At 43.7% G+C, this 273,328-nt stretch overlaps 10 protein-coding genes and 1 pseudogene across 51 annotated transcripts; 4 read left to right on the top strand and 7 right to left on the bottom strand.

Moving 5' to 3' along the window:
- Positions 1-38,359: 38,359 nt before the first annotated feature.
- Positions 38,360-40,574, bottom strand: LOC117031278 (trehalase-like). Its single transcript, XM_033121783.1, has 5 exons — positions 40,399-40,574; positions 39,510-39,610; positions 39,275-39,367; positions 39,033-39,149; positions 38,360-38,922 (listed from the first exon to the last, which is right to left on the bottom strand). The coding sequence occupies exons 3-5, from the start codon at positions 39,349-39,351 to the stop codon at positions 38,796-38,798; spliced, it is 321 nt and encodes a 106-aa protein (XP_032977674.1). The 5' UTR covers positions 39,352-39,367; positions 39,510-39,610; positions 40,399-40,574; the 3' UTR covers positions 38,360-38,795.
- On the top strand, positions 39,842-42,499 carry LOC117029791 (trehalase-like). The gene is made up of 7 exons (XM_033118966.1): positions 39,842-39,918; positions 40,029-40,039; positions 40,796-40,923; positions 41,193-41,304; positions 41,651-41,763; positions 41,998-42,051; positions 42,271-42,499. The coding sequence occupies exons 1-7, from the start codon at positions 39,842-39,844 to the stop codon at positions 42,421-42,423; spliced, it is 648 nt and encodes a 215-aa protein (XP_032974857.1). The 3' UTR covers positions 42,424-42,499.
- Positions 42,500-43,323: 824 nt separating this feature from the next.
- LOC117031277 (histone H1.0) lies at positions 43,324-44,765 on the top strand. The gene has a single exon (XM_033121782.1). It carries the CDS (start codon positions 43,618-43,620, stop codon positions 44,200-44,202), a length of 585 nt encoding a protein of 194 aa, XP_032977673.1. The 5' UTR covers positions 43,324-43,617; the 3' UTR covers positions 44,203-44,765.
- Positions 44,766-52,854: 8,089 nt separating this feature from the next.
- On the top strand, positions 52,855-70,002 carry TREH (trehalase). 4 transcript variants are annotated; one of them, XM_033121811.1, is made up of 15 exons: positions 52,855-53,004; positions 64,606-64,706; positions 64,834-64,978; positions 65,060-65,147; positions 66,302-66,402; positions 66,544-66,636; positions 66,761-66,877; positions 66,988-67,110; positions 67,327-67,376; positions 67,473-67,667; positions 68,210-68,427; positions 68,697-68,808; positions 69,155-69,267; positions 69,502-69,555; positions 69,774-70,001. In XM_033121811.1, the coding sequence occupies exons 1-15, from the start codon at positions 52,916-52,918 to the stop codon at positions 69,924-69,926; spliced, it is 1,752 nt and encodes a 583-aa protein (XP_032977702.1). In that variant the 5' UTR covers positions 52,855-52,915; the 3' UTR covers positions 69,927-70,001. The 4 variants fall into 4 exon arrangements, with proteins under 4 accessions (XP_032977702.1, XP_032977705.1, XP_032977704.1 ...); XM_033121814.1 differs by having other exon boundaries at positions 52,915-53,004; positions 69,180-69,267; positions 69,774-69,946; XM_033121813.1 differs by lacking the exon at positions 52,855-53,004 and adding an exon at positions 56,742-56,770 and having other exon boundaries at positions 69,774-70,002.
- Positions 70,003-70,100: 98 nt separating this feature from the next.
- PHLDB1 (pleckstrin homology like domain family B member 1) lies at positions 70,101-115,877 on the bottom strand. Of its 22 annotated transcripts, none has more exons than XM_033121786.1 (25): positions 115,780-115,877; positions 110,247-110,327; positions 109,461-109,584; positions 108,292-108,462; positions 100,716-100,841; positions 97,677-99,025; positions 95,026-95,307; positions 94,419-94,559; positions 94,168-94,305; positions 91,497-91,625; positions 90,983-91,138; positions 87,475-87,585; positions 87,252-87,341; positions 84,196-84,336; positions 82,653-82,793; positions 82,380-82,482; positions 81,861-81,905; positions 80,906-81,200; positions 80,689-80,779; positions 79,098-79,244; positions 77,329-77,445; positions 76,965-77,067; positions 72,532-72,617; positions 72,357-72,389; positions 70,101-71,587 (listed from the first exon to the last, which is right to left on the bottom strand). In XM_033121786.1, the coding sequence occupies exons 2-25, from the start codon at positions 110,304-110,306 to the stop codon at positions 71,447-71,449; spliced, it is 4,320 nt and encodes a 1,439-aa protein (XP_032977677.1). In that variant the 5' UTR covers positions 110,307-110,327; positions 115,780-115,877; the 3' UTR covers positions 70,101-71,446. The 22 variants fall into 22 exon arrangements, with proteins under 22 accessions (XP_032977677.1, XP_032977680.1, XP_032977683.1 ...); XM_033121789.1 differs by having other exon boundaries at positions 97,677-99,022; XM_033121792.1 differs by having other exon boundaries at positions 110,283-110,327.
- Positions 115,878-120,316: 4,439 nt separating this feature from the next.
- On the bottom strand, positions 120,317-147,053 carry ARCN1 (archain 1). The gene is made up of 10 exons (XM_033120557.1): positions 146,894-147,053; positions 133,046-133,309; positions 132,387-132,566; positions 132,049-132,254; positions 131,201-131,365; positions 129,218-129,383; positions 127,726-127,873; positions 127,322-127,430; positions 124,307-124,511; positions 120,317-122,238 (listed from the first exon to the last, which is right to left on the bottom strand). The coding sequence occupies exons 1-10, from the start codon at positions 146,894-146,896 to the stop codon at positions 122,149-122,151; spliced, it is 1,536 nt and encodes a 511-aa protein (XP_032976448.1). The 5' UTR covers positions 146,897-147,053; the 3' UTR covers positions 120,317-122,148.
- Positions 147,054-150,737: 3,684 nt separating this feature from the next.
- On the top strand, positions 150,738-176,182 carry IFT46 (intraflagellar transport 46). 6 transcript variants are annotated; one of them, XM_033121359.1, is made up of 13 exons: positions 150,738-150,990; positions 151,714-151,810; positions 154,898-154,977; positions 157,157-157,309; positions 157,986-158,128; positions 160,098-160,172; positions 160,321-160,414; positions 160,857-160,985; positions 171,152-171,273; positions 171,641-171,707; positions 174,760-174,820; positions 175,127-175,228; positions 175,714-176,182. In XM_033121359.1, exons 3-13 carry the CDS (start codon positions 154,933-154,935, stop codon positions 175,719-175,721), a joined length of 999 nt encoding a protein of 332 aa, XP_032977250.1. In that variant the 5' UTR covers positions 150,738-150,990; positions 151,714-151,810; positions 154,898-154,932; the 3' UTR covers positions 175,722-176,182. The 6 variants fall into 6 exon arrangements, with proteins under 6 accessions (XP_032977250.1, XP_032977252.1, XP_032977251.1 ...); XM_033121361.1 differs by having other exon boundaries at positions 150,739-150,990; positions 174,760-174,800; positions 175,143-175,228; XM_033121360.1 differs by having other exon boundaries at positions 150,739-150,990; positions 175,130-175,228.
- Positions 176,183-185,992: 9,810 nt separating this feature from the next.
- Positions 185,993-190,552, bottom strand: TMEM25 (transmembrane protein 25). 5 transcript variants are annotated; one of them, XM_033119664.1, is made up of 9 exons: positions 190,444-190,552; positions 189,854-190,049; positions 189,275-189,628; positions 188,546-188,833; positions 188,217-188,345; positions 187,873-187,903; positions 187,620-187,720; positions 187,391-187,477; positions 185,993-187,268 (listed from the first exon to the last, which is right to left on the bottom strand). In XM_033119664.1, the coding sequence occupies exons 2-9, from the start codon at positions 189,921-189,923 to the stop codon at positions 187,195-187,197; spliced, it is 1,134 nt and encodes a 377-aa protein (XP_032975555.1). In that variant the 5' UTR covers positions 189,924-190,049; positions 190,444-190,552; the 3' UTR covers positions 185,993-187,194. The 5 variants fall into 5 exon arrangements, with proteins under 5 accessions (XP_032975555.1, XP_032975557.1, XP_032975558.1 ...); XM_033119666.1 differs by having other exon boundaries at positions 189,854-190,026; XM_033119667.1 differs by lacking the exon at positions 190,444-190,552 and having other exon boundaries at positions 189,275-189,586; positions 189,854-190,422.
- Positions 190,553-190,649: 97 nt separating this feature from the next.
- On the bottom strand, positions 190,650-194,489 carry TTC36 (tetratricopeptide repeat domain 36). The gene is made up of 3 exons (XM_033119670.1): positions 194,252-194,489; positions 193,051-193,239; positions 190,650-190,973 (listed from the first exon to the last, which is right to left on the bottom strand). The coding sequence occupies exons 1-3, from the start codon at positions 194,364-194,366 to the stop codon at positions 190,711-190,713; spliced, it is 567 nt and encodes a 188-aa protein (XP_032975561.1). The 5' UTR covers positions 194,367-194,489; the 3' UTR covers positions 190,650-190,710.
- Positions 194,490-195,049: 560 nt separating this feature from the next.
- Positions 195,050-272,566, bottom strand: KMT2A (lysine methyltransferase 2A). 9 transcript variants are annotated; one of them, XM_033119660.1, is made up of 38 exons: positions 272,093-272,334; positions 269,911-270,009; positions 248,484-248,553; positions 243,204-245,854; positions 241,685-241,862; positions 240,586-240,820; positions 238,823-238,887; positions 238,008-238,376; positions 237,587-237,660; positions 236,463-236,594; positions 235,798-235,911; positions 233,665-233,811; positions 233,141-233,236; positions 232,795-232,915; positions 231,707-231,829; positions 231,104-231,288; positions 229,969-230,142; positions 229,131-229,241; positions 228,757-228,830; positions 227,953-228,146; positions 227,515-227,621; positions 226,520-226,657; positions 225,611-225,769; positions 225,225-225,342; positions 225,019-225,097; positions 223,755-223,915; positions 223,376-223,561; positions 220,555-223,154; positions 218,915-219,762; positions 218,181-218,261; positions 217,091-217,155; positions 215,759-215,929; positions 213,871-213,945; positions 201,796-201,970; positions 201,545-201,652; positions 201,023-201,106; positions 200,464-200,593; positions 195,050-199,981 (listed from the first exon to the last, which is right to left on the bottom strand). In XM_033119660.1, exons 4-38 carry the CDS (start codon positions 245,124-245,126, stop codon positions 199,706-199,708), a joined length of 9,876 nt encoding a protein of 3,291 aa, XP_032975551.1. In that variant the 5' UTR covers positions 245,127-245,854; positions 248,484-248,553; positions 269,911-270,009; positions 272,093-272,334; the 3' UTR covers positions 195,050-199,705. The 9 variants fall into 9 exon arrangements, with proteins under 9 accessions (XP_032975551.1, XP_032975552.1, XP_032975546.1 ...); XM_033119661.1 differs by having other exon boundaries at positions 218,915-223,154; positions 243,204-243,340; positions 245,531-245,854; XM_033119655.1 differs by having other exon boundaries at positions 218,915-223,154; positions 272,093-272,566.
- LOC117030403 (40S ribosomal protein S15a-like) lies at positions 236,614-237,166 on the bottom strand (annotated as a pseudogene).
- Positions 272,567-273,328: the final 762 nt, after the last annotated feature.

The raw sequence follows: 273,328 nt of genomic DNA, 5'->3' as shown, positions 1-273,328 counted from the left end.
CTGGTAACTGTCCCCTCCCCTTGGTAGTTTTCCCCTACACCCACACCTTTGTAAGTAGGCCATATGTAAACAAACGCAGATTTCTCTATTACAAGTGTGCCTTTTTGTTGGGACCAGAAGTAACTGCAGGAAACAGATTCTTAAACGGAGATTCTGGGATTGGGTTAGTTACATTTGATGAGCTAGCTCAAAGATAACCCCATGGGGGTTTGTGCAGGGTAGGCAGGGGATGGGATATGAATAATTTATGACATACAGGGTTAATTCAAACTTTCACTGGTGAATCCATAAAGGAAAAAGCAAGACATGGAAATCAAGAGGCTGACAATAGCAACATTAGGCCCTGGAATTCTTAAGAAAAAGAATTTCGAATGTGATTAACATAAAAAGAACGAGAAGGCCTCTGGGAGATTTGAAGAGGGACCCTTTATCTGTAGATAACTGTCCTTAGCTAGTTGATTATAGGCTCCCTAGGACTGAAATAGATGGTAGACTTCGAAAGTTTTACTCGAGTTATATGCACAGAAATGCTCTAGATCTGGCGAGCAGAATTCTGACTTGAGCCAGTCTGGTTTGAGGCTTGAATAAAAGGGAAATTTGGTCCCCCTTCTCGCATTCTTCAAAAGGGCTTGTAACTATTTACTAGAGTGACTGCACATTGGGAAAGAAGAAATAGAGTTAAGGACTACTGAGACCCAAAATGTTACCAGTCAGAATAAAGGCTTATGGAGGTCAAGTGATCCATTGAGTTTTGGGGTTTTTAAAAAATATATCAGGCTGCTATTGTATTTCACACTAAAGAAATGGAATCTGTTGGGAATTTGTAGACGCAAGGTCCCAGAATGATAATCACTTAAAATGATGCCATGGATGGTCCAAATCAGTGAAGGACCAGACTTCCTATTTGTAACCTTTCTGCAGCATTAGAGCCACAGGTGATGGGGGGCGGGAGGGTGGGGTGAGGAGCACAAGGCTTTAATGCTCCTAGATTTTCAGTGCCGCAGATGAACCAACCTGTGGACGGAAACGGGACCACTTGTTAAACCTGACAAGCTCAGGAGACTTGACCACATAGGGTGGTGTGAACAGAAAAGTTCCTAACCAAGGTGGGCCATAGTGGGAAGTCACATCCTTGGCCTGTAGCTTGTTTGACAAAGGTCAGTCTTTACCTTAAATGAGCCTATCTGTGGGTTCACTGGTGAATCCATAAAGGAAAAAGCAAGACGTGGAAATCAAGAGGCTGAAAAAAAATATATTAATAGAAGCAAACATAGGGCTGCTCCAAAGATTCTGAGGGCATTTCCTAACATTGGGGCTACTTCATTTGTTAGCACCATCTGACTAAATTGCCCTCTCCCTTGGAGTAAAGCTTCTGTACAAATGGTAGGGACATCTAATCAACCAGTCTTTTTTTAAAAATCAGAACCTGTTCCCTTCCAACTAGGAAATGTTAAGGGGCAACCTATATTTTTATTACTCAAATCTACCCCAAGTCACCTGATAGCGTGAGACTTTCTAACCAATGATGCTCACATATCCTTCTCCCAGAAGGGTGAAAGGTTCTTAGTTAGAACTAAATGAATCAGATTGGGAAAATGATTTTTAAAGAAAGTACATGAGAGAAAACTAGTCTTGAGACTGACTAAATGTTTGTTGCAGGATGTTCCAATGCAACTTGAGGCTTTTTACAGATATTGGCAAGGTTAAGTCAGCCACTCCTATTTAAATAACTATTGATAATACTTTACCTCTACCTTATATTTGCCAATATCCTTTGAGGCCTGATACACCAGCTGGAATTAGCTCATTATACAAGATTACCTTTAAAAGGGGGGCTTATAATTCCATGTATGAGCGCCTGTAATTCTCCCATCCTTCCAGTAAAGAAACCCAATGGGAAAGGATGGAGATGTGCACAGGATCTCAGAGCTATAAAGATATCCTGTGGTTGTAGAGCCACATACCCTATTATCAGCTATTCCTGTGTGTATTGCCAATATTTTTCAGTGATAGATCTATGTAGTGCCTTTTTCAGCATTCCTGTAAAAAAAGAAAAGAAAAAAACCCTCTTTGCCTTTCCACCTGGGAAGATCAGCGTTTACTTGGACAGTAATGTAATGCCATAGGGGTATACAGACAGTCCCATCTATTTCTCTCTGATTTAAATAATATTAAATTTCCCAGAAATTCTACTCTAATCCAATATGTGGATGATTTACTCTTATGCTCTAAGATATATTGATTCCTAAGAGGACACAACTTACCTATTACAATAGCTAGTCATAAAAGACATAGGGGGCCGGCCCGGTGGCTCAGGCGGTTGGAGCTCCGTGCTCCTAACTCCGAAGGCTGCTGGTTCGATTGCCACATGGGCCAGTGGGCTCTCAACTGCAAGGTTGCCAGTTCAATGCCTCGAGTCCTGCAAGGGATGGTGGGCTCTGCCCCCTGCAGCTAGGATTGAGCACGGCACCTTGAGCTGAGCTGCCGCTGGCCTCCCGGATGGCTCGGTTGGTTGGAGCGTATCCTCTCAACCACGGGGTTACCGGTTTGATTCCCGCAGGGGATGGTGGGCCGTGCCCCCTGCAACTAGCGGCGGTGGCTGGACCTGGGGCTGGGCTGCGCCCTCCACAACTAGGACTGAAGGGACGGCAACTTGAGGCTGGGTGGCACCCTCCACGGCTGGGAGCACCTTCCACGGCTGGGATTGAGGGGACGGCAGCTTGGCTTGGGGGAAGGTCCTGGAAGTATACACTGTCCCCCAATGAAGTCCTGTTCCCCTTCCCCAATAAAATCTTTTAAAAAAAAAAAAAAAGAAAAAGACATAGTGACTCAAAGGACAAGCTTTGATTTTGTTTCCACCGAGTTAAATACTTTGGTTATCTAATATCTAAACATAAGCTACTGATTAACTCTGAAAGACTTACAGGAATAATATCCTTTCTTCTTCTTCAAAGAACAGAAACAGCTTAAAGGATTCCTGGGTCTAACTAAATGCTGTCTTAGTTAGGTTCCAAATTTTTCATTAAGGCTCAGCCTCTGTATGTCTTGTTAAAATCAGGTCAATCTGATCCAACTCAATGGAACCCTGAAGGGAAACAAGCTGAAGAAGCTCTAGACAATTCAACTCAGTAGTTAAAGGGCTCTTTCCCTGCTGATAGCCATCTCTGCTACAGTCAGTCATGTTATGCAAACAGAAGAGAGAGTTATAGGTGCTCCTTTACTTACGTTACTCATTCTGTTAAATCCTTACTGAACTCAACACTTCTGTCAGCCAACTGGCTTCTTATAAAGTACTCTTGCTTTCTGCACCTAGTATTTTATTTCCCTCCTTCCTCTGCCTCCCCCTCTGTGCCTAATATTACTTTAACTCAATGTAACAGTCTAACCCAGCAACTTTATTACCCTGTTTACAGGATGAAGACATCCAAAACTGTTTTGCTTACTAACCACCTTCTTGTTCCTAGGAATGATTTGCAGGAAACCCTATTGATAATGCTGAGGACTCTTATCTGAAAGATGAACAGGGATATTACCAAGCCGGATGGATATACAGTAACTTCCACAGTAAACATAAATTTAAGCTTCTTATTTACCTGAATAAGATCTGCCCAACAAACAAAATTAACTGATCTAACAAGAGCTTGTAAATGAGCCAAAGATCAAATAGCCAATATTTACACTGAGAGTTGCTATACCTTTGGTGTAACTCACAACTCTGGAATGTTGTGGAAGCAGCAAGTCTTCTTAACTTCCTCAGGGCAGTCCATAAGAATGGAAAACAGGTTACAGAATTTAAGCTAGATGTCATACAACAACTGAAACAATTGGCAATTATCAAAAATACCAGGACATTCTAAGGCTGCCATCATGGAAGCAAAAAATAATAATAATAATAATAATAATAATAATAATTATTATTATTATTATTATTTAGCTGATATTGCAGCTAGACTGGCAATAATAAACAGCCAAATTATCCAGACTTGAGAATGTTTCTTCTCCCTATTAAATCAATAAAAGGCTCCCTTTTGCAGTTCAAATGGACAGTTACAAAAGAAGAAAGGAAAATACGGCAACAAAAAAGGAGAAAACTTTGACCCGAACAGATATAGCCTAGCACGTACATGAGCTAACATATTGGGGTCTTGGAAAGATGGTTTCATGGAGTCAAGAATATTATTGGAAACCTCCTACTGTAGCTCATAAAGTATATAACAGATATTCTATGTGTCCAAACCCTGGAAAATCACTCCATGGATCCCAAAGACATTTCCCATTTCCTTTAGGTCCATTTGATGTATGGTAATTAGGTTTTATCCAAATGCCACCATCTCAAGAATACAAATACGTATATTAGTCATGATTTGTATATTGTCTCAACGGGTTGAGACATTCCCTTGCAGGAGAGCAACAGCCTTAATGGTAGGGAGGTTATTTATTATAATAATAATAATCCCCAATTGGAGAATTCCATGTGAGTAACTGAGGAACTTGTTTCACTGAGCCAATGATACAATCTGTTTGTAATATTTGGCTGCTTTTACAGCATTTTTATGTGCTTATCACCCCAGTCCTCTGGATTGGTAGAGTGTACAAATAGTAAAAACTCCACTAGATACATTTTCAGAAGCTTTTATTCTCCTTTGGCCAAAAGCTCTCCTTATAGTGCTTCTCAACCTGAGATACACTTTTGTTAAACATAGGCTTTCTTGTTAGTCATTGTTCACCCTATGCGAAGGGACTTATGAACCAGCCTTACTAAAAGCAGACATACTACATTATTATCAAGGACTTATCAATTATCTTAAAGAAATTAATAAATTAGTAACGGATGCACTTCAGTGTGCTCCCGGGAGACGAAGACTGCAAAGACCATGACTCACACCAGGAAATTTTGTCCATTAGACAAGACATCAATGAAAGACTCTCCAACCTTGTCAGAAAAGACCTATCAGTGGATATCAAAGAGTCCTCAAGGACGAGAAGCCGCTGACATCGGGGTTAGACAGCTACCCCAAGACATTGAGAAGGCCTGTATATCTACAAAATTGATAGGAACTTAAAATAACCATTTGTTTGCTTGTCTTTACCTGTCTGCTAATAATATTAGTAATGATGATAAGTTATTATTTAGGCTTTTCTCAAAACTTATATAGCCCAACTGTTAATAATTGCTGAAGTTATATAAGATAACTTTTATATTATCAGTAATATTTTTATGGTTTTGAAATTTAGAAGGAATATTATTATAGAAGAAAGAAAAGGGATGTGTATATTTTTGAGAGAAATTAAAAGGAAGTAATTTGTTCTAGTAAGTTGATTATTTCTGAATGAGGAAACAGAGACAAACTGAAAAGGATGAGTGAAGTTGTAAGTTAGTGGAAAAAAAATATTGAAAAAGGAATTATATAAATATTAGAACCCAATTATGCTTACCCCCTAACTCAACATAGACTACTAATTATGTTACCGGACAGTAGGCTCTTCTTGGCACAGTATTCAGGTTCTTGGCATCTCAAGCAAAGAATTAAATGAGACACAAAAATAAAGTGATGAAAGAGAAGTTTATTAGAAGAGATACTACACTCCAAAGAAATAGGAATGGACCGGAGCAACAGAGAATGGCTCAAGGGCCCATTATTTAAAAAAAAAAAAAAAAAAAAAGTACACTCCAGGGCGGCCCGGTGGCTCAGGCGGTTAGAGCTCCATGCTCCTAACTCCGAAGGCTGCCGGTTCGATTCCCACATGGGCCAGTGGGCTCTCAACCATAAGGTTGCCTGTTCAACTCCTCGAGTCCCGCAAGGGATGGTGGGCAGCGCCCCCTGCAACTAAGATTGAACACGACACCTTGAGCTGAGCTGCAGCTGAGCTCCTGGATGGTTCAGTTGGTTGGAGCGCGTCCTCTCAACCAAAAGGTTGCTGGTTCGACTCCCACAAGGGATGGTGGACTGCGGCCCTTGCAATTAGCAATGGCAACTGGACCTGGAGCTGAGCTGCGCTGCGCCCTCCACAACTAAGACTGAAAGGACAACAACTTGAAGCTGAATGGCACCCTCCACAACTAAGACTGAAAGGACAACAACTTGACTTGGAAAAAAGCCCTGGAAGTACACACTATTCCCCAATAAAAGTCCTGTTCCTCTTCCCCAAAAAAATCTTTAAAAAAATTTAAAAAGTACACTCCAAAGGGTTTGGAGCGGGCCCCTGAGCAAAAGCAAGGCTCAAAATCTCAAAGGGCCCTGACTGGCAAGGACTTGGAGTTTTTATCCTTTTTTCTCTAGAATGGGCTGTTCCTTTCCGGGCATGGGACTACTTGATTGACACCTGTAATTGACACGAGGCTATTATCTCATCTTGTTAGACTGCACATGTTCCTTCCCAGAATTCAGTCTGTTATAATGATATTAATATGAACTTCCGGGCATATGGATGATATTATAATGATGGTATAATGAGGCCCAGGGGAAATGAAAGTCTTTGTGGCCTTTACTGCGCAGGTGTGAGTGGCCGGTTTAATCTAGTTGGGTATTTTGTACCCATTTGTTCCTCATGGGGTAGATAATTACAATGAAAAGGGGAAGTTTTGGGCAGAGAGGGGAGGTCTTTTGGGCAGCTGCTTTCTGTGAATTACCGTGTTTCCCTGAAAATAAGACCTAACCTTAAAATAAGCCCTAGCATGATTTTCCAGGATGACATCCCATGAACATAAGCCCTAATGCGTTTTTTGGAGCAAAATTTAATGTAAGATACTGTCTTATTTTCGGGGAAACACGGTATGCAGGAATGCAGAGACCCAATGTCTATCGCTAACTTCCTGCCTTGTTTTTCCCTCAGGTAACATGATCCCCATAAAATCTCTATGGGAATTTGAGGGACAGAAGGTCTTTTCTTCTGCATCTGCTTCCTGCTGGACAAGGACGTAAAGCTGTCCCTACTTATTGGGGGATTCACGGAACTCTCGTCCTATCTGACCTCAGATGAGAGGAAGGGGTCTCCATATCCGCCCGGAAGACCACGTTGGCTTCTTTGGTCGGGACTGGCAACCTTGCTGGGGCATCCTCCCCATCCCCAAGGCCCCTGAATGAGGAAAAATAGATTTTAATTAATAAATCCGTTAGCTCTATAAAGCTTGTGGCCATTCAGGTGTCATTCAACCAGTCATTCAAGTGTTGTTAGCTGTACAGGAGTTAAGCCAAGAATGGATAGGAGAGAACATTAAGCTTCAATGATTACAATCAACAAGTATGAATCACAAGTTTTATGGTTTTTATCTAAAGCAGGGGTAGGAGATTTCTATGATTCAGGTTAAAAACAATCTATTATTTATGATTAAGAAACTAATGGAGTTAAAACACTAAAGGAAGAAAACAGAATTTCTGTAGTGAGAAGCCCTTTCATTTGGCCAGTATCAATTATATTAATTCAGATAAAAGCTGAAGTGGATGTGTATATATATATATATATATATATATATATATATATATATATATTTTTTTTTTTTTTAAATGGCCCTCCATAATGGCTGCTGAGGCACAGAAAATTTATTATTTTAGTATATGTGCTGCCGAAGTGAGCACCAGAAAATTTATTTATGAAACATTTACTGTCCTCTTGGCCTCTAGAAATTTTTAGGTAGTAATTGTAATTTACACCATTGTAGTCTTACAGGCTTAGCCCCCATTAAACCTTAAAGTTACAGTTCCCAGTTGTACAAGTAACAGAAATCAGATTAATGAATCACATTTGATTGCTTCCAATGTAAAGTAGACAGGCCATATTAAATCAAAAAGGTAAATGGTTATGTCCCCAATCAAAATGAAATTCTGAATTTACCCAATCCTGGCGTATCATATCCACCTCAACAAACAACAATATATGGGATATGGGAAGGGGACATTTGTTGGGAAGGGTTAGAAAATTCTTCTGTCATGCTAACTGATTTCTATTGTAATGACACTGGGTTTATAGTAAATGCTATGGGAATATGGTGTAATACTAAAATAGACAAATTAACTTGGCCTGAGGTTAATAAAACCCTTGATAATATTGATACTGAAAATCTAGTGTATTGGGAAATTGAACTGAATCCTCCCCATGAAGTCCTTTCTATGAACACTAATTGGCCAAAAGAAAAATTAGAACTTCTAGATCATAACATAATAGTCTTCATTCATCAACTTATCATGAAGAACAAATAACAGTAGATAAGGGAGAAAAACATATTATTAGTTTAATAAAAAAATTATAATAATACATGTAAAGGGTTCTTTAGATAGCTGGGACATTTACTCTCCTCAAACTCATACTTGTCTAATATTAGACGTTTTCTGCTCCTACTCGGTGTTACTGGTTTAAAACTATTGCTCTTGGTTCTAGTTTGTACATGTTATACTAGATACAAAAAAACAACATAAGACAGACAGAGAAGGAAAAAACTCGGCTCATAATAGATCAAAGATAAAAAAGTGATCCAGAATATATTTAATAAAGACATAGGATGCCTCCCATTTTCTCACCTTTTCTTTTAAATAAATAATTTGGCCTTGACTGCCATCTAAGTTTATGGTCTTGCCCCGCCCCCAGTGGTCCAACATTCAGCAAAATAAAAGCTAACAGTAGGACATCCTAGGAATGAGCCATCCTAGCACCATGGGAACCACACTATCCAACCAAAAGGTTGGTCATCAATGCATCCTTCGGATTGATTTATGACCAGAAGGGGAAACTGTGGACGGAAAACGGGGCACATGTTAAGCCAGACAAGCTCAGTGTTAAGCCATACTTAGGCCAGGAGCAAAAACCTTATCTTAAAAGCCATCTTGTCTTGATCCTGTCTTGCTTTATGTCCTCGGGGCCTGTGATCAGCGGTCAGGACAATGACCTAGGCCCAGGCTGTGGAGCTGGAGGACTTGGTCATGCCCGAAACCCTTTGTCATTGAAAGGGGAACAGCCTCCTTTACCCCCTCCTATAAAACTCCATACCCCTCTTTGCTTGAAGAGGTTATGGTTTTTTCTAACCTCACCTCCCGCAGCTCAAACATGCCAAATAAATTCTAATAGACTAATTTTGGTCTCCCACGACTCATTCCTCCTGCCATGCCTAACACTCAGGAGACAAAATAACCACACAGCATGGCGTGAACATAAAAATTCCTAACTAAGGTGGCCCATGGTGGGAAGTCACATCCTTGGCCTGTAGCTTCCTTGACAAAGGTCAATCTTTACCTTAAGTGAGCCTGTCTGTTGTCTTTTTGTATTTAAGATAACATACCCTTGGAATTCCTCAGAGTAACCCCCAGGGGGCAAAACCCACTACACCAGAGCAGGAAACTACAAAATCCCTCATTGTTACTTTGCTCCCCAAACACCATCTCTATGTGCTGTAAAATGCTATTAACTATCCTGTACCCACCAATGTAAAAGTGTGTCTTCATTTTGCTTTTTATCCAATCAGTTTGGCTCAAATAAACGCTTGTAAGCTTTCTCTTAGGTGGGATGTTTTTTCATCGACAAACCATAAGTAGAATCACAGGATAATATATACATACATATATATCATAAATGCATATATAGTTATTTTTTTTAAATGCAACTGAAAGTAATTGGACTTCTTAAGGAATCAAATTTATTTCAAGAGATTACAGATGGTTATTTAATCTCCAGTACTGAATAGTTCTTTTTCCTTTTATTAATTTAAGTGTGAATCAAGTGGTTAATACAGATTTGTTAACAAGTGTGGTTCTAAAGCTCCTGCTGTCATCAATTGGGGCAACAAATGACCCACTGGAAAGGCAAATCCACTTACAATATCTCTGCATCTTGTTCTGTGACTAACGTGATACACTCATACACTAATCATGGGAACCCAGAATGATTCAACACTTTCCCCGACTTCTCCCTTGATCTTTTGGTTATACTTTGAGCCCTGTGAGAATGCTAGATAAGTGCTTTGAAGTTTGCAGGGGTGTATTTTTATAGTGAATATGATTTGCATGTCTTGCCAGGAGTTAAGCAGCCTCTGTGGGGTACTGGGGAAATAATTTTTTTCCTTTTATTTTTTATGGGGTGGGGTCAGGGGAGGTCATTGAAGTTCTACAATTCTGGAATAGTCAGTGGTACATAGTTCACTTGGCTTCGGTTACATATTGAACTTTAACAAGTGAAGAATCCATGAGTGTCATTTAAATAAAAGTTACAGAACAATTGGCTTTAGAAATTTAATTAGGAAAAATAACTCCAGTGCCAGTATTTTGATATAATTGTATAAGTGGGAGCAAAAATATATTGTTTTTCAACTGTAGGTACTCCAGACTTGTTCTGTCACGAACACTAAATATGCTGTTTTCCTTCAAACATCTAAAGAGAAACTTCTGTACGTTTCTATAAATTCTCTTTTAATTTCTCAGAAATATCTAAAAGGGGAAGAAAAAATTCCACGAAAACTATGAGACTTCATGTTTTTACCCAGTGAGGAGGTGATAAATGCTGCCTATATGTGTTTTCATGCAAGCTATACTTCTGAGCTTATTAGCTTCTAATTATATCTTTTTAAAAAGATTTTTATTAAAATATAGCTAACATATGATATTATATTAGTTTCAGATGTACATCATAGTTATTTAACATTTACATACCTAAAAAAGTGATCACCATGATAAGTCCAGCAACCATCTGACACTGTACCACACTGTCAAAATATTGTTGACTATATTCGCTATGCTGTACATCACATCCCCATGACTTATTTGTTTTATTCCTAGAGATTTGAACCTCTTATTCTCCTTCACCTTTTTCCCTTTTTTAAATTTTCAATGACAGTTGACATTCAGTGTTACTTTATATTAATTTCAGGTGTACAGCATAGTGATTAGACATTTATATAATTTAAGATGTGATCCCCCTGACTAGTCTAGTACCCACCTGGCACTACACATAGTTATTACCATATTATTGACTATATTCCTTATGCTTTACATCCCCATGACTATTTTGTAACTACCAATTTGTACTTAATCCCTTCACCTTTTCCACTCTGACCCCCAACCCCCCTCCCATCCATCACCCCAATAAATCTAGTACCCATCTGACATCATGTACAGTTATTACAGTAGTAACTATATTCCTTATGCTATACCCTACATCCCCATGACTACTTGTTAATTCCTTCCCCTTTTTCACCCACCCCCGTCAACCCTCCTCCCATCTGGCAACCATCAAAATGTTCTCTGTATCTATGAATTTGTTTCTGTTTTGTTTGTTTATTTTGTTCTTTAGATTCCACATATAAGCAAAATCACATTGCATCTGTCTTTCTCTGTCTGACACAACATCCTTCAACCTTGTGGTTGAGAGGATGCGCTCCAACCACCTGAGCCATCCAGGAGCTCAGCTGACAGCTCAGCTCAAGGTGCCGTGCTCAATCCTAGTTGCAGGGGGCGCTGCCCACCGTCCATCCCTTGCAGGACTCGAGGAATTGAATTGGCAACCTTGTGGTTGAGAGCCCACTGGCCCATGTGGGAATCGAACCAGCAGCCTTCGGAGTTAGGAGCATGGAGCTCCAACTGCCTGAGCCACCGGGCCGGCCCCTGTTTGTGTCTTTCAATCTGAAATGAGTCTCCTGTAGGCAGCACGTACAAGGGTCTTGTTTTCTTATCCATTCAGACACCCTACCTTTTTATTGGAACATTTTAATCCATTTACATTTAAACTAATTGTTGATAAATATATACTTATTGCTATTTTATTATTTACATTTTTTTATCTTTTTCTTTCCTTCTTCTTGAAGAAGTACCTCTAACATTCCTTGTAATACTGGTTTGGTGGTGATGAACTCCTCTAGCTTTTCCTTGTCTGGGAAACTCTTTATCTGTCTGTCTTTCTTTCCCCCCCCCCCCTTTCTTCCACCTCCCCACACTCCGGTTCAAGTGTTGTTTCTCAGTCTAGTTGTGTAGGACACAGCTCCCTGGCTCATGCTGGTATTATGAGCCTTGCGCTCCCCCCGGCTGAGGCAATCGGTCGCCAATTGGCCACACGCAGCCCTTGCCACGCATGCTGCAGCACACGGTAGCCCACGGCAGCTCATGGCAGCGCAGCTCCAGGGAGAGCTGTTGTTCACAGTCTTAGCTGTAGAGGGCGCAGCTCACTGGCCCGTGTGGGAATCAAACCCACAACCTTGGCTTTAGGATCATGGCGCTCCAACCCTCTGAGCCACCGAGCAGCCCTTTATCTGTCTTTTGATTCTAAGTGATAGCTTTGCTGGGTAGAGTACCGTTGGTTGTAGGTCCTTGCTTTTCATCACTTTGAATATTTCATGCCAATCCCTCTGGCCTGCAAAATTTCTGTTGAGAAATCAGCTGATTGTCTTATGGGAGCACACTTGTAGGACACTAACTGCTTTTCTCTTGCTGCTTTAAAGATTCTCTCTTTGTCTTTAAGCTTTGGCATTTTAATTATGATGTGTCTTGGTTTGTGCCTCTTTGGGTTCATCTTGTTTGAGATTCTCTGTGCTTCCTGGGCTTGTATGTCTATTTTCTTTGCCAAATTAGGAAAGTTTTCCATCATTATTTCTTCAAATAGATTTTCAATTCCTTGCTGTCTCTCTTCTTCTTCTGGTACCTCTATGATGTGAATGTTGGTACACTTGATGTTGTCTTTTAAACTGTCCTCATTTTTTTTTTGGATTCCTTTTGCTGTTCTGATTGGGTGTTTTCTGCTAACTTGTCTCCAGATCACTGATTTGATACTGTGTTTCATCTAATCTGCTGTTGATTCCCTCTAATGTATTCTTCATTTCAATTATTGTATTCTTTATTTCTGACTAGTTCTTTTTTATGTTTTCTATCTCCTTTTTAATATTTTCTATCTCTTTGTTGAAGTTCTCACTGAGTTCATCTACTCTTCCCCTAAGTTTATTGAGCATCCTTATACCAGTGTTTTGAACTCTATATCTGGTAGATTGCTTGTTCTTTTTCTGGAGTTTTGTCCTATTCTTTCATTTGGGACATGTTTCTTTGTCTCCTCATTTTGGCTGACCCCCTGTGTTTGTTTCTATGTACTATATAGATCTGCTTTACTTCCCAGTCTTTATAGAAGGTGTCATGTGGGGCCCAGTGTTGCCGTCTCCCTGGTCACCTAGGCTGGGTGTTCAAGTGGTGTCCCTGTGTGTTTGTGTCGTATGTGCCCTCTTGTTGTAGTTGGGCCTCAATTGCTGTTGGCACATCACTCAGGCTGACTGGCTGGGAGGGCTGGTCATGACTATAGCAGATGAGCTGTTGTATGTGGCTGATCTCTGTGCCAGGCTTAGTGGAAGGGCCCTAAGTGGAAGCTGTATTCCAGGTCAAAACTGGCCACTACTTATGCCAGTCTTGGGGCCACCTGATGGGAGTCACAATGCAAGTTAAGACTGGTTGCTGCTTTTGCTGGACTTGGGGCTCCTTAGCAAGAGTTACAAGGTACACCAAGGCCAGCCAATGCCCGTTTGGGGTTTATGGATCTTTGAGAGATTTTGGGTAAATCTGCAGCACAAACTGAGGTAGGCTGATTATGTGGAGAAGCTGTGAAGAGTTCCAGATAGGCAAGCAAGTGGATTGGGCAGTGTCTCATGGAATCACCAGCATGGGTCAAACAGTGTTAGCCAAGTTAATGGAGAGCTCAGGTATGGTGCCCACCAGTGCCAGGTTGGCTGGGTTGAGGGAGGGCCCAATATAAGAACAGTGGTGCCTAACAGCACTTCCCTCCTCAGAGAGAGTTGCTCTGACCTCTGCCCCTCCAGCCCTTGCCCTGAAGTTAGTCAGTTTAGTTCCTCTCCACGTGTCCCTGGTGCTTTTTGAACTGTTGCCCCTGCTCCATGAATTTGTGAGTGAGCAAATTTGTGTGTGGGCCCTTTAAGACCTGCAATGCCCCAGTCTCTCGCAGACTTTTGTCTCTCTGGAACACAAAAGAGACAACATCTGGTTTTCACAGCCAGATGTTATGGAAACTGCTCTTCCTGGCACTGATGCCTCAAGTTGGGGAGTCTGATTTGGAACTGGGATGCCCCCACACACACTCCTCAGATATCTCTGTAGCCAAGATATGCCTCCCAATTCTTAATTGCCATACTATGGGTGTGGGACTTACTCATTTTGTGTTTCTGCCCCTCCTATCATTCTCATTGTGGCTTCTTTATATCCTCAGCTATAGGAATACTATTCAGGTAGTCTTCACATGGTTTTCAATGATGGTTGTTCTATAATTTAGTGGTAATTTTGATGTGGTCATGGGAGGAGGCAAGCAGAGTTTACCTAGTCTTCCACCGGAAGTTCATATTTTTTTATTTCTGGTTATGGCCTTTCACTTCGTACTTAAAGAAAACCCTGTAACGTTTACTGTAAAACTGTTTTAATTATGATGAAATCCTTTAGATTTTGCTTTCCTGGGAAACTCTATATCCTTCCTTCAATTAACCTTGCTGGAAAAATTATTCCAGGTTATAGGCTTCTTTCTTTCGGCACTTTAAAGATGTCCTGCCACACACTCCCTTCTTGCCTGTAAATTTGCTGATGAGAAATCAGCTGATAGCCTTATAGGGTTTACTTTGTATGTAAACAAAGTATGTTTTTCCCTTGTCTCCTTCAAGATTGTCTCTTTGTCTTTAATTTTTGTCATTTTTACTACAATATGTCTTGGTGTGGGTCTCTTTAGGTTCATTTTGTTTGGAACTCTCTGCTTCCTGGACCTGAATGTCTGTTTCCTTTCCCTGGTTAGAAAAGTTTTCAACCATTATTTCTTTAAATAAAGTTTCTGTTCCTTTCTCTCTCTTTCTTCTCCTTCTGGGATCCCTATAATGCAAATGTTTGAGCCCTTGATGTTATCCCAGAGGTCCCTTAAACTAGCCTAATTTTTTTTTTTAATTCTTTTTTCTTTCTGCTGTTTTTATTAGTTGATTTCCACTAGTCTGCACTTCAGGTGGCTGATCCATTCTTCTGTGTTTGCTAATCTGTTTTTTATTTCTTCTAATGTGTGTTGTTTTTTTAAGATTTTATTGGGGAAGGGGAACAGGATTTTATTGGGGAACAGTGTGTACTTCCAGGACTTTTTTCCAAGTCAAGTTGTTGTCCTTTCAATCTTAGTTGTGGAGGGTGTGGTTTAGCTTCAAGTTGCCCTTTCAGTCTTAGTTGTGGAGGGTACAGCTCAGCTCCAGGTCCAGTTGCTGTCGCTAGTTGCAGGGGGCACAGCCCACCATCCCTTGCGGGAGTCGAACCGGCAACCTTGTGGTTGAGAGGACGCGCTCCAACCAACTGAGCCATCCGGGAGCTCAGCAGCAGCTCAGCTCAAGGTGCTGTGTTCAATCTTAGTTGCAGGGGGCGCTGCCCACCATCCCTTGTGGGACCCGAGAAATCAAACTGGCAACCTTATGGTTGAGAGCCCACTGGCCCATGTGGGAATCGAACTGGCAGCCTTCAGTGTTAGGGGCATGGAGCTCCAACAGCCTGAGCCACCGGGTGGCCCCCTAATGTGTTTTTCATTTTACTTATTGTATTCTTCAGGTCTGCTTGGTTCTTTCTTATACTTTTTAACTCTTTGTTGAAGTTCTCACTAAGTTCCTCTATTCCAATCTGTTCAAGTTTGATGAACATTCTTATGACTGTTTCTTTGAATTCTTTATCAGCCAAATTACTTATTTCCTTTTCCTTAGGGTTCCTCCTGGGGACTTTTCTTGTTCCTTCATTTGAGAGATATTCTGTCTTTTCATTTTGTTTGATTTTCTGTGTTTGTTTATATGAATATGACAAAATAGCTCTCTCTTCCAGTCTTAGAAAAGTGGCCTTATGTAGAAGTGGCCTCTGTGTAGGCTGTGTGTGCTGGGTGGTTTTGTCCAGCTGGCAAGAGCCGAGTAAGTACTTAAAGCAACCAGGGTACTGGTCTATCAAGCCAGAGCAGCTGTGGGTGGGGAGGCCAGGTGCATGTAGTAATGTCCTGTTCATCCTGTTTACTCCCTTTGTTCAGGCCAAAATGGACTTAGGTGATGTGTCCAGGAGCACACTGCAATGACCTTGCAGGCAGGCCAGAACACCTGGCTAGAGACCCCGTTCATCCTATGGAGGTGGAGGGGGATATAAACAATGGCACTAACCAGCCCCTCCAATCCTGGAGAATTCCTGAAGTACAAGAAGGGCTCTCCAGTCTTCTCTATATAGTCTCTCTCTTGTTTGTTGTACCGAAATTGGTTGCATGTGGAAGAGACCTCAGTTTAGGCTCTATGTGCTGGGCAGATGCTTAAAGTGCCTGGGATTAGCCTGCCAGAGGGCAGAACAGCTCTCAGCAGGGAGGTCAGCTGGGTATGGTGATGCCCTCTTGTTCTTGCTTGCTCCCTTTGTTCAAGGCAAAATCCTCCAGGCAATGTAGCTGTGAACACACTGCAGTTATCTTGCAGGTAGGCCAAAACTCTGAAATAGAGCTCCTGCTCACGCTATGGAAGTGCAGGGGAACATAAACAATGGCATTCACTGGCTCCTCTGCCCTGGAGAATTCTTGCAGCTCCTGAAAAGATCCTCTGGCCTCCCAGCCTTCCCTATTCAGTCTCTTTCTCTTGTTTGTTGTCATAAACTATTAATTCAGTGCTTGGTTGTCTTACTGTGGTTGCTACCTATATAAATGTATATCTGATTTTGCTCATGGGAGGATGTAAGTTCAGCATTCTCCTATGCTGCCATCATTTGGGACCTCTCCATGGAGTTCTGTCTTTGGTCCATCTCAGTTGACCTAGTGGGTCCCCGAACCCAGGTCCAATCTGCATAGTGAGTGAGAATTGACATCCTCAGCAACTGGCAGAATCCTTAAATCAGTTCCCCAACCCATGGAATAAGGACTATAATGGAAGAAAGGTTAAATGAAAGCCACTAGAACTGCCTCTAACTATTAAAATAGTAAAACAAAAACAATACCACATTCCTAAAGAGATTGCAGAGATTAGTGCCACCAAGAAAGACATAAAAGATGCAAGATTGGTGGTTCCTACCATATCTCCATTCAATACCCATATTTGGTTTGTGCAGAAGAGAAATGGATTATGGAGAATGACTATGGATTATCATAAACTTAATCAGGTGATGACTTTAAATGCAACTGCTGTTCCAGGTGTGTGTGTGTGTGTGTGTGTGTGTGTGTGTGTTTTGCTGGAGAAAATCAACACATTCTCTGCCACCTGATATGTAGCTATCGATGTAGTGATGTAACCAAACAGAAAGAGAGTACATTCTCTTAGCACACAGCAGAACCAAACACTGAACACTGAGAATTGCAGTGAAGAATTAGGGTGGCTTTTTTGTAGTGTGCCACACAAGGAGAACAGGAAGCTATCACTTAAAAACTTGAGCTCCCCCCACAATGGCTTACAACCAGGATTTTTAAGGGCAAAAAACCAGGATTTTTAAGGGGTTCGGGATCATGGGTTGTGTTGATTGGTCAGTTCAGCAATTTTCTTGATCTGATTTATTTAGCTTTTGGCAGCATCCTATCTGGGGTCTTCATGACTGTGGCCAAGTGGTCTTTCCTGCTTACAGAGTTCTGCAAAACCATATTGAGATTGTGAGTTAGTGATGTTTCCTTAAGAGCAGAAGAAAGAGCTATGCATCATGTACTTAACAGGGCACATTCTTCTATTATCTTAAGCAAAGTATAGCTTTAGACGCTTCCCTGAAACTTGCTTTATAGGCAGGCCTTCAGGCCCTATGATATGACTATATTTTAGTTCAGCTATGATTCTTGAAAGGCTGATTTAATAATTTTAACTAAAAGCTAAATTCTAGTATACCTAGTCTTTTATGATTTGCTGTCAGTTTCAGTGAATGCTTTTTATTCTAGACCTTAGTAAAGACTGTCCAATACAGTTTTCTTTCAGCTGGCAGGACCAGCAATACAATATCATTGTCCTATGTCAGAGCTCTATTACCCCTCTAAGAGGTCTGCAGATACTTTGATCACCTCTGAATTCTACAGGGTATCATGCTGGCCCACTACCTTATAGACATGATGAGCCTGATATAGCATCTACCTTTGGTAAAACTCAAGCATGCCAGAGGATAGGAAATAGGTTCCACAAAAAAAAGATGGATGTGCCTCCTCAATGAAATTCTAGGGACCCAATGGTGTGGGGCATGTTGCAATACTCCTTTCTAGGTGAAAGACGGATTGCTCCATCTGGCCCCTCCTACCACTAAGAAATAAACACAATACCTAGTGGGCCTTTTTGGATTTTAAAGGCATCTATGCAGCAGTCCTCACTTATTCACAGAGGATACCTTCCAAGACCCCCAGTGGATGCCTGAAACCATGGAGTGTACTAAACCCTATGTATACTATGTTATTTCCTATATGTACATATCTATGATAAAGTTTTATTTATAAATTAGATACACTAAGAGATTAACAAGGATAACTCATAATAAAATAGTACAATTATAACAATGTACTGTAATAAAACTTATGTGAATGTGGTCTCTCGTTTCAGAGGATCCCTTGCTGAAGTCTTTATTTAGGCTCAGTGCTTTCTGGTGCAATGCTATGCTGTCAATCAGAACATTTTTTTGTTCATGTCTTCTGCCCACAGGTTTAATGTCTTTTCCATCTTAACTAAGCACTTATCACAGACTGTGGCCATAATGTTTGCAGTTCGAGATGTGACAGCAAAACTAGCATGAATTTCTTTCTCCTTCTTCACAATTTCACAGATACCGTAGAAGATTAGTTCTTATCATAGATCTTAGCAACCTCAGCACACGAAATTTTTTTGTTTCTGTTTTAAGTCGAGAACTTTCACCTTTTCACTCAAAGAAAGCACTTTACGGCTTCTCTTTGCCATATCCGAATTGCTAGCATCACTACTCTTGCATTTAGGGCCATTATTAAGTAAAGTAAGTGTTACTTGAACACAAGCACTGACATACCATGACAGTTGATCTGAAAACTGTGGCAGCTTCTAAGTGACTCATGGGCAGGTAGAATGTACAGTTGACATACTGGGCAAAGATGATTCACATCCCTGGCAGGATGGAGACAGAAGTCTCAAGATTTCATCATGCAGCTCAGAATGGTATGCAATTTAAAACTTATGAAGTGTTTATTTCTGGAATTTTCCATTTAATGTTTTTGCACTGTGGCTGACCATGGGTGACTGAAACCATGGAAAGGAAAACCACAGATAAGGGAGAAACTACTGTACTTGATTTGTCTATGTTACTTCAACTCATTTGCTGAGATATCTGAATTGTTGCCATTTTCAAGGGTGGTCCAGAACAAGAGAAGGCTCTGCAATAGGTCTAAGCTGTAGTACAGCTTACTTGGCCACTTAGGTCTTATGATTTTGCAGACCTAGTGATTTCACAAGGTTTGTGGAAGAAAGGGATGCTTGTATAAAGCCTTTGGCAGGTTCGTTTAGGTAAATGACAGCACAGAACTTTAGGATTTTCAAGAAAAGCTAAGTCATTCTCTGCAGAAACCTATTCCCCTTTTGAGAAACAGCTTCTGGCTTGCTATTGTGCCTTTGTAGACTGAATCCTTGACCACCAAGCATTACCAAGTTACCATGTGACCTGCCCATCTTGAACTGGATGTTGCCCTGACTCATCAAGTCATAAGGCAAGGTTGGGTCCTGTTGGTCCTGAGGACTTAGTTCCCAAGAGAGGAATGCCTTCTCCAGAGAACACAGCAGAAGTTACATTAAACTGGAAATTGAGACTACCACATTGGACTTTTGCCTACTTTGGGCTTCTCATCCTAATGAACAAACAGACTTCTTTGTGGTGATTGATCCTGATTTGAAAAGAGAAATTGGGTTGTGATTACACGAAGAGGGAAAGGAAGAATATGTCTGGAATGTAGCAGATCTCCTAGAGCTACTCTTAATACTACCATATAATGTGATAAAAGTTAGTGCAATACTACAACTTAGTGCAGGCTGGACTAGTAACAGCCCAGGCCCTTCAGGAATGAAGTTTTGGGTCCTTCTCACAGGCAAACAGTCAAGACTCTCCAAGGTACTTGTAGAGGACAAAGAAAATATGGAATGGACAGTGGAAGAAGGAAGAAGGAAGTTATAGATACCATTTATAACTTTATGACCAGTTGTAAAAATGAAGACTATAATAGTTCTGAGTACTTCTTCCTCATTTTATTATAAGTTTATTAGGTATGTATCAACTTGTTCTTCTCTTTTTCTCTCCTCTCATTCTCCTACCATTTAAGATAAGATGTAGTGGGAGAAGAATTAAGTGGTGGGATCCAAGATGGCAGAGTAGATAAACATTGTGCTTGCCTCATCCTGTGAATACGTCAAAATTACAACTAAATTATGGAATGGTCCACCTGGAGAACCACCTGACGTCTAGCTGACCAGAAGTTTCATAACAAAGAAGTTTTATAATTAAAGAAGAAGCTGGGGGCCAGCCCGGTGGCTCAGGAGGTTGGAGCTCCATGCTCCTAACACCGAAGGCTGCCGGTTCAATTCCCACATGGGCCAGTGGGCTCTCAACCACAAGGTTGCCAATTCGACTCCTCGACTCTGGCAAGGGATGGTGGGCTCCACCCCCTGCAACTAAGATTGAACACAGCACCTTGAGCTGAGCTGCCGCTGAGCTCCCGGATGGCTCAGTTGATTGGAGCACGTCCTCTCAACCACGAGGTTGCCGGTTCGACTCCCGCAACCTTGGTGGGCTGCACCCCCTGCAACTAACAATGGCAACTGGACCTGGAGCTGAGCTGTGCCCTCCACAACTAAGATTGAAAGGACAACAACTTGACTTGGAAAAAATCCTGGAAGTACACACTGTTCCCCAATAAAGTCCTGTTCCCCTTCCCCAATAAAAATATTTAAAAAAAAAAAGAAGAAGAAGAAGAAGATGAAGAAGAAGCCACATCGAAACGAAGGTGGAGCGGAGACACAAAATGGGCTGGCCCCAAACCTCCATGTGGCAGATGAAAATTAGGTGGGATATCTTGGCCATAGAGATTTCCCATGGAGGAGTAAGGAATCCCAGACTCACACCAAATACTGGTGCTGCCAAGAGAAGCCCCCACAGCATCTGGCTGTGAAAAACAGTGGAGATTTCGACCATCTGGGTGGGACAGAAAGCTGCAGGAAACCAGACATCCTCTTAAAGGGCCAACACAGACTTGCTTACCCTGGGCTCTGGTGGAGGGGCAGAAACATTTGGGGAAAGACTGAGTTGTGTGGCTACAGAGTGAGGACTGGAGAGACAGTTGCCATTTTCCCTGTGTGGGATCCTGCTCCTGTGCAGCCGGTTGGCAGGCACCATCATTCCTGTGTTGAGTCCTCCCCCACCCCCATGGTCAAATCTGAGTATGAATTAGTCTGGTGAGCTCCACTCACTCCACCCTGGTGACTCACTGAGACCCCACCACACCCAATTCCTAACAGCACAAAGCTTTATCAGTTGCCGAACCTTACTGGAACCAGCAGCTGCCAGCAGGCCTTGGTGTGTCCTCGCTTTTTGCAGAGCTACCCCAGACCTTGTACTGGTGGCAGCCATCCTTGGTTCACAGTGTGGCCTCTCCCATGCACCTCCAGGTCCAGCACAAGCAATGACCAACTGTCGATTGCTTTGTAGCTCCTACTAGGTTGTCTCTGGCTGATCACAGGCAGTGGCTGATCTGAGCCTGCACCAGAGCCCCTCCCAAGAGGCCCCAGAACCAAGATACTTGAATGTTGGCTCCAGACCTCAGCAGAGCCAATGAGCCCCACAAGTGCACATCCAAAGGGTGGTCTCAACAGACACAAGAGTCTACTGGGGAAAATCCCACTTAGTGGGATATGCCCCCTTCACAACAGCCCCTATGCTATGAACATGGCCAAACCCCACAGCCAGTCAGCCTGAAGATCAATCCCACCCAGTGATATGCTTTAATAACAATCAAGACTCAAGTATAACAGAAGGGTACACAAAACCCATACAAGGGACACCCCTACAGCACCCAGTGCAGGTAACCAGGGAGAATGTGCCACTGGGCCCCACAGGGCACCTACTACATTAGGCAATCTGGCAAGAATGGGAGACATAGTAGAGCTCCCTAATACATAAAAACAAACACAAAGAGGCAGCCAAAATAATGAAACAAAGAAATACATCTCATATGAAGAAATAGGAGAAAGCTACAGAAAAAAAAATTAATGAAATGGAGGCAAGCAACTTACCAGAGACAGAGTGCAAAATACTGGTCATAAGGATGCTCAAGGAACTTAGTGAGAACTTTAAAAAAGAGACAGCAAACATAAAAAAAGACATAGAAGACATAAAAGAAGAAAACAGTCAGAAGTGAAGAATACAATAACTGAGATGAAGAATACACTAGAAGGAGTCACCATCAGACTAAATAAAGCAGAGGCTTGAATAAGCTATTTGGAAGACAAGGTAGCAGAAAATACCCAATCAGAACAGAAAAAGGAAAAAAGAATAATAATAAAAATAATGAGGATAGTTTAAGAGACCTCTGGGACAGCATCAAGTGTAACAACATTCACATGAAAGGGGTACCGGAAGGAGAAGAGAGAAAGTAAGGGATTGAGAACCTATTTGAAGAAATAATGACTGAAAACTTTCCTAACCTGGCAAAGGAAATAGACATACAAGCCCAGAAAGCACAGAAAGTCCCAAATCCAGAGACTCACACCAAGACAGATTATAATTAAAATGCCAAAGCTTAAAGACAAAGAGAGATGCTAAAAGCAGCAAGAGAAAGGCAGCTAGTAATTGATGAGGGAACTTCCATAAGATTGTCAGCTGATATCTCAACAGAAACTTTGCAGGCCAGAAGAAATTGGCAGGAAATATTGAAAGTGATGAAAAGCAAGGACGTACAACCAAGATTTCTCTACCCAGCAAGGTTAACATTTAAAATCAAAGGACAGATAAAGAGCTTTCTAGACAAAAAAAAAGCTAAAGGAATTCACCACCACCAAACCAGTATTACAAGAAATGTTAGAGGAACTTCTTTAAGACAACAACAACAATAATAATAAATATGAATAATAAAATGTCAACAACTACAAATCTATCAGCAGTTACTATAAATGTAAATGGATTAAACGCTCCAATCAAAAACATAAGGTGGCTGAATGGAAAAGAAAACAAAACCCTTAATATGCCTACAAGAGATTCACTTCAGATTGAAAGACAAACACAGATTTAAAGTAAAGGGATGGAAAAGTTATTTCATGAAAATGGAAATTACAGTAGATTTCTCATGAGAAAGAATTGGAGAGGATAGTAGAGCAATGTTTGTAAAGTACTAAAAGTAAAAAAAAAAAAAAATGCCTGTCATTTTAGGATTCTATACCTTAAAATATTACACATTTCAAAAATAAAAGCTAAATAAAGAAATTTTCAGACATACAAAGACAGAAAGAATTCATCACCATCTGACCCACAATGTAAGAAATACTAAAGGAAAAACCAAAATGAAATCATATCATGTGAAAATATGGATCTACACAAAGGAAATAAAAAGCACTAAAAACATAATTACATGGGTAAAAATATAAGATTTTTAAGTTATTTTAATACCTTTAAAAGATAATTGATTGCTTAAATAAAAATAATTAAAATATAGTGTGGGATTTATAACATATGTACAAGGAAAATACAGAGGGTGCCAAAAAAAGTATACACATTTTAAGAAAGGAAAAACTATTAAAATTGTAGTATTCAATATATACCGGTAACAAAAAATGAATACAAGTCACATTTGACTTCTGCAATTACAAGAGGTGATCAAAGTGGTTACTAACAGCATTCAGATACTTCTGATTACGGAAAACTACTTACTGCTTGGGCTACATTGACCAACGCTCCCCCTTGTATACATTTTTTTGGCACCCCCGGTATATGAGGTCTGACAATTAAATTCGACAACTGGCCACCATGCACTTATTTGCAGCACTGTACAGACAGCTCTGTAAGGTTTCATAACCTTGATAAATCAGTGTCTCACAGCTGTGTTCATGCTGACGTGTGGCGGTGTCTTGCTGAGTGGCGTTCATTATTGTTGTCACATGTTTTTGTGTGTCGTCGCAAGAATGTCTGAACTTGAATTAGAGCAACAAACAAACATTAAATTTCTTGTTAAACTTGGCAAGAGTGGAAGTGAAATCAGGGACATTTTAGTCCAAGTTTATGGGGATAATGCCATGAAGAAAACGGCAGTGTACAAGTGGATTAAACGTTTTCCTGAGGGGAGAGAAGGCGTCACTGATGAGGAGAGGTCAGGGTGGCCAGTAACGAGCAGAACTGACAAAAACATTGCAAAAATTCATCGTATTGTGTGTCAGAATCATCGGTTGACTGTGAGAAGCATAGCAGACCAAGTACATGTTGATAGAGAAACAGTTAGGAAAATCTTAACTGAAAATCTTGGCATGAGAAAGGTGTGTGCAAAAACGGTCCCGAAGGAGCTCACTGATGAACAAAAGCAAAGGAGAATCGAAGTTTGTCAAGACCTTTTGGAGAGGCAAGACAATGTTTCAGGCCATGTTATCACTGGTGATGAAATATGGGTGTACCAACATGACCCTGCAACAAAGTGTCAAAGTGCACAATGGAAGTCAGCCAATTCTCCATGACCTTTTTCGTTCCATCAGTCCAAATCAAGAGTCAACATGTTGTTGCTAACCTTTTTTGATATCAGAGGGATTATTCATTATGAATTTGTACCAACTGGACAAACAGTTAACCAAATTTACTATTTGGAAGTGCTGAAAAGGCTGCGTGAAAAAGTTAGATGAAAATGACCTGAATTTTTCACCAAAAATTCGTGGCTCTTGCATCACGACAATGGACCAGTTCACACGGCGCTGTCTGTGAGGGACTTTTTAGCCAGTAAACAAATAACTGTATTGGAACACCCTCCCTACTCACTCGATCGAGCCCCCAATGACTTCTTTCTTTATCTGAAGATAAAGGAAATATTGAAAGGAAGACATTTTGATGTCATTCAAGACATCAAGGGTAGGTAATACAATGACAGCTCTGATGGCCATTCCAGAAAAAGAGTTCCAAAATTGCTTTGAAAGGCGGACTGGGCACTGGCTTCCATGCATATCTTCCCAACGGGAGTACTTCAAAGGTGACCGTAGTGATATTCAGCAATGTGGTATGTAGCATTTGTTGTAGGATGAGTTCGCAAACTTATTTGTCAGACTTCGTGTGCCAATAATAGCAGAAAATCAGGAGGGAACAAATGGAAGTGTACTATTTATTATAAGGTTCTCATTCTATACTTCTAGTGGTATAATATCACTTGAAAATAGACTGTAGGGCCTGCCTGGTGGTTCAGGTGGTTGGAGCACCGTGCTCCTAACGCCGAAGGCCGCCAGTTGGATTCCCACATGGGCCAGTGAGCTGCGCCCTCTACAGCTAAGATTGTGAACAACAGCTCTCCCTGGAACTGGGCTGCCATGAGCAGCCGGAAGTTGGCATGAGCTGCGGTCAGCTGCTGTGTGATGCCACAGGGTGCTGTGTGCTGCCATGGACTACTGTGTGCTGCCGTGAGTAGCCAGTGGACAGCGTGAGTGGCTGGTGGCCAGTGTGAGTGTCCGGCAGCCATCGTGAGCGGCCGGCAGCCGGTAAGAGCTGCTGTGAGTGACCGACCGATGACCAGCGACCAACTGACTCAATTCATCCAATAAGAAAAAGGGGTATAAAAGAATAGATGGGACAATAGAAAATACATGGCAAAACGACAGACGTAAACATAAAATTATCCGTGATCACATTAAATGTCATACTACTACACAGCTATTAGAATGACTAATATTAAAAAGACAGACAATGCTGGCAAAGATATGGAGGAATTGGAACTCTCCTACAGTGTGGAATGTGAAATTGTATAACTACTTGGAGAAACAGGCTGGCAATTTCTTAAACATACACCTACGATATGATCTGGCCGTTCAACTCTTAACATAATTACCCAGGGAGAACCAGAAGGACTTAAGGGAAGCTTAGAAGGAGTCATATGTAGTCACAGGACACATACAGCTGAAGACCAAGACCTGGGTCTCATGTAAGGACTATGGAGTTGCAGTACTGATCTGAACCCTCAACCCTAGCAGGTCTCTCATGTTACAGAAGGATACTGGTCGGGAGGGAGTAGCACTCTGAGATATGGGATCGGGCATTTGGGCAAACATGAACCAGTCTAAAAATCTTGAACTTTCTCCATTCCTTAACTATGGACTGCACATAGTGACTTTCTTCCAAAGAGAAAAACGTGGAAAGAAGGGAATAAAACAGTAACTTTGTAGCAGAGAAAACTGACAAACACTACCTCAGCCAGGTGATCAAGGTCAAGCTCAACAGTGAAAAGTCATGTTGATAGAATGCACCCTTGATACGATGTGATGAGAAGGGTACTTTACCTTTTGTGGTCTCCCTCCCCCAAAGTTACAACCCTAGTATAACCATGAGAAAAACATCAGACTTCCCAAATTAAAGAACACTCTACAAAATACCTGGCCAGTACTCCTCAAAACTGTCAAGGTCATCAAAAACAAGGAAAGTCGGAGAAACTGTCACAGTCAAGAGGAGCCTAAGGAGACACGACAATTAAATGTATAGTGGTATCCTGGATGGGATCTTGGAACACAAAAAAAGCCTAAGTGAAAAACTAAGGAAATCTAAGTATGGATTTTAATTACCAATAATGTATCAATATTGGTTCATTAATTTTGACAAATGTGCCACACAAATGTAATAATAAGGGAAACTGGGTGTGGGGTGTATGGAAGCTCTCTGTACTATCTTTGCAACTTTTCTGTAAGTTTGAAACTATTCTAAAATTAAAAGTTTATTTTTTTAATTGGAAAAACACACATAAATGCTTCCCTCTTGCAATTAGGTTGTGATGGGGACACTTTCAGATTCTAATGCTATAAGACCAATAAAATCTCTTAATGTCTGCAATAAATAAATAAACAAACAAACCTCTGTCTGAGTTTCCAAATTCCCCTAAATGCACCCCCCCACACACTTTTCCAATCCCCTTAACCCCATCTGCCAAGGAGTAAACTATTTTCTACACAAAAGCTTTTAAATGGCCATATCTGCAATAGCTCATTGTCTCACAAACTGATATGACTCCCTTCAGGCTCCATTTATCATCACCTCTAGGCCCATGCTGAGAGTTAGATCCCAACAAAACCCATTCAGAAAGGCACAGGCCTGCTTAGACACTTCAAAGAGTTATAAGATTTTGCTAATCTGTATTACCAAGAACCTGGACAGATACACAGAGCAGTGACTTCTCAGCATGTTAGACGAAAGGGGGTATAAAACTTGATCAAACCAAATTCAATGACATGGGTGCAGTCACCTAATGTTTTGTCCAAAGCAGTCTTGAGTTGCATTTCGAATTTGCTAACCTGGCTAATTAAAGCCTGGACTTTATTGGTGGCCACAGCAATGGTTCTTAAGAATTTTGAAGTGTGGTTACTAGACCAGCAGTATCAGCATCACTCTGGCAATTGTGAGAAATACAAGGTCTGACAATTAAGTTTGCGAACTCATCCTAAAAAAAGTGCTACATACCTCATTGCTGAATATCACTACGGTCACATTTGAAGTACTCCCCTTGGGAAGCTATACACCAATACCAGTGCCTAGTCCACCCTTCAAAGCAATTTTGGAACTCTTTTTCTGGAATGGCCATCAGAGCTGTCATCATATTACCCTGGATGTCTTGAATGTCATCAAAATGTCTTCCTTTCACTATTTCCTTTATCTTCGGGTAAGGAAAGAAGTCATTGGGGGTCAGCTCAGGGGAGTAGAGAGGGTGTTCCAATACAGTTATTTGTTTACTGGCTAAAAAGTCCCTCACAGACAAGACAGTGCCGTGTGAACAGGTGCATTGTGGTGATGCAAGAGCCACGAATTGTTGGCGAAAAGTTCAGGCATTTTCATCTAACTTTTTCACGCAGACTTTTTAGCACTTCCAAATAGTAAATTTGGTTAACTGTTTGTCCAGTTGGTACAAATTCATAATGAATAATCCCTCTGATATCAAAAAAGGTTAGCAACAACATGTTGACTCTTGATTTGGACTGATGGAATGAAAAAGGTCATGGAGAATTGGCTGACTTCCATTGTGCACTTTGACACTTTGTTGCAGGGTCATGTTGGTACACCCATATTTCATCACCAGTGATAACATGGCCTGAAACATTGTCTTGCCTCTCCAAAAGGTCTTGACAAACTTCGATTCTCCTTTGCTTTTGTTCATCAGTGAGCTCCTTCGGGACCGTTTTTGCACACACCTTTCTCATGCCAAGATTTTCAGTTAAGATTTTCCTAACTGTTTCTCTATCAACATGTACTTGGTCTGCTATGCTTCTCACAGTCAACCGATGATTCTGACACACAATACGATGAATTTTTGCAATGTTTTTGTCAGTTCTGCTCGTTACTGGCCACCCTGACCTCTCCTCATCAGTGACGCCTTCTCTCCCCTCAGGAAAACGTTTAATCCACTTGTACACTGCCGTTTTCTTCATGGCATTATCCCCATAAACTTGGACTAAAATGTCCCTGATTTCACTTCCACTCTTGCCAAGTTTAACAAGAAATTTAATGTTTGTTTGTTGCTCTAATTCAAGTTCAGACATTCTTGCGACGGCACACAAAAACATGTGACAACATGGGGCTGGCCCGGTGGCTCAGGCGGTTAGAGCTCCATGCTCCTAACTCCGAAGGCTGCCAGTTTGATCCCCACATGGGCCAGTGGGCTCTCAACCACAAGGTTGTTGGTTTCGACTTCTGCAAGGGATGGTGGGCTGCGCCCCCTGCAACTAGCAACGGCAACTGGACCTGGAGCTGAGCTGCGCCCTCTACAACTAAGACTGAAAGGACAACAGCTTCACTTGGAAAAAGGCCTGGAAGTTCACACTGTTCCCCAATAAAAAGTCCTGTTCCCCTTCCCCAATAAAAAAAAAAGAAAAAGAAAAACTGGGGGAAAAAAAGATATAGTATATTATATGCCTTAAGCCAGTGGCCAGTATGTGGCACCATATTCCCCATAGCAAGATGTAAAGTCCAAGAACCAAGGGGTGGAGATGAGAATGGCCTTTTAACTATTATTCCTAATAACCCACTAGAAAAATGTTTGCTGCTTATCTCTCTACAACCTTGAGAATGCTGAGTTGGAAGTCCTGGTACCCAGAGAAGAAAAGCTGTTATCAGGGAACAGTCACAATTCTGGGGAATTGGAAGCTGAAAACATCCCAGCTCATTTCAGGATCAACATGACGCTGAACTAACAGGCCAAGCAAAGCGTCACAGTACTGGGCGGAGTGGCTGATCCTGGCGACGAGGCCTCTGTCGAGTGGGTCAGGGACAACGTCTGCAGTGAGGGGCGTGTCTGGGGCGGCCTTTGTCCAATGGTCCTGGTCCGTGAGGAACTGTGGCAACCCCAACAATAAGGCAACCAAGGACTCAGGTGCTGCAAGACGAAGATTCAGGTCACCCCCTCAGGCAAAGAACTATGTCCAGAAAGTTGATGGCAGAGGTGAAGGAGAATGGAGAACGGAAGCTGTAGGAATGCAGCCAGGACTAACTTGACCTTGGGGCCAGCTGCAGAGGTGGGAACTGTAGCAGGCGCATTTCATGAACTGTAATTGTTTCCTTTTCTCCGTCTTTCACCTGTTGGCTTATCTGAGGAACACCAGTGATTTCAGTTTGAGAGTATGACCAGTTAACATTGTCCCACGATGATACAAGAGCTAGTAGGACTTTACAGGTCCCCTCTGTTGGGGAGACAAGCTTTTCACCCGAGCTAAGGTGTAAAGTGGATGCTGAGGGTCCAAAGTGATGGGCTGTGCCATTGACCACTTTTTTTGCCCACCAGGTCTTCCCCCCTGGTTGTCTTCTCCACTCTGCCCTCTGCTCCAGGAGGTTGACCTGTGTGGTTCACAGCCTGTGCCTTCTGCATCCCGGTGGAACCCCACAGGTGACTGGAGAGAGAGGAGAGTAAGATCAGGTTATTTCTTTCCTCCCTGTGAGCTGGCTGTGTCCCTCAACTAATGACCACATCATCTATCACTGTGGCTTGAGGTATAATTGTCTCCCTGTGGATGCCCATAGCTTTTCCCTCCCTCATCCCTTTAAGCCTCATGGTGCCAATTCTTGGCTGCTACTAAACTTGGGTTGCTGCACAATCCCTGTGATTCCCTGACACCCACATCTTTTTTGTAAGTAAACCCTCTATATTGAATGTGACTCCTGTTTCCTGTTGGGAGAATGACTGATGCAGTGGGTATTATGCCAAAATTACTCTCCTAACAGTTTTATATTTGAATTTCAACTTATGGTATGCCGGCATCACCCCTTTAATGGGAGCTGTTGAGCCCCCTAGGAGTGTCTGCCCCATGGCAGGCAAAATGATGAAATAAAGACAAAGTAATCACCTAGCACAATGCTTGGTGCAGACAGACTAAATAAATGCTAGAAGCATCCCTCCCACCTCCCACTACCCTACCACCCTCCTAGGTGTGCAGGCTCCAACACTACAAACAGGCTAGTGGAGTTTCGCACCTTTTGTGTTCCTTTCATATAATGTTAGTGATTTGAGTAGGAAAGGGTTCAACTTCAGAAATTTTGCCAAAAATGACTATTCTATTGAAGGCCTGCTCAATTCTTAAATTTCAATACACTTGCAAAAGTCAAGAAAGGAGAATATCTAATGTAATATGTTTGGAAGCAACATAGGCAGAGTGACCCAATCATGGCCAGCAGGGGCAGATGTCCTGAGAAGTTCATGACACCTAAGCCCCAGCGTCTAGCATTCCATGTCTAGAAATTTATTCAAAGGAAGTAATCCATCTGTGCCTAAAGATATGAATACAAGGACATTCTTTCCGCCATTGTTTATAATAGAAAAAAAGGAATAAACTTAAATGTTTATGTTTATTAAGTGTTGTCATACAGGGTGTCAGGCGGGGTCTCAGCTACCGCTCCCCTCATAAGAATGCAGGACATGGTGAGGCCAAAAAGGAACACCCACGGAGCCATAGGTAGGGGAGTCATACCACTATATTCTTGCTGGCGGCTGGGTTGGAGACACAGGAAGCAGGAGCCACACTTTTCGTAACCCTCACTGCGCTGCTTGCAGGCTCAGCCATCATCTTCTTGCTAGCCCCCATTTTCTGCTAGCCTAGCCATGGCAGTTATATTAGTGGCCAGTGGCTCACTGGTTACAGCTTATGGCCAACTAGCCACAGCTGATGGCCATCCAATCACAGTTGATGGCCATTTACTACCTGAACCAGCACCTTTCCACGTGAGGCCGAGAGCCTGGAAACTGCACTCCTGGCTCTGTCCCCACAAGTGTTTAATGATAGAATTACTTAAATAAATTATGACACATCCATATACAGTTGACCTTTGAACAACATGGGTTTGAACTGAGCAAGTCTACTAATATGCAGATTTTTAAAAATAAATATGCAGTCAGCCCCTCTTATTCCTGGGTTTTGCATCCATAGATTCAAACAGTATTTTCTTCCATGGTTGGGAGTCATCAAAGGCGGAGGGCCAAGCCAACTGCATGCATTGTTCTGCGCCTTTTTATCAGGGACTTGAATACCCAGGGATTTGGGGGTTTCTAGAACAAATCCCTTGCGAATACTGAGGGATGACTGAAGTTTTTGGAGACTCAAAAGTTATATTCAAATTCTCTACTGTGTGGAGGGTTGGCGTCCCATGATGTTCAAGGGCAACTGTATACAAACATCAAATCATCAGATTGTACACCCGAAACTAATACAATGTTATATGTCAATTATATCTCAGCTTTTTAAAAATGAAAATCAAACGACACCTGACAAAGGAAAACAATTAGAAAGCACGCTTCCCAACAACAGCAATACAAGACAGAAGTCAGTGGAATGCTAAATTCAAAGTTCTGACAAAAACTAATTCAAGAGTGCTTCAGTTATCTATTGCTGCATAACACACACTCTCCAAAATTTAGTAGCTTAAAAACAATGAGCACCATTTCTTTGCTTACAATTTGGTTATTTAGCAGACTCACTGGGGATAGTTCATCATGTTTTATATGGTGTTTCGACTGGGGTCGCTCAACTAGGACTGGAGGACCCAAGATAGCTTCACCTGTGTGGTGCCTCAGCTGAAGGTATTGGAATAACTGGGGGCTGGCTGGGCCTCTCTCTCTCCCTTTGTTGTCTGTCATCTTCCAGGGCCTCTCTCTCTCTCTCCAGTAGGGCAATTGATTTAGCTTCACAGTGGCTGGATCCCAAGATGGTGAAAGTAGAATCGTCTAGGCTTCTTCAGAACTAAGCCAGGATGTGGCTGGCATTGTGTCACTTTTACTTTCTATTGGTCAAAGCAAGTCAAAAAGCCAGGCCACATTTAATGGGAGGGGAAATAAACTGCACCTCTCAATGGGAGAAGTGACATGTGCATTACAGAGATGGACAAAACTGTTGGTGGCCATCTATGTTGACAATCCACCACAAAGAGTGAAAATGAAATAAAGACCTTTTAGATGAAGACTATAGAGTTTACCATAACATATTGTTGGTGTTAGGGCTGCTAACACCTTTATTTTAAGAGAAAAGAAATTGAACTTGGAAGGAGTGAGATGTAAAAAGTAATGAAGGGCAAACAAATTAGTAAATAAATAGGTAAATGGATATAAGCACTGATTGTGGGAACTACGTCAGTGATGATGATGAATTGAAAACAAGGCAGCTCTGAAATGCTGGTTGACAATAGGGAGGATGGAAAGGGTGATCAGAGTTAAAGTGTTACAAAGGCCCTTCCTCCTTCACAGGATAATCGTTTTTTATTTTTCTGATTAATTTTAGAGTTAGTGTGCATGTGAAAAGATGTAGAGATAAGCACTAAAGAATAGGAGTAAAACCTATAATTTCCAAGAAAACAAATGAATGCTAAAGCTAGAAAAAAATAATTAAAAGACTCAATAAATTTGATAAGAGTAGGAAACAAGGGAAGGAAAATAAACAAACAAATAAACAAACAACACCAAAATAAGATGGTAAAAATAAGTCCAAATAATAACAATACTTAAATTTGTAAGAGAAAAGACATTGCTTCTCAGATTAGTTCCATGTTTTAACATGCCTAAATCTCAGACACATACCAGCAGAAAAAAAAAAAGGAAAAAAAAGAAAAAAAGGGGCAGCAAATTGCAAATGCTACAGTACAATACCCTGTACATAAGATCTTAAAATATGAACAACAGTATAGCAGTTCTTCAAAAAATTAAACATAGAATTACCATATGATCTAGGAATTCTACTACTGGGATTGAAAGCAAATACTTGAACAAATATTTGTACACCCATATTCATAGCAGCATTATTCACAACAGACAAAATGTGGAAGCAACCCATGTCCACAAACAGATGGATGGATAAACAAAATGTAGTTTTACAAATAATGGAATATTATTCGGCCTTCAAAAGGAAGGAAATTCTGACATATGCTACAATATAGATGAACCACGAAGACCCTATACTTAGGGAAATAAACCAGACTCAAAAGAACAAATATTATATTATATAATTCCACTTATATGAAGAACCATAAATTCATAGAGACAGAAAGTGGAATGGTGGTTGCCAGGAGCTGTGGAGAGAAAGAAATGAGGGTGGTTATTGATTAATGGACACACAGTTTCAATTTTGGAAGATGAAAATGTTCTGGAAATGGATAGTGGTGATGATTGCACAACAATGTGAAGGTACTTAATACCACTTACAAATGGTGAAAATGGAAAATTTTATGTTATGTACATTCACCACTTCCAGAACTGCTTCAGAAAGTGGCAAGAATGATGGGGAAAGTGTGTTCAAAGTGAGGGGGAGTATTTTGAGGGGGATTAATGGCAACGTGTCTTTTATTGTAATAAATTGTAAAAAAAATTTTTTAATTTAAACATTCACTGTATTTTTTTATCTGACCTCGTACTTGTGTTTCTTATTATTGCACTCTAAACTTTTCAAAATACTTTGAGCTTTTCATAATTTAAAGGAACAAGATATTTTGTATGCTTGGTAAGTAGGAGTCCTGTCGTAGGCCTGTCTGCATTACACATACTGATGAGGCTCCACCCTAAGAATAAGCTCCTCCCCTGAGGGTGCCTGAGCAGCCTTCACTTATTTGCCAAATCTGGAACAGAGCCTGCAAGTTGCAAAGTCAGAAGATCCTTCCAGACCCACCTTCTCCAGGCTGACCAAACCACATCGTCTTGCAAGAATCCGAAGGAGTGGAAGGGCAGAGAAACCACCTGAGGAATCGACGCTATTAACAAGCGCCTTCAGAAGCTGAGTGCTAAAGGCTGCCTTCTATGGGAAAATCTGGAGTGTTACTTTCCAGTGTGGTCTCAGACACTGACCCACCTCAAGCCATAGTGTTGTGTCATACAAGGTTAAGAGCATGAGGAGTCCTGAAGGAGCAGCCCTGTGGTGATTGCTGACAAGGAGGTTCTTCTAGGGAAGCCTGGCGGTACCTTAAGCATACCTTCTGTCAATCCCTCAGGAAAGTTTGTCAGTTATGTGATATAAGGCCACTCGGAGGGAACAGTTCTTCTCTTGGCCCCTCAGCTGCTGGAATGAAATTAACTGAGGCATCTCTACCCGTTAACAAAACAGGTGCTACCCTCAGTTGACTATCTGCATATCTAAAACACATCATCTCATTCCTGCAACCCTCTAGAAGAGATATTATCATCCCCACTTGCGAATGAGGAAACTAAGGCTCAAAGAGGTCATATTACTTGCCTGCACTCATGGAGACCAAATGTGGCAGAACTAGGGTCAGTATCTGAGCCCACACTCAGAGGCAGCCTTGGCCTCAGCGGTCAAAGGCAGGCAGTCCCAGGGGTGGGGTGGGGGCTGCAGGTCGATGACTCTGTGCTTCCGCACAGGTGCTCCCGAAGGCCTGAGTTCCTGCACTTGCATGTAGCACTGATTGAGCAAAGTGTGTGGGAGGTGTTAGACTGGGGCAGGAGTTTCACAGCAGTGAAGGGCTGTCATATTAAAGACCAGCTTGTTCCTCACCTGCCCTTTTATTTGTTTGACTACTTCTCACCACAACAGAAACTGCTTATCTGCAGGTGTGCAGCTATTTGAAGAGAATGAGTGACACTTAGCTTTGTATTAGAGTTCCATGGATCAGTTAGAGCCCAGCCTGTGCACCTGCTCTGCTGCATGAAGCTGCATCACATGCTGGCTCAATACCCAGTCCCACCTATAGCGGTCGCAGGCCCCTGAGCCCCTTCTGTCCAAAAGAGCCAAACCAAGCAGGCAGATGGACTATTTTTCAAATTTCAAATGATTTTATTATGAATGAAAACACTATACAGGAAAGTGTATGGCAGTTTAACAGATCATTGTAAAGCAAATACTTTGTAGTCAGGTCATGAAATATAGTAGAACATCACTAGAACTCAGAAGCTGCAACTGTTACTTTCCAGCTAGCAGTCACCCACCATCCTGGCCTTGTTGCCCAAGGAGATTCCAGGAACTGTTTGCTCCAACACTGATAAGAAGCCCAGGGGTCTGGAGTGGATTTCCATACGACAAGGCTGTGAGAAAGGTGATCAGTGCATCTGCTTAGCATCATCTGATATGGCAATAGATAGAGGATAGATGATAGATAGACGATAGCTAGATAGCTAGATAGCTAGATAGCTAGATAGCTAGATAGCTAGATAGATAGATAGATAGATAGATAGATAGATAGATAGATAGATAGATAGATAGATCGATCTGCCCCTCACACCCAGAGCTAGACTGACATTAGGCCAGGCAGGTAGGAGCACCACAATATTACTGTGACATTAGAATATTGCTGGACATGTAATGGGAATAAAGGAAAATGTACTGACCAGAAGGCCTCAGAAGAAGGACTTGTTAGAGACTCCATTCAGTGAAAAGTGACAGAAATCTGAAAACCAGTGGCTTTGTGTTTCTCATATAATGGGCTGTCGTGACTCAAAGGTGCCGTGGAGGATGAAGTCATTCTCCATCTTTCTGCTCTTCCATCTTAAGCATGTGGTTTTTAGCCTCAGGTTCATTGCCTTGTGGTTGCAAGGTGCATTCTGCAGTTCCAAGCACTTCATCTGTGCTCAAAGCAGGAAGGAGTGGGGAGGGCAAAGGACAAAGTGCAAAGCTGGCTGAGTCTTACCTCCTTTTAGGAGCTTTTACAGGAGCCTTTTCCAGTGATTTTAACTTACCTCTCATTTGTCAAAAGTGGGTCCCTGGCCACCCCTAACTACAGGGGAGCATGGGAAATCAGCGTTTTTAAAACACTGGTCACACTGAGAATAGACACTGAGAAGGAAATTAGTAATTCTTTCTTAAAAAATACTTTGGCGTAGGGATAATGAGAAACCTCACGCCAAACCCAGCCAGCTGCCCTCCAAGGATGATGGGTCCAGTAAGATGCAGGGACAGTAAGATGCAGGGGTTTTGCTGAGTGAGGGCATTATTTTGGGCCCAGAGCTGAATAACAGAACTAAGAAAAGCCTGAGCTATCTCTTGTCTTATCTCTTCTCAGTCCTGCCCCCACACAGCCTGCAACCTCACTGCAAAATCAAAGCTAAATAGTAGATATTTTAAAGTGCTGTTTTTCCCACTGATGATGCACCTGGTCGTAAAAGTGTTAAGAAAGTCTGGGCAGGGGCGGCCGGTTAGCTCAGTTGGTTAGAGGGTGGTGCTCTTAAAAACAAGTTTGCCAGGTTTGATCCCCGCATGGGCCACTGTGAGCTGCACCCTCCACAACTAGATTAAAACAACTACTTGACTTGGAGCTGATGGGTCCTGGAAAAACACACTTAAAATAAATAAAAGTTTTTTAAAAAAAGAGTCTGAGCAGAGAAGCTAAGTGCTGAGACTCAGGCCTTGACATCCAAGGAGGTCAGGGCACCAACACTCTAGGGGGAACAGGCTGCCTCCTGTGGGCTGAGGCCTGATCCAGAGAAAAATAATCAAACACATGTTTATCAACCATCCGTAGTTATTCTGTAGATGTCTTCCAAGTGTAACACTATTCTTTTTCTTTTGGATTTATAAGAGGATTTATAAGGATCTCAAAATGTACAGAGTATCTCAATGTAAAGCATCACCAAACAGTTGAGAATCAACATCCCAGGCTGAGTCCTCATTCAAGGGTGGGGCCCTGAACAGAAGGGGAGAAGGGGAGGCTGTGTAGTGGAGTCAGGTCTCATCCTCACCACTCCTCACATGCACACTGGAATCACTCTGAGATTTACCGTCAGAATTTGGGACATTGCAACACTTAACCATTGGGATATTTTACATAAAAATATGAATTTACACCTTAGTTTGAAAAATTGAAAGATGTAGCAAATAAGGACCCCACATTACCTTAGTTAACCACAGGAATGCACTTCCAGTTCACTCCTCAAAATGGGCCCACCATGCATCACCCTCCTTGTACTGTTAGTTCCCTTACCCCAATATATTTCACCCATTTGTGTACTGGACTTTGCAACCCCGATTAGAGAGCAAAGCCTTCCATTTATACATAAGTAACCTGGAATGGTGAAATGAATTGCCCAAAGGTACACGCCCGTAATGACATAGTCACATCTTCAGTGGGGGGTTCTCCTGGGACCTAGCTGTGATTTAGAACATCTCCCAGGAAGGTTAGCAAACATTTAATCCCATTGGTTGCAGGGCCTGTGCAGGAGAAAGGGTGTGTGACTTCAGGGGTCAGCTGGGAGCTTCTGAGTTTTGCTGATATTGCGCTGTGGCAGTGAACCACTAGCCTAGCAGGGAGCTGCCCAGCAGTGTGGGTATGAGGGAGCCCCTTACCCTGCTCCCTGTTGCCATCTGGAGAGGAAGTCACAGTGGTTGAAGTGACAACAAGAGTTTGGGCAGCCTGGGTAGGCAGAGGCAGCCACAGACAATAGCAGAAGGCTTTGGCCTAGCCCAGATGCACCTTCTAAACTCTTTCTGCAAAAAGTGCTGCCATGGGCAGAAATGCAGAAACATGCAAAGCCTGAGAGCAAGTGCGCGGAATCCGCTGTGTGTGCAGCCAGTGCTTGTGACTCATCCTCCACCATGCACAGCTTTCAGGCAACTGAGGGTTAAAAAAAAAGAGGTGGTTTTGATTCACAGGTGGCTGTGGTTTGAGCAGCAAAGTTGGGGGAGGGGACTTGAGGCACCTTTTTCTAGTTCCAAACCCTTGGCAAGTGGTGGACCCTGCCCTGGGAGGAGGGGGCAGCACCGTGGTGCACAGGCTGGTGGCCAAGCTGCAAAGAAACAGCCCCACAGTGGTCTGCCCTCCTCTGCATCCTGCAACTGTCGGCTCCTCCTCTCCTCTTGCCAGGACAGAGCTCTCTTGTCCCCCTCACTGCAGAGCCTGGACTCTAATCATGGTGGTACCTTCCCTGCTTCTTTGTCCTCTAGGTCTCTGCTGCCCCAGGCAGGCCCTGGACCCCCAGAGAATACGGATGCCTCACAGAGCAGCCTAACCAGCCTGACCACCACCTCTCCCAATTTGGTCAGTCACTGCTACAGACTTCATGTGGTCTTTCTGTGGCCTGGCCAAGTGGCATGGAGCTGAGTGAGGGTGGTGTAGGCCTGGGGCTACACGACCCCCAGAGCACAGATCACAACTCCCTTCCTGAGAATATAGGCCCCCATCCCCACAGTCACCATCCATCAGAGAGGTGGGGCTAAGTCACTTGCCCTCCTGCCCAGGGACCTGGTGACACTCAAATGCTGGCCAGGAGGTTCCTCACCTGGGTCCCCCATAAGGGACATAATAGCGATTCAGGACGTAGCTCTTTTCCCCCAAGCTCACAGAGATGTTCCTGTTCTCAGTCCAGAAGTCCAATTCCAAGGCTAGGGTCCCAATATTGTCCCTGGGGTGGAGCCACGCACCACCTCAGCCCGGGCACAGCTCCCCAGTCCCACCCTGGGAGGTCTCAGGTGTGGGGGGCCTGCAGGGAAGCACAGGCAGGGGGGTCCCCACCGTAGGAAGGCGATGTCGTTGGTGTGAGTCACATAGCGGTCCATCATGAGGGTCAGGAGTGGGGGCTGGCTGCGCTGCAGGTAGTACACGCGGGCCCCGTTGGGGACATGTCCATAGCTGCAGAGAAGGAAGCCTGCTGACATGCCCCCGCCCAGCCGCCAGAGCCAAGGCCGATCCAGCTCCGAGCCCATGGCACCTGCTTCTCCTCCACCCCGGCCTTGAGGTGCCCAGCCCCCTCTTACGTTTGCACCAGGTTCAGGAAGTTCTGCAGCATGCCCTTCACCGTCTCCGGCATCTCAGAGAGGAGCAGACCCTCCATCACCCAGTAGGAGTCCCTGGGAAAAGGGACAGCTCAGGCATCCCTGCACCGCCCTCTGCCCTGCACACTCAGGTCACAGGGTGCCCCGACATGCTCAGGCCACCCGCTGGCCCTGGGCTCCCCACCACTCCCGTCCCTGAAGCCCCTGGCTACTACACCAGTAGTAGAACTCGAGAAAGCGCCCGCCGGGCACAATGAACGGGTGTTGTGAGTAGATCAGAGAGAACCGCTCAGGGTGGCGGAGGACCTCTGGCTTCACCTACAGTCAGGAGAGTGGGCACAGGGAGCCTAGACCCCCCACTTTCCCACGGAGTGGAGGCTGGAGGGGGCTGGGGCAGTGGAGGCAGCTGCAGGCTTTGGAGCCAGTCAACCCAGGCTTGGGTTCTGCTCTGCTACTGCCCAGCTCTGTGGGCTTGATCAAGGCCTGGGCCTCTGGGAATCTGGTCTGCTCACCCCCACATGTGGGCCTCTGGAGTCCCCACTGAGTGCGATGGTGTGTGGGAGCCCTGACCACTCAGCCCGGCACCAGCAGGTGCTCACCAAGCAGCTGCCACTACTAGGACCCAGGTAGGGGACCATTTTTCCCGGCTCCCCTTGTCTTCCAAATCTCTGCTGCCACCAGCAAGCCAGGCCCAGAGACACAGGGCCCCCCATTCTCTGGCCCATCCTTTCCCCAGTGAAGGCAGATGTGGGTGAACGTGGCCGAGAGAGAGCAAGGTCGGACCAGAGGGGGGCTTGCCGTGTGTCCATGACAGGTATTTGCTCTGTTCCTTTCCTGACAGTTCTGTATGAGTGAGTGTGGTTTTAGTGGGAGAGAGGTTTTGAGGGGAGCAATGGAATGGGGCTTGGGTTTGTTGGAGTGGGGGCTGGCGGGGGAAGCAGCCCACACCAGCCAAGGAGCCTAGAACACCACTCTGCCTGTGGGTGCCAGGGCCCGGGGAGGCCGGGTGGGAGGACAGGTGCCGTGCAGGCTTGGACAAACCATTGCCCTCTCTGAGCCTCAGACAACAGGAGAGAAAGTGCCAATGAAAGGACTGTGCTGCTCACAGGGCTGGGCCACCATCAGCAGTAGCAGTGATCATTCCTGAGCAGGGTCCTGGCCTGAGGAGCTCAGGGAGGAGAGTGAGCAATTACCATGTGGTGTTGAGGAAGACTGGGCAGGCTGGAGGTGGCAGGACAGGCTAGGTTTGCCTGGGGAGAGGCTGGGAGGGCTTCAGGGAGGAGGTGAGGAGATAGAAGCAGATGTTGCCCTGTTCTTTTTCAGAAATTCTTTATAAAATTCTTATAGCTCTAGAGCTCTTTGTTAAAGGCCAAGGTAAGGAACCCTGGTTACTCCATCTAAACTAATGCCACCCCAGAAATGACTCCAAAACTATGAAGTACTGAAATTTGCAGAAACAGTGTTTCACTGCCCTGAAGGCCATCCTGTTTGATGTGGAGACAGGTGTCTTCTTCAACTACAACCGTGGGCACAGAAAGACCCCAGAGTTTTACTCATCCAACCTCGCTCCTCTCTGGGCTGGCTGCTTCTCTGACCCAGGTGTCGTGGACAAGGCTCTCAAATACCTGGAGGTAAGGGGGGCAGATGGCAGGCTGGTACACTAGGCACAGGACCACCTGTTCTCTCCCTGACTCTGAGCAGTGACTTCTGGCAAGTGACAGCCTCTTCCTCCTGCTTCCAACCCCGAGTCTTAGCCTGAGTCCCCATGCAGCCACCAGGGGGCAGCTGTGAGCCAAGAAGAGAAGGCCAGGAAAGGGACATGTGGCTGTAGGAGGGCCCAGCCTCCTGGCTCCCCGCCCAGCCCCCACCCACAGTCAGAGTAATGTCTGGAACCTTCCAGGACAGCAAGATCCTGACCTACCAGTATGGGATCCCGACCTCTCTCTGGAAGACAGGCCAGCAGTGGGACTTCCCCAATGCTTGGGCCCCCCTGCAGGACTTGGTCATCAGAGGTAGGAGGCAGGGCTGGGCATATCCAGGGCCTTATCCTGTGGGTGTAGAGGGTCGGCCTCCCTAGTACTAGGGAGGTGTGAACGAAGGATGTGGGGGCCTCTCTCTGACTCCTCTGCTCTCTCGGCCTCCCACTCGGAACATTTACGTCCACTCCCACCCGTCAGGGGAATCGGCCGTCTTCTCCCTCCAAACCTGCGCCCTGGATTAGAGCAGGTTGGCCTGTGGCTCCCGGAAGGAGGTCTTAGGGCCCTCTTTCCCTCCTTGAGGAGAGTGAGGCTTGGGCCTCTGCTCCGCCTGAGATGGAGGCTCTGGAGATTCAGTGTCCTGCCTCGGGGCGGGGTCTAGGTCTGGCCAAGTCTCCTTCACCCAGGACCCAGGAAGTGGCTTTCCAGCTGGCGCAGAATTGGATCCGAACCAATTTTGATGTCTACTCCCAAAAGTCAGCCATGTACGAGAAGGTGAGCTGGCCCTGAGCCCCGTCCCACCAGTCTTCCTCTCCATGGTGACTTGGAATTGTCAGGCTTTGCAAAGTCCAGGCCCAGGGACAGTGGCGGCACCCAGTGGCTATTCTTGGGCACTGCAGACCAGAGCAGCTTCTCCCAAAGGGGCTCCTTTTTCTCGCTTCCCCTAGAGGGCTGGGATGCGTGGGCTGGGGGTAGTACTGACCTTAGAGCTTGCCCTCTTGTCCCCAGTATGACATCAGCAACGGTGGACAGCCGGGTGGCGGAGGGGAGTATGAAGTTCAGGTGAGTGGGCCAACAACCTAGAGGGAACTATGGGCCTCGGCTCTCCCAGCTCACCATGACCTCCCCTCTCTAGGCTGTAGGTCCCCAGGGAGGAGGCTGAGTGGTGCTCCTTGGTACTCCTGAGGCTAGGCAGGGCCAGAGCGTCTGGGTAGAAATCCCATACCCCCCTACAAGCACCTTCCCCAAAGGTCTTGCCCCACTGGCCATGCCTCTCTCCAGGAGGGGTTTGGCTGGACCAATGGAGTGGTCCTGATGCTCTTGGACCGCTACGGTGACCGGCTGAGCTCAGGGACCCAGACAGCTTTCCTGGAGCCCCACTGCCTGGCAGCTGCCCTGTTGCTTAGCCTCCTGCTCAGCTTCCTGCCACAGTGATGGGCCTCAGTGCCCCGTCTGCCTTCAGTTCCTCCTCTGGCTCCAGCTGCTGCCTCATTAAACTTGTGCATGAGTCCCTACCTTCTTCTGTCTCTTCATCCTCCATCCCTGGAGACCCCATGCCCTCCTATGACCAAGCCAGTCCTCGGTCATAGTGGAGTGGGGGCAGAGTAGGGACATGGAGGTCATAGTTTGGGCCCTGGGTGGAAAATCCTGCTCTGTGGGGAAGACGTAGCAGCCCTGCTACCCCACGGACACCAACCCTGTGCCCCACACAACTTGGTCTCCCAAACACATACTCCAAATGCTTTATTGTTCTGTTGAGATGCTTACAAATACTGAAATTACCCAGCCTGAGTCCAGCAACCATGGCCCAGGGCTGGAAAGGAAGGTGAGGTCAGAACATCAAACACTGCCCTTTTGAAGCCTTGTTTAGGATAGAGAGGGAGGGACAGCGGAGAGCCAGTACCCACATTTGCTGCAGTATATTATCCAAAATGTCCATTTTTCAACAAAATAAATTATGAGACATACAAAGACATAGGAGTGCATGACATGAAAAAATAGAGAAGAAAAACTGCCTGAGAATGACCAAAGGTCAGATTTAAAAGAAAAATCTTCAAAGTGACTATTATAAATATGTTAAAAGAACTAAAGTAAACTGTGTTTAAAGAAGTAAAGGAAAGTGCAATGACAATGTTGCACCAAATAAAAAAAAATATGTCAATAATGAAATAGAAATTACAAAAAAAAAAAGAAGTGTTTTCAGTTTGTTGTCCAGCATGTAAGCAGATTGAAAGCCTTCACTATGTTTGAACAACAGTTTAAAAATTGAACAACCAGGCGCAGTCCGCCCGCCGCCGCTAAATACCCGGATGCGCCGTCCGAGCGCCAGACGCAGAGCTGGGAAAAGAGAGGCAGTGGGAACGGTGGTGGTGGCGGTGGCGGCAAGAACCAGAGCCTGAGCCGGAGCCCGGCGCCGAGACCGACCGATCATCCGGCGGGTCTGGGCAAAGCAGACCCGGCGCAGCAAGTCCTCCCACGACTCTAACCAGGTCCTCGAGAGCCGGGCTCTGCACTGGCCTGGGAGTCAGGGGCGCGAGAGCCGATCCCAAGTCAGGATTTCCTTGGCCTCGGACGGGGGCTGGCCCTTTTGAAGGCGCCTTCTTCAACAGCAGAACGAGGCAGGCCACCATGACCGAGAACTCCACGTCCACCCCTGCGGCCAAGCCCAAGCGGGCCAAGGCCTCCAAGAAGTCCACAGACCACCCCAAGTACTCAGACATGATCGTGGCTGCCATCCAGGCGGAGAAGAACCGCGCTGGTTCCTCGCGCCAGTCCATCCAGAAGTACATCAAGAGCCACTACAAGGTGGGTGAGAACGCTGACTCCCAGATCAAGTTGTCCATCAAGCGTCTGGTTACCACCGGGGTCCTCAAGCAGACCAAAGGAGTGGGTGCCTCGGGGTCCTTCCGGCTAGCCAAGAGCGACGAGCCCAAGAGGTCAGTGGCCTTCAAGAAGACGAAGAAGGAAGTCAAGAAGGTGGCCACGCCAAAGAAGGCAGCCAAGCCCAAGAAGGCTGCCTCCAAAGCTCCTAGCAAGAAGCCCAAAGCCACCCCAGTCAAGAAGGCCAAGAAGAAGCCGGCTGCCACGCCCAAGAAAACCAAAAAACCCAAGACTGTCAAGGCCAAGCCAGTCAAGGCATCCAAGCCTAAGAAGGCCAAACCAGTGAAGCCCAAAGCCAAGTCCAGTGCCAAGAGGGCCAGCAAGAAGAAGTGACAGTGAAGCCTTTCTTGTGGACACTCCTGTCTGTCTCCTATTTTCTGTAAATACTTTTTTCTTCTCTTACTCATCTGTAGCCCCTTGCCCCTTTCTATTCTGACTTTGTAAGAGACAGAATTTGGATTCCTCAGAAATTAGGGAATAGTTCATTTTTCCTTAACCGGTTGTGCAAGGACAGCGACAGCAGTCTCATCTCTGTAATGATGAGAATGTACTTATATTTTGTTTTGTTAATTTGTTATTAATCTACTTATGGGTTTAGGGTTTGGGGTGGGTTTGTGTTTTTAGTTGGGAGGTTTGTTTGCTATGAAGATAAAAGTGGAAATCGGGAAGGCAGCTTGTTCTGGCTAGATGAGAGGGAGCCCAAGAATTATATGGTTTGTAGGAGTATATTTAAGAGGAGCTAGTTTTCTTAAGTTGAGCAACCCTTGTGAGTTTCAGAGCCTTGGCGGGGAGAAGGGGTGGCAGCAGCTGGATGCAAAGGAGGGAGGTGGAATAAACCCTCCCTGGCCTGACTTCCATCTCTCAAGTGAGCATTGGGGTTGGGGGTCCAAATCCGGTTTCCTTCTCACTTCTCTTAGTCTGCCATGTGGCCTCCTCCCTATTGTCCTAAGGAAGGGGCTAGGGTGGGGGGCGTGTCAATGTGACAGCTGGTCTCAGAAGCTGTGGCTTCTCTCAGCTGGAAACTAGCCATGGGGGGGGGGTGTCCTTGTGGCTTCCAAAAGTCTGTTAAATGGGAGTGGAAACTTTGGAGGAAGGGTGGGGAGTCAGTCAGTCAAGTGCCTCAGTATGCCCTGTTGAAATTTGGGTTTTTTCCACACAATTGGATTGTATCGTAGGAAGACTTCGTTTTCGTTTTCCCTTGGTTTTTGGCTCTTTACGTATAAGAGGTGGCTTTGCTTGGTAGTCTCGTGGGGCTCCAGCCCTGCCACCACCACTTAAAAACCTCCCGACCTCTTTACTTCTGAGTCTTTTCTAAGTAGTGGTAGATGGGGGAGGGGTAGTGGGCGGGGAGTGGACAGTAAGACAAACTGCAGTCGATTTTGAATTGCTAAGTAGTTTTACAGAGCTAGGTCTGTGTGCGTGTAAATGTGTATATACCTATCTAGAGCTAGCACTTCGTTTCACCCCCGGGAGCTGGGAGAAAAATTCTGTACAGTCGTCTTTCTCATAAAATAGGAAAACGCGCAATTGCGCGTTGTCCCCCCCCCTTTTTTTTAAACAACTGTTATTTGTGCCGGGAAGAATTTGCTGTCTTTGTAACTTCAAAACTTTAAAATAAAAATTGAAAAAGGACCAAAAAAAAAATTGAACAACCAAAATTTAACAACTCTTAGATCTGTCAGAGAATTGAGGTTACAGAGAAAACTGTTACCCCCAAAATTGGGGAGACAGACAGGTGAATACAGAGAATCACAACTTACCAGAGCAAAAACTCACATTCCAAAACCTCTACAAGAACCAGTACTAAGTTTCTTTTACCCAATATATCATGTCCAGTTTTCAACAAAAAATTACAAAGCATACTAAAAGGTAAAAAAAGAAAACAGTTTGAAGAGACAGAGACAGCATCAGAACCAGACCCAGATAAAGAAGGGATGTTGCAACTATTACATCAGGAATTTTAAAGTAGCTCCAATTGATATGCTGAGGGCTGTAATGAAAAAAGTAGATAATATAAAAAAACAGTTGGGTAATGTAAGCAGAGAGATGGAAATTCTTAGAATAAAAAAAATTCTAGAAATAAAAAACACTGTAACAGATACGAAGAAAGCCTTTCATAGGCTCTCTAATGAACGGGACACAGCTGAGGAAAGAATCAGTGAGTTTGAGGATATGACAATAGAAACTTCTAAAACTCAAAATCAAAGCAAAAAAACAACAACACTGAAACAAACAGAACAGAATATTCAAGAACTGTGGGACAACTACAAAAGGCGTAACATATGTGTTAATGGGAATATCAGAAAGAGAAGAGACAAAAGAACAAAAGTAATATTTGAAATAATAATGACTGAAAGTTTCCCAAAATTAATGGCAGACACCAAACCACAGATCCAGGAAGCTCAGAGAATACTCAGCAGAATAAACGCCCTCAAATCTACACCGAGGCATAGCATATTCAAACTGCAGAAAATCAAAGATAAAGAAAAAATCTTGAAAGAAGCCAGGGAACAGAATCAAAAGGGCCTTTGAGTCACAATCAAGAAGACCAACATACCCACTTTGGGAGTCCCAGAAGTAGAAGAGACAAAAAAAGGGGCAGAAAGAATATTTAAAGAAATAATGGCCAAAATTTGAGGAAATAAATGAATCTAAAAATCCAAGAAGCCCAATGAAGTCCAAGTCTGAGAAACTCAGAGACACACCAAGACACAGTATAATCAAACTGTTGAAAAACAAAGACAAAAAGAGAATCTTGAAAACAGTAAGAGAGGAATGACTCATCGGGTACAAGGGATCTTCAATAAGATTAACTGCAAAGTTCTCATCAGAAAGCAGTATCTCTGCTTACATTACCCATCTGTTCTTGGATGTTGTCTACTTTTTCCATTACAGCCCTCAGCATATTAATTGTAGTTATTCTAAAATTCCCAGTGTAATATTTTCAACATCCCTTCTATATCTGAGTCTGATTCTGATGCTTTCTCTGTCTCTTCAAATTGTTTTCTTTTTTACTTTTTAGTATGCCTTGTAATTTTTTTTGTCTTATCCCACCAAGAAGGCATATTTAAAGTGCTAAAAGAATAAAAAGTTCACCAAGAATTCTATATCTGGAAAAACTGTCGTTCAAAAATGAGGGGAAAAATTGAAGCTGAAGCTGAATGATAATGAATATCAACTACAATTGATAAATATCAACTATAATGTATAAATATATTTATCTCTATATATATTTACATATGTATTTGTGTATATATATATATATATGTTTGTATATATATTCACAGGAAGTGGAGCACAGCATAAGGAATAGAGACAGTGGAAATGTAATGACTGTGTATGATGTCAGAAGGGTAGTAGATTGGGGGAGGAGGGTTATCACTTTGCGAGTGGTATAAATGTCTAACTATTATATTGTTTTGTATACTTGAAACTAATGGGAAAAAAATGAGGGGAAAACTAAGGCATTCAGAGATGAACAAAAGTTGAGGGAGTTTGTACCACTAACCCTGCTCAACAAGAAATGCTAAAGTCAGTCCTTTCAGGTTGAAATGACACTAGACAGTAACTCAAGCCATATGAAGAAATAAAGATCTCCAGTATGGGTAAATGCATGGGCAAATAGAAAAGCCAGTATCATTGTATTTTTGGTTTATAACTCCACTGCTTATATCAGAGAATTTAAAAGACAAATGTAGTATACATAATTATAAATTTATGTTATTGGGCACACATGTGTAAATATGTAATTTATGACAAAGATAATAACTTAAGGGGAGAAGGACAGAGATTTATTGCAGCAGAATTTTTGTATACTACTGAAATTAAGTTGCTATCAATTTGAACTAGCTTATTATAAAGTCAGGATATTAAGTAATACCCTCAATATTAAGTAATCCCCATAGTAACTACAAATGAATCAACTAAAAATATACACAAGAGGAAATGAGAAGGGAATCAAAATCGTTCACTACAACAACTAAGCACAAAAGAAGGCAGTAATGGAGGAAATAAGGGACAAAAATGGTATAAGACGTGCAGAAGAAAATAGCAAAATGGCAGAAGATTCAACTGTCCAATTAAAAGGCAAAGATTGGAAGAATGGATTTTTTAAAAATAACCCAACTATCTGCTGTATATAAATGACTAACTTTAGATCCAAAGACACAAATAGATTGAAAGTGAAAGGATGTAAAAAGATATTTCATGAATATAATAACCAAAAGAGAACCAGGATAGCTATTCTAATATCAGACAAAACCGACTTAAAGTCAAAAACTTCTACAAGAGACAAAGCAGGACATTATATATTGATAAAAGGGTCGATTCATCAAGAAGATCAACAATTATAAATATATGCACTAAATAACAGAGCCTAGAAATATGTAAAGCAAACTGACAGAATTGAAGGGAGAAGTAGACAGTTCTATGATAATAGTTGGAAACTTCAATATACCACTTTAAATGATGGCTAGAACATCTAGACAGAGATCAATAAGGAAATAGAAGACTTGAACACTATAAAAAAAAAAAACTAAATCTAATAGATGTATATGGAACTGTACCCAACAACAACACAGTACATATTCTTCTCACATTTATGCAGAACATTCTCCACAATAGACCGTATGTTAGGACAGGAACAATTCTTTAAAAATTTAAAAGATTGAAATCATGCAAAATATTTTCTTGAACCACAATGGAATGAAGCTAGTAATAAATAACAGAAGGAGAACTGGAAAATTCACAAGTGTAGAAATTAAACAACACAAAGAGTCAAAGAAGAAATCACAAGGGAAATTAGAAAATACTTACAGATAAATGAAAACAAGAACTTAACATACCAAAATTTATGGGACACAGCAAAGGCAATTTTTGGAGGGAAATTTATAGTTGCATATGTCTACATTGAAAAAAAGGGAGGACTTTAAATCAATAACCTAACTTTACAGTAACTTGAGGAACCAGAAGAGTAAACTATATGCAAAGTTAGTAGAGGAAGTAAATAATAAAGATTAGAACATAGATAAATTAAACAGAGAATAGAAAATCAATGGAGAGAATCAATGAAACCAGAAGTTGGTTCTTTGAAAAAAATAAACAAGATTGACAAGTTTTTAGCTAGAAAAAAAGAACATTGACCAAGAAAAAAGACAGAAGACACAAATAACTAAAACCAGAAATGAGAATGAAGACATTACCACCATCCTTACAAAACTACAAGGGAATACTATGAACAATTGTATGCCAACAAATTAGATAACCTAGATGAAATAGACAAATTCCTAGAAACACACAAATTACCTAAACTGATACAAGAAAAATAGAAAATCTCAACAGACTTATAACAAGTAAAGAGATTGAAATTAAAAACTTCCCAACAAAGAAAACTCCACTTGATGGATAGTTTTATGTGTCAACTTGGCTAGGCCAAGGTACCCTAATATTTAGTCAAAGTCTATTCTAGATGTTTCTGTGAAGGTATGTGTTAGATGGGATTAATCTTTAAATCTGTAGACTTTGAGTAAATTACCCTCCATAATGTTAGTGGACCTCTTCTAATTATTTGAAGACCTTAATAGAAAAAGACCAACCTCCTCAGAAGTAGAGGGAATCTTGCCAGCACACTGCCTTGAACTGCAGCTCTTCCATGGGTCTCCAGCTTACTCTCCTATCTTGTGGATTTTGGACTTGCCAGCCTCCACAATCATGTAAACAAATTCCTTAAGGTCAATCTCTCTTCTCTCTCTCTCTCTCTCTCTCTCTCTCTCTCTCTCTCTCTCTCTCTCTCTCTCTCTCTCTCTCTCTCTCTCTCTCTCTCTCTCTCTCTCTCTCTCTCTTTTATTTCTGTTTCTCTGGAAAGTGGAAAACTGTAATACAGTCCAAGACCAGTGGCTTCATTGGCAAACTCTACCATACATTTAAAGAAGAATTAACACCAATCTTTCTCAAACTCTTCCAAAAGTAGAAGAGGAGAAACACTTCCTAACTAATTCTATGAGTCCTAATTAATTCTATAAATTTCCCTAATGCCTAAGTCAGACTAAGCCATCACAAGAAAAGAAAATTACGGTCTAATATCCTTTATGCAGCTGATGTAAAAATCCTCAACAAAACACCACCAAACCAAATCCAACAGCATATCAAAAAGATTACACACTGTGCAAGTGAGATTTTTTTTTTTAAGAATTCAAAGGTTGTTCAATATAAGAAAATGAATCAATGTAATACACCACACTAGCAGGATTATTCACGATAGCTAGAAGGTAGAAGAAACCCAAGTGTCCATTGACAGATCAATGGATGAACAAAAAGTGGTCCATATATGCAATGGAATATTATCCAGCATCTAAAAGGAATGAAATTCTTATACATGCTACAAAGGGGAGAATAAAGCCCCATATGATTACTAATGGGTGCAGAAAAGGCTTTTGACAAAATCCAACACCATTGCATAATAATAATTAAAAAAATTCTAAAAAGTAGGAATAGAAGGGGATTCCTCAGTACAATATAGGGAATTTATGAAAAACCCACATCTAGCATCAAACTCAGTGGTGAAAGAGTGAAAGAGTCTTCCTAAAATCAGGAACAAGACAAAGATACCTACTTTCACCACTGCTATTCAACACTGTACTGGAAGTTCTGGCCAGAGTAACAGGACAAGAAAAAGAAATAAAAGACTCTCAAATTGGAAATGAAGAATATATCTATTCACAAATGACATGATTCTTTAGATAGAAAATCCCAAAGGATCCATAAGAACAGCTGCTAGATCTAATAAACAGATTCAACAAAGTTGTATAAATCAACACACAAAAATCGGCTGAGTTTCCATACAATCAGAACAATCTGAAAAGGAAATTTAAAAGCAATCCCATGTTACAATAGCACCTAAAAAATAAGATACCTAGGCATAAATTTATCCAAGAAGATGAAGGCTTATCCACCGAACACCACAAAACATTGCTGACAGAAATTAAAGACTGTCTAAATAAAGGGGAAGACATCTGAAGTTCATGGGTAAGAGGGTTTATTATTGTTAAGATGCGAATAATACCTACAGCAATCTACAGATTCCACACAATCTCTATCAAAACTCCAACAGCCGTTTGTTGCAGAAATGGAAAAGGTGACCTTCTAAATCATATGGAATTGCAAGATACCCTAAATAGCAAAAAACATCTTTAAAAAGGTCAAAGTTGGAGAACTCACACTTCCTGAGTTCAAAACTTACTATAAATTTTAAATAGGCAAAAAACTTGAATAAACATTTCTCCAAAGAAAATATAAAACATACAAATAGCCAATAAGCACATAAAAGAAGTTCAACATCACTAATCATTAGGAAAATGCAAATCAAAACCACAATGAAACGTCACTTCATAAACATTAGGATGGCTATTATACATAAAAAAAAAAAACCCAGAAAATAACAAGTGTTGTGGACAGTGTGTAGAAACTGGAACCACTGTGCACCCTTGGTGAGAATGTAAAATGGTGAAGCTGCTGTGGAAAAGAGTCTGGTGGTTCCAATTAAACAAACAATTACCACGTGATCCAGCAATTCCACTTCTAAGATGAACAAAATGTGGTGTATACGTGCAATGGAATATTATCCGGCCTTTAAAAAGAATGAAATTCTGGGGGCAGCGGTTAGCTCAGTTGGTTAGAGCACAGTGCTCTTAACAACGAGGTTGCCTATTCGATTCCCACGTGGGCCACTGAGAGCTGCACCCTCCACAACTAGATTGACTTGGAGCTGATGGGTCCTGGAAAAACACACTTAAAATAAATAAAAGTCAAAAAAAAGAAAAAAAAAAGAAATGAAATTCTTATACATGCTATAACGTGGATGACTCTTGAAAAGATTAAGCTAAATGAAATAAGCCAGACGCAAAAGGACAAATATTAAATGATTCCACTTATATGCAATACCTAGAATAGGCAAATTCACAGAGACAGAAAGTAGAACAATGGTTTCCATGGGCAGTGGGGAAAGAGGCCTGAGGAATTATTGCTTAATGGTTATAGAATGTATGTTTGGGATCATAAAAAATGTTTTGGAAATAGATGATGGTGATAATTGTACAACATTGCAAATGTAATGTAAATTAAATTGAGTTGTGCTCTTAAAACAGTTGAAATGGCAAATTTTGTGTTATATCTATTTAACCATAATAAAAAATTTTTTGAAAGAAGGAAGTATTTAGTATCAGGAAGCAGGGGTGGCAGGAAGGAGGTGGGCAACGTAACAGAGCAGAGGTGACCGTTCCGGTGGGAGGGACGGGGCAGTCAAGGGAAAGCATAGGGCCTGGGCCATCTCGTCTCATGGCAAACACTGCTCAGGCACTACAACTGACGTACTGGAAAGCAAGCCTGAGAAGACACAAAGGGGAGGTCACACAGTTACTAAGCTCAGACGGTGATGGCTGGCTGTCACCTTGCCTCACCCTGCTGTCACTTCAAGCCCGAGTCATGGGATCCTGGATCATTGCTGTAACCTCCTAATGTGCCCTGCCCCACCCTCTGGCCCTTCACCTCATCTTCCCTAATGCCGAGGGCATGAGCTTCCTAAAGCAAATCTAATCCTGCGGCCTCAGCTCACAAGCTTCCCTGCTGGTTCCCTCACTGGGAACCTGCTGCTTCCTTGGCTCAGCCAAGACTATTTACCAGCCAGTGCCAGCATGACCCTCTGGCCTTGCCTCACACCCGTCCCCGGCACCAACACCAAGTGCTGTCTGGCCAGGCCGAGCTTCTCATGTTCCCTTAACAGGTGCTCTACACACATTGGAATGGGCTCCAACCCACTGCCTTGGCAAAGTCCTAGTAAGTAATCTTCAAGACCCCTTGCAAATATCCTCATAACTGTCAGTACTGTGAGCTGAGAGCAGAGCAGCAAGTAGCCACAAGTAGATCAGGCACACACCCCCACAGATGAACACGCCTCAAACGTGGACTTTGGCTGCCCTACCTGGGCAGGAGAGCCAGGCTGTACGCCTGTGAGCAGGAAGTACCTGGGCTTGCTCATTAGGCCCTAGCCACCATGCCTGGGAGGACCTGGGAGCTATGCCTGCTGCTTCTGCTGGGGCTGGTGCTGGGGTCTCAGGAGGCCCTTCCCCCACCCTGTGAGAGGTAGGAATGGGGAAGGCAGCTGGGGATGGGGCAGGACGGCCAGGGTTCGAAAGGCTGAGATATCAAGCCCTTCCACGAGAAGAGAAGGAAAGGAAAGTCGGTTTCCTTGTGTGCCAGGCACTGGTTTCCTATGTGAGGAAAGATGGAGCTGCCTGAGGTTGGCGTATGCATGACCCCGCAGCCACAGCCCTCCCTCCTGCCCGCCCTCCAAGGCGCTCCTTGAACTGCACAGGGCTGTTCTCAGGATTGTTCTACGAAATGTTCTGCCCAATTTCTGTAGCTTGAATGTGAGAGTGGGAGTAAGTGCCTGAAAACAGCTCCTGGATTTGACCTCTGACCTCTGTGACCAAGGGCAGGGCAAACCTCTTTCCAGAGCCATAGTTTCCACCTCCAAATAAGAGAGATAAATGATCCTGTCCTCCCTCCCGGACTCACAGGGTATCGTCTATTCTTCATTCAACATGGATTTATTGAGCTCTCACTGTGTCTCTTGGGTTGCAGCAGTGAACAAGAAAAATGAGGTCCTTGCCTCTATTGATCTTACGTAATAAGCAAGAAAAATAATACTAGAAGCTAAATAGTGACAGAAACACTAAAATAATGTAAAATAAAGTTAGGGAGTCACTCAGGGGTGAACAGAGAGTGTTTCAGATAGGAAGGGGAGGCAAGGTATCTGAGCATAATTGTGGAAGGATCCATCCCTGTGCAGATCTGGGAGAAGACAGTCCAGGCATGAAAACTACAGTACACAGGCCCTGAGATCACTGTTCAAGGATCAGGAATAGGGTCTGTATGGTTGGGACAGAAGTAGGAATAGGCTGGGGGAGACAAGGAGCTCCAAGGAAGAGAGAACCAGGGCTTAGGCTACAGTGGTAGGAGCAGAAAGGTGAGAAGAGGTTCAGTATGGGATATATACTGAATGTTTAGCTGATCAGACTTGCTGCTGATTGATTTATGGAGTATAAAGGGAAAGGACATATCTGGGATAATTCATAAGTTTTGTCCTGAGCAATTGTAATAAGAATTTCAGAGAGGCTATGTGATCAAGTGCTTTGTCAAGCATTAGGTTAGTTGTCAAAAGTATGGAAAGAAGACGGTGTCGTCAGTCCCTGAGACCACCCTCAGCTTCAGGGATTTATCAGTACTCACCAAATGGTTATATCCCATGGTGACAGATTACTACAGTGAAAGGATAAAGACTAAAATCAGGAAAGATAAAAGGTGTATAAGGCAGAGTCTAAGAGAGAAGCAACACAAGCTTCCAGTTGTCTTCTCCCAATGGATTAATACAGATAGCAACTAATTTTTCCAGCAACAATGTGTGACAGCACACATGAAGTATGGTCAACTTGGACACTTACCTAGGTCTTGTCATCCGGGGTTTTTGTTGGGGATCAGCTACAGGGAGATAGAGTATCCACATGGTTGACCTTAGTTATTCAGTCTCCAAGTCTCTAAAGGTCAAAGTGGTACTAGGTGGCTCTTGGCCCACAGCATAAAAATCATTATTAGCATAAAATGTCTGGCATGGGCCAAGGCCATAAGTACACAAAGAGTTATGAGGCAGAGCAAAATATCGAACCGGAGGTGTTTGTGTGAATTCCTGAACTTGTAGCCTGCTGGTCAGAAGTGGGGGTAGCTTGGGACTCTCTGAACTTGCAACTGGTGCCTGGAGTGAGGGCACTCATATTGGGGACTGTGCTCTTGACCTGGGGGTGGTGTCTGAGCTAGATGGTTAGTGCCAGAATTATATTGCCATATTGCAGTTGGTGTCAGAAAATGTGTGATTTACTAGGATGACCGCGACTCACTGAAACATGTGGCTTGGGAAGAGCAAGACGAAAGGGCAAGGGATGAGGATCCTTTGATTCCTGGATGGCCACAGGATCACCCATGGTTTGGAACAGTAGTTTGTTATGATCAGTTACTAAAGGTGAAAATTACCAATGGAATTACAAATTATGGACCCATCTCCTGGGATGCTGGCTCACTGGATGCATAAGAAAATGCAAAATAATAAGAAAACATTAAAAAATACAATCCCTTGATTATTGTTAACTATAATAGCAAAAATGAAAGAGAGATGGGCCAAGCTTAGATTCTGACCAGTCCAAACTACAGACTCTCGTCTCAGGGCCCTTGCTGAAGGAGTGTATTGGGGAAGAGCCACAGCCACGAGCCTCAGAGCCATTTCCTAAGGAAAAACTTATTCTGAAATAACAAATAATGAAGAAAATTCCTAAGAGAATGGGATACACAAAGGAGAGAGCCAAGGGACTCATCTAAGTAGGGAGATATCTTTGAACAGTTATTAAGAAATAAGGTGAATGAAGCAAACATTTATGGAGGCAAAACAAAGGAGGAAGAGAAAGAGGGAGAGTCAAGGGACTCATCCCAGCAGAGTGGAAACCTTTAAGTAGTTACTAAGAAATGGAATGAATAAAGCAGCTGTTGATAGGATCAAAACAAAGGTCTTAATGCAGCACTCTTAGATGTTGAGTGGGCCAATGCGAGCCCCTGCAGGCCTCCCAAAATGGATGGGCCCTAAATGAATCTGCTTTATTCACCCTACTTTGGAGGAATTTGGAAAACTGCAAGGCAAAGAGGACAATGAGAAAACTGATTTCCAATCTGCTGGGGCAATTGTCCTGAAATTTAATCAGCATAAAGATTGATGAAAGGCTCAGGCCCCTTAGCTCTCTCTCCTGCTGGAAACTCAAAGCCTTATGCATATGAGTGGGCAAAATAGTCAGAGGGTAGAGAAGTTTCTTGGACTTTGTGACACGGGAGCCCTAGGCACTGTGGTACCAAAAGCCACTGTGGTACTAAAAGGGGCTACAATCAGATTGAGAGAATATAGGAATGCAAGAGTTGATAGAATTAAGGTAAAAATTCAGATGAAAATTGGAATGTTTAAACAGACTCTTTGTCAAGTGGTCGCTTCTCCTTCACTTGAATGTTTTCTGAGACTGGTAATTATGTCTAACTGGGAAGACTTTCCCTACCCAATACTGGAAAACCAAAAACTGCTGGTGAAGTCTTAAAGGGGCCACAGTTGGGAATGCAAGACTTGATGGGACTAAGGTAAAAGCTTGGATGAAAATTGGCACGTTTGAACAGTTTTTATGTGAAACGGTTGCATCTATTTTTACCTGAATGTGTTACAGGGATGGATATTGTGTCTGACTGGAAAACGTTTCCACCATCTAGCATTATAAAACAATAGGCATGTAAATCCACCTATCAAGCAATATTAATCAGACATTGCAAATGATAACCAACAAGGTTGTCCAAGTCCACACAGATTGTAAACTTCTGTGGAGCATAGTCTAGGGCTTATAGCAAAAGCCTTTGGGCACCTCCCAGCATGACTGCTGAGACTTTGGAGTAGAGTTCTATCTGAGAGGCAATTACTATCATGCTGTCAAACATGAATTGAAATGGCTCCTAAGACTGAAGGACATAAGATAATCTTGAAACCTGAAATACCCATACTATCTTGGGTGATATTGGAGAAATGCTCTAAGAGGGTGGGCAGTGCCCAGAAAAGTTCCATCATAAAATGGAAATGGTTTATGAAGGCACATGCGACTAGGGCAATGTACAGTAACTCAATGTATTCAAGATCAGGTACTCTTTTCCCCTAGGACTGACTTTAAAACCACCTGAGGAGCAGCTGGACTCTATTGTCACTTAGATAGTGCCTTATAAACAACTCTCAACTGACCGACAAAGAGCTCTTTGGTTTATGGATGGCAGTTCTAAGGTGAATAGGTAACATACTGTTTGGAAGGCTGCCACTCTGATCGAAGATGATAAAACCACATCAGCTTGGTGGGCTGAATTACATACTGTTTGCCGCTGTGTTTGGGTTTTTACATGCTCTTAGTCAGTGGCCAATGGCCTGGCCACATCATCAGGCAGAAAACTGGTTTGTATTGGCGTAGAATTAACCCCTGGTTGTTCGTGGAATGTAAAAGCATTTATGAAACTCTACAAGAGTATAAGAAAAGATGTATTGAAAGTCAAAAAGAGAGAGTTCTGTTTGGAACTGGCAGAAGAAGTTTTGCCAGGGCAGCCTGAGAAAGAGTTGCCGAGACAGAGGGGTAAGAGAGATCCTGGCAGAAGTTTGCCAGGGCAGATTCTGATGGAGACAGCAGCTAAGACAGAGGGGTGAAGAGAAATACTGGCAAGGAAGCTTTTCCAGGGTAGAGCCTGATAGAGACAGCTACCCTGATGAGAATGAGTACTGGGGTTTTATATTTTTCCATGCAGGATGTAGGGTGCTTGTAGTTGTGCGGGGGGAGAGAGGGCTGAGAGGGTGGGCTGCCGTTACAATTGTCTTCCTCTGGGAACTGTCCTGCTCCCATCTATGATGGATGTCAGCGTGCAGGGGGTTGCTGTTGCAACTGGGAACTCTTCTGTTCCTACCTATGATGAGTGTCAGTGTGCAGGGGGTTGCCGTTTTGATTGGGAACTGCTCTGTTCCCACCTAAGATGGATGTAAGGTGCTTGTCAATCTGCAGGTGCAGTGCTGGCCAGGGCAGTCAGAGCCAAGCAGTGAATGTTTAAGCTCATTCCTGTCAGCCCACAAGCTCACTCCTGGTAACTCTGTCCCATCCTGCCAGCTCACAAGCATGCTCCTGTTAACTCTTTACTTATCTCTTCATAGTCTATAAAAACAATGCCCTTACGTGGCACAGTCCTGTGGGAATCTGAGTGGTGCATTAAAGTAGAACATATTGATGCCAGTTAGAAGAACTCCCTTCTTTGGAAGGTAACTGGAGCCAGCAAATGGGTATCCCAGTGTACTCATGTGAGGTGGCCACTTGGGTTCCTGAACTGAGTGGACATTTGGAGGTTGCAGCAATGCAGAGATGGACTGAATATTCCACTTGTACTCTCTAAAGCACAAAATGCCAATAAGAATTGTTCTGTCTGCCAAAAAGAGAGACAGACTACAGATGGCTGTGGGGCAGAGTCCCTAGGGGAAAGGACATGCATATAGCTGGCAAGCTGGACGATGCTGGAAGACCTAGAAGGCTATAGATGAATCCTGAGAGGAACAGACACCTACTCTGGACTGGGTTTTGCATACCCAATGGTAGATACAAATACTCAAAATATTATAAAAGGACCAGAACAGAAGACACTGCAACAATTTGGACAACTGAGTTACATTTTTTCAGACCAAGAGAACACACTTTAATCCGCAGCGTAATGGTTTGATAGAGAATTGGGATAAACAATTAAAACATTGGTTGCCTAAAACAAGGGGGGATATAGATATGAAGGGCTGGCTTACACACCTTCACAAGTGTGTGCTCACACTCAACAGTGTCCCTACTAGATAGATTCCTCTGCTTCTCTTGGGCAATCTATGGAACAGGGGTGGAGAGGATATTGGTACCTGTAACTATACTATTCTTCCCATGGGAGGAAGATGACAGTACAGCTGTTCTTTTTTCTTTCTTTCCACAGCCCTTCAACTTTTTTTTCCTATCTTGGTCCCAGGACCAAGACTGCAGCTACAAGTGCCAGAAGTAGGGATGATCCTTAAACAAGAAATTGTAATTATACCTTTAAACCATTATGTCAGAATTCCTAAGAGGCTGATGGGGCAGGTTGTACCTACACCCCACCTGGCTAACCTGGGTGTCAGTGAAAGCAGCTGTATTGCCTGGCAGTAGGAATTGCCCACTCATCCTGGACTATGTAACCCTATGCTATACGAATGGGAGAGGACTGTGGGGGAGGCATGTGCTAGACTAGTATTGCTGCCTGCCATTTGAACCAGCACAGTGGTCAAACCTAATGTCTTTTGCAGAGGTGGAAAAGTTTGGATATAAATGGAAAGAAGGAGAAATAGTAGCTCAGAATAAAGGAAATGGATACATGGATTAATAATAAATGCAATGAAGGAAATCCACTAATATATTAATACTTTAAAAGAATCTCAGAGGAAGAAATGATATCGCCCCTTAGCTCAGTAATAACAGATGCCTGAAAAGGTGAAACTATACATTGCTGAGACTATTCCTACTTTGGAACCTGACAAGATGGAGTGGAAGCCTGCAAACCTGAGTGCCCTCGCTCTGGGAAACATTTTGGTCATATGATATGATGATGACTAATTATTAATGACTCCATGGGACTCGAGTAATGTGTGAACATCTTTTGAGTACCTTTCCAGGTTACATCTACCATAGTGTGATGTGGTACAAACACGGCGTTGTTGGTTACGTTATAATATTAATGTTGGTGGTCAAATGTGTTAAGAAATTGAATTAAACGCCTCCTATCCCTACCCTACACTAGCTCTAAATATTAGGTATACGCATGTTGATAAAGCAACTATTACTTTATCTGTTATATAAATGCTATACCAAATGTAGATGCTCACACAGGTGCTACTGCTATTTATTATAAGGGACCCATGGACAAAAACCGGGGTGGCCTGTTGTATAACAAAGAATTTGTCTGTCTTTTTATCTGGTTTCCAGGCATGTAACCTCTAAGCGCTTGGAATTTCCCAGGTGATAAGAGTGCCTTTGGTGTTCTGGGGGGTCTCTGATAGTTTATGTTAATGAGTTGCTCTTGGTGGGTGGGGAGGCATCGATGAGTCATGCTAAGGAGATGAGTCAGGATGGGGGCTGGCCATGCCAGAAAATCCATGTGATCAAGGGGTTGGGCCACCTGATATCAGCCCAGCCTCCAGGGAGGAGAGCGGGGCTGGAGATTGAGTTCAATCATGTGGCCAATGATTCAATCAATCCTACCTATGTAATGAGACCCTAATAAAAACTCTGGACATCAAAGCTCAGTGGAGATTCCTGGTTGGTGAACACATCAATGTGCCAGGAGGGTAATGCATCCTGATTCCCTGGGGAGAGAACAAAGAAGGTCTGTATTCAGGTCCCTCCCAGACCTCACTATATATGTCTTGTGAAATGAACAGAATGAGAGCAATTTCATTAGAGAATGTGCCCTTAAGCCTGTGGAGTCTGCACTAACTTCGGGTGGTTACAGTCAGAATTGAATTCAGTCCACCACCCCTCTGGCCCTTGGCCTAGGCTCTCTTATAGAAAAACCGTCATACTTGTCTGAGCATTTGCATTTAGTATAGTGATTACATAATATAGCAATTATATCAGCATGACTATGCCTGACATTTGGAGGAGCCAGTGAAGATTTAAAGGGATGGATTTAAAGAAACAAGTAACCTGGCTTATAAAGCCTTTATATACATTTTCATATTTTTGTTCTACTCTGACTACTCATTTCCCTCCTTGATCTGCCACTAGTTTTAATCTTATCATAAACTTGTGCAGAACTACTTAGCATAGAAATTAGCTAAATGCAGTTCTTCCTCAGGCCAGTCATTTTCCACTGGTATTACATTTTGACAAGGCTTTAACTCGACCTCCCAATATGTTTAATCATCAAGATCAGTATTATCATATGGCTTATTTATATAAGGTAGTTGAATTGTAGCAACTGTACCAGTGCTATAGCATATCCTAGTATGGTTATAGTACAACTCAGTTTTATTACAGAACGAGTCTGTAAGAATTACAGAGGTCTTTTCTATGCGTTCCCAATGGAATCCAACCTTGCCCATATACCAAATGTTATTATGGACAGGCATCACTACAAGTGGCCATGATTTGTAATTGTTATTTACTATTTCTGGGTTCCAAGACAGTTAGAGGCCAAACGAACTGGTACTTGGAAGCTGGTTCTGAGATTGATTTCCATTGGGGTATATCGTCTTCTGACCTAGTCTGGGAGCAAGGGCGGTCATAGTGCATCCATATAAAATACAAGTGTCCCAGAGAACTGCCATAGGTTCACAGGTCCATAACATTCCCATGAGCCTCAGCAGCTAGAATGGAGGGCCGTTGCGCCATGGCTACTGTGGCTTCAATCAGCACTAAGGTAATTAAGAGATCTTGTTGTGCAAGAGTGCAACCCCTTTCAAAGGGCTGTCCCTAGCACTATCCAGCATTAATCGTTGCCTTGGCCTGACCCACTTCACTAAAGCTCCATCATCTTTCCAGGCTGACTCCCACCTTTTACTTTCCTCCTAAAAGAGAACTCCTTCTAATATGCTTATTCTAATTAATAAATATATTTCCTCTGAATGCCTTTCCTCATTAAAAGCAAATTCAGTTTGTTCCACAGTGGGTGACCTGACTCCCCCAAAGCCCTTTTCTGTCTCACAGGCCAATGTTGTTTAACCCACCATGTGTGTTGTTATCATTGTGGACTAAGGGTCTGACTGCAGTTAGGATACATATTTTGTACACAGAAAAGGCAGGTCCCCCATCTAAGGTGAGATTGGTGGTAGTCACACCTAGATGTAGTTATTCTGAGGATGCCATAAGGCCTCCTATAGCCTTCCTTGTCTCAGGATGGGGCTGGTCCCTAGGAGACTTTGGATATACCATGTGATACCTACTGCTTTAATTCCATACGAAACTAATATTTTTCTATTCTGTTTAATAGCTTTCTACAAAAACAAGGGTGATATGCATTTGTGCCTGTAGCACAGTGACACATGGGCCATTCTGCTGCTCTGTTTTGTCCATTAAAATAGGGGACCTTTCTAAGCATTTCATAGTCAAGGTTTATAGTTACAGGGCAAATAGTCTGCCAGCAGCTGTAAACCACACAGTCCAAAGACCCAGTAGGGAGTAGCTCCCGAAAATTCCTTCGCAAGTGATATCCTTCGTAGTAGGTGTGACCTGAAAACTTAGAGTAAAAAGACATTGGCCGGGCGGGGCCAGCCAGGTGGCTCAGGTGGTTGGAGCACCAGGCTCCTAATGCCTAGGTTGCCGGTTTGATTCCCACATGGGCCACTGAGCTGCGCCCTCTACAACTAAGATTGTGAACAACAGCTCTCCCTGGAGCTGGGCTGCCGTGAGCAGCTGGACCTTGGAGTGGGCTGCCGTGGGCTAACGATGCTGCTGCTGGCTATCGTGTACTGCCATGAGTGACCAGTGGCCAGCGTGAGTGGCCGGCAGCTGGCGAGAGCTGCAGTGAGCTGCTGTGAGCAGCCAACCAATGAGCAGCTGAGTGCTGCTGCGAGCTGCTGTGTGCTGCCAGGAGTGGCCAGTGGCCAGCGTGAGTGGCCGGCAGCCAGCGTGAGCAGCCGACCAGAGACAAGCGACCGACTGCCTCAGCTGGGGGGAGCGCAAGGCTCATAATACCAGCATGGGCCAGGGAGCTGTGTCCTACACAACTAGACTGAGAAACAACGGCTTGAACCAGAGTGGGGGAGGCGGGAGGCGGAAGAAGGGGAAAATAAAATAAAAGACATTGGCACATTCCTGGAGTTCCCTTCAGTTGTCAACAATTAGTCCAGCTCATATCCTAAGATGAAAATGCCTCTCAGAGCAGTGCCACTCAGGTTTGCAGGCTTTCTTTCATTCAAGTTTGTCAGGTTCCAAAGGCAGGTGTGGTCATGGCAAACCATATGGCTTCACCATTTCAGGTATCTGGTGTAATTGTGCTAAAGACAATAATAACCTCCTGCTCTGAGCTTCTCTCCAGGCACCAGTGGAGTTCCCATTTTTGTTGCATACCCATTTATTCATCCCTTTACCCCCAGCTACTGTTTCTGTTTCTCCTCTCCATTTGTCATTGATTTTTACTAAACTTTTCCATCTTTGGAAGAGACATTAGGTTTGGCCATTGTGCTGGTCCAAATTGCCAGCAGCAATACCAATTTTGAAAGTGCGTCCCCCACAGTCCTCTCCCATCCATATAGGATAGGGTTACATAGTCCAGGATGAGTGGGCGATTCCTACCATTCAGCAATACAGCTGCTTTCACTGACATCCAATTTAGATAGTTACATTTAAACCAACAAGAAATCGAAGAAATCCTGATCTACCCCCCATCCCCTGCAAAAAAAGTTACATTTTCTTGCTTAGGGATCATCCCTGCTTCTGTCACCACAGTTGCAGTCCTGGTCCTGGGACCACTGCATCAGGTAGGAAAAAAGTAAGTCAGGATGCTGTGGAAAATAATTGTGTAGTCCTACCAGCAACCTCTCCCACCCCCTCTTCCCAGAAATCAGAGATCAATAGATCCCCCAGAAAAGCAGAGGAATCTATCCAACAGGACCCCTCTCTTGACCCCTGCCCCCATGTTGAGTGTGAGCACACACTTGTGAAGGTGTGTAAGCCAGCCTTTCATGCTTTTATCTCTCCCTACTTTAGACAACAGATATTTCAATTGTTCTTTCCAATTCTCTATCAAGCTGCCACTCTGAGGATGATACAACACATGATATGTCCATTTGATGTGGTATCTCTTGGCCCATTGTTGTCCAACTATGGGTTGCCCCAGTTGGTATAGTGTCTTCTGGTACAATATAGTATTTTAAGCATTTATAGTATTTTAAGCATTTTCATCTACAACCAGATACTTTAATGTGCCTTTGAAATTCCCAGTGATTCCCTCAGGATTGTGCCCCATACAGGCATCCTTTAATAGCCCAGTTTTTCATGGCCTGGCCATTGACCTCTGCCCCATGAGTCAATAAAAACGCAGGCATAGGGGCTTTTATTTTTCAATCCTTCCATCACCGCAAGGGAAACAGCATGCAATTCAACCCACTGAACTGATTTGTTCTTACGTTTGCCAAAGGTTTCCATCAGTCAGAGTGCAGTAGCCTTACAAACAAGATACTGTCTGGCCATTTTGGAAGTGCCATCAGTAAACCAAGCAGCTTTTTGTTGGTCAGTAGAGAGCTGTTCACAGGGCAACTTCTGGTGAATCCTTGGGTCCTTCCAAAGTCTCAGCATTGTGAGAAAAGAAGCCATCTACTTCTAAGTACATCCTTGCATTCCCCAAGTAGCATGTTCCTGTGTAAACTATTTCTGTTTTATTAAGGAACTCTTTGGGAGCACTGCCTTCTTTATCAGAATATTTCTCTGACATCACCCAAGACATTATGGGTATTTCAGGTTTCAGGAATATTTTGTTCTTCAGTCATAGAGGCAATTTCAATCAACACCCAATAGCAAGTTAGTAAGTATCTCCCTAGTGACATATGTCATACATTGCATCTGGAAAATTTCTGGTCCAAAATCTCAGCAATTGCCACTAGGTGCAACTCACAGGCTTTTGCCATAAGCCCTTCTGATCAGGTCTGCACAGGACAACTGTACAGAGAATTGGTCCATCCTATTCCACCCTATTCTATTAGGTTGGTGCAAAAATAATTGTGGTTTTTGTAATAATTTTTAACCTTTTAAACCGCAATTACTTTTGCACCAACCGAATAACATCACCAGTTAAAGTGGTAATCTCCTTTTGTCCACCAGGTATGCGATACTGTTTCAAATTAACAACTAATGTGAGCTCAGGCAGTTGCTTAGGCCCTTTAATGGACAAGGACCCTCCCAGTTCCCTCAGCCTTGTATGTGACCGCCACCCACAAACCCCTACCACACATGCACACACGCACACACCCATGGGCACACACACATGCAGCCCTTGCCCAGTACAGGGAATATGCCCCAGACTCTAGCCTTTCTTCTCCCCTAATAGTGTGGTCTGATCTGCTCCCCTCCTCAACTTTCTCGGCAGCCCGATTTACTGCCATGGGGAGCTCCTGCACCAAGTTCAGATGGCCAAGCTCTACCAGGATGACAAGCAGTTTGTGGACATGCCAATGTCCTCAGCTCCAGGTGAGGCACTTGGGGGCCCCACCTTCTTCTGAACCTTCCACCAAAGATGGCAGGGGCAAGACCAGGCCGCTGATGAGGGAGAGGCCCATGGGGTCCCATTGATTCCTCCCTGCTACCTGCTCCTCAGAACAAGTCCTACAGCGCTTCAAGGAGCTAGCCAACGCCCACAACCACAGCATCCCCCAGCAGCAGCTTCAGGGGTTCCTCGAAGAACATTTCCAGGCCATGGGGCAGGAACTGCAGCCCTGGACCCCTGAAGACTGGAAAGACAGGTACAAGCCTGGACAGGGAACAGGAGAGGGCCCTTCAAATGGGCTGACTCCCTGAACCCTGTGGGCCCGGTGCTCTTCCAGCCCCCGATTCCTACAGAAGATCTCAGACCTCAAGCTGCGAGCCTGGGCAGGGCAGCTGCACCAGCTCTGGAAGAAACTTGGAAAGAAGGTATCGGGAGCCTGGGCCTTCCCCACGCCTGAAAAGAGGAATGGAGTTCCTAGGAGAGGGATACACCAGCTTGGGGATAGGGACTAATTTCCTGAGCATAGAGCCCCCACCTCCAGGGTCCTTGAACAGAAGCTCTCTAAAAAGAATTTCTGAAGGGGAGAAAGGCAACATCTGCTTCTAACTCCTCACCTCCTCCCTGAAGCCCTCCCAGCCTCTCCCCAGGCAAACCTAGCCTGTCCTGCCACCTCCAGCCTGCCCAGTCTTCCTCAACACCACATGGTAATTGCTCACTCTCCTCCCTGAGCTCCTCAGGCCAGGACCCTGCTCAGGAATGATCACTGCTACTGCTGATGGTGGCCCAGCCCTGTGAGCAGCACAGTCCTTTCATTGGCACTTTCTCTCCTGTTGTCTGAGGCTCAGAGAGGGCAATGGTTTGTCCAAGCCTGCACGGCACCTGTCCTCCCACCCGGCCTCCCCGGGCCCTGGCACCCACAGGCAGAGTGGTGTTCTGGGCTCCTTGGCTGGTGTGGGCTGCTTCCCCCGCCAGCCCCCACACCAACAAACCCAAGCCCCATTCCATTGCTCCCCTCAAAACCTCTCTCCCACTAAAACCACACTCACTCATACAGAACTGTCAGGAAAGGAACAGAGCAAATACCTGTCATGGACACACGGCAAGCCCCCCTCTGGTCCGACCTTGCTCTCTCTCGGCCACGTTCACCCACATCTGCCTTCACTGGGGAAAGGATGGGCCAGAGAATGGGGGGCCCTGTGTCTCTGGGCCTGGCTTGCTGGTGGCAGCAGAGATTTGGAAAGCAAGGGGAGCCGGGAAAAATGGTCCCCTACCTGGGTCCTAGTAGTGGCAGCTGCTTGGTGAGCACCTGCTGGTGCCGGGCTGAGTGGTCGGGGCTCCCACACACCATCGCACTCAGTGGGGACTCCAGAGGCCCACATGTGGGGGTGAGCGAACCAGATTCCCAGAGGCCCAGGCCTTGATCAAGCCCACAGAGCTGGGCAGTAGCAGAGCAGAACCCAAGCCTGGGCTGACTGGCTCCAAAGCCTGCAGCTGCCTCCACTGCCCCAGCCCCCTCCAGCCTCCACTCCGTGGGAAAGTGGGGGGTCTAGGCTCCCTGTGCCCGCTCTCCTGACTGTAGGTGAAGCCAGAGGTCCTCCGCCACCCTGAGCGGTTCTCTCTGATCTACTCACAACACCCGTTCATTGTGCCCGGCGGGCGCTTTCTCGAGTTCTACTACTGGTGAGTAGCCAGGGGCTTCAGGGACGGGAGTGGTGGGGAGCCCAGGGCCAGCGGCTGGCCTGAGCATGTCGGGGCACCCTGTGACCTGAGTGTGCAGGGCAGAGGGCGGTGCAGGGATGCCTGAGCTGTCCCTTTTCCCAGGGACTCCTACTGGGTGATGGAGGGTCTGCTCCTCTCTGAGATGCCGGAGACGGTGAAGGGCATGCTGCAGAACTTCCTGGACCTGGTGCAAACGTAAGAGGGAGCTGGGCACCTCAAGGCCGGGGTGGAGGAGAAGCAGGTGCCATGGGCTCGGAGCTGGATCGGCCTTGGCTCTGGCAGCTGGGCGGGGCATGTCAGCAGGCTTCCTTCTCTGCAGCTATGGACATGTCCCCAACGGGGCCCGCGTGTACTACCTGCAGCGCAGCCAGCCCCCACTCCTGACCCTCATGATGGACCGCTACGTGACTCACACCAACGACATCGCCTTCCTACGGTGGGGACCCCCCTGCCTGTGCTTCCCTGCAGGCCCCCCACACCTGAGACCTCCCAGGGTGGGACTGGGGAGCTGTGCCCGGGCTGAGGTGGTGCGTGGCTCCACCCCAGGGACAATATTGGGACCCTAGCCTTGGAATTGGACTTCTGGACTGAGAACAGGAACATCTCTGTGAGCTTGGGGGAAAAGAGCTACGTCCTGAATCGCTATTATGTCCCTTATGGGGGACCCAGGTGAGGAACCTCCTGGCCAGCATTTGAGTGTCACCAGGTCCCTGGGCAGGAGGGCAAGTGACTTAGCCCCACCTCTCTGATGGTGAGACTGATAGCCCTGGAGAATCCAGGGCTCTTGTCTCCAAGAGCAGCTGAGTCAACCCGGCTCAGTCCCCAGTTTGGGCACAGCCCTCACAGAGCCTCCTAGCGCCAGGCTCTCCACTCTCCTCTTGCCAGGCCAGAGTCCTACAGCAAAGATGCAGAGCTGGCAGACACCTTGCCTGAAGGTGAGCAGCAATAGGGTGAGGGGGTCTAGGTGGGGCTGTGTGCCTGCAGCTGTGTCAGGCCCTGGTCCGCTGTCTGCCACTGCCTTGCCCTCACAGGGGACCGGGAGGCTCTATGGGCTGAGCTCAAGGCTGGGGCCGAGTCTGGTTGGGATTTTTCTTCCCGCTGGCTCGTTGGAGGCCCAAACCCCAACTTGCTGAGCAGCATCCGAACCAGCAAATTCGTGCCTGTTGACCTCAATGCCTTCCTGTGCCAGGCAGAGGAGCTGATGAGCAAATTCTACACCAGCCTGGGTGAGCAGGCCAGTGGGAGGGGAAGAACGGGGGTGCTTGTCCAGCTTAGGTCCCTGCCTCAGCCTTGACAATAGAGCTGGAAGTAGGACCTTGGGTGAAGGGCCTCCAGCCTCCCAACCTGCTCAATGCCTCACCCCTAGTGTAGCCAGGGCAGGAATACAAATGGAGCCCACTTTTATTTTCACTTCCCCTCTTTTGCTTACTGGGAGGGCCTCCTAGGTACTGTGAGAGGACACCCTAGTCCACACATCCAAATTCCTTCTGTCCCTTCTCCCCAGACAGCTGTCCTTTGACTCCCTCACAGCCAGGGAATCCAACACGGCCAATGCCTTCCCAAGGATGGACCCAGGGAACAGGACAGTGCAGGTCCTGAGAGCCAGCCATACAGGACCATTGCGCAGGGAATTCCAGGTCCGAGAGGCCTAAAATGTGCTGGGCTCTAAGTGGGCATGTCCTCTTGGTGCTCAGGACTTCTTAGTCCTTGGGGAGGACACCAGGAAGAGGCCAAAGTTCACAGAGCACTAAAGGCAATGTTGCCCCAGGGAATGACTCTCAAGCCACGAAGTACAGAAACTTGTGGGAACAGCGCTTGGCCGCCCTGAAAGCCGTCCTATGGGATGAGGAGAAAGGTGCCTGGTTTGACTATGACCTTGAAAATGGAAAGAAGAACCAAGAGTTTTACCCATCCAACCTCGCTCCTCTCTGGGCTGGCTGCTTCTCTGACCCAGGTGTCGTGGACAAGGCTCTCAAATACCTGGAGGTAAGGGGGGCAGATGGCAGGCTGGTACACTAGGCACAGGACCACCTGTTCTCTCCCTGACTCTGAGCAGTGACTTCTGGCAAGTGACAGCCTCTTCCTCCTGCTTCCAACCCCGAGTCTTAGCCTGAGTCCCCATGCAGCCACCAGGGGGCAGCTGTGAGCCAAGAAGAGAAGGCCAGGAAAGGGACATGTGGCTGTAGAAGGGCCCAGCCTCCTGGCTCCAGGCCCAGCCCCCACCCACAGTCATAGTAATGTCTGGAACCTTCCAGGACAGCAAGATCCTGACCTACCAGTATGGGATCCCGACCTCTCTCTGGAAGACAGGCCAGCAGTGGGACTTCCCCAATGCTTGGGCCCCCCTGCAGGACTTGGTCATCAGAGGTAGGAGGCAGGGCTGGGCATATCCAGGGCCTTATTCTGTGGGTGTAGAGGGTCGGCCTCCCTAGTACTAGGGAGGTGTGAACGAAGGATGTGGGGGCCTCTCTCTGACTCCTCTGCTCTCTCGGCTTCCCATTCGGAACATTTACGTCCACTCCCACCTGTCAGGGGAATCGGCCGTCCTCTCCCTCCAAACCTGCGCCCTGGATTAGAGCAGGTTGGCCTGTGGCTCCCGGAAGGAGGTGTTAGGGCCCTCTTTCCCTCCTTGAGGAGAGTGAGGCTTGGGCCTCTGCTCCGCCTGAGATGGAGACTCTGGAGATTCAGTGTCCTGCCTCGGGGCGGGGTCTAGGTCTGGCCAAGTCTCCTTCACCCAGGACCCAGGAAGTGGCTTTCCAGCTGGCGCAGAATTGGATCCGAACCAATTTTGATGTCTACTCCCAAAAGTCAGCCATGTACGAGAAGGTGAGCTGGCCCTGAGCCTCGTCCCACCAGTCTTCCTCTCCATGGTGACATGGAATTGTCAGGCTTTGCAAAGTCCAGGCCCAGAAACAGTGGCGGCACCCAGTGGCTATTCTTGGGCACTGCAGACCAGAGCAGCTTCTCCCAAAGGGGCTCCTATTTCTCGCTTCCCCTAGAGGGCTGGGATGCGTGGGCTGGGGGTAGTACTGACCTTAGAGCTTGCCCTCTTGTCCCCAGTATGACATCAGCAACGGTGGACAGCCGGGTGGCGGAGGGGAGTATGAAGTTCAGGTGAGTGGGCCAACAACCTAGAGGAAACTATGGGCCTCGGCTCTCCCAGCTCACCATGACCTCCCCTCTCTAGGCTGTAGATCCCCAGGGAGGGGGCTGAGTGGTGCTCCTTGGTACTCCTGAGGCTAGGCAGGGCCAGAGCGTCTGGGTAGAGATCCCATACCCCCTACAAGGACCTTCCCCAAAGGTCTTGCCCCACTGGCCATGCCTCTCTCCAGGAGGGGTTTGGCTGGACCAATGGAGTGGTCCTGATGCTCTTGGACCGCTACGGTGACCGGCTGAGCTCAGGGACCCAGACAGCTTTCCTGGAGCCCCACTGCCTGGCAGCTGCCCTGTTGCTTAGCCTCCTGCTCAGCTTCCTGCCACAGTGATGGGCCTCAGTGCCCCGTCTGCCTTCAGTTCCTCCTCTGGCTCCAGCTGCTGCCTCATTAAACTTGTGCATGAGTCCCTACCTTCTTCTGTCTCTTCATCCTCCATCCCTGGAGACCCCATGCCCTCCTATGACCGAGCCAGTCCTCGGTCATAGTGGAGTGGGGGCAGAGTAGGGACATGGAGGTCATAGGTTGGGCCCTGGGTGGAAAATCCTGCTCTGTGGGGAAGACGTAGCAGCCCTGCTACCCCACGGACACCAACCCTGTGCCCCACACAACTTGGTCTCCCAAACACATACTCCAAATGCTTTATTGTTCTGTTGAGATGCTTACAAATACTGAAATTACCCAGCGTGGGCCCAGCAACCATGGCCCAGGGCTGGAAAGGGGGGCAGAGAGGTGGGCGTAGTGTTAAGGCATGAAGGGCTGAGGCCAGACAGCTGGAGGCCTGGTCCTCTGCTCTCCAATTTCATTACCCTTCCGAGGCTGATGGGAAGGCAGCAGTCCCTCAGGGTCGGCCCTCTCTGATGCTTCCTCTCCTGTGCAGGCTTCCCGAGGTAGCAGCCCTGTATCCTTGTCAGAAACTCATCCGTATACAGCACCCCTGGGATGGCCCTTCTAGCTTTGTCTCCCATCTGCATCACTCCTCTTCTGGATCTAGATACCCCAGCTTCACCCCTTGTGGCTCTAAGCAAGGCACGAGTGGAAGAGAGAGGCCTGGCCCAGGGCAGGGGGAGGGCGAGGCAGGCTGTGCCTCAGGGCCTGGAGACAGGCTGGGGGCAAGGAGCTGTTCAGGACTTGGAGCTCCCCCAGCCTGAGGTGTCCAAGGGCCTGAGCTGGAGACATGATGGCACGCACCCTCCGATGGGCCCACAGCTTTAGCAGTGGGCTGAGCCGTGGAGCCATGGCAATTCGTATGTAACCATGGCAATGAAGCAGTTAATATGGTGATCATGGTGATGCGTCTGCAAAGAGGGTGGGGCTGCGAGCTCAAGGATAACGCTTGAGGTCTCTGGCCCTTGAGCAAAGTAATACAATGTATAAATGAGAACAATGGCGTAGAGCAGGCTTCGAGAGGCACACTGCCTGAGCTGTTACCCCACTCTGGATGTGGCTCTGCTCAGCCCCCAAACCCCTGCAAAGAGGGCTGAGGCAACAGGGGATCTTTGGCAGATTATCGTACCATAATTTATCCTTTACAAAAGAGAACACAGGCTGGGGAGGGCAGGACCCTGAAGGGTTATTGCAAGTTCTAGACTCCCAGGAGGCAACAAAGCCCCTTCCCTACCTTTGATATCCTGGCTGGTTCATTAGGGGGCCCAGCTCAGAATATCCCAGGACAGGCCCTTTACACAACATTCCAAAAGTCTCAGGCGCGCTCTGCCCTCCCAGGGCCTCTAGGAGCACCCCAATGAGGTCTGGAGCCCAGGGTGTGACTCCGTCTTGAGGGACAAGCAGAGCAGCAGGTAGTCAGGCATGGGTCCTGGGGCCGGCCCTCGGATCCAGGAAGCCCACCCCAGTCAGTTCATGAACTGAGTGTAGCCCTCAGCCCCTGTTACAATGACGTCCATCCAGATGCGCATGGCCTCTGCAGATGGGGCCACCATGAAGTACAGCCGGTCATGGGTCTTCACACAGAAGGTGAGGGCTGGGTTCGGGCTCTGTGGAGCGAGAGAGGAGAGTCTAAGACCGGGCTCACCCCTGGCGCCCAAAAGCATTCTCCTAACCCGCCTCTGCCCTTTCTCCTTCCTGTCTCCAGGACAACCTGGAGCTCAGGGCTGAGTCCTAAATAGGCCGGAAGTCTAGTGCTCACAGGTCAAGTGGGCCCCAAGCTGAGATGTTCCCCTCCTCACACAGGGGCAGTCCTTGGACCCTGGCAGGGTCACATCTTGCCAGGTGGGGGCACTGTTCCTTGGCACCCCCAGGCACAAAAGTCATTATCAAAAGAATCAGACACAAAGGGCTATTGCAGTGAGGACCAGAAGTTCTCCTCTCTGCAGAAGAGGGGCAGATGGAAAAGGCTACAAGCGATACGCTGAACCCCAGGACCCCAGAGGAGCAGAGATCAGGGTGTGGTGGGCTGAGGCTTGAGTGCACTGCAATGAGACAGATGACCAACCTCAAACATCTCCTGTTTTTCACCCCTCTCTACCAAATCCAGTTTCCAAGGGCCCCCTACTCCCCTTTTAACCATACCTTCTTCATTGCCCAACCCCATTGGGAGACATCCTGCTGTCATCTCAGAAGAGGGAGGCAAGCAAGCCAAATTCAAGCCCACAGGGGCTTCCTGCTCTCTGCAACCCACCTTCAATTCCTCCCTCAGGCCTGGGAAAGGGAGGGATTTTAGGGGAGAATAAAGGGTCAGGGTGGAGTAGGCTAGGGAGACGTTAATATTTGGTAGTTCTGGTTACTGTATATGGGGAGGGGTACCTCAGTCACCATAGTGAAGCTGAAAAACTTCTTCTGGGAAGGGGAGAAGGAGAGAGCAAGAGAATGTTTACAGAGAGAACAAGGGATGGGTCTGAGCCTCTGAAAAGGGCAGCCTGGAGGCCTTTGCTCCCAGAGCCCACCCATTCCCCATGGCTGGCCCTTCTGCCCTCCTCACCTTGGCTGCACTACGAAGGTGGTCATAGTATACCTCCTCGATGGCCTGGAAATAGATGATCCCCTTCAATTTCGTCTCATGCTTGTCTGCAAAGAAAGTAAGGGCCAGGCTGAGGAGGCCTGTCATACTTCAGATCATGCTGTGTTGACATGGAGCTCCTCCGTCTGGGAAATAGAGTGATTCCCAGGATTCCAGAACAGAACCCAACATGGAGCCCTGAAGATATGTTCAATGCTCAGGTCATTCAGAATTACAGAGAACGTAAATTAGGACTCCACTGAGATACCACTTCTCACCTATCGGAATGGCAAAAGTATACAAAAGATATATAGCACACTTTGGGCAAGTCTGTGGAGAAACAGGAAGTCTAATAAATGGCAGGTGGGAGTATAGACTGGTAAGCCTGTATGGAAGGTTTGGCCATATCTACTAAAATTAGAAAGATGTTGGCCCTTTGAGCCAATGATTACACTTAGGAAAACCTATCTTACACATGTACAAAATAACAAATCTACAAGATCATTCACTGCAGCAGTATTTGTAGTCACAAAAGACTGGAAAACGCATGTACCCATCAAGTGGAGACTGGCTGATAAATTATAGTGAGCCACATGATGGAATACTAGACAGCTGTTATCAGATGATGCAGAAATATCTGATATAAATCTGTATCAGACATAAATCTATAAAATATCTGATATAAACCTTTATTCAGAAATAAATCTATAAAATATATCCAGATATAAATATCTAGATATAGATGTATTTGATATAGAAAGATCTCTTAGATACATGAGAAAAAAGGAATGTATTATATGCTACCTGTTGGGTAAGAAAAGGGGTAAGAAGGGGATCAAATATATGGTGATGGAAGGAGAACTGACTCCGGGTGGAGAACACACAATGGGATTTATAGATGATGTAATACAGAATTGTGCACCTGAAATCTATGTAACTTTACTAACAACTGTCACCCCAATAAACTCTAATTTTAAAAAGGGGGGGGTAAGAATACATGTTTGCATTTGTTTATATTCCCCTAAAGAAACTCTAGAAGGATACACAGGAGTCTAATAAAAGTGGTTACCTGTAGTGAGTGGGGCATAATTCTCAATTTAAACCTTTCAATATGTTTTGATTTTTGAACTGTATGAATGCATTTACCTATTCAACTCTAGTATTTAAAAATGGAAGGAAGTATTTAGTATCAGGAAGCAGGGGTGGCAGGAAGGAGGTGGGCAATGTAACAGAGCAGAGGTGACCGTTCTGGTGGGAGGGACGGGGCAGTCAAGGGAAAGCATAGGGCCTGGGCCATCTCGTCTCATGGCAAACACTGCTCAGGCACTACAACTGACGTACTGGAAAGCAAGCCTGAGAAGACACAAAGGGGAGGTCACACAGTCACTAAGCTCAGACGGTGATGGCTGGCTGTCACCTTGCCTCACCCTGCTGTCACTTCAAGCCCGAGTCATGGGATCCTGGATCATTGCTGTAGCCTCCTAACGTGCCCTGCCCCACCCTCTGGCCCTTCACCTCATCTTCCCTAATGCCGAGGGCATGAGCTTCCTAAAGCAAATCTAATCCTGCGGCCTCAGCTCACAAGCTTCCCTGCTGGTTCCCTCACTGGGAACCTGCTGCGTCCTTGGCTCAGCCAAGACTATTTACCAGCCAGTGCCAGCATGACCCTCTGGCCTTGCCTCACACCCGTCCCCGGCACCAACACCAAGTGCTGTCTGGCCAGGCCGAGCTTCTCATGTTCCCTTAACAGGTGCTCTGCACACATTGGAATGGGCTCCAGCCCACTGCCTTGGCAAACTCCTAAGTAATCTTCAAGACCCTTTGCAAATGTCACCACAATGGTGCCCAGCTGTGCTCTTTGCTCCCACAGTATGTGTGTTCTTCTGTATAGGAACTTATGCTAAATCTGAACCCTCCTTTAAATTCATAGATCTACCTCCTCCAACACCAACTACGTACCTAGCACACACTAGGTGTTCAGGCGATGCTGAATAAATTAATCCTCGGCACTGGGACCAGAGAAGAGTCAGAGACCCTTCTCTTAGGAACTTACACTCTAGTGGGGAAGAAAGCACTTATCAGCTGTGTGACGTGGGTGTCCAAGAGAGCAGCTATGCATCATTGGTTGGTATGATTCAAGTGAGAGAACATACTGAAAGTGTGCAGCAGTGTCTGGCACATAACATGCGGCATCTGTCATCACATCATTATGCCACTGGGCTGATGTCACATGGCAGACAGACCCTGTATAATGCAGGAATTATACAGCAGAGGACAGGAACTATTCTCAGTGAGGTGGGGCCAGGAAACGTTTTACAGAGGTAATATCTGATTTGGACCCTGTAGAATTGAGGGGTTCCATTGAGTAAGTGGAAGGAGGGTCCAGGCAAAGGCAGGGAGAATGGCAGGTTCAAGGCAGGAGTAGGCAAGGCACACTGATCCAGGGCCCTGATTCCACTACAGACGCATCTTCACCAACACTTCCATCCCCTGGCCTGGCCAGCCCTCCAGCCCCCGTTCTCTCACCTCTCTTCCTTCACTGGAAACAGTAACACTCTCCCGCCGCTGCTCTCTTACCACCCACCTATCCTTGCTCTTGTGCAGTCTGCCTCCCGCCTATGTACACGGCAGAAATCTTTCTCTTAACAAGCTCCAGTCTCTGAATCGAATGGCCTTTGGGCCCACATTATTCTTGGCCTTTCTGCAGCACTCAGCTGGCGACACCCCCTGCTTGTAAACGTCTGCTCCTTTGTCTGGCTTCCTTCCCTGTTTCTACCCATTTGAACCTGGTCTCCTTTTGTTTCATAGATATTAACGAAGGTCACGTATGCCAAGTGCCAGCACCTGGCATGTGGCTTCCTGCCTCCCACCCCTTCTCCCTTTGCTGGTCCCTCCTGTTCCTCCTCCGTCCCAGGGTGCAGCCCTCTCTCTGCCTCTTCTAATTGCCCAGGTTCACTCTTAGGTCTGCCTCTTAACAGCTGTGAGACCTTGAGCAATTTAATTAACCTCTCTGAGCCTTATTTTCCTCATCTGTAAAATGGGTATAAAAACAGTGTTTCCCTCACAAGATTATGAAGATTAAATGAGGTGATGCATGTAGAGTGCTTAGCACAGCATCTGGTTCATGCAAGTTTTCAGTAAGTATGATCTCCTATTTTTGTTATTATTATTACTATTATTATTCCAACAGATTCAACTTTCACTCTGCCTCTAATCCTGACCATTACCCTAAATCTAGATGTCCCCAGGGCACTACAACCTCAGCATGCCTAAAATGGAGCTCTTCTCCCCAGGCCTGTTCCTCTCAATCTCGACGAAGTCCATTCCCAGCCCAGGTGAAAACATGGGGACACTTGTGCCTCTGCCTCTCCTGTCTCCCTACACTCAGGGCCCAGGTGGTCAGAGAAGGCTTCTTGGAGGGGGTGGCACTTGGTTAGGGACCAGGTGAGAGGGGAAGCAGGGCACTCCAGGCCTTTGCATCTTTGGCACCCAACATCTAGCCCTTTGCTTCCAGGCTCCGAGTAGGACTGCTCTTCCCGCGTTGTGGTTGGGTGGGTCTGGGTGACTGGTTGAACAGCCCTATCAGTGACTTGTGAACAAACCCAGCAGGGGCATTTAATATCAATGTAAGGCCCATTCAGGCTTCTGTTTACTGCAGCCAGCAATGTTCCAGAAAGACACGCTCTGAGGCAAAGAGAACAATGATGTAGAGCAGAGCCCCCACCACCTGCAATGTACACGGACATGTATCAGGAGTAGGAAGGAAGACTTTATGGTTTTGAGCCATTGGGATCTTAGGACTGGTTGCTTCTGCAGCACACGCTAGCCTCTCCTGAGCAGGGTACAATACAGCATCCCATGCTCCAAGTCCAGAGGGAATTCTAGAGATGGGAAACTAAGCTAGAGGCTGAGTGGAGAGAACTGAGGGAGCAAGACAGGCCAGTGGGCCTATCCCCAAGGCAGTCCTGAGTGCTCCTTGGCATTGCTCAACAGCTCGTCTTGGAATCTTTGAGAACTTCCCCAAGGGGGGGATCCATAGGATTCCATGTAGCCCCAGCATCTGCATGTCCCCTACAGCATACCCATCATGCTTTGTTTTAACTCTTTGTTCAGTATCTGCCTCCCTGACAATAAGCTTCAAGGGAGAGAGCTGTGGCCATCTTGCTCATCACCAGAACCTAGAGCAGTACCTGGAACTTATTCAACTCAGTAATTGCTGAATAAATGAATGGATGGATGAACAAGTAAACGGAAGTGAACCAGGTATACTCTATATATTTTCGGGAGGGGAGGACAAAACCCAGTCCAAGCACCTGGCCCCCAAACTTGGAAGCTTGGCCTCCTTCCAGAAGACCAGCTGTCCTGGGTGACAGAGTTCAGGAGTCTGGCTCTGGGGCAGTCTTATAGGAACTCACCCACATAATAGGAAAGGGTGCGCTTGAGCCGGTCGAAGACAAACCAGCGCTTCTTCCATGATTTAATCTTGCCGCCCATCTTGACCAAGTAGCCACGGCAGACCTGGCGGGAAGTGGGAGTAAGGAAGGATCCAAATGCACAGCCCTTAAACCTTTCTTCCCTGAGCAGCAATGTAAGTGCCATCACATGTGCCTGTATTCCTAAGGGGCTGTCCCCAACATCTCTGCAGGGCAGCATACTAGGTCCTGGGACAGAGACTTCTGCTGTTAGGGGAGAAAGCGAGGCCAGCTCTCTGAGGTAGCACAGGCACCTCTGAGCACGGGGCTCTCTCCTCGGCACGGCAGGGTCCCGCGAGCCTTGTACCTTGCTGCTGAGCACCACGTGCAGGCAGGTGTCGACGCCGTGGCCTGACGACTCGATGTGGGTCTTCAAGTCGAAATCCTCCTTGCGGACTGGCAGGTAACGGGTCAGAGGGCGTGCCTAGGAGCAGAGGGCAGGACAGCTAGGCTCTCTTCTCTTCTCCATCATTCCCTCGTCCAGGCCCTTCGGCCAGGCCTGAACCCCCAACAGACTGCCATCACTCCCTCCCTACCCCCATAGCTGTCACTCTCCTTTCACAGGGCTTGTGGCACAAGCAGAGACTTAGCGTGCCTGTGCTGACTGCTTAGGCTCGGGCAAACTGCCCAGTGAATCTATGCCTAAGTTGCCCACCCATGACCAAGACACAGCCAACCTTGTCTTGTCCCTGCCCCTCATCTGTCTCCTGGCTGAATGGAATAAAGCAGGAGGTCAAATATACACATGCTCTGAGAAGAAAAGCCCAATACGAAATCTGGTCTCTGACTTCCCATGAGAACTTATTTGGGTCATACTCCCTTTCTGGGCCTCAGTTTCCTTACATGTAAAACAGGGGCTTTGAACTAGATAATCACTAAGGCCTGTTCTACCTCAAAAATTCTGATACTAACTAGAATTCTCAGCCAACTGGAATTTTTTTCTACTCTTCTTTTCTGGGAAGAACATTAGAACAGCAACAAAATGAAACATGACAAATTATTGAAAGAAAATACAAGATGCAAAACTTCCGGGAGGCACCCTAAAGATGAGCTAACTCCACCCACCAACCACAGCAGACACTGGTGGCCCCTGAAGCAATGCCTCAGCCCACAACAGGGGGTTAGAGTCCCAAAGTGGCCAATGACTGAGGCAGGAGAGGGAACTGAGGCATATGACAAAGATTCTAAGCACAGAGGCAAAACTCAGTTTCCGATTGTTCAATTCCAAAACCCGATCCAAGCAGCCTACCCCTTAGAATTTACGTTGTTGCATCATGGGAAATCAGGGAGCTGTGATTACCGGTCACTACTCGCGGTAGATCCCATGGGATTCCTGCTCTGGGGAAGCCTATAGAAACACAATAGAAGGGACAGCCTGTCTGAATCCCTCAGGCTCTCACAGCGGCCAGGATCTGGGACCAGAGACATGGATAGATTTCCCTACCCAACCTAATTTCTCCTTCTGCCTTTAACTGTTCTGTTCAAGTCTCCTGTGTAAGGAAAAAACCCAGAGTTGGTTCTTGTACAAGGAGGAATTCTTGCCCCAAGGATAAACTAGTATAATTCTCTCTTGCGGATGTAAACCAACAGTCAGAGCGAGGTCACCTGCTGGTGGTGGGGCCTAGAGCCAAAAGGTTTGGTGGAGGGCGGGGCAGGACAGCCAGGAAGCACCAAGCCTAGGAGGTCATGGAGGGAAGGGGGAGGTCGGTGCAGCACAGACTCAGGAAGCAGAGATGAGGCCCTCGAGAGGCCAAGGGGAGCCACCCTAATGCTTGATTCTCAGCTCCCGTCTCTGAGAGGCCTATCCAGACCATCTTCTCTGACCTCAGATGTCAGCAAGGTCGTCTGCCCACTCACTCCCAACATACAGACACACACTGATTTGAACAAGCCCCATTGGGTCTATGTTCCTTGGGGCTGAGTCCCAGGTAGAATTCTGCTTGTGCTAAGCCAACAGCAATCTTTTTGGGAGTAGAACAGGAGTAGAACAGCCCAGAAGAGATACCCTGGGATGTCCCTACCTCTCCACAGCCTCACCCTCAGCCAACCACCCACTGCGCCCCAGCACCCACTTACCTGAGAAAACTGTTTCTCTCGCATCTTGACTTCCGTCTCCACCAGCTGCCGCCTCCTCGCACTCTCACTCTGCAGCCTCCGTTCCACCTGCTCCCTCCTCCTTCTCTCCTCCTCCAGGGCCTGCCGCCGTAGCTCTAGCTCCCGCTCCTGTCCCCAAAGCCAGGGGTCAGTGCCCACAGCTGCCCTCTTCCTCCAATCCCTGGCCCAGCCCTCCTCAGGACAGGGCAGACCCACCTCAGAGGGCAGCCTGGCATGAAGAGACATCATCCTCAAAGCCAACCCTCTCCAAGGACTTTGCTGGTAAGGGTAAATGCTTTAAAGTGAGATTGTCCTGGCTTCAAATCCTGGCTTAGCCACCAGTGTGAGTTCTGGGACTCTGACAAGATCATTTAAACTCCCTAAGTCTCAAGTGCCTCATCTGTACAATGGGGCCAAGAGTGCCTACTCCTGTGATCATAGTGAAAATTAAATGAGATCCTGTATGCAAATGCCTATCACTGACTCCAGCAGGAAGGAAACACTCAATAAATCAATGGGGCTCTTAAAATTTTCATCTGAATTCCTAAAACATGGATTATCTAAACGTTTCTTGACAATGAATATATTCAATGGTCCCTCCCTAATCACTAAGGCCCTCTGAAACTCCAAATTAGAAACTCCAAACTTGTACTTGAACTTCAAATTTGATGGGAAAAACTGAACTTATAAAAGCCATTGTTAAAAGATTTCTATAGTCATTAAAACGAACCATTAAATACAGAGCACGCTGGTGGTGCTATGCACGGCTTAATCACCGATACGACCTTCATGCCATTCACTTCCATTTGCCATTTCCTCCCAGCGCAAAACTTAGCAAAATCTCCTCTCTCTCTCTCCATTTGTGAAAAGCAGCTTATAAATTTGCCCTCTTCTGACGTGAATAGGACTAAGAGGCCTTCTTTTCTGGTGGTCGAGCTGCTGACTCCTGCTCCCTGGCTCCCACTCTCATCTCAGGAGATGGAGACAGAACGGCTTCCGCAGATCCTTTATCTAACTCCCTTCCAGGCCCTGGTTTCCTCAGCCTGGCTGTATCCAGGATAAACCACTGGTCCCTATTTACTGTGCCCTAGCTCCAGGCCCATGTGAAGGGACACGACTTCTCTCAGCTCCCGCTGCTCCCCAACGTCCCCCAGACAACACCTTTGCTCTGGCTTAGACATCTGCCTTCTCTTCTGTCCCTATCCCTCAACCCCCAGTTACTGCTTTTCCTAACCATCCCCAAGAGGAATGACCGGCCACTCAGGCAGACAAAAATCAAAATCCCCGTGGTAGCCAAAACGTCCACAGAAGTAAACACACAGAGACTGCAAGTTCCCACACGGGAAATGCACGTGCTGCCTCCTCTTTTCCTAAGAGCCGTGAAAAATATAATCTCACCAAGCCTCCCTATCCCCCCACTTGAGGAACGCCAACTTTAAAACACTTTCTTCCAGGGAATGTTGGTAAGCTAATATGGATGAAACAGCTTGGGGTGGACTGTGGGCCCTTGGCAGGTGGAAGGCAGTACTGGGGCCCCCATTGCCTCTGCCTCTGTGACCGACATCTGCCTCACCCTTGACTCCATGAGCCGGCTCTTCTCCACATGAGCTTCTTTCAGCATCTTTTCCATCTCCTCGATCTTCCCCACGTCTAGGCCGCTTGCACTGAAGAGGGAAGGGGAATACTGGGTGTATCGAGGAGCTGAGGAGGAGTCTGGCAGAGGCGGTGGGTCCGGTGTGGGGGAGGGCAGAGTTGGCACCATCAGGTGGGATGGGGTGGGGGTCAGGTACCTGGACATGTTGTCGGGAGAGCAGGCAGAGTTGCCTCCTGTGGAGATGCTGGTCTCCATGCTGTCAGAGCTCTCCAGGCTCAGTGTGTCATAGGCGTGCTCGCTCTCCTCTCCACGCTCCCGCCCAGCTGGCAGGTGATGCAGGATGGAGTGGTGCATGAGGGGTGGGAAGCCCGAGGGACCTGCTGGGAATGGGGCCGCCCCATGCAGGGCGTCCCACTGGCACTGAGCCTCGGCTGCTGCTTTCTGCTTCAGCTCAGCCAGTCGCCGCCGCTGCTCCTCAATCACCTGCTGCCCTACAGAAGGGACAGGTGGGAGTCACAGTGGGCAACCCACCCATCTGGAAGGACACTGGCACCATCACAGAGAGAGGGAAGAGGTGAGCAGGCAGAGCTTAACACAGGGCACCCACATGAGCCCCCACCAGCTTCCCTGAAGCCCCCACAGCTTCAGGTCCAGCTGCCCTGCCAATGCTTCAGTCGCCTGCACATCTGGCCACAGCCACACAGTCTGGCTTCAGCACTCTTTCTGCATCCTGAGCCCATACAGGGCACTGATCCTGCCCACGTGGTGCCCTGGCAGCACGACGGCCAGGTGGCTCCAGCTCACAACCAAGGCCTGAATAGGTGGGGACATATGCACCCACCCTGCCTGTTGGGGAAGGGAGAAGGAAAAGATGGGGGGAGCCCCATGAGCACCCAGGGTATAAAGCCAGATTCAGCAGCAGCGATGCAGAGCACGAGCAGCAGTGGCAGGAGAGAGGGAAAGATAGGCAAGGCGGAGTGCTGAGGCAGGAGAGCTCAGTTCGAGTGGTGAGGCAGCCAGACAGTTCAACCCAGCTCAGGCTGGGAGCCTGCGCGCCTGCGGGCAGTGGGGGCCTGGGCAGAATACAACATGCAGATGCCCGGGCAGAGGCTGCCTGGCCAAAGCAATGTCCTCAATGACCAATGCTCTACCTGCTGGGTCGTCAGTTGGGAGGGGCTCAGCAGGAAGCAACTTGACTGGTGTGGGGGACCCCAGCAGAGGGCAGAATAGAGAGACACAGAGGGGATGAGAGGAGATAGAGGCACAGACATGGGCTTTCAAACAACAAAAATGCACACAAGCAACAAGGACTCCTGGGTTCTCAGAGTCAATATCTTAGAGAACCATTTCTGGAGGTCAAGTCCATCCCCCTGCCTCTAAACAGGGCAATACCTATCCCCATTCAGGTCAAACAGCATTTCCCTATTTGTTGGGCTGTTTAGGAAAGACCTCACCACCCCCCATACCCTTAGTCGCCTGCCTTTTGATAAATACCCAGGAAGCTCTTCTTTAGGCATCTAATCTAAATCCTTTCTGCTCTTGCCTAAATCCCAATTAAAGAAAAACATCCTGTGAAAGGTGTAGGCATGGATGAGGTATGGTGTGGGGGGTGCACAGCAGATGTCCAGGGCTTCCAGGAGAGCAGGTGGGCTAGCATTGCAGCCACTCACCCTTCTGCTGCAGGGCCAGTTGGCGCTTGGTCTCAATGTCCTGCAACGTGGCTGCCAGGTTGCGAGGAAGGCTGCCTGTGCCATTCTGGGTGAGTAGAGCACTCTGCGGAGGGAGATGGAGCATTGGGACCTGAGGCTCAGAAGACCACCCCCCCAAGACATTCAGGGGTGGCTTTGGCCTCTCCCCAGTAGCCAACGCAGTCTCCCCAGCAGCCTCTATCACCCTACCACCACCACCCTGTTACACAAGCAGCCCACCCGCTGTCCTCAGACCTTTGGGGAGGGGCTACGGCCCAAGGTAGCCACGCTGAGCTGGGAGGAGGAGGAAGAAGAACCAGAGGAAGAAGGGAGGGGGCCACTGCGGGTGCGGGGCAGGGGACTGGTGACCTCACCATCCATCTTGGAGCGGTAAACCTAGAGGGAAGAGATACTGCCTGGTGAACTCCAGCTCCCTCACTGCCACCACCCCCATGTCACCTAAGCTGGCTGTGGTCCAAGGTATTGCTCTGGCTCCAGGCCCGTCTCTAGCTGGAAACAGCACTGAGCCTCCTGGACCACCCAATGACATGTTACTGGTAGCTGTCAAGCCTCCTTTCCAGGCTGTTGCTCCTTGGGCCAATCCCTGGTCCAACCCTGCATTTTGAAAGAACCTTGTAAATGGACCCATGCAAGGAGTGAGCATCAGCTGGGCGGAGTTGTATAGAAGACCAGCTGGAGACTGGGGTGCCTCTGGTCCAAGCTCTGCCATTAACATGCTGTGTGACCCTGGGCTATGCACCTCCCCACTCGGGGCCTTGGATTCCTTATCTGCAAAAGGAGTGGGTAGAACTAGACTAAATAACTGCCAAGCTCGCTCACAGCACTAACGTTAGGTGACGCTCGGCATAGGCTCTGCTACTTCCTACTTGAGTGGCCTTGGGGAGATTCCTTATCTTCTCTGAGCCCAGTGTCTGATATGTAAAATGTTAACAATATCTACCTCAAAGGCCTGTGGTGATAATTAAATGAATCAAAACACAAAAATTTCTAACCAGCTAGGTCAAAGGAGAGGTACCACACATGTTACCAAACTCCTCCCAAAGGGAACATGGAATTTTAGCTGAGATCACAGTCTTAGAGGTGCAATGCCTTCACTCAAGGAATGACTCTTGAATGGTGAGGTCTCAGGCACTACAGCAGGTTAGTGGAGTGAAACTTGGGGGAGAAGACTATCCAAATACTCTTTCCCCACCCCCGCGGTCAGCAGCTTGTTGCAGGCTCAAGTAGGCCCATAGCCTCCATGGCAACTCTGAGGAGACTTGGGCATGTCCTCAGGACTGTCGTTTCAAAGTCTTTGCTCCTCTCTGTCCTGTCTCCAAGTGTCATCCCTGGGGAGACCACAAGAGCAAAATGCTGGCAGTTCTCCCAGGACACAGTAGTCCTAGCTTCAACAAGCTCAAGAGTGTGTCAGGCTCCCATAATGAGTGAGACGCTCTGGGGTTGAGGGCTACCAAGCACAGAGCAGAGCCACAGTCTAGCCCAGCACGAGACACCAAACAGATCCCAACCTGACCACTGCTCCCAAACCCCCTTCCATTGGACAGTCAATCATGTCACCTTTGGACTCATGAAGTTGGCCCTCCAGCTGCCAAAAATATCAAGATGGTTACCTATGAGGAGACCCTCACTGCCCTCTCCGAGGTCCCATATTGCCCTGGCTGGACTGACCCTCCCCCATCACATAAGGTGGCACGTATAACGGATGGACTGGCAGAAGGTACCCAGAACAGAGAGGAGCAGGAACAGGGGAGGGATGGGCAGGAAAGGAAGGGGTTACCTGCAGCTGACGGGACGCTTTGGCAGGCAGAGGCGGGGGGGAGGAGCGAGGGGGGGCTGCAGCGGGGCCGGTCCCCAGCCCGGCCATCAGTTCCTGGTACCACTGCTCTAAGTCTACAGCTGGGAGCAGCAGCTTCTCCATCTGGAGGCGAGCGTGGGGAGGGAGCCAGGATGTAGGAGGGGAAGGATGGAGAGAAAAGGTCAGGAAATGAGAAAGGAAAGAGGAGGAAGAAGGAAGGAAAGGGAGAAGAAAGCAGGAGGATGGAGGAAGGGTGAAGAAAGGCCATTATCAGGGACATAGGAAGGTGAAGGAAGAAGGAAGGAGTACGGGAGAAAGGAGAGCATAAAAAGGAAGAGAAAAATAGTGAAAAAACAGTTGCTGTGAATGTGCTAAGGGCAAAGAGAAACAGTCAGGGCACAACTCTCAAAACACATACATGTGCTATGCCAACCATGATGCCAGTCAGCACAGCGCCCACAGGCACTGAGCACTCCCCTGGGGCTGGCCTAGAGCTGGGAAGTCGGGTGAGCAGGGGCAAAACGCACACACAAAGCCACACCAGTAGAAGGCTGGGGGTGGCAGGAACACACAGACCACCACCCTTGGGTGCAGGCATGACAGAAGCGAAGGAGGAAGGCAGGTGGTGGGAACCAGGTCCCAGGAAGCAGGGGCCCAGAGAGGCGGGCCTGGCACAGGGGTTGTGGGCATGGGGGAGGTGCCCCACATCGCCTTTAGCTGCTCAAGTGTCAGGTACTTGGGGGAAGGCCGGAACACAGGAGGGAACACAAGAGGTTAATGGAACTGGAACCCAAGAAATGGTCCTGACCGTGCGCAAAAGAAGAGCAAGAGCAGGAAGCCCAGAGCAGAGGAGGCTTGCAGAGCCCAGGAAAGCCAGAGTCCTCTCAGCACAATGCCGTCATGCTAGAGCAGAAAGCCTGCCCCTGCTTGAGCTGACCGGAGCTGAAGAAAGCTCCCGAGGCCCTGCAGAAGAGGGAACCACTCCCAACCCCACTTACGCCAGTTGCCCTTCTCCCTCACGGTTGAAGACAGACCCTGCTGTCCCCCAGCCCAGGCCTGAGGGGCAATCTAGGGCATCCACAAAGAGGCTCTTGGGCCTAGGGGGGCTCAGTAGGTGGCTGGCACCTCACTGTCAAGCAGGGGCTGTGTGAGCACGCTGGGGGAGTTGGCAGAAGCGTAGGGGTCTGAGCGGGAGCACAGCTAGAGAACCTTGGCCAGGCTCACATACTCTAGGGTGCCCAGTGGGAAAAAGAGGGGTAGGTAGAGAAGAGGTTGGCAGGTTTCAACCAAGTACCCAATACCCACACACGTGCCCTCGAGCCATCACTCCATTCCATACAGAATCCAGAGCAGGGGTGTGGAGCTCGGCTGCCCACTGTGGCCGTAGACAGCTGTGGGAGTGAGGGGGACCGAAAAAGGGCAGGTAAAATAAGTTCTCTGAGTGCTCTTCTTGACCTCCACTTTTGAGGTTGTCTTGGCATCCAGGTCCTTCCCCAGGCAGACCCTGAGGGCCAATCCCTGGGTTTACCCTGGGCTGGGGGCATGCGAAGAAGCCTAGGGATGGCCTTCCAAGAACCTACCAAGGACCAGGACCCAGCGCCAAGAGAACTCTTCTGTCTCCAATACTTCGGGCATCCCCAGTGGGGCACACACATGCAGTCACACCATTTCCGAGTGTCCCCTTGTACTCCATCTGCTGGGGCAGAGGCTGGAAGGGGTGAAGGTAGAGACACCACTAGGGCCTGAGCACGTAGCCTCTGAAAAAGAGACCTTGGCAGGGAGCAACTAAAATCCCAGGCAGAAAAGCAGGCCCACTACTCAAGGGTGAGGACTTGGAAAAATGCTAGATTGTGGGTTGGGAGGACAGGGATTGTCACATTCCATAAGCATATCCTTAGAACCCTGAGCTTATCTCAGTGGTGGGGGCATGTGAGACATTCAAAATGCACGCTGAATCAAAGCACAGGATCCTAAGCCTGCCCTATCCAAAGGAAGACTGACCAACCTGACCTGGCTCCAGAGGCCAACTGACCTCCAGGGGTCATGGAAAAGGAAAATGAGCTGGAGGGTCCAGTGTTTATGAGAACTGACAAATGGCATGCAGAATACATGCAAAGTAATATGCAAATTGATGCTCTAATTTTTTTTTATGGGCCGCCCAGAAACCTACAGCACACCAGCACACTCACTCAAACTTGCAAACTCTGGCCAAAGGATTATTGTCACACACCCCTCAGCTGGGCCCTTGGGAGAAACTGTAGGCAGGAGCTCAGCAAGCAGGAAGACAGGCAGTGTGGGCACAGAAGAGCAGGAAGTTAGCTATGATTACCTCTTGTGCTTTGGGGCAAAGCTGAGTGGAAGCAGGTGGGGTTAAGGGCACAGAGGATGTGCCAGCCCAAGAAGACCCTGGGAACAGGCCCAGGGCTGCAGTCCCTAGCCCCATCTCCAAGGACTCAGAGATGAGCAGTTCAGCCTATCGAGAGGGTATGTGGTGAGGGGCCTCAGACCTCACACTCAGCCCAGCCAGCCAATCCCAAACCTAAATTGCTTGTGCAGTGAGGCAGGAGGAGGGGAAAGAGCTCAGAAACTAGGCGTGTCCTCATTGGACTGCACGCACCAGACACGCAAAGACTCAGGAAAGAATGGGTTAAGGGGCCTTAATGCCCACCTCTGAGCCAAGAGCCTAGTTCTACACTGAAGTCCAGGGCACTCCAAGATCAGGACCCCTCGATCTCTATACTCCCCTGAGTCCTGGCCATTTCCAAACCTCTGAACAGCCCATCCTCCTCACGATGTACTCAGTCACCCAAAATGGTAGGATCGGTGGGCTCCTGGGACCCAGAAAAGTAACCAAAAACAGCTGGTAGCCACAGCAGGTCAAATTCCAGATTTCAGGACCATTCCTACTCATTTCTCCAATTTAGGAAAATGTCCCCATACTCCACCTCAGCCATTGAGGTGAAAGTGCCCCATGTTGCTCCAGAGCCTCCCAGGAGACCCCCTTGGGCCTGAGGCTGGGGCTGACTGAACCATGTTACCTCTTTGAGGGTCGATGTGGTCTTCGGAAAAGGCCTGCCCCCAGTGAGTGAGATGTATCTTCTTTCCAACATAGTCAGTTTCTCCTTCTCCTGCAAGCCCAAAGGGGTAGAGAATCAGAAAGGAGTGAGAGTGATAGCAAGGGAGACCAAGTAAAAGAGGAATCCTGCACTCCCCTCCCAACCCCGACAAACCCCCCGCCCCACCACCGCCCGGCTGGGCTACCTTCTGCAGCAGCTGCAGGGAAGTGTTCTTGTCCCGGGCCAGGCGCTCAGACTCTTGCACAGCCTGAGCCCGGATCTGCCCAGCCTGACTGTCCAAGACTGCCAGGCGCTCCTGAAGGAAATGGGGATGGTCAGACAGACCCTAGGGAGATGGCTGAGCTCAAAGTAAGGTTTGGCTGTCTCTCCTGCCCAGAGACCCTGGACTTAGATGAAGGGAATCAACCAGCTCTTCTGCTTGGCCTCAACTCACCCCAGAAAACTCAGGCTGCTAAGGTCAGCTCCTTCTCACCCCTCCCTCAACCAGTGACCCCTGGGCTAGCAGGCACACCAGCCAGAACCCAAGTTCCCAAATCTCCCTTCCCTCCACCTCCACAGTCAACATGTCCAGAATCCTAGAGATACCGAACAGTTCTCCACTGGCCCTGTTCCCGGCATCCCACCTCCACTGCCACACCCAAATCCAGGCCCTCTGCTTTCCAAGCCTAGACTTTTTCACCAGCTTCCTGCTTCCAACTCTCTCAACTTTCTGATCCATTCCACACTGCCACAAATAGCTTCCTAAAATGGCCTTCAAGGTTTGCTTTTGTTTGCTTGCTTACCTGAATTTTCTAATCTTTCTAAGAACATATGCTACTTAAATAATTTTTTAAAAATCCACAAGTAAGGTTAGATCACTTATCTCCTGAAAATCTTTCAGTGACTCATTATTCACAGGATAAAGCACAAACTCCTAAGCTGGCAGTCAGGGGGTCCTGGAACTGGGTCTACATTTTTCAGCTTCCCTCCCACCTGAGCCCTCTGTCTCCTCTCATTTTGGCCATGTTGTACACGCAGCTGTGTAATTGTAAACTCTCAGGCCTTTCTTAAACTGTTCCCTTAGCCCAGGAGAGCTGTCTCTGTATTCTCCACCCATCAAGAGTTTACTTACCCTCCAAAAGCAGACCAAATGCTATCTTCCCTCTAACATCTTCTTTGACCACCACTCAATTTTTTTGCTCCTCCTTCTGTGCTCAAATTATTCTGTGTCACCATTTGCCTGGTGTTACTGTTACTTGTGAATGTATGTCTCCATCACTACCATCTGACTCAGGCTATCAAATCCAAGAGCAGGTCCAGTGTCTTTTCTGTCTCCATATCCCCAGTAGGGCTTAGCATAGTGCCTGGCTCAGCAATCATGTGCTAAAAGGTAATTAAAAGGATGGGGGCTGGAGAAAATGGACTGGGTTAATCCTGGGAGGGCTTCCTGAAAGAGGTGGCCTTAAACCACCATCCTTAAGAGCAAGATATGGGAGAGGACAGAGGGAAGAAGGAAGCTGTCCTAAATCGGGGGTTAGCCCCCCAAAAAAGATTGAAACAGGCCAAGATCTGCCATTTATAGTTTATTGAGAATCTATTAGGACCCCAGAACTCTGCTACATCACTTGTATTTGTTACTTCTTTAAACCCTCTTATGAGGCAGGTGCCTTTATGCCCACTTTACTGATAAGAACATTGCCACACTTACTGTGTTTCCCCGAAAATAAGACCTAGCCGGACCATCAGCTCTAATGCCTCTTTGGGGGCAAAAATTAATCTAAGACCTAGTATTATATTATATTACATTATATTATATTATACTGGTTCTATATTATATTAAAATAAGACCGAGTCTTTTGTTAATTTTTGCTCCACAAGACATTTTCGGGGAAACACGGTAGGAGGTTTAAGGTATCTTACTTAGTAAGTGGTAGACCTAGGATTAGAACCAGATCTGTTGGCCTCCACAGGGCACCAGGGCAGACAGACACTGGGGTGGGTGGAACACTGGGGGCCAGGGGATGGCAGTTGAGCAAGGCTCATGAGGAGCATGGGGAGGAATATGACCCCTGGGTCTCAATTGCTGAGCTCCAGTTTCCTAGGGGCCAGGGTGGATGTAGGGAGGAGGGAACAGCAGTCCAATAGTACCGACCTCTCCCAAACTACTTGGACCTTATACCCACCAGGATGTCGAACGAATGGTATTGGCTGATCTAAAGGTTCCCTGATGCATTCTCTCCAGAGAGAAAGAGGAAGAAACCAGAGTAGTGCCAGCTCCCAAACAAGTGCCAGCTCCCTGATGCATTCTCTCCAGAAAGAAAGAAGAAACCAGAGTAGAACCAGCTCCTAACCGAGGGCAGTAGAGGGTAGAAGGAACAGAGGCTTTTAGGCCAGGCAGGCCTGGGTTCCAATTCTGGCTCTGCAGCTTATCAGCTGGGAGGTTTTGGGCAAATCTGTGGCTTCTCTGAGCTCTGGTTTCTTTGTATATAAAGGAGGCTAAGAGTGCTGGCTTGGGGCGGCCGGTTAGCTCAGTTGGTTAGAGCGTTGTGCTCTGAACAACAAGGTTGCCGGTTTTATCCCCGCATGGGCCACTGTGAGCTGAACCCTCCACAACTAGATTGAAACAGCTACTTGACTTCGAGCTGATGGGTCCTGGAATAGCACACTGAAATAAAAAAGTTTAAAGAAAAAAAGTGCTGATTTTAGGAGACCATCCTAAGGTCAGCTTGAGATAACCCAAAGAAGCCTAAGGAAGCCTCCTGGCACATGCCCATGTGCTTGGGAAATGCTAGTTTTCTTCTTTTCATCTGCCTCACATCTGGAAGTATATGCATTTGTCAGGGAGAGAAGCACGGAATCTGAACTCAGGGGGAGGTCCAGCGGCACCCCACTTACCAGCAGCCCAGGCTGGCCATCAAGCACTCAATTCACCACTTTTTGACACTCCTACCCGGTCTCACTGCCCTCACCTCCTGTCCACTCACTCTAGCCAGGTAAACTGCACAAGCATGCACATGTGTACACGAACCCACAGGCACGTGAGCCATCTGAGCCATCCTCCCATTCTCCTCCCCAATATTTTCCTTACCTTCGTTTAACAGTCTCCTCTCAACTTTACTTCCCACCCTCACACACACATCCCTGCCCATCACCCTCTCCTGCTCCAGCTGAGATCAGGAGAACCACAGTATCTGGAGCTCCAGGACTGGCCAAGACACAGACCCAATCCCCTTGTTTTATGGCTCAGCTGAGCAAGCGCTGAGCCAAGGCTGGCACCAGGTGATGTCCTTTCTAGGCTCCCTGGCTGGCTCTAACATCCAGCTCTCAGGTGTCTGTGTGTGCCCCAGCACTTCCATCACAGCTCTACAAAGGCGGAGCAAGCCTCCCCTTCAGCCTCCTCCTCCTCCCTGTCTTTCACTTCCTTGCCCAGCTCCAAATGGGAGCCCAATCCACTTTCCACTGGAAGATCAGGGGAGTCAGGCTTCATAACAACAGCTACTGTTTGCTGAGTGCTTCCTACGATCATATCCTACGCTGTCTTCACATAATCATCTTGTTTAATTCTCACAATCGCCTGGTAGTGTTCTCATTGCATGACGAGGAAACAGGCTCTGATAGGTGCAGTTAACTTTCATGAGGTCATCAACTGGGGTTCAGACCCGGTGGCTGGCCTCCAGCCTCGACCAGACGGCAGGGGGTGGGGTGGGGCACACCTTCCGCTTAGCGACGCTGCGGAGCAGCTCAGCCTTGCTGCGGAGCAGCCCCTGCCCGGCCAGCTCCCGCTCCTCCTCCAGGCGGCTCTCCCGCTCCAGCTGCTGGAACTCCAAGTCCTCAAAGAGCTTTGTCTCGGTTTCCAGATCCTCTGCCTCCTTCAATGACAATGACAAAGGGGGTTGGGTCGTGCTCGAAATACCCCTCTGGGCTTGGAAGGCCAAGCCACAGAGGTGTGAGTTCTGGGGGCTGGACCCAGGGAAAGTGGGGAAGGGACCTGACCCCAGCCAACCCCCTTTCCTCCGCTTGGCTTTGTCCCTTTCATGGGCATCACTGCCTGGAGCAACAGAAAGGAGAAAACAGATCCCCCCCAATCCTTCCCTGTCCCCTCCAAACCACAGCACCGACCCTGGTGTCCAGCAGGTACTGCAGGGCCCAGGTGGTCCTGTCCCACTGCTCTCCTCTTTTCTGGGCAGGTGGCCCTCAGGCCGAGGAAGGGGGGCTGGTGAAACTGACCCTTCTCAGCTGCTCCTGTAACTGTTCCCGCACTGACTCGGGGCAGTTATCGAGCTGCGTCTGGAGCTCAGCGTAGAGCGCCTGGCGGGCCTCCAGGTGCCTCCGTCCCGTGGCCAGCTCCGCCCTCTCCTGGTCGGCGGGAGGGGGAGGGGGTGGGCGGAGCACAGGGGAGAAACAGAACACACACTCCTCAACTCCGGCCCCGCAGGCAGCGAGGGCGATAGGGCGGGGCAGGGGCGGGAGGGCAGGAGAGAGAGAAATGGGGAGCCGGAATGGGGGTGGGACAGAAGAGAAAAAAAGATGAGGACTAAAATAGGAGTATAACAAGAAGAGGAGAAAGAAAAGAGTAGAAAGGGGAAATAAGGAGGGAAAAGTGAAGATTGGGAAAATCAAGAAGCTGCGGTGTAAGACAGGACTCAGAGACGCAGTGGACGGGGCAAGGGCAGAGGTGTGGGACCCAGGCAGAAACTTCGGTCTCTTGGAGTCCCTAGAAACGTTTGGGTAGGTCCTAAGAAAAGGCCCTCTGTTTTCTTTCCAAACCAGCCAAGGCCAAAAGTGGTTCCACATCACAAGTACAGAGCCTCTCGCTCTTGTATCTCCCCCTCTTCCGCTGCCCAGAGACCAAAATTTAACCCTGGGAAAAAGGGTAGAGATGGTGAGAGTTAAATCCAGAGGTTGAGTTTGAATCAGGAGCTGAGGACATTAAAGCTTCAGCAGTGCAGCAGAGGGGACCCCAGCCCACCCCCTTGGTCTCCCTCCCTCCTGCCCAGGGTGGGGGGTGGGGTGCTGGCATAGCAGGCTGAATTTCAACTGGATGAAGGTTGTAATTAGTTCAGCCGTTGCCATGGTAATAGGAGCCCCAGGAGTGGGTACAGAGAGGAGGTGGATGGCTCTGTCTGGGGCGAGATGACACCTCTGAGGGCAGGAAGGGGAGGGGCGGAGCTGGTGCGTCACCCCGCGGAAGAACAGGCAGAACAGAGACTGTGACTACTGATTCCAAAGCCAGAGTGGGGCCATGGGCTGGGGGCTGGGGAGGGATGCTGAGTGAGACCCGGAGACCACCTCAAATAACTGGGCCCAGAGAGAAGACAAAGTCCAAGCCTCCAGGCAATGCCAGGTCAATGAGAAATGAAATTAGGCAGATTCCGTATGAAATGCTGAGCTTCACTGGAGCGTAAGACCCTATGTTGAGTCCTGCACCCACCCACCCTAACCCCCCACCCCCATCCCTGGAGTGGAGGATCTGATCAGGCCAGTTCCTGGGGTCCCAACACTCAGCCTTTACAATACCCTATGTTCTGGACAACTCGGGCGGAAGAAGGGGAGACGCTACCCATTTCCACCCTCTGCTTGGGGTACCTGAATTTGGAAAGCCTCAAGGGGAAGCTAGGAAGGGTAGCCACTATGTGGCCAAGATCCCTGTCCCCGGCCTCCACAAGCCATGACACCACAACTGGACCTCCTTACCCCTCTGCTCTGGAGGGAAGGTGGGCAGATGGCTGGAGGACAGTAGGCCTTTCCCTCCAACAGTCTGTGGAGGCAGCACCCAGGCTTTTCCAAATGGGAGGAGTTCTTCACTCTGAGAAGCTCCTAAGTCAAGTATTTCCCCCAACCTTGCACCCATCCTGCTAATGCCCTATAAAGTTGAGCTATGCCCCTGCCCATTCTTTTCTGATCAAAACCCTGGGGTCCCACACCAAGAAAGGAAGAAAGCAGCATTAGAGGGGAGAGGCCAAGGGCACAGAGGTGCCCATGGAGTTAGTACAAAAGCAGGCATGGCTTAGCCCTGCCTGGGTGGCGCTGGCAGTTAGGGGCATGCGGAGAGCCCAGGACAGTGATTAGAGGGGGCGTTAGTGCAGGCCTGTTTGGTAAGCGTGAAGTTAACTTGGCACAGAATTTGGGAGTGTGGTTTGGGGGCCAGAGCCAAAGCTCAAAAAAAAGGGGGGTTGTCAAAGAATTTTTAAGAGCTTCAAAATTGAGGGGGAGGAGTAAAACACTCTCGAAAAAATCCAGAAGGAAAATGAATTCTTGGAAAAACACTGTCAAGTCCAGAAATAGATGGCCCCTCTCCACTTCAGAGCTTTTGGCACGTGTTGGGCATCTTGGGCATGGCTGGCACGGCCCCTGTGGGACGGAGCGGCCCCTGCAGGCTGGCACAAAATCTGAAAGGGGCAGGGGTAGGAGCTGGGACCACATGGGATGGAAGGCTGCAGATCCAGACGGCTCAGGGGAAGCAGAGACCTGAGGGCCATCTCCCAAAGACCGCGTCCTGAGCACCTGAGGCATGCTTTGGAGGGAGACCTTCTCCAGATGGAGGGACCCAGACCTGAATCACTCCCCAACACCAGTCCCTCGGGCTGTGCTCACTGCCCAAGAAGGGCTTTGGTACTTCCTAGAACAGCTATGAAGGGCCCAGAATGGCAGGCACCCAGGCACCCAGAGGTAGCACAGAGACCCAGACAGAGGAGACCCCAGACATCAGCCCAGCCCGTAGTGCCCTCCAAGCTGGTACCTTCCACAGAGGACAAGGCCCCTGCCCCTGGAGGGGACAGAGACCACCCAGTCTGCAGGATGGATGATGAGGTAAGGGGTAAGGGGCCCCAGATAAGGCGTTTTTCCTTCTCTCCGAGGCCACTGGTCCCAGCACTCAGCCAGGCCAGGTGTTGGTTACCTTGTCCCTCTCCTTTTGGATGCCGGTCTCCAAGGTCACCAGCTTCTCCTGCAGCTGGTCTGCTGCCTTCTGCTCCTTCTGCAGCAGTGCCCGTTCTGCCTCCTTCTCCCCCTGCAGCAGCGCCCGCTCCATTTCAGCCTGGGGGCAATATCAGGGTCCACATCAAGGCCAGTCAAGGCAATTGGACCCAGGCCACCCTGGGGGGCTTCACCCTGCCTGGGAAAAGTCCAGCCAGGGCCTTCACGGCTCACCTCTCGGGCCGACTCCTGCAGCTGCTGATCCAGCTCCTTCACGCGGACCTTGAGCTGCTCCACTCTCCCCAGCACCTGAGCCCGCTCCTCTTCCAGGGCCAGCACCTCTCCCTGGAGCTTGGAGCTGGGCGCATCTTCATGCTGAAGGGGAGGGAAGCTGTCAGCTGGGCAAGCGTAGAGCCTCACAGGATGAGACTAAAACTGGACACCCGTTCCTCAGGGCACTTGGAAGGGGCAGGTAGACTGAGATAGAAGACAAATTCCCCTGCCTGCATGCGGAGCAACATGGGCTCTTTAAAATGAAACAAAGATTTAGCACTGAGTGCCAGGCCTGGGTGGGGCCCCAAGGAAAGGAGGGTCATAAAGCATATTTATAGCTTGGCAAACTCATCAACACCTCTCTCTTCCTTGCTTCATTTCTACACCTCTCACCCCTGATTTCTTCCCAAACTTGATCCTTCAGTTACTTCCCCCTCACTGGGCCTTGGCTTCTACCACCCATGCCTGCCTCCTCTGCCTCCTAGCAGGGCCGACCTCAGCCCCCTCACTGTGAGAGTCCGTCTCTCTCTCTCTCACACACACACACACACACACACACACACCCCACCTCCTGCTGTGTGCTCTCAGTGCTACTGCACTCCTCCTTAAGATTTTCCTCATCTGAGCGTTCCACACTCTCCCACAGGCGTTGGGTGGCACCTCCAGGATCCTCATTGCTCCGCCCAGACGCCCCAATGGCCCCTGAAAGGCCTCGTGAGGGTCTCCGGCCTGCCAGTGCCAATGCTGCCGTGGCCTCCCCAATGCTGGGCAGCTCCCCGGCCTCAGGTCCCCCGTCAGCCCGGCTGTACTCAGCACACAGGTTCAGGATGGTCTCCAGGCGCTGGCGTTCCTAGGAAGGGTGGACAGAGCAGGGTATGAGGGGGAGGAGGCAGGGTGTTGGTGGGACTAGAGCCAGCCAGGCACAGTGTCCTGTCAGGAGAGAGATCTAGGATACTAGGGGCTTGAGACTCAGAATCACGCCAGGAGAACCCCAACTCCAAGGTCTGAGGAGGCAGAGGGAAGGAGAGTGCCCGAGAAGGCTGTTGTGCTACCTGCCCACATGGCTGGCCCCTCCCGTCTTCCTGTGTCCTTTCCCTTCTCCTTCTATCCTACAGTGGTCTTCCTCGTGACATAGAGACACAGCCCACACACATGGGAACACATACTGGTAGGCAGACTAAAGACCAGAATGAGACACGATAAACGGTCAGGTGCTCACATGCTGACATGACATGGATACATGAAGATCCACGACACAAGGGCACACAAAGACACCCACACACACCAGCACTGACACACAGGGAGACAATATGTGCCTTAAGGCTGCATTAACAGGCAGGTACACACAAAGACACAGCCCTGACATGCACAAATTCACACTGACACACACTCACGCAGATCAACATAGTTTAGCATACAGACAGCTTGGCATCGACACACAGGGCTGGAAAACAGACCCACGGACCCACAGGGACCTGACACAGTTCACACAAAGATGTGCTCAGCATGTATACACCCTGCCAGACAGACCTGGGACGTGGGCCTCATCTCTACCTCAACTCCATCCAGTTCACTTTCAGGCAGCCCTTGGTTCCTGGCTCCTTCCTGGCAGGGTGGGCTGCTGCCAGCACTTAAATGCCCAGGCCCATGTGAGTGCTTTATGGCCCTGCCACTTACTCTGCCCCCTCGCTACACACAGCCCACCCACATACCACTCAGGGGCCTTGGAGAGAGGGGCACCGGGAGGACCCCCTCTCCCATTCATAACACCCCAGATTCCCATGGCTCTCCAGGGTCCCTCAAACTCAGATGTCTCTCACCGTGTACAGTTTGGCCATGACCCCCCAAGCACTTACCCAGCTTCCCTCCTGTTCCTTGCCCAGTTCCATGGCAAAAAATAAACCAAAAACACAAAAAGACAACAAAAAAAACAACAACCAGGAACTGAGCCTCAGCACCCAGGAGGCTGGGCCAGTGCCCCCACCCCTACCCCAGGACCCAGATAAGCAGCCTGGTTGAGGTGGGAGGGGCAAGGCAGGCAGCCTCCAAGATTTAAAGTGGCAGGTGGGGCAGGTCAGGGCTGGTGGTAAGGTGTGTGCTCGTGTAGGGGTGGGGAAGCTGAATGGAGGAACTGGGGGAGGCTGGGTGGGCCCACCATTCTGCCTGTGCTAGGCTCACTGCCCCTTCTCGAGGATAAGCCGCCAGGGTGGGCCAAGCTTTGTCATCTAGGCAGTGAAGAGAAGATATAGCCACAGAAGACTGTCAATCCTGCCTCATCTCTCCCCTACCCAACACAAACACACTGACACCCTCACCTCAGCCAAAGCTGTCTCAACCGCTTCTAAAAGGGTCTCCAGACAAACCGCCTCTATTCTGATTGTCTTCTTCAAACCAATCCCAGGGAAAACCCGTTCTTATTCTCACACGGGAGAAAGGGCAAAATCCATTCTGTACATGTGCTCAAGTGTGTACACACTAGCCAGAGCCCCTAGAGCTTCCTGTGTTATCTGGGGAAGCCCAGCCCCCACCCAGCTCAGATGCCATCTCCAGGACAGCTGCCCAAAGCCATGCCCAGCCCCCAAGTGCACACCAATGCACTATCACAATCACACAGGCTGGCCCAGAGCAGGCCAGGGGCTGCCCATCCTGTTCTCATCTTTTTCCCTGACACCTACGTCCCCAGACGATCCTGCGTGAGCAGCTCCCACCCTTTTTTAGATGCCAAGGTAAAGGAAGAAAGAAGGACCAGGGCCTTTTCTAAAGAACAAGACTTGAAAAGACAGGAGATTTGGGTTCCAATTCCAGCTCTGCCAGAACTTGCTGTGTGACCTTGGACAAACCCATTCTGCCCTCTGGGCCTCAGCCTTGTCATCATTAAGACCTGCTTCTCAAACGGAGAGGTGCAAGGCCTGTTTTCCCAGACCTTCACTGTATTCAGGTAAATAATTAAAACCTAATTTATACATTGAAACCAATGCTGTGTTACAGAATAAATGCAAAATTAGCATGAATTTAAAATAAAGCCTTAGAGACTTCAAAGAAAGTTCTTTAGGGCACCAGAACCTTGAGATAATGGTCATTACGGTATATCCTGGAAGTGGGGAAGCTTGAGAAGCCCAGGCCCTGTCCATGGGCCCCTCCCACTCTGCCCGCTGGCCTGCCCACACCCTGGCAGACAGCCTGCTGTGGATGTCAGCAGCCTCCCTGGCCTCTGCTCACCAGCCTCTCCATCTCCTGCTCGCGAAGCCGCTCCTGGCGCTGCCGCCAGTGATACTCCAGGAGGTCATCCTCATTATCACTGATCTCTGTGATGCTATTTTTCCGCTCTCGAGTGACGGGCACGCGTAAGTCCCCGCTGGAGAGCTTCCTCTGGGCACGGGGGCTCTGGCGGGGTGAAGCCCCAGTCAAAGAACCCAGACTATAGGCTGGGCTCAGCCTGCCACTGAAGTTGCTCTTGCGGGGTGCGAGGGACTCGCCCAGTGTGGGTGAAGGGCTCCGTGTCCTACGGCCCCGCACCCCCAGTGTCAGGGAGAAGTCTTCTGGTGAAGTCCCATGGGCTGCCCAGCGCCGGGGTCGGGGACTCTCTGCCACTTCCCTGGTTAGTTTGGGATCTGGGGTATTCCGAGAGGGCATGGGGGAAAGAGCCCGTCTGGATAAAGCCGGGCTCAAGGGAGGGAGTTCTCGCATACTCTCCAGGCCCCGCCGTCCCAGGTAGGGACTCTCAGGAGGCTGCAGGGTGTGGGTGGCAGACCCATCTGAAAATGTTCGGCCCACGAGCTGGCGTGAGGGGCTGGTTGTCAACATCCGCTCAGTGCCTGGCAGCTCACGGAAAGGGCTGGGAGGGCGGTCCTGAAGTGTGCCAATCTTGTTTCGAGGAGCAGGGACTGGAGGCTGGAACTTGGGGCTGCCAGGAATGCTGGTGGGTTGGCTGTGGGCACTGGAAGCTGGGCATTCACTCAGGCTGATAGCCACCAGAGGCAGCTGCCCACCCAGCCGGGGGCTCTCAGTGGTTCTGCGGGCCTCCGCCAAGACAGTAGCTGCAGGGCTGTCTGTCAGCAGACCCCGGAGGCCAGGGCTGGGAGGCCTTTCATGACACCCCTTCCTGCCCGGCCGGGGGCTCTCAGAAGAGCGGGCACCACTAGGTCGGGAGTGTGGGGGCTGCAGGGCCAGATGGTAGCTGGAGGAACGGGCAGGCACCAGTGGGGGCATGGAAGGCGCTGGCTCCTGCCCACTGGGTGAGTGGCTGGCACAGCTTCCACTGCTGGCTGGTGAGGAAAGTGGAGAGAAGGCTGGAGAGGTGTTCTCATAGCTGGAGCCCACAGACATGGCACCAGGGCTGGTTGGGGGGGACAGCAGGTAGCGACCACCATTAGCCATCGGCGACAGTGGGCAAGTTGTGGCAGGCTTCTTTCCAGCAGCTCCAGGTTCCTCTAGCACCAGTGAATCCATGATTTCTTGTAGGTCCTTCTCAATAGAGCTCACCAGGGAACTGTGGCTGGCACAGGCCGAGGGTCCCCGGGCTACAGGCTGTGGAGTATGGTTCCCATTCACCAGGCTTTCTGATTCTGCTAAAGGAAAATGCAAAGATGCCTCGGGCCCTGGTCTTCGACTTTGGGGAGTTGCATAATAGCAAAGGCACTACCCCACCTCCTCCTAACAGAGTCGGGCTGCAAAGACTCTGGAGAAGAAGCCAGGAGATCTGGGTTCTGGACCCAGCTCTGCCACTGACCTGCTGTGCAACCTTACCCAAGTCACCTTGCCCTCAGTTTCCGCTTCTGTAAAGAAAGAGGATGGGCAGAGATCTTCTGGCTCTAACATTTTATGACTTAGGACATAATGCCAGGCTTGGGAATAATGCCAGGCTCTACTAGGTCTAGTTGTTGCTGACTCACCCCAGGACTACATTTCTCCCTGCCTTGGTTTCCCCAACCTCCTGAACCTATCCTTCAGGAGAGCAGGTGAACATTCTGCAAAAGGGATGACATACTATGGAGCTGGCCAAAAGTTCCAGGGGTGTCCCTGTCTAATAGGACATAGGGCCTCCCAACGCAGCAGAGACCCAGGGTAAAAAACACACAAAGCCTCCAAGGCTGGGCAAGAAGTGAGTGCTGCAATACTTTATCCATTCAGAGGTAAGGGAAGGGCCTGGCACTGATGGCTAGTTCCTGGAAGCCAGGCTGGCCAGCAACTAGATGCAGCTCAGTGCCTCCAATTAGCCCCTTAAGCCACACCAGCAAAAGCCTTTGCCCTGCCCCAGCCCTAGTCAACCAACCAGGAGTCTCTGGAACCACTGCCCCAAACAGCTGACAGAGGGGCATGACAAAGCTAGGGTGGGGTCAGGATAAAGCCAACCAGGGAGTAGACTGGGAGCCCAGGCTTCTTAGCTCCCAAGGGGCTAGAAAAGACAGGAGGTGGGAATGGAAGAGGAGAAGGAAAAGCCTTTGCAAGACTGAGTTTGGGTCCAAAATTATGGGAACTGTGTAGGAGGCCACAGTCAGAGGGGTTACTATGGACAGTGGTGATCCCAGTGACTACCCATCTTTCTTCAGATCCCCAGGGTATCCATTGATGCTACCCTGCTACATATACTTGACATACATGTCCACCTGTCCCAACACCATGTTGACACTTGTCATCCCACAGCCAACTGAATGCACATGCAAAGTCTGGGATAGTAGGCCCTTTGGCAGCCTCCTGGTCTGCACCCTACCCCCTAAGCATCTGGGCTGAGGGGAGCTGTGCTGGTTCCCTGGGACAATCACCAGCTCTCCTCTGGGAATCAATAATTCACACACAAACTGCAGCTGCTCCACTGAGTCATCAGCTGGCATGGCATGGCCTGGGGGTGGGGCAGGGCCCAAGGATATGATTACCAGCAGGTAAGATCCACCAGAGCTTACAGGGGTTCAACCTAATGCTTCCTTCTGCCCATTCAGGGTGAGGCTCCCTGGTGGTGACACAAGAGGGTCAGGGTCCCAGACACTGAGGTGGCATCTTCCAGGGCAGTGGGACACAGGCTGGCAGAGCCCTCCATCTCTCAGGCATATGATTCCCCAGTTTCAGCCAAGTAGCACTTCTTGGATCTCTCCCAGTGGCCAGACTGCCTGGCATTCTTCACCAGTGGCCCATGGCAGGTGGCAGCAAGCCTAGATCATGGGTATTGTCCTGCCCTGACACTGTAAGCGTGACTGGAGTGGGCAAGGCAGACTGCCCAGGGGGTACCACCAACCCAACCTCCTGCCCCAACTGGGTACCTACCTGGGCCAGGACTGTAGGGGGGGCCCGGGGCCCGGCCCCCCGCAGGAATCATGCTTTTCATCCACTTGGCTTCAGCCGGGTGGTTAAAGCGGAGGAAGGTGGACTGACCCAGGCACAACATGCAGCCTTTGGAAAAAGAAAACGCTTGGAAGGGCAGCAGGGCTCAGGCAGCCCTCACCTGTACTAGCAGGCTCACCCCAGGCTCCAAAGGGTCATCCCCACCTGCACTCACAGTGTCCACAAGGTCCATGACTGACCCTGCCTGTGCTTGAGATAGGCACTGGCAGGGATCAATAGCGCAGGGCAGAGTGGAAGAGCACTGGTTTGTGAGTCCCAAGATCCAAGTACTAGCCTAACTCTTCTTTTTGCTAGCTGTGAGATCTTCGGATGAAGTCACTTCACCTTAGAGTCTAGTTTTATCATTAGAGAAATGAGGACAACGCCACTGAGCTGGCAGAGTCACTAAGATAGCACATGTTAAAGTGCTCCGCAAATGGAGATGGTTGTTCAGAGAACGTGGACACCCTTGTCCCACCAACCAACCTGTGCCCATGACCGTGTATCTGCTCCTTGGATGGAAGGCAGCAGCTTCCAAGATCACAAAAAAGTTCTACAATAGGGGACAGGGGAAGACCGCGAATCAGATAGATGCCCCTGCAGGGACCAGAATTTGCTTACTGGCTCCAACAGTGGGAGCGGCCACCAACTTCTTTTTGACAAACGCACCCTATGACCTGACATCTTCCTGCTCCTACCTCTCCCATGGAATGTAGCCAAGCCTAGGTCAATGGGCCTAGCCTTGGCCAAGCACATTCCCTGGCAGTAGACACAAGTCCAGTCCTGCCCAGGAAGTGAGAGTGCATGGAAGGGGGAGGGTACTTGAGAGCCAGAAAATGTAGCCAGAGGCACCAGAAGTGTGCACAGTGGCAGGTGTGTCCATAGGCACCTAAGCCTGGCTGGCAGAACTCCTGGCCACACCAGGTGCTAGAAGACTCCTACAAAACACACTATATTGGGAGAAGCCCTACGCCCGGTGCTCCCTACCACCCACCCTTCCAATTTGTTCACATCCCTGGCACCTGGCCCCAGCCCCCTGCCTACCCAATCTGGTGCCACTTGGCACCCCAAGCATCATGCCAGTCTGAGCTAAGACTGGCAGGGAAGTCTACATTCCTGGACGCTGAGACGGTTCAGCTCAGACAGGCCACAAGGGCATGGGGCATCCCAGGCCCCATGGGTACATTAGCAGGCCCCTCACTGAAAAGCCTGTTGCTGGAACCCAGGGCACTGGTGTGTGGTGTGGGGAGCAGCGGGCTGAGAAGCCCATAACAGATAACTATAGTGGACAAAGCCACCCACTTCTCTGGCACACCCACAGGCCCTCCCAGGCAGGCGGGCACCAACAATTCTAAAGGCTGATGGGTGGTTAGGAGAGGAGGAAGCCTTCCCTGCCAAGCCACCAATCAGAGGAGCCCATCCCAGAGTAATCATAACAGGAATAAATAATAGCCCACCACCCGTCCACCTAATTACAGCCACAGCTGTTTCAGAAACAGCCCTGCCAGGCTCTTCCCCTTCCTTTCAACCATTTAATGAGCTAATTAATGATGAGTCTGTAGGGTCTAGACGGATCCACTCAACCCTAGATTGATGGGGGGAAGGGAGATCAGAAGTCGGACCACACAGTCCAGGCTGGGAAGAAGGTAGGGAGTCTGGGTGGCTTCCAGCCCATCAGTGCCAGGCCCACACAAGGAGGCTGTGGGCACCTAGGGACCCTTAGGCCTGGCTCCTATAGCTGGGAGTTCCCTGCCCCTTCTTCTGCCCCTCACCCTCCTCCTCTATACAGGGGGTGTGGCTATCCTGCTTCTGGGCTATAAATAGGTGATGCCAGGCAGCAGAGCTGAATCTGTATAAATAGAGCCCGCAGGCAGGCGGGCAGCAAGACTGAAAGCAGACCAGCTTCTGCCCAAATTAACTTTCTATTTGCACTCAGGGGCCCCAGGCATTGCCCCAACTCTCGACCCATGCCCCCAGGGGCTTAGCCAGCCTATTTCTGGGAAGAAACCTCTCTACCCACTCCTGCCCCACACCTCCAAAGGTCAGCCCACTGAGGAAACCCAAGAACCCCTACTCATCCAGGCAAAGTTCTGGTCTGTGCCCCCGCCCCCATCCCCAAAGGACTCAGGAACCAGCAGTATGCAGGTTGGTGGTGGCACTGCATATCTGGAGGGGAAAAAAATACAGGGCAAAGGAGAGGGTGGATTGTATCTCTGAAAGACACAGACGGGGAAACACCATAAACAACACACTCTCATACAGGTTCACACACACACTCACAGAAACATACAGACACAGGCATACATGCTCACACACTGCCCTGCTGGCTACACAAATAGCATGGACTGGCCAAAGGGAGGCTGAGATGAGGGGAAGATGGAAGGAAGGGCCTTGGCCCTTTCTATCAGAGAGACACCCCCCCCCCCCCCCCCCCCCCCCCCCCCGTTAGCCATAACACAGGCTTCCCTCATCCTAACCAGGACCCTTCAACCCCATTCAGAGGGCAGTCCTATGGAAGGGACTGCCTGGCGTTGGGGAAGATGAAATCTGCCGAGCTGAGGAGTGGCCTCAAGCCCAGACCTCCCACTCAGAAATGTTCAGGACTCACACACAAATGAGTCTCACAGCCTCCATCTCCCAAAGAGGGGCCTGAGGACCCCTCCCCCTGCTCGCTCCCCAGCCCCCACCCCGGGCTTTTCCACACCCGGCTGCCTGGGGGCTGCGGCTGGCCCCGGGCTGAGGACTCACCGCCAAACCCGGACCTCCGGACCGCTGGCCCCCACTAGCTCGGACCCTCCACGTCCCGGCCCGCCCCGGGCCTTTGAGGGGGCGGGCCGACCTCCCGCGTGCCCGCTCCAGGCTCCCAGCAGCTAGCAGCAAAGCAGCGAGCAGCCACCAATGCCCGGGGAGGGGCGGACCTGCCACCAGCGGCAAGGGAAGGGAGCCAGGGGGAGGGACAAAGGAGAGGAGGAGGGGAAGAGGAAGTGATGGAGGAGAAGAGAAGGGAGCGGGATGGAGAGGGCGGGGCGGGGCGGGAGGATGCGGAGAGGGTGCAGGCGCGGGATTCTGGAACCGGGGCAGGAGTAGAAGTGGGGCAGGGTGTAAAAGGTTCAAGGGAGGTGACACAAGGAAAGGTGAGAGGTAAATAGACAGACCAGAGGGTAAAGCGCCAGGAGGCAGGAGTGAGAAGGGGGTCTCCCTGAGAGCCCACTGTGGTAGAAAGTCACCAGAGGCCTAGGATGGGGCCAGCCTAGCCCCTGACTGGCTGGTCACCTGGGGCCAGTCACACCTTCGGGCCTCATCTACAGAATGAGAAGGTTGGCTTCAATGACAGCAGAGGTTAAGCTCTTGACATTCCATGATTCTACATATCAGAGAGATGACTGGAACTTACAGGGATCCAGCTAGGTCATTAGGTTCTGCTCTGGCCCTCAGTCTGCCACTGTGATAAGGTCCCTCCCGGGCTGGAAGTTCAGAGCAAAGCAGTGCCCTGTGCAATGTAAGCAGCACTGAGCCCAGCTCCTGTTTCCAACCTAAGCACCTCCTTTTCTGCCCCCTCCCTGCTCCCTACACTCCCAAGCAGCTCACCTCACTCTACAGACCAGGCTAGACCAAGCACTACCCTTTCAGAGCCAGCCCACTTCCCTAGGGTTCTAGAAGCCAACCCTACCTCCCAACCACAACCACCAGTTGTGCTAGCCCCAGCTTAATGAGATACCCTTTCCATCTGGGAAACAGTGTCACCTGCTTCTGGAGCCCCCAGGGCTTCTGGGCCAGGCAAGTACCCAGCTTGGGCCCCAGAGAGTTCCAGGGACCTGGCGTCTGGACACCAGAACCTTAAGGGACACACTGTGTTCTCTCAGACACTCAATATGCTCAACACTCACACAGCCCCACACACTTTTTCTCAGATACACACCAACACTTGCTCAGTCACACAGACCCCACTTTAGCTATGCACATTGAGTCACAAAAACATCCCAGTCAAACATGCCCTGTCTCTCACACACATTTATTCTCACACACACAACCCCATGGGCACCAACCCCAATCTTAGTTACATACTCACTCAGGCACAGATATCCTTTCATTCAGTCCCTGGAGACACTCTGAAATCAAAAGTCAACTTCCTTAGAGAAATAGTCAAGCGATTTTTCCATTCTTGCTGAATACCTGCACATACTGCCATACACTCACACTTGCACATGTATCTTATTCCCCTTCTAAAGGAAAAAGGAAAAATCATATAAGGTCAAATGCAAAATAGGGGGAACCTTTAAAAAAAATCTTCTCAAGAAGAGTGATTCATCGGTCTGGAAACTGTGATGGCCAGCTGGACAGATACAGAGGATACCCACCAGTGATTAAATAGTGTCAGAGATAGGCACAAGAAGTGGGGAGCTAGGAGTCTTTGCTTTTTCTCTCCTTCCTTCGAGCTTTATTAGTCAAGATCTTTATCAGTCTTATCACAGAGGCTAGCTGACGGCTTCAGTCCCGTTTTACAGAAGGAATAAATGATAATTGGGTGGGAGAGGAAAAGGTTCAGTGTCCTGAATCCCAAAGGGAGGCAACTGGATAACCCAGGAAACCTGGCTCCCCAGCCATGTCCTAGGGAGCTTCTGCTGCTGGCCCTCACACAAACCCCTACCCACCAATGAGGGGCTTCGGGAGTGAAGGAGCTGTGGAGACAAGCGCTGGCAGCAAATGCTGGGAGTGGATGGGGACCTACTGTCTAGACAGCCTGGGCCCTGAGTGTGTGGCTTTCTAGGCCCTCCTCTACTTAGTCCCCTCCCAGATCTTTCATGTGGTCTGGTGCTGTGGTCCCAGGGTGTGGCAGCCTAGACCCAGATTAAGATTCCTCCTCATTTCCTTGGTCCTATTCCCAGCTCCACCTCTTGCTCTGTAGAGAAGAAGGCAGCGTGGGCTGTGCCAAGATACCCGGGTATGGGAGTAGAATCAGGATCTTCCTGGCTCCCTCACTTCAGGGTCCCATGTCCACAGCTCTAGCTAAAGGTTGGCATCTGCTTTCTGCCTACCTTCCCCCACCCAAGGCCCAGGAACATTCCTGCTGGAAGAGCCTGTGACTGCCATCTCTTCCAGTCATGTTGTGTGCCTCTCCAAGTTACCTATGGCTGGGCACAGTGCCCAGAACGATGCATCTAAGGCCTGGCCCAGCCAGAGCAGGTTCCTTGTTATTTCTAGGGTAGCCCTCTGTTTTTCAAAGAGGAGGGTACCTTCTATAAGGTTGGATCAGGGGAACAAGACAGGGAAAACGTGCACATATGCCCACAGATAGGCACGTGGCCAATGAGTTCTCACAGACACATAGGAGCACCATCAGTCCTGAGTTCACTCCTGCCCTCCACTCGAACATTCTGATCCATAAACACAAGGAAAGATACAAACACAGAGATACACAAGCCCAGAGTCACAGACACATCCGGAGATACATAAACACACTCCAGTTACACAGAAATACAGAGATAGCACATGCACCCCAGAGCCACCCAGTTTCCAGGGAAACGCACTCCCAAGAATGTCCGGAGTGGGGCCAGGCAGGGCTGGGCTTGGTGCCTTGCTCCAGAGATGAGACAAGGAAACCCTCAGCTCCTGGAGCCCAGGGGAGGGGGAGTGCTGGAAAGAACACCCGTTCCTTTGTGCCTCTGCCTCCCCCTCCCCAGGCTGCCAAGCTTCTGGGACAGGCGAGCCTAGACAAGAAGGCCGTGGGGTGGGAGGAAGAAAAAGGGAAGGAGGTTTAGGGTCAGAAGAGAGTAGGGTACATACTTGGCAGGCTGGGCTTTGGCTAGGAAAGAGCTGGGGGTCACTGGAGCCACAGGAAATGCCTAAGAATCCACCCTGGCCTAGGCCCTCCCTCTTCTCTGGAAGCTAAATGATGCACTGAGAAGCCAGGGCAGGAGCATTGCTTCCTGCACCCTGCTCACAACTTAGGGGCAGGACGTTCTCGCCCAAGAGCGGGAGGGATTTGGGACCGGAGTAGTAAGGGCTGGGCTCTTTCTCCAGCTGTCTTTGAACTCTGCCCCTACCTCTCCTGGTTACCTTGTCTCACTTCCATGCACTCAAATCTTTGGGAAAAGCCTCTCTTTGAAATTGAAGAGGACTATCAGGAACCAGATGGCATTACAGCCAAAGTCCCAATTTATGGGGGTTCCTTCTCTCCGATGGGAGTCAGAGACCTTGAAGCCCTGGAGGCGGCAAGGGCCTGCCTGCTGCTGCTGGCAAGCCTGCCTCCCGGAAGTCAGTTGTCCACCAGACACTAACCCAAGGGCAGGAAGAAAGGAGTAAGGCAAGGCTGGGTCTCCTGGGTCAGCTGTGAAGGGAGTAGCATTTAAAGAGACCCCAAGGGGTGTGAAGAAAAGGGGAGAGGGCAAGTAGAGTGAGTGGGATTTTTACTCTAAAGGCGCTTATACCGTGTTTCCTCAAAAATAAGACCTAGCCGGACCATCAGCTCTAATGCATCTTTTGGAGCAAAAATTAATATAAGACCCAGTCTTATTTTAATATAATATAGAACCAGGTATAATATAATATAATATAATATAATATAATATAATATAATATAATATAATATAATATAATATAATATAATAATACTGGGTCTTATATTAATTTTTGCTCCAAAAGACGCATTAGAGTTGATGGTCCAGTTAGGTCTTATTTTCGGGGAAACACGGTAGCCAGTAAGTGGTAAGAGTCCTCAGAAAATGATGCCAGGACACAGTCCTCCTGCTCAGAGCCAGGCTTAGCCCAGAGCTCCCATCCTCATGTTAACCCCACCGCTACTCCCCACCCTAATCTGCTTTTCTCATTCTCCTAATATGATGATTCACCATATAAATTGATGGCCAGGGCAAACACACTTGTTCTGTCAAAGTGCCAGTTGGGCCAACGCCTTACCTGCCTGGTCACCATAGTAACTAGGGGCCCCTAGAGCTACCTTACACAACAGAATGGCCTGTTGCTTTGGGAAACAGAGTGGTAACCATATTCATGACCCAAAAGCTACTGTCAACAGTATTTTAACAGGAGTGGTCATGTCCTCAGATTTTGCCATCAGATTTTGCCCTTGCCCAATCCCCATCAAGTGGTATTGTCTTCCTTTCCCCAACCTCTACAGCTTTGCAGAACACAATTCCCACTTGGCATCATGGTACAATGCCATTGCTCCCCTCATTGCTGCTCCAATTGCTCTCCCCTAACAACCACTAATGATCACACCACCGCTCCCCATGACCTTTGTAGCAGGAATTGGAAACTCTTCTCTTCCTGTGGTGTGGGGAGGAAGGACGGGGTGACCAGAGAAGAAAAGCAGGCTGAAGACAAATCTGGATGCCAGAGGGGTTTGGGATGTTGTTTAGGCACGTCAGATGCACCTGAGCACCCCACTCCAATATGGTCCCTCAGGCAGTTACCATGGTAACCACCACAGCAAGCTCCCCTTGCACCTATCATGCACAAGCCTTTAAACAGAGGCCCCCTCTTTTTAGGTATCAAACCTTACCCTGAGTGAGCCTGGTGGGCTGTCGGACAGGCAGCCCATCAATAGCGCAGGCATTGCCACAAGGGTAGAGGGTAAGGGTGCCCCGCAGGTTCTCAATGTAGCAGTGCTCTGGAGCCAGGCCTGGACCCTGCAGTGAGATGTCCTTGGCCGCAGAGCCGATCACTGTCCTCCCTGAAAACAGGAGGCAAACTGAGTCAGAGGGTTTGTCCAGGCTGAGGAGCCAGGGACAGGGCAAGGAGAGCCACAGCGGAACTATATTTCCACCTCCTACTCCAGAGAGAATCACTGCCCACCACTAGTCACCCCTTTTGGACCTCTGAGCCTGGTTCAGACAGTAAGTGGTAGAAGCTCTTCTCAGGCAGAGAAAACTCTGGACCAGACATGGCAAAGCCCACAGAGCACAGCAGGATTCAGGCTCCATAGATAGAGTAGAAAAGGGGGACTTCTTTTCTGCAGACCCTCCCTTAGTTTCTCCAACTCTCCCTCCCTAAGTCCTTTGTCTCCTTCATCATGCTCCCCCCTCTTTTCTTCTAAATCTCCCTCTCTTCTTCTTCTTTCCCTCCATTCTACCACCTGCAACACTTGCCCTCCCTTACTCCCTCTCTCTTCAGTGCAGCCTCTCCTCTCACTGCTTCTACATGTACAGACCTTCCCCTGGCAGAGCCTCTGGAACTGGTATTTGGAGAATGTGAGGAATGTAGTATCACCCAGGCAATAACTGCAGCCAGGGGAGAAGAGAGGAAGGGCAGAAGCTGCAAAGTGAAGAGGTTGTGCCAGGGCCTTATCTTGAGAGATGTGCCCGACTCCCATCTCTCCATTCTCCACCGGTACCTTCTCCCATGCCAGGCATTGCCCTGGAGTGGGGCCCCCTCTCTTCTTGGCCATACTGGTTGCTAAGAGCAATGTGCTCTCCTGTTTCAGTGCTCTCTTCCTTGTTTTTAAGCTGATCTTTAATCCCAGTCATGGAGCCAAATTATCTACCCAAAAGGGCAGGCAGTCTGGGGAGCCAGAGACAAGGGAAGCAAACTGGTGGGGTGCGATGGCACAGCCTCCCATTTGGGAGAGGTGAACACTGCCAACAGCAGAAAGGCCCCAACACATGCCTGGACCCCATGGCAGGAATGTCTACAAGGATGGAAGGGTGGCAGGTGGGATGCCCCTCAACTTACCTTCCTCCAGCGGGAGAAGGGTGATAGCTGTGCTGAGTCGCCCACTGCCCAGGCTCACCAGATGGGGTTTGTCAGTTTGCACTTTCAGCCCTTTGCCTGTCTCTATCAGGTCCAAGGGTCCTTTCTGCAGGCAGTGGGGGTGGGGGATAAACATCCTTAGAGACTCCAGGCCAGCACTTTACCACCCTAGTCCCGGTCACACCAGCACTCTCTCTAGCACTTCCCCTCGCCAAAGGGCTCTGAGGGTGTTGAAAGGCTTAGCACAAAATCTTGCATAGAGCGTTATTCCACTAAATTGTAATTAGATCTGAATCTAGGCCACTAACTTGTCCCAGCGGATTTATCTCAAGTCTTGGCTTAACTGCCCCCTTTGTCTATTAAGACAGAAACAAGGAGAAAGTAAGGGGAGCAGGGAGGCACTGGGTTAGAGGAGGGGGTACTGTAGAGGAGAGCCAATCAAGACTTGTCCCTGTAGACTTGTCTGTGGCAATCCACTTGGCTAATGATTGCCCCTTTTAAAATAAATCACAAGAGTGGGTAGGGACATGGATCGAGGAGAGGAATACAGCTCAGTCTGAAAACCACTTGCTGCCTTTCCAAGGGTATTTTCTGGGTAAACCAATTAACCTGATTCAGATAAAGACTTAGCTGTTAATAGGCTTGGGACATGGGAAGGGAAGAGAGGAACTGCTGCTCTCATCCTTGGGCTAGGACCACAGGTGCATAGAGGAGCCAAACCCATCCTCACCAACAGTCCTTTTGCTCCATGGCTCCAACCCCACTCACCTGCACCATTGCTTGGGTCTTGCATCCAGAGCCTACCTGGTTCCTATTGAGAGTGTCCATGGTTCTGGGTCTCTAGGGCTCCTGGGGACACAGCAGAAAGCAGGTGAGGTGGGAGGCCAGAGCAAAAAAGAGAAAGGAGTAGGCTATGTGTCAAGGCTCTCAGGGCAGGGGCAGCAGCAGGCACCGTCATTTCCAGTATGCTTATGCTGAAGGAAAAGTGGAAGCAGCTCAGGAGCTTTCTGGGGGATGGCAGTGCCACATCTTCAGCCACAGGATGGATACCACGTCACACCAGTCCCGGCCCTTGCCACCAAAAGCACAAAAAGTCCTATAAGGCCCAATCGGTATTTCTGGGTTTTCTTGCCTCTGACACCCAGGACCCAGGTTTTGACAGCTGAGGACCCTCAGACATCTGGAGCTGTAAGCAGGGTGGGGAAAATCGACCTTAGTGGGAGAAGCTGAATCCAAGGAACCCTCTCCAAGGGCACTGTTAGCCAGAAGGCCCCCCAGCTGGGTGGCAGGGCTGAGATAGGAGCTTCCTTCCCCAATCTTTCCCTTTCTTCTTCTCCTTTTGTCTCTTTTCCCAGGGGAGTCAATAGGATGTTTTCTTAAAGGAGACACAACAAGAAAAACTCAACCATTCCTGCCATCTTTTTATGTCTCAACTCCTGCACCCTCTCTTCCTCAGAAAGCAATCTCACCCCCACACAATCAGCAAAAAAACAAACAAACAAACAATCAAAACCAAAAAAACCCCAACTCAGTACTGACTAATACTGGGAATATAGGATCTTGGGGTCTTAACCTGATTTGGTGCTTACGAAGCTTAGATCTTTAGAAGCAAAGGTAAAATAGATTTCGGCAGCAGAACTTGAACTCTTCCTCACCCATCTCTTTCTTCTTGGCTCACATTTTTGGCACCTAAGACGTGTGAGGAAGGACCTTTGTGTACTAACGTGTGCCTACATGTCCATCCCTTGATCAACTTGCTAAGGTGAGAACTTCGCATTGGTTGCTGAAATGTTACTGGGGAAAGCTGAGAAGAATGTGGCTGAAGGTAGGGAGGGGGACCCAAGAACGCAGGATTTCCCTCCACTTTCTCTTCCAGCCATCAACCAGGTGACTTGGAGAGCAAGTGGGGGCAGGAGCCAGCATTCCCAGGAATGTCTGACCCTGGCAATGGGGCTGAAGAGCCTCCGCCATAGAGTTACTAATTTTACCCTCCCAGCTTCCACCCTTCCGGGCCTGGACTGCCTCATCTCCGTCACCATTTCCACCCACGCTGGCGGAAGAGAGGCCAAACAGGGCCTGGGGCCCACCCCAAGTCTGCCTGGAAAGAGGGAAGGCAGGCCATTAATCTATACCAAAGCCCAAGCTGGCCTGGCATCTCCTCCAGAGATCTGGTCATGGGTAAACATTTCCAGGGACAGAGACTGTTGTACTGCTTCTTTCAACTCAGGGAAATCCCTCAGCATTCTCTGAGGGAGGAGAGGCAAGAGACAGTGGGTTGGGAATGGGGAGTTTATATAAAACAGAGGGTAAGAAAAACAAAACAGTAAATAATGGTGATGGAAAGGCATCATCACTTATTGTTTAACCCTAACTTTATTATTTATTATCTGTGAGATCTTGGACAAGTTACTTAACTGGTCTCTGAGTATCAGATCATTTTCTATAAAAATGGAATAATGATTAAAAAAAGATCATCAGATTAGCGCTTGCCTATTATGAGGAGTGATTAATAAATGGGCACAAGATTTCTTTTTGGCCTGACAGAAATATTCTAAAACTAAATTGTGATGAGAGTTGGTTGCACAGCTCTGTAAGTATACTAAAAATAATTGAACGTACTCTTAAGTGAATCTTATGGTATATACATTATACCTCAATAAAACTGTTAGGTTTTTTTAAACGATTGTCTGGAGATTCAGCTTTCATTAAATGGCACTCTGTGAAGTACATACAAAGCACAATAACATGCCAATTATTAGCATGAGCTTTATGACCTTGAACAAGTCACTTCACTTTTGTGAGCCTCAGTTTCTTCATTGGTCAAACTTGTCGCTATCACCCTGCGAGGCAGCTGTTCTCGTTTATTTACACCAACGAATTTCAAGTGAAGATAAAGATTGTTAAGGGATAAGGTTGACAGGGAACAAGAGTGATTAGAAGAGAAGAGAGAAGGGAATAAGGAGATGAAAGGAGAGGGAGAGGTAAGGAGAGAGGCGTAGCGAAAGACGAAGATAAGAAAAGATGTAGAGATTGGGAGGTGCGAGGCTGTGGCCCCAGCTCAGAAACCTAATCCAGGTGAGGTGGAAAGATACTGCGGAACCAACGCGTCTCAGTCCTCAGGCGGTGCTTTGACACAGGGGCTGCGCCAAGGCCCAGAGAGCAGCCACCTGGGGGCGCCTTGTCCTCGGACCTCACCTCTGGCCTGGATGGCGAAGCGACGCTACGGCTCGGCGCCCCCAACCCGCCGACCCGCTTCAGTAGGATTGGGCTACCCACCACCTCCGGCCGTATTTATCCATCTCGCCTGCCCCGCCCGACCTCTGCGGCCTTTCTGGGAAACCCCGCCCCGCTGCCAAAAGAGAGACAGAGACGGAGACAGACGGAGACGGAGAGACAGAGAGAGGCAGAGACAGAGAGAGAGAGGAGAGAGAGAAAGGAAGGATGGAAAGAAGGAAGGAAGGAAGGAAGGAAGGAAGGAAGGAAGGAAGGAAGGAAGGAAGGAAGGAAGGAAGGAAGAAAAAAAAAGCCTCCTGCAGTGCGAGTACCGCTTTCCAGCCTGAGGGGTGGGAGGGAAGCGCCACCGTCAGCGCCGGCTCTCGGTAACCCTCCCGCATCGCGGGCACAGATGCCCAAGCACCTCCACAGAGCAGGGTGGCAGAGACCTAGGTGTTTGGTGCCGACGTGAACAGGGTGTGTGTGGGGCGAGGCCCGGGAGCTGGCTGGTGACCCCGCTCGGGTCCGGCCCCTCCGGCCTCCTCGCCGAGTTGGGATCAGCAGCCCTACCCAGTCCCCAGCCCTCTCCGCCGAGTGGGGAGTCCAGAGTCACCGCTTGGGGATCTCGGCACCCGAATGAGGGTGGAGGGAGGCCCCAGGAAGGGCCGAAAAGGTCTGGAACCAACAGGCACAGGAGGAGATCCAGGCTCCAAGCTGGGCCGCAGACGGAAGGTCCAAGGCTAGCCCCAGAGCGGAAGGAAGCCCGGCCCTCGGCTGGCGCTCCCCCGGGTCCCTGCCGGGCCGCTCCACCCCTCACCTGTGCCCAGGGGACCCGCCGAGGCCTCGCCCCGGGCGTAGCACGTCTGTGGCCCGAGGCCTGCGAGGCCGAGTCGAGATGCTCTCGGCCCGCCGCCGCCTTCGCCTTCTCGCTGCACATCCGCCCTCGGGGAAGGGCCGCGACAGAGGAAGGAGTCGGGAAGGAAACCGAGGCTGGGAGCTCAGCGGGCGGGTTGCCGGAGTAGGGCGGGGGTGGGGTGGGGTGGGGTGTGGAAAGGCCCGCTGATGAGAGAACTCAACTGACAGATGAAGAAAATGAGGGGTCTGCGGAGGGATGGGACCGGGAAGGGGAGACGAAGGGCTCTGGAGGGGAAAATGGAAGAGGGAGACTGAGGGATAAGGAAAAATGAGAGCTGCGGAGGGAAGGTGAGGGCAGCGAGGTGGGGAGAAGGGGAAGGAGATGGGGAAGCAGGATAGAGTCTGGGGGACGCAGAGTTGTGGGGAGACAGGGAAAGAGACGTAGACAAAGTGGAAGACCGAGAAAAGAGATGGGGAAGACTGAGGACAGACGAGTCTTTGAGGACCGGGGAAGCAGCGGAAGGTACCGAGGGCAGTTGGAGGGGAAACAGCGGGGCGGGGAGACGGGGAGTTGAAGGAAGAAAGGGAGACAGGGCAGCCACGGGGCCCAGGAGTGGGGGAGAGCGCAGGCGGTCCAGGAGGGGAGGGCACCCAGCGGGGGAGAGAGGCGTGAGCATAGTTCGGGTTCCGCTTTTTATTTGTGTGAGGGGTAGAGGTGGGGTGCGGGGAAGTGCACATCCCCCAAATCGTAGGCGGAGTGGGGTGTCCGCCAGGTGGGACAAGGCCGCAGTGTTGGGCCGCCGGCGGAGCCGCCCCGCCCGCGGCTGACGCCGGACAAGCGGCCTTTCTTTGGCACAGCGGGGAGAAGGAGCCGCTTGTTTGCGCGGCTGGGGAAACGGGTGGCCCCACAGACACCGCCCGCTCCCCGCGGAACAGCTGCGGGAAGGAGTGCGTGTGTAGCGGCGATGTGTGTGGGTGTGTGTAGGGGGCTGCGCGTGTGAGGCATGTGAGTGTATGAAGAGGCTGCGTGTGTAAGAGGGCTGCCCGTGTGAGGGCTGCGTGTGAGAGGTGTGAGCAGCGGGGGGGGTGTGGGAATGGGGGTGTGCGAGAACTGCGTGAGTGCGGGTGCTACAGGTGTGAATGGCGGTTTCCTGTGAGGGCTGCGCTGGTGTGCAGTGTGTGTAGAGTTCTGGGTATGTGTAAGGGTTCCGCGCGTTTCAGGGCGGTGAGAGACTCGGGGGCTGTGGCGTGTCCGTGAGTGATGCAGGCTGGGCTCGCTGTGAGTGTTGCCGCGTGGGCCATCCGACGTGGTGGGGAGCTGTGTCTGTGTGTGACGGAGGCGATGAGTCAGCCTCCGGGAGCCTCCGGGACTGCTGAGCTAACGGACCCAGAATGCAGCCCCGCCCCGGCGCCCTGGGTCCCCACGGGGTCTTGCGGTCTCCCGCTCGCGCCCGCCTCGGCAGAAGAGTCCGCGGGCGCCTCGCGACCCCGCACCGGGCGGTCCCTCCCAGCCCCCAGCCACCCCGCCTGCCGGTCCGCACTTCCCCATCTCGGAGGAGGTCGGATGACTTGGCCGCGCTCGGGGGAACTCCTCAAGGGATTCGGATCCGGACTGCACGGGTTTGTCAAGGGGCTGGGACTCACTCTCCAGGGTACCCCATCCGGCCTCCCAGACCCCAAAAGACGTGGGGCGGGCCCGGTAGGTCCCAAACGTGCCTCCCATCTCTTGAACCCACCCATGCCTCGGAGCCCGACTCAGCATCCCTCCCCGTGGGTCAAAGCGGCCCAGCCGGGGACTGGAGCGTCGATGCCCCAGGGGATCCCCTCCCTGCGTGGGCGGGAGAGGGGGAGCCGTGGGGCGCAGGCGGACCGGACTCCGCAGTTACCGCGGGTTCCTCTGGGTACCCGCAGAGAGTCTCGCTGGGGCTAGCTAGGATCGGCGTCCCTCCAGGGGATGGGCGCGAGGGCCCCCTCTGGCGGCGGCGCGGGCAGCAGCTCGTGAGGGCAAAAGCAAGATGCTCGCGGTAGAGCAGCGGCGCCCACTCCCCACAAAGCCCCTTTCACCCCATGCACTCACCTGGGACATCCCCACTTCCCCCACAGGTTTATTCCGGGGCCCTAGCCCAAAGCTGGTAAGAGGGCTCTCGCCAGGCCCCAGGACTTCCCCTTATTCAGTGCCAGCCGCGCGGCGAACGAGGCCCGCAGGCTCTGTAGAGGGAGGGAGGGTCCTTACCTCGGGGAGAGGGGGGCACCAGTCCCTCAACCTGGCTCGGGCGCCGCGGCCTCAGGCTCGGGAGGACACTGGCTTTTCGTTAGGAGCCCCGAGAGTAGGAGGAAAGCGAATGGGTCCCGCCCCCCTCCCCGCTAGTCCCCGCCCCCGTCCCCCGTCCGGTCGGCCCGGCCAGCCAAAGAAGACGCCCTTGTGGCGCTGGAGCCCAAAGTTCCCCACCCCCCCCCACATACACACACACACACACACACAACCCTTTCCCATAGCAGCACCTCCCCCCACCCCCACCCCCCGCCTGCACAGCGCCCGCTTTGTTCCTCTCTGCAGCTGGGCTTTCCACTACCACCAACGCACACACACTCCTCTCGCTCCTCCCCCTCCCCCCTTTCGGACTTCTAGACCACCCTACACCCGTAGGCTTTAAGGCTTTTCTAAGAAGGTGTTTTTGACAGGTTTTTTTTCTCAATCTCTTCTCCCCCCCCCCTTTTAAAATCTTAGATGCCTGAATCCTCCATGGGCTCCCAGCGAACCCCTCCCTAGTCGTAGCCCTACAACGTACTCAACATCTCCAGAAAATTTGTTGAGGGTACCCAGGTCTGGCCCCTGTCTCCCCTTCTCCTCACCCTCTTTCAAGCACCATCATGAAGCTATAAATGGGGTTGATAACCCTGCACATCAGGCTTGGCAAATTTTTCTAAGGATAGGTATAAGACATATCAATGTGCCATGCAAACTGTAAAGCACAGGAAAGCTGAGAATTAACATCTTGCCCCCATGTAGCTCCACTCCCATCCCAACCTGCTGGATTCCAATTGGGAGGCAAGCTATAGATACACAGTTGCGCACACCCTGCTATAGCAGTTTGGGTCTCTGTAGGAGTAGGGAGTTAATAAGAAAGAAAGGTGGGGGGAGGTGGTGGCTAAAAACCGAAGAGGAGCCTAGAAACTGAGTCTGGTTGAAGTCATTCCTCACCTCAACCCCCCAACCCGAAATCCAACGCTGACAGTGGATCCTTACCTTGCAAAGCCAGCCCATGCCCCAGGAGACTGACTGCGGAGGCCCTAGGGAGGTGAACTCAGCAGGACTGAACTTCTTTAACCTGCAGTAGAGGGACTCCTGAGACTCTTCCTCACTGAAGGAGGGAGCAGAAAGCCCCCAAGGCTGGCATAAATTCCAGCTGGGGTGGATCACAGAAAATAATGTGTTCTCTTTGGCATGGACAAATCTTGTTCTGACTCAATGGCTTTAGTTGGAGCACTCTCTCCCCAACCGAGGAACAGCAGGAGGCTGAAGTGCAGGAATCTTTGGTCACTCATTGACAGGACCAGCATTAGTATGGGGGGGCCCCATGGCAAGAGACTGGAGCTGACCGGAGCCAGGCAATGGACACAAAGGGGGAGGGGAAGGACGCTCTTTGCAGCAACCTGCTATAGGTAACAGAGGTCAATCAGGCTCTAGCATGAGCTATACCACGAAGCCCAATGATGTGTGTGTGTGGCGGGGTTGCGCGGGGGGAGGCTCTTATTCTTCCTGTCTTCATACTGTTTGAAGCTCAGGAAAGTATTTTGACTCTGGCCACTTTTCATGAGGCAGATCACAACAGTAATTTTCAGGCTTTTCTGGTAAAACAAAACCCAAACTGTTGTATCCTATGTGCCAAGACCCAGCATTTGAGGGAAGGGGCTCAAATAGGGGTACCTCAGACTTTTCTCTTAACTCTGTTGCACAACTCCCAGCTCTTCTTTACCATCTTGGTCAAGAGGAATTTCAGGGAATAATCAAGCCTGCCATGGAGGCAGCTGATGATGAGGCAAGGGGTTGAAACAGCTCTCAACTTCTGTCCTCCCAGCCCAGGGACCAGCTGATCCCATGCTAAAGACTCTGTGCACTGTGTCCACTTCTGCTGTGTCAAGGCCCTATGTTCTCACAGTTAAAGCACTCAGGGGACTACAGACCTACCGCCCCTACCATACACCCCCATCCGGCTCCACATCTGGAGCACATCAAAAAACTCAAGTGCTCTTACAATTACGCAAGAGGTCGAGCAGCTGGGAGTTCAGAAAAGGGGGAGGAGGAAGAAAGCAGAAAACAGCTTTCCAAGCATGCTTCAGACTTTCCGAAGTGGAAGCAAAGACCGGGTGTGGAAGGAAGAGTGGATTTTTTTTTTTTTGAAGCACTCTGCATTTAGCTATGAATGTCAATAGTGGATTTCCACACCCCTCCTGCCTTTGCCTTAGGCATATTTCCCACCTCTGTCCCTCCAGTCTGAAATTGTACTGCTCCAGCCCCAGAGAGGTGATTATTGCCCATTACAGCAAGTAAGCCCTATAGATACACACCCTATCCCAGAAAACTATCCTTTGTGTCCTCTTTGGATCCTGAACTCAGGCATCATCAGTGTAGGTGTGGTGGCAGCAATGGTGCCAAGTTAACTCCTCACTGCATCCAACTTGGGAAAAAGTTCAAACCTTTCTTCAGCAGCTGCAAAGGAGCAGAAACTCTCTTCTCAGCTTGTCTTAGAAATGACACAATCCACACTTCCACCCAAAGCCGAGTGGAAAATTTGGGTAGGATAGAAAACTGGTCTTGTCTACCTCCAGGGCTCAGGACCTTCCTGTAAGCTGAAAGCAGCATTCATGTGTGCAAAAAAATGGGAAACGAGACCTATTCCCCTTTCTCTCGTGGCTTTGACTTTGTAATGCCTTTTTCAAATAGCCCCTCTTTGCTAATCAACCTGATTCGAGTGTATCTATGGGAACTCTCCAGAATTGGACTAAGCCCTAAATAACTTAGCCCTTGCCTATGAACAAGACAAAAAACTCTTTAGGTGGGAGTTAGGGGTTGTGAGAAGTGACCCAAGCGTCTATACACTGCCTGGTTGCTTGACCTCTTGTGTTTGAGAGAGGGGCAACAGCGTCGTTTAGAAAGGTAGTCTAATTTTCTTAAAGGCTTGCTTCCACATCAATCACTAACTCCCCAGAGTAAAATGAGGCTGACACTTGCAGTGATGCCCTCAGCCCTTGGGTGAGAGCAACGCAGAGCAACCAACCTACTTGTGGATCTTCCAGTAGATTCAAAGCTCTACAGCTGCAATTGTATTTACCAACGCAGGCAAGAATGGAGGGAGAGAATTGTTGCAATGAGATGTGCATAATAAAGGGGAGTCAATCCTGAGTTTTTGCTTTCCAGAGATTCCTCTAAAGCCTACACGACAGAGAAACCTCACCCTCACTGAGACCCATGTTGAGTATCACTTATTGTTGTAGTTATCTTAGAAAAAAAGAAAAAGGTTTTGTAAGTATAATAGATGCAGCCATTGTTTCTAGTTAGACTTTACATAATCTCCTTGAGATGGGGACTTTTTCTACTTTTTTCGTATCTCCAATGAGCTATGCCTGATGTGAACTTTTAAGAAAGACTAGTCTCTCAACCCTGGAAATCGCTCAGATCCTACCCAGTGCGAACAATTTTAAATTAATTGGAGGGCAAATTTTCCCATCAGAGATGCATGGGTCGGTATTTAGGGTTTGAAACTGAGCAGATAAATGACAGATCTTTTTATGAAGGAATTCCTGCCCACAGAGGTGTGCCCCCTACCTCCATGTGGACTTAATTAATCCGGAGCAGGAACCACAAGCCTCCTACATTAAACAGAATGCTCAGTCAGATCTAATTGTTTTGTTAGTCTCCCTCACAAGAGGCCAACAAAAACTCCACTTGATGCTGTGGAGGGATTAGCTGCCAGTTAGGGGGTGTGGCATGGTTTTGGTGTGTGTTTCATTGGATTAAGGTTACAGTTTCAGAGAGCCAAGCCACACTTCAGCAACACTAGACCAGATACTTTCTGTTTCTCTCAAGGAAAAAAAAAAAAAATTCAGTCTTGGCTTTCACCATTAAAATAAAAACTTTTCATTCCCAGACACTTATTACTCATTAGAATAATTTGCCTTCCAAACAATCTGTTGATGTTCAATAGTTTTTCAAGTTAAATCAAAAGGAAGACTTTTTTGAGGGAATTAACAACTGGCATTCATCACTCATCCCTGAGTAACTTTTTACCACTGCCTATCTAATGGGGAAGTGAATGCTCCAAAATATTACAAACCATTGTTGTTGTTGGTTTTTTTTTAAGGAGTACGCAGCTCAGTGGACACATGTGGGAACCGAACCGGCAACCTTGGTGCTACGAGCACCACGCTCTAACCAATTGAGCTAACCGCCCCCCCCATTATTGTTTTTTGAAGGTGAAGCCTCAATTTTCTGACTCTATGACTGCCCCTGACAAAATTTTTTTAAAAAGTCCTTAAATTGCATTAAATTCAAAAGCTACCATCAGATGCGCACGTGTATGTATATGCCTGAATGGAGAAAAAGACACAAGAAGGCACAATACCTGTAATGGGGGGAAAAGCAATAAATACTCAGAGATTAATTTCTCTTAAAAAATACGTATCATTAATTTTTAATCTTAGATCCCATTACATTATCCTGAATCAGTAAGCAGACACCAAAGTATGAGAGTCAAGAGTCTAATAAACACTCATTTTATAATACTCTTTATTTGATTAAAGAATTTGCCTTCTTTGTGTACACTGGAATGCTATATTCCCTATGTATTTTACAGGGTTACAAAACGTCTTTCATTTTAAATATTACCCCAAAAGTAATTTCAGGAAAAAAAAGTTTTTATGAAACTAAACTTGACTTTAAAAAAAATCATATGGACAAGCAACTCTCAAACAAAACTGGATTAATAAGATTTCTTTCCTATTTAACTACATGACAGATTTCTTGTCCCCAGTCCCCTTCCTCAAAAAACCTCATGTGGAAACCGAACTACAGATAAGGATTCTTCCCTGATGCAGTTAAGGGAAAGGGAAAGGCCAGAAATTTCTTTGGCAAACAATTCCATCCATGGCCACTTGTGTGTGACTGCTTTGCTTCAGGAACAGTCCACTGTTCGCAGGGAAGGCCAATGCTGTTCAGAGTGGGAGTGGTGCTCTCCTAGCAACGGGAAGTGCAGGAATCATCTACAGTCATCTGCCTCTTCCCCTGCCTGTGGCTGCAGAATGGCAGCAACTCCACCAACCTCCCTGAGTGCAATCCTGGGTTAAAAAGCCGATGCTGGCTTGGCTGATGTAGTCTTCTCCATTGAAAAAGTAATGGTTGAAATGGGGCTAAGAAACAACCACTGCGTTATGACACTCAACAGAAAAGACTTAGAAGAGAAGGATTTCAGAGACAGGGATAGATAGGCTGGTGAAAAAATGCTGGGCAGGTTAGAAGGAAATGGGAGTCTATGTGAGCAATCTAACACCTACCAATATAATCAGCTGCCTCTTGAAATGCTAAAAGCCTGGTGGTGGAAGTGGAATCTCCTCCATAGTTCAGGGCCAGTGGGACTCACTGAACCCACAGCCTCCAAAATCATCACCTCATCTCTGCTAGAAAAGAAAGGACAACAGCCAGAAAGAGGGAGGTGGTGAATCTGAGGAATGTGAATGGATTACAAAGACCATGAGCTATTATATTTCAGCTGAAGTACCCAAAATGTGGACAACTGGAAACCTGGGTAGCACCAGCAGCAGATAGGATTACCTGTGGATGTGAAATCCCTAACTGGACATAATCATTCTCCTTCCACACACCTTGAAGTGGGGGTTGTGTCATTTGAAAGCTGTTTCTCAGCTGTCTTTAATATTGACACAAGTGGGATTCACAGTACTGTTCTAAACTGGACGGACAGGCCTGAAAGGAAAACAACTTGGCAAAGGAGTGGAGGGATGAACGGATATAGGAAAAGGACATGAGGCATCCTTATCTTTCAGCTTCTAGACCCAATACACCTTAAGTAGTTCACGTGTACAGTCCAAAAATCAAGACTGAATTAGATCAACCTGTTCTAGGAGTACCAAACAAATATAACGCCTACAGTGCTTGAATAAATGTATAGAAAGAAAAAAAAATGAAGGTAAAGAAGTATGAAAGATTAAAATCTTCTGTAGAAAAAACTTAAAAAACAAAGTACGAAATATAACTATATTTAGGGACTAAATTAAGGAGCAACTTAGATGAAAGCAGAGGTGTTTAACTAGGGGCATTCTCTGGAGAGCTGGTTTTCCTGCTGGCCAGTAAAATCTGCCAAAGAAATCAGCAGCCTTTCCCTTTGTTTGTGTCATTTCTTTGCCGAAGAATGTCTCTGTGACACTGAAACACTGAGGGTGAGTTGAGGGTCCTTGCGCGCCGAGAATCGTGTATTATACCAGAAAAAAGGGTCTCCAATGGCTTGTAGATGTGGAAAAAACTCTTCAGCCACTGTGGCTTCTTTTTTATTAATTTGAAAGTTTTCCTTTTCGGTTCCTCTTCTTGGTATTACAGGATTTCATACTTATCCACTAGGAAAGTGGTCTCTGTGGAAAACCTTACAGGGCTGTTCCCATCTACCTGGGTCACTTTGGTTACCTAGGAAAACAAACAAAGAGTAAGGTAAAACAGAAGGAGAGCAAGTCTCTAAGGTGCTTAACTTCTCAGTACAGATCAAATTCCCTAAAAGCAGTATTAAAAGTAACTCAGAAATGCTAAAAAAGTTCAATTCACAACTGTAGATTACAGCATCACTCTTCCCCATCAACATGATTAACCAGCTTTCTAGACAGAAAAGATGACTGTTAGGATGAGATGCAAAGTGGTATTAGGTAAAAGGTCCAGGATGAGTGGCCATTGCCCAGGCCCTGCCCTATAAAACCTATGAAGTCCATAGACATTCCACCAGGATGATCAATTAACATTTAGACACAAAATGCAACATTCTAACTCATAACATTACTTATTTGATTTACTCTCAAAGTATTACTAAGGTTCTTATTTTCTAGATATGGCTGGGTCCTTCTAATGAGATTTTTCTTTTTTTAAACTTTTATTTAAGTGTGTTTTTCCAGGACCCATCAGCTCCAAATCAAGTAGTAGTTGTTTCAATCTAGTTGTGGAGGGCACAGCTTACAGTGGCCCATGTGGGGATTGAACAGGCAACCTTGTTGTTAAGAGCACCATGCACTCTAATCAACTGAGCTAATCGGCCACCCAGAGATCTTTCCTTTTAATAACAAAAAATGTCTACTATGGGCCAGCCCGGTGGCCCAGGTGGTTGGAGTGCCATGCTCCTAACGCTGAGGTCACCAGTTCAATTCCCACATGGGCCAGTGAGCGGCGCCCTCTACAGCTAAGACTGTGAACAACAGCTCTCCCTGGAGCTGGGCTGCCCTGAGCAGCTGGAGGTTGGCGAGCGCTGCCTCAGGCTGCTGTGTGCTGTCGTGGGCTATCATGTGCCAGCATGAGCGGCTGGTGGCCAGCGTGAGTGGCCGGCAGCCGGTGAGAGCTGCCATGAGCTGCTGTGAGTGGCCGACTGACACAGGCGACCAACTGCCTCAGCCGGGGGAAGCGCAAGGCTCATAACACCAGCATGGGCCAGGGAGCTGTGTCCTACACAACTAGACTGAGAAACAACGGCTTGAACCGGAGTGGGGGGTGGGGGGAGGCAGAAGAAAGGAGGGGAAAATGTCTAGTGTAATTAATTACCTGTAACAATGGTGCCTGTAATAGTACCAACACAATACTTGAACCACTGATTCATATTTTCTAATGTGATTTTGAGAGAGTAATTATACTGTCCTACCCTTCAAATGGTCCCAAACAGGAAACTGTACCCATTTCTACCTAATATCGTGGGTTCAACAATGTGCTACCAATACTGATGGGGTTATGCCAGTAACTGAAGAGAGCAGGGGCAAGGGGAGGGGGAACCGCTCTTTGGAATCATCCAACAAAGGAAATTACAACTTCCTAAGCACTATGGAGAGGCAGAGACCATCTGGAAGATGAGATAGTGCCAGAAGAATAAGCAAACCAACAAGTCAGAGCAGAAAACGACAATGGAAACTGGGTCCTTATAATACAATTTCAAAAAGTGGAGAAATAATGAGTTAAAAAGAATGACCTAAAGAACAGCCCACAAATTACCAGTACTTTGCCCGCCTAAAGGACAAGGTTTGCAGTAGAACTGGCTCATGATTATCTGTATTGATGAAGGGAAGATGTGATCTAAATAACCCCAAAATGATATCCATTTGTTTTAGAATCACTTTTGGGGGGCAGTTATTTTGCCTTCCAAATAAAAAAAACTTCTTTTCATTCCTTAGGTTCAAACCAAGTGACGTTACAAAAGGCATTACAAAACCATGGGTGTTTTGGCAAATGAATTTTAAAATATGAGATTATAAACAAATAGGCAACTAAGATATAAATCTTGTACAATCCACAAGTGCTTTTATACATATTCACATTCAATGTCTTAACTCTGTCTGATCTAGAGAGGAAAACTGAGGTAAAGCAGGTGAGGAACTTGACCAAGATCATACAGTAAGTCAGGAACACCAGCTTTTTTGTTTTTTTGCTCCGACCATAAAGTCATGCAGCCTATCTGGCATCTGTCTTACCGCTTTCCCCATATAGGTTCTCTATTAAAATGGGGTACCTGTATATTACAGTAGTTTTTTTTGGAGATGAAGGAGACTTGAACAGGAAAGAAATCATTGGGCTGCCCAGCAATGCTGAACTCGAGGCTGCCACTCTTATTTTTGGCATCAATCACTGGCAGGCACCACTCCAAGGTATTTCGCCGATTGTCATGTCGATATTCGCCATCGATCTCACCAATCACTGGTGCGCCAACACCAGATCTATCATAAGAAACATCCGTGTCAAGTTAGTTGTCCAGAGCTGGAAGAACTTTGCCAAGAAAAACCAGCACCAAATTTGATTATGCTCCTCAAATTCTGTCCACTTTTATAAGAAAAAATCAGGCTCCTTAATAACTTCAAGGATCAAAGTCCTAGCACATTGGCTCAGGATCTCACTCATTCCCTCTGTGGATACAGATATATGAAACCAGAGGTAATTGGTAGCGATGCCCATGGGCTGCTCCAACATGTGGATTAGATCTGGAGCTAGGAGCTAGCAAGGGACTGAGACTGACAAATGTGTAAAGTGGGGCATATTTCCAAAACTCCTGCACCAACGGTTTGTTGCCATGTCAAGAAGCAATTTTAATATAATGTAGCTCTCTTTATAGGTGATAATGGAGGACAAGTTGGTAATAGTGGGGGAACACTTTAAACACCATTATGTAGTTGTTCAGAATGGAGTGAATTTAGGCCTTTGAGAGGATGTTTTCAAAAGATTTAAGAATGTTTCAAAACTTACTATATTTGCCGCCAGGGGATTTATTTGATTCACAATCCAGTAAGCGGACTTTTGCTTGATAAGTGAAAGCACAATTACCCCTGACAAAATGAGAACATGATGGGAGAAGGGGGTAGGTACACAGTTGTCCGTAATCTGCAAAAGAACTACCCTGTTTCCCGGAAAATAAGACCTTGCCAGACAATCAGCTCTAATGCGTCTTTTGGAGCAAAAATTAATATAAGACCCAGTCTTATTTTACTACAATATAAGACTTGGTCTTTAATATAATATAATAATATAATATAACATAGTATAGTAAAAATATCATATAATATAATACCGGGTCTTACGTTAATTTTTGCTCCAAAAGACGCATTAGAGCTGATTGTCCGGCGAGGTCTTATTTTCCGGGAAACAGGGTAGTTAGAAGGTACTTTGTACCCTCACACATGGCTGACAGGCAGTGTCACCTACTCCTCCACATTCTAAATTTACCATCTTTTAACTCACCAATGACATTCAATGCTTGAATTAGGGGCAGGGTAAATAATGGAGACCAATAAAACTTTAAGGGTGATGTAACACAATTAACTCTTCCCTATCAATTTTATGGTCCCAGTTATATATATGCTCTTCTCTTTGCCCTGTTCCAATTCTGATTCTGATCTCTAATTTGATCAGTTTTAGACAATAGGGTAAAATGTTGTCTAAAGGTCTCTTCTGGAGACCATTGCAAAACTGATCTAAGACACAGGAAACCACCATAACCAAAATTACAGGGTAGATGGAGAGGCCTAAAAATTGTGGCATCCTAAAAATAGTCTACTAAAATAAATCTCGACAAAACAAAACCCACACCTGTTACCAATGCCCAAGACCTACAATGGTTCAAGGCAGCCATCTACTCCTCTGAAAGAATAACCAAGCTATGAAGAATAAGATGGTTATCCCATTAAAGGGGATATTGGTAATAAAGCATATTTTTTAAAAATGGAAACAAGAATGAGTAAAACAAGACCTGGCCATCTGAAGGCCTGAATTATCAAAAAGGGAACAAAACTACAAATTAAATTAGTACCATTTTCTCTGCAACAATAACTAAGCAATATAATAGTAAAGATACACTAAGAATACACTTAGTGGGTGTTCATGAAGGGCGGGCTGAGGATAGAGGTAGAGGAGCTGGGATTCATTGGTAAAGTAATAGTGCACACTCACTGGAAATGCTAGTGAGGAGATACACTTAAGGTAAAGAGTATTTCCAAATGATCCTAGAAAGTAGGCCATTTAAGCAAACAAAAAAAACTTATTTGAGCTAAACTTTTGGGAATGGTGGAATGGATATTTTCATTATCTTAATTGTAGTGATGGTTTCACAGGTGTATACATGTCAAAACAAACTGCACAGTTAAATATGTGCAGTGTATTACATGTCAGTCATACCTCAATAAAGCTGTTAGAAAATTTACTGAAAGTAATGTAGACATCATGTTTCAGCAAGAATTAACAGTTCCCTTGAAAACACATTCTCATCTTTAGCTCAAAGTTTAGACAGCAAAATGAAAAAGAAAAATTCAATCTGACAGACTCAACTTCTTTGACTTGCAAAACAAAACAGAGAAAGTTTGACTGAGAAGTGGCTCCCCCTTCCGGGAATCTTCATTACTACATGAATAAACTGAGGACCTACATCTAAAAAAAAAAAAAAAAATAGCTCTACAACTACAGCTAGCCAGTTTTTGTCTTAGTCTGGTTTGGTTTTAAAGTCAGTAAACGCCACTCTTTTTATTTTATTTATTTATTTATTTATTTATTTATTTATTTATTTATTTTTTTAAGGAGGGCGCAGCTGACAGTGACCCATGCGGGGATTGAACCAGCAACCTTGGTGTTATCAGCACCATGCTCTAACCAACTGAGCTAACTGGCCATCCCAACTCCACTTCTTTTGAAGTGTACAGCTAGCTCAATACATTTTGACAAGTGTCAATCTTATAAACACCATCACAATCAAGTTATAGAACATTTCCATCATCCCCAAAAGTTCCTTTGTGCCCCTCTGTAGTCAAAGCCCTTCTTCTCTACCTCCTAATTTCTGATCCAAAAGCATTACCTTTTCAGAATGTCATATAAGTGGAATCATATAGTATGTAGCCTTTTGTATCTGATTTCTTTCAAAACTGGCCTTTAAAGAAGCAAATATGTTAGAATGGATAGCTAGCTAAGTAATGTCTCCAAAATGAGTACAAGATTAGTTCTACAAACCCAATATAGAAAATATGATTGTGTGGGGGATACCACTTACGGGAGTGGGATGGTAATAACCACATCATTCAGTTCTAAATTATCTTCTTGTAGTTCATATTCTATGTTGACATCACAGCCATTTCCACTCTCTGAAGGCCAGCAATTAACTGAGGAGAAAAGCAAAGCAGACATACTAGAACATTAGAAAAGAGCAGAGAAAAGTTAAGATGGAAAATCAAAGCTGACAGCTGCAGGCCTTAAACATCCTAATGTAAACTACTGAAAATAAGTTTTAACATTAAAGGTATTAAAATTTAAAGGTAATGATTAAAATACACAAAATTCAACAAAAGGTCATTTTGTCAAGAATTTTGCTGGCAATGAAGATAAGAGTACATAAGCCAGGGCTATTTCTAGTTCTCAGTACAGACTAGTTTAGTGGAACTGGCCAGAGGCACTTACTTGTCAGCGGAATAAAAGATTCCTCTGTGGTTTGTAGTCTCCACTTTAGCACCCCTACGTCACTGTTGACTGGAAATGACTTCTCTGGATTCTTCAAGCCAATTAGAGATTCTGCAGTGAAAAGTTTTTTATCCACATTTGGATGGGTCTGAAATGAAAAGGGAAAGAAAACTTCTGAGGTTCAGACAGGGTAAGACAGGAAATAAATTCCCTCTAGTCTTCCATGGGTCGTATCGAAATATCTCAAATAGGGTACCTAAAAATTTCTAATTCTTTTTGATTTTGAAGAATGATCTCCCGTCTTTAAAAACTTTTAAGAAGATTTAGACATTTGAAAAACAGTAAAAGAAAAAAATGATTTCAACTCTAAGCCATTTTGTTTGTAATTGAACAAGTTAATAATTTTGTAATTGAAGAAGTTAAAGACCTTTAACCAAGTCCTTTCCAAAAATACTTCACAGGGAGCAGCCTCATGGTGAGGTCAAGCTTGCCAAGTAGAAGACTAAGGGTCAGACATTGATCAGCTGCCTGGGTCAGACAGCGTCTTGGCCTTATACCAAAGAAGCAGCAGAGGGAAAAGGTCTGTGGAAAATTTAGTTGCAATTTTGCCCCAGAGCACTAAGGTTATTCAAACTCAGGACAAGTAAAATGGACTAATCTTTTAAAAAGTCATATTAGGAGAAAAAAAGAAAAATAACTTTTGGATAGCAGCCTACATTACATATACTTTTAGAGCCAGCAAAGCTGTTTGAAATAGTATAAGCACTACTTACAAAAGACAATTTTGTGCTAATTATGGAGGGGGGGGTGGGGAAGTAGACAAAAACACATTCTTCCCTGAAAAGGCTTTGTTCTTGTGATAAGACAAAATCAACCATCTACATAAAATGTGAAAAGAACATCTCACACATATTCAGACAGGTAGAACATACAAATTGATTTTGTAAGGGTTTTATGCACTTTTCAAATATACCGTTAGATACTGCCCTTCAGCTAACAAAACAAGCACTGGTAGTTTATATAAAGAGGCAGAATGAGTAAATTTGGTATCATAACCTGTTTCAATAAAATACATCCTTATTAAGTTTAAAAACTGTTTTATAAAAACTATACATCAAGCAATATCTTAAATGAATTACTTTACTCTTTGTATAACAGTAGCAGGTAAGCATCTCTCTGCACCTTTGTTAATGAGTATGAAGTAATTTATTAGATTTCAAAATGACCTTTCATTCAATTCCAATATTAAAAGGCCATTTTAATACAGCTGTTGTCAATCACTCAACCGGCCTGGGAAGAGATTTATTGCCGTAAGGCATCCATTGTATGTAATACACATTAACTTCTTCCCTGTGCATCTAGAATGGCACTAGTTACACAACTTTAATAATTTTCTGTGTTCTGTGGTTCATATGAGGAACTCCAGTTGGGAAAGACTGTGCTAGGTAAACAAACAAGTCTTAATACTCCCTTATCAAAAGTCTCTACACACCTGTAGCTGCACCCCTTTCTTATCTTCATTTTCCACATGAAGACGAATTCGGCCAAATTTATCATCTGAGATCCTAAGCATGATCATGCCATGCAACTCCATGTTCTGTAATCCTCCATCTCGTCCACAGGTTAGTGTGATTTTTTCCTCAATCTTCATGTGCACACTGCAGAGAAAAATTTGTTCAGAAAGGTAGAAACCAGAACTCTCCTTCTTCAGGGTTTAATGGTGATTAGCCATCCACAACTTATTTTCAGGTGCTGCTGCTATATGTATCAAAATTTAAAGCATTATACTCTTCAATTTAGCAATTCCTCATCCTAGAGATAAATTCTCACCTGTGCAAACAATGTAGTTCAGTTATTCACTGAAGAATTGTAATAGCAAAAGTTTGAAAACAACTTAAATGTCCATCAATAGGGAAATGCTTAAATACATAAAAGTATATTCACAAAAATGAATACGAGGCAGTTGTAGAAAAAAGGGGCGGGGGGAACAATTGAAAAAGCTTTTATTTGAAAACAATTTCAAATGTTAAAACATTAAAATTATACCAGGAATACATGTATACCCTTTTTACCTACTGTTAACATTTTATCCCATTTGTTTCATCATTTGCATACTCTTTATAAATATTATATATTTGATTTTTTTTCCTGACCATTTAGAGGCAGATAATATACATCATGGCCTTTCCCCCTAAATACTTCAGAGTACATTGTATAAGAATATAGGTATTCTCTTACACAACCATAGTACAATTAACTTCACAAATCTACACTGGTACAAATACTTTTACCTAATCTACCATCCACATGCCAATTTTGTCATTTGACCTAATAATTACTCTTTAAAGAGTAAAATAAAAAGTGCTGCTGCTATGGGCAATAATTAAGTACAGTCTATCTATATTCTTTACTAATAAACTATCCATAGCTGGGTGAACTGCAGAGGCTAAAAAGAATATTCTGGCATCCTACTTTGTTCTTTGTTCCAACCACTAAATCTTCCCAGAAACAAAGACAAGACACTTATGACCACAAGAGTGTATCTTAAGACAACACAGGGTCCCATTTACTTTCACAAGAGTTTGCTCCATGCTCAAGAAGTATTTCATCATTTAGAAAAGAATCAGGAGCCCTCTCTAATACGTGATCGTCTCCAACATCTTTTTAAAATAGTGTCAAGCCTCTGTTTCACTCAAAGCAACCACTAGGAATGCACGGGAGCTTTAATGATTTAAGAGATTTATACTGATGTAACTAGCCCTGTTCATATCATACAGAACAGAATACAGAGAATACTCCTTTTATGCACACCTGGTAGAGGTATCCTCCCAGACTCATTTTCCATTTGCCCTCAAAACCATTAGCAACAGTAGAAGCTCTGGGCTTCAAGACAAGAAATCTGAGTCATGAATATGTGAACCTGATAACTACCATTTAAAAACGTTACCAACCATGACCACAGTCCCCAGTTAAGAAACAAAATATTCTATACTAGGTTTAAATACTTAAAAGGTAAAAGATAGTGTTAATTTTCTGTTAAAGATATTTATACATTTTATATTAAAGGTTGGTTCTCCTTAAAAGTTTTAATTAGAAATAGACATGCCAAAATACAGTGTAGGGGTCATCACATCTCTAGCCCTCTAATTCAAGTCCATTTTAAGAGAGCCCTCTAATTCAAGTGCCATTTCAAGGCACACATTAGGCATGAAGACAAGTTATTTTTAATTTACCCAGCACAGAGTTGATAAAAGCTAAGTTCTAAACTTCACTGAAGATAGATGGCTGAGAGCCCCATATCATGGTTAAAATAAAAACAAACAAAACCCCCCAAAATCCTTATGTTAATAACCTAGAATATACACTAAGTCTTTTAAATCTGGAAAAATTAAAAGAAAAAAGAATTTATAGTGCACTGAAATAAAAATTTTCAAACATTATGTAACCTATTTTTATTGAAAAGGTTACCACTCACCTTTCCATGTTAATGGGTGGAGCATGCACTTTGGTTGTTTCAGAGGTACGCTTGCCCATATTGGAGGACATGATAGTTTCACCTTCAGATTTCAATTTGTCTACAAAGTTATCTACTTCCTTTCCTTTGGCTCCAAGTTTCAAAGCCTTGCTGGGGCCTGAAGGCCTAGGTGAGAAAGAATACAAAATAAGAAAAAACACACACACGATTTAAAAAAACCCACATTAATTAATAAGCCCGTGTCACTGAAGCGTTCCCTGAAACTGTTCTTTACGAGGAATGCAAAGATCTCAAGGGAAAAACCCAACTGTCCTAGTGTTTGGTGAACATCTAGACTATTTCCCACCCAAACTGGCAGCTGAGTCACTATTAACATGTAAGCTTCAGATATCCAAAGACCAAAGGTATACTTTTATAAGCATGTATGATCTGATGAAAACTTTGTACCTTCCATCCAGATAAATACACCGGTCTACAAACGAACTTTTACATATAATTTTGGGTAGTCACAAATTCTCCCTGAAATCCAATCTTGAACGCAAAGATTAAAAATCTGTGTTCCATAAACAGTTAAATATCCCCTCCTCTCCCAAAACAAGGCAACTCTCATAGAAATTGAGGTTATGGTATTATTTGTAAAAGAACTCTCTTTTACCCAAAAGGAAAAACATCACATTCAAATTTCTCCTTTATCTCCATATTATGTAGTCAAATTCAATAGTACATCTCACTTCATCAAGACACTCATTATTTACAGCTTGCCTAAAAATCAGATTATCATTCCAAAGATACACACATATAGCTTTCAACTGCCATTCTAGGGCTGCTGGTGATACACCAAATTATACCTGACTGGTGCAGGTGCCACTTTTGGTTTATCAGTTTCAATGATAGTCTCTGTGATCATGGCAGCTGTGCTTCCTCCAGAGACTGCGGAACTTCCAAATCCCCCAAATCCTGGTGCTTTTTTGCCCTGTCTCTCTGCATCTCTTCGGGCCTGTTGTAATTCCTTTGCTTTACGCCGCATCTCAGCCTTGGCTTCACGTTCTTGAGTCTACAAAAAAAGACATACATGGATATGCCTTTGAGTACAGTCTACACTAGCAAATAAAGACAGGAAAAACAGATAATGAAGCATAAAAGGAAACCTATACAAATTGGAAGTCACAGAGAAGAAACTATTTACCTCTCTGACCGCTCTGAACACCTTCTCCTCGTGAGAATCCATTTCTGTGAAGGTTCTGATCTGTGCCAGATTAACATTCTCCCGGTACCCCAGGGCGACAATTTCATCAAAAGCAAAAATCAAATCAAAACAGTGCTCAGATATTTCATTTTCCTCTAAGGCTCGGCAATACTCAGGGATCTAATCATGGACAGCAATGGCAAAGAAAGATTTATCAGCAGTTATGTAGTTCAAGTCTTATCCTTTAAAGTACACAAATTTCAATAAACCTGAATCCCTTTAACTCCTTCTACACCATTTTAAGCAAGACTTTGGCATAAAGTGTGTGTGTCTGTCTGTCTATATCAATATGTCTAATCTAAAGTACATTATCCAAGAATTCAGACAAATAAGTGTCAGAACCACAAAGGCAGATTAAAGTAAATGCTTAAGAACTAGGAAACAAGAGGGCAGTTCCCATATTCTCTTTTGGGATACTTATAGCCTAGGAGGACATCCAGTAAACGTTTGCTGAATGAATAAAGAGCTGTAGCAATAAGCTGCTAGGGTTGGGGGGACATGGAACATGCAAACTGATAAGCATCATCTGCTTTGGGTAAAAGTAGTTTCTCACAGAAAATTTAAAGCAAAAAACTGTAATATTACAGAAAGACTCTTACCACTCTTGAGAAGAGCCTTAGGGTCTCCAGATCTTCTAAGATGTTGCTGTTTTTGGTAGTGATCAGTACCATGTATAGTTTCTCCATAGGCTGGTAGACATATCTTACACTCTCTGTTTCAACAAATGTATGTTGTTTTCCAGTGTTCATGAGCTTTGGAAAAGCTGCTAACAAGCCCTCGATCCGAGTTCGGGTCATCTCCACAAACTGTCGAGAAACAATAGCCTTTCCTGCTTTTGTGCAGACCGCTGCTGCCAACAGCACCTACCAGGAACACAACATATAAATAAGTACTATTTAATTATTTCTTCACATCTGTTTTCTCCACATTCTAAAATATTCCATAGACTGAAACACTCAGTTATCTACATATCACTCAGTGATATGACTTCTATTAGAATGACTTTCATATTCGACTTCATTGTTCTTTTTTTTTAAATTAGTTTCAGGTGTACAAAACAACGTAATAGACATTTACACCCCTCACAAAGTGATAAACCCCTTCCCCAATCTACTACTCCTCTGACATCATATATAGCTGTCACAATTCCATTGACTCTACTCCCTATGCTCCACTCCACATCCTGTGACCATATATATATTAAATTATAGTTGACATACAGTATTATTCAGCTTCAGGTGTACACTGCGGTGGTCAGGCATCTACACTATCCATGAAGTGGTCTCCCTAATAAGACAAGTACCTATCTGATAACCTACAAAATCTTTACAACATTATTGATTATATTGCCCAAACTGTCTTCCGTATCCCTGTGGTTCATTGTTCTATGTAATTCATAAGACAAAGTGGAGGAAAATGAAGCTCTAATTCCTATTTTTCAATAATATACCTAAAGAAAAATTTAAATTTAATTTTTTTCCAAGTTTATATATACATTATTGGGACTCAGAACTGGGTTGCTCTCTAGTTTGGCAGGCTCATAAAGAATAGTTTATGAAAACAACAAAAGAACAAGACAAACAAATGAAGAAACAAAAACTCATAGACATAGACAATAGTATAGTGGTTACCAGAGGGTAAAGGAGGAGGGGGTTTCTAGAAGAGGGTAAATGGGGTCAAATATATGGTAATGGAAGGAGAACTGACTCTGGGTGGTGAACACATACATGTTTCCCCGAAAATAAGACCTAGCTGGACCATCAGCTCTAATGCATCTTTTGGAGCAAAAATTAGTATAAGACCCAGTCTTATTTTACTGTAAGACCGGGTATAACATAACATAATACCAGGTCTTATATTAATTTTTGCCCCAAAAGATGCATTAGAGCTGATGGTCCGGCTAGGTCTTATTTGCAGGGAAAAAGGGTAATGTGAGATATAGATGATGTATTACAGAATTGTACACCTGAAATCTATGTAACTTTACTAACAACTGTCACCCCAATAAACTTTAATTAAAAAAAAATAGTTTAAACTTTTTCTAAGAAGAACAGAGATTTCTACAGCCAAAACAGAGGTCTGATCAGACAGATGAAAGGTTTATAAGAAGACCCTGACCTTTGTTTTCATTTTTACCTAGAACATGGAACCAATCTAGGGAGTTTAAATTTATCTTCTGCTCTTTGATTAGCCTTCCCATTCCACACTATTCTACTTCCAGGTCCATATACAATCTGCAAAATGAAAAACTAAACGACTCTGTTTTACACAGGTTTTTGACACTGAACAAGGATAAAGACCTTTTTTCAGAGTCTGGCATTTTATTAAACAAAACAAATAAAGCGCCAAAGGAAGGTGAGAAGATCTTAAATGCCATTAGCAAGAGAGTAAGAAAATTAAGTACAGTGTTAACAGTCTTTTCAGTGAAGGAACCCAAGGATTCACAAGTACAAGTAACCAAAAGACTATTTACACATTTTGGAAGAAGCCTCGATGCCAGGATACAACCACTGAAATATTCTACTGGTGAGGCTTCTCAGCTTTACAGAAACCTGCCCGGTACAGGTGAGCAGCTTGGCGAAAAAACAAATTAGTTAATTCAAATAAATATTCTTTTTATAAATTAGTTTCAAATGTACAAAGCAACGTAATAGACATTTAAACCCCTCATAAAGTGGTAACCCACCCCCGCAAGCTACTACCCCTCTGACATATATTTACCTGTTATAATACCATTGACTATCTTTCCTATGTTGCACTCCACATCCCGTGACTATATATACCTATATATTTAGTCATAGTTGACATTCAATATTATTCGACTTCAGATTTAGGTGTATAGCAAGCACATTGATCAGGCATCTACAGTCTATGACGTGATTTCCCGATAAGTCCAGTGCCCGTCTGGCACCTTATGTGATCTCTACAACATTGTTGATTATATTCCCCGCACTGTATTACCTATCAATTTGTATTTCTTAATGCTTCACCTTTTCCCCCTGTCCCCAACCCCATTCCCATCTATCACCCTGATCGATCTAGTACCTATCTGGCACCATAACTAGTTATTAAAATATTGTTGACTATATTCCTTATGCTGTAACCCACATCCCTATGATTACTGTGTAACAACCAGTTTGTCTTCTTAATCCCTTCCCCTTTCACCCCTCCTTTACCCCCTCCCATCTTAAAGAAGTCCCTCTAAGAGTCCTTGTAATACTGGTTTGGTGGTGATGAACTCCTTCAGCTTTTTTTTCTTGTCTGGGAGGCTCCTTATCTGTCCTTCAATTCTAAATGACAGCCTTGCTGGGTACAGCAATCTTGGTTGTACGTCATTGCTTTTCATCACTTGGAATATTTCCTGCCACTCCCTTCTTGCCTGCAACGTTTCTGTTGAGAAATCAGCTGACAGTCTTATGGGGGCTCCCTTGCAGGACACTAACTGCTTTTCTCTTGTTGCTTTTAAGATTCTTTCTTTGCATTTAACCTTTGACATTTTAATTATGATGTGTCTTGGTGTTGGCCTCTTTGGGTCTCTGTGCTTCCTGTGCTTGTACGTCCATTGCCTTCACCAGGTTAGGGAAGTTTTCTGTCATTATGTCTTGAAATAGGTTTTCAATTCCTTGCTCTCTCTCTTCTCCTTCTGGTACCCCTATGAGAATGTTCGTACACTTGAGATTGTCCCTGAGGCCCCTTAAACTCTCCTCAATTTGTTGGATTCTTTTTTCTTTTTGCTGTTCTGGTTGGGTGTTTTTTGCTACCGTATCTTCTACATTGCTGTTTGGATCCCCTGCCTCATCTAATCTACTGTTGATTCCCTGTAATACAGTCTTCATTTCCATTACTGTAGCCTTTATTTTTGACTGGTTCTTTTTCATGGTTTCCATCTCCATTTTTATGAGATCACTGAGTATTCTTTTTTTTTTTTTTTTTTTTTTAAGATTTTATTGGGGAAGGGGAACAGGACTTTCATTGGAGAACAGTGTGTACTTCCAGGACTTTTTTCCAAGTCAAGTTGTTGTCTTTTCAATCTTAGTTGTGGAGGGCGCAGCTCAGCTCCAGGTCCAGTTGCCACTGCTAGTTGCTGGTTGGGGGCGCAGCCCACCATCCCTTGCAGGAGTCGAACCAGCAACCTTGTGGTTGAGAAGACGCGCTCCAACCGAGCCATCCGGGAGCTCAGTGGCAGCTCAGCTCAAGGTGCCGTGTTCAACCTTAATTGCAGGGGGTGCTGCCCACCATCCCTTGTGGGAGTCGAGGAATCGAACTGACAACCTTGTGGTTGAGAGCCAGCGCTCCAACCAACTGAGCCATCCAGGAGGCAGCTCAGCTCAAGGTGCCGTGTTCAATCTTAGTTGCAGGGGGCGGAGCCCACCATCCCTTGTGGGACTCGAGGAGTTGAACCGGCACCTTGTGGTTGAGAGCCCACTGGCCCACGTGGGAATCGAACCGACAGCCTTCGGAGTTAGGAGCACGGAGCTCCAACCACCTGAGCCACCGGGCCGGCCCTCATCGAGCATTCTTATAGCCAGTGTTTGGAACTCTGTGTTTGATAGATTGCTTATCTCTGTTTTGCTCAGTTCTTTTTCTGGAGCTTTGTTCTGTTCTTTTATTTGGGACTCCCCATTTTGGCTGCCTCCCTGTGTTTGTTTCTATGTAGGAGGTAGGGCTGCCATGTCTTCCAGTCTTAGTAAAGCGGCCTTATGTAGTAGGTGTGCTGTGGGGTTCAGTGGCACAGTCTTCCTGGTCACCTGAGCCAAATGCTCCAGGTGCATCCCTTGTGTGGGATGTGTGTGCCCTCCTCTTGTAGTTGAGCCTTGGTTGATAACTGCACATCAATATAAGGAACTGACCCTTGGGCTCACTTGTTGTGAGGAGTGGCCTTGACTACAATGGAAGAGTTGTTGTGCAGGGGCTGATCCTATAGAGCACAGAATCTGCCTCAGCAGAACTCTGGTGCCTGCCCAATTTGCCCCTTGGGTGTGTTGTACCTGGAGACGGCTACGTGGTGTTCTAGCTCGTGTTTGAAGCTGGCCACTGGGTACGCCAGCCTTAGGACCACCTTGGAGGAGATGCACTGTAGGTCTACTTCAGCCACAGTCCATTCCCCACTGGGGGCCACCTAGTGGGAGCCAGAAAGAAATCCAAAGATGTCTGCTGCTCGTGCTGTGCTTGGAAGTGCCTTTGAGAGACCAAGCTGCGAACCAAGGCCAGCTGCCACTAGTGCTGGCTTAGGGCTGCTCAGCCAGAGATACAGGACATGCTTGAGCCCGATGCTGCTTCTGGGTTCCGTGAACCTCTGAGAGAACCTAGGAAAGTGCAGCTGAGGCAAGGCAGGCGGTCTGCGTGAGAAAGCCACTGAAAGCAGCCTGCTTGTGCCCAAAAGTTGGGCGGGGCCAGATCTCAAATCGCAAGGGGTTTGGGGGGGGAGGGCTCAACAAACAAACAATGGCCTCCACCAGCTCCTTCATCCAGGAGAAAGCTGCCCCTCCAGCCCCTGTCCCAAGCCAAATAACTCAATTCCCCACCATTTGTCCCTGTCACCTTTTCAGCTGCTGCCCCAGCGTTGGAGCTCAGAGCGAGTGATTCCACTGGTGGGTAAGTCTGCACGCAGTCCCTTTAAGAGTTCGGAATGCCTGTGAGTGCAGCAGCACTATCTCACTCAGTCACAACCTCCGCTGGTTTTCACAACCAAAAATTATGGGGGATTCTCTCCCCAGCATGGAACCCTGGACTGGGGTGGGCCTGGTATCTCTCTCTCCTTTAGGGGATGGGGGACCCCCACAGCAGAAATAGCCCTCCCGATCTTTAATAGTCACACACGGGTGTGAGACCAGCCCGTTCCACGTCTCTGACCTTCCTACCAGTCTGGAGGTGGTTTCTTCTGCATGTCCTTAGTTGAAAAGCTTCAGTTCAGCTTGATTTTAGGCAATTATCAATAATGGTTGTTTTGTAGATTAGTTGTAATTTTGATGTGGTTGTGAGAGAAGGTAAACACAACGCTTACCTACTGCGCCATCTTGGTTGTGTCCTCAAATATTCTTATAGTTTTAACACATCAATACAGTTTTATAATAATCAAAAGAGAACACAATGTCCTTATCCATCAAGAAGTGGTAATTAAGGTATTAGGGAGATAACTACCATCATGCTTACTTCCAAGCAGCTACGTAAAAACAACTTACATTGGAAAAGTATTAGACATGTATCTTGCACAAATAATTTCCCTCCACTGGACATATTTTTATGATTTACCTCCAATGAATGGGCAGATTTTCTCATGTGAAATCTCAAGAGATAATGCTATCAATTACTTTATTTCCCAAATAACAACTGCAAGTTTAGAAAGAAGCAGATTTAAGGGAGTAACACAATTCTGTTTATGTTTCTATCAACTTTACATTGAAACTTACCTTAATCATCACAGCTTAAAGTTACTTTTATATTGCAGAGAATTAAAAACAGTTAAAAAAAAGAAAAGTAATCCTAAATCATAAATAAATGCTCTTCAGAAGAATCTTATTTTGTAAATTAGTTCCTTTTACAAAGATCAGAAAATATTATAGACATACAGAGAGGTATAGAGCATAAAAGTTACCAGTTGATTACTTTAAGAATGGCAAATAAGCTAGCCTAAAAGTCCGAAAAGCACTTTTTCCAAAATATTTATAATTTTTAAAAATAAATAGTTTTGTACTTAAGAAATGTATCCTTTACAATCACCAACTACTTGGGAGGCTTTTGTCATCACCTAGGTATGAGGCAAGAAGATGTATGGAGGGCAGTAAAGGATCCCAGAAAAAGAAAAAAATGCAAAATGGTTATGACCCTTACCTCTCAAAAGAAATCCTGCACTCCATGTTTTTAACTTTATCTTTTTATTGTTGGCTATAGACCTTTAAGTGTACATTGTGGTGATTCCTTGTTTTTAACTTTAAATTAATGGTGTGTGGAAAAAAGATTTCTTCAAATAAGGACAAGGTAATACCTAATCCCTAAAGAGAAGAAACTAATCTAAAATTATCACCAGGCAAGAGTATTTGTTTAGAGGACTAAAACCAAATGTACTTAAGAAAGTTAATTTTACTAACCTTGTCACCCCAATAAGTTTTAATTAAAAAAAAAAGACATACACACACACACACACACACACACACAGGGGGCGGCTGGTTAGCTTGGTTGGTTAGAGCGTGATACTCATAACACCAGGGTTGCTGGTTTGATCCCAGCATGGACTAGTGTGAGTTGCGCCCTATACAACTAGACTGAAGCAACTACTTGACTTGGAGCTGATGGGTCCTGGAAAAACACATTTAAAATAAATAAAAGTTAATACACACACACACACACACACAAACAATTTGATTTCAGATTAATTTTTATCATAGATTCATGCATCATCTACATATTTCTGACAAAGAAAGAAAAATGTAGTTGCTGCTTCAGTTTACTAATGACAAGCAAGTAGTCTTTGAACTGGTTCACTCATTAAAGGTTTCTATGCCACATACCGTGTTTCCCCGAAAATAAAACCTAGCCAGACCATCAGCTCTAATGCGTCTTCTGGAGCAAAAATTAATTAGACCGGGTCTTATCTAACATAATATAATATGAGACTAGGTCTTATATTAATTTTTGCTCTAAAAGATGCATTAGAGCTGATGGGCTGGCTAGGTCTTATTTTCAGGGAAACAGGGTATGCCCCAATAAGGTTAAGATTTTTGCCCTCAGAAAGGAGCTGTGCTACATAAAAACTTGCACATGAATGTTCACAGCAGCATTATTCATAACAGGTCAAAGGAAAAACCCAAATGTCCATCAACTGATTAATGGATAAAGAAAATGTGGTATCTATACAATGGAATATTATTCAACCATAAAAAGTAATGAAGAACATGGACAGCATGAACTTTGAAAATATTATTCCTAAATATTTTTATTTAGGGCGCAAGGGGAAGCCGGATGGCTTAGTTGGTTAGAGCGGGAGCTCTTAATAGAGTTGCCGGTTTGATTCCCACGTGGGTCAGTGAGCTGCGCCCTCCACAACTAGATTGAAGACAACGAGCTGCTGCTGAGCTGCAGGAGGGGCGGCCGGATGGCCCAGTTGGTTAGAGCGCAAGCTCTCAACAACAAGGTTGCTGGTTCAATTCCCGCGTGGGATGGTGGGCTGCCCTGCAACTAAAGACTGAAAAACGGCGACTAGATGTGGAGCTGAACTGCGCCCTCCATAACTAGACTGAAGGACAACAATATGACTTGGAGCTGATGGGCCCTGGAGAAACGCACTGTTCCCCAACATTCCCCAATTAAAAAAAGAAAAAAAATATATTATGCTAAGTGAAAGAAACCACATCTTATATGATTCCATTTACACGAAATATCCAGAATAGGCAAATTCACAAAAATTTACTTACAATTTCAGGGAATTCATAGATTCTCTAGAGCAGTAATTCTCACATGGCCCACAGAGAATCACTTTATGCAATGAAAAATAGTATTAATAAATGGGAGCATATTGTAAACCCTTGTAGAGCCCCTAGCCACCAAAAAAGAAAAAAGGGTGAGAACCACAGTTCCAGGAAGTTATGGTCTCCTACTTTAGACTTTTATGAGGTTTTGAAAGAATAAAGTAAGTCCCAGTTAAGTAAAGATACAAAGTATAGCACAACTTAAAACACATGAAATCAAATATCTATCTAGAGGAAGAAATGCTCAGACTAAACCTTCAGATCTATATAAATATGCTGATTTAATACAAAGCCCATATCTAAAATACAATAATCCTGTTAGAAACAATGTTGTAGGTTTCCGGGTAGTTCTTAGGCAGCTGAAATTAAAAACGTCTTCATACCATACAGATAAAATTTAGGTAAAAATTAACATCAAAGGCAACATATAAGGGGAAAAAAAACAAAAGCCAACCTGTAACCAGAAAGGTATATACTATGGAAAGGTGCAATTCATCTACTTGGCTTTATTGGCAATTCCATTTTAGCAATATTATTTTAAGAATTAACTAAATAATTATTTATTGAACACCTACTACACATACTAGATGCTCTCTAGGAATTCTAAGAACTAGATCAGTAGTCTTCCCTCAAAATGCCTAGTATGACCTTAAAAGTTCTCATCACAAGAAAAAAATATATAACTACGTAAAGTGACTGATGTTAACTGACTCACTGTGATCATTTCCCAATATATGCAAATATTGAATCATTGTGTTGTATACCTGAAACTAATGTTAATATGGCAGTTATACTTCAATTAAAAAAAAAAAAGCCTAGTAGGGATAAGACACAAACATAAATAACCATAATACTAGGTAGGCAGACTTTGTTTAGTAATGTGCTATGAGAATTCAGAGGAGAGATTACTTCTAGCTGGTAAGATCAGGGACGAGTCGATGGAAGAAATAGCATTTAAATTATGTTTGGATGAACTGGGGGATGTGAGTATGTAAAGATGAAGAAACAGTAGGGTAAAACAGTATTCCCCAAGTAGGAAAACTGAGACACTCTTTTGAGTCATTCCATTATCCAGATACAAGCAAAAAATAAGGCTCCTGAAGTAGGAATAAAGCACCTCACACTACGTATGAATTTAAACTTTGAAACACCCAAGACACCACACACCACAATCACAGGGTTCATGAGGAGACACAGGTTTCTATTCACCGTGTTATTCATGATAATGAATACACAGTTATTAACATGACTGTAAGGTATGGTCACCTCTAAACAAGATACATTTAACCTACCCTCAATTTTCATTTTCATAAATGCTTTCAAGTAATAAAGCTTCTCTTCACACCAATGTTTACAGGTGTTTAACAATTACTAAAATACAGTATACACTATAAAAATATACATAGTCCACACTTCAAGATAACTTATTTTTCCTACTGTAACTTGATCTGATTTTCTTTGGGGAAGACTAAATAAGTATGATTTTCATAAAGTTGTTTTATTTATTGTTTGTTTGTATTTTTGGAAAAGAACATTTACACTTATAAGGCAGGAACTCTCAAGAGCCCTTGATTGTTTCATAGATGTAAAAACCTAGGGCCCAGAGGTTAGATGACCTCTCCAGGAATGTTTAAAAAAACAAACTTAAAATTTCAGTCATATTAATATTTTTAAGTGAATTTATCTTGTTTCACTAAAGCATTTTAAATTAATTCACACACACACACATACACACACCCCAATCCCCCATTAAGTTTGTCAAACAACTTTTCTCAAACAACTTTTCTCTTAATAATACTTACAATGGTTTAAGTATACCACTTTGTTTTTGAATTAAAAAAATAACTCTCCCCTATCTAGATTTAACTACATGGATCAGAAAGTTCCTTGAGTAAAGAAATCTGGAGAATTAGGTTTCTGTTCTGCCTCTGCCACTAGTTAAGATTACTCAAGAATAAATCACTTAATTGCTTCTTAAAATATCCCTAAATTAGAAGTTAGCTTATATGAAATCTAAAGTGCCTTTGCATCTTTAAGATTCTATAAGTCTAAGCATTTGAAAACTTCACAGCAACAGAAAATGTACAATACCTCCATTTCACACCCATTGCTCCAGTAGCAACCACTTTGGAACCATATTTGACATTAAGCTGCTAGATGGAGAATTACCTAACCAAAACAAATCATGTATGTACAATGTATGTGTGTGAGATAGAGATAGCTGCCCATCATCCCTTCATCCCCACCAGTGATAGAGGTCCAAGAATAACAGATAGTAATTCAGCATAAGTATGCACAATTCCCTAAAGAAAAAAGTCAAGGACATCCTCCAAGCCCTAAATGTTTCAGTATTCCTCACTTCCAGAATTAAGCAGTCACTTTCTCCTTCATAATTCATGATCATGTTAAAGCTAATTTCTAGAACTGTCATAGAGAGGACCATTTTTTTTCTTTCCTTTTTGCATTAAGTAAGCACAGATAAAATCAGAGGAAAGATTAAAATAAAATCTACACCATATACAAAACCTAAAACTTGAAAAGTTAGTGAGAGCTTTAAGCTTATCACAATTTTCTGTTCTAAAACAAAAGCTTGTAGAAAATCAAAATAAAAGACATCATTCTCAATTTCTGCAATGAACTTCCTATTTGGAGAATAGATGGCAAATCAATGGGAACTCAAATCATTTCATTCTTTGCTGTCCTCTCAAATAACAATCAAAAAGATACATAAAGGGGAGGCCAGTTGGTTCAGCTGGTTAGAGCACAGTGCTCATAACACCAAGGCCGCCAGTTCGATTCCCACATGAGCCAGCAAGCTACGCCCTCCACAACTAGAGTGAAAACAACGACTTGACTTGGAGCTGATGGGTCCTGGAAAAACACAGTTTCCCAATGTTCCCCCAAAAAATTAAAAAAAAAAAAAAAGGAAAGATACATAAAGAATACAATAGCTACACAGCTGCTGTTTGTATATCACAAAAAGGGGAGGAGAGCAATAGTAACCCTCTAATCGGGAAGTTTTTACTGTGTAGGATTTGTTTCTCCCCATCATGTATAGGTCAGCCACACAAACCGAAATCTAACTTTCTAATAACCAATAGCTTTTGGGAACTGAACTTAATGTGATCATTTATATTTAATGTGGCCACTATAGTTAAGTTTATTCATTGCCTATACTTAATAATAAAAGAACGGCACTCTGTAGATAAGCAAAGATTTTAGAGATTGGTGTTACCATGAGATTTAATATCAAGTTTTTTCAAATGTAAGTTTATTAAGAAAAGGAACTATAATAATACTTAACAATGTATTATTGTTAGGAAAATAAGAACATGTTCTGATTAATTTGCAGAAAACTAGAAAAAAGATCAAATCAAAACATGTCCTTTTTTTACTTAAAGAAATAAAAGCTTAAAAAAAGGGGGGGAGGACCGGTTAGCTCAGTTGGTTAGAGGGCGGTGCTCTTAACAACAAGGTTGCAGGTTCTATCCCCTCATGGGCCACTGTGAGCTGCGCCCTCCACAACTAGACTGAAACAACTACTTGGCTTGGAGCTGATGGGTCCTGGAAAAACACGCTTAAATAAAAGTTAAAAAATAAAAAAAAAGGTGTCTTTTTTATTTCTTCATTTTATAACAAAGTCATCATAAGCCATTTGTTTTTGCATTTGTTCATTTATTTCTCTACTAGGACTTTGAAGCGTAGGACAAAAATATTATTAACTTCAGTAACTAAAGCCAAAGGAAATTTGTATTTCATAAATCAACATTCATGTACTGATATCTGCAAGTTACTCTAAAATGCATTAAAAGATGTATGGAGGAATGGATGGATGATTAGACGTGTGATAAAACAAGTATAGTAAAATGTTAATTACAGAATCTAGTTGGTGGTTATATGGGTGTTCACTATGAAGTTCTTTCAACTTTTCTAGATGTTTGAAAATTTTAAATGAAATGTTGAGAAAAAAAATCAATTTTCAGAAGTTTTGAAACAACTTTTAGATCCAAAAAATCTTACAAAATGTCACTCTACTTGGATATTTTTCCTGTCCAGGAATATCTTCATAAAGGAATAGGACACAAAAATATTACACAGAAATAACACTTAATGTCTTAAGACTCAACAGAGCAGAATGTACTGAGAGAGGATGTTCTCCAGAAATCACAAATCTGTGGGCATCTAGATTATGCCAGGTTCCAACTAGTTCAGAAATATACGCATATTTAAACATGACACAACTGTATACATATGCACACGTGTCCAAATAATATGCAAAATTTATATTTTGTTTATCACTAACACCTAGAACTTTAATATGCCTCAGTTATCAATGAATTAAAAATATAGCAGGTCCTCAAAAACAGTTTCACTCAAGATCATGTTGTTATATTGATGAGATGTTGTGAGAATTTTAACTCTTGTTTATATCAATTAGCCTATGGTAAAACTGATTTCGTTATGTCATTTTGCTTAAAGTCACAAACCTATTGATGATAGTAAGTGAGGACTTACTGTACTAAGTTCCAAGAACTTTTCAGCATCTGTTTGCAAAGATTATCTACATTTGGTTTATATAAAACAAGGCTTTAATTTTGCTATTAAAATTACAACACACTATAAAATGCACTACAAACACATTCAGGACATAAAAGGAAAAGAAGCTTAAAAATCACTATCCAAATACTGAAACTCCTAATAGAAATGAAAAAAAGGAGTTTTTGAAAATTTTATGTGCAACATTAAAGTTTTATGACGCAAAACTGCTTGATGCAATTTATATGCCTGAAGCTGAAGAAAACCTTTCAGTGTTTAAAAGCCCAACCATGAATCCTCCACCATCTATGTTCTCATCTAAAAGGTTGTCAATTGAACTTAATATGAATGACACCAAATTCGACCGTCGTCTCTCAAGTGTGTAGAAAGACGCTTTAAATCAAATGATTAATCTACTAACAATAAAAAAGAAAAAAAAAACTTCCTTCAAAAGATTGAAGGGCATAAAGTGCACTAAAAAAATAAATTACTAGCTCGTTTGGAACCAAAGAATTTCTCCTACTTCATAAATATCTGTGCACAAATTCTAGTGATACAGCAAGATTTAGTGGAGTCAGCAGTGTTTTGTCCCCATCCTCACCCACATTAAATTTTCCCATCTCTACAGTGGATGAGAACATAAAGATAATGTATCTAAAGGCAAGTAGGTTGCAGAGTGTAACTTCTTACTATCTGCTATACACATTTTACTTCACCTGAACAGTAAGTTTCTCCAAGACAGAAAGCCTATATTCTTTACAACTCGCTCACATTTTCCCAACGCTCTATACATTGCATATACTCAATCTCACTGACAAATGGACACACCTAAGTTCTGTAGAAGTAGTGGAAGGTTTCAGGGACACTTGGGTCTACAAACTAGTGTTCTGTGCCTCCTTTCGAACTTTCCTCTATTTCCCCCTTTCGAACAAACAAAAGAAGTACTGAAAACCAATGAATTTGGATTTCGAACATTAACGGCCTACCAAACACCGGAGATGGGAGGCAAACTGATCACAGAGGGAAGGGAATCCCCGGAGAGAAGTCCAGCCTGCCGAGCTAGGCACCCATGGAACAGGCTGGACTTTTGCGCGGAGGATCGCAGAGTGGGGTCCAAGCGCTATCACTACGAGCTTCTAGTAGAGCAAAAACCCCAGCCCATTCCAGGGCCCGGATCTCAGCACAGAAGGTGCCCAGTTGGGGGTGGGGAAGGAAAGGGTGTGGGCGCTACGACAGAGGATACAGGAGTCAGGTCCCCCGATCTCCCGAGAGGTCGGGCACAAGACAGCTCCCCGAGCCCCGAGGGTAGCGCCGGGCGGAAGCGCCGTGCTCCAGGTGCTCCAGGCCCTCAAGCAGGGACTCCTCTGGCCATAACACCAAGACGACCCGCAGAGAGCGCGGACACGCGAGGCCAGATCCGGGAATGCGGCCCGGCTCGGATCTTACCATGGTGAGGGCGGTGGTGGGGCGCACCCGCGCTCTGGCTCCACTGGGGCTAGGGCTGAGGTCAGGGAAAGGAAAGCACCGGCGGCTCTGGACCTGCTGCCCCCCTGACAGGAGCCGCAGCCGCTTTGCCTCTCGCCAAGATGGCGGCCCTGAGCCACGTCTCAACCGGAAACTGCGCAGGTCAAAGGGCGGAGGGCGGGGCGCCATGGGGTGGGGAAATTGTGCGTGCAAAGCTAGAACGCGACTTGGCCAAGAAGGGATCGGGCTCACCCAAGCGATAGAACCTCGTATTTTTGTCCCTTCACTTATTGTCAGCGCCCTTGTTTAATTTTTGACACCTCTCGTAGTTTATAAAACTCTCACAGCCACTACATCACTTAACATACGAAATAACCGGGTGTGCATAAGGACCTAATATCCAGAATAAAGAACTCTTACAACTTAATAATAAAGACAAATAATCCAATTTTAAAATGGGTGAAACAGACATTTCTCCAGAGGATATACAAATGGCCAATAAGCACATAAAAGATGTTCAAACATCCTTAGTCCTTAGGGAAATGCAAATCAAAACCACAATGAGATACCACTTCACCTGCACTAGGATGCCTGTAATAATAATGTTGGTATAATAAGAATGTGGAGAAATTAGAACCCTCATACACTGCTAGTGGGAATGTAAAATAGTGCAGCTACTTGGGAAATAGTTTGGTAGTTCCTCAAAAATTTAAACCTAGTTACCATATGATGCAATTCCACTCCTTGGTATATACCCAAGAAAATCGAAAGCATGTCCCCACAAAAAAGTGTACACTAATATTCATAGATGCATTATTCATAAGAGCCAATAAGCAGAAACAACTGAAATGTCCATAATAAATGAATGGATAACAGAATGTGGTGTATCTACACAACGGAATATTACTCAGTTGAAAAAAGGAATAAAGTACTGATACATTATACAACAAGTATGAACCTTGGAAATATGTTAAGTGACAGAAGCCAGTCACAAAAGATCATATCTTATATGATTCAAGTTATATGAAATGTCCAGAATAGGCAAATCCATAGAGATAGAATGTAGGGCTATAAGGAGGTGGGAGAGGGGAAGAATGGGGAGTGAGACTTTTGGAGTGATGAAAATATTCTGGGATTATACAGAGGTGGTGGTCACACAACTTTGTGAATATACTAAAAACCACTGAATTGTACACTTTAAAAGGGTTAATTTATATGACTTGTAAATTATACCTTTTTTTAAAAAGTGTGTGGGAATCAGGGCAGTTACTGCGTTCATGTTCATTTTGTAGGTGAAGAAAATTGATGTCAAGTTTAAGAAATTTACCCAGAGTTCTAGGCCAGTATATAATGGAAGCAAGAGTCAAATCTAGCCTTCTGATTCTGTTGATAGTTCTCCCATGTCAAGTGTCGGACTTAGGGCATATGTGATTCAGCAGTTCTCCCCTATATCATTTCGTCCTGTATCACTGGCTCAACTCTACAACACTCAAACACTGCTGCAATAATGGATAAACAGCAAATTTTTATTGAGTGCTTATTTTGTGTCAAGTACTTTACACATGTTAGCTGTAATCCTTTACAACAATCCAGATAAGGACACTGAGGACCAAAGAAGTCAAGCACTTGCCCAGACTCACAGTCTGTAAGGGATAGAGCCAGGATTCAAACCCATTTTTTTCTCATTATGACACACCTGCCTCTCTCTATATATGCCATGTTCCGGTATAAGACCAGGTCTTATACCGTATTTCCCCAAAAATAAGACCGGACTTACATTAACTTTTGCTCCAAAAGATGCATTAGGGCATATTTTCAGGAGATGTCTTATTTTTTTCATGTACAACAATCTACATTTATTCAAATACAGTCATGTCATCTTTTGGAACATCGTCAAAATGTACTAAATGCGTCCATCTGGCTGACGATCTTAACTGGGGCTTATTTTCGGAATAGGTCTTATTTTTCAGAAAACATGGTACATCTTCGGTATGTTCCTTAATGTTTATTGAGCACTTACAATGTACAGTGTATTTAGGAATACTGTGTATTCCTAAACTCTTCACACAGATTATCTGATTTAATCCTCACAAAAATTCTCTGACATAGGAACCATTAATATCTTTATTTTACAGGGAAACCAAAGTACAAAGAGGAAAACTATTCTACCACACCTCTCACGGCTAGAAAGTAGTAACTCTAGGATTGGAACAAAAGCTGCTCAACTTTAGAATCTATACTCTTAAGCACTGCACTATAGAATTCCCACTCATTTCAATTCTATCTCCAGTGGCTTTCTAGTAGAATCATTACAAACCCCCCATATTTTAGAACTTGCATGTCTGGGAGGATCTATGTCAAACTGTACTGTTTATTTTTATTATAAAAAGGACATGCAGTTTTAAAAAGATGAACAAATTCTTAATTTAAAAAAAGTAAAAATCATGTCTGGAATTATTGCTTTATTGTGGCAGCTTCCAGGGGCATTCAGTGTGGAACAACCAAAGCTCACAAAGACCAACTGATGCTGATTCTTTAGAAATACGACAGTTGAATTAAACTGCATAAGAAGAGTACCCCAGCAAGCATGCTTTGTGAGGAGTGCCTTAAAGGCAGAAAGTCATAATGGTTAAAAGCAGAGCCTTGGGAATTAGACTGACCTGTGTTTGACTCCCATTGTCGGCACTTACTACCGTAGCTGAGTGACTCTAGGCAAGTTGCTTTAATTCTCCAAAACCTCAATTACCTAATCTGTAAATTGACAGTAACATCTATCTCATAAGGTTGTGAAGTTAGGTAATATATTAATAAGTAAGATTATATAATCTAAGTGGTCCTACATAGTAAATGCTCAACAATACATATCCATTATTATTAGCAATAACAGATGACAAAAAATTTTAAAAAATGTTTTGCAGTTCCATTCTTTTTAGATAAATTTTTATTGGGGAACAGTGTGTTTCTCCAGGGCCCATCAGCTCCAAGTCGTTGTCCTTCAATCTAGTTGAGGAGGGCGCAGCTCACTGGCCCATGTGGGAATTGAACTGGCAACCGTGTGGTTCAAAGCTTGTACTCTAACCAACTGAGCCATGCGGCCACCCTGCAGTTGCATTTTTAACCAGAAGAGTCTCAGAAGAGGTGTTTCTCATTTTCTTTTTAAAAGCCACTTTACTGCTTTCCTCTGGCTGGTTTTCAGGGTCAAATTTCCAATATTATTCTCTTTGTTTCTCTCTTTGTTACTCCCCAAATTAACTATGTCTGTAGTTTGAAATATTTGTTCCTTACATCTTTGTTCACTCATTCATCCACCCAATGAGCATTTTAAAAACACCTAATTTATGCAATGCACTGACACTATGAAGATCTTAAAAATTAGTTAGACACAGACGCTGCCCTAAAGAAGCTCAGTCTTCTTTAGCAAATAAAAATACAGACACCAGGATAAATTGTAATCTCAGATAAATAACGAATAATTTGTTAGTATAAGAAATGTCCTATGCAATGGGACACCGTAAAGAGGAAGGACTATAATGTAATACAAATGCTAAAAAGGACGTACAAAGTGTTGTTGGACTATTCCTTAGAGATTTTGTCTAAATTCTGATTAGACTGATAGAGGAGGAATTGCATGACCAATGGTAATTGTCTTACGGGGTAAAATGCACATGATTATTTCCAGATTGAAGGGTTAACTTTATAAACCCAAATTCATCAGCCAGCTTTGCCACCCGTGGCCGCTGGATGCCGCCACAGACGCCTTTACTGAAACCATAGACAAACAGGCGACCTGATCGCCCAGAGAGGCTCCTCCAACCCCCACCCCGGAGACGCTCTTGATCCTCCTTGGAGCCTTCCCTCACAGGGACTGAAGGCGCGAGTGGAGAAAGTCTCACGAGAGTGAAAGCAAGTCTCGCGATTTTTAAAATTTGTTTGTTTATTTATTTTTACCTAGCGCCTGACAACTGGACGGTTGCTCCAGGTAGAATCCCTAGAGTGGCTTGGCCTGACATTGGAGTGAGACCTCAGCCCCAGGCTGGGGTTCTTTCAATTTAGAGGAGACGGATTCAGATGGGCTACAGGTAATTGGTACTCACCCTCTCCGGAAGAGAACTCCTTTTCTCCCTCCCAAGAGGAATTTAAGCGGACTCCCATTCTCTCCTTCCAATCCCCCAATCTCTTCTCATCTCCATGACAACTGTTCCTTCTCCCCTTCGTTCACGTCTCCACCAACCACCCTGCTTTTCTCTTACTCCCCAAGAACTTAAGGGGGACCCGACCTGCAAGTTGGGTGGGGGGTGGAGATGGGGGTGATGTTTTCGGGATTATTGGATGGGACTGAGAGGCTGGAGTTGACCCTCTGTTCCGGTAAACGAGGTAACCCCAGAGACAGAACTCATTCTAGAGCCTCTACAGCCTCCCCTGAGAAACAGCGACAGCCTTGGGAAAACCGAAGGAACCTAAGTCGCTATCTATAAACGAATACTGTTTAGCCCGTGTGCCTGTGTGTGCCTAACAGCTTTGGGGAGCTGGTGTAGAAGTTGGCTGTTGTTTCCCTCCATGATTCTCTGGTTCCTCAGCTAGCTTGTCAGCAGTTCCTAAATATGGATTGCAGCAGGATGATCTCACTGCTTGATCTTGGGCCAAGAAGCCTTAAGGAAAGTTTGAATGGGGGTGAAGTTTTCATGTGAAACTAATGTCTTGGGTGAGGAACAGGATGAATGCTGGTTTGGAATCGCACCTCTCCGCATAGTGTTTAATGTCTGGTGATATGAGCCTATGTAATCGTGTCTCCTTTTGCTTAGACCAAGATTGTTGAAAACCAGACATATGATGAGCGTCTAGAGATTAACGACTCTGAAGAGGTTGCAAGTGTTTATACTCCAACCCCAAGACACAGAGGTAAGAGAGGAATGAAGAGGAAAGCAGAAAAAATGGTTCTCAGAACAAAGGGCAGGATGGATTCATGATTGTCTCCAAGAAGTTTCTATTTTGTCATAGCAAATGTTGGCTTTCAGAGTGAAGTTACTTCACTTGCTATTGTTTCTGTTTCCTAACTAGTTAAGGGGGATGAAAACACAGCCTCCCAGATTCTGGGATATTCTTCCAACCTGATCAGTGTTTCCTAATACCATTTACTTTATGATACTGTTCTGCTCACAATCTGACAGGGGTTCATGTTTTGTTTTGTTTTGTTTTTAACTTATCAAAACTGTTTTGCTCCACTTTGAAAATGCTTCAGTAACCTTTCTTTAATCTGCAATCCCAATAAAAATCTCAGTGGAATAATTGAAGAGGATTTGACACCATCATTTATTTAACAAACATTTTTCTTAATGTATATTGTGTGTCAGCCTTATGCTTGTCACTAGGTGTACAGTATTAAAAGAGATGTTGATTCTGCCATCTGATGCTTGTAATCATTGGAGACAGGTGACAAATGAATAGATAAAATTACGAGATGTGATCAAACAATATGGTGAATGTTTAAATTTAAAAAATTGTATTACAGTAAAAGACACATTATCATTAATCCCCCTTAAAATACTCCCCCTTGCTTTGAACACACTTATCCCATCATTCTTGCCACTTTCTGAAGCAGTTCTGGAAGTCCTCTTTCGTGAGTGTCTTTAGTTGTACTGTCATCGTGGCTGCCTCTATGTCCTGAATCATTTTGACTGTGGGGAAGAATCAGAAGTTGCACCGTGCCAGATCCAGTGAATAAGGTGGATGAGGACACACCGTAATGTTTTTATTTGACAGAAATTGCCATGTACCAGAAGCGATGTGTGACACAGCGCATTATCATGATGGAGGATGATTTATGGCACACTTTAAAACACACCTTCTCAGGGCGGACGGGTGGCTCAGTTGGTTAGAGCGCGAGCCTCTGGGCAACAGGGCTCCCAGTTCGATTCCCACATGGGCCAGCGAGCTGCGCCCTCCGCAACTAGAATGAAGTCAACGGGATGCCGCTGAGCTCCCGCTGAGCTCCCAGGTGGCCCGATGGTTCAGGTGGTTGGAGCACAGGCTGTCAACCACAAGGTTGCTGGTTCGACTGCTGCAAGGGATGGTGGGCTGCACCCCCTGTAACTAAGATTGATCACAGCACCTTGAGCTGAGTTCCCAGATGGCTCAGTTGGGTGGAGTACGTCCTCTCAACCACAAGGTTGACGGTTCAACTCCCACTAGGGATGGTGGGCTGTGCCCCCTGCAACTAACAACGGCGACTGGACCTGGAGCTGAGCTGTGCTCTCCACAACTAAGATTGAAAGGACAACAACTTGACTTGGATGGAGCTGATGAGTCCTGGGAAAAACACACTACTGTTCCCCAATAAAAAGTCCTGGAAATACACACTGTTCCCCAATAAAGTACTGTTCCCCTTCCCCAATTAAAAAAACCCCCACAAAAAAACCTCTCACCTATAGCTCACACCCTACTGAGTGCACCGAACAAGTTGAAACTTGTCACACACTGTTAGTAAGTCACACACCACTTCCTGTATTGAAGATCCCTGGCTTTCTGTTGGATGGCACTCGGCAGCAGCATTCACCGTATTTTTTTATCACAACAGAAGGGCTCCATGTCACACATAGCTTCTGGTATGGCAATTTCTGTCAAATAAAAACATTATGGTGTGTCCTTATCCACTGGATCTGGCACCGTGCGACTTCTGGCTCTTCCCCAAAGTCAAAATGACCATGAAAGGTAAATGTTTTGAATCGATTCAGGACATCAAGGCAGCCACAACAGCGCAACTGTCAGGATATATATGTATGTGTGTATATATATACACACACACACACATACACATATGTATATACATATATGTGTATATATGTATGTACATATATATACACATATACATACACGTACATATGTGTATGTATACACATATATACATATGTATGTATATACATATGTACGTATATACATATATACACACACGTGTGTGTGTATATACACACATATATATGTATATATGTGTGTATTTATCAGGGATGCCAAGAAAATGTATACAAGTGGACACTTTGGTTAGTGTTGCTCAAGCAGTAGTTTGCCGTAATCAGAAGTGTCTGGATGCTGATGGTAACCACTTTGAGCCCGTCTTCTAATTGCAGAAATCAAACATGACTTGTATTCATCTTTTGTTATCAGTATATATTGAGTATTACAATTTTAATAGTTTTTTTCTTTCTTAAAATGTGTATACAGTTTTTTGGCACCCTCTGTATACAGACACCCAGGTTTTGACTTGAGCATGTTTTTAACCTTGCTAGTGTGAATGTGATAATTTGTTTTTAGTTTGGGAAGTTTAGTAGGCTGAAAAAATGGCGTTTAACTGGCATTTATTTGATTTAGAAATCATGCCAGTTGATATCTTACATCTGGTTATGCTTTTAGAATATCTCTGGTTAATTGTTCAGAGTATTTTTATAGTTGTTATCTTGTGGGCACTGATACAGATTTATATTTGTGACTATAATTTGCCAGGAGCTGGGTCAGTTTTTTCCATTAAGTTTTTTCATTTGATCCTTACGACAGTCATGAGTGAGAAATATTATTGATCTCATTTACAGGTGGGAAAATACTAGACTCAGAGAGGTTAAGTCATGTTGTCCAAATGGTAGAGTTGTTCTTCAAACCCAGTCTTCTGAACTATAAATCCAGCACTTTTCACTTTACTAATCACTAACCTCATTTTACCAATGTATAAACTAAGGGCAACTTTATACTATTTATGTAATGCAGATAATCATTAGAATAATATCCAACGCAATGCCTTAAGCACAGTAATGTTTAGCAAATATGTCTTGAATTGAATTGACAGAGCCATGCTTAGAATTAATTTTCCTATGCTTTAGCTAGCTGTTCATATAAACCCTGTTCCATAAAATGGTTAGAGCATAAAATATTATAAACTTAAAATATTTGTCTTTAAACATCATTTTAACAATAACCTAAAGGGAAAACTTTTTTTCTAAGGACGTTCTCATTCTGCCCATCTTCCTAACAAGACTATGGCTGATAACAGCAGTGATGAGTATGAAGAAGAAAATAACAAGGTGCAGTATAACCCATAGCTTCTTGTGGAATTTCTGCTTTGATTTTTTTTTTAGTGGTTAGTTTGAAATGGCACCAGTTCAGTAGTAAACATTTCTTGAATACTCACCTCTAGTAGTTGGGTACCTTTGAGCTCATGGAGGAAAATCAAGAAGAAAGAGCCTTACGATTTTGACGTCAGGAATAAAGCCTACTGTTACAGCTGACTGTTTGGTGAGGAATTTCGTATAATGTAGGCAAGTGTTTTGCAAACTTTACTGATCATAAGAATAAACTGGGAGTACTTAATATTTAAAAATGCAGATTCCCTGTCCCTACCCAGAACTACTGAATCAGAGTCTTGAAGGTAAAAGCCTGGGAATTTATATTTTTAGCAAGCACTCCAAGTAATTCTCATAATAAAGCAAGTTTGGAATTTTGTTTTAGGCACTTGTTCATTATCAACATTTGTTATACTGCCAATATTATCTGCAAGAGACTTTAATTTTGAAGTCTTACGATCCAGATGTCACTTTATTGTCACTTTATGAACCTAGAGAATCACCCTGTTTATGAAAGACAGACAGAAAAATACCTACAACTCTGGCCAGATGGGGCCTTAACGTTGCAGTGTGCGTGCTTAACGGCCGGTGTACGCAGCCTTAGCACGTGGCCCAGTGGTTTCATTCTACTTGTCCTTTACTAACAGGAGCTTTGAAAACTCAGATGAAGAAGAATATTTGAAGTAATGCAGAAAGCTGTAGTGATATAGACTGATTTCATAAAAAACCTAAAAGGTAATGTTTTAAGGTAGACCCACTGTGTAACTACTGTGTGGTTTTAATATCTTACCCACAAAATAATTTTTTAGGCATTTGTCTGTAGTATATAAAGTCCTCTCCCTTTAGATCAGGTATTTGCAAAGTAGAACTTTGAAGAAGCAAACAAAAGAAAAGTGAACAATTTTCCTGAACTGACCTAAATTTGTATATTCACCCTACATTTTTCTGGTCTTCATCATGATGTGGTCAATATTCAAGGCTCATTTGTTTCCAAATTAGTGTGCACCCAGAATCAGCAGAAAGGATCTGCTTTTGAATAATCTTTAAATTGGCAATCAATATTCTTAAAAAGCTCCTTTTGTCAAACTGCTTCCCATGTGAACAAGGATAATTTTGGCAGGCTTTAAATTAAGAAAGAACGCTATGGAGGATTCTAATTTTTTTTAAGTGTGTTTTTCCAGGACTCGTCAGCTCCAAGTCAAGTGGTTGTTTCAATCTAGTTGTGGAGGGCGCAGCTCACAGTGGCCCATGCCGGGATCCAACCAGCAACTTTGTTGTTCAAAGCACTGTGCTCTAACCAACTGAGCTAACCTGCCACCCCTAGAGGATTCTTATCAATTGTATACCGATAAAGCTTAGTCACTGAATAAATTCTGCAACTGTGTATCATCTGTCGCACATAATTACAGATTGAAATATACTTTTATCTATGTATAATAAATCTGTGTTGGGGCCTGCCCGGTGGCTCAGGTGGTTGGAGCTCTGTGCTCCTAACACCGAAGGCTGCCGGTTCGATTCCCACATGGGCCAGTGGGCTCTCAATCACAAGGTTGCCATTTCGATTCCTCGACTCCCGCAAGGGATGGTGGGCTGCGCCCCCTGCAACTAAGATTGAACATGACATCTTGAGCTGAGCTGCCGCTGAGCTCCCGGATGGCTCAGTTGGTTGGAGCACGTCCTCTCAATCACAAGGTTGCCGGGTTCGACTCCCGCAAGGGATGATGGGCTGCGCCCCTTGCAACTAGCAACGGCAACTGGACCTGGAGCTGAGCTGCGCCCTCCACAACTAAGACTGAAAGGACATGACTTGGAAAAAACAGTCCTGGAAGTACACACTGTTCCCCAATAAAGTCCTATTCCCCTTCCCCAGTAAAATCTTAAAAAAAAAAAAAAAATGTGTTTTAACTAAAAATAAATAAATCTGTGTTATGCTTAGAGGAAAGTGTGACCAGTAGCAGTTTTTGATGTCTTATATTGTGTCACAATTTTATGTACCAATAGCTGCTTTACTATAAAAGAAACGTTGAATAATTTTAGAACTAGAATCAAATATCTGTTACCATCAGTATAAGCTATATAGCAAATGGAAACCAAGCTTTCAAAACCTACTTTTAAAGGGGGCCAATTGGTCATCCTTCAGGTCCTAAGTGAGTGCATGCTACAGGTTCCAAGCCACAGAGGCAAAGACATGGACCCCGTCCCAACTGCCTCTGCAAGCCCCAAGCATCACCAGACCCCTTCTCATGGACTTGAGAGGGTGGGATGGTACATAGAAAACCAGAAACTCAGAAAGGTAGGTTTTAATGCCGTTAGAAGAAGAGTCTTTTATCTTAAGATATAATGTATAGTCATTGCATTTAACTTCTGGGGGAAGGGAAGGGAAATTTGGATCCGTCAGATACCCATCAAAGAGAATGGAAATAGAAAAGCTCTGGAACTGCTGGTCAGAATTCAGGCGCAGTGTTGATTATGAACTTTCTTCTTTTGATAGTTACAAGTAGCTTACTCTGGATAGTCTGCAAATTAAATACTAGATTTTCTCCCTGTGATCTTTGTGTTAAGATCTCCTCAAGTTTGTCTTCCCCACTTCATCTTCCCGTATTCCCTCCCAAAATAATTATTTAGAGTTGCCTTTCTCCAAAATTCTTTCAATTTTAGAATTGAAACTGACTGGATAATTTATACAGAGGTCTCAGGATCGCCTAAGTAATAGGTAAAATAGATATAATTTGGATAAAATTTATATCCAGACCTCAAGTACAGAAATAGAATGTTAGAGAAAGTGGGGACCCAGTTTGTAGCTAAGCAGGAGCAGAAAAAGGTTTTTGAGGCCCTTCTGGGGAGTGCTGCCTTTTCTTTCTGGTGATGTGATGCCAGGTGGAAGGGTATTGGTTGCGGCAATAGGCGAGAACTGGGCATAGGTACACTAAATTTCTCTTTATATGGGCCTTTCTGTGCCTACTCCTCAGGGGAAGAAGGCCTCACAGCTGACATCTCAACGGGGCTTCAGTGAAAATGATGATGATGACGATGACGATGATGACGACGACGACTCATCTGAAACTGATTCTGATGAAGAGGATGATGAAGTGCACGGAGCCCCTCTGGAAGGGTGAGGAAAGCCCCCTGACAAGGAGGAAAATACCTTCAAAACACTGGACTGGGAGGATATCAATTAAAAGTGAAATTCCAGCCACTCTTTTGATCTCCTCTATTTAGGATTTTCAGATGTCTCAGAAACCCAACATAATGAGTTTTCATTCTTTTCTGGCTCCATGGCCTCACTGAGTCCTTGATGTCACTTGCACTGTCTGAAACATTTGTGGGCTCAGGGATTTCACAAGAATTTGCTGAGTAAATCTAGAAGATGGTTCCTGACTTCAGGGAGTTCACATTCTGGGAAAAAGGAAATCCATTTATATACATACATACCAAAGCATTTCTGTTTTGCAAGGAAGACATACATGCATAGGAGTATTTCTACTTTAGGGTCAGGTCCTTTTTGGACAAGCAGAGAATAGGTTCTTCAGGAGTCCCACATTGAGGCAAAATGTTCCTGAATGATGCTTAAGTAAAGAAATCTCCTTACCCCAAGCCTTGGTGTTACATTGGTCATGTCCCATCCCTATAGGTTTTAATCAAAGTGGATTCTAAGGCCCATCCATTTAAAATACAATTACTGGGGGGGATGAATTTTGGACAGGAGGCCACCATCCTCACAGAATGCTGGCATTTTGAATAAACCTGCTTTTTTCCTACCAAAACAAACAAACAAACAAACAAACAAACAAACAATTATTGGTTAAATAAATGATGGTGTAGCCAATCAATAGAATTCTATGTAGCCCTTGGAAAATATGAGGCAGCACTCTATGCACTGGTAAAGAACAATCTCGAGGAGATACTGTTGAATTTTTAAAAGGTATAGAAGTTTTATGTTTTGCTACCATGTGTACAAAACAAATATTTCATAGACTATCTCCAGGATACACTAGAAAATAATAATAGTGATTACTTTTGGGAGGGGAACTTGGTGTCAAGGAGAGAGGGGTGGAAGGGAGATATAACTTTTCAATGTATACATTTTGTGTCTTTTATTTTGTATTGTGTGCATGCATCATTTATTAAATAAACTAATAGAAATAGTTACCTTTGGATTATCCACCTGTGGGTAGACATGAAGTAAATTAGGCAAATGTTTAATACCAGACTGACTTCATGCTTCCCAGCACACTGTATGATCATGTTCTGCTTCCATAAATTATAATCAGGGGAAAGGAAAACTGTGTAAGTCATTAATCTACAGAGGGTGCCAAAAAAATGTGTATACGTTTTAAGAAAGTAAAAAACTATTAAAATTGTAATACTCAATATATACCAATAACAAAAGATGAATACAAGTCATGTGTATACATTTTTTTGTCACCCCTGGTATTTAATTTTTTGTTAAGCAACTCTGCCTAGAACAACCTTATTAATAACTTTCCAAGTCACTTATATACTTTGCCAATGTTCATTACAGTTTACGTAATTATAGTTAATATGTGTTCTATTTTTTTACTGTATACATTTCATGTATCAATACAAGTATTTTTAAATAACTATGTACTATTCAACTTGACATACCTAAAACTAACCATTACTCAAATTTGGATATTTTATTTGTTTCTAATTTTTTTACTTTTATAAATAACACTGTGAAAAACATCTTGGAAAACATTCCTTTTTTTCTTGGCAAACTGTTTTCATGCCAGAAATTAAAATCTCATTCCATCTTTTCTCTTCATCCCTTTCATTGAAAAAAATGGCAAACAATTTTGGCTACATTCTAAAATTTTTAAAAATTAATATTTTGGATTTTCTGCAGCTGTGCTGTACTTTACTGCCAGAGATAACTGAGAGCTAATCATAATAAATTTCAAAGTTACCTTGCAGACCACCCAGGAAAGGCAGATGTGAGTGGAGCAGAAACTAGGTTCAGAGTCATGTGCCCTGTGGTCAGAGTACCACACAGGCTGAACCAGGCCTCAGCAACATCCACTCTTCTCTGGCCTCCTTGAGTCCTATTTTTCTTTCCCCAGGGCGTATGATCCTGCAGATTATGAGCATTTGCCAGTTTCATCTGAGGTGAAAGACCTCTTCCAATATATCAGTAGGTGAGTTTTAGGACTTCCCACCATAACCCTCCAGGCCGTACCTTGCCCTTTCCTACCTCTAGTCTGAAACAGAGCCATTCTCCTTTGAATTGTTTTAGCCTTAATGTAAGTTTTTCTGTCTCCACTTTCCCTTGGCAATATCTCCTAGGTATACACCTCAGTTGATTGAGCTGGACCACAAACTGAAACCTTTCATTCCTGATTTTATCCCAGCTGTCGGGGATATTGATGCATTCTTAAAGGTACAGTCGGAGCATCCTAAAAATGACTCCTTAGGTGTTTCTTCTGACCCCTCTATTACTCTAGCAGTTCCGCTAATTACCTTGACTAGCATTGGATACCTGGATATATAATCTTCATTTCGTTAGAATTCTTAACCTTGCTCTCTATACTCCATATTATATTCATTGCTATTAGGTAATGTTTGATTATCTCATTATATGTTAAAAATTTGTCATATTTGCCTCCTAGTTATCCATGACTTCAGCTTTATATTTAAGATCCTATAGATCATGTATGTTTTTCAAGATGATTTTAGTACACCATGATATACAGGCATGCTAGTTACTAGTAAGTAATAATGATGAACCAGAAGAGTTCTTCCTCTTCAGTTTATTGGAAACAAAATGTGTGGCCTTTTTATGTCCCTCATTTTTTCTGCATTCTTGCTTTTCTCCTAACCAGGTCCCACGTCCTGATGGAAAGCCTGACAACCTTGGTCTATTGGTATTGGATGAGCCTTCTACAAAGCAGTCAGACCCTACTGTGCTCTCACTCTGGTTAACAGAGAATTCCAAACAACACAACATCACAGTAAGATACTAGCCTCGTACAGTCCCCAGCTGGAGAGGGCCAGAGTGAAGGCCTTGCTGGTATTTGTGCAGTTGACTCACTGCCTATCAAAAGGGATGACTGTGGTTGCAGGACAGTCCTATCTTTTAAACAACAGTTTTATTGAGATATAATTAATCTACCATAAAATTCGCCCTTTTAAATTGTACAACTCAGTGATTTTTAGTTATTCACAGAGCTGTACAACCGTTACCATCTAAGAACATTTTCTTCATTCCAAAAAGAGACCATGTACCCATTAGTAGCCATTCCTCATTCTCACCAGCTCCTAGACCCTGGTAAATACTTCATTTCTTTTCTTAGGGCTGAATAATATTCCATTGTATGGACACACAACATTTTGTTTATCCATTCACCAGTTGTTTCTACTTTTCTTATGCTGCTGTGAACATATACAAGTTTTTGCATGGACATATATTGTTATTTTTCTTAGATATGTATGTGGGAGTGGGAATGCTGGGCTACATGGTTGCCGTTTAATATTTTGAGGAACTGCCAAACTATTTTCCAAAGTGGCTGAACCATTTTACAATCCGACCAGTAATGAATGAGAGTTCCAGTTCTCCACATCCTCATCAGCATTTGTTACTGTCTTTTTTTAAATTTACATTTTTATTAGTTTCAGGTATGCAAAGCAACGTAATAGACATTTAAACCCCTCGTAAAGTGACAACCCACCCCCTAAGCTACTACCCCTCTGACATCTTATATAGCTGTTACAATACCATCAACTGTCTTCCCTATGTTGCACTCCACATCCTGTGACTATATATAGCTATATATTTAGATATAGTTGACATTCAATATTATTCTACTTACATGATCTTTACAACATTGTTGATTATATTCCCCATACTGTATCAATTTGTATTTCTTAATGCCTTCATCTTTTTCACCCTGACTCCAACCCCATTCCCATCTATCATCCTGACAGATCTAGTACCTATCTGGCACCATACCTCGTTATTACAATATTATTGACTATATTCCTTATGGTATACCCTACATCCCCACGGCTACTGTGTAACAACCAATGTGAACTTCTTAATCCCTTCCCCTTTCACCCCTCCTTAACCCCCCTCCCATCTTAAAGAAGTCCCTCTAAGATTCCTTGTAATACTGGTTTGGTGGTGATGAACTCCTTCAGCTTTTTCTTGTCTGGGAAGCTCCTTATCTGTCCTTCAATTCTAAATGGCAGCCTTGCTGGATAGAGCAATCTTGATTGTATGTCGTTGTTTTTCATCATTTGGAATATTTCCTGCCACTCCCTTCTTGCTTGCAAGGTTTCTGTTGAGAAATCAGCTGACAACTTATGGGGGCTCCCTTGTAGGTAGCTAACTACTTCTCTCTTGCTGCTTTTAAGATTCTCTCTTTGTATTTAACCTTTGGCATTTTAATTATGATGTGTCTTGGTGTTGGCCTGTTTGGGTTTGTCTTGTTTGGGACTCTCTGTGCTTCCTGGGCGTGTACGTCCATTTCCATCACCAGGTTAGGGAAGTTTTCTGTCATTATGTCTTGAAATAGGTTTTCAGTTTCTTGCTCTGTCTCTTCTCCTTCTGGTACCCCTATAATGCGAATGTTGGTACACTTGAGATTGTCCCTGAGGTCCCTTAAACTCTCCTCAATTTGTTGGATTCTTTTTTCTTTTTGCTGTTCTGGTTGGGTGTTTTCTGCTACCTTATCTTCTACATCGCTGGTTGGATCCTCTGCTTCATGTAATCTACTGTTGATTCCCTGTAATATATTCTTTTTTTTTTATTTATCTGTTGGGGTGACAATTGTTAGTAAAATTACATAGATTTCAGGTATACAATTGTGTATTACATCATCTATAAATTCCATTGTGTTTCACCACCCAGAATCAGTTCTCCTTCAATCACCATGTATCTGATCCCCCTTACCCTCATCTCCACCCCCCGCCCCCTTACCCTCTGGTAACCACTAAACTATTGTCTGTGTCTATGAGTTTTTGTTTCTCATTTGTTTGTCTTGTTCTTTTGTTGCTTTTGGTTCATATACCACATATCAGTGAAATCATATGGTTCTCTGCTTTTTCTGTCTGACTTATTTCGCTTAGCATCATACTCTCAAGATCCATCCATGTTGTCACAAATGTTCCTATATCATCTTTTCTTACCTCCAGATAGTATTCCATGTGTATATATACCACAACTTCTTTATCCATTCATCTATCGAAGGACAGTTTGGTTGTTTCCACGTCTTGGCCACCGTAAACGAAGCTGCAATGAACATTGCAGCACACGTGTCTTTATGTGTAGATGTTTTCAGATTTTTGGGGTAGATACCCAGGAGAGGGATTGCTGGGTCATATGGTAATTCTATTCGTAATTTTTTGAGGAACCTCCACACTGCCTTCCATAACGGCTGCACCAGTCTGCATTCCCACCAACAGTGTATGAGGGTTCCTTTTCCTCCACAGCCTCTCCAACACTTGTTACTATTTGTCTTGTTGATGATAGCCATTCTGACTGGGGTGAGGTGATATCTCATTGTGGTTTTTATTTGCATTTCTCTGATGATTAGTGATATTGAGCATTTTTTCGTATGTCTATTTGCCATTTGTATGTCCTCTTTGGAGAAATGTCTCTTCAGGTCCTCTGCCCATTTTTCAATTGGGTTGTTTGTTTTTTTGTTGTTGTTTCATGAGTTCCTTGTATATTTTGGATATTATCCCCTTATCGGAGGCACTGTTTGCAAAAATCTTCTCCCATTCAGTTGGTTGCCTCTTTATTTTGTCAATGGTTTCTTTTGCTGTGTAGAAGCTTTTAAGTTTCATATAGTCCCATTCGTTTATTTTAGCTTTTACTTCCATTGCCTTTGGAGTCAAATTCATAAAATGCTCTTTGAACCCAAGGTCTATAAGTTTAGTACCTATGTTTTCTTCTATGCAGTTTATTGTGTCAGGTCTTATGCTTAAGTCTTTGATCCATTTTGAATTAATTTTGGTACATGGTGACAGATAGCAGTCCAGTTTCATTCTTTTGCACGTGGCTTTTTTTTTTGCACGTCTGCACCATTTATTGAAGAGGCTGTCTTTCCTCCATTGTATGTTTTTAGCTTCCTTGTCAAAAATTATCTGTCCATATTTATGTGGTTTTATTTCTGGGTTCTCAATTCTATTCCATTGGTCTTATGTGTCTGTTTTCCTGCCAATACCATGCTGTTTTGATTATTGTAGCCCTGTAGTACAAGCTAAAGTCAGGGAGTGTGATACCTCCAGTATTGTTCTTTTTTCTTAAGATAGCTTTGGCTATTCGAGGTCTTTTGTGGTTCCAAACAAATCTGATGATTTTTTGTTCTATTTCGTTAAAAAATGCCATTGGGATTTTGATGGGGATTGCATTAAATCTGTATATTGCTTTGGGTAATATAGCCATTTTAACTATGTTGATTCTTCCAATCCATGAGCACGGAATGTCTTTCCATGTCTTTGTGTCTTCTTCAATTTCTTTCAAAAATGTCTTATAGTTTTTAGCATATAGGTCCTTCACATCCTTGGTTAAGTTTATTCCTAGGTATTTTATTTTTTTTGCTGCAATTGCAAAAGGAATTGTTTTTTGTATTTCTTTTTCTGAGATTTCATTGTTAGTATATAGGAATGCAATGGACTTTTGTACGTTGATTTTGCAGCCAGCAACTTTATTCGTTGATTGTTTCTAACAGCTTTTTGATGGAGTCTTTAGGGTTTTCTATATATAGCATCATGTCATCGGCAAAGAGTGATAATTTAACTTCTTCATTCCCAATGTGGATGCCTTTTATTTCTTTCTCTTGCCTGATTGTTCTGGCGAGGACTTCCAACATTATGTTGAAAAGCAGAAGTGATAGGGGACAGCCCTGTGGTGTTCCTGAACATAGAGCAAAGGGCTTCAGTTTTTCACCATTAATTATGAGATTAGCTGAGGGCTTGTCATATAAGGCCTTTATTATGTTAAGGTATTTTCCTTCTATACCAATTTTATTAAGTGTTTTAATCATAAATGGATGTTGTATCTTGTCAAATGCTTTTTCTGCATCAATTGATATAATCATATGATTTTTGTCCTTTATTTTGTTTATGTGATGTATCACATTGATGGATTTGCGGATGTTGAACCATCCTTGTGCCCCGGGGATGAAACCCACTTGGTCGTGATGAATGATCTTTTTAATGCATTGTTGTATTCGATTTGCTAGAATTTTGTTTAGGATTTTTGCATCTGTATTCATCAGAGATACTGGTCTGTAGTTTTCTTTTTTTGTGTTGTTCTTACCAGGTTTTGGTATCAGGGTAATGTTGGCCTCATAAAATGAGTTACGGAGTACTGTCTCTTCTTCAATTTTTTGGAAGAGTTTGAGCAGGATTGGTATTAGATCCTCTTTGAAGGTTTGGTAGAATTCACTAGTGAAGCCATCTGGTCCCGGGCTTTTGCTTTTGGGAAGATTTTGGATGACTGATTCAATTTTATTACTGGTGATCGGTCTGTTTAGATTTTCCAGTTCTTCATGGTTCAGCCTTGGAAGGCTATATGTTTCTAAGAACTTGTCCATTTCTTCTAGGTTATTGAGTTTGGTGGCATATAGTCCTTCACAGTATTCTTGGATGATCCTTTGTATTTCTGTGGTGTCCGTGGTAACTTCCCCTTTTTCATTTCTGATTTTGTTAATTAGTGTCTTCTCTCTTTTTATCTTAGTGAGTCTAGCCAAGGGTTTGTCAATTTCGTTAATCTTTTCAAAGAACCAGCTCTTTGTCACATTAATTTTTTCTATTGTCATTTTGGTCTCTATTTCATTTAGTTCTGCTCTGATTTTTTTTGTTACCTTTCTTCTGCTGACCTTGGGTTTCACTTGTTCTTCTTTTTCTAGTTCTTTAAGGTGTAACATGAGGTTATTTATTTGGGATTTTTCTTGTTTCTTGAGATAGGCCTGTAATGATATAAATTTCCCTCTTAAAACTGCTTTCGCTGCATCCCCAAAATTTTGGTAGGATATATTTTCATTGTCATTTGTTTCTATGTATCTTTTGATCTCTCCTCTAATTTCTTCTTTGACCCAGTCATTCTTTAAAAGTATGTTGTTTAATCTCCATGTGTCTGTGTTTTTTCCAGCTTTCTTTTTGCAGTTGATTTCCAATTTCAAAGCCTTGTGATCAGAGAATATGTTTGGTATGATTTCAATCTTCTTAAATTTGCTGAGGCTGATTTTATGTCCCAATATATGGTCTATCCTTGAGAATGTTCTACGTACATTAGAAAAAAATGTATAGTCTGATGTTATAGGATGAAGTGCTCTATAAATGTCAATTATGTCCATTTCATCTCTGGGGCATTTAGGGCTGCTATTTCATTATTTATTTTCTGTTTGGATGATCTATCCATAGCTGTCAATGATGTATTTAGGTCCCCTAGTATAATTGTGTTTTGGTCAATTTCTGCCTTTAGTTCCATTAGTGGTTGCTTAGTATATTTCGGTGCTCCCTGATTGGGGGTATAAATATTGATGACTGTTATGTCTCCTTGTTGTATAGTCCCCTTTACCATTATGAAATGTCCATCTTTGTCTCTTTGTTTTTCACCCTGAAGTCTGTTTCATCTCATATCATTATGGCTACACCTGATTTTCTCTGGGTACCATTTCCTTGGAGTGTCAATTTCCACCCTTTCACTTTGAGTCTATGCTTGTCCTTGTAACTGAGATGTGTCTCTTGGAGACAGCATATAGTTGGATTTAGTTTTTTGAGCCAACCTGCTCCTCTGTGCCTTTTTATTGGTGAGTTCAGTCCATTTACATTTAGGGTGATTATTGATATGTGAGGATTTCCTATCATTCTAGCTTTAAGAATGTCTCCATTGTTTCTTTGCCTTTTTATTGTTGTCTGTTATTTCGGTGTGTTGGCATTCTATGATGTTTCCCTGTGTTTCTTCTTTTATTACAGTATATATTTCAGTTCTGGATTTTTTTTGAGCGGTTACCCTTAAGTTTGTGTAAAAGAATGTTTGATATTTAGAATCCATTTTCTTCAGCATGCCTACTTTCTCCATTCCCATATTCTGGTTCAGGCCTTTATTCTGCCCCTTTTTATGTTTTGGTTGCCACAAATTGTCCCTGTTGATGGTGGGTCGAATAGCCTCCTTTAGTATTTCTTGTAGTGCAGGTCGTGTATTAGAAAATTCCCTCAGTTTCTGTATGTCTGGAAAGGTCTTTATTCCTCCTTCATATCTAAAGGATATCTTTGCTGGGTATATTATTCTTGGCTCATAATTTCTCTCTTTCAATAGTTTGAATATTTGGTTCCACACCCTCCTGGCTTGTAGAGTTTCTGCTGAGAAATCTGATGATAATCTGATGGGCTTTCCTTTGTAGGTTATCGTCTTCTTTTCCCTGGCTGCCTTGAGGATTCTTTCTTTGTCAGTGATTTTTGACAGCTTCAATACCATGTGCCTTGGAGAAGGCCTGCTGGGGTTGAGGTAATTAGATGTTCTATTTGCTTCTTGGATTCGGGGATCCAGTTCTTTCCACAAGTTTGGGAAGTTCTCATCAACTATTTGTTTGAATATATTCTCTGTTCCCTTCTCTCTTTCTTCTCCTGCTGGTATGCCCATTATTCTTATGTTGCTCTTTCTGATGGAGTCAGAAAGTACTTGTAGAGTTCTTTACTTTTTTTTAAGTCTCAAGTCTCTTTCTTCTTCCATCCGTGTAATTTCCAGATTTCTATCTTCGATGTCACTGATTCTTTCCTCCATCTGGTCAACTCTACTACCTAAGCTGGCTATTTCATTCTTAATTTCTTCTATTGAGTTCTTAATCTCCAGAAATTCTATTTGGTTCTTTTTTAAAATTTCAACTTCTTTGGTAAAATGTTCATGTTGTTCTTTGATTGCGTTTCTGAGTTCATTAAACTGCCTTTCTGTGTTTTCTTGCATCTCGTTGAGTTTTTTCAGAACTGCAATCTTGAATTCTCTGTCATTTAAGTCACATATTTCCATATCTTTTAAGTTCATTTTCTGGAGACTTTTCACTTTCTTTCTGAGCTGTCTTGTTGTCATGGTTATTCATGGCAATTAATGATTTATTATTTCTCTTCCTAGACATCTACAGGAGTAGGTTCTGCAACAGGTTGATAGGAAAAGGTCTTTCTTTTGTTTTCCAGTATGTGTTGGTAGAATGTTTTATTTTCTCTCCGATGCAGCCTTTTTTTCTCTCTCACACTGTAGTGTTATATTTTCTCTGCACTATTCCAGCTTCTCACACAATGGGGGGTTCCCTGGAAGGCGGGCTTCTCCTCTGTTAACAGTTTGCCTGGGTCATAGGGCACTGTGTCCCTGTCAGGATGCAGAGAGCTTTTGAAGTTCCAAAGCTCTTCCTACACCAGATTCAGAGCCCGTGTGTTTCAGCAGTTCTGTTTACCCCTGCCGGGATCCACCTATATAGGTGGGGACAGGGGCGGGGTGAGTTGTGAGAGGTGGTCCAGAGCAATGGCGGCGACCACCACCACAGCCGGCCGTGCTCCCTTCCTTTTGCTGGAATTAGTTGGGCTGCGAATCTGTGTCTGTGGATCACAGTTCTCAGAACTGCAAATATTTTGTTCTTTTGATCTGACACTGCTACTGTTCCGCTTCTAGCACTGGGCAGGTGGGGGCGGGGCGAGCTCTGGGAGGGTAGGGAGGGGGTGACTAGTCTCAGTGCCTAAGGCTTCCGCTCTGTGTGGCAGTAAGGGCCTACACCACCAGTTTCCGCCTTCTTCCCTCAGCTCTTGCTCTGAGGTCTCTGCTGTGAGTGTTGGGTTCAGCCGTGTTATATGCTGTCCCCTCAGCCCTGTGGGCCATAAACGGAGCTGAAGCAGTCCAAGTTCTTCCCTCTCCCGCAGCTGTGGTAGTTCCGGGATGCAGCGAGCTCGGAGCACTGAGCTAGGTCTGCGTCTTGTGCCCACGGGGCCCCGTGTCTGCACTTCTCCCTTCCCTCCTCCCCTACTCGCGCAATTTGCCCACCTTTAGGTGAATTCAGTAGTGAGACTCTTCGTCTTGCCTGTCTGCTGTGCAGGGAGTCCTTTGTAGAGTTATAGTTTTTCAATTTGTTGTAAATTCCAGGGGAGATTTGCAGAGGCTCACCTCCCACTGCCATTTTTATGACCGGAAAGTCAGTAATATGTTCTTCATTTCCATTATAGGATCCTTTATTTCTGAATGGTTCTTTTTTATGGTTTTCATCTCCATTTCTATGCTTTCTATCTCTCTGTTGAAGTTCTCCCTGAGATCACTGAGCATTCTTATAACTAGTGTTTGGAACTCTGTGTCTGGTAGATTGCTTATCTCTGTTTTGCTTAGTTCTTTTTCTGGAGCTTTGTTCTGTTCTTTTATTTGGGACATGTTTCTTTGTCTCCCCATTTTGGCTGCCTCCCTGTGTTTCTTTCTATGTATTAGGTAGGGCTGCTATGTCTTCCAGTCTTACTAGAGTGGCCTTATGTAGTAGGTGTGCTGTGGGGGGTCAGTGGCACAGTCTTTCTGGTCACCTGAGGCACGTGCTCCAGGTGTGTCCCTTGTGTGGGATGTGTGTGCCCTCCTCTTGTAGTTGAGCCTTGATTGATAATTGCATATCAATGTGAGGGACTGATCCTTGGGCGCACTCGTTGTGAGGACTGGTCTTGACTACCGTGGATGAGTTGTTGTGCAGAGGCTGATCCTATGGAGCAGGCTCTGACTCAGCAGGTCTCTGGTGCCTGCCCAATCTGCCCCATAGGTGTGTCGTACTTGGAAGCAGCTGGGTGATGCTCCAGCTCGTTTTGAAGCTGGGCACTGGGGTTGCCAGCCCCAGGATCACCTTGGAGGGAATGTACTGTAGGTCTGCTTCAGCCTCAGCCTGTGCCCCACTCACAGCTACCCAGCAGTAGCCAAAAAGAAATCCGCAGATGTCTGTCTCCCATGCTGTGTTTGGAAGTGCCTTGAGGGGCCAAGCCACAAACCAAGGCTGGCTTCCACTAGTGCCGGCTTAGGGCCAGAGGTACAGGAGACGCTCAAGCCAGATGCTGTTTGTCCATCTGCTTGTCTGGGTTGTTCGAACCTTTGAGAGACCCTAGGGAAGTCTGCAGCTTGATCCAAGGCTGGTCGTCTGCATGAAAAAGGCACTGGAAGTAGCCTGGGTGTGCCCCAAAGTTGGATGGGGCCAGGTCTAAAATCACCAGAATAGGGTGAACGAACAGCAGAGACTCAGAAATGGCAGCCGCCTGTGTTCGCATGCCAGGAAGGGGGAGGGCTCAACAAAAAAACAATGGCCTCCATCAGCAACCCCATCCAGGAGAAAGCCATCTCTCCCGTCCCCGTCCCAAGCCAGACAACTCAATTCCCCGCAATTTGTCCCTGTCACCTTTCTAGGTGCTGTTATAGTGCTGGGGTTCAGAGTGAGTGATTCCGTTGGTGGGTAAGTCTGTGCCGGGTCCCTTTAAGAGGAGCGCCTGTGAGTGCAGCCGCACTCAGTCTCCCTCAGTCACTATCTCCGCTGGTTTTCACAACCAGAAATTATGGGACTTCTCTCCCCAGCACTGGAACCCTGGGCTGGCGTGAGGCTGGTATCTCTCGCTCCTTTAGGGGGTGGAGGGATCTCTACAGCCAAAATAGCCCTCCCAATCTTTAATGGTCACATGCGGTTCTGGGACCAGCACGTTCTGCATCTCTGACCTTCCTACCAGTCTGGAGGTGGCTTCTTCTGTAAGTCTTTAGTTGAAAGGCTTCAGTTCAGCTTGATTTTAGGCAATTCTCAATAATGGTTGTTTTGTAGATTAGTTGTAATTTTGGTGTGGTTGTAAGAGAAGGTAAACACAGTGTTTACCTACTGCGCCATCTTGGTCATCTCTCTTTTTATTGTCTTTTTTATTCTAGCCCTTCTAGTAGGTGTGAAATGGTATCTCATTGTGATCAGTCTTATCCTATTGACCTGTCCCTGTCCCATGGTTCCAGAAAATTTTATCAGGGTTTCCTGTAACCTTCAATTGGCTGCGATCAGGCATCCCTTCTCATCAGCTACCTTGTGTATGAAATAACAGCATATGATGAGTCACTCTGTAAAAACAGGAAAGCTACTTCAGTGCCATCAGCCAGGCTTCCCCCTTGTTTTTTTTTTTTTTTTTTTTTTAGCAACATATGAAAGTAAAGAGCCTGGAAGATGCAGAAAAGAATCCCAAAGCCATTGACACATGGATTGAGAGCATCTCTGAGTTACATCGTTCTAAGCCCCCTGCGACTGTGCACTATACCAGGTAAGAAATACCACGTTCTTTACCACAGTAACCCATGGTAACCTTCACCACCTGTGAACCCATTTCTTCTGAGAAGAGACGGCCCAACAGCTGGGGACATATTTGATCAACCTGAGGTCCTATGGATCCTGGCAGCTACTGGCTGAGATTGTAGACATAAAAATTGTGATTTATCTGGTATTATTACTTAGCCAGCTTTTCCAAACCCCAGGGTCTGGGTAAGTTTGGTCTTCCCAGTCTGTGTTCTCCTGAAATCCTAATGTGCCAGATTGAGAACTCCTTTCATTCTAAATGTCCTGATCCAAAGGTTGCTGATGTCAATTGTCCATGTTTCTTGTTTATATACTTTATATACCCTATACTTTAGGCCCATGCCTGATATTGACATGCTGATGCAGGAATGGTCCCCAGAGTTTGAAGAGCTTTTGGGCAAGGTGAGTTCAAGGTAGAAGGAGCTAAGAAAGTATGGCATGCACTCTAGAGCCCAGTGTTTTCTCATTTTCCATATTATCATTAACTCATTAATTGAAGTATTACACACAATCGGAAATGTACATGGGTTAATTTTCACTAGCTGAACACCTCTGTGTAAATCAACATACTAGATCAAAAAATAGAACATTGCAGGCGGCCGGATGGCTCAGTTAGTTAGAGCGTGAGCTCTGAATAATAGGGTTGCCGGTTCGATTCCCACATGGGCCAGTGAGCTGCGCCCTCCACAATTAGATTGAAGACAACGAGCTGCCACTGAGCTTCCGGAGGGGCAATCAATTGGCTCAGTTGGTTAGAGTGTGAGCTCTCAACAACAAGGTTGCTGGTTCAATTCCTGCGTGGGATGGTGGGCTGCACCCCCTGCGGCGACTGGATTTAGAGCTGAGCTGCGCCCTCCACAACTAGATTGAAGGACAGTGACTTGGAACTGATGGGTCCTGGAGAAACACTTTGTTCCCCAATATTCCCCAATAAAATTAGAACATTACTAGCATCCTAGAAGCCCCCTCATGCTCCCACCTCTCAACGTAAAACCACCCTGATTTCTAACAACATAGATTAGTTTTGCCTATTTTGTATTTTATTTAAATGTAATGGTACTCCTTTGTGTCTTATTTCTTATCTGTATCGTTCATCCATATGGAGATTCATTCATATTGTTTCATACATTGTGGTTGTACATTTGTTCTCATTACTGTATAGTATTCTATTGTTTGAATATGTGACAATTTATTTATTCATTCTATGGTAGCCGTTTGGGTAGTTTCCAGCTTGGGATTATTATAAATTACTATGGAATATTACTGTAATATTTCTATGAATTTCTAACACATACCTTTTGATGAATATGTGTACTTCCTGTATTATTACTTTTCCACAGAGATATTTATGCTATTCTAAGAAGCTGATGTCCTATTTATAATTACCTCAAATTAAAAAAAGAAAGAAAAAACAGGAGTAAATTTAATAAGGAATTGGCAAGATTTTTTTTTTTGAAAGCAAATTATAAAACTTTTATGAAGGGCAGACACAAGATCTGAATGAATGAGGAGTTAAGCCATGTTCCTAGATGGGAGGATTCAATCTCATGGCACTGTTAAGTCCTCCCCAATTTACTATGTTAGTGTAACACTATTTCTATCAGGATTTTAACTGCATTTTTTTAGAAATTGAAAATTTGGTAATAAAAGTTACCTGAGAGAATCAACTTTTAAGACTACTCATAGAAATTATAGGAAAAAATAATGCAGGATTTGGCCTATCACATTAGAAACACATTGTAAAACTGTAGTAAATAGAACAATAATATATTGGCATAGGAATAGAAATAGGTTAGCAGCACGTAATAATCTGAAAGCAAACCCATGTATATGTGGGAATTTCATGTATAAGAAAGGTAGTATTTTAAATAATTGGAGATAGAATGGGTTGTGATGAGACCATTGACTACCCATTTGACAAAAATTAAATTAGGTCTATGCCTCAACCATATGCATACGTGAATTTCAAATGAATTAAATAGTTAATGTAAAAATAAAGCTATACAAGTACTATTTTTAAAAATAGGAGAACTATTTAATACTGTTAGTATGGTTAGGTGTTTCTTAGCATAATAAGAAAATAAAAAATTATAATGGGGAAAATGTGATAGTTACCGTAGACAAAGTTAAAAGTGTGATGGGCTGAGAAAAATTACTTAAATATATATATATTACTATCCATGCAAAGAACTCTTACGTATCAAGAAAAGAAAACTGAGCAACGATGATTAACAGGTCTTTCCTGGCCACCATATTTAAAATTACTACACCAGCTCCCCTATGTTCCCCTCCCTCTTTCCCTGCTTTTCTTCCATAATACTTAACCTTCTAACATACTGTGTACTTTACTTACTTTGTTTTTTTTTCCCTCCCTACTAAAATATAAGCTCTATGAAGACAGTTTTTTTTTTTTTTAACGTTTATTGGGGAATTGTGAAAGCAAAGAATTTGAAAACAATCTCTTTCCTCACAGCATTTTAAAGCTGTAGCTGAGGAAACATGTCTGATTAGGGAATTAGGGAATTGATTGTAGTAAATCCATTCAGTGAAATGATTATACAGTGGAATATTATTTGGCCTTTTTTGCTCTGATACAGAGAAATATCAATGATGCTGTTAAGTGAAAAAAGGAAATTACAGAACTATATAAGCTCTTATTTTTGTAAAAAGAGAACAAAACATTTTTAAAGAAGCTAATGGTCTTTAAACTTACAATATAACTTGGTTAGATCCAAAATCTGTCACCTGAGATGTCATGTCCATTTTTTCTGTTCCTTTGGTGTCCAAGGACCATTAGGCCTTATAATACTAAGTTAACTATCAATATTTAGACATAACCTGGTTTCAGTTTCTTCTTCACACAGGAAGACAGCATGGTAGTATATTTTACTTACAAAATCCTTTGGTTCTGTTAGATCATCTGCTAATTTGGTGGTTAATTAATATGACCGATTTCATTTTACTGATGAGAGAAAAACAAACAAACATGTTGTATTACTTGCTAGGGCTACCATAACAAAGTACCACAGACTGGGTGGCTTAAATAACAGAAATTTATTTTATTTTCTCACTTCTGGAGGCTAGAAGTGGGAGATAAAGTTGTCGGCAGAGTTGATTTTTTCCCAGAACCTTTCTTCTTGGCCTTCTTCTCCCTGTGTCTTCACATGGTCTTCCCTCTGTGTGTGACTGTCTTAGTTTCCTCTTCTTGTAAGGATATCAGTCATGTTGAATTAGGGTCCACCCTAGTGGTCTCCTTTTCACTTAATTATCTCCGTTAAGACTATCTCCAAGTAGAGTCATGTTCTGAAGTTAGAACTAGGGGTTAGGATCTCAACATATGGATTTTGGGGGAATACCATTTAGCCCCTAACATGTATGTGTTATATTAGGAACTCTTTTTCTTCAGAGAGTGAGTTCAGCCTTTTGACTTTGGTCCATCCCATATGTCTCCTAGGTGAGCCTGCCCACGGCAGAGATTGATTGCAGCCTGGCAAAGTATGTTGACATGATCTGTGGTAAGCTCTTCCATCCCGTCCTTGTCTCCGTCTCTGGATAAACACACTGTGGGCTTTTTTTTTTTTTACTGTGGGCTTTTGAAAAGCTTTGTTTACTCTGGGGAGATGGCATCCTCAGTTAAAGCCTGCACTGTAAGCCAGTTGTGCTGTTGGCAGCACTCCAGGGTGGCATTTGGGCTTCTGGGACGTGTTTGCCCAGTATTTTACCCCCAAGGCCATAGTAACACATCCCATCTGGGAGGGGATTGGCTATCCTAAACGGAAATGCTCCATAAGTCATGGATTTTTGTTTGGTTCTGCACATGGGAGTTCTTGATTTCAGCCATCCTAGACATCCCTATCTACAAGAGTCGGATTCAGTCCCTCCACCTGCTCTTTTCCCTCTACTCGGAATTCAAGAACTCACAGGTAAGACTAGCCCTGGAGATTGACTTAAACTGTAGTGAGGACGGCTGCAGTCTCCACTGTTCTGAGACTGCTGTGGTTGTGTCCTGTGACAGTGGGCATGTCTCTGCCTAGAGTTGCCATTACCATTCTCTATAATTAAGAGAGCTGCAAAACAGGCAAGGGTAGGGCTTTTAAAGGAAGGGAAAGTAGAGGTGATACGGGCTTTAGACAAGGTTAGGTAAGGCTCTACAGAGGATAGTCACTCTTACAGGAGAACCAAGTAGCCTAATGAATGGAAGCAGGAAGGAAGGAATAAAGGGGTTCATTTTTGAAAGAGATGGGGCAAATTTCTAGCTGTTTTTCAAAGACAACACCAAGGAATTGTTTTGGAAGTAAAGCTGGGAGAAAATTGAAGCTTAAAGTATTGTGAAGAGGTTAGTTCTTGCTAAAATGTAGCAACTAGCATATCCCAAATACTCCATGCTCCCTCTCCTCTTTCCTCACAGCATTTTAAAGCTCTAGCTGAAGGCAAGAAAGCATTCACCCCTCCATCCAACTCTACCTCCCAAGCTGGAGATGCAGAGACTTTAACCTTCAGCTGAGACACCTCCCAGGTCACTCTCTTTCAAGGCTGAGCAGGCTCCTCTATCCCAGCTGAGAAGAAGAGATTGTTAGCAGCCACCTGGCGTCCTTGCCTGTGACACAGCTTGTCCTACTATCTTACCTTCTCTGCCAGAAAGCACTGCACGTGCTTGTTACATGGCTTCTGCCTGTCCTGATTTTCGTCCCATGGGAATTGTGCATCTCTGCCACTGGGGACTTGAATTAGAAGAATTGGATTTCTGGGATGCCAGGATGCTCAGCTTAGGAGGAAACTTTAAAAGATGTTCTTTTTCGGGTAACAATGGAATTATTTTCTTTCATTCTTAAAGTTAGTTGGCAAAGATTTTACAAATAAAATACTCTTTCAGGTTATCCTGCTGCTCTTTTTTTGGGGGGTAATAATCAGTATATAATCTATCATCTTTAATTTTATGTACATGAATATAATGTATATCAACTTTATACAACTTTATGTACATGAGATACAGTATTTAAACATTTTATTCAACAGGTAAGAATTTACAATATAACTGACTAGGGAGCTGTCTATTTAATGTATACTTAGATTAGATCTGTATTTAAAAGGAAAAGAATCTAATACCGTGTTTCCCCGAAAATAAGACCTAGCCGGACGATCAGTTCTAATGTGTCTTTTGGAACAAAAATTAATATAAGACCCGGTCTCATTCTACTATAATATAAGACTGGGTCTTATAATAATAATATAATATAATATAATACCAGGTCTTATATTAATTTTTGCTCCAAAAGATGCATTAGATGATCCTGCTAGGTCTTATTTTCGGGGAAACAGGGTAGTTTACTATCATAGAAACACTGACATTTAAAACAAGACTATAAAATAATTTACATATATCCTAGCATCTATAGAAAGGAAAGATTTGTATTTTGTGGCTGTGTGCAATGAATGGCGTATTTTAAATATTTAGGTAATAAAATGTTGTAGAAGCAGTTCATGCAGTGGTCAAAGCAAGGGATGGCCGTTCCTTCAAGGTGTCCTCTGTCTTCAACATCAGTGGACATAAGACGCACACTAGGTACAACTGGTGCACACTAAAACAAGTCTCCAACAGTTACACAAGTTGGCATCCTTTCTTCCAACTACAAGTACAGGTAACGACTTCTCTCAGCTGTGGGGAATAGTCAATTTACACTTAAAGTGATTTACTGTCTGTCCTGGCGTTCTGTGTAATGTGTCTGTATACCAGGTAACTAACAGAACTTCCTGGTTTTCACGACTTTACTCTCATACTTCACAGAGTGCTCCGCATGTCTTATGACATAAACATCCAGCATATCCTGCTATTCTATAAAATGAAAGAGAAAAGGCAGACTGAGCATAATGTAGAGAAGGAACTTGGCCTAGTAATAGACATTAAGTGAATAGCAGTTTAAGCAAATCAACTTTGTGAAACAAAATCAAACACCAGTCCTCCAAAATTGGCAGTAGAGGGGAATCATTTTTCTCCTGGAACTTATTTTTTCTGGCGTCTCTCACCAGTTAATGCTGCCCGCCTTACAGGCTCTCTGCCTGTCTAGCTCCAGACCTGCCTGGTTGTCGTCTCAGGGAGCCTAGCTATTTCAGTAATCAAGGTAAGAGATAACTGTACCTTGGATTAGGGTGGGAGTGGTGGTAGTAGTAGAGATGGACAGATTTGGGAAATATTTTGGAGGGTGTATCAGCCAAGCTCCAGTCAGGAAGTCAGAAACCATGCTAGTTACTTCTAAGAAAGGGTGTTAAATATGGGAAATTGGTTACAAAAGTGTTGGAAGGGCTCAAGAAACAAAAGGAAGAATGAAGGGTGCTTAAGAAATGAAAGGTTAAAGGGGTGGTATCCTGTGCGGACAGAGCCAGGAAAGCAGTTTCCAGGCTCTCGGCCTCACGTGGAAAGGTGCTGGCTCGGGTAGTAGATGGCCGTCAGCTGTGATCAGCTGGCCGTCAGTTGTAACCAGTGAGCCATTAGCCACTGATATTAACTGTCGTGGCTGAGCTAGCAGGCGTGGATTGCAGCTAGCAAGTGAAGTTAGCAAGCGGATTGTGGATTGCAGATTGTGTCGATCCTATTTCCTGTGTCTCGCCTGGCCGCCAGTGAGCCGGGTGCAGGAAGACCCCTCGTTGGGGTACTGGCCGATGTTTGTTTTTTGTGTCTCGACCTGCCACCAGCGAGAATATAGTGATATGAACCCCCTATCCATGGCTCCGTTGTTGTTCCTTTTTGGCCTCACCATAGCCTGTGTTCTTGTGCGGGGAGCGGGAGCTGAGACCCTGCATTACACCACCACCGAGTAAGAAACATGGCATTAAATAGAACTTGAAAAGGGCGCTTCTTTACAGTATGACAGCTGAAGCCAAAAGGCAGAATGTGGCCTTATTCAGCCTCAGCTGGGAAGTAGGTATTGGGCGACTCTAATTTTTCACTGCTCTGAGCGTGGTTGCAAATGATCGTGAAAACACTGCAAGTATTGACTTTTGGATTATAAATAAGTTTTAGCAAGTGAATTCAGAAATATGGAACCTGCAAACAATGAGGATAAATTGTATTACCTGCCCAACTTATTGTTTAATGTGAGAGCCTTTAAGCTTTTCTCCCTACGTCAGCACATCCACAGTAACTCGCCAGTGATCATCTTCAGACAGTTTTCATCACGAGCTCCTCTCTCCTCTTCAATAATCTGTAGTTACTCCCTGTAGGCTACTTGTTCTGTGGCCCAAGGAAAGATCAGTTAACTTCTATGCCTCAGTTAAAGTAGCTATGAATCAGTTATAATAAACACTAACTTAACTCTTAGTCTTGTCTTGTGGGTGAAAATATGTATAAACATTAAGTGCCACAAAATTTAAGATATAATAATTATATTACTAAGTATACATTTTCAACGTGGCCTTTTAGACTATCCATTTGGCTACTCTTTACCTACCCTCAAGTCCTTATTTTCCATCATTCCCAAATGTTAACCAATATGCTTGCCATGATCTTCACATGTCTCACGAGTTCCTGCTTCTAACTACACCTTTTCCTTGCTGGAAGTGTCCCTCACCTCTGCTGATCCCGGGTTCTCAACACTTCTAAATAAGTAAATATTAAACACAAGTATTTACATCTTCCTTCCTTCAACCTTGTATACTAAAAGGACAGTACCAGAATAATAAAAAAAAAAAAGATATAAACCAGCAAGGACAGGTAGATAGTAAGAAAGAAAATAATGAAAGACTAGATAGCAAAATTTTAGAAGATGGACAAATGGTAACTGATTTTAGTGGGTGGGTGGGGGGAAGCCTGCAATTTGACTGCCTATGGAGGAGGAACTGAGAAACTGATAAGAAGTAAGCCATTTGACACTGGAAAGGATCAGGAATTAAAAGTGCCAGATACGAGGTCTGACAAGTTTGCAAACTCATCCTAGAAGTACTACATACCTCATTGCTGAATATCACTACACTCACCTTCAAAGTGCTCCCCTTGGGAAGCTATGCAGGGACACCAGCGCCTAGTCCACCCTTCAAAGCAATTTTGGAACTTTTTCTGGAATGGCCATCAGAGCTGTCGCCACATTACCCTTGATGTCCTGAATGTCATCAAAAATGTCTTCCTTTCAATATTTCCTTTATCTTTGGGTAAAGAAAGAAGTCATTGGGGGCCAGATCAGGTGAGTAGGGAGGGTGTTCCAATACAGTTATTTGTTTACTGGCTAAAAACTCCCTCACAGACAATGCCATGTGAGCTGTGCATTGTCGTGATGCAAGAGCTCCCTCGGGACTATTTTTGCACACACCTTTCTCATGCCAAGATTTTCAGTTAAGATTTTCCTAACTTTCTCTATCGATGTTTACTTGGTCTGCTATGCTTCTCACAGTCAGCTGATAATTTTGATGCACAATTCGATGAATTTTTGCAATGTTTTAATCAGTTCTGCTCGTTACTGACCTCTCTTCATCAGTGCCGTGTTCTTTCCCCTCACAAAATTGTTTAATCCATTTGAACACTGCCATTTTCTTCAATGGCATTATCCCCATAAACTTGGACTAACATGTCCTTGATTTCACTTTCACTCTTGCCAAGTTTAACAAGAAATTTAATGTTTGTTGCTCTACTTCAAGCTCAGATATTCTCGCGACGACACACAAAAACATGCAACAACAATAATGAACGCCACTCAGCAAGACTCTGCCCCACGTCGACATGAACACAGCTGTGAGACACTTATATACCAAGATTATGAAACCTTACTGAGTTGTTTGTATAGTGCTGCTAACGTAAGCGCACGGGGCAAGTTCGTGAACTTAATGGTCAGACCTCATATTTCTGGTGGCAGGTGTGCAGGGTGAGGCTGAAAACAGAAAGATTGGTTGAAGGTTTGTAGAAAGATTGGATCCCCAGAAACATCCCCATCTATGCTGCCCCCCTCCTAACCCCAACAGAAGATAGTCACCTTTGAATCAAGGAGGCTCTGGCCATGAGAATACCAAGTAACTATGAGGACAGGAATAAGGGGCCATATTTAAAATAAGAGGATAAATTAAGGAATGAGCAGTGAGACCTTCAGCCCTCTTCAGGCTTATACCTCTAAAGCATAATACTAGAAGCCTTCTTTTGGGAAATTGATCAGCCAAAGAGAAAAGGCCTACAGATACTGACAGAGTCTTTAAGCAAATATCCCTACCTGCCCGTCAACTTTCAATCAACTTTCTGGTATATCATGCTTGTGTATGTGCATTCATGCATGTTGGCAATTCTCATTCTTTTTTTTTTAAAACAATCACTTTCTTAGATTTTTTTTAACCTTTTTGTTGTTGTTGTTAATTGGGGAATATTGGGAAACAGTGTGTTTCTCCAGGGCCCATCAGCTCCAAGTCGTTTTCCTTTAATCTAGTTGTGGAGGGCGCAGCTCAGCTCCAAGTCCAGTGGCCATTTTCAATCTTAGTTGCAGGGGCACAGCCCACCATCCCATGTGGGAATTGAACGGGCAATCTTGTTGCTGAGAGCTCACGCTCTAACCAACTGAGCCATCTGGTCGTCCTGCAACTCTTGTTCTTAAATATGAACATACAGAGATCACCAGACATTTGAAGAAAGCCAGAAAAATAGAGACTAAAACTGACAGAAGGAAATCAGAAACAAAGGCAGGTAAGATTTGAAAAATGAAATACAATACTCACAGAGCAGTTCTCAAACTTGGTTGCACATTAGAATCAACTGGAGATATTTTTATCCCTATCTCCCCACGCCTTCCCCTTTGGCAACCATCAGCTTATTCTCTGTATCTATGGGTCTTTTTCTGTTTTATTTAGTTTTTTTAGATTCCACATATGAGATCATATGGTATTTGTCTTTCTCTGACTTATCTCACTTAGCATAATACCCTCTAGGTCCATTCATGTTGTCTCAAATGGCAAGATTTAATTCTTTTTTATGGCTGCGTAATATTCCATTGTATACCTGTACCACATCTTCTTTATCCAATCATCTCTTGATGGACATCTAGGTTGCTTCCATATCTTCGCTATTACTAGTAATGCTGCAATGAATGTGGGCATGCATGTATCTTCTCAAATTAGTGTTTTTGTTTTCTTCAGATAAATACCCAGAAGTAGAATTACTGGATATGGCAGCACTGTTTTCAGTTTTTTTGAGGAACCTCCAAACTGTTTTCCATAGTGGCTGCACCAATCTGCAATCCCACCAACAGCACAAGGATTCCCTTTTCTCCACATCCTCGCCAACACTTGTTTGTTGATTTATTGATGATAGCCATTCTGACATGTGTGAGGTGATATCTCTTTGTGGTTTTAATCTTCATTTCCCTGATGATTAGTGATGTTGAGCATCTTTTTATATGCCTGTTGGTCATCTGTGTGTCCTCCTGGCAGTAATGTCTAACTAGGTCCTATGCCCATTTTTTTTTTTTAATTTTATTGGGGAACAGTGTGTTTTTCCAGGACCCATCAGCTCCAAGTCAAGTCGTTTTCAATATAGTTGTGGACGGCGCAGCTCACTGGCCCATGTGGGAATCGAACTGGTGACTTTGGCGTTATAAGCACTGCACTCTAACCAACTGAGCCAACAGGTTGCCCCCACCTATGCCCATTTTTTAATTGGATTGTTTGGTGTTTTTTTGGTGTTAAATTGTACGAGTTCTTTATATTTTTTGGTTTATTAACCCTTTTTCAGATGTATCATTTGCAAATATATTCTCCCATTCAGGTTGTCTTTTAGTTTTGTTGATGGTTCAACTGGAGATCTTTTAAAGAAAAGTTTCTATGCGACAACATGGATGGATCTTGAGATTAGTATGCTGAGCAAAATAAGTCAGACAGAAAAAGTTGAGAACCATATGATTTCACTGATACGTGGTATATAAAACTGAAAACAACAAAAGAACAAGACAAACAAATGAAGAAACAAAAACCCATAGACACAGACAATAGTTTAGTGGTTACCAGAGGGGGTAACCCCTTTGGGGGGGTACCATGAAGGTAAAGGGGAGGAAGGGGTGGTAGATGAAGGTAAAGGGGATCCAATATATGGTGATGGACTGAGAACTGACTCTGAGTGGTGAACATACAATGTGATATATACATGATGTATTACAGAATTACACTTGAATGTACACCTGAAAGCTATGTAATTTTACTAACAATTGTCACCCCAATAAACTTTCATTAAAAAAAGAAACGTTTTGGGGCCAGCCCGGTGGCTCAGGCAGTTAGAGCTCCATGCTCCTAACTCCGAAGGCTGCCAGTTCGATTCCCACACGGGCCAGTGGGCTCTAAACCACAAGGTTGCCAGTTCAATTCCTCAAGTCCCGCAAGGGATGGCGGGCTCCGCCCCCTGCAACTAAGATTGAACATGGCACCTTGAGCTGAGCTGCCTCCCGGATGGCTCAGTTGGTTGGAGCATGGGCTCTCAACCACAAGGTTGCCAGTTCGGTTCCTCGACTCCCTCAAGGGATGGTGGGCTGTGCCCCCTGCAACTAGCAACGGCAACTGGACCTGGAGCTGAGCTGCGCCCGACACAACTAAAGACTGAAAGGACAACAACTTGAAGCTGAACGGCACCCTCCACAGCTAAGATTGAAAGGACAACAACTTGACTTGGAAAACAGGCCTGGAAGTACACACTGTTCCCCAATAAAGTCCGGTTCCCCTTCCCCAATAAAATCTTAAAAAAAAAAAAAAGTTTCCTATTCCAGTGAACATACCAGGCTAATTAAATCACAATACCTGGAGGTAGGATATCAGAATCCACATTTTAAGAAACTCCTCATATTATTTCAATATGCAGATAAATTTGTTACAGAGAGATGAGAACATTCCATATCCATGAAATAGGAAACTTACAAAAAGAAGATACAATATAGCAAGAAGATATAACAATTATAAACATTTACACACCTAATAACAGACCCTCAGAAGATATAAAGTAAAAGTTGACAGAATTGAAAGAAAAAATAGACAGTTCTACAATAATAGTTGGACACTTCAGTACCCCACTCTCAATAATTGATAGAACAACAAGACAGAAGATATGTAAGGAAATAGAGGGTTTGAACAATACAATAAACAACTGGATCTAACAGACATATACACAACACTCTACCCAACAACATAGGGTACACATTCCTCTCAAGTGCATGTGGGACATTTTCTGGGACAGAACATATGTTAGGGCACAAATTAAGTCTCAGTAGATTTACAAAGGCAGCTATACAAAGTATCTTCTCAGACCACAACGGAATGAAGTTAGAAATCAACAGAAGGAAAACTCAAATATCCACAAATTCGTGGAAATTAAACAATACACTTTTCACCAATGGGTCAAAGAAGAAATCACAAGGGAAATTAGAAAATACTTAGGGATAAATGAAAACAAAAATACAACATACCAAAACTTATGGGATGCAGCAAAAGCAGTGCTCAGAGGGAAATTCCGAGCTATAAATGCTTACATTAAAAAAAAAAAAAGCAACACCTCAAATTAACAATCTAACTTTACAATCTTAGGAACTAGAAAAAGGACAAACAACCCATAGCTAGCAGAGGAAGGAAATAATAAAGATGAGAGCAAATGAAAATAAAATAGGTAACAGAAAAACAATAGAGAAAATTGACAAAACCAAAAGTTGGTTCTTCAAAATGATTAACAAAATTGAAAAGCCTTTAGCCAAGTTGTCTAAGAAAGAAAAAAAGAGAAAACTCAAATAACTAAAATCAGAAAGTGGGGATATTACTACCAATTCTATAGAAATAAAAGGATTAGAGAGTACTATGAATAATTGTAGCCAACAAATTGGATAACCTAGATAAAATGACAAATTCCTAGAAACACAAAACCTACCAAGACTGACATAGAAAATTTGAAAGACCTATAAGTAGTAAGAAGATTGAATCAGTAATCAAAATTTAAAAACAAAGTAAAATATACATAAAATGAAATTCACCATTTAACCACTTTTAAGTGTACAATGCAGTGGCATTAAGTCCATTTACATTGTTGTGCAACCATCACCACTATCTAGCTTCAGAACTTTTTTGTTATCCTAAATTGAAACCGTAGCCATTAAACAATAACTTCTGCCTCTCCCTTGCCCTCCACCCAGCTCCTGGTAACTTCTATCTTCTGTCTTCAGAGTTTGCCTATTCTAGATAACACGTAAGTGGAATCATACAAGATTTGTCTTTTGGTGTCTGGCTTATTTCACTTAGCACAATGTTGTCAAGGTTCATCCATGTTGTAGTATATGCCAGAATTTCCTTCCTTTTTAAAAGGCTGAATAATATTCCATTGTATGTATATACTACATTTTCTTTATCCATTCACATGTTAACATACATTTGGGTTGTTTCCACCTTTTGGTTATTGTAAATAATGCTGCTATTAGTATTGGTGTACAAATAACTGTTTGAGTCCCTCCTTTGAATACTTTGGGGAATAAACCTATAATAAGAAGTAAAATTGCTGAGTCATTTAACTTTTTGAGGAAATGCTATACTGTCTTCCACAGTGGCTGTACCATTTTACATACCCACCAGCAATGCACAAAGTTGAACATTAATTTTCACAAGTTCTTATTAGTCTATTGTGTCTGTAGATTTGTCTGTTTTGGGAATTTGATATAAATGGAGGCATAGAATATGTGGTCTTTTGGGTTTGGCTTCTTTCACTTAGCATAGTGTTTTCAAGGTTCATCCATGTTATAATTTGATGGGCTTTGACTTGCATAATGAGCAGGGGTTTTTCAGTCTGCATTTTCTCAGAAAGTTAACTTTTGTCACATTCTCCAAGGAGTGTGTGACTCAACAAAGGTACAAGGAATCTCTGATCTAAGGGACATGTATGGAGAATTGGGACACCAGTTTGAAAGTCCATTTCTTAGCAAACACTTGCAAGGATGAGAGATATTGCCAGGGAGTAAACCTTTCTGCTAAAGTAAGACCTTGAATGCAGCTGAGAGGAAAGCATGCAAAACCTGTAGCCTTGCCAGAGAACCATCAAGGAAGAGGCCCTAGGACCTACCAAAAGGGATAGTGGAGGTCAACAGAATTGACTGTTGCTAAAAGTTCTGGAGCCATGAAGGAGCTTACAAACAAAATCAAAGGAGGTTGGAACTAAGGTCCTCACAGGAGGCTGGGGTAGCCTTAGCTACTTCCATGGAGGAAAATACTGAACAAAAGAGAGACGAGGAAAAGGACATGGATGGAAAACCCAGAGCTATGCAAGCCAAGCCAATCTGTCACCAAAAAAAGTAGACTATAAATCTGCCCTCATGATCGCCCAGAACTTTTTTTGCCCCCAGAAAAATCACAGCTTAGTCTGAGCCTTCTGTACCCATGGTCAGGGCAAAGGGGCTCATGAGGCTTAGCCACAGTCCTGAGGGAGGAGAGTGCCAAGTGATATCGACCAAGGTAGACTCAGTCCCTGGGTATATCTATGATCCCCATGGGCATTCTTGAAATAGAAAATGCCATCCTCACCCCTGGGAACAGTGTAGTTAAAGAAATAATATTACTTATTTTTAAAAATAAAAGATTTAAAGCAAATAAAGTAAAATGTTAAGATTCAAGAGTTGAGTGGTGGGTACACAGGTGTTTGCTGTACTTTTGTCTACTGTGTGATTTAAAAGATCTCACTAAGAAACATATTTGAAGGAATGAAACACATGTAACATTCACTCCCTCAAGTTTATTGAATTTACTGTGTGCTCAGCACTGTCCTAGGCAGTAACATGAGAAAAATTATAAAACTAGATAACAATGAAAAATATACTCCACACTATGTTAATTTGCAGTCATTTTCATGATGCTTTGTAAAGTGTCCTTAGGTCATTTTGGGGTATGTGGTCTCCCTCTTTCTCCATGTCCCCCTAAAGCTTCCCACACTGTTGAATTAAGTGCCACTATGACCATCCCCTGAAGAACAAAGGGTGGGACAGGAAGAGTGGGTTGGTCAGGGCTGGGGTGGGTCCCAGGGCAGGAGAGACATGTTGAGAAGGAAACCACCAATGTAGAGGGCTCAGGGCACTCAGTGAATCACAGGAAGACCAGACTTGGGGAAGCCACAGAGGGGCCCTGAGCCCCCCCCCCCCGGGGAATTACTAACAGTGTAAAAAAATGAAGCATAGCTACATGCTGTCCTAGATGCCAGCAGACTTCTCACCTCCCTCTTTTCCGTCTGATTTGTGTTAACACCAGGCACTAACACCGCCAGAGGCTGGGCCAGTGGAGAAGTCTAGCGCCCAAGAGAAGGTGGGGACACAGGCGGCAAAGAAAGGGCAGAGGTATGCGCAAAAGGGACTAGTTTGTGCTTGGCCAATGCCCCTGGGCCAGAGGTTGGTTCCTTTGCAAAGGGCAGTTTGGTTCTATGAAGCTAGCGAGGTCCTAAATTTTCCCTGAGGGAACCAAGTTGCATAGCATGGGAAGGAAATCCAAGATGTGCAGGACCCTCCTTGTCCCACAACCAGGCATGCCCCCATGCCTGCTGTACAAGGTGCTGAGGAGTACTGGTGGAGGACACAGAGCAGGCCCAAGCCAACAGGGCCATGCCACACTTACATGCTGGATGACCTCTAAATACCTGGGCCAAGAGCTCTATCTGACTGGACGTGAGTATAACATGCAGGACCCCCACCTGAGTTAGAACAAGGACTTGGGTCCAGCCAGCAGCCTTGCCAAGGATACCTATGCCCCTGCGGGTCGGATCCCAATGAACCATCATGTGGATGACAGAGAGGGCACCCCAACCAGGGGGCAAGCAAAAGTGGCAGTGGCATGGCCTCCTCTTGTTGGCAACATGGCTGGGCAGAGGAGGCCTTTGAAGAGTACGAGGGTGCCCAGAGGCCACGGCACCCTTCATCTCGCCCTCAGCTCAGAGCCAGATTTCATCACTGCTCACACTGGATACTCGATAGATGTAGCCCAGCACTGGGAGACGGATGAAACCTGTAGGGTCAGAGATGCCCAGGAGTTGGTAACCCTTATACTTGGAAGTTGGGAGACCCATCTCTGTCCCTGGGGACTCAGAGCCATAAACACAAGGGCTGGTGAGCACAGGAGGAGGGTACCTTGGCTGGTGAGGAGGCCGCCGGGCTCTAGGTCCAGCAGTTCTGGCTGGCTGTTGTTCTGAGCCACCTGCTGGTCTGCTGGTTTCCCTGTTGGGTGACAAAGGGGATGATGTGCAGGACAAGAAGTGTGCCTGGTGGGGCTTTGCCCCTCCTAAGAACCAAGGTCTCTCTTTTCCTCAGAAGCACCTCTGAAGATAAAGCAGGGGCAAACAGAGGGTCCTGGATGTACCTCTGGAATCCGGAGTGAGGTTGTTGAGCTGAAGGTTGGATGGGAGGGACAGGTTCTCCCGGGGCAGGCGCACGTTGTTGAGTTTCACGTTGTTAGAGTCACTATGGGGCGGACAAATCCTGGGCTACCTCCTGGTTCCAGCAGGCCCAGATTCCTGCTTTCAGGCCCATTCCAGAACTACCAGCAACTGCAGATTCCCACCTGTCCCCATGCTGCATCTCCATTCAGCCCATTCACCCAGCCCCAGAGTTACCTAGAGATCAGAGACGGGCGCCGGGAGGGGCCTGAGGAGAAAGAAACCATACCACTGTTCTCGGTGTACCCACCAACCTGGGCTCTGCGCCTCCTGATCTTTCAGACCCAGGACCCTCATGCAAGGAGTTTCTCAAATACCCAGCCTTGGCTCTCGGACCAGGGGTATTGTTCCCAGTGCCCAGTCCTGCCACCTCGGACGCACATGATTTAGCCATGGGCACACTCGTGAACACTTGTCAGAGATGACTTGTTCTGCACAGCCCTACTTGCTGTCCTGCTGCTCACCCCTGACCTCATCTCCACTCCCCAGCCACCCTCCGCCCCACACCGCTTTGGCCCTACCTTTGGTCTTCTCTTTCCTGCAGACCAGGCAGGCCACCAAGGTGCTGAACGCCACCAGGGTGCCCAGGGCAAGCCCTCCAGCCACAACAATGCCAAGCAGTGGCACTTCCACCCGGGTGGCCAGGAGTCCTGCAGGTCATCCTTTGGTTAGGTTCTGAGGGGGCAGGGCCCCCAACTCTGAGATGTCACCGGTCCTCTGTCCTCCTCGCCCACGGCGGCTGGGGACAGCTCATTCACAAGCCTCTCAGGGGGCAACAATCCTCCCATTTTTATACTGAGATTCCACACCCACCAGAGGCTTTGCTGGGCCCGTTAGTGGCAGTGCTCACCTGGGGCTGGAAGTGAGGCGCTGGTGACACCCACATCATTGGTGGCTACCACGGATAGGTTGTATGCCAGGCTTCGGAGCTGCAGCTGCACAGTGTGGTTGGTGAGCCAGGGGTAGTTCTGGGCATCCAGCACCAGGAAGTTGGAAGTGTTGACAGTCACTGGCCCATTCTGGTCGATCCAGGTCACATTGGCAGGCGGGTTGGCACGCACCAGGGCAAAAAGGACGAGGAGGCCCTGGTTCTGAGCTTCCTGGTACTTGGCTCCGACCTGAGCAATCTCTGGCTTAACTGGTACAAAGAAGAGGCCAATATGCTCTCACCATAGCTCCTCATACTCCTTGACCTTTCTTCCCAAACCCAGAAGGGACCTCTCGTTCAGGGGACATTGGGAAATAGGATGGCTGGGTCCACCTTATAGGCAGCACTGTGTGGTGATCAAGAGTATAAACACACTGGAGCTAAAAAGTCCAGATTTGAATCCTGGCTCTGCTACTTACCAGCTGTATGACCTCTACCAGATCGCTTAACTTCTCTGTGCCTGTTTTCTCATTTGTAAAATGGGGATAACAACAGTAATTACCTCATAGGATTACTGTGAGGATTAAAGTGAATTAATATTTGGAAAGTGCTTAAGTGTTTGTTAAATGTCCTATCAGACCACCAACGAGGTGGCTGCTGGGGGTGCCCGGGCAGAGAACCTCTCTCCCTGCCCACCTCAGGGACACTCACATTGCACATTGAGGATGACGGAGGCGTTGGCTGGCCGGCCCCTGCCTGGATCCTGCACAGAGCAGTTGAGCTCATGCTGGGCCCGCTGGGCAATGACAGTGAAGGTGCTGGTGCCTCCAGAGAAGGCCTCTCCGCCCACACTCAGCAGTCTTGAGGTGCTGGCCTCCTGCAGCTGACCATCCAGGTACCAGGCCAGTTGCGGGGTGCCAGGCCCCCCTGCCACTCGGCAGGTGAAGGCGTGGCGTTCATTCTCCAAAAGTGCCCGCTCAGCCCAGGCCCGGCCATCAATTCGCGGCGCCAACTCCCCCCAACCTGGAACGCAGCAGGGGTTTCTGATGTAGGCTTGGTACTGTTCTGCGACCAGCATGAAGTTCAGTTACAGAGGGGCAGCCAAGAAACAGAAAATCTGGGTTCTCTCACCAGGGACCGGCTAGATCTTGGGTAGGTGGGTGAGGGGAACCCAGCTCTGGTGACTGGGGCCTGAAGTGGGTATCCAAACAGAATGTGCAGGCAACGAAGGGAGAGAAGGGGATTTGGCTCTTGAAGTGCTTGGCCAAGGGATGAAGAGGGCGGGTGTACCTGAGCTCAGAACGGCTGGCAGGAGCAGCAGCGTGTGCGAGAGTGTAGCTGGGCGTGGAGGCTGCGCCATGGTGGCCCCGGCCTGAGCCCCACGCTGGCGAGAGACCGGGGTGGCTCTCGACGTTAGTCAGGTGAGATCAGGCCAGCTTAGTGATTCCTCTAGGAAATTGACTCTCCAGGAAAACAAAAATCTAGACTGACCCAAAAATGTAGGCAAGGACGCGAAAAGCCAAGCCCAAATCCACCCAGCGCGTACGCGTACCTGTGTACCCTGCGGGCGCGGAACTGAGCTCTGACTCTAGCGGACAGACACCCCGCCGCGGATACACAGAAACAACTGGCAACCGTGCAGCCCACCCCAGGCCCAGACGCACACAGGCTGATACTGCTCCTCCCCGAAAGAGATCGTCCTTCTCTAGACCCCGTGTCTCTCTTGCCCCATTCCTCCTGCCCCCATCTCTCGCCCTACCCCCCTTTCCCATCCTTCTGGTTGCTCAGGCGGACATGGGCTGAGGAAGAGGTGATGCGGCCGGCTAGGGACCCCCTGCCCCCCCGCAAGCTTCCCCGCGCCGCATACGGGGGCGGCTCACCTGTCTCCCACCCTGCGCGCAGCCACGGCAACTGCTCAGGTCTGATAAACACTGCAGAGCCCTGCAGGGGCGGGGCTAAGCCAGGCAAGGCCAATCAATGCCCGACCACGCGGCCGTCCCCCACGCACAGACGGCCTCCGGCGTAGGGAATCCCACAGCGTCCTGCACCCGCGAGGACGGCGGTTGGACGCAGACACAGGCGGGAGTCTGGGCGAGCCGATAGCTTTATTGGTTCAGGGCCCGCCGCTCCCTGTCCCCCGGGACGGCTCAGTGCCCGTTACGGGGGCATCGCAGCTGCCCCATCATGTCTGCCAGCATGCGGTTGCACAGTGCGGCGTACGGGTTAAGCAGCACCAGCTGGCGCCGCGCGAAAGGGCTGCCCAGCCGCGCCGCCCGCTCGAAGTCCCTGCGGGCGTCGTCGTCCCGGCCCTGCAGTCGCGCCAAGAGCCCACGCTGCACGAAGCCCTGGCGGGCGGCGCGGCCCCGGCCGCGGCTCAGCGTCACGGCGCGCTCCAGGTCTTCCAGGGCTCCTGCGGGACGAGCGAGCACAGAATCCGGGCTCAGAATTGGGGCCCTGGGGCTCAGCCATTTACAGCTCTCCTGCACTTGATCCTAGAGGTAGGTATTGTTATTCTCCATATTCCAGCTGAAGACTGGAAGAGTTGGCAAGATATGCCTTGGCTGCATAGCCAGTTAGTGGCAGAGCTGGGACTAAAGTCCAGGTCTCGCCTTGCCCCACACCAAAACATGAAGGTTGCTGGGAGGATTTTGCATGGTCACGATGTTCATGAATCTGGCCCGTTGCCGGCATGTAGCAGGCAATTTATTCCACACTTAATGTTATTAAACATCTACCATGTACCACCAGGCGACTAATTCAATTCCAGAGTCCAGAAAAATTATAATGAACTGACAACCGTTTCTTACAAACACAATAAAGTTCATTTCTCTTTTCCTTTTGGAGGTTTTTCTCTTTTCCACTGTGTGATTTAAAACAGCTTTTCTCACCTGTTTTCTTCACTGACTGCCTTTTCTCATTCGTTATTTCTATCATCTTTATTTTGTATCTAATTTTCTTTGAAGGAGGTCTTGGAGCCAGAGCTGGCCTGCCCTATTTTAATTTTTATTGTCCTCATAAAATACTGGGGTTAGGCATCTGAACTCAACCTCAAGCAGCCCGCTGGTATTTACTGTAGGGTCCCACTGAGCTGCATTTCTTCTGGGCTCTTTCATTTCACTCACATTCTCTAGTCTGAAGAGCCTGTCAGGGTGCTTGGGGAGCTCCATTGTCATCCTAGAGCAAGGATGATCTTCCCTGTTCTGTCTCTGTTTTGATCCCCAGAACCCAGCAGGGCTATGCTCCCACTACACGTGGACCGGGACTTTTGGGAAGCTCTCTGATGACAACATTTCTCAGGTTTCCGTCAGAGGAGTTGGTCTGGAGGAATTGAAAGCCTCTTCAGGCGAATTGCCTCTAATCTTCTCTGGGTTTTGGTCTGCAGGCTGTCCCCAGCGACCTTTACAGCCCTGCCATGCTGGAATCAGGTGGCAGACAAGCCTGGAAAAGGGGCCCTTGGGCTTCTGTACTGTTCCCAGAATGGAAACCAGTCTCCTCAGCCTAGCATTCCCGATCCCCAGAGCATCTGCACCACCGTGAGTCTTAAGTTTAGTGGTTCCCTACTAGGCTTGAGTGGTTTACAACCCTTATTGGCCTGCTCTCTGGTTCTTAGCGTGGCTTCCTTTGCCCCATTGTCCCGTCCCCAGCTGGAGTAACCTGAATGCAGCAGGTTTGATCCAGTCACTCCCCAGTTACAACCCTTTATGATTCTCATTTATCTCGAGGCTCTACTCCATCCTTCCACCACACCGTTCCCCCCAGCCTGTAGATCCCTATAACTTTCGTGTCTTCTAGCTCTCCACAGGCTGTTCCTTCTCCACTTACTCACCTCCATCCAGCTAACTCCTACTCATCCTTTAAAACTCACCCTTCAGGAACAGATCCTTCTCACTTCTTATGGTGGTATCATAATTCTGTGTCTGCCCTACTCACTAGACTGTGAGCTTGAGAAGCAGTATCACGTGGGGAGTAAGAGCACACACTCTGGAGCCCTACCACCTGGTTCAAATCCCAGCTCGCCTTCTCAGCTGGGAAGATATGAGAGCAGCAAACTACTTAACCTCCCTGCTTCAGTTTCTTTATCTGTAAAATGGAGATAACAACAGTACATACCTTTCAGGGTTGTATGAATTAAATGAGTTACTACATCTTACATATAAAATGCTTAGTGCCTGGAACATAGTAGTTGCTATAAGTAGATATATTTATGTTTGTGTCCTCAGCACCTGGCCCACTGCTACAATAGTAGACGCTCATTAAATGTTTGTTAAATAAAAAAATGAAACGCAATCTATTCTGACTTTCACAATAGCCCCAAGAGATTAGCAGGGCCCATAAAGTCTCTCCTAGGTAAGAATGCCTATGTAGTAGGTGAGGAATCTTCCAGAGGGGTTTAGTGACTCCCCAGGCCCCAGCCCCACAACCATTTCGTCCCTGGCCTGTGCAGTCCAGGGCCCCTTCTGCAGAGGCTCTGGGGCATCTCTCCTCACCTGCCACATCTCCCTGGAGACGCCGGGCCTGGGCTCGATTGTTGTAGGCTGAGGCCCTCTCCGGCAGCAGGTTGATGGCTTGGCCAAACCTCTCCAGGGCTGTGCTGAGGTTGCCAGCTTCTGCTGCTATCACCCCCTGCAGCTCCAGGGCCTTGGACTGCTCCAACTGTGCTTGAGGGAAAACTCCATCTGTGCCAGGGAGGGAGCCGGGAGGGGATAGGTGTGTGGTTGGGAGCAAGAAGCAAAAGCCACCCCAGGCTTTGAAAACCTGGGACTTGAGCCAGAGCTGACTGGGCTGAGATATGGGCACAGGAGTCAGATGCATTATTTGACTAGGTAGGGGGAGCTGAAGTCACCACGGCTGAAAGCTAGCAATGCCTGAGTCCCAAAGTGACCTGGGAAAGGGACCTTGGTTAGTGGCTCATTAAGGAGAATAAAGCTCAATCTCCGTAGCCTGTAGCTAAAAGAGTTGCTCAAGGTCACACAGCCCGTAAGTTGCACAGCTTGAATTTGAACCCAGGTCTTTCTGGCTCCTTAGCCTGTCCTCATTTTGTTCTACTACACCGCCTCTAACACAAAGGCCACCATGACATACCCAGGTCATGAAAATCACTTCCCATGTATCTCTCAGCTTTTCAGTGTAAAGTCTCAGTCTAGCTTAGCCTTGACTCCTTTAGAAACAGGATATCAAAAACTCCCTGTAGGGACATCAGTCTCCATTAGGGACCGATGGAAGAGCGAAGAGCGCACTCACTGGAAGGAGCAGCTCAGTGCTTGGCTTGTAATGGCATGCAGCACTGCTTAGGTTGGAAGCATTCCACTGAGCCCTGCCCTGCCCTCTTCCTGCCTTCCACTCTGCGAGGGGTGATACACTTGTGGCAGAGATGTGAGTTTCATATCACCCTGCTCCCCGCCAAGTTACGCTTGGATCATGGGGAGAATGAAGTGGTGAGTTCAGTTCAGAGGTGTGAGGGCTGAAGGACTGAGACAAACCCCTGGCTTTCTCCTTTTGGCAGTGACTTTTGCCAGCCCCTTGTCAGTGCACTAAGGATCAGCCAACCTCTCTGATTCCAATCTCAATTATCACCCAAGGGTTATGGAACAAACAGGAGACCTTGTAATACCACCTCCCTCTGCCACCCCAGGGAGGCTTGCAGACCAGCCACCGTGGAGAGCTATACTCCAAGGTCAAATACTCAACCTTCATCAACTTCTTCCTTCTCAGCTTCCTCTCCCAGGTCCAACCCAACGTCTCCAAATGGGGTGTCAGGATTGAAGATGGCTTGTAACACCGCCTGATCATTTAGAGTCCCCATAGTGCTCAACTCCAAAATCCAAAAAGGTGACTCAGGATGAGAAGAGGGAGAAAGAAGGGGTGGGAGTTGAGCCTCACAGCCAATTGATCTAGTGGGAGGAGGCTGTTTGAGGACTGTCCCCCATGAGCGTCTTCCGTTCGTTCTTGTGGCTGTAAACTCAACCCGTTTACCCTGGGGTTAGTGACCCTAGCTTGGTAGAACATTTACGTGTATTTCTCAACTGCCTCCCCACCCCAACCCCAGTTCTAGGAGAAACAGTAAACAGTAAATAATCCAGTTTCGGCCTTAAGGTGGGATGGAGCAAAGAGAGGGTGCTGTACAAGTTCTCCCTGAAATGTTTTTATTATATTCATGGATTGGCAGAAAGTCGCTAGAAGTCACTGCTTGACCACCCATGGATAAAGGAGAGGATATGTAGGTGGTAAAGGAACTGTTCTTTTGTCTTCTTGACCCCTTACTCATATCCAGAATTAATTAAGTCCTGAACATACATCACTAATGAATAAGGGAAGAAAATATGGTTAAGAAAGCCAGCGTGGAGTGAGGCCTGAAAGAAGGCAATGAGAAATGACTTGATTCTACCTTAAGATAAAGGACAGAGGAAGGTACTTTGTAATCAGATTACAGGCTGTGCCCCTCCCCCATTTTTCACCCCAGGCAAAGCCAAAAAAGGCTCCATCATATGCAGCAATAAACTTGACATGTTTATTAATTAAACTATCACTTAAATAAAAAAAAGTGCATAGAAAATAAACATGTTTAAAAACTCCTTTTTTGTTTTTACAACTATGTACACTTTTTACTTTTACATTCAGTCTTTCGTAGAGAGCTTTCAGCATTATTATTTTTTGAACTATTAAAGTATTTTCCTTCATCCCTGTCACAGGGAGTTAACACTGATGGACTTGAGACACATTTTTTCCTTTTTTTTTTTTCTCTTTTCCTTTAACCAGAAGCTTGGAAGAACACAAGGAAAAAAAAAAAAAGAACAAAAACAAACCCAAAAGATCTGTTATACATGATAAAGTTGTCAAGAAATGTCTTATTTCTAGAAAAGAAGCTTGTCATCTGTTGAGATTTTGAAACAATTATTCAACTACCTGTATTTACTAAAGAGACTGTTAAAAGTTCAATAAAAGAAACACCACAAGTCTATTTTCTTGGTTGAAAGACAGAACTAGAGTACCTCGGAACAAGATACCAGAAAAGCACAGAACACAATTTTCCCCTAAATGCAGGTGGTAACCCCAACATTCATAACCAAAAACAGAGAAACAAGGAGTACAGGTACTGCCTGGCAACATTCACGGGCAGAAAAAAATCCAGGTGACACCATTTCTGCATTTCTCTCTGACCCTAGGAATGGACTTGTTCCGCCATCCCCTCTAATGGTTTGGGTTCCCCCATTTTGGAGGATCAGAGGAGTGCCAGACTGACATTTTCCTGCCACTACTAACAACTGTAACAATCCTTATCTATAGTGTTAAGAGAATTAAAAGCCATGGACTGAACTAGGCTTTGTTACATGGTGCATTACTATATTAGTTCCTATATATATCATATTTATATTTATTTGAAAACCAAAACAAAAAAGTTGCAAGTTTTCAGAGTGAGACTTGACTGGTATTCATGATTCGGCACAAAACCATCTGCTCAATAACCTTGTATTGCTTTAAAATGAAGGAAATGAAACAAAATTACACCCAGCCCTTTGCAATGACCCGCTTTTCCTTAAAAACAAAACCCAATTTTGATTTCTATTTTAAAAAAAAAACCCCAAATCAAACTTAAAAGTTAACATCTCACAAGGTCTTGACCTTTAGTATTTTCAGGTATTTGATTGAACATCAGTCGTTTAGAAAGATACATTCATCAAAATTTTTTTTGTTTTGTTGTTGTCTTTTTTTCAATCAAGGGAGCTGCATGGTGCTCACTGCATTGGCCGGTGTGTATGTGTGGGGGGTGGAAGGGTGGCAGGCAAGCAGGGTGGTGCACTGGATCCTGGCAAAGGAGTCTGGTTGCAAACAGATAGCTGCCAGGGCTTCCCTTTAATTCTTGTTATTGGTCTAAAAAACAGGAGGGGTTGTGCTGGAGGTGGTGGATAGTTGAACAGACGGAGCCAAGGGACCATGTTCCGGCCAAAGGGTCAGCGCCATGCAGCTATTCTGGTTACACAGTTGTCACTGGCCACCAGGAAATGCAGCCACAACAGGTTCTAGCAGCAAAGCTGTAAGGAAGCTGGCTCTCTTAGTGAGAACTGACCAGGTTTGCAGCTGTTACTCCTTAGGGATTTGGGGTGCCCCTTGGGGGATTCTTGGTAATGACCCACCACAGTTCCTCAGTCTGCACTTTTGTGCGGAGACTTAGGTCACTTTCAAAACAAACTCAGATGTGTCATGGAGATAGCTATGCCATTTTTTGCCTTCTTCCCCTCTGGTAGGGAAACCTTAGGTGATTTCCAAGTTGCTGGCAGGTATGCTGAATTTTGGCAATGGACTCAGGCTGAGCTGTAAGAAGAGTTTCTCATTTCTGTGGTTACAGTTAGGGAGTGGAAAGGCAAGGCAAACCATCTGCAGCTGGCAAGAGAAGGACAGATGTGGGCTCCTCCCTTGGCCTTGAGTTTGCGATTGGTAGAGAGAATGAGGAGGGGCTCACAGTACAGCGTGGCCTAGCAGGGCAGTATCTAGGTCTGTTTAGCTGAGTTTCCCCACTCCCTGACTGGCCTTTGGGTCTTTCTCAAGGTGAATTCATGACCCATCAGTGCATTAATCATTTTAGTAACAAATGCAGCTTAAGGTATTTTTCTTAAAAAAAAAAAAAAAGGAATAAAAGGATTTACAAAAAACCCTCACACAGTGCAATAATAAAGGAAACTAGACACTAGTGGAACCCCTAGGGCCACTGTGTCTTGTTCATGGGCAAGAGGGGGAAGGGAGGTGAGGTCTGGGTCGAGTGCTTTTCCCCAGTCCCCTGCTGGCGCTTCTCCATGATGACAAGGAGGGCTCTGCCGTCCTGGCCACAGTGCTGGGCTCCCTGCACGACAATGAAAAAAGTGACAATGTTCCAGCAAAGCCACCAGACAGAGTTCTTAAGGTCACAGAAGAACAGGGAGCCCAGGATGGAAGGCACAGCAGAGCCGTGAGTCCCGGGGCAGAGTAGTATTGCTTTGCTAGACTTCCATAGGAATGGGCTTCTTGCAGCAAGAACAGCGTGCCCGCCCTCTACTGGACTACACTGCTCTGAAATCCTTGTGGCCAAAAGGGGCAGAGAAAAAAATCTGCTTTATCGTGAGTGGTCAGACTGTGCTTCAGTTTCAATGGGCTGCCCCAAAAGAGGACACAGGGGGATCCATGGGTTCTTTGCAGGTTTGAGGACTTGGTGGGCAGAGGAAAAAGGAACGAGGTGATCTATGAGGCAGATGGTGATGAAAAATGTCAGGCTGCCATTTCAATTTGGTTGCTAACTCTGAAGTACGAAAGATGAGGGTAAAGTAGATTATTACCTCTCACCACTCTGAGCTTGAGCCAGAAAGGAGAGACAGTACAGGAAAGAAGAAGAGAAATTGCTGTCAAGATACTACTACGGCCTTTTGAGGAGCTTTGATATAGGAAGAAGGGGAGTAGCCCAATGGAGTTGGGTGACCTTCCTTTTCCATTTATTGTCAAAGAGCAAACCCAGGAAACGTTTAGGTCAACAGGGCACAAACAAGCTACACATTAAACAACAAAAAGTACACCTTCCAGGGGGAAGTTGGGCAGGTAAAACCAGACTTTGTGTGTACAGCTGAATATTTTCTCTAACTTCATCCTATGAAAATAAAAAATATTAAAAACTGATCTTCTTTTAAATTAGGATAATACCGCGGTTTAAAAAATAGCCTTGTCATAAGTGCTTCTCCCTATGAAGTGCTTCTCATAGAAAAATATACAAAATATATTTACATTTATAAAACCTTAAATAGTAAACTGTAAACAGAACAGAGTAAAATCCAATGACTTAATTTAACAGGTTCAGGACACTGTCTTGGGGGAAGGAAGAGAAGAAACATTTGATGCTGTTTTGACCACATCCTAAGGAGTAATCAGGGCAGTAGTGTCATTTAATTTACTTTATCCATGCATTTTGTGTAGGTGGCAGAGTTCCCTCAATACAAGGTGGTCTAGTCCCCAAGTTTTGGGCCTTGAAATCTGATTAGTGTTGTGCCTTCAACTGGACACCGACCATTTAAAAATTAAGTCTTCCTATGTGTTAACCACGGGAAAATAAAGTTACCATGTCCTAGGAATGGGGCCAGGGGTCATCCTGGTTGTGATACTCTGGTTGTCGCATGATTCAAATCCTATTTAAATAATCTTTTCCTCTTCTTAAAAATCATGCTACATATATTTCTTTAAAACTCTTAGTGGAGCTTTATGAAAACTTCTCCAAATTCTGTCTGGTTATGGCCAATGGCTCCTGTCCACTTCCCCACTGGGAGTGCTTACAGGCTCAGGGAACGTTTCTGTAGGCACATGCTGTGCCCAATAGGGAGTGTCCTTGAGCAGTGAGTCCTTTTCTCCTACTACCCAGAAAGAATGGGAAAGCAGTGGGATGAAGGGGGAAAACAAAGTGGAGTGAAGAGAAGGAATAAGAGGGAAGCCGCTCCTATTGTCAAGAAAGGTAATTGGCTGAGATAAGGCTCATGGGGATAATATAATACTCCCACTTGCTTAAAGCCCATAGGCTCAATGTTTGGTAATTCATTGGCAAAACCCCAAGACAGCCTTTTGACACCAAAGGTGCTAAGAATCCTGTCTCCCAACCAGAAGTGAACTCGCAAGTGGGAGGATAGTAGGGAAAACCACCAGACCTTCTCGGTTTGTTCAACAGACAGCGACAGGCTGGGCCCGGCTGGCAAACTATCAGGTATCCAACCAAACCCTATATTTGGGACTCTGCCTGACCCCTTGCTTACAGGCCTGGGAAAGGGTCAAGGCATGGATGGCAACTTCTTTCTGAGGAGATGCTCAGGCCCAATCTCCCCATATAACTAACCCTCAATAGGCTTCTTCCAGGAAAGTCTGCTAGGGACCCCATTTCCCACTTTTTAACGGCATGTAGTCAGAGGGGCCCCAGTAGAAAGCCGATCACACATATTTTCTTTGAGACCTCATCTCTCTCTCCAGGACTAGGATCACATGTATAATGTGAATAGGGGACATAAGGGACCTCAGCCATCATGGAGGCCCCTCAACTGTGCCCACTCAATCCTGAAACACCTAGCTGCTGGCAGAGGCCTTCAGTGTTGCTTGGGATGGCCCTGGGTCCTAGTACTCCAACTGTGGGGGACAAGAGCAGCTTCAGTTTAGGAACTTCCGGCATTTCTTGGCGCCACAGTTGCAGGGTAGCTTGTTGCTGGCATCCTCAATGGGGAACTTATAGTCATAAGTGAGTTCCTCCCCGCGGTAGATCTTGCGCATGGCAAAGATGACAATGTGCTTCTGTCCATCGATATTGATGACCCGAGAGTAGCAGTTCGGCTCACAGGAGTGATTGATGAAGCGTGCAGCATTTCCATGCATGGTGGCATCCACTACCTCTGAGTCATCAATTCGAAACATGTAGCAACCTATGCCCTATATGTGAAGGAGAATGGAGAAGAACCTGTTATTTATTACAGCTCAGGCTTGAGCATATTTCCCAACCATTTTCGGATGTGACTTAAAGCCGCTGAGGGACAAAGTTTCTTCTAGTAAAATTTCCAGATTTCTCCCATCTCTCAAGATGCTTCTATGATGAATTCCTAGATTACAGTGACTAGACTATTGGTTTTTAATGTCTCCGCAGGAAACAGAACCCTAAAAATTGTCTTGGTATGTACTATTGATCCTGGGATCCACTCAGACAAACCTTCCAAGAGTATCTTTTTGTATTAAACCTTAGAGTGGATTATGAACTTTTACTGGGCTCACCACAAATTTCAGAAATGTTAAAATGTTTTTAAAAAACAGTCTTTGAATCAATAAGATACATTATTTTTTGGTCTAGGGATCCTATTTATAATTGATGACCACTTTCTACGATAAAAGAACTGGGAGAGTGAAAGTGTGAGACTCACCTTGCTGTCATAATACTTTTCTCGCTTGTCAGTCTGGATGGAACGGATGACATTGCCAGCATATTCGATCACCATCTCGCCTGCATCAATGTTTCGCTTACAAAAAAGACCCCGACCATGGATGGGAGACCTAGGACATAAAGATAGACAAGAGATTCACCACAAATTTTGCAATAAGGTTAACTGTATGAATACATGAATAAATGAATAAAATCTCCTGGTCTGTTAGTCCCCCAACAGAGATAGACACTTAAAAGAAAAGAAACAAAAAATACTCTGGACCGGACTGATTTGGGTACATTAATTGTTATAACAAATTTACAATGATTAAAAATGTCTCCATTCTGTAGCTCAATAGAAGTAGCAACACTGTAATGCTTATTGTGTTAAATTCCTTGTTAAATGCAAGAACTGCAGGATCCCAGGACATCAGGTTCAATTAATAATATCTATAAAACCTCACTTACTGAATGTGGGAGGTCACTCCAGCATTTGGTCACTTTGATTTTGAAAAACATCATTAGTTTTCTATAATTCTCTCTAGAATTTCTAGCCATACCTGTAGACACCAACCGCCTCCTTAGAAGTCTTTTTTAAGTGCCGGAACCGCATGGGCATTGGCAGATCCATACTAGTTGCCCTCCTAAAGAGACAAGGCACATTATTAATTAACTCCTCAAGAAAGCATCAGTTTTGAGTGTTGGATCGAAGGTTCCTAGAGAATATGACTACACTACTTTATTTGTTCAATGCCAAACATAACAAGTACCTTACAAAATCAGGCCTATTTTAATTCATAGAGTACTTTCTGACCATGATGACCAGAGTGGAGTTGACAGAGTAGACTACGGTCAAAGAAAAAGAAAATATACATCTTACAGTCATTTGAATTTCTCATCTATAACATAATCTTCTCTTTTTTGCCAGCCAGCTACTGCTACTTTAATACAAACTACGTTTCAGTCTTCTTAAATGTTACCTAGGAAATTCTGATCCCAGCAACACTGCACAGCGCCCTGAAGAACTGGAGTAGAGGAAAGCAAAGAGTATTTTGAATGACCCTTCTTCACTCAAGACTTACCGAGCTGACTTCAACTGTACCTCCTCCTCTTCCTCATCGTTGGGGTTGTATTCAGGAGGCTGCCGATGTTTAGAAGCCAGGAAGTTAAACATGTCAAATGCTGACTTCCTGGAGCCAAAGGATTAGAATATATTTAGAGAGATGCTTTAACAGAAGCATTAACACCGGAAATCTCAAAGGCTATATGGGAAAATATATAATAAATAATAAATCGGGATCCAAAACTTCTTATAGAAAAGAATGGAACTTGCCTCAGGTGGACTTCAGCCCTGGCTGAGCCGTGAGGGTTCAGGGGTGGTTCATTGGCCTCCTCTGGTTTGTGGAAACGGAATTTGTAATTCCTACAGTGCTTGGCACCTGAGAGCTGCTCAATCAGGAACACAACTGCATCATGCAGAATCCCCAGCATTCTCACACCGTTAACACCTACAGGATCAAAGGCACCAGGGCTGTGAGGAGTGCAGCTGAGAGAACTGCACAGTACTAAAGAAATGCCCATGCTAGGGAATGACTGCCAGAGGCTACTGGAGGGTGAGTCATATTAAAGACTAGCCAGCCAGCAATTAGCATTCGGTGGCCATTAAAATGATGTAGATACACAGATCTATCAATAATGGAAAACATTTGTGACTGATTAAGTGAAAAAAGCAAGCCACCAAACTATGGACTATTTTCTACATTCTGTATGTACACAAAAATGCTATATGCATTATTCCATTTCATGGTTTTAATAACCACAAGAGGCAGGAGTTACCACAATGTTAATATTAAGTAAGTAAACTTAGGTTCAGAGAATTTAAATACCACACACAAGGTCACATAGCTAGTGTAACAAGATTTGAATCTTGGATTATATAACTTCTACTATGATCCCATTGGAGTAGCTGGGTTCTGTAAGCTCATATTCACACAGGTACCTCACTAAAATTTAAAAGGAATGTTAGTAAACCTCTAACACAAAACTCTGTGTTGTTTTAGTGAATGTATGGAGTTACTCCCTCAACAGCTGCTTTGTTTTACTCAATAGTTTCATGCCATTAATGAGCATTTCTTATTTCTCTTTATTTTACAAAAACATTTATATAAGCCAGCTGGCACAGACAATAAAAGGATCGGCTTCTTTCATTAAAAGATGGGGGCACAGTAACAACTGCCACACTCTTTTGAAACTAACAAATAGCTAATGTTCTTTATCATTTTATTAAGTAAACACTATTATTTCATTAATATGATTTCAGTATTTATAAATATTGTTTTTGGTATTATTACCAGATACCAAAATAATGGTGTCTGTTGTAGACAAGACATGTACTTCATAAGTGTAATTGTGTTAGGATTACCTACACAATTCCAACAGACATACAGTTTATGTTATGAAGCATATTTAGAGATGTAACCTGAGTATAACATGGGGACCACATGCCATGTCTGGAAGGATATCCATGTTTAAATATTAACAATAGTTACTTCTGGGAGATGGGATCTTATCTACCATTTAATTTGTTATTATTGTTTGCTTTCCACATTTTGAAATTCTTCTATGTCTTAGGTAATTTTTTAGGAGAGGGGAAAGTTTTTCTATTTTTATTGTTTATTTTTATTGGGGTATATTGGGGAACAGTGTGTTTCTCCAGGGCCCATCAGCTCCAAGTTGTCCTTCAATCTAGTTGTGGACGGCACAGCTCAGCTCCAAGTCCAGTTCCCATTTTCAATCTAGTTGCAGGGGGCACAGCCCACCATTCCATGCAGGAATTGAACCAGCAACCTTGTTGTTAAGAGCTCGCGCTCTAACCAACTGAGCCCTCCGGACGCCCGGGAAAGTTTTTGTTAGATGTGTAATTTCTGTTTCACTTAGAAAATTTCAAAGATAGATAATTTGGTTTCAGTGGCAAGTAGAAAGTCAAGTCTCCAGATAAGCAACATTCTTATGAACACAACTGTTGTTCCAATTAGAACTCAACCTAAGCATGTAGTACAAGTCTACAACGTTAAGAGCTTAAGCCATGCAAGACAATGGCAAACATTTTTTTTTCCTATACAACAGATCCCACCCCACCCCCCACCCCGAGTTTTCTCCTAAGAGTTTTAGATTGCTGTGGATTCCTAGGTAGAAAAAGACATTGAAAAACATACTTAAGTATATTTTTACAAAAAGTTCATTTTAATACTAAGGCTGAGTGTTCAACTATACATTCACAGGAGGGCTTACAATGAGATTAGGTACTGTGTCAATAATGGGAAAACAAAGATGAATAATGTATGTTCTCATGGAACTGTTGGCAGAGAGAGGCAGATATGTACACAAACCATACAATGTGAAAGTATCCAAATAAAATAAAGGTAGAGCATAAAGTACTGTGGGAACTTTCAAAAGGAAACAATCTTTTCTGTTGTGGGGGAGTCACTTATTTGTTCAACAAATATTTACTGAGCACTTACTATATCCCACACATTCTTTCCATCTCTCCACTGTGACAGACAGAACATCGGGAATAGAGGTAAACAAGGCAGGCAAGGTACCTGTATTCACAGAGTTTTTATTTCATGGAAGAGACACACAATAAACACACAAAGGTATTCCCACGTCAGGGCTTTTTCATCTGCTCTTTCTCCTGCAATGAGGACTTTTATTCTAACTGTTGCAAGACTGGCTTCTTATCATCACTCAGGTTTCAGCTTTAATGTCTCCTCTTCAAGAAGATTCCTTTCCTGACCACTATATCTAAAAGAGGCTCCCTGCCACCAACTACCTACCTTTGTGTCACTATTTTCATTACCCCATTTTATCTTTTTTTAGAGTTTTTATATCTGCCACTAGAATATAAGGTCATGAGGGCAAGGACAAGGTGAGAGCAGTGGAAATGGAGAACGACAGACACATGTTGGACTGGGGAACACAGTGGTGACTATGGTTAACCCTCAGCACCCATTCCATATCTGATGATTAGTCTAAGCCAACCCCGGGAATCCCAGTCCCCTTGGCAGTGACTTAGGAATAGACATGGTACCAAATTCTGGTCTGTGAGATGAGAGAAGTCCACTTCTTGCTAACACAAAGCACCCACCCTGAACTCTGCCATGACTGACTATGACCCTGGGAACTGCTGCAGTCATTTGCTATCAGCCTGAAGATGAAGCTTTACCACTGACAGCAAAGTGGAAAGAAGGAAAGATTCTAGATCTTTATGACATTGCAAACTCCCTTAACAGTCAATCCTGATGTCTGTGCTGCCACTGGACTTTGTTGTGTAAGATGATAAATCATCTTCCTGTTTAAATCAGTAAAGAATTGGGGTTTCTGAAACTTGAGGCCAAACACATCCTAAGTGATAAGGCAATAGGTATAGAGAATGGTCAACAAATGCTAAAGAAAAGCGGTAACTTTGAGCAGGGTCTTGAAGGATTAACGGGAGTTTGTCAAGCAAACAAGGGTTTTGGGGTGCAGGAGAGAGAAGACAGAGGGAAGTAGGCCATTCCTAGTAGAGGGAACTGCATGAACCATGGTATGCTAGTGTGAAAGCACATGTAATATAAGTAATAAGACTTATTTGGGGTACGTGTTAAAAATTCAGCTTTCTCGCCTCCAAGCCCAGAGGTTATGATTCATGTCTACAGACCACACTTTAAGACACACTAATGGATCTGAACCAGTAAACAGTGTAATCTGGCTACAGAACAAAGACTCTTATGGGGTGAGGAAAATGCTGAGACCTGATGCTGAGCAGATGAGGCAGGGTGAACGTATCATGTAAGGAAGGTATCCATAGACTGGAACCCTCAGCAGAGTAGGATTGAGTCTGCTTCTACTCAGCAATTATATCCTACGTGTTTAACATGGTGCCAGGGACAAGTGTTTAGTAAATATTTACTAATTACAAATATAAGGATTGAAATTGTATTCCACAATTAGTAGGCAACATTAAGAATCTAAGGTACATCTGGTGACACTGGTGATTCACTATAAGGAGGAGAGATGGGAAATTCAGAGCCCAGTCGTAAGTCTTATTAATACTACAGGTTAGAGAATAACAAAGGTTGCGCCTGAGGAAGGAAAGAGAAGAAAGGAATATGACTTGTACTTTTGGGGTAGAATCAACAGCAGTGTCCATTAGGATGTGAATGATGTGAGAAAGGAAGGACGTCTATATTTACTGGATTTCTCTGACCCGAGTTTTGGGAGATGGTAAGAAAAATGGGTTCAATTATTGGCATGTAATATGAGAGCATGGGAATAGCTGAACAAGCCTACTGAGTGAGAAAGGAAAGCTTGTTGTGCACCTGCCTGTTTGCCTTAGATACTTCTTGAAAACAGGAATCATGTCTTACTCATCTTTGCATCTGGAACAGATACTGTGTTTCCCCAAAAATAAGACCTCACTGGACAACCAGCTCTAATGTGTCTTTTGGAGCAAAAATTAACATAAGACCCAGTATTATATTATATTAATTATATTATATAAGACCTGGTCTTATGGTAAAATAAGACCGGATCTTATATTAATTTTTTGTATATATTACATATATACAGTACATTATATATATATAAAAGGAATCATGATCATACCAGATACACACTGTTATAACTAGCCTTTTCAATCAATTTACTTTGGAGCTCTTTCTAAAGTCCCCTAATGAGGAATATTTGGGTTGCTTCCAATTTTCTGCTACCACATATTGGAATGACTATCCTTATAAATTTTTTATGATTTGGTTGAGACAACCTATAGGATAATTTCTTAGAAGTGGAATTGTTGGATGGAAGGTCATGTGACTTGAAAATTTGGTAACGATTATTTAACTGTTCCTCCAAATATGTAGTTGTATTAGTAATGTAAGAGAGCCCATCTCCTCCATCTTTATATTATCTCCAAATTCCGAATCTTTGTTTATCAAGGTGATGATAGTTAATGTTTTAATATGCATTTAAAAAATTATGAGTGACAATGAGTATCTTTCCATTGTCACTGGCCATTCGGATTTTGAGGGGATAAAACACCTGTGGTGTGCTTTGCTCTTTTTTTTAACTAAAAAAAAAAAATTCTAAAAAATTTAAAACACAGAAAAGTACACAGGTTATTATAATAGCTACACATCTAACTGCCACTTAAACTAAACAAATGTTAACGTTTTCTAATATATGCTTCAAATATTTTCCTCTCCTTTTCTTAAAACAAAAACATTCCAGATAAAGTTAAATTCCTCTAAGTACTCATTCACTTCCTTTCCAGGACCAATCTGAAAGGTGGTTAGAGACGTAGCTAGATATGAAAAATACAGAGTCAATGGAAGATTTCTACCTTACATTAATTAAAATCTTTAATGTTCACTTGAAACAACTATATTAATGATGTTTTCACACTGCCTAAATTTAATTTGAAGTCTAATAGCAATGAGAAACTTTCAACTTTATAAAGAAGGTGTAACAAAACCACAATAAGATACCATTTCACACTCACTAAGATGTATATAATAAAAAAAGAACCACAATAACAAGTATTGGCAAGGATGTGGATATTGGAACCATTGTACATTGTTGGTGGAAGTGTAAAAAGGTGCAGCCACGTTGGGAAAACTATTTGGCAGTTCCTCCAAATATTAAACATAGTTACCATTATGATCCAGCAATTCCACTCTTAGGTATATACCCAAGAGAAATAAAAACATGTCTATACAAAACTTGCACGTGAATATTCATGACAACACTATTCATCATAGTCAGAAGATGGAAAAAAACCCAAATGTCCATCAGTTGATGAACGAATAAAACATATATGGTGTAACACATAATGGAATATTTGTCAATATAAAGGAACAAAATACTAATAAAAACCATATATGAAAACCCAGTGAATATCATACTCAATGGCGAAAGATTGAAAGCTTTTTCTCTAAGATCACGAACAAGGAAAGGATGCCTGCTTTCATCACTTCTATTCAACACACTACTGGAAGTTCTAGTGAGAGCAACCAGGTAGGAAAAAGAAATAAAAGGCACCCAAATTGGAAAGGAAGAAGTAAGATTATCTGTTTGCAGATATTATATTATATGCAGAAAACCCCCGAGTCCACAAAATAACTATTAGAACAAATAAATAAATTAAGCAAAGTAGCAGGATATAAAGTCAACACACAAAAATCAGTTGCATTTCTATATACGAATAATGAACAATCTGAAAAGAAAATTTCAAAAACAATTCCACTTACAATAGCATCACAAAGAGAAAAGTACTTAATCAAGGAAGTGAAAGACTCATACAACGAAAAACACAAAACACTGCTGACAGAAACTTTAAAAAGACATAAATAAATGGAAACTCATCCCAAGTTCATGGATTGGAAGCCTTAATATTGTTAAAATGTCAATACTACCCAAAGTGATCTACCGATTCAAGGGAATCCCTATGAAAATTCCAATGATTTCTTTTGCAGAAATAGAACTCATTCTAAAATTCATACGCAATCTCACGAGACCCCCAAATAGCCAAAACAATCTTGAAGTAGAAGAACGAAACTGGAGGACTCATACTTCCGGATTTCAAAACTAGTAACAAAGCTATAGTAATCAAAACAGTGTGCTAAGGGCATAAAGACAGATATGTAGACCAATGGAATAGAATAGAGAGCCCAGTAATAAACCCTCACACATATGGTCAAATGATTTTTGCCAAGAGTGACAAGAGCATTCAATGGGGAAAAGACAGTATTTTCAAAAAATGGTGCTGGGAAAACTTTTTGCATGGATATCCACATGCAAAAGAATGAAGTTGGATCCTTACCTAATCTCATATATAAGAATTAACTCAGAATGGATCAAGGACCTAAATGTAAGACCTAAAACTATAAAACATAGAAGAAAACATGGGATAAAATCTTCACAACACTGGATTTGGCAATGATTTCTTGGACGTGACACCAAAGGCACAGGTAACAAAAGAAAAAACCGACAAACTGGACTTCATGACAATTAAAAAATTTTGTGTTCTAAAAGACACGATCAAAAAAATGCTAGTATTGGAGTGGCAAGTTAGCTCAGTTGGTAGAGTGTGGTGCTCGTAACAACAAGGTTGCCGGTTCAATCCCCACATGGGCCACTGTAAGCTGTGCCATCCACAACTAGATTGAAACAACTACTTGACTTGGAGCTGATGGGTCCTGGAAAAACACACTTGGGAAAAAAAAAAAGCTAGTATTCAATAATTTCTCTCAATTTTGTCTCAAATCCCTTCAGTCAGGATCATGGCCTTAATGTGGCACATTAGAATATATAAATAAACACTTATGTATATGTAATAAATAGATATATATAAATAAATAGCTGCCAGTAATGTCTGGTTCATTATTTTAATTATCTTCACAGCAAATTTTGAAGGTTGCATTAACGTTCCCACTTTATAGATAAGGATACCGAGACTCTGAGAAGTTAATTAGCTTGCATCCAATGTAATACTGATAGCAACAGGGCAGAAAAAGAGCTTGAAGTCAGGCGTCTCTTCCAGAGCTCATGGTTTCTTACTACCATTCCACATGGCAGTAAAAGACATGGATAAACCAAAGAAATCTCTGTCCCACTGGCAAACAGAAAGGGTTAAGGTATTCAATTTGAGGCTGAGAACACTGAGTCAAAATGCTGGTTTCCTCCAGGAGTAGAATTTCATGTATAGAAATATATAGAAAACTTCTAAAAAACAAACAACCCAATTTAGAAATAGGCAAAACACTTGAATAAACATTTCTCCAAAGATATACAAATGACCAATTAACACATGAAAAGATGTGCAATATCATTAATCATTTGGCATATACATGGAAAACTACAAGATACCACCTTATACCATTAGGGTGGCTGCTATCAAAAAACCCAGAAAACAACAAGTGTTGGCAAGAATGTAGATAAAATGCAATGCTTGTCCACAGTTGGTAGAAATGTAAAATGCTACAGCTATTGTGGAAAACAATATATGATGGTTCCTTAAAATATTAAAAAATAGAATTACTGGACAACCAAGTTGGCGCAGTGAACGCTGTGTTCACCTTCTCTCACAAGCACATCAAAATTTGTAACTAATCTACAAAACAACCATTACTGAGAATCGCCTAAAATCAAGCTGCACTGAAGCCTTTCAAGTAAGGACATGCAGAAGTCACCTCCAGACTGGTAGGAAGGTCAGAGACGCAGAATGGGCTAGTCCCACACCTGCGTGTGACCATTAAAGATAGGGAGGGCTATTTCGGCTGTGGGGGTCCCCGCCCATCCCCTAAAGGAGTGAGAGATCCCAGCCCAGGGTTCCAGGGCTGGGGAGAGAAGTCCCCATAATTTTTGGTTGTGAAAACCAGCGGAGATTTTGACTGAGTGTGGCTGCACTCACAGGTGCTCCTCTTATAGGGACCCGGACAGACTTACCCACCGACGGAATCACTCACGCTGAGCTCCAGCACTACGGCATCAGCTGGAAAGGCGTGTGGGGGGGGGAGGAAGGCACACACAAATGGTGGGAAATTGAGTTGTCTGGCTTGGGATGAGGGGCCGGAGAGGCGGCTTTCTCCTCGAGAGGAGTGCTGGAGGAGGTCACTCTTTCTTTATTGAGCCCACCCCCTTTTGAGACTTGGACCCGCCCAACTTTTAGGCACACACAGGCTGCTTTCAGTGGCTTTTTCGTGCAGACCACCTGCCTTGGCTCAAGCTGCAGACTTCCCTAGGGTCTCTCAAAAGTTGGTGGAACCCAGACAAGCAGTATCTGCCTTGAGTGTGTCCTGTATCTGGCTGAACAGCCCGAAGCCGGCACTAGCGGAAGCCAGCGTTGGTTTGTGGCTTGGCCTCTCAAGGCGCCTCCAAGCACAGCATGGGCAGCAGCCATCTGCAGACTTCTTTCTGGCTCCTGCAGGGTAGCCGTGAGTGGGGCATGGGGTGAGGCTGAAGTAGACCTACAGTGCATCCCCTCCAAGGTGGTCCTGGGGCTGGCACCCCCAGGGGCCAGCTTCAAACCGAGCTGGAGCATCACCCAGCCGCCTCCAAGTACGAGACACCTAAGGGGCAGATTGAGCAGGCACCAGAGTCCTGCTGAGGCAGATCCTGCTCCATAGGGTCAGCCCCTGCACAACAATTCATCCATTGTAGTCAAGGCCAGTCCTCACAACCAGTGAGCCCAAGAGTCAGGCCCTCACATTGATGTGCAATTATCAACCAAGGCTCAACTACAAGAGGAGGGCACACACATCCCACACAAGGGACACACCTGGAGCGTGTGCCTCAGGTGACCAGAAAGACTGTGCCACTGAACCCCACAGCACACCTACCACATAAGGCCACTCTACTAAGATTCCAGAAGACATATAGCAGCCCTACCGACTACATAGAAACAAACACAGGGAGGCAGCCAAAATGGGGAGACAAAGAAACATGTCCCAAGTAAAAGAACAGAACAAAGCTCCAGAAAAAGAACTAAGCAAATCAGAGAAAAGCAATCTATCAGACGCAGAGTTCCAAACACTGGTTATAAGAATGATCAAAGATCTCAGGGAGAACTTCAACAGAGAGAGAGAAAGCATAGAAATGGAGATGGAAACCATAAAAAAGAATCATTCAGAAATAAAAGATCCAATAATGGAAACGAAGAATATATTACAGGGAATTAACAGTAAATCAGATGAAGCAGAGGATCCAACCAGCGATGTAGAAGATAAGGTAGCAGAAAACACCCAACCAGAACAGCAAAAAGAAAAAAGAATCCCCAAAACTGAGGAGAGTTTAAGGGGCCTCTGGGACAACATCAATTATACCAACATTCGCATTATAGGGGTACCAGATGGGGAAGAGAGAGAGCAAGGAATTGAAAACCTATTTGAAGAGATAATGACAGAAAACTTCCCTAACCTGGTGAAGGATAAAGACATACAAGCCCAGGAAGCAGAAACAATCCCAAACAAGACAAACCCAAACAGGCCAACACCAAGACACATCATAATTAAAATGCTAAAGGTTAAATACAAAGAGAGAATCTTAAAAGCAGCAAGAGAGAAGCAGTTAGTTACCTACAAGGGATCCCCCGTAAGACTGTCAGCTGATTTCTCAACAGAAACTTTGCAGGCAAGAAGGGAGTGGCAGGAAATATTCCAAGTGATGAAAAGCAACGACGTACAATCAAGATTGCTCTACCCAGCAAGGCTGCCATTTAGAATTGAAGGACAGATAAGGAGCTTCCCAGATAAGAAAAAGCTGAAGGAGTTCATCACCACCAAACCGGTACTACAAGGAATCTTAGAGGGACTTCTTTAAGATGGGAGGGGGGTTAAGGAGGGGTGAAAGGGGAAGGGAATAAGAAGTTCACATTGGTTGTTACACAGTAGTCGTGGGGATGTAGGGTATACCATAAGGAATATAGTCAATAAAATTGTAATAACTAGGTATACCAGATAGGTACTCGATGGATCAGGGTGATAGATGGGAATGGGGTTGGGAGCAGGGTGAAAAAGGTGAAGGCACTAAGAAATACAAATTGGTAGTTAATACAGTATGGGTAGGGGCAGACAGTTGGCTCAGTTGGTTAGAGCGCGAGCTCTGGGCAACGGGGCTGCCGGTTCCATTCCCACGTAAGACAGCGAGCTGTGCCCTCTGCAACTAGAATGAAGTCAGTGAGTTGACGCTCAGCTCCTGGGTGGCCAGATGGCTCAGTTGGTTGAAGCGGGCTCTCAACCACAAGATTGCTGCTTCAGCTCCACTCCCGCAAGGGATGGTGGGCTCCACCCCCTGCAACTAACAACGGCAACTACACCTGGAGCTGAGCTGCACCTTCCACAACTAAGATTGAAAGGACAACAACTTGACTTGGAAAAAGTCCTGGAAGTACACACTGTTCCTCAATAAAGTCCTGTTCCTCTTCCGCAATAAAATCTTAACAAAAAAAAAAAAAAAACAAACAAACAGTGTGGGGAATATAATCAACAATGTTGTGAAGATCATGTAAGATGCCAGATGGACACTGGAGTTATCAGGGGATCACGTCATACACTGTAGACGCCTGACCAATCAATGCACTAGACACCTGAAGAGCTGAAGTAGAATAATAGTGAATGTCAACTATGACTAAATATATAGGTATATATAGTCACGGGATGTGGAGTACAACATAGGGAAAATAGTCGATGGTATTGTAACAGCTAAATATATGTCCAAGGGGTAGTAGCTTGGGGGGGTGGGTTACCACTTTATGAGGGATTTAAACGTATAACTATTACGTTGGTTTGGACACCTGAAACTAACAAAAAATTATTAAAAAAAAAAAAACCCACAGAATTACCATATGATCCAGCAATTCCACCTCTGGGTATATAACCCCCAAAAGATTTAAAAGCAGGTTCTCAAAGAGATACCTGTATACCAGTGTCATAGCAAAATTATTCACAATAGTTGAAACAAAGAAGCAACCGAAGTGTCCATCGATGATTAATGGATAAGCAAAATATGAACTACACATACAGTGAATATTATTCAGTCTTACAAAGGAAGCATACGCTACAACATGGATGAACCTTCAGGACATGCTAAGTGAAATAAGCCAGTCATAAAAAGACACATACTGTATGATTCCACTAATATGAGGTAGTCAAAATCTTAAATGACAAAAAGTATAATGGTGGTTGCCAGGAGCGAGAATGAAAGGGAGAATGGAGAGTTTATTGTTTAATGGGCACAGAATTTTGGTTTCACAAGATGAAGAGCTATAGGGATGGATATGGTGGTGATGGTTGCACCACAATGTGAGTGTATTTAACACCACTGAACTGTACACTTAAAAATGGTTAAGATGACAAATTTTATGTCATGTGTATTTTACAATAAAAAAAATTCATTTGTTAAAAAAAAGGAATGAAGTACGGAGGCACTGTGATAGCAGAGAGAAATCTTAAAAGCATTATGTTAAATGAAAAAAAGCCAGTCACAAAGGGCCAGATATTATATGATTTCATTTATATGAAATGTACAGGCAAATCCATAGAGACAGAAAGATTAGTGGTTGCCAGGCGATGTAGCTGAGAAATGACTGCTAATGGGTAAGAGGTTTCTTTTAGGGATAATGAAAATGTTCTGGAATTATACAGAAGTGATGGTTGCAGAACTCTTTGAATATACTAAAAGCCACTGAATCGTATGCTTTTTTTTTTTAAATGGGTGAACTGTACAGTATAAGGATTATATCGTAATAAAGCTGTGAAGAATTATTTTAAAAAGGGTTGATTTTTTTTTTTTTTTTTTTTGTAAAATCAACACTGTAACTTAGACCAACAAGTTATCAGTCTGAGAGAAATAAAATGACTGCTCTAGCCATTACCTGCAAATGAGAGCTGCTTTAGGCGGGCATTTGATCGAGCTTCCTGGACTTTGTCTGTCAATGACTTCCAGGCATCTGTGAGGAAATAAAATATTCAAGCAAACATCTCAACACCAATGGTGTGCACAAGCGTTGCGCTTAGTATCCGTACAGCGTGAAAACACATCCTGCCAGAACAGTTTTTTGTTTTGTTAGTTCAAATCAGTTCGGTGCATAACAAGCTGGGAAGGTGCACTACCCAGCAGTGTGTTTTTTCTGTTAGAAAGGATACAGAAGCAGTAAGGAGAGTCATACCTTCTGAAAATGACCCCTGAATCCCCAGAGCATTCACATCCCTTGATGGTAGTCTGGGTCGCAAACCTGAATGTTTGATATTAATTCTATTCCCTGTACCCTCAACCAATATACTACTAGCATTAACAATTTAACCAGGAGTGTGGGGAGATCGCAACTTCTCAGTTCCTTAAAATTAAGGGGTGTAACTAGAAAACCTTTACAATCCAATCCCTTCCAGGTCTAACCTAAGATTCTGATATCTCTTACTCTCTGTTGAATTTCTTACTACTCCTCCACACTCAGTATGTCTTATGTGGAACTCATACACTTAACCTAGTTATTTCTTTGTTCTCCTTACATATCTTTTTTTTTAGTCACCCAGGGCCCGAATCTTCAGTCATCTTTGACTCTTCTCTCTGTTCTCCATATCCACGCAGTCATAAGTATGTCCATTCTTTTTTCTTTTCGTTTCCTACTAGAAATGGGCTTTATTACTACCTGACAACTCTACTGTAGCAATGGTCTCATTAGTGACCTCTTGCCTCCTAGTGTCTCCAACTCAATCTATCTTATATGGAGCTACCACATTACGTTTCCTGAATTTCTGCTTCTATTCCACTCTCCCAAATCTTAAAGGCCTGATGGTTTGGCACTGAAGGCCCTCCAAAACCTGTGCCCAATCCACCTTCCGAATCTTCTCTCTCACCACATATCTCACAGGGATTTCAACGTCATCTTCCCACCTGACACTACTCTAAATGCACCAAATGCAAACCTGTCTTGCTAACTTTGCTTACATACCTTCTTAGAAAGCCCTCTCCCTTCTCTTTGCCTCACCCAAATTCTATTATCTCTGTTTAAAAAAAAATCTTCTATTCTATTCATCTTCATTGGTTTTTGGATAACCCAAACTGACCCACAGTGATCTTTCTTTCCTTCAAACTCTTCTAGTACTTATCACCTACAGAATATTCACGAGTCCTGCAACAGCTAATGAACACCTATGTCCTTAGGGTACAAAGATGAATAAGAAAATAAAATTCAAGCCCTTATCGGACGCTCCCTGTTGAGTAAGACATAAAAGTAAACAAACATTTACAAAATAAATTTTAAGCTATGAGAGAGACACACTGAAGAATCTAAAAGGGGCAGAAAGGAGGGAGTGGGACTGCTTATCTGCCCCAGAAAGTCAGAAGACTTCCTGGGCTGAATCTTGAAGGATGAGCTGGAGTTCACCAGGTGAATGAGGATAGGAAGAGCATTCCAGGCAGAGGGAAGAATTGTGTGAAGGGACAAAGGTGGGAATAGCATTTAAAGAGCACAAGGAAGTGGTGTAAGACCAAGCGAGAGAGATAAGCAGAGGTCTCATGTGCTCTGCTAGGGTGTGTGCAATCTTAAAAAGCACAGTGTGTATCATTAACTTTTCACATAAATTATGAACTATTTCTCAACAACACCAACTTCCTAAGAACAAGTTAAATGTATAATGCCTCTGAGTATCTTCCACAATAGCTCGCACAAAACAGCCTACATAAGTGGTACAAATATATAGAAAGTGCAGATCTATCTGCAACAGGGCCTGTGCTGGTGGGTCAACCTAATTTAACCTCACCTTCAATACTTTCTGCACAGATCTGGAAGCCATCATCACTTGAAATTTCAAAAACAAGTCCTTTCTTGGGCTTTTTCTCAGCAATGCTTTCCTTCCGCTTCTGTTCTTGCTGAAGCCAAAGCATCAGTGGAGAGCTGAAATTACTTTCTTCTTCTTCCACTGTTTTAGGTTCTGTGAGGAAGAAAGAGGGGACAAAGCGGTTCCAACAGCAAGCGCTTACTGAGCATTGACTTGACGTAGGTTACCTCTAAACCTAACAACATTCCATAGTTGGTAATTATTCCCATTTACAGATAATAAAACTGAGTCTCAAAGAGGTAGAGCAGCTTGCTACCTAGGTCATAGCTAAAAATGACTAAAACTAGAATTTTTCTTTTTTTTAACATAAAGTCATGTTGTTTCTGTGGTAGTTTCTGGTATGACAATTTGATAGTTTTTCAGTAAGTAACTGCCCTCAATAAGGTCAAAGTTAAAAATAATAATGGTTAATATGTATAAAGCACTATGTACAAGACACTCTTTTAGGAATTCCTTATGTATTAATTCATATAAACCTCCCAACAGTTCAGTGAGGTAGGTGTTATTATTATCTACATTTTAAAGGTGAGAAAACTGAGGCAGAGGCAGGTTAAGTAGCCCAAGTTCATGCAGCTAATAAGTGGTAAAGCTGGGATTTCAACCCATCTGGCTCCAGCCCGCACTATCAGCCCTTACTGCCTTCTTACATAGAGATGTATCAATCCTCCTGAGGAAGCAGCAAGTCAGCAGAACGTGATTATATCCCAAATCTTATGCTATGCCTATATACAGTCTCAACCTAGTTCTCTTTTGGGAAGTCTCCTCAATAGAAATGGGCAAAGCCTTATATACAGAGCTCTCTAATCTTAAAGTGCAGTGGTTTACTGATCCAATTCATTAGGACAGATGGAAAATGCTATGGAGATGGATCTGGTGTCATAACCAAAATCTGGCTATCTTTTAGTATGACAAAAATTGTTCTTCGTTTTCTTCAGTGACAACTAAGGGGTGAAGTCAGGTTATCACTATTTAAATCACACTGCTGTAAAGTAAGTAGAGCAGAAGAGTATTTGTTAAGTTTTAGTCTTGGGTCCTTTAGTTGACAGATGATCACAGAATATGCAGTACAAGAGCACAGGACAAAGAGATAGATGCTCTGAGTCTCAGTCTACAACTCTCGCCAATCACTTAACTTCTTTGGAACTTAAGATTTATTTATTTATTTAAATCTAGAAAATCAGTAGGTAATGTAGCTGATTTTCATATTATTTTGGCTTTGAAATTCTGATTCTAACCTGTTACCCACCCACATACCTGTACTTTCTTGTTCGTTTGCTGGATTTTGTGTTGTCTGAATCTCAGGAAGAACAGCCACTTGCCTGAATAAAACAACACCACCACCAACAACAACAAAAAACACCAAACATGAGATGGAACATCAACTAGTTCTTCAATTCAAAGATAAAAACTGTCCATAATCGGCCGGACAGCTGTGCCAATCATACGAAACAGCTACTAGAAATGCACCCCCGGGCGCGGTGTGCAGAACCTGCTGAATGAGCAGCATCACCACACTACCGCACGGTACATCACATAAAACTATCTTTTATGGGATTCTTTCCCAATTACTGACATTAAGTTTCTGCTTTTGAAGTTGTAGATTGTGTCCTAACTTTTTCTCATATCCTTAGTATTGGTGAAAAAAAAAAAGAAAGAAAGAACACTTGTTAGAAGCAGTTCTGGAGTTACTTAAGAGCTGCTTAACTTAGCTGTTTTAACTAAAAACAAAATTAAGCTGCATGAGCTAGTAACCACCACCAATTTTCAATTTTAAATATTAAATACATCTTTGAAACAACCTAAATGTATACCAATAGGGGCTAGTTAAATTATTACAGATCTATTATTACAGATCTGCACAAATTATTGTAGATCCAACTGGAGGCAGCCATTAAAAAAATGGAAGTGCGCCTATATATATATGTGCATATACATACTGGCACAGAAATGTGTACACAATACAAGTCATAAACCAAGTACGGAACAGTATGTATAGCATTATTCATTTTATGTAAAAAAGTATATACATATTCTTACATATACCATGTATATCTGCATTGTACAGAAATGTCCGCATGGATGAAAACAAATTATTAGCAATGGTTGCTTCTAAGGAATAGATTGGGAAGAGGTTAGGCAGAACAAATAGGGAACCATTATCCACGATTTAAACAATTCCATGCTGGGTATCTTTTTTTTAAACAAGCATGTGTTATTTCCACTAAAAAAATAAATAAAACAAAACTATGGCAACAAAAATCAATACAAATCAGGAAGAACTATTTTTTAAATGCGGTGACAGAACTGACAACTTCATCTTAAGAGAACTAATTTTTATGCTTACCCTGCAGGCCGCCCACACTCTTTTTGTGCTGACTGTTCCACACTAGCTGTATCCTGCTGCTCAGCCTCTGCTCCTGGAGTCCTAAAACAGAATCATTTGTATCTTTTCAAGGAAAAAACCACCAGTAAATATATATACCAAATGTGAAGGTCAGTCTAAAGAAATGACATAATAAAATCTATGACCTAGGAAAACCAACCTGTGGTAACATAGGTTACATAGTGGTGACCTTGTGGGGACACGAGGGAACCTCCTGGAACACTAGAAATGTTTTATATCTTGGTCTGAATAGTGGCTACACGGGTGCATACATATGTAAAAGTGTAAAAGTCATTTGTGCACATTACGTATGTCATGTCAATGATAGTATTTTTGAAGGACTCCATCTACAACAGGTGGCCTTGCCCGCCATACAGAAATAATCAACCCTTAGTATCCTAACTCGCAGCAAAAAAAAAAGAAACAGGAGCACAGCAGCACTGTTTTAAATCAGAGCAAAGAGTAGAGATGTGCTTCCATCCAAGACCAGCTGCCCATGGATGAAACTGAATTTTGCTCTATAAATCACCAGTGTTGAGGGAAAAAATAAACAAAAACAAAGTCAAACCCCAGAAAACCCCCGACTACTGCAACCTGGCAGAGAAGTGTCCCTCCCAGAAGCTACCACTTCAACAGCCTCTGATCCAGAGCACAGATCCCACAGATGCAGCACAGCCAATTTTTGGATCTCTCACCCTGTGACTGAGGTCAGGGATGTCGTGATGGCTTCTTGGTCTGGAATGTGTACTTCAGAAGAACTGGTCCGCAAATGGGAAACTTTGTGTTTCTTGCCATTCCCTTTGTCCACAGGCAGCTGAATCCGCTTGATTTTTGGTTTGGGTTTAGTGGGAGCCGGCACTGAGGGGCTTGCTGACTGCTGTCCAGAGGACGGAGAAACCCCAGGAGAGGATGAACTGGCTGGCGCAGCTGAGGATAAAGCCTTATTCTGCTCTAGCCCCATGCTGTTAGGAGCATCTACTGTCTGGGTAAAGTTGGATCCCTGGGTCCCTGAAGCAGAATCAAGATCACGCTGGGAAGAGAGAATCACAGTTTTGCTGGCAAGGAGCTGGTTCACATGCTGAAGCTGATAGTGTTCTTCTGCTTCCCCAGAAGGTGAAGCGGCTGCTATGCCCAGAGTCTGAGTAGAGGGGAGGACACAGATGCCAGACGCTGCTGTCATTGTAGCAGTAGAAGGAGTCTGTGATGTCCCCAGTTGTGGAAACATTCCTGAACTTGGCAGTAAAGCCACAGGCTGGTCCTGAATCCCCAGGCTCTGGGGGTTAGCTTTGATTAAAAGATTGCTTATTGAGCCAATATCCGGGGTACCCAGCAACCTCGGGTTGGTTAATGCGACATGTCCTGGAACTGATGCACTGCTTGTAGGGGCTGTTGTTGTTTGCATGGATACAACATTCAAGACGGAGGAACCAGATGCCAAGCCAGACACAGGCCCTGATGTGAGGTGGCCAGTATCCTGGCTTATTGTTGATGTGCCCGCTGCTGTGGCAGCAGTTCCTCCCACACTCTGTGGTAACAGGGGTGCCTGTTCAAAATACATGCCAGATTTAGACCTTTTTATAATGTTGGGGACAGTTCGGTGAGATGAAGTATTAAGTGACCCCAAATCTAACAGATTGGGATGATTTGGAAGCTGGGAGGGTGTGAAGTTAATCAATGTCATATTAGGAACCACATCAGAAGGGGCAATGTTTGAAGGGGTACTAGAGGGAGCAAGTTTTTTATTCTTTCGGGTCTGTAGACGAGATATGGGTCTTTTCTTGAGTCCAGAGGATGGAGTGCCTACTGTGGTACTGAGGTCTGTCCTCTGGCTGGCTTCTGAAACCAAAAGCTGGGGCTCTGGAGGCTGAACCCCAATAAGGAGGCCTGAAGGAGGACTGCTGATGTTAGGTGGGAAACTACTTTGAGTAGCTGCAGGGAAGGAATGTAAGTGCTGGTGATGAGGCATGGGGAGCAATCCTTTGCTAGCAGGAGGGAACAAAGATTGAGAAGCTGGCAAGCTTGGATTTAGTCCTGTGGTTAGGGTGAGACCACTGCCCATGGGCCCCAATACTGAAGTATTTGTCTCCATCACATTGGGTGAAGAACTAACAGAAGAGGTCAATTGGATTTTTTGGGTCACTCCATTTGGAAGAGTTTGGAGAACGTAAAGTGGCTGCATGTTCTGGTTAACAACAATGAGTTTCTCAGTGGCTGGTTTCAGGTGGGGTGGAGTGGTCTGGACAGCTGCATTAGAAATCTGAGATGGGCCAGGACTATCAGTAGAATTGGGCACATATTTCTGGTTCTGGATAGGAACAGTAGGGGAAACAGGTACCTGGAGGCCAGGGGTGCCACTGTTTCTAGTTAAATCCTGATTGTTGCCATGACCTTGCTCCACTGACCCACAAGGAGGGCTGGAGATGTGGTCTGCATCCATGTGTCCTTGGATAAAATGGTCCGGAGTCATGTGGCCTTCAGGCGTTGGATCTACTCCTGGACTCAGCAGCGCCGGGTCACTTTCAGAGGCAGCCACAGATTTTTCCGTGATGGTTACTCTCTTCTCTGCTGAGTCTGAGATTACAGCGAGTCTACTGGGATTCTGGCTAGGGACAGTGGGACTCCGGGTGGTCAGGACAGAGAGATCAGATGGTAGCTCTAAAGGCAACTCAAATTGCTCCTCTGCTGAGATAGAGGAAGAGACACTACTGTCGACAGGTTCCGTTGTCGGCAGCTGCTGAGAAAACACTTCAAAAAGACCCATGTCTTTTTCACGATTACTATCAAGACCTAAACCTTCCCCAAGATTCAGAAGTTCTGATGAAGAGGACTCTGGGCTCTCACCCAAAGCCTGCATGGATGGAGTATTCTTTAGTACAAAGTCCATAATGTCTGAGGGCAGGATATTCCCACAGTCATCACTATTGTTATTATCTGAGTCAGATTTTAGGAGCTCAGTGTTATAGGTGTCCAGTAAATTTTTGTCCGAGGGGGTGCTTGTGTGGACTCTGCGACTTGACTCCAATGAGCTGAGCTGAGCTTCCAAGGAATCCTGTCCTTGAGTCTTAACTCTGTTTACAGAGTGGCAATTATCCATCTTTGGCTCATTTTTGTGGCCAACAGAACTCTTAATGACATGTTCTTTTTCACCATCATCTTCAGGTCGATCAATCTTTAAGTTCTCTGTTCCATTTTCTTTACCATTTCTTTTTGGAATCTGGCTGCTTTTTCTTGTTGTGGCTGTGACACTAGTATCGCTCTCTGTCCCATCGTCAACACCATCCAACTGTGAAATTTTGGGAAGATCACACTGTTCCTCCTCCCGAAACAAGTTATGGGATGCCAGCCGTTCCTCTGCCCCTGAAGAAATCACTGTTCTGGTGAAATTGTAATAGTATAAGTCATCTTCATCTGAAGTGCTTAAGTCATCAGCCCCATCCACCTGTCCTTCAGCTGATCGCTTGCCTCGTTTCTTCCCAGTTGAGCTGCTGTAGAACGGAATGTCTTCTTCACCATAGGATCTTACCCCATAGAGTGGGGTAAGCCCAAAGAACATATTAGAACGTGCCCGGGCACTGCGACGAGGATATCTCCTCTTGAAAGACCCATCCTCCTGAGGTTTGGGGCCCTCTGGAAGCATTAGATTTCTGTCCTGTACTGGAAGATTCTGATAGTTGTTACTCTGAGAATCCTGGGATGAGGTATTATTGGGGCTTGGTTGGGTCACTGCACCATCTCCTGGACTTTCAGAGGCTGAAATTGGTTCTTTTGGAGATGCTGAATCTATTTGCAAAGGGGAAACAGGACTACTATCCTTCAGGGTACTCTTGGACTGATTCTCATTTTCCATTTTTAGAGGTGTCAGTGTTACTTTGACTGTGCGTTTCCGGGGTGTCTGTAATTCCTTGGCAGAGCCTTCTACTTGCATGGATAGAGCTTTGGGGACTCCTGGAATAGAAAGGACTTTGTCCCCGATCTTATCAGAAGAAACATTATTACATGGTCGTTGCCCCATAAACTCAGGAGTCAAAACTTCATCAACAAACTCTGGCTTTAGGTTTCCTTCCTCACCAGTTATCACCTGACCAGGTTCCAAAAAAGACTTACTGGAATGCTTTTCTTTTAAAGTCTCTTTACAAGATTTTTTCCCTTTCTGTCTCCTGTCTCTGGAACTCGATCCCACATGTTCATTTGTAATAGATGATCTGCTGCTCATTCCAGCTAGCTTCAAGGTTTTGCCTTCAGTATCTTCATCGGGAGAGGGGTTTACTGATTGGTTAGAATCTGTATGTTGGTCTCGATCATTTCTTTGCCCTCTCAAATGGAGTGGTGGGAAGGAGAGAGCTTCTTTAGAAGAAAACGGTACTGAAGAGAGTTCAGCAAAAGTGCTGATTTTACTAACATTTAGTTCTCCAGATGTTGTATTGGGGACCTGTGGGGCCAGTTTAGGAATGCCAGGGTAAGCCACATTATGTGCAGGTCCCTCTGAACTCTTGGAACTCAGCACTTTGGTCTTCTCTCCTTTCAAAGAAGAGCTCTTGGATGCCAAGTCTGAAGCACTGGAATGCTTCATTTCTGAAGATGAAGATCCATCCAAGTGAGTAGTTTTAGTGACCATAGTAACGACTGTCCTTTGCAAATTTGAAGAGCTGGAAGTGTTTTGCCCTAAATTAGCATTTGAATTCAGTGGCCCTAAGACATGATCGACTGCTTTGGCACTTGACTCAAGATCTGCAGCGGTCCCTAGGGCAGAGACTGAGGAAACACTATTCTTGGAGTAAGTACTCCCAGTTCTCATTGGAGACATTATCCGGAGTTTAGACCGCTGAGGTGACAAGGAAGAAGTACTGTGACGCCTGGAGCCAATGCTTCGAAGTCCAGAGGAGAGTAAAGGATCACCCACTGTGACTATCTCATGGGTGGTTGGAGTAGGACTTCCTAAACAAGAAAGAAAAAGTAAAAAAGTGTATGATAGAACAAATGTGTGGCAGTCATTGGTTTCAATTACTTGGTTATATATATATAGATAGATAGATAGATAGATAGATAACTGAAAATCAACATTTTTCAATTAGCAAAAGTCACGAATATAAAGTTGCCTGAAAGAATTACAAATTCATCTTTGAGCTGACCTACTTGGGGTCAATGAAGTCCTTTACCTGCAGAGGGCAATGGCCGACAGCCAGGAGATCTCTGTGTTGGAGAATAACTGGGTGTTCGAATCCTCGGGACCTTTGAGATGACATGATAAAAACAGGAACCGGAGGTTTGCATATGAGGAGGTCGGTCTGGTGATGGAGGACTTACAATTTCAGCTGGGTTTTGACTTTCTTTAGATGAAATTTCTGTGGTAAGATATAAAAACCTTTACTTAAGAAAGTCCAATTAAAATATCAAACGAACCAACAAAAAGCCAGCTATTCAGTAAATATCAAAATAGAAACAAATGAGACCTCCCAAAGAAATGACTTTATCCCACACTTCAAGTCTAGTACTCCCCAAAATTTAATTCAAGTCGCATCTTGATTAAAGACTAACCTGTAAAAGATGTTGGACTATGCGCAATGGTCCTGTTTTCATCATGTTCAACAGTGCTGTTGATATCTGGCTCTACAACTGGAGGACGGCATTCTACTATCTTGCACGTATACACACAGCGCTTGCGAGCATCTGTGGTGCTCCAGTATACCCTGGAACATCTAGCAAACAGATTTGTAAAAATCACCAGAAATGAGAGCACAGAAGCAGAGATGAACATTTGTCAAAATCTCTTCTCATCTTAGGCTCCCGGTCTCCTAGATTTGTAGAATTTAGCTTTGTTTCATGGATTCTTATTATAGATTTCCCTAGTTTTTTGGAGGCCTTGGTTTTTCTTAGCCTCTCAGAAAATAGCATCAGATTTTCTGTGAGCAGGGGGCACATATAATAAAATATCCTAAAACGCAGAGAAGCAAAATACCAACTACTACAAGAAATAGTTATTGGCCTTCAGGAAGGGACTACTGCCCCACAGTGTGTACAAAGTGAGGAAAGAACAAACCTGAGGTGCTTCCTTTGAGACAAGGGAAATGAAACTGTTTCAAATTTTATGGATGCTGATGGAGCCTAGTTTATACAAACAGCTGCCAACTAAATTGTGGAGTATAGAATGTGTTGTCAGAATTGGAATGCAGAATAAGTTGGAGTACCTATAGCAAAATGAGACTCATAAGGGGGAGAGACAAAAAAGGAATTTTAAATTTATCTTGCCAGCTTGCTAGAAGTTCAAACAATTTACTTCATGTAGGAAAAATTATAAATTCTTACTACAGAATCTGATTATTATTGTGGGAGTTTACATTTTTAGAAGAACCTTTAAAATGTAACATTGAGGACAGAGGCATGAGGTATGTTATGATCCATGACAACAACCTGGACTTTTGAATTCAGATGAATGCAATTTAATAGAATCTTCAGAGACTGACCTTGTGTTTTCTATTTAGGTTTTATGTAGAAATGATTTTGAAATATTTTTTTATTTAAGTATAGTTGGTATATAATATTATATTAGTTACATTAGTTTCAGGTGTACAATAGAGGGACTTGACATTTTGATACCTTACAATGTGATCATCCCACTAATTCTAGTAATCATCTGTCATAAAATGATACTTTAGTTCTAATCTGAGAGAAGTAGCAAAAATTGTAGTTAATTTTTAATAGCAGTTAAAAGTAGATAACAAGTATGGCTCTATATTTAATGACGTGCTTCAGAGTGCTCAAGTTGTGGGGGTTGCTGTATACTCTTGACTGTGCTACTTACTGATATCCGATAGGAAAGAGCTTATCTTCACAATCAGAGAGATCATTCAGAATTCCTAAGCAGTCAATTGTCATGGAGCCTGGCCAAGGAAAGAAGAACTTATGAGAGGAGATAATGAGATATATATAATCATTTCATAACCAGAAACTAGAAAGAACCCCAACGATACATCCAGCCTCCCGCAACAACGAAGGCCCATGTCATACCAATCATCATGTGGATATTTTCTGGTTCCAAGCCATTAAGAAACTTCCTTCTCAAGCTGATTCCTTCAAAGTCCACAAACACTCTTCTAAAAACTTCAAATCCATTCTCAGGAACCACCTTAAATGAAAACCCAGGGTAGTGGTTAATAGGCTGTCCCTTTACAAATTATACTCCTGATATTAACTCTCTCAAAAGGAAAGTATAGAGCGTATCTCAAAATCACCCTTCTGTTACACTAGCAGGACTTCTGTAGTTCTCCTAAAAGGAGGAAATTCTAGGAACACCTAGTGGGAAAGTAACACAAAGTTTATCAAAGGGCTTGCTATATTCAGCCTATTTTCCTTGAATTCCTAGGGAATTCAAAAAGCAACTAAAGCTCTCTCACCTCGCCTTTGATCAAATCCCGATGTCGTTGGCAATATACTTTTTTATCATCCAGAAAAACACAGTTCTTGGCTCGGGAACACATGAAGTGATAGTTGCTGGTGCAGGATGTGAGGCAGCAACCCACAGTGGCTCCTGGCTTTTGGCAGAATTCACATCTCTAACAATCCAGAAAGAATAGTCCTAGTCAGACTTTCAGATGTTTTAAACCATTTTCCATCTCCTCTATAGAGTCACCCCATTCTGGGTTTCCTACAATTCATTTTGTTCATTGATAATCTGCTGAATATAGATTATCAATACAGAGAAATTAATATGAGCCATAAAGCCTCCTCTACAAATCTTCTCTTTCCAAATGTCCGTGGAGCCCTATAACTACTAAATTTAAATATTACTAAAATAAATAAATAAATAAATATTACAATTTGATTTAGAACTTGGACCAAAACATAGTTTCTCTTCTAGGATGCATAATTAATTTAGAGAAGATGAAACTTTAAAGATCAATGCTAAAAACATCATCTTGCTAGAAAGCTATTATATCCAGAAGAACTCAGTTCCAGAAAGATTATACTAGTCAGAAACATAATGGTTCTCTAGTTACTAGGCTTAACAGACAGTTTTCATGATTCAAAAATTTCCTTCAACTAGCCTATATGTCACCATCTTATTCTGTCATATTCACAATCTGGGCTCCTCTCCAAGGAAGACTGTTTTTCCCTTTTGCACCCATCCTCAAAGGGTCCGAGTAACAATCGGCCTATAGTGTATACCAATATTTGTTATCGGCTGACCACTCTAAAGGCACTAAGAAAAACACCAGTGAAGGCAGCATTTAGCCACAGAAAGAACATCTGGAAAGTGAGATGAATGGAAACTCTTCCATTAACACTTGCCCACAAGTTCTTACCAGTTGCTTGCCCCTGATCACAGCCATATGCACATTCTTAAGTGATCCGTCGTCATCTTCAAACACTTCTGCTGACCACAAAGCGCAATTTACATGTGTCCACTCATTTTGGCCAATGTATAGCAAACGGCCAGCATCCTATGAAATAAAGACATTTCTTTTGTCTTTAAAGAACATAATGTCAAAGGTTTTCCTTGGTATTAGCTTTACCTCAGTCAAGACAACTTCAATAAATCAATTAAAATCCTTTAACTAAAATTCTTTAACTTAAGGATACATACAAAGATCACAATTCCTTTTTCAATGCTTCTGTTTCCACCTCTCTCCTTTCTGACTACCTTTTCCACAGACTGGAAATATTTCATAAACACAGAATTTAAATGTAAGCACTATGTGGTAAAGTTTACAAAAGTGCACTGACTTTTTAAAAACTGTATTTCAAAGCCAGTTCTCTGAGCTTGCATTAAAAAACTTTTTTTTATTGTAAACTTACTATATGCCAGATGCTAAATAAGGCTTTACATACGTTATTTCCTTTAATCCTCATAACCATTCTGAGGTAAGTACTATTTTTACCCTCATTTTAAAGATGAAACAGGGTCAGAGAAGTTAAGCTCCTTGCCAACGTCAACAAGTAAGCAGTAAAGCACAGAAATGGATCCGGGCAGCCTGCCAGAACTGAGGATCTTAACTAATCATTCCATTCTATGTTACATTAAATACAAGCTATTTAATATGCAACTTAAATTTTATTGACTTTCATAAAATCTTTTAGAGGAACATCCTGAAGAAATTACTAGCCATCAGCAGGTTAATTTAAGGCAAACCATCTTTTAAATCAACTAAATCAGTTATAGAAAAAAACCCAAGTGCCACAAACTAAGCAACAAACATTCATTAAATACACGGCACCCAGTCATCAAGTTTAGGCACAAAGGACAAAGAGTTTCCTATAGGCATCTAATAAGTAGGGCCTCGTATGTCAAGGTACTTACATTAGCACTGTCATCACCATACATCAAACATAATGCACATTGTCTATTATCTTCTATGCCTGGGGGTGGGTTCAGTTCTGGACTATCTTCTCGACTCCTATCAGTACCTTGGAGACCCAAAAGACATCCAGTTAAAACTGGCAATACTATTTCTGATTTTGAGGACAAAAGAAAACAATTCAGCTTAAATACCCTATAGCCTATAAAATAAACACTTTCAAAAAGTGTTCGAAAAGTTAATCGATCTCACCATCTGTTACATTAGAGTATTTATATCAATTGCTTGTTAACATTCCAAGTGAAGCAAAAATAATAACTTTACTACATTTAAGAATGACCTGAAAATCTTTCCAATATGCAAGTATATTAAATTTAGATTCACAAAGTCAATATTTGCATCTAGAGAGAACTGGCTAATGACTTCATCTGGTGCCTTACTCAAAATCGGTGGTGTAGGAGGAAGTAGAGGAGTTGGGGAGTCTGGTTCTCCAGGTCCTTTGGGTTTGGGAGCTGGAATGATTTTCTTCATTAAAGGAGGCTGCTCAGTGTGGCTGTTTTCCTCTCGCTCCTGCCACTGAGCATAATTATGGTCAAGTGAAGGTGGAAGCACTGCGTTTGGTAACATCCCACTGCTGAAAATAATTGATTCAACAAGTATTTATTGAACTCCTGCAATATACCCAGGACTATACAAAATAATAAATTCTTGCTATGATCAGGTCTTGGCCCCATGCACAAGCCATTCACAGAATGTAAGAGCAAGTCACAGAATTTGGAAACTGCCTAAATACATTATTTTTAAAAATATAAGCTCAATGTATGACTCTTGGTTAAACTCCCCGAAACAAATGATAACTTTATCACAGAATTAAAAGAATTTAGTGGAATAAAAATTTAAGGTTAAATATGGAGAATCAAGAGAGGTAGAGAACACCATTTGAACTGAATAAAATAGAACACACTTACAAGCCCAATTACTGGATTATATACCGGGGTGCCAAAAAAAAAAAACATATACATGTTTTAAGCGATGTTATCTATTACTTTTTGAAGTTGAATTGAATTACGGTAGCAATGTGTAGTATGAATGTTGTCTCTAAGTCAGCACTGAAAATGCACTTCAACTGACTTTTTTTTTTTTTTTAATTTTAAAACCTAGTCTAAAAAAAACTTAATCTAAAAATATAAGAATGGTCAGACTTCCAGCTGATGAGGAGAAAAAGTACTACAGAATTTACTTACTTGTTTGATACTTTATTTGGCTCCCAAAACCTGGACTTTTTGACACTGAACCACGGAAAAACACGTTCCATTTGCTAATAGAAAAAAACAAAGAAACAAAATGTAAGCGTGTGAACATTCACTTGGAAACCGCATAAAAACCAACAACTTCACACCAGTTTCTCTGTCACTATGAGGATGATGTCAGGCCACCAAAGGAAAGATCCATCCACTCTGGCAACCTCACCAACTTCCTCTCAAAGAATCAGAGAAACGAATTAAACCAAAAGATGTTTTGTACTCACGGCAAATCAAAATGTAAATAAGTCTGTTCTGTTCATGGGGTAATTACCCATAGATAAGCATTAAAAACATGAACTATTAATATCATTCACCCGAATAAAGAAGGACTTGACCATGCTGTTGGCTTTTTTAATCTCTGGCTGGCCTCCATCTGAATTAATGGCTGCTTGAATGATCTTCACGATATCATCACTGAACTCCAACTGTATACAAAGAACAAGAATTAATTATTTATAAAAGTGTGCTCTCAAAACCACTTCCTCTTCCCTCCTAAGTCATCCAGCACAGAGATCCGAAAGAAAACTAACACCTTATTTTAATACAGTGTAATTTCTAATTAGAGGAGGAGTCTGAGATTTAGTTGACAATTAACTTGTGGCAGTCAAGAGATACACGGCTAATAAGGCAAGAATGCAAATAAATTAGCTGTATCATGGTAAGTCACCCAAACGGCCACAATTTTTTATTTAGGCTAAAATGAAGAAACAACTGCATAACAAATGTGGACCACGAATTAACAGATGATCATTTTCTATATAGTTTTAAAACCATAAAATTAAAAGTCATCTATCTAAAAATGAATACCCTATACAGACATATTATTCAGACGTTACCTCAAAAGGGGCAAACCAATTAACTTTACATTTTTATCATTTACCATTTTCCCATAATTTTTAATATAAAAATAATTTTCAGAGAACTCAGATGAAAGCCAAATTTAAAAAACCATTTTCAGACACTGTCTTCCCTATCATATCTTCTGAAACAGAGTGAAAACAACTGACATATTTTTAGGTATTAAAAGCCACATGACATTTCTAAATATAATACACATCATCTTTTAATGCTTACAGCCAGTTTTATCCTCTAAAAGAACCAAGGAAGCTAAACTGGCACTTGAAATTTTGGTAGTTTGCTGTAGAGACATACCACAGATGTGTAGTTCCCTTGGTCCATTTTCCTCTTCACTCCTTCCAAATCTAAAGGCTGCTGATCTTCCTGCTTGCTGACTTCAGTAAGCACTGGGGGATCAGGTCCCTCTGGGGAGCTCCGGGAAGGTATGCTCTCCTCTGTCTCGGGATTTAAGTCTGGAGGCTTGGCAGCCTGTTGCCAGGAAAAATATGTTTCTTTTATCTAACAATGAAAATGAGACATCTATGCAAACACTATTAAAATTAATAAAGATGGTACTTATAAAACCTAAAGAACATGAAAATAAGAGATTTCTCCAATAACAGAAAAGGAAAGTTAAAAGGAGCCAGTTATCTAATATAATAGCTCAGCTAGGTTAACTTAAGAGCTTTGCTTGATAATTTCCAAACCTAGGATGAAGAAATAGAAACTATCCAGTTGCTTTAGAGTAAGAAATAGATGGCAGCTAATTTGCCTACTCAAAAATTGGAGCTCTATTAAAAAGATAAAGCAGCAGCCTAACTGAGTTAAAGTTATGCATGTGGTTCTTCCAACATTATCCCTTGTGTTCCCGATGACTACTTAGGGATGCATAGTTTACAACTCATATAGACAAAAAGTAGTGGCTTTCAAATTATGCCCTGAGGAACCCTAGGGATTTCCCAGAGCCAAAGAGTCTCTAGCTCCACTATCATCTCAGATTAGGCTACTGTTCTCTCTATTACCTAGATTACTGTACCTGCTTCCTAACCACTGCTCCTGCCTCTAGGCTCAGTCCCCCCTTCAACCCTTCCCCTCTCTCCAGTCTGAATCATTTTCTTTTCTAAAAAGCAACTCTCATCAGGTTACTCTTTTGGGTGAAGTCCTTTATTGGCTCCCCACAGCTTTCCAGTACAAAGGCCAAAGCCTCTGAAGACGTGGCCCTTTCCTATTTCTTACTCCAAAGAAGGTCCTACCCTTGGTTCTAAAAATGTTCTTAATGGTTTAAGGCCCAAACAAGGAACTTTACAAAATTAAATGAAGAATAGAGGAAAAAAAACAACAAACAAAAACAAAAAATCACCAGCACCCAACCAAACAAAAAACATTCTGTTACTAGGTGAAAACCACCTAAGAACAAACTCTCAGAAAACAAAATGAGACTTGGACCTACCTGTCGGTAGCGTAGCAAGTGGCTGGTGGTCCGCGAGTTCAACAAGGCTGTCAGAACTTGCTTCAAAGATATCTGTAGTTCTTTTTCAAGGGCCAGTCGCCACTCTGCAGGGTGCCGCTCAGTACAGTTCACACAGGTGTAGGCCACACTTTCTGGCAGATTAGACAGAATCTCATACATCTCATCTAGGAAAACAAAAACCTACAATGAAGAGGTGCTTTCAAGAGTGGGAGAGAGGGAGAAGAGGAAATTATTTCACTGAATTTAATATAAAGCAAATGTTAGGAACAATATTAAGACTCTAACATCCCCTAGGAACTCACACATATTAGTCTCCAAAGGGACACTGTTAATACTAATCCAAGATTTGGTTATTGGGGAATGAGTGGATTACCAACAAAGGACAGCAAGTATTTCACAGGGAAATGTTCAAGATAAATGAGCAAAAACTTAACACAATGTCATTTTCTCTAGAGACCAAAAAAAATTTTTTTTAAAGACTTTAATTAACAACACTACCATATTTTTACATTTATAGTAATTTGGGGGCTATAAATGTAGCTGTACCAAGAAAGAAGGAAACTGTAATAAAAAGACTCCAACCTTCTGTACCTGAAAGATTCTCACATTTGGAATGGACCCAGCGATCACATTTCCCACATTGCATCATCTTACTCTCATAGTCATCATCATCGTAACACTTATCACAGAGAGGGCAGAAGTTTCCTGAAAGCAAAGCCAAGTTTTCAGCAGTGCTTTGGTTCACACCCAATCACACACCAATCACCAGTCACACTCCTGACTTACATATGCTAAGCTAACTGAAAATGCAAGCCACTAGATTCTTCTTCTAAAACTACTTACACGTGCCAGCATGAATCTAAGGAATGTTCACATATCTGTAAAGTGTCAAACTTATTCTGATCTCTTAGAATATGCCACTAGTTCGCTTCTTTAGACCCATTTTTAAAGGTCATGAGGTAGATTTTATAGATAACATAAGAGAAGAATGGAAGAGAGAACTTATCTCTTAAACTTTCCAAAGATGTTTTATTTTTTAAAAAGAGGTGAGGATATGGGAGTAAAAATTATTCTACACTTTTCCTTATTCCTAGCACTTTTACAGTAGAGCTTACAGCAGTACTTCCTAAAATTCTGCACCATGTACAACCTTCATCAATTCACTTTATCCATGTAGAACCTCTATTTTTTTTACTTAACAGACTTGATATTGATTTGTTTATTTTAAATAACTTCAATAGTGAATTTTTTAATATGATTATTATTCTAAGTCAGTAAAATAATGAGTTTAATGTATTAGTTATAATTTTTTCTTAGTATAACTATTAAAATGTTTGACTCAGTGCCATTTAAAATCATTTCTGAAACAATCAAATAAATATCTATGCACCTCACTTTGGGAAATACTGGCTCAGAGCATTTCTTTGTGGTTAGTTATTATAAAAAGTCCCCTGAGTTCTTCCCATATAAGCTAATAAAACATTTCCAGTTGCTGTAATTCTCCATGTAAAGGAAAGAACAAGGCCAGGAACTTAGTAAATGTATTTAAATGGTACCCTCAATAAAATGTGTAAGACATTTAATCTTATTTCACAAGAGTGCTCAGTTTACCTCTAAAACATCTAAAGTATAGCATCTAAAAGTTGACAAAACTGGCTTTTATGAAGTACCTTTAGCAAAGAGTTTGGCACAATCATGGCACAGGGAGAAATCGTGAGACCACTGTGCATCCCACCCTTTGCCTGGAGTTGTGGATCCACAGCTCTTGCAGCGAACACACTTTGTACAGATCTGGAAAAGAAGAAAAGAAATTCAATAGAATTTCTTAGTTTTAGTATCTCTTATTTGAAAAGGTCACAAATGTCTAGAGTTGATTCTCTACTGGGAAGCTTTTACTAATGAGGCAAAAAAAATTGTTACACAGACATCCTCAAGCAAGGATATTCCCATCCCAAGTTGTGCATGCCCACAGTCCCATGACAATTCTCTTTGGAACAGTATAATGCGTGTACTCACCCAAACTTTCTTTTTCTTTGTGGGTTTGGTAGGATAGTTGGGTCCCAGGCACTCAGGGTGATAGCTATTTCGGCACTTATTACATTCCAGCAGCTGCTGTAAGAAAATATAAAGGCAAAAAGGTGGGCATAAAACATCACTTTCACTAAACACCTACTACTTTATCTTCAAGTATAGCACATCATTATAACAGTTTAAATTTCCTCATAAATTATTTACTCTCAAAGCACAGGGATTTATTTCCTGCCAAAGGCACCCAGTGACGAATATTCTTATAAGGTAGATTTATTTTGAGGATTTTGCCATGTGTTCTGCAATATTCCCAAAATTAAAACACAAAAAATAGGCAATTGATTATACCCAATTAAATAGTCAAACTAAGCCAAGAGAAAAAATATAGATATGAAATCCCACATTAAAAGGTAGAAGTGGAATTTTAATCCCAAATTAAAAGGTACGAAATCCCAAATTAAAAGGTAGACAAAGAATAATACTCTAAGTAGTTTTATTGCTTAGATTTTTACTTTTGTGGCCTGATGCTGCCTTCCACAAACATGACAGAACTTGCAGCGACGACAACACCAATTTTCCAGCTGGTCCTCCAGAGGGCGCTCGTTCTCCTCTAAACAAAACTTGTGGAAGGGCTCACAACAGACTTGGCAATACACAAACTAAGGTAAGATAGAAACATAAAAGTTAATGTAAAGTAACATGTAGAAATATCAACCAAATCCTACTTACATACTTTGGGCTTTAGGAGTACGGTGGTATCTGTATTTTATTTAACATATATTCATTAAGCAATGACTGTATTTTTAAAAAGCACGATATTGGACACTACAAGAGACTCAGAGGACTAAAGTGGGAATAGTATTAGGATTATAAAGTAACAAAATAATCCAAGATTTCATAGAATGTGCTAATAAGTGCTGTAACAGAGGTATAAACAAAGAACTGTGAGAAGGTAAAAGAGTGGGGTTGGGAGAAATAGGGAGGGTTTTAAAGGTTTTCTACAATATTCTAAACAACTGTGAGCTCTGGTGTATCCTTACCGTGTCTAATTTTAGAAATGAGTTATTTTCATGTGGATATAAGAATTTTAAAAAATTCGAATGAGGATGACCCAGAATTTTCTTTTGCCATAAAAGAATTATTGCGACAACTGGTCAAACCTAAACAAGGTCCATAGCAGAGATAATAGTTATGTACCAATGTTAACTGACTGATTTTGATAATTACACCGTGGCTACGTAAGAATGTCCTTGGTGTTAGGAAATAAACAGTGAAATATTTAGAGGTAAAAGGGCATATATCTGCAACTTGCTCTCAAACTTTTAGGAAAAAAATGTGTCTACATATAAAAATGTGTGCATATTATTTATTTTGTAAAATATATAGAAAAAGATAAAGCACATGAAAAATGTTAACATTTGGGAACTCTGGGTGAAGGGGTTATGGGAATTCTTTGTACTACTCTTGTAACTTTTCTGTGAATCTAAAATCATGTCAACAAAAATTTTTTTTAAAATTCAGATGGAGGAAGAAATTATCAGGCACTGGTTATGCTTTAGAAGTGTAATGAGAGCCATGGGCTATTCATTCTATAATTCAGTTTTTAGGAATTCTGTGGGATTGCTGTGCAGAACTACACAACTTAAATTAGAGCAATTATACTCTAAAAAAAAAAAAAACCAACCTCTTTTATCACAAAAGTTGAAGAAATAGTGCATAAATTATTCCTATGGGTAGCCTATGTGTGGATGCAAAGCATTAGATTATGTAGGAAAAGAGATACAGCAGACCCCTGGCACTTGTAGACTGAATATTCTTATTAATAGTTTCAATGATATCTAAAGCAACCGCAGCATAAACAATACTGAAACACTTCTGTTGATTACATGTATACATATATAGACGGGTTTATTATACATGTATTATTATACACACACATATATACATACACATACATATACGCTGATTTATCTAATTATATCCTTAAGATGAGTGCAACTGCTGGGTTAGAGGGTATATCCATTTTAAAAATAGGTATTTATTTCCAAACAACCCTCAGAAAGACTGTAACTAATTTAGATTTCTACCAACAGAGCCCCCATTTCTTTTTATCATGATCCTTTTTATCATGCTTTTAATTTCCAGTTTTTGGTCATCAGAAGGCTTAATGCCCCCTCTCACCATGTTTTGATTTCTCATTTTGTGAACCATATATTCCTGTCCTTAAGCTTATTTTATTCCCGGGTGCTGTTCCTTTTTCTTATTAATTTGCTAAGAGCTCTTTAGAGACAAGGGGGTTTTGATATTCAATATAAAACAACCATCAAAAGCATCTCTTTCGTGAGGAACACGACATCGTTTTTTCCATGTTTGGGTTTCTGGCAGAAAAATCAGAACACGAATAAAGAGTAGGTTTAAGAAATTGGACTACTAAAATTTTCCCTCACTAACTTTGCTAATCTAGTAAGAAGCAGATTTCTTCCTGAAATCTCTAAAAAACTTCAAAAGGATTTCATTAGCTAGTTTAAACAGGGGATAGTACCTGCTGCTACATACCAACAAAACAGAATATAGTAATTTTTTTCATCACAGCAAAATAATGTACCATTATACTTTCTAGGGTACCAAGAAGCAGGATATCTTACCTCTACATGCCCACTACTGGCACAGAGAAAGCAAACCACCCTGGGTGTTATAGGAACAGAGGTCAAGATTCCCAAGCCTCCCATCTCCCACACATTTTCTGCTTCACAATCCTCCTGTGGAGAGAGAGAAAAATCATTTATGGAAGTTTTACAATGAAATAACTTTGGGTTGAAAATAAGGGTAAAAAAGGTAAAATTATAGTGACACCGGAATGTCAAGAGTATTTAATTTCAATGAGTTCAAAATAACTGCTACTTTAAAAAATTTTTAATCTCAGACACAAACTGTTAAAAGGCTCACCTATTGGCTCAATTCATGTTAACTATAATGCAAAGATATACTGCGATTCCTGTTTCTCTCAGACTTTTGCTGATTCAAGTAATCAGCATTTGATAATTCCCATGTGGAAGAATTATTTCCTCACATACTGTTCTCCTCTAAAAGCACTTTATCACTCAGGATGGGCAGGAATATTCCAATACCTCTGCTCACGCAGTGACCAAAGCTCTCACATACCCAAACCCATCTGCTAATAATGGTAGTTCTTTTTCATCCCCCCGCTTAGTGCTTAATTTCTTCTCTTTTAATACCGTCGGTAAACATCATTTTCTTGATTTCAAGTCCATGACACTCAGTATACTATGTGGTCACTAAACACGTTTACCTTGAAGTCCACTCTGATCCTATGGACGCCATCTGCTGGGATTTTTTGCTTAGAACTATTGCCATTGGAGAGAGTGCTGAGGATGTTCAAAGTGCCTGTGTTCTCTTGCTTATTGACTGGAGGTGGTTTTTCCTACAGGAATAGAAGATAAAGAACAAAACCACACCCTACTTGCCTTCACTTTTGCCACAGAAAATAATGCAAATGACCAATCTTATTAATAGATCTGGAAAACATGTTTCCAACACAAGTATCCTGTAGAAACAGAGAGGTAATCTTCAGAAGATTTTTTTTCATTGAGGCATTTTATTTGTACGTATGTATTACTTCCCTAAAAAAAGAATCCCAGGATTTTCCCTCTGTGTTTTTGTCTTACTTCTTTGTGGTCCATGATGCCTGCAGAGGTTCTCAGCACAATGAAACCAAAGTGATGGGACGGGGCAGGTTATTCTGCCATTTTCCTAAATCTTGAAGTTGCACATCAAATCTAGGCTTATCATTCCACACTTGTTTAACCTGCCTGTGAAGTTCACAACAATTTTCCCAGCTCTGTGATCATCAGTGATTTCAAATTTGCCAATGTAATCATACTTCTTCATCACAGTTAGAAACCGGATGATGACTTTGGTACATGGCCTAGTAAGAACCTAGTGTTTGCATCTCTTTATGGCATTGTTGACGCTCTTGAGAGCATCAGCCAGATGTACATTATGGTGCCATTATGGTGGCACAGAAAAATGGTGCAAAGAGCTAGAACATTCTTAAAGATCTCTCTCTCCACATAACAAAAATAGTGGGCATAGGGAAGGGTGATTGTTATAGACAAATATTGCTAAAGGCTGTTGAGAGCAAAAACCTATTTTGCTGAGTGGCCAGCAGTCTAAGTATAAGCACACAGGGCCACAAAGTAAGGAAAAACAACAAGGGGAAAAGGACAAAAAAAGATATAAGCTAAAGCCTAAACCTAAAGTTTGTTAATTTTAAGAAATTCCACTGCCACCTATATAGAAGCAAAAATGCAGTTTCATTCACTCAATCATGTAAATGTCAAGAATAAGGCTATTTTCCTACAGAACAGAGGAAATGGCATCCTTGAAGAAATGGCAGAGAAACAAATCTCTCACCTTTTCTTTTGGTTTTTGCTTTACAGGAATACTTGGGCGAGGAGCCACTTTTTTCTGCTTGCTTTGCTCTGGACCTAAAGAATTCAAAATAAATTGCAGTCAGATGCTACTAAACTTACAGTTAATGCTAAATAGCAATGACTACTTTAGGACCGATTGGCCTGTGAAGAAAGAGGTTTTAGGAAAAAAACAAAACTATTTAAACTCCAGGCTTTAAATAGGAAATTAAGACAGTATCTCCAATTTAACTGGTTTTTTGCTTCTATTTCTTTATTATTATATAATGGTTAAAAGAGAGCTAATTTTCTTGAACCGAAGACGACTTAAAAATCTACATTTCAGGTTTCCAAATGCTGTTTAAGACATCAGTGTTTTGCTGGCAGTTCTGGTTCAGGAGCTCCTTCTCGTCTTCCTCACTCACCTGATTCTGCTGCTGGTGGAGGCTGCTTTTTCTTGGGTTCACCAGGAGCAGTCTTGGGAACGTCTTTTCTTGGTGGTGCTGTGCTAGGTGGCTGTGGGGGGACGACTGGGGCTGGCTGGGAGACCTGCTTACTGGACTTCCTGGAAGTTGGAGTGGTAACTTGTTTGGATTCAGGTCCTAGGGCAGAGGCATTCCCTTCTTCGCTCTTTTCCTCGGGCTTTCGCGGAGGAGGTTCACTATTGCTTTTCTTAGGGGCAGGATCCTCTCTTGCTGATGGGGTAGGTTTCTGACTAGAGTCCACTAAGTTCTTCACAATACTGCTCTCTTTCTTTTCAGTGGTCTTAGACTTTTTCTCTTTCTTTTTCACAGCTAGGGAAAATAACATGATTGTTTATCATAAGTGAGAAAAACTTCATTTAAAATAGACGTATAAGAATGTAACACAATCTTATTCTCAGTTTCCTAGAGCTAAAGTTGACACTGAAAGGCTCAAGAAAGTTAATGCCAACTTGGCCAGGTAAAATAGGTACTTTTATTGTTCTAAGAAATGGAACAAAGTATAATTTTTGTATGAATTTAAAAAACGTTTTATTATGGAAATTTTCAAACATACTCCAAGATACAGGGAGTAATAAAATGAATCTCGATGTACCTACCGCCCAGCTTCGACAACAATCAACTAGCTGGGAATGAGCAGTACTTAAAAACCAAACCAAACCAAACAACACTAGTACTTTCTTTACACTAGGAGTACAAAACTACATGGCATTAAAAAAAAAGGAAGCATTTTGGGAAAGATCTTTTTACAACATTACCTTTTGCTTGCTTCTGAAGATAGGCTTTGGAAGGCATCCACTGTAGATTCTGACATTTTCTCATCCTAGGATAACAAAGTATACCATAAAGTAAATGACATTTAGAAGAGAAGCAATTGGAACAAGTGTTAATTTGTCTGCAAGAATCAGTGAACCATTATGCAGGTTCATTATGAGAACTGAAAAAAGACTGCTCATTACTCAGGTTAAATCTGAGCCCCTGAATTCTTCAATCAACAATTTTACCTACCTTTAGGATCTAAAAGGATCAAATATCAAGTTATCTTTCAAATAAGACTCAAATTTCTTGTAACCTACTACTGACTAGCATCACACACAAAATGATCAGTCAATATTTCTTGTCATCAGATCAGTTCTGCTCCCTTATGAGATTAGTACTCATATAATAACCTGAATACAAGATGGACTAAAATTACCCAACAAGTCTTCTGTCTGCTACTACAATGCTACAGGTCTATGTCAGGGCTTTATCCAGATTTCACCCTTCAATTTAATGAAACTCAAACTTAATTCGAAGTTTAAAATCGAACTGAATCCATTTCAACCCCTAAATTTTGTAAAAATTTATCTTGGTATCATGTACCTTTTTGCTGATCTGTGAATTCTCACTCCTTTACACTAAAGGGACTGAGACGAGATTCTTAAGGCCAGACTAAACCAAAGCACAGAACTACTTAATGTCTCCTAGAAACGGCCTCCCCAAAAGTAAGTAATGCAGCATTTCTTCCAGCTATGTTTCATAAATCGCTTTCATGTTATTCAGTCATTCAGAAAGTATCTATTGATAAATAATATCTATTGCTTATGCCAGGTACTTTATGAGATGCTCAATCACGAAAATTTCTGTTTGTGCAACTTTCTTGATCCATTTTAAACAAATTATCCCAGAGGGCAGAAAGTGCTTCCACAAACTGACTTAGAAGAAGGGAGAAAAGGTAATTAAAACTTCCGTATCAAAAATCCCATATGCAGAATAGAGTCAAAGGAATTGTAACAGCTATATACAATGTCAGAGGGGTAGGAGATTGGTGAAGGGGGAGTTATCACTTAGTGAGGTGTGTAAATGTCTAACTATTACATTGTTTTGTACACGTGAAACTAATAAAAAAATAATAATACGATAAAAAAAAATTCCACATGCATAAAAGTATTTTGAGTTAGACAGCAAAGAGACACATATATGTGTGTGTGTGTGTGTATATATATATATATATGTGTGTGTGTGTGTGTGTGTATATATATATATATATGATACAACCAATATTTCCTGAATGCCATAAATATAGAGGTAATTTCAGTTGACCTAATAAATATTACACCTAAATTTGTCAGTTTTCAAGTAGAAACTCTCCAGAGCTGTGCTGATAGGGCAGCCACTGGGCACATGTGGCTATTTAAATTATTAAAATTAAATGAAATAAAAAATGTAGTTCCTCAGTCACTAACCACAGTTCAAGTGCTCAATAGCTACATTTGGCTAATGGCTGTCACACTGAATTGAGCAGATACAGAACATTTCCACCATTGCGGAGTGTTCTATTGGACAGCCTTGTGCCAGAGTATTTATTTAAGCACAGCCCAAACCTGGTCACATAACAAAATCCAACTCCGCAACTAATATTGCAACTCAAGATCTCAGTCCAACCGCATTCAGTTTTCTGATTCATCTCTGCAACAAACCACGCACAAATAAAGAGCCGTCTTGGCTGAGATCAACACCTCAGAATAAGAGGTCCACTCACTTGCAGCACTGCTTCTTTATATTGCGGCCACCAAACTTGGGCTTGTCTAAGCAATTAGTACAAACACCACAGTCCTCAGGCACCTGGCAGCCAGGACACTGCCCACACCGCCTTGATCGCCGTCCTTTCTTTACTGGAGGTTCCTGAGGTGCCTTGTTTCTGGTGACAGGTTTAATTGGCTTGATGGGTGGAGCAAGAGGTTCAGCATCTTCTGAGCCAGCAATTGATGACTTGTCTGTTAAAGAAATGTGCCATCAGTCCTAAGGGAATGAACAGCTAATTCCTTCTTAGGAAGAAAGGCAAAGATCCTTACAATCCATTTATATTATCATATACATTCAAATTTTGTTTTAATTGGGACTCTGAAAAAGAAATACATTATAATAAAAACATTCGTACAGAACTTGGAGCCTGTTTAAATAATTATTTCAATGTTTTTAAATGCCTGGGAACTTGCAGCTTGAGGAAAGCAGAAATCCCAATGCGGAAAACAAAACAGTCGAACCTGAAGCTCAAGAATATGACTTGAATGCTTCTGAAGATTCTCGAAACCTCTACATGTTATGTGAGCAGACAGTCACCCAGCATTTCGAACTACACGGCTACCATGAGAATGTGCCTCACTAACCTCGCATCACTGAGGGCCCCAGCGGCCGCGCTCAGAAACCCAGTGGTACAGAGTCCATACTTACCATGGGACTTGCTGCCAGGCAGTGACCGAGCGTGGCAGGGCTCACCTACTCTTGAGACACAAGACTCCTCTGACAGTCAACTTTTGCTCAAAAACAGCTTTGCCAAACCTTCTTACACGGCGTGGCAGTTTAAGGAGATTCTGCCCAAAGATCCCGTCCCTCCTTCATTGTAGTCAGACTTGCAACAGCCTGACAGCTCTCCCAGTTTTCCCCGGCTCCTTCCCCATTTCCACTCATAGGCATCTCCTCTAACAAAATCCTTGGACATTTAATCCCCCCGGCCATCTACTTTTTGGGGGAGCCACACTAATACATAATGCTATGAAGAGCCCACTAGGCATCCCAAGAACGATCAGCAAACAAATCAAATGTCTGTGAAGACTTCAAGGTTGACACCCCTGACCTACCATCATTCCCCATGGAAGACAAAATCTTTTCTCTTTCTTCCCATGGTAAGGCACTCAGGGTGGGCATGTCATCAGGAAACACAGCTCGTTTTCGGCCAAGGGCAACAGCAGCTCTTCTGCAGACATGTTTAATCCGGGGTCCTCGCACAGAGGTCTCCGATGAATCACTTTCTTGACCCTAAATATGACGCAAGCCAAACACAAACAATAACAACGATACATGTTTAAAATATAATTAAAAGTAGCAAAGGTACTTTTGATTAACTTTTAATCTAGAATCAACACATACAAATCTAGTTATTTCCAGCTGATAAGCCACATCAATATACAGAAATCAACTACTTCTGTATCCTAAAATTGACAGAATAAAAAAGGACTTCTAAAAGGCACTTCTAATTAAAAAGCAGAAATCAACTAAGATTCTCTTCTCAATTATACTACTTCTTGATAATTCCCCTCAAAATTCAAGTTGCCAGTTTATATTATCAAAAAGTTCAGTCTGGTGTAAATAGGGCTTATCTAACCATAGACTATTTCTTATATTTCCCTGATCAACAGAGTAGTAGGGGAAAGAGCCTACACATGGAAGTACCAAAGGCCATGGCTCCAAACAGAAACGTCTCACATTTTAAAGAGTCACTGCTCTTACCACCAGGAGGCTAACCGAAACACATCCAAAATGGTGTCAGAATTAAGTCCCGGGTAGAACTCTCAACTGGCAGAACTACTGAAATACGGCCCTAGGTTGAATAATATTAAAAACCTAAGTTTGTGTTCACTGTAACCTAAAACTTGAGGTGTTGGCACAAATGTGCATCTACGACTACATGACAATTTTTAAAAAGAACCTAAAGATCAGTAGGTTTTCTCAGAAAAGAACAGTGCCAAACTGTTAAAAAAAAAAAAAAATGCTGTTCTTTATAAAAATGTGTGTCATCATCTTAACTAACTCAGTTCTACAGTTTTCTGTCCCACCACTTAAGGCCAAGTGCTTCTCATATGTATTCTGCAAACACCTATTGTCTATTGCTCTAATCACTCACTACTCAGAGGATGAGAATCTACCTCACCCCACCCCAGCCTCCATTTTCTATAGTAAACAACGAAAACGATTTGACTACAAAAAAGAAACCTTCAAAATTAAGTCACAGATTCCATGACACCAAACCCATTAAGTACAAACAACGGAGCATTCTCTGTAATATGGTCCCAGCCTACTTTTCAGTCTTACTTCACCACTTTCCTGCATGTACCGGTACCAGTCCAGCTATTCACCATTCCTGAAATGTTTTTCCACCCACATTGTTCCCTCCTTTTAGAATGTTCTCCTGTATCATTTTCTAGCCATCGAAATCCTACCAACCAGTCCTTAAAGGACCACTGCAAAATGCCACTGAACTTCCTCTACCCTGCTCCTGATTCCCATAACTGGATGTAATTGCAACACTTAACCTAAAACTTGCTTCTAGAAGGGATTCAATATTCTGTTGATTTTAACAGTCAAGATGGAAAAGAGTACCTGTGCTTTGGGCTGGTCAGTTTGTTTAAGACTCTTACTCTTCTCAATCTTGCAGAGCTGGGCTTTGGCCTTTTTTAGGAGGCTGGCAACCCTCTTGTCAGTCATTGGAAGCTTGTCTGCCTGAGCCAACATGGAGCCTATGGAGGAAGTGGAATGTTTAACAGTGCTAGATGAAGGAGTGGAAAGGCAGTGGGTTTTCTCCTTCTCCAGGGATGGGGCAGTTGGGCCGAGGTCCAAGTTGGTTTTCTCCAGATTTCCTCTCCCTCTCTTTATAAGTATTTTGGTTTTGACAGCTGTTGTATCCCCAAGAGTCACAGAAGCAGTATCAGTTCCAGAATCAAGTGATGAAGACTTCTTCCGCCCTGTTGCTTTTTTGGCAGAAGATGAAGTGGCAACATCTTCACCAACAACCTTCTCTTTGGAAACCCTACCCACAGGATACAAAGCAGAACTACTCTGAATTTCTGATCCCTTTTTCCTTTTCTCTTTCCTTGACTCCCGCTTATTCTCCTTCTCTCTCTCCCGGTCTCTCTCTCTACTCTTGTCCTTCTCCATGTTCTTGTCAGCATCTCGATCTTTGGACAGCTCCTCAGGGGCCTTGTCTTTATTTTTCCCTCTTTCAGTCTGAGAGCCTGGGGTAAACCAGGGGAAGAGAGGAGTAGGGCTGCTGGATGAAAATGGCTCTGCTGGTGCACTAGTCTGCTTTCTCGGTCTCTGGTTTTTCTCTGCAGATTCCCCAGACTGAGTCAGGGAATGAGAAGGAAAAGTAAAAGTTGGGTTTAAGGCACTAGTGGCAAGAGGACTAACAGAAATGCTTAAGGAGGAAGAGACAGAAGACGGTGGGGTGAGAGGTGATAGCTCAGAGGTACTAAGCCTTCCACTTCTTGTCCTCATGGAGTGAGACGGAGATCTTGGTTCAGATCGAATAGGGCTAAACACTTTTCTTTTCCTTTTTCTGTTAGATACTCCTGAAGATGTTCCAGCAGAAGTTCGATTACTAGGCAAGGTTACAGACTCAAATATTCTAGAGTGAGCCTCACTTGGAGTAAATCTTGGAGCTCTCAAAAGAGGGCTCCTTTTGTGCATATCAAACCTTGTTCCAGAATGGAGTGGTGAAAACAACCGGGCTGAAGCAGCAGTACCAGACGTAGAAAAACCAGATGCGAAGCCAACATCCTCAGGAGTTAGTGGAGGAGGTCGGAAATTATCAAATATTGGTTTGCGAATAAGACCTTCTTTGGCATACTTTGCTGAGGAAAAGTATTGTGGCTCTGACCTAGAATGCTTTAAAGAAGTCCACCTAAACGTCGGTTCTCGCAAAATAGATTTTCGCTTCCCTTGCATGGGAGCAGCAGAAGCAGGCAAAAATGGTGACGCTAAAGGGATTGTTGGAGGCATAAGCCAAGGTGTGTGGTCAGAGATACTGGAGGCTGGCTGCAATGGTGGGGGAGGAGTAAGGAGAGGTGGAGGTGGAGAAGAAGAGGTCTGCTGCTGGGGGGCACTTTGGAGAGTTGATATTTTTTTCGTTGTTCTAGATCCAAAACTCCTCTCCGACACTGAATACCTTCTGCTTCTTCTATCATTACTATCGTTTTCTGGGGGTTGGGAAATAGGCAGTGGAGTATGAACTTCGGGGGTATCGCTCCGCTCTTCAGGAAGTACCTGAATCTCCTCAGAGGCCTGAGAGTCTGTGGAGGTATCAACACTGGGGCTACTAGAGCGAGAGGAGTCTGAAGACATTTGAGAGGAGTGCTGAGAAGCTGCACTTGATTTTTCAGACGATCCACAGGATGTGGCACTGAATCTACTATTTGGTGTAGACTCTAGTCGGGCAATTTTAATTGGAGGGTCATAATCCTCATCTTCTATAAACCGCCGAGGGGTTTTAATGATCCGTGAGGAGATGGCACTAACAACAGGCATGATGAACTGTCGAATATTTTTGACCTGTGTCTTCACCTTTCTTCCTTGCAGCTGAGCTGCTTCTTTTTCAATTTTCTTTTGAGCCCCCTTTTTTGCCCTCTGCAAGAGCTGCTTAGCAATTGTTGCATCTGTCCTTTTAGAAGAAGGAATAATCCTAACTGGCTTAATCCTTCGAGGGCTTTGTCTGACTACTGTCTTCTCTTCTTTTGTGGGTGGAGGTGTTCCTTCCTTGTCTTTCCTGACCTTCTGGGGCTTTTCCAGTTCAGAGTTAATGAGGAGACCTGAAGGGGTCTTTATCCTTTCTGTTGATGGAGGCCTTCCTCGCCGTCGTACAATCTGTACCCCCTTCCTTCCTATTTGAAGCTTCCCTGTCTTAAACTTAGACTTGAGAGGAGAGAGTTTACCTGCTCTTAATTTTTTAATCTTTGTGGCTTGCTGAAATGTAGCAGAAGGTGTCCGTTTAATTTTTTTCAGGCTATCTTCTTTGTTTCCCTTTGGTAACTCTGAAATGTCCTTTCCATGTGTTATTTTGATTTTTACTCCAGGGAAGGTGGGAGGTCTTCCTCTTTTTTTTTCTAAACTTTTAGAATCTTTCTTCTTGATCTTATCTCCAGATTTGGTCTCTGATTTACTTAGAGGGGAAAACACAGATGGATCTGAGAGGATAGCTGAATTTCGGTCAGAGCCACTTCTAGGTCTTCCGCGAGGTTTTCGAGGACTAGTTTTAACTGTGTATAGAAATTAAACAATGAAGAGCACATATTTAGCTTTGTAGTTCAGGTTTTAACTAAGCTGAATATAATTTAGCACAAGTCACTTTGTACTGAACTTTACTTGGGTCTAATGAGTCAATAAAACATCTTAATTGTGCTTAGTTTCTTTTCCCCAAAAACTTGCCTCAAAGAAATCAACTAAGCAACATTCCACCTAAAAAAGAACATTTAACTACTTTTTTGATAGAAAAACATATAATAATAAAAGGTTTTCAACTGAGCAATTAATATACAAACTGATTTCCCTACAGCTTAGGTGAGCAAGGTTTTTTCTGAATTCAAAAAAATGTTTTAAAAAAATCTGTACTGCCTTTTCCATATCCTTGCCACTAAGATTAGCATTTGAGAACACGTTTACAATAACTCATCCCATCTCTTCAATTCAGAATTTTAACTTTAATAAATGTGAACAAAGTGCTCTTCAATCAATAACATACCAACTTCTATAGGAAAAGGCCCCTGGGCAGCTCAGCCTCCTGTATGTTCAATCTGTTTGGCCACAGTAAACTAAGCAAGTTGTACTGAATGGAAAAACACTCATGAGACATCAGAATATGATCACTGAACTCAGTAGCATGTAAACTAATGCGTGATGTGACATAATGATGTGCCCATTAATCTATTGCCCTACCTCCAGGTTCTTGAACTAGTTAGTCTCAAGTTACAGAAAACTTTTAACCTTAATTGCTGTTAAGAGCAAATTAACATTTTATTAAACCAGATTTCTCCTATCCTAAATAAAAGGAATTTGCCAATTTATAAATCAGCTCAATCGGCTACTTATCAAGAGACTTAAGAAAACAAGACTGCTTCCTAAAATTCTTTGTGTGAACCTGTATTTTCTAAATATATTAAGAGTTGCCTAGTCCATCATGTCTTATCTTTCATGCTTTTTAATGTTTTATATGACTCAACATTATTCTGACATTAAAACCTCCCCTAACAGTCACCAAGAGATTTATGCCATTATGACGAATATTTTAGACTATGGAACCACCTTCTAACAGAACAGAAACCAACAAAGGTCTTATTGTTGAGCTTCCTAACTATAAATGCTTTCCTCACCAATTAACTTGAGTCTTCCCTTAATAGACTAAGGATTCACAAATCCATTCTCAACATATACTACTTAACAACAAACGTAATGCATCAAGAGACAACAGAGAAACTGTGTTTCATTTCTTAAATAATGAAGCATATCCAAATGGTTAAAAAAAAAAGAAAAAAAAAGGCAAGACAAAATTCAAGGTGGACTGACAGCCAAGAAAAAAACTTAAGGGAAACCATCAAGAAAGGGTTGTGAATTCACAAAATAAACTACCCAGAAATAACATCATCACAAGATTCCTTATCATCATGGTCGACTTAAATCTGGCCACTCATAGGGCTTTATTAATTCTGAAAACCTCTTCTATCCAAGTTTTAAAAGAAGCTTTGGCGGACAAGTAGAAAAAGTTAAACAGAGAAGAGTAGTTCTGCCGCCAACTTCCATAATCCACAACACATTCAAAGAACTCACAAATCAATTGCAAGAAATTGCTCATCATGTATTTTTGGGGCCTCACTTTGTCAATTTATAAATGAAGGGTAGACCAGATAATTCTCTAAAATCACTTTCTGATATGAAGTTTTAAGATTTCACCACACATTAAAGAGAACATTGCTACTGTCTAAATGACACAGATACTGGGACCCTACTGGCTAACTCCTTCCAACTAGAATGGCAATACCACTGCCATTTGAGAAAGGAAAAACTGTCAAATTGTGTTTGAATTAGATTACTATATAACATATGATGACTCTTAAATATAACCCAAACACTAACAAACATCACAAACTAAGTCTATGTCAAAGAGCAGAGACACATATTTAATTAGACTGTCTATTCACATAAAAGAAAATCATGGAAGAAGTCAGAATGGCAGCACAGATGGAGGATGTTTTTCCATCAAAAGATCTACAGCACTCTCTTTTCTGCAAGCTACTAAATGTTATTTTCATTAAGAACTGTCTCTGTAAGTCTAGAATTTCAAGACAGTCTACATATTTTCTTGGTGAGAACAACAATGACAAAACTTTGCTTTATTTTTTGTTTTATTTTAATACAGACTTTCAAGGATCAAGTGAAATAGTTCATACAGTGCTAATATTTTGTGTTTAGGTCTTCGACTATAGTGGAGCAAATTTCGTAAAAAACAATGGCCAAATTATTCTCAAGTCATATATAATACCATACAATTCAAAATATGTAAATCTGAGGTTGCTCTCAGTAGGTTACCTTCAATTTACCTACCAGGTTATCCAATCATTCCATGGAAATCTACCTCCCATGCTTCAAGTGGTCCCCACAGAGGAGCATAATAAGGAATAAACCAAAAGTGGCCTGACAGAGAAGAGGTCCCATAAAGAGGTCTATTTCATAAGCCATTTCCTACTTAGTGTGAGGGAAAGGGAAGGACGTCCACCCCCCTGCCCCCACCCAGTATTTAAGACGTCCTTTACATGCAGAGAAGGCAAGGGGAAGCCAGTCTCTTAACAAACAAAAGTTAAAGGCACAAGGCACAGTGCGCTTAATTGGCCATACCTGAAGGAGACCTTGTGGGACTTCGGACTCTGACTTCTTCATCTGAGCCAAAACCTAAGAACTGCTCATCCTACAACAAAGGAAAATTATTTTAAAATCAGAAACCAAAACATAAATGTGAACAAATTCCAAAGAAATGCCCAGAGGAGATACAAATGAATTTGAAAAATTAGCCTCTATATATTAATCATCATTCAGATGGATATTTAAAATAACGAATATTGAAATAAATGGACCCAGCCATACAGCTTCACTACAGACAAATAGACGCTGTGTAGTAATTGAACAATGCATTGAAACATCATTTTTGGTGCATAGTACACAGGGGACAGTTCTAAATTTCAAACTACAGATACAGCCCAAACAATTAAAGGACGACTTTAATTCAAGTAAGCAAATCAGTACAATGGCAGAAATATACAGCCCCAATATTAAACAAACAAATCTTCTCAACAAGTAGTTGAGACTACACACATAATAATATAAACAATATTGTAATCTCTTGTCTACTAAATATTAATAGAGACTGAAATTGCCATAATCGTCAGTTCCTTAACTCAGGAATTGACATTTAGATGTGATTTCTGTACATTTGAGATCCAAAGATTCTCAACATGCATTTGATAGCATCATTTAAAAATGCCCTGTGATAAGAGACTTAATGGTGGGCAGCAGCTTCTGTGAAAGGGATCGTGAAGTGACCACACCTGGGGTGAAATTCAAGAATAACTTAGAGGAAGCATCTCATTTTCAATTATACTTAGAAAAGGCAAAAATTTCTCCTTACTTCTAACTTTTAACCTACCCTTTATTTAAAAAAATACCAAAGATTGAACCTATTTTGGACAAGTTCTCAGAAAAGATGATCTATTTAAACAAACCAATTAATAGAAATTCATTGATTTGGAAACTTAAGAATTCTTTCCAGAGAGAGAGATTAGGAGAGAAAATTCCAGATTCCAGAAACAAAATCCACACAAAATAAAAACAAAATTAGGAATCAAAGACAAATTTTCTTGAACCTCCAAAGTATACTGATAAGCCCCAAACTAAGTTCCAACAATTAAAGCCCCCAATTTTCCTCTCAGGAGCAAACACACACATAGGTATGTAGACAACACCTGTGGATTTTCTGAAGCAGTTTCCCCAGTTAGTTTAAAGCTTCAGTCATGTGCAAATCCGTTTAACCGCTTATTAACCAGGAATATGTGAAGAGACATGCAACCTTTTAGACAAATTAGCAGGTCCAGCTTTTAAATTTAAATGCTTTTGAGGCGCCAAATGTTTGAGGCCAAAATTTTGGGTACTATGAAACTGAGAGACAAATCTTATTAGAATCTAAAAAAGGTTTCTTGCTCTTAGATTGTTAAAATTATTGAAGTATTTAACTAGTTAAGAAAAAACTGAAATTATCCTCTTCAAAGAGATTTCTTTGTAAAGTATTATAATAAACTTAAATAAGGAATATATATATACCAGAGTACTTTTTACAGTCTCTTCTTTCAACATTAAATAAATTTAAAGTAAATTCTTATTGTGAACATTTGTGAAAAAGAAAAAAATCTCTCTCTTCATCTTGACAACTTCAGACACGTGGGGCTTAACCCCAAATAATAAATTTCTTGGAATGATCTTCGGGGCTTACACTTATAAGCTACAACATTAAAAAAAAAGGATGCCTAAACTCACAAGACAGAATCCAAAAATCTTATCACAGTGATGGAAGTTCCATATCGTTAATTTTTTAAATGTACTTTCGGTCAGAAGAAAAGACATTTAAAATAGTAATCCTAAAATGTACTTTGAGGGAAAAAAGCAGACAAATAAAATAGGCCATGGTAAATTGCCTCAGGTACTGTAAACAGCAAAAAGCAAAAAGAAATTACAGTATCTTAGAATTTTAGAGAGCAGTCCAATCCTCCCATTTGTGGGCACATGACACCACTCAGAGTGAAGAGTGAGTTTGAGGTCTCAGTTCTAGCACATGCAGGCTGCAGGTTATGTGATTTCAGACAAATCACTTACTACTTTTATACCTTAATTTCTTTATTTATTGCAGTGTTTAATGAGTAAATGAAATAAATTATATAAATTACGTAATTTATGTAAAATCCCTCAGAAAACTACAAGGCAACATCCATGTTATAGCTCTATTATTGACGTGGTTTTGGAAACTGAAACTCTGAGGGGGCGCCAAATGACTCACCCAAGATCACAGTTAGTTACAAAGAACTTCCTACCATAACAGTTACAATTTAAAACTATAAATAAATATTTAAAGGAATCAAATAAATCATCTACAGTACAAATCCTGCTATTCTTTCAGCTACTATTAAAGTAACATGATTGATGCCCGTTTTCCAGATCCTTAAAATTTCTGATTTAATTTATTCTCTTCCTCTTTTATCCTTATGGAACAACCTGCTAATGTCCACATTTCAGACATCTGGGGGTTTCCCAACTTACCAGGGGAATGCACTGCTAAAGGCATGAATTTTATGCTCTGTGTGCTGCAATGAGAAAGAGTTCTAGCAACTCTGCAGACAACAACCGACAGGAAAAGTGAAAAACAGCTGAAGTAATGAAAGATTGTTAATCTTTAAAAGAAATATAAGAGATCCATGTTGCTGTGTCCATTATCATTATCGGCAACCTCAGGGAGTCTTTTTTCTGTATTTCTAACTTTCACAAAATGTAACTACAATCCTAGTGGCAGTGTGCTCCAAAACAGCCCTGCTGAGCTGTCAAGCAGTAACTTAACCACCTCTGCCAATGTTTAAAGTGTGCAAGTACTGAACTTTCCAAAATGACAGAAAGCGTTAATTCTTTCCTATGGTCTTGCATAGTTAGAATAAGAGAATGAGTAGTCAAAAAAGACTATATTTCTACCTGAGAACTTTCTTTTCTCTTGAAATATAGGTTGACTTCTTGAAGCATGCTTTAAAAAAACAAGTACCCATTGTTTAAATAATCCAGACAGGTTAGCCAAAAACAAAAGCCATCACTGCTATGCCAAAGAGTTCTCTCTCTAGTCTTCTAACTCTGAACTTCCAATTCCATATAAGAGGCCTAAGAAAATTTAAGGAAAGCCAAGTCAAGAATTGCTGCAAGAGGGTGCTGCAGCTGGTCTTTCCTGCCTCTCATCTCACTCCCATCATCCCCTTAAACACCGTGGGGTTCCTAGAAGATTTAGTAAACAAAGTAACAGTGCTGTCTTCCTAAGGATTTAGACTGGCCTAGAAATGAAAGACTAAAGCAAAATGTCTACAAAAGACAACAAAAGGTGCTGCAATTAAATCCATGTTTGGCACTGTGGCAAACATCTTAAGACTGGACACCCTGAAGAGAGGATACAGGAGACACCATGATACACATGACCAAGTCTTCTTGGGAACTGGGCCCAAACAGCCATTCATCACACATACTTGTCTTTCCAATATGACTTTCTCTGATGAGCACAGCATTCCAAGACAGAGTACAGGAAAGAGCCATCCAACCTATTGCTTCCGAACAATGTCGTCTTTGGAGACTAGATCTCCAAGATTTTAACACTTTCTTACCTCCTTGCCAAGTTGAGCACTGCAAAATACTATTAAATATTTAGCATTCTTAGTGGTTAAAAATGCAATGAAGCTATCTAATGTCACTTCCTAAGTGACATGCAATTGTAAAAATAATAGATGTGTAGCATTTCTTCATTAGCCCTACCCCTAACTCTAGGGTAACCAGCTATTTGAGAACTTCCAAGCATACCTTTACTAGTAAATTCTACTTTACTCATAAGTATCTTAAAATTTGAGGATTTTTATTTTAATGCAGAATTTTAATTCTTTAGTAACTGGTTATATTTGTAAATGATGAAGCAATAGGAATATTTTTTCCACAAGAGAACCTAAGTGAACCCCAAATAAATAATAAAGATAATAATGTTTATTATAATATAAAATATAATGAAGACATTCTAGAAAAATACATGAAATTCTGTTGCAAAAAAAAGTTATGTACTACTAGGACAACTTTTCAAACAAAGCACTATTTCTTTTACTTGTTCATTCATTCAAAAGCCATTCATACGCTGGCCAAATGTAACCATTATGCTACTGTGTTTCCCCGAAAATAAGACCTAGCGGGACAATCAGCTCTAATGTGTCTTTTGGAGCAAAAATTAATATAAGACCCGGTATTATATTACATTATATTATATTATTATATAAGACCCGGTCTTACAGTAAAATATTATAGTAAAATAAGACCGGGTCTTATATTAATTTTTGCTCCAAAAGACGCATTAGAGCTGACTGTCCGTCCGGCTAGGTCTTATTTTCAGGGAAAACATGGTATCTGTTTCAGATGCAAAGATGAGTAAGACATGATTCCTGTTTTCAAGAAGTATCTAAGGCAAACAGGCAGGTGCACAGCAAGCTTTCCTTTAAAAACCAAAGTCTCGGGGTGGCTGGATGGCTCAGTTGGTTAGAGCATGAGCTCTCAACAACAAGGTTGCCGGTTCTATTCCCACATGGGATGGTGGGCTGTGCCCCCTGCAACTTAAGACTGAAAATGACAACCGGACATGGAGCTGAGCTGCACCCTCCACAACTACATTGAAGGACGACGACTTGGAGCTGATGGGCCCTGGAGAAACACACTGTTCCCAATATAATGAAAAAAAAATTTTAAACAAGTGTTTAAAAAAAAAACCGCCAAAGTCTCATAAAAATGTCAGTGAAGGATAAAATGTTATACTATGTACTTCATATTCCAGATTTTTCAACTTGCTTAAATCTTGGAATAGTTCATTCTTCCTCTTATGTTAGTATTTGTTCATGGAGAAATATTCAACAAATTTTAAAATTCTTCCAAAAGATGGCAATGTATATCTCCATCCTTCAGTATTGTAACTAGTCACCACTCCATCCTTAGAAACCAGAGAGACTTTAGGTAATCAAGACCTAAATCAGCTGCAGTGATTAGATGTGACACAGTTCGCAGTTTAATACCAGTGATCTGATAAACTTTCAAGTGATAGACCTCAATGCCTTTTCCTCCCTACCCCCAACTAAAATTCATAGATTTTAGTTCCTCCCATAAATTCTTCCCAATTTACCACAGTCAGCAAAAAAAATCACTCACCTGGAGTTCTTCATCTCTCAGGCTAAGGTGGATGTTCCAAAGCTACTTTGAAAACCCTTCTAAGCACATCTGGCCTGGGCTGATGCAGCCTACGAGGACTCTGCTCACACCTTTTCTTTTCTAACAAGAGACTTCTCAGCACTATAGGCACCGAATGAACTGGCAGGTATCTATCTCAAACATGACCTTTAGCAACCATATCTTAGCATTCTTCTGTCTCTAAAATGTGTAGTCTCAAGAGTTTGAAAAAAATCAAATTTCTTCAATTACAAAGGTTTATTGATCAATCAGTTGAAAGTAACATCAATCAATAACACAGACAGTATCAAAATCACCCTGATACTGTTTGAAACTGTTTTGGAGGCTTCTAATTTTTGGTATCATCATATATAGTTCCATCATGTGAGGAAGCCACGGGAGAATTAAGAAAATTACCAAGAACAACCAAAGATGTAGAAACATTCAGGATACATATTGTACGTCTCCGTCTCCGTAGCTCTAGTTAGAAGAGCATAGCACTTCTCCTTTGGAAATTTATCCAGTTAGCTATCACCTCTGCTGGCATTATTTCTGTGTCTATTGCTAAAAGCCCTAAAATACCACGGTTTTGATTCTGCATTTTAAAGACAGTACACACAATTACAGTATTTCAGGGATTTTAAAATATGTGTTGACATATTTGACCCCTCTAGAGTGTTCACTCTTTGAGGCAGGGCAGTTTACTTATTCATTTTTGTATTCCCAGTATATGGCACAAATTTGGCACTCAAAAAAATTTTGTAAAATGAGAAAAAAGGAAATACTACTAGTACATTAACTGTTTTAAAAAAATTAAGCATCTACTGTGGTAACAGCACTGTAGTAGAAAAATACTTGTGGACTCCAAAGAATTAGACAATATGACTTTTACTTTTAAGAATACATGGAGATAATGTCCTCAGGCTGGTAGGACAAACTAAATTCATTCATTCATTCATTCATTCATTCATTCAAAATATATGTGAGCCCATTTTTGGGTTAAGGAACGAAGATAGAAATAAGACAACTTCTGCTTTGTAGGACCTGGTAGTTTACTAAGAAGAGATAAACAAATTGTTATAGTGTTACCTGTTGTTAGGGGAATGGATATGGAGGCACAGCAGAAAGGCAACTAACCCAGTCAAGGAGAAAAGGTCAGGAAAGCCATTGCAGAAAGGATAAAAATGTAATCTAGGGGGCAGCCGGTTAGCTTAGTTGGTTAGAGCGCGGTGCTCTTAACAAGGTTGCTGGTTCGATCCCCACATGGGCCACTGTGAGCTGCTCCCTCCACAACTAGATTGAAACAACTACTTGACTTGGAGCTGATGGGTCCTGGAAAAACACACTTAAAATAAATGAAAGTCTTAAAAAAAACATAATCTAACTTTGGAAGGAGTGAAATACTGCTGGCAGAGAGTATAACACATACAAAAGCACAGGTATAAGAGCATGGCATGCAGGGAAATGACAAACAGTTCAGTATGGCTGAGTTCCCTAGCTGATGTGGGAAAGGGGCATAAGGTACTGAGGGGGAAAGAAAAGGCAGAGGCAGATCACAAAAAGTCTCAAACGCCTTCCTTAGTTTGACGTTTACCTTTAAGGAAGTGTGGGCCTCACTCTGAAGGCCATAGTTCATCAGTGACACTTTCAGGCAGGAAAGTGTGATTAGATTTATACTTTCAAAAGATCACCATGACAGCAGCGGGGAAGTAGAGATTGCCTTTAAAACCATACACAGGAAGAACAGTTATACAAGTAAAATGACTGCAGTGGCACTGGGGATTGAGGGAAAAAAGGGCAGATTCCGTAGATAGTTACGAGGCAAAAATGGGCAAAGTTTTGATATAAAGAGTTAAGGGAATGGAAAAAATTAATAGACGTGCAGGTGTTTTGCTCAGGTTGATTAGACTTAATGGGGATATTTACCAAGATTGGGAATACAAGAGAGGTTTATAGGAATGGGGGTGTCACTTTACCCATTTGAATTTGAAATGCCTAAACGACATAATGATCTGGAGAAAACATCTGATTCAATGACTATACGAATGCTGAAATATATTACAACGCAATCACTCAGGGAGAAGATACTGAGAGAAAAGGAAGGTCAGTGACAAATCCCTGAGGAATACCTACACTTAACAATGCCCAGCGGAAATGGAAGCCAAGGAAGCAGACAGAGACGGAATGGCCAAGAAGATCAAGTACAAAAGGGTCAAGGGAAGAATACGTATCAAGGGACGGTCAAGTTTGATAAAGACTGAAACTTGTATAGCAGAGTATCAAACGAGGAGGTGACTTGCGACCTTACAAAGGCCAATTTCAATGCTGTGTTAAAGGCTCCTAGAAGCCAAAGTGCAGTGGGTTGAGGTGTCATTAGAAAGTGACCAAAATCGAAGTATAGACTACTCTTTTGACAAAAACTGTTATAAGGGGAAGCAGAAATAGGGCACAAAGTAGGGAATGACCAGCTTGAGAGGATTCTTTTTTCAGTTGAATATGTTTATATGCCCAAGGGGAACACAGCAGCAGGGAAGAGATTGAAAATCCTCAAAGCAAAGTTGTAATAAATGGAAAAGGGACAGGGAGGAAGAGTCAGCTAGGAGGGAGTACACACAAAGGACAAAGGAAAGGAATTTTCTTTCATTAGGAAACGGGCTAAGCATGGATTTAGTTTCAGAAAAGTTCATAGGCAGGAGTAAACTTAGAAATTCCTCTGAACTAACAAGCAAAACTTTGATTATGTGAGCATCTGTCAGGTGAGAAACAATAGATTTCCTCAGATTCTCAAAGAGGCTTACAACCTACAGAAGCTTTTTAAAACGCATCTTGAAAAGAAATAAATCATAGACAATGGCTGATTAAGAAATAAATGGGAGTGGGAGATAAGGGGGAGAAGTAGAAAATTAGATGCAAGGATTACTAAAAACGTATTTGATCGGAAAGAGGTAGCCACAGCAGAGCCAAAATAAAAGACAAATCAGTTATTAGAACCTTAATTCTAGGATGGCATGGCCAAAGCTGATAAAACAAACAGCAGGGAGCTACACTGATTCTCAAATGTACAAAAGGCATAACTGTGTTTGAAGTTTATTCTGGAAATGATACATACACACACAGACACACAGAATTAGAGTAGGAAAGAAAATGAATAAAGGGAGACCAGAGACCAGATAGCGGTCTATAGCCATAATTTAAATGTCATTGGCATTCAATCACTCAGCAAGTATTTATTGAGTATAGCCAGGCACCGTTTTAGACTCTAAAGATAACACAAGTGAAGAACTGACAAAATCCCTGCCCCAGGAGGCTACAATCTAGTGGAGACAGAAAATAAACATACAACAAATAAATAAATAAACCAGGGCAATAAGGATTAATGGGGGTTAACTGTGGGGGTTATTTTCACTAAGGTGGTCAGGAAAGTCTTCTCTAAGGTGATGGTTTACCAAGGATTGGCAAACTATAGGCTATAGGCCAAATGTGGCCTGTCACCTGTTTTTGTTCAGTCCAAAAGGTAAGAATGATTTTTAAATGGTTTTAGAAAATCAAAAGGAGAATATTTTGTGGACATGAAAATTACATGAAATTCAAATTTTAGTGTATATAAATAAAGTTTTATTGGAACTCAGCCATACTCACTTATGTATTGTCTATGGCTGCTTTTGCACTATAACAGCAGAGTTGAGTCATTTAAACAGTGATCATCTCTGCAGAAAAAACTTCTTGAACCCTCCCTTTAGACCTAATGATGAGAAAAAGACACACATATAAACATCTCGGTAGAAAAGTATTCTAGCTTGATAGCAAGTGCAAAGGCCCGGAGACAACAAGCATGGCACGTATGACAGACAAAAAGGCCTCCATGGCTCTGCGGCAGAACAAATGAGAATGGAAAGATGGTGTTGAAGAAGCAGACATGACAAAAGAGGGCAGATCATGTATGGCTTTGTTAGTTGCTGTGTGAAGAACAACCTTTGGTGAGGTAAAAACACAAGCAAGATTACAAAGTAGTCCAACCAAAAAATTATAATGACTTAATTCTGGGGGTTTGATGGTAGAATTACTGAGAAAAAAGTTAAATTTAAGGTATTTTGGAGGTAGTGCAGAAAGAATTTGCTGATGGGTTATTTGGAATATTAATAAAAATCAAGGATAACTATTAAATTTTAGGCCTGAACAACTGGGTAAGTGGCAGAGTCACTCCAAAACAAGGAGAAAAGCAAGACTTTTTGGACATGATAAGTGTAAGATACCTATTAGATACCCAAGTGCTTCAATGCCTACCATGGTTCCCCAAAAATAAGACCTAGCTGGACCATCAGCTCTAATGCGTCTTTTAGAGCAAAAATTAATATAAGAACCGGTCATATGAGACCGGGTATTAGGTTATATTTTATTATGTATTATGCTATATTATATATGACATGACATTATATATTATATTATATAAGACCCGGTCTTACATTATATTAAAATAAGACCGGGTCTTATATTAACTTTTGCTCCAAAAGACGCATTAGAGCAGATGGTCTGGCTAGGTCTTACTTTCGGGGAAACACAGTAGTTTCCTTGCCTGGGAATAGCAGCTACCTCAAAGGGTGGTCAAGATTAGGTGAGATAACACACTAGAGGTACTCAGAATATTGCCTGGCCCACAATAAACACTTAGTAAACGCTAACCACTTTTATTATTATCCAAATGTAAATGTCAAATAGGCGTCTGGTTATACAAGCCTGGGACTCCAAGAAGTAGTCAGGGTTAGGAGACAAAGATTTAGTAATCCTGGGCATATAGATGAGGCCTGCATGGGATCACTTAGGAAGAGTGTGTAGATAGAGAAGGTAGACAAAGGTAGTCTCCTAGGTGACTCTTATATTCAGGAGAATTAAGCAGAGAAGAAAAACCATACAGAATACTGAAAATTAACAACCAATGAGTTAAGAAAAAAGCAGGTTGAATGTACTGTTACAGAATCTAAGAAAAGGGTGTTTCAAGAAGGAAGGAGTCAGCTGGTTCAAATGCTGCCCAAAAGGTTTCACAGGATGAGGACTGAGAACTATGTATTCAATCTGGCAAGAAAGAGGTCCTTGAGGGATTTGATAGAGACATTTCCGTAGTCGTGGGCTTATAAAAGCCCAATTACAGTGGCTGAGGATGGGATAAGAGGTGAAAGGGGAGACAGCACTTTCAAGCTTTGTTGTAAAAGGGAACAGAGAACCAGGTAGTAGCTAAAAGGGGACGTGAGGTCAAGGGTTTTTTTTAAAGGACATATTAAGACAGGCAGTTTTATATGTTGATGAGACCAATCCAGTTGAGAGAGAGAGAAACTGCCAAAGCAGGAGAGAAGTGCAGAAACCAGCTTGAGGAGACGAGAGGATGGGGTCCAGAGTACAGAGGGAGAGTGGTGCTTCAACTGTACCCGGCAACAGAGGATAGGAAAGGAAAAGCTATTAAACACCTTGAAAATATTAAAAATATCTTGATTCATATATTACACTTGGTATAACTGCCTCTGAAGAAATCAATAAATCAGTAAATGAAGAATACTTGAAATGTTCCCAAGAACAATTCTGTTAATATTAGTTTTGGAAACTTCAACCTTTGAATTACCAATTTCCAAAGTATCTGCTAAGTATTGTAATTTTATTACTGATATTCATGTTGTATTTTAAGCTAAACTCAGTAAAAAGAAAGGAATTGTTCAGTGCTAATGCTCCCAACACTCGGTCATCCGCCTGGAACATAAAAGATGTTCTTTGAACAATGAATTGCATTTTCCAATCTCTTCACTTCTTACTTTGTAGAGTGCTATATTCATCAGTGTCATTTAGGGGAAAGATGAGCCTCTTTGAAAGCACTTTTTCATCATTTGTAATAGAATGAAATATAGTAGCACCTGTAAATCATTTCCAAAAAAGTGGAACATAACAATAATGCTGTTGAATCTGTAAGCATACATGTACTCAAGCATAATTAAATACAAATATCAAGAGACAAACTTCTTAAGCTAAAATGGTTTCTGAAACCCAACCACTCAAGAAACGTATGCAGTTATTGAACTAACATCATTCTCGTCAATAGATTGGCCAGGGCAGAGCCAACACCAAATTCTGTTATTGGGCATCAAAGAGAACAGTGGTTGCTTGAATGCATAACAGATGGGAAGAGATTGAAATTGTTTTAAATATAATTTCTGCCTGATACTGAGAAATGTTAACCCAAAAAGTCACTTTGGATTCAACAATACAAAGACAACAAAACAATCAATACACTGTTCTTCAATAACAATAGTTGGTAAAACTTTCACCCATACAGAATGAAATCAGTTTTCAAATATTTAATTCAATTCTACCTAGCAACTGTCACTTAAGAAACACAAATGTTACCCATTTTGTAATTAGAGAAAGTAGTATCCCTTCATCCACACTCCATGTCAACAAGAGCAAGAAGCAAAGATGCTCAAAACAGCTAAGCAAATGAGACAGGTGAACTCCACTCATTCTGCTTCAAAGTAGCTAATATGTCTTTAAAAACAAAACAAAACAAGCAAAATAAACTCACTACATCAGATAGTAAGCTATAAGATTCTTGGCAATGCCCCAATTCACTTTTAAATATAAAAACAAAACAAAACAGAGTATCAAGAAAGGTGAATTTCTAGACTCCTAGGTTCCAAGTGTAAACTAGTTTACCTGCTCACTGCTGAAGAAATAAGCCCACTTTAACAGATATACTACAGAAATTAAGTTAATCACAGGCACAGGGTTTATTCTTCTGTTTAATACAAAAGTACCACAAAATGACCAGATCCAATTGAATAAGCTGGAAAAATTAAACGAACACTAACACTGTTTTCAGAGATGGTTCTTTTTATTATTAGAGGTTTTGGTCCCTCATATGCCAATTTTAAGTAGTTAACTTTGTTTTGCACTATATGCTCATTCAACTACAAGCTTCTATTATAAATTTTTTTCTTTTCCTTCTGGCTTGTTGTCTTATCTTGGTGCAAAACTCAGGTTGCATCTTTCCTTCTGGGAAGATGGGCTGTTGAATAACCAGTAGCAAGCACAAAAGTAACACTGAGAATTCACAACTTCCTTCTTCCTACAGGTTTAATAGGGTGATCTCTCCATAGTCAGTTTTCTGAAGGAGCAATGGTTAGATGACAAAAGTGAATATTCCCTTTGGCAAAAAAGCAAAGCTACTAAGTCAGCTAATACAAGTTTGACCCAATATTTTTTAGGAATAAATGTTCAATACGAGTTGGGAAATTTCACATTCTTAATATCTTGAAAAACCATCTGATTACCAAATCACATTTGGAAGTTTGCCATCACATCTGAGAAGCCCACATTATGTATGCGGCATTAACCTATTTAAAAAAAAAATCCCTGGTATTTTTTTTTTTTATTACTCTAACACTAGTCTCTCAAGTAGTATAAAGAATCATGAGAATTATTCTTTGCTTTTATAATCTCTTGCCTTCTGAATTTATACTTGTATGACTAGCAATGAAAAGTTATAGGTAAAGTACAAATGTCTTATATTTCCAATTTCCAGACTTTCTCAAAAGACACCCAATTTTACAATTAGGGAATCAAACTGCCCTTCACTTTTGCCACCACTCGCAGAATTCATGCAACAATCCAGCTCCACCTTTGAACTCCAGTCATTTTATGTAAATAAACTTACATAAACCAAGTATCAATTCACTAAAAAGAAGGAATTTATACACAATTCCAGTACTAAATTCCAAAGTCCTAAATCTTCAAAAACCCAATCAAGATTTTAGAACTAAGAGCTGGTAGGAAAACAAGCTGGTATTAGTATCAGTCTGCCCAGACTTTTGGTAATCTATATGAATAATCCCAATTCACAGTTTTCATTCTGACTGTGCAGAAAATGCTTTCTGCAACCCAACATGTCTAAAAGGTTTCATTCTGAGTGATGCAGGCCCTCTATTGCAGCCTCAAAAGCCACGGGTCAGAAGCCTTTTTAATTCTCATTAAGATGAAGTAAACTTATTTTAGATTGGAAAGGATTTACAAAGCACTTGTTAATAATACATCCACAAGCAGTGATAATCTTAACAAGCAATATTCTGAAGCACATCTCTAAACTACAACTGAAAACGGACGTAAAATCTACAAATACTTACTTGCTTCCTATATTGAGACCACACCTATTTTCCCTGGTTTCTCTTAATGTTTAGGATTTGTCTGTTAGTTCCATCTACTAAATTTTTATTCTCCTATAAAACCACTATAAAATCATTTCATAAAGACATTTCTCTGGAGTTTACTACTGAAAGTTAATTATTGCCATAAATAGACAATTCAAATCAAATACTTCTACGGCAGTCAATGAAGCCCTAGGACCCCTTGGGGAACATTAAGAAGTATAAAACATGATCCATGTCCTCTAGGATCTAAATAAAAACATACTTATTGATTCACAAAGAAGATAGGCTGAGAAGTTATTTTATACATATATAGGCAGGACCGTATTTTAAAAATCCACCTCCAGAGAAGATCATAAAATTACTTTGGCAACCTTTTTATCATCATTATGACAACCATCATTAGCAACAAGTTCTTTGCACAGCTACTCTTTGCTTCAGTTTAAACCTATTTTTCTTTTATTCTAGTATCAGTAGAGCTGGAAAACTACTGGTTACCATTCCTAATAATGGATCCACTCATGTTTTTTTAAGTTACTAAGTTGCCTCTCAATCTTTAATTCTCCCAACCTTTCCTCATAGGACTGACTTCCAATAATATAACCATCTTTGGAGTCTACTCAGAACCGTCTCCAAGGTCGCCTCATGCCTTTTAAGTTGAGGAACCTAGGAATGGCACCAACACTCTAAGGGGAGAATCAGCACTGGTGTTCTCTATATAAAGATGAGGCCGTCCCATCAGGATACCGCAACATCACTTTTAAAACCCCAGTCAGTGCTTTTACAAAATGTCCTCTGATGGCTCTTACACTTGCCTGTGATACATTAGTTTAAAATTTTTTTAATCACTCCCAGTTATCCTGCTAATCCTCTTGTACATCAATAGCTTATGTAACATGTCCTTGCAATGTAGTCCTAAAAGTTGTATGTACAAATTTTCAATTCAACAAACATTTACTGATAAGCTTCTGTATGAAAAGTCACCGTTATAAACAATATAAAACATAAGTGATGACTTAGAAATGGTCCATGTCTTAAGGAAAAAAAATCACAATCTAATGGGGGAAAGACAGACACAATAAAAAGTATTTACAACATAAGGATCCTGAAGTAAATTCTTTAAGGGTAGGTATAAAGTACAATAAGGAAACAGGAAAGGAGAAGTTGAATTTCAACTAGTAGTGGTATCTGTGAAAACTTCACAGAAGAGTTGGGAACTGGGGATCTGAGCTGAGCCATCAAAGATGAGTAAGTCAGAGAGGCAGGGCAAGGTGGGAAAGACTTTAAGGCAAAGAAGAGGCATTCCAAAGGTATGAAGGCAAGTACACAGACTGTGGAGAACATCTAATATATTAGTAATCCAATATGGTTGAAGCACAAAAGTGAGAATGTGTATTCAAGAGATAATGTTCAAAATGTAGAAATGTAGGCCAGCTAGATTATGAAAGGCTGAGAATTTTAAATCTTATTTTATATTCAGTGACAGGTCAAAGGATTTTAAGAGTAAAGTGACACAATCAGATGTCTATTTAAGAAAACTATTGGCAATACTGTATACAATGAAAAGGAAGGCAAGAAGACCAGTTAGGAGATTATGGTAATAATCCATGCAAAGGTAACAGAAATTTAAAGTAGGATGGTAAAAACAGAAAAGCAGGGACAGATTAAAGAAACACTATAAAAGTATCATGGACAGGCCTCAGAAATGGATTAGATGGTATGGGAAAAGAAAGAAATTGAAGATAGATAGCACAGTGCAGAGAGGGTGAATGGGCTTGCAAATAAGTACAGGTTTAGATTTGAATTCTAGTAATAGCTCAGCCACTTACTAGCCATATGACTTAAAGAAAGCTGTTTAACTTGTCTGTGCCTCAGTTTCTTCATTTGTAAAAGATGGTGCATTAGGTACTTCAGCAAACTTTTTATTTAAGAAAGATAAAGCAGAACTGTATTTTTCCTTAAGCATACCTCTCTACTAGTTATCCTTAAACTTTAATTTGTTTGACTATTCTACTTGTGGTTATTTTTATTTCTTAAGTTTCAACCCCCAGAAATTATAACCTACAACTTAGCATTTCTTCTGTAATTAAACTGTTAATTGCATTGATCTCTGTAGACCAACACTTACTCTCCTCAAGCCGAAACTTGACAACAAATGTCAAATAGTTACCAAGTATAGACTAATAATGTATCTGAACCTGGAGTCCAAAAACCCTGAAGTGCCTCAGAGTTGTTGCAGGGGATCACCAAGTCCACTCATAAAAAGATAAGGAACACTAGTTACAGAGACCAAGAGTAGCAACCCCAATATAGCTGCCTTGACCTGATAATTATGCAACTCATGGAGGCACTATATTCCTTGGTATCCTACCTAGCTATTTACTGTCTTGTTCTTTCTCCTCCGTTTTTTGCCTTACCTTTAATTATGTTCTAGTTGGACATCAATGGTATCCACTTTTACCAGCATGCTTGGTTCTAGCTTACTGATGAACTTGACACCCAGACCAAAATCAAGAACATACTACAGTCAAGATTATAGCATTCAAACAGGTGTATGTATACACATATACATGTATACCTCAAAGTAATGAAAACCAGTTACCTTGGTGAAAAACATACTATAGCATTCATGTCCTTTCACACTCTGAATCCTAATAATTAGGGATTCCCATGTACCAGGCAAAGTGCTAAGTATTTTGCATGCATAATTTCAATTAAGCTTCACAATAATCTTATGAAGCATGATTACTGATAATTTACAAATGAAGAAACTAAAGCATGGAGAGGTTAAGAAAATTTTCCAAGGTCACTGAGCTAATAAATGGCAGTCAAGATTTGAACCCAGGCTGTCTAACTCCAGAGCCCATGGACTAAAAGATCTTAATTACTGTGCTATACTATTACAGATTAGATAATGAGATTCTCCCCCTCCTTTGTAAAGGTATTTATATATGCACAAATAAAAAATCCTAGCCAGAGAGATTACAAAAGGATTTCCACATTAACTAAGCTTAGAGAGAAGTTATCCACATGGTTTTACTGTTTATAATTAAATGCAACGATCGAGGGACGATGTTGTATGTTTGTGTTTGATCTAAAAATCAGTTAATACTCACGATGAACAGAAGTTTAAATATAGGCCTGTGTGTATCCACTCGGTATAGATATTTATTGTAGAAATTTTGATTAACTTCTCCCAGTTTTTAGAACTGAGATAGTACAAAGAAGAGCTTAATGAAAAAAATTTTCTCCAAACACACTCCTCATAAGTAGTCTTACTCTCCTAGTTCAAGACAGAAAGCCACAATTACTTTGACACTGTAAAAGGAAAAAGAAACAGTGCTTCAGCAAAGCATGGATCACAAGGTTCATGGCCTTTACTGCTGAAAGACATAAAAAAATCTACACCCAAACATTCCAACCAAACACCACCAAAACAGAAATGCAAGAAAACAGATAAACTATATGGAAGAAAACTCCAACTCCAGAAATAAATGCCAGTGAAATAGATCCTACCCTCTGGTGCCACAAAGCCATTGCTGCAGCAATAATTAAAGGTAAGATATATGGGGAAATCCCTTGAGTCTGTATGTCAAATAGAAAAACATCTACTAATTTCAAAAAAAAGGGGAATTTTCATCACAGCAAAAGAAAACTGCCAACTAACTCTTACATTTATATTTTTAACTGTTAAAACTCATTAGTTAACAGTTTAGTTAACATCTAAAAAGGTAAGCCAAGTTTGGCCTTTAAGAAGTTTTGTACTAATCCTACAAGAGGACTTAATGTCAACCAAAACAACTACAAATCACACAACAAAATTCTTCTTTCAAATGTCTTCGTTTTTAAAAGCTAATGTCTGGCAGAGGCTACAGCCTCATGGTTGGCTTCTCCTGGTGTGTAACCTGACAAGGTACAAAGCTCATTGAAATATTTAACAGTGATGGTATGGATTTCTTTGGATAGGTCAAGAAAAGCAGCTCTTCCTTTTAAAAAACTTAAAGAACCATTTTATGGATGTTGGTCCCTGAGTCCAAGTGTCTGTATTTCCCTGGGGCTTTCTCAGAGAACTTACTGAGGGGGGAAATGAAAAGACTAACAAAGGACCCCTTTTCTCTCCCCATTTCCAATATAATCCACCTCAGCTACAGGGCCAGTAGCATCCACACTGTCATAAATGCCAGCAATTAGAGAATTAGGCCATAAAACCACCCACTCAGGTATAAGAGGGCAGGCCTCCAGCTTTATTTAACGCATGCCATAAAAACCATGTACTTCCTTCTTTCAGGCCTTCTTCACAACCAATGAAATGATAACAAAAAAACGTAGCCCTTTGTCTGACTGCCTCATACAGATGTGATCAAGGAAACCATCTGGGTCCAGGTAAAGGATTTAAGATTACTTTTTCTTAATAAAGACTGCATTTCCTCTAGCATGCCATATATAGATCCATTAAAGGATATGCTGTATTTTGAGCACTAATAGAATGGAATCTAAAATGAAATGTTTTCCAGAAAAAATATTTTACCTTATTCTGAAACTACTCTAGAAGCCTAGCCAATTCTTGAACTTTCCAAGAAATATTGGAGCCTACAAGAGTATTCTTAATTAACTCAATAATTTCTAGAGCCTCCTGAAGACTTTTCTAATAAAAAAGTTAATTCAAATCTCAAAGTTAACTTTCATTCAGTCTATGTTTTAAAATCTGATACAATTTAGGAGTAATCAATAATTTCATTGTCTTCACAACCTACCAGTCCATAAAATTCACAAGTCTGTGATTTACTCCATAAGAGGTTTGATTTACCAAGCTTTAAACCAATCTAGATAAGACCCAAATACTTTTTAACACTGAACTCTACAGCTTCCTCTTTCCTACTAGTGCCTACAGGGTCAAGAGTTTAATTCAATGTAGGTACCTCATGTCAGACTCCTTAGTGACAACCTTTCTTAATACCTGAAAATAACATATGCATACAAAAGAAGGTCCCACCGAGCAATCCTAGAATAAATTCCTCGCAGAGTAGTGACAGTCACAAAGCTTCCCCTTCTCAAAGGTCTATGCCCCTGGGCTCTCCACTGTGGCAGAGGAAGAAGGGAAAGAGACAGGACATTCACAGAAGGCCTGACTTGAAGGTCTTCAGTTAAATGCTAGAAGGAAGTTGAAGTTCTGTGCCAACGCTCCTGGAATGTGGGCGGGCACAAAGAGATCTTCATTAGGAGACCTACAATTAAAACACAGTGAGTCTCTCAAAGAGAGAGGCACTGCGGTATGTGATGCCTCAGAGCAAGCAAAGCACTGATGACACCCCCTCTAGCCACAGGGCACAGCAGGCAGTGGATACTGAGTCTGCACCGTGGCTCTATGGAAGGAGATCACCAAGGTGAGCAAAGAGATGGGAACTGAGTCAAGATGGGAGTCTTTTCTCTTTTCAACTTCCAATCAGCAGAATCACAGTTTTGTGAATGATTTCCTACAGGTGCACATACCTTAAGATCGTTAAATGGAAGGTAAAGATGGGCATATGTCATATGGTTTTCATGGACAGATGAAGAAAAGTTCTAAATACTGCATTTCTGATGCTCAGTACAAAGCAAAGTACTACATTTCAGAGCATATTAACTACTACTCCCTGTAACGTAGGTACTACCACTTTGGATTTATAAATACATTAGTGTATTGGATTTTTCTTTTCATTTAAAAGCTCACACATCTAGAGGAATACACCACCTAGACTAAAAATAACTTCCCTTTTGGACAGTCCAGAATTCACAACATTGAAAACAGGAAAACAAATTTAGCCAAACAAGAGGGACTCTAAACACCAGATAATGAGTTGTATTTAAAATTTGATCTTCATTTTTCTTATAATTGAAATTGGTCAACTTTAGCAAAGAACTTTTTGCATACATTTAAATCCTTATATTTTGTCCATACAATGAAAACTTTCCCAAGTTGAAATTTCCCTTCCCAATAACAGTGCCAGTCAAATAGGCAAATATTAAATATTAATATTAAAAATTACCGAAGAGGCTAATATTGAAAATTACCAAAGAGGCTGCCTGACTCAGAATAAGAAGTTCTGGCCTGACCAAAAAATTAACATAATAGAAAGGAATCAGAATACTGGAGTAGAAAAGAATTCATGAGCTAATATTTAATCCAACATTTTCATTTTACAGATTAGAAATTTTAAAGATTGCCTAAGGTCCCATAATGGTTAGTCAGAGATGAGTATGAGAGGGGTCCGTGTCCACTGACTCCCACTCCAAGCCTTCTTCTAGTCCACTTGTGCTCTCTGCTTCATTTTCCTTCTGCCAAACTCAGGATTAGCTGTAAAGGCAATGAGCGAGCAACTCCCATTCTTGGTACATATGCCTAGTGACCAGCCAAAACAAACAAACAAACAAACAAAACAAAACAAAAAAAACAACAACACAGGCTCTCCAACTACAGGACCATCATCTTTTCTAAACCCAACCCAAGAGCCCACCTTAGTCCACTAAACTGCCATTTCAAATAAAAACAAATTAATAAACAAAGACTAGTTGCTAATTAAAAAAACCACTTTTAGGGTTTATATTAAAACATCACACATTCTAGTCGACACAGAGGATGCTGTACTGTTTATTTAGATGGCAAAGTATAGTAGCATTAACACTACCTGAGACAATCCTCAGAAAAGTGGGGCACTGACACTGCAAAGGAGAGGGAAGGCAAAAAAGCAGACCTCTGACTTCTTATAGTGCTCGATAAAATAAAACTTTTTAATTCTACTTTCAGCCACACAGAAAGCCAAAATAGGAGACCAGCGACACCTATATATTTTTTAAAATAATCCCATTCTGACAGAATTTGGTCATGAAGAACTCTTATATGTAGTTGTAACTCAGGGAAAGATTCAATGAGGAAAGTTAGGAATATTTAGAGGTGAAGGACAAGTCTGCTACGACAAAAGGAGTTTAAACAGGGACGTGAGCTGGAAGTTCTGTCACCTTTCAACCACCTTAACTGACTAGTTCTATTAAGCATTAACTTACATTTTCTTATGAATAAGTTACAGTCATTATTCATTTAAAGCAAATCAGAATTGAAAAACGCTAGACTCATTCTGGATCACAAGCCCTATCTTCGTGAATCCAGGCAAGACCTGAAACAGAGCTGAATGAATTTTGAGAAACAATCTTCAGAATTCTCTAAGTATGTCAGCCCAGGGGAACCCTAAACTTCCCTTTTGGAACTTTATCATTGATTTGTAAGACCCTGTAACAGAATGCTTGGTTTCTACAATGAAAACTACCACGTCAAAGGGCACAATCACTAAGGTTTAGTACTAAACCGTACTATGGGTTAGCACTGACTAATGCATACCATCAACCCATACCAGATTGCCTCAAACTACCACATAAAAAGCTTACCAATAGCTCGTGCAAGCCCAATTCAGAAAAAATGCTGAAGTTTAATGTAAGGCATTAACCACTGTTACAATGAAGTAAAAATCACTGTTCAGGTAAAACCTTTTAAGAGAAAAAAACTCATTAATATGACCTTATTTTAAACAACTGCAATTCCTTGACAGGCTTCACTACAAATTCCTGCTAAGCAAAATAATGCCAGTGGACAAGAAAATGTTAGCACCTGATTAAAACTTTAAAGGTGATTTGTCAAAGACAAACAACAGAAAAAATATTCTGGTGCCCAGACATTAGGTCCCTGAATCCAGGTGGCTCTCTTTCTCACCAGTCTCTTGAAAAGCTATGATTAGAAACTGTCAGTATAAAACTTTGCTTTTGAATATGTGATAACAACATTTGGAATGTGAACACTTGGTCCTTCAATACAGAATACATGAGCATGCTAAACAAGAAGAAAATGCTTCTCAGGATCCTCTTAAAATAGACTAACTTCTCCTAATAGAGACTTTTGCATACTCAAATACTTTCTTATACTAAGACTTTCTTATACTCAAATATACATGGGGCTAAAATTCTACATATAACCAGGCAAGTCTCAATTTTGAAAATAAGCAGGTAAATAAAATGTCTTTTATTTATTTTTTTTTGCTGCTGTATCTTTTAAAAAAGCAAAATCAACTCACATTTAAGCACCAACTCCATGCAAGTAACCTGAACGGTTCAGTCTTTTTGTCATGTATGAGGCCTTTGGTTCTCCAACTACATGGGATCTGTGTTGTTAGCTTAAAAAATACAGAATTGGCCTTTCAAAAAAAAATAATAATCTACAGCAACCAATAAATAGTCTCAAGCAACCCTGCTGACTGCAGCTGCCTTCTGAAGGTTGGGAAAAGGAGGTGGAGATAGAGCAGAGAGAGGAGGGAAAAGGAACGCTGCAGCTAGCTCCGAGCAAGGAACACGCCCCCATCATGTCCTCCTAGCTCTGTCAGAAGGCGGGTTGTTGTCAGCCTCCCGATTAGACTGCCTTAGAAAGGATTTTAAAAAGGAGGCAGGAAGACTAACAACTAAAAAAAAGCCAGCTCCTAGAAAGGAGGGGCCGTGGTCCCTGGGATCTCCTCCCTCCCCTTCTTCCCAGGATCTCTGAGTATATCTAAAGGGGTGCGGGGCACAATAGGGGACAAGGGGTTTGCCCAGAATATTTTGCGTGCACCAACGGCAGAGGACGCAGGAAACGCCTGGTTGTTATCTTTCCCTTTCTGTTTCAATCAAGAGCACTCCAGAGCAGCAACCCCCTACCCCCCTTCGCTCCGGCCCCTAGCAGCTGCTCTTCCTCCTCCGAGCATCCCCCATCCTCTTCTCCCCCCTCCCCTACAATTCAAACTCGCCCTTCTGCATCCAATGGAAAACAAATGCGCAACGGCACTGGCTGAACCTGAACTCAACTTCCCTTCCCAAGGCAACTTTCCTTTTTGCTGAAGGGGGCTGAATAATGCTTATCAAAGCAACCCTATTCTCACCCAGTACTAACGGGGAAGGGGCAAAGCTCTTGACCCTTCATCTATCTTGGGTCCCTTGTAAGAATCAGAGAGATAACCCTAACTCCTCCTTCTAAGGAATAACTTTGCTCCATAACCCGCCCCCCAACCAAAAGCAACCACCACCACACTAAAGTAAAACTGTCCCTTATCTACTCTCCTCACCCCAACCCTGCTTCCCCCACCCCTTCCAAACCCCAGGACTGACCTAGGAAAAGGTGGATCGATCATGAAATGACGGAGAAAAGAAGAAGGGCGGGAGGGAGCTAGGGCTGGAGACTGCTGTGCTCTCCCGCACAGTGGGTGGGGTAGGAGAGCAGCTGCTTCCCCTGGGAGGATGCTGCCCAAGTCCCCCCACAAACACCTCCCCTCACAGGGGCCCCCTTTCCCAGAGCTAGAGGGAAAGCCTGCCTCCTTTCCAGGGGAAATGGTGGAAAGCTGTTCTCTGAACCTAGGGGACAGTGGACTATTTCCCCCTCAAAGATGTCAGTAATCCTTAATCCTAAAAGAGGGAAAGGGAGTGAAGGTAGCCTAATTCCCGGCTACCAAGAGGCTGACACTGTGGCTCTGTAAGGTGGGGGAAACACTGCTGCTGTGAGAGATCTCCGTTACCTTCGGAGGGAAAGGAGGTGAAGGGAGGCAAGGAGAGGAAAGTAGATTTGTCTTGGTGGGGTAGAGCGGCATGAGGGAGCATCTATCGGCTTGGGATGAGGATGGGGGTGGAGGATGAAGGTGAAGGAAGGGGGAGTGGTTGGCAGTGTATGGACCTGGCCCGGGAATGCGGCGAGGGTTCATCACGTTTTCGAAAGCCAGGTGCTGGAAGGGACATCGGTCCCCAAGGGTAGGAAGAGAACGTGGCCCCGATTGAGACCATCACCCGAGAGATGCCCAAGAGGAAAACTGCCCCAAGAGTAAAACATCTGCCCAGAGGGAGAGGCGGGGATGTGGCGGGATCAGGTCTCTAGGAGGGAGGGAGGGAGGAATCTTGCTCGGATGAGGTAATCTGTGAAAAGGAGGAGGGGTTCAGTCCCGGGATGGGAAACCCCGACGAGGGGTCTTTGCCAAGGGATTTGGGCAAGGGTCAGGAGGAGGAGGATAGCTGAGGGTGGGGGGCAAACACCCTCAGCCAGATAAGTCCAAACCCCGGGGTGGGGGCGCCTGGGGACCTGAACCCATGTATGGGGGTTCCAAGATGGGAGGGCCTTTTGCCCCGGGTCAAGGACCCTAGGATGGTCCCAGAATTGGGATGCTCCACAGTCCTGGATGGGGGAGGGGAGGGGGCTCTGCAGAGGGTCGAGACCCCGGACCTGGGGGTTCCTCGCCCCCTTACCTCTCCGCTGCCGCCTCCCCCGCCGCTCTCCCCAAACACCGCCCGGAACCGGCGCAGGTTGGTGCCGATGGCGGCCGAGACCTGCAGCGCCGCGTCGAAGCCCGGGCCCACCCGGAGCAGGGCCGGCCCAGAGGAGGCTGAGGACGATGACGAAGACGAAGACGAGGCGGACGACGAAGAGGCTGCTGAGGCGGCGGCCGCTCCCCCTGGAACCCCAGCCCCGCTGCTTCCCGCCGCCGCTGCCGCCGCGGCCGCCGCCGCCGCCGCCGCCGCGGCCGCCACAGCCGGGGGGGAGGGGGGCGCCCCGGGACCGCCGCCGCTGACCGGGGGCCCGGGGGGAAGCAGCAGGGCTGGGACGCGTTGCCGCGGGGCGCCCCCTAGGCCCCGGCGCCCCCCGCCGCCGCCGCCCCCGGTGGTCCCGGGTCGGGCGGGGAAGCGCCACCGACAGCTGTGCGCCATGTTCGCCCCGTGAAGTGAAGCAGCTAGAGGGAGAGGCGACAACACAGGGGGGCGGGGAGGCGGAGGGGGGGCCGAGGGCCCCGGAACCAGCCTAACCCGCTCGGCTCCGCCCGGCGGCCTGCGCCCCACCAGCCGCCATGCAGAGCGCCGGGCCGCGCCAGCCGGCCCAGCAATCTGGATACTGCACTCCGGTCTCCGCTTCTGACGCCTGGCCGCGGCTACTCCATCCTGAGGCCCGGGCCGCCGCCTCCTGCCCGCCCGCCCGCCCCGCAACCTGGATAACTGCATGCCCCGCCCTCCGGGAGCGGCAGAGCTCGGGAAAAGGAGGGGGGAAGGAAGCCCAAGAGCCCGACGCGAATCGCGGGTTCCGGGGAGAGGGGGAGGGGGCGCGAACTAGGGGAGGATGGAGGCGGAGGGAGCTCGGCCGCCTGCAGCGGGGAGAGCCCAGAGGCCGATTACACACGTTCCCGGGATGCGCTTGGGAATCGAACCACCCGGGAGAGCAGCTCCCAGGATAACGCGGCTGCCGGGTCGGGGACGAGAGAGCCAGCCTTCTCGCCTCCGGGCACGGGTACAAGATGGGTCAGCCCGTATTTAACGCCTTTAGAATAAAAAAGCCCGTATTGTACTGCTTGCAAAACGGAAGCGTCGCCCAGTTAACTATATGCAAAACAGAAAGGCCCTCAATGAACGCGCTTTAAAAAATAAAAGAGCCCCTCCCATTTTCCTGCTGGAGGTCTCTCCAAAATGCACACAGCGAGTGGCAGGTCTCCCGCC

The sequence above is a fragment of the Rhinolophus ferrumequinum genome, chromosome 11 (genome assembly GCF_004115265.2).
Source record: "Rhinolophus ferrumequinum isolate MPI-CBG mRhiFer1 chromosome 11, mRhiFer1_v1.p, whole genome shotgun sequence".
NCBI lineage: Eukaryota > Metazoa > Chordata > Mammalia > Chiroptera > Rhinolophidae > Rhinolophus > Rhinolophus ferrumequinum.
The sequence above is the reverse complement of the archived record's forward strand: the minus strand, read 5'-3'. Positions and strand labels throughout refer to the sequence as shown.

Excerpts from the sequence above, each read along its gene's own strand:
- LOC117031277 (XM_033121782.1), top strand. The coding sequence starts at position 43,618 with ATGACCGAGAACTCCACGTCCACCCCTGCGGCCAAGCCCAAGCGGGCC.
- TMEM25 (XM_033119664.1), bottom strand. The coding sequence starts at position 189,923 with ATGGCGCAGCCTCCACGCCCAGCTACACTCTCGCACACGCTGCTGCTC. Across the intron at positions 188,346-188,545 it reads CGCCTCACTTCCAGCCCCAG|GACTCCTGGCCACCCGGGTG; the intron begins GTGAGCACTGCC and ends GATGACCTGCAG. Across the intron at positions 187,721-187,872 it reads CGCCCGTCTCTGATCTCTAG|TGACTCTAACAACGTGAAAC; the intron begins GTAACTCTGGGG and ends TCCGCCCCATAG.
- ARCN1 (XM_033120557.1), bottom strand. Across the intron at positions 131,366-132,048 it reads GTGGCACCTGCACCAGTCAG|GCCTTCAGGCCCCAGCAAGG; the intron begins GTATAATTTGGT and ends TTTCTCACCTAG. Across the intron at positions 129,384-131,200 it reads CCACCCATTAACATGGAAAG|TGTGCACATGAAGATTGAGG; the intron begins GTGAGTGGTAAC and ends TTTTCTCTGCAG.
- LOC117031278 (XM_033121783.1), bottom strand. The coding sequence starts at position 39,351 with ATGGAGGGTCTGCTCCTCTCTGAGATGCCGGAGACGGTGAAGGGCATG. Across the intron at positions 39,150-39,274 it reads TTCCTGAACCTGGTGCAAAC|CTATGGACATGTCCCCAACG; the intron begins GTAAGAGGGGGC and ends CCTTCTCTGCAG. Across the intron at positions 38,923-39,032 it reads AACGACATCGCCTTCCTACG|GGACAATATTGGGACCCTAG; the intron begins GTGGGGACCCCC and ends GCTCCACCCCAG.
- PHLDB1 (XM_033121786.1), bottom strand. The coding sequence starts at position 110,306 with ATGGACACTCTCAATAGGAACCAGGTAGGCTCTGGATGCAAGACCCAA. Across the intron at positions 94,306-94,418 it reads TGCAGGAGTCGGCCCGAGAG|GCTGAAATGGAGCGGGCGCT; the intron begins GTGAGCCGTGAA and ends TATTGCCCCCAG. Across the intron at positions 91,139-91,496 it reads TACAGGAGCAGCTGAGAAGG|GAGGCAGAGGATCTGGAAAC; the intron begins GTCAGTTTCACC and ends TTGTCATTGAAG.
- TTC36 (XM_033119670.1), bottom strand. The coding sequence starts at position 194,366 with ATGGGGACTCTAAATGATCAGGCGGTGTTACAAGCCATCTTCAATCCT. Across the intron at positions 193,240-194,251 it reads GAAGGAAGAAGTTGATGAAG|ATGGAGTTTTCCCTCAAGCA; the intron begins GTTGAGTATTTG and ends TCCCTGGCACAG. Across the intron at positions 190,974-193,050 it reads TCTCCAGGGAGATGTGGCAG|GAGCCCTGGAAGACCTGGAG; the intron begins GTGAGGAGAGAT and ends CTCGTCCCGCAG.
- KMT2A (XM_033119655.1), bottom strand. The coding sequence starts at position 272,551 with ATGGCGCACAGCTGTCGGTGGCGCTTCCCCGCCCGACCCGGGACCACC. Across the intron at positions 233,812-235,797 it reads CCAGTAGTGGGCATGTAGAG|TTTGTGTATTGCCAAGTCTG; the intron begins GTAAGATATCCT and ends ATCTTACCTTAG. Across the intron at positions 199,982-200,463 it reads AAAAGTATTATGACAGCAAG|GGCATAGGTTGCTACATGTT; the intron begins GTGAGTCTCACA and ends CTTCACATATAG.
- IFT46 (XM_033121356.1), top strand. The coding sequence starts at position 154,933 with ATGGCTGATAACAGCAGTGATGAGTATGAAGAAGAAAATAACAAG. Across the intron at positions 160,986-171,151 it reads CCAAACAACACAACATCACA|CAACATATGAAAGTAAAGAG; the intron begins GTAAGATACTAG and ends TTTTTTTTTTAG. Across the intron at positions 174,821-175,142 it reads GTATGTTGACATGATCTGTG|CCATCCTAGACATCCCTATC; the intron begins GTAAGCTCTTCC and ends TCTTGATTTCAG.
- TREH (XM_033121811.1), top strand. The coding sequence starts at position 52,916 with ATGCCTGGGAGGACCTGGGAGCTATGCCTGCTGCTTCTGCTGGGGCTG. Across the intron at positions 64,707-64,833 it reads GCCAATGTCCTCAGCTCCAG|AACAAGTCCTACAGCGCTTC; the intron begins GTGAGGCACTTG and ends CCTGCTCCTCAG. Across the intron at positions 66,637-66,760 it reads TTCCTGGACCTGGTGCAAAC|CTATGGACATGTCCCCAACG; the intron begins GTAAGAGGGAGC and ends CCTTCTCTGCAG.
- LOC117029791 (XM_033118966.1), top strand. The coding sequence starts at position 39,842 with ATGGTGTGTGGGAGCCCTGACCACTCAGCCCGGCACCAGCAGGTGCTC. Across the intron at positions 40,924-41,192 it reads AGGCTCTCAAATACCTGGAG|GACAGCAAGATCCTGACCTA; the intron begins GTAAGGGGGGCA and ends GGAACCTTCCAG. Across the intron at positions 41,305-41,650 it reads GCAGGACTTGGTCATCAGAG|GTCTGGCCAAGTCTCCTTCA; the intron begins GTAGGAGGCAGG and ends GGCGGGGTCTAG.